A 246,819-nucleotide genomic window follows, 5' to 3' on the forward strand; every position below is an offset into this window, starting at 1 on the left:
ACTGACTCCCCCTCCTTTTAGGTTCAGTTAGGAACTTACAGCCTGTTTGTGACACTACAAGCCTCAAGAGAAGCAGCTCATGACTTCAGCTGGTGCAGTCCATGCTGTCAAGATGCTTTCTTACAAAGTGTTCACAGCTAAACAGAGAACTGCTCCAGAAATATTCAAAATTAAGGCAAGCAACAGCTGTGTTCACACCTTATGCCCTTTTTCAGTTCAACAGTAGTTAAAAATACATACCAGGAAACCGACAGAAATCCTCACTCATTAGGAACATCAAATCCAGCCTCTTCCTACACTCCCAGTATTTCTCCTGCAGCACCCAAAACTGCTGTCTGAGAAATGTGATTAACTGCTGAACAGAAGTGTGCTGACCTGAACTGACAGAAGGACTGACTGAGCCCTCACGGAGTGCTCACTTAAACCACAGATGGCCTCACAGTTACGACACAACCCCACATGTGCTCCTGTACCTGGCACACTCACGTACGCACCAGCGAGTTTCAAACCCTGCTGAAGTCAGTGCACACAGCCTCACCTGGCAGCACCTGGCAGCTAAGCCAGCACAGATGTCTTGATCCAGCCAGCAGCCGTCCCAGCAGACAGGACCTGATCTGATGGAGGATAGATGAAGACCTGTGCCTCACAGAGGAGCCAGGAGAACACGCATCTGGGAAGGGTGCAAGGAGCATTCCCTGCGGTGGCAGCACCCTGCAAACCTGCTCTGAGCAGCACAGGCGCACAGCAGCACGAGCCTCAGACCAGCACCACCTCCCTCCTTCCATTATCAGTTATTTGAGCCAGCGACCACGTGAACAGCACAGCACAAGGCAGGCAGGGCTGGCACCGAGGAAAAGCAGGAGGGCATGCAGCAGCCACAGCACAGATCTGCTCACGCTGCCACAAACAGCGCTGCAGGGACAGCTCACCAACAACTGCTGGGCATTGCAGGAACTACTTAGTTACATAGGGCATGTTTTCAGTGCCTCCCTTCAGTATTCCTTGGCAAGAAACCAAACAAGCCAGGCCTGGAAATGCACCTAGTTAGGAACAAGCCGCCATTTAAACAGGTCTGCCTATTTAGATCACCTGAATGCTGATTTACACCTAAAACTCTACGTAAAAAGCTTGATGACTCCTTTATGAGGAGGCAGCACATCTTAGTTTCCTGAACTACGTCCTTCCTGGTTTGAGGCAGCAGCCACGCATGCTTTCCTGACAGTAAATAACCACAGCAGGCACAGCTGGCAGAAGTGCATCCTGTGTCCATTAGGAATGTTCTCCTCTGAGGGCAATGGGGGGAGATGCCTGTTCATAACCTGCTGCCAGGGCACAGAAGTCACAGCGACAGGAGAGCAGGAAGCAAACAGGACCCGCAGACCCATCTGCAGCCATTGTCCTTGGTAACAACGGCAGTTCCCAGCTGAGTTCTTAGGCCGTCTCCCTGCTACTGTGCCATCCCTTTCTGCAGGCCCTACACACAGTGCCAGCCCTCCCACAGGCACTGCAGAGCCCATTGCAGCAGCAGTGTCCACCACTTGAGAACAGAGCACTGGATCAAACCAAGCACATCAGCACGCACTGGCACGCTGCTATCAGCTCAGTGAGCCCATCAGCATGCCGACAGCTGCCAGCACAGGCTGCCCAGAAGCACGGGGAAATTGTGGGTAGCCCAGAGGCTGTAAAGCTCCTACATGGAAGAAAATCAGAGAACAAGGGATTCCAAATTCTGAAGCATTTCAGGACCCCTTGTCATACCAGCACGCAGCAATGCAAGACGTTCCCACCTGCTCCCAGCCCTGCCAAGGCAAAGTGAGCAGCTCCATGGGGTGATGCTTCCCAAGCTCGGAGATGGGGTGTCTGTCACATACTTGGGATGCACCACAGCACATGTGAGAGGCTCAGCAGCAGCACAGGGGAGCCAAAGCCTCTGGTGCTGCACACAGCTGGCAGACCTAACGCTCAGATCTGCATCCTCACGATACCCCAGGCTGCCCTTGGTCTTGCCATAAAGGAAGTATTATTAACATAAATTAACAATATTAACTGACAGTGTCACACCTTGCTTAGAAAGCTCAACAAGAAAGGTTCTGAACACCTCACAGAAGCAGGATGCACCCCTCAGAACAGGCTGCATTTATCCCAAATTACTTCAATACCCCCCAGAACACCAGAAGAACACACAGCTTTTACTCCATACCACCAGTGCACCTCAATCTTCATTTGTTTCTGCAGCATTTCTGCACCTCGGTTTCAAAAACAGCACTCTGGCTCAATAGCTGAGCACCACCTGCATGAAATTTAGGAGAATATCTACACAGACACAGGCTCAAATCTCTGAGGGCTCCTGAGGTTCCAGACTATCTAACTAAGGGAAAGAAGAAACGTAAATAGAACTATTGAAGTCACCAAGCCATTTTACACACAAGTTTGGAAATAGAACACATTTATGTTCTGCAGTAAATATAACACCCTGAGATTTCTAAAGGCAGGGGGGTCTGGAAAGAAATTCCCAACCCTAGCATTGGTGGAAGAACAGAGAGATGCAAAGCTAAGATATGTACCATCTACTATGGAACCACAGTACCAGTGTTCCTCAACAAAGTAAATACCACCAACATGTTCCCTCCTGAGCCATTTTAGCTAGGGAATTTTTATAGCTACCACCACATAAAACTGGAAAAGGATGTTTCAGCATTTGAGACCAAAGATCTTCAGCTCACAGACACTCGAGACTTCGGTGAGTATAAGAAAGTCATTAATAAGTTCATGAAATTAAAAAAAGATGGTAATACTTGAGATTTATTTCTAGTCCCTAAAGCCTTCAGAGGAATAGGAGCAGGCAAAATATTTTACCTCCTGGATCAGTAAAGTTAGTGAGAATTACCCAAGCAAACAGGCCCGCGTGCTGCAGTTGTTTTGAAGGAACACGTGGGAGCTCAGAGCAGTGGTGGGATTTTTGAAGTGTGCACAGGGAGAAGGTAAGGAGCTGATGTTTGTGTAGGAAGCAGATCTCAGAGCGGGCACAATGAGGGCTGGGAGCAAACTGGGACACTGAGCCCTTCATGCTCAGCAACTTCAGACACAAAATTAAGTGCTCACCTACAAAGCAAAGGGTTTGGAGCACAAAGACAAGCCTTCCCAAAGTATGAGAGCTTCCTGAGTTTTCATCAGAACCAGGAAGGCAGAGACTGAACTGAAAATTCAGTGGGAACAATAATATTAATACAGAAGAGAGGAAGACCAGCAGCAGAGACACCCAAGGAAGGCCTCTCTGAAAGCAGAGGCAGAGCTTACAGCAAAGCAGCAGCAATATAAAGGAACTACTCTGTAAAAAGTTCAGGGATATTAATTATAATTCAAAAGTATTTCAAGGAAAACAAGGCAGCCATTTGCCCCACCTTGCCACAACTGCTGCCCCTCTGCCTTCCACTTTTCCGCTGGAGAGTACAGAGGCTGGCTTAGGTCCTGGCAGGGCTGCCTGACTCAGCACCACCCTTGCAAGGCAGAAGAATGAGCACTCCTCCAGGCCCCCACCTCCAAAGCCCCCCCAGTAGGTGCCCCCACTCTAAGAACATACCATGTTAAAAGTCACCACATAGAGCAGCTTGCAGGCCCTGCTCTGCTTAATATCAGTATTTTGTTAGAGAATAAATGGAGATACATGCCAGGATTACTAATAAACGAAAGATTTCCATTCAAGGCAGGAAGAGATGAGGCAGAAAAGAGCAGGAACTCACAACCCCAGTTCCAGCTCAGGTGACACATTCAGTCACAGCGCTGCTGAATGGAAGAGAGGAGCGTCACCTTCCCCCTCGGCCAGGGAAGATGAGTTGGCCCAATTTTATCATCCAGCTGCCGGAGGTCAGTACACAAACCTAAAGGCAGCCCCCACTTAAGACTCGGGGCAGGGGACTCCACTCTCCCCAGCAGACCCCACTCATAGGGTCCGAGCCCCCACCTCAGCCCGGTTCTGAGGACAAGGCCAGACACAGCCGTCCCAGTGCAAGGGGCCGGGGCCCCCCATCACGGAGGAGCAGCCTGGAACTCGGGGCTGTCACACTGAGCATTCGTCAACCCATAAGAAAGCAGAGTCAGAGAACTTTATAAGCGCTGGCTATTTTACTCTGCTTTCAAGCTTCATCACTCAGACATCATCACCGCTTTGCTTCTGGCCGCCGTCCCACCTGTCAGAGCCGGGTGAGAAGGCGAACCTTCGGGCTGCCCAGGCTGCACCCGCACCCCAAACCGCCCAGCTACCGCGGCCGCAGGGCGGAGCGCCCCGCGATGCCACCGAAGGACGGTCCCGCGCAGCGCCTCACTGTTCGCTCCTCGCACAGCGGAGCGGCTCCCCCCGCCCCGGAGGAGAACGGGCACGGCCTGCAGCGCCGCCACTCCGCACCTGCGCCCGCCCGCGGGGCAGCGGGAGAAAAACGAGGCTAACGGCGGGAGCGGGACGGAGCCCGGCGCCGAGTTCCGCGACGCTCCGCGGGCGCTGCCGAGCACAACTTCCCTCCGCCCCGCGCGGCTCCCGAACCGCGGCCCCCGCCCCGGGTACAGCAGGGCAGGACGGGCCCAGAGCTCTCCGCGGCCCACTCCCATCGGCCGCCCGGCGCTCAGCGCTGCGCCGGCGCCGAGCGCGGCCCCGACGCGCCGCACGGCGGCCCGGAGCCGGGCGGGCAGCGGCCGCCGCCACAGGGCCCGGCGGAGGGGTGGGGGGGAGGGGAGCGGTCGGGCCCGGACGGCCTTACCTGCGCCGAAGGGCCCGGCGGGCATGTCGGACCGGGCAGGGCAGGGCCGGCCGCTCCGCCCTCAGACCGCCGGCTCCATGGTGCCCGCGGCGGCTGAGGCGACACGGAGAGACGCCGCTCCGAGCCACCCCGCTCCGCAACCCGCGGCCGCTTCCGGCAGCGCCACAAAGAGCACGGCGGGCGGCCGGGCCCTACGGCGTTCTGCGCACGCGCGCGCCCGCTCCGTCGTGCAGCTCCCCGCCCGAGCGCACGGCTCCCGCCGCGGGCAGCGCCAAATAAGTCGCGGGGAAAGCCTGTGCGCGTGCGCGGCTCGCCGCGGCGGTCCCCGTCGCCTCCGCCGTCCTCTTCCTCTTAAAGGGGACGCGCCCGCATCACCCGCCCCGCCCGAGGCCGCCCTCTTTCGGCACCCCGTTCCGCGGAACGCCGCCGTCCTTTGCCGCTCCGACAGGCGCTGCGGCCCCCGGGCTCGGGCGGGGTCGCACGAGGGCACGCCGTCACCCCACGAGCAGCCCCCAAATGTTCGACCCCTCGATGCGGGCCGCAGGTCACCGCCCGCGTCACCCCCGGAGCGGAGAAAGGAGAATTCACTCGCAGCAGCGCCCGGCGAGGCAGCTCTGCTCTCTCCCTTTGCACCACGTGCGCCTTTCCCAAGGGTCGTTAATGGCCCCGGGCTGCCCGCCGCTGCCAGGTCGGTGCAGTTTGCCGTGCGGGGATTTTCTGCCTCGGGATTCGTGCACTTCACCGTTCTCACGGTACCCCCGTTAGAGCGCCAGCAATATTAACATCGCTGTCTCTCCTTTCCCTTCTAGCAAGCCCACGCCACGGATGCAGCAGTCGCTGCGGGGCTGGCTGTCCCGCCACAGGCGCTGGTGTGCTCCCCTGGCAGGCAGGCCCAGCAGCCGCTCAGCTCCGCCCTGCGGGAAGGGGGAGGAGGATGGGAAAGGTGACGGTTAGAAAGTGTGAGGGCTGTATTACGGCAGATCGATAAGGAAAAAGAGGAAATACATATTTTTCAAAAAGCACAAACCCGCCTCCCCCTGAGAAAACTACTCTAGAAGAGCTCGTGGTGCAAAATGCAATTGTATACCACTGCAACTAATGCATAGCAGCAGTTTTTTTCCCCTGGAAAAACTCCCCACTGCTTCTCTTGCAGAGCACGGCACCGTATGATCTGGAACATCCCAGCTGTCCTGGCTGTGCGCCCTCCCAGCTGTGCACCTACAGCATGCTCTGTAAGCACTTAACTGTGTAAGCACTGCTGAGCTGCAGCTACATCTGTGTGTTTTCAATGCTGTTTTCATCACAAAATCAAGCCACAGCACAGCAGGAAGTACTGTGAGAAAAAATAACACTCCCCAAAACCAGCACGGGCACAGTAAGGCTGCTGCTGAAGCACTGTGCAAGATCTCCATCCCAGCTGTCTGTGCTGATGCTGGCCGAGTGACCATCACACATCGAGGGCTCGGTGACCCCAAGCAGGTGCAGGACAAACTTCCCAGTGCAGGACAAGCTTCCCAGTTCATTGCATGGGGACACCTGCAGGCAGCTCTGCTGTGCACCTGGCAATGACGCTGCTTTGGCTTTATCTTAGAGTGAAGCAGTGTGTTTTCACTAAACACGTTTTTGTTCAGTTGCAGGAATGATGGATCTAGTTGTGTACTCCTGGGAAAACCCCAGAGGAATACTCAAGACCACAGTGCAGGTAAAGTCCTAGTCTGGCAGAGCCTGAGCACCATGCCATGTCCTGTCTCAAGGTCTGTGCAATGCTGCATGACTTCTTTCCAATATTTCAAGGAATGTAAGATTATGTTGTTTTTTTTTTTTTTCCTCATGTTGTCTCCAGCATGTTTTGTTTTGTTTTGTTTTTAATAAATGCCTTGCAGAATCTGAGCCCCTTTCTTAGGGGATCTGTAAGGAGCAGGCACCCCTGTGCTTTACATCTGCCGTTGTTGGCAGGATCCCACTTGCCTTGAAGGCACTGCCAATGCCCTGGTTGGGGCTGCGGGCAGGAGGGCGGTGGGGATGTGATTGTGGCAGCTGGGGACTGTGGGGCTGGAGAGGAGTGAAGGGGCCTCAGGGGACTGCAAATCTGAAAGCCACAGGGGATGATTATGAAAGTGAGATGTTGCTGGTAGGGGCGCACAGGGAGCAGACCAGTGGCAAACCAGTGCTTTCCCTATGGGGTGAGTGTAAGTAAGCAAAGGGGAAAGGGCAAAGGAGCACTCCCAGAGCTCTAAAAGTGCTGAAGCCTGGGTTCTGCCTCCAATCCCACCCAGTCTGCCCTGCTTCATTGTTCTTCAGTTTCTTGGTTTGCTCTTGTTTGGCATCTTCAGGATGTCCTGTGTTCTCAAGTGCCCAGCTGCTCTTCAGGGGTGGTCTTTCCCAACCTTGGTGATTCTGATTCTGTGATTTAGAATTAGGACCACTGAAACTGTAGAATTCACAGTTCCTATTAATTACATTCTATGTCAGATTACAGTCTCAGACTGGCAGAGGTGATCATTTGCTATTGCTGACTCATTATTACAGGTCCTTGAGGATTTCAGGCCAGAACCAATACAAGCTTGTACTGTTACATTTACATTTACATCAATTTCAAGTTTCATTGTAATAAAGAGTGTAATCACAATTGCTTGTTTTTCCCACATATATTATGTTATGGGAAATATAATACTGTGTGTGTAATACTTCATACTGTAAGTTTCTCTATCACAACAGCTCCTTTCCCAGCTGACTTCAGCTCATTGGGAATGTCCCAGCAACGAAGCTCGTTGCTTCAAGCAGCTGTTTGTTTCTCAATGTCTGTGGAACTGCCCCATGGAATTTCTTAGGAGGGTTCTGGCAGGCAAACATCAAAACTATTATTAGCATGACAACTAGCAGAAAAAAAATCTACATCTGTGTGCCTTGTGATACCATTGGGGAGTCGCTGTCATCCCTTGACTTCACAACGGAGTGGATGGATATATATATAGGTGGCTCAGGGTACAGATACCCGGAGTGTTCTGCCCTCTTCTGAGTCCTGCTGGCAGCTCTTGAGACATCAGTGCCTTCCCCGGATGGATCATGAGACATCAAGGCCTTGCCAGCTGTACATGAGACATCAACGCCCTGCAAGTGGATTGCAAGTGACCGAGGATCCTGCTCAAGGAACAGCAGACGTCAGAGCTCCTGCGAGTGGTACACGAAGTGTCCATCACTGTCAGCAACACACGAGGTGCTGAGGCCCAGACACTGCTGATTGCTCTGTGAGAGGCAGCCTCCAGTGAGTCTGTTTTCTGAGCACCTCAATGCTAGCGCAGCTGCAGCCAGGAGTCAGTCAGGAGGAGCTGCCAGGAGGTACAGGTGCAGTCGGTGGAGGGCCCTGAGGAGGAGACGTGTCCCATCTGTCTCTGCCCACTGGCGGACATGGCTCGCACAGGCAGGCACACCTTCTGCAGGAGCTGCATCCAGTGCTGGGACACCACCAGGGCCCATTGCTTCCCTCCTGAGCCTCATGACACACACCCCAGAGGACTCCTTGGTCTGCCAGACCTGGGGAAGGATCCAGTGCTGGGAAAGAACATCTCCCCATTGGTCCTTCAGGGTCTCATCCAGGCACAAGGAGCACAGCGTCTCCAGATGCCCCCACCAGTGAGTCTGCAGCCTCTCCTGGCACCAGGAGCCCAATGAGTACCGCCAGGTCCAGCCACCGTGGGACACTGAGGAGGGGAATGGCTGAGCCAGGTCCTGTGGGAGCAGCTGGGTGCCGGAGAGCACACAGCACTGCACTCAGCCCCACTGCTGAGTGGGCAGCCCAACCTCACCTGGGGACAGTGTGGGGATGGAAGGTGCTGGTGGGGAGCAGCTGAGGCACTGCACAGCTCTTCTGCCTCAGCTCTCCCTGAGCATCGCTCATCCCTGGGCTGTGTTAGGAGAAGTGCTGCCAGCAGCTTGAGGTCACTGTTCCATTCCCACCTACTCTGCCCTCGTGAGGCCACAACGTCCAGGTGTGGTTTCCCCAGTATCACAGAGACCCAGACACATTGGAGAGAGCCCAGGGAATGGCCACCAAGGTGCCGGGAGGATGGGAGCATCTCTGCTGTTAGGAGGTGGGATGGATAGATGCTGGGATGGTCCTCCAGCCAAAGAGAATATTCCAGGAAATCTTGTCATTGTCAGTAAATTGTGGCATATCCTCAAGTTGGTGGCTGATATTTCCTTTTCAGAGATGAACTAGAAACTCAGCCTGGGATCCTGCTGTAAGAAAAGGACAGCAGCAGGAAAAAGTTTGCTGGTCAAACAGTGGATGGGCTGCACTCGGGGCACTCTGTGCTGTGCCTGGGGTCTGCTGCACCTGGTGGGAACCTCATCCTGCCCAGCAGCTGCTCCCCCTGCGGGCTGTTCTCCAGAGATGCCTCCAGCCTGAGCTGTTCTGTGAACTTGTGATTGGATTGTGCACAGAAACAGAGTGTTGATTGCAGCTTACAGTTCAGCACAGTCATTTGTACGGACCACACATTTTGTATATTGCAACCACCAGGTACGCTGGTACTGATATTAATTATGATTATGCCTATTGCAGTTGTAACCTGCAGTGCACTGAAGCACCACCCTGTCACCTCTGTCAGCAGGCAGAGTCCCCCAGGCACTGCCATCCATCACCCTGGCCAGGACGGATGGACAGGGCTCAGTCCCAGCCCTGCTGCCTCATGCAGCCCCTGCAACCCCTGCCTTCACACCTGCTGGAGCTCCAGCCCCTCTGCTATGTTGGCGAGGCAGTTAACCCTCTCTGAAATCAAGAAGACTGTCATTGTTTTGGCAGTCTTGTATTATGCTATGGGGGGAAAGGAGGAGGAGCTACAGTGCCCAGGAACCCTGAGACCTGCTGGATCCTGCTGGCCTGGAGGTGGCTGCACCTCTACCAGCTGGGGGGAAGTCGCAATGGATTCCTCATTTTGCTTTCCTTATGCACACCGCTTCTGTTTACCTGAACTGTCCCCATCCAAACCCACATGGTCTCACACTTTGGCCTCCTTGGTTCTCTCTCGCATGGGTTGGTGGGGGTGAGTGAGCAGCTGGGTGCAGCTGAGCCTGCTGGGGTCAGACCGCAGCAGTGACTCAGCACGATTTCACCCTACTTTTCCAAATTTCGATCAATTCCCTGTTATAGTTTCCATACGTTTGCCTGACAGAGGCATGAAAATCAGCGGTGTGCAGCTCCCTGGATCCCCTCAGAGCTCGGAGCAGAGCTCAGCACAAATTTGCCTTGTTCTATCCCTGTTTTATCAAGGAGCTCTGGGGTTGTGGTTACATAAGCAGGTGTGTGACTCATCTCTTGTTTAGTCTGCAGCCCAGGAGTGAACATGATCTGGTGCTGGCAATTCCTTCTTACGAACAATCTATCTTAGGATTTCTTCTGATTTCAGGTTGAAGTGGGTTTTGTGGCTGACTCATTCCCCATAAAGAGAGCTCTCAGCACCGGAACAACCCTAAGCACTTTTGTAGTAAACACCACAAAGCTGCCTTCCCCAAAGCCTTCCACTTTTTCTCTCAGCATGACCTCCTGTGCACGTGGATAGCAGACAGACGTGGGCTCTCACCTGCCTGTGTCCAGCTGCTGCTCCATTCTGTACGCATTTTGGCAGCCCCTAATTACGCTGCATCTTGCATTTCCTTGGCTGTCTTCTGTCGTCCACATTTTATCTGCCTAATTATTTTGCACACATTGACACAGTTCTAGTTGTAAGCTCCAATCCAAACTACTCAGCTTCCAGGACCGTGGGTTCAGTTCACTCAATACATCCGTTCTCTGTATTGTGCAGACAGCACATGTATGCATAATACGTAATAACACACAACACAGAAAACGCAACACTAACAAAAAACATATAATGCGTCGTACATACGTAATTTATACACAATGCACAATGTTGTATCATTTAAATGCATATAACACACACATCTATCAGCACAACAGTCACTGTATATGAACATATACGTAAGCCTTTAATTCGGACATCTCAGCCACTTCCTCAGCCTGCTCTTCTGCTTCAAAACAATACCCCCACCGTCCTGTGAAGATTTTCTTCTGTCCCTTAATTGCAACCCGGTGTTGTTGTCCCACCTAGAACTTTTCAGGTGAAGCTATTTTAAAATGACGTCCACCATTTAGGCTCTGACATTTCCCATTACTTCCACTGATACGCAGCCATATTTTCAGATTGCATTAAGCAATCACAGAAGAAAAAAGCATGCTTTTATGAAGGAAATAATAGAAACAAAGTGTGGTCTGTTTTCTAGGATGGAAGACACGGAGCTCTCCCTCTATGCTCATAGAGCTGGGCAGAGATGGGCACCGTGCTGAAGTGAGAGGAAGCGTCTCCCACAGTCTGTGCAGCTGCTGTGTGGGTCAGTGATCCTTTCATACTGCTCTGTACCCCAGCCATAAGCTGTCTGCCCCCCACTTCATACTATGCCCTTCTTTTGTGCTGTGAAGCAGTGCTGGCCCACTTACACTTCCCAACAGTGAGTACAATGCATGTGCAGTGATTATGTGGAAAGTGTTTTTCAAGGTGCCAATGAAACAAGTGCTTCTTTCAACTGTTTCACTTGCATTAAAGCCCCACAAAGACATGAGTGAATCTCTTGGCTTTGATATAAAGAGACAAGCTTTGTGGAGAGGAACTTTGCAATCCTGCCATCAGAGCATCAACATTAGTGCCTTCTTGCTCTGTCTTGTAGCAAAGAGCTGCCTTTTGTGTGAGTGCTGGGAGCAGCAGGCTCAGGCCCTGGGCTTCCTTCAGTGCCTGCATGCCACACACTGCCCAGACTTGAGCAGTGCACTGCTTTGGAAAATGCATGTCCTTCCATCAGGTCCTCTTGCATTACTGGGCCCTTCAGGGCTTACCATCCTCCAACTCCCTCTGGCCTCACGGGGCACATTTTCTTCATTCCCCACCCGTGGCTGAAGATGACCACTCATGCCTTCCACATCTTTGCAGGGCGCTTGAGAAACAGTAGGAGCTCCATGCCGGCAAGGCAGAACTGCAGGCAGCGCCTGTGTGTGAGCAGGCTGCAGCTGCTGCTGCTGGGGAAGCTCTGCCCTCTGCTTCCAGGCACCTTCGCTCTGCACAAAGCCGTGGGATGACACGCTGTGTTGGTGGGTTTGAATGAACCTGATGAGGTGTGTGGAGGAATGGCACAGCTATGTTGTAGCCCGCTGCTCCCTTATCTGCTGCAATAGAAATAAAGATGCCTGCTGAGCTCAGCCCGAAGCTCTTCACAAGCTGCTCCCTGAACCCTGCTGTCCCTACTTGGTGCTTGGTAAAAACAAGCCATTCGTCATCCAGGGCAGCCTGCCATGATTCAAATGAGTCTCATTGGGGACAGAGAATGGAATAGGCTCCCATAACCTTGCACTGCAGCTGCATACACTGTGTGTTTCTTTCTGCGCTGTCACAAAACCTATCAGAGGGAGAAATGTTAGAAAGAGATTCTGAACTACCTGCAGAAGCAGTCCACTCACAGCAGCCTTCGAGATGAATTAGATTATTTGGAGGGGAATCTGTTTTGTCAGAGCTGATATCTCTGGCAGACACTCTCTCCTTTGAGAGAGCTGATGCAAACACGCAGAGATGCCCTACCATCTCTTGACTGTGATGAAGAAAAGCAGTATTTTGGAAAATCTGACTTGGATTGGGCATAAGAGATGTTGTCAGAGACAGTACAGATTTTAGCCATTCTTATTTTCTAAATACGTTTCTCTGAATGCAAACAGACTCTCCAAGCATTTTGCTACACTAAATGTGTATGTTGTACAAGTGGTGGATGAGGGTTACGTTGCTTTAAGACCCCATTATCACTCAGTAGGGAATGATTTACTTTTCTATAAGTCTTAAACAATAATTAATTGAAATATATCATCTCAAGACTGTCTTAGCATTCCGACCTGCAGATCTGGATGAGTAGAGTGCTTGCTTCTATGCGACTGTTCTAGATCTCTCTGTGTAAACTGTAGGTTTTGGCAAGAAAAAAACATTCTGCTGATGCCTTTTGAAGAATTTAGGTTGACATGAGAAAGTTTGCAGTTACACTGTGCCTTTTCAGAAATAAACAGCCGCCCACATTCTCATGGTTTGAAGTCAGGAGGCCCATCCAGATCTCACCTGAGAGCCCCATCTGCGCAGTGCCGGCAGCCTGCAAGGCTCTGCATCAGCACACAGCTGAAGGACTGCTGTGGAACCACAGCCCTGCCTGCCTTCGCAGCCTGAGAGCAAGCAGTTTCTCAGCCCTCATGTGCTTGCAACATGGTTATGACTGCATTAAATCCCCAGCACGACTGTATGGTTTTGTAAACCAGTTCCAAGAGGAGTCATTTTTGTTTGTGTCTTCCCTGGGAAAAAGTATGAGCGGTCCCTTCTGAGCGATTGCAGTAAAAATACACAGGTCAACCAAAGACACATGGGGAGGAGGTGGTGTGAACTCAGTTTAAGGAATCCTGCAGCCTTCTGCTGGGTCCTGCATGTGAGCAGGTGGGACTGGCCATGCCATAGGGCCTGAAGACTTCCTAGGCTGCAGGGATGTTACAATGGTAGTACAGCCTTCTGGGGGGAATTTACCTCTTCCCACCTCCACCCAACCTCGGCCACATAATACCTACAGACGTAAGGAATGGCACCAAACATCTCCAAGTACAGCGCCTGCGCAGATCTGTACCTCTCCTCTCGTTTCTGGTAGCCCAGGAATGCATAGAGTGCTCACAGGGAGCTGGAGGTACACTTGGGCCCATGCAAGAAGCCAGCAGCCACCAGGCGTTTCTCTTTACATGTTTTTATATGAAAAAAAAAATTGCTAAAACGAAATAAGAGTGTCAGTAAATTCATCGTTCCACAATTACAAGGTAATGGCCAAAAGTCACATTCCTTCTTAGCCCAATTGAAGAAAACGTGCAGGGAAACAGCTGGAGACAAGTGCCTATAGGTGGAGTTCGGGGCTGGATCTTTTATCTGCCTTATCTCCACGGGCTCGCCCCGCAATCACGGGCTGCATATGACGTGAAAAATCTCTAGAGATAACTGAGGATGCGGTGAAGTCCCAGCAGGCAGCGCTGTGAGACGGCGGGATTTCGCAGCGCTTTACAGCAGTGACGCGAGAGCCCAGGAGCACCGAGCACCCAGCGGGGCCGGCTGACTCCAGCAGCGGCCGGGAGCACAGCGCCAATCGCCGCCCGCAGCCCCTCCGCTCCGCCTCCGCTCCCCCACGGCCCAGCACCGGGCGCAGCCGCAGCCTCGCAGCGGCACGGCTGGGTGGCACCAGAAACCGGAACGCTTAGGGCGAGACAGCGTTTGTACCGAGGTTGAGGTCAGCGCGGACAGCCGCGCTGTGCGGAGCGGAGCAGGGTGCGGCTGCGGAAGGAACACGGCACCGGGCTGCCGTCAGGCGGGCTGCTCAGGGTGGCCGTGCGTTGCCAGAACCTTACACGTGGAAAGGAGCGAGAATCGGCGCGGACAAAGCCCAGGCGTTCCAAAGCCAAGGGGTGCCGGCTTCCCATCCGCGCCCCGTGCCTTCCGGCACCGCCCCGGGCCTCCAGCTCGAGTTCCGGGCCGGACCCCGCGCCGCGCCCCACGGAAAGGCCGCGAGGCCCGCCCGACCTGCGTCAGCGACCTCTAGCATCGCCTCGGCGCCGGGCAGGGCGGGGCCGGTCGGGCCTGCGGGCGGAAGGCGGCGCCGAGAGTTCCCGGACTGCCCGTAAGACGGCGCTGCCGCCTCCTCGCGGCGCGGCCGCCATCTTGTTTGTAGTCCTGAGCACCCGCGCGACCCGTGCGCACGCGCAGTCCCGCGGCACGGCGCGCAGGCGCAGAGCGGCCCCACATGCCGCGGCGGCCGGGGAGGCGGAGGTACCTGCGGGCCAGGTGAGCGCCGCGGCCGGCCGTGTCGGGAGCCACGCGGGGTTCCGCGCGGCCGGCCCGCGCTCCGCCCGGATGCCCGAGGCGCCCCGGGGCGGCTGGGCTGCGGGTGCCGAGCGGCGGCTCCGCCGGGGCGGCGGGGAGAGGGCGGGGGCCGTGCCGGCGGGGAGCGGCGGCCGCGGGGCTGGGGCTGCCCGTCCTGGCCGGCCGTTAGCGGGCGCGTCCCGCCGGGAGGGCGAGCGGCAGGGCGCGGGCGGCGCCGTGGGGCCACCGCCGTGTGGCCACCGCCGTGTGCGGGCTGTGCCGGGAGGAGGAAAAGCTCCGGGACGTCCCCGGGCGCTGGCGGCGGGCCGCCGTGGTGACAGCCGGGCTGCGGGCTCCGCTCGGCCGCCTTTCCCTCGGCGTGCTCGGCGTTCTGAGATAGCAGCGTTTGGCCGCTGATTTCTTTTCGATTTTTTTTTTTTTTCCTTTGTCCTAGCCAAAAATTTCGGTACAATTTTGTCGTTGCGCGAATGGGAAGGGAGTAAGTTGATTTAAAAAAAACCAACAACAAAGCTTTAGCTGACCGACACCATCGCCGTGGGCAAACACCCGCTCATCTGACACGTAACGTAAGTCCCAGGGAGCGATTGGGAACGGTGCGGCCGTGTCGAGCACTGGCGTTATTACAGCAGTTATCCATGCAGATCCCGTGTTCAGATGGTCAGCTCGTGGGACCGGCGCTGCGGCAGCACCGGGGCTGAGCGGGGAGCTGAGCCGCACAGCCGCGGGGTCAGTGGTGAGGAGGTGGGGATCCCAGCTGGGCGGAACCCAGCGCTCCCTGTGAGGTGTGTCTGTGGGCTTCCTGCACTCAGGCAGGAACAGGGCGCTCATTGCAGTGGCTTTGCTTGTCCTTTTCTGTAAAAGCAGGAAGGCAAAAGTCTTCCAAACCCATCAGTCTTTGTTTGGCCCCAGCCTATAGGTCTGTGATAAAAGGTCGGTGAGTCATGCAAAGTCTGAGAGCTGAGTGGTATCAGCTTGGAGCTCTTCTGGTGAATAGCTGACTTGGACAGGGGAGCAGATCCATGCTCTGTGCTCAGATGGGACAGAATTGCAGGTAGGTTGCTGAAGAAACAAGGCAATCCTTAGGATTCATTTGGATCATGGATTGTTGGGCTGGGATTGCAGACTCAGGCCTGAGAATGACTCTTCCATTCTTATTTGTTTGGGATATTGAGACTTAGCTTGTGGCCCACAAAGTGCTGAAGCCGGCTGCTGGGGCAGGAGCTTAGCGTGGGCTATAGCTGGCTGTTAGTGAGGTGCTTGGCTTTGCAAGTGTGGAAGCTGGATAAAATGAGAGCCAAACAACTGCTGGAAGCAGCATTATTGGAGGTGTTAATGATATCCCCGGCTTTTCATTTTATATTAGATTAAAAACAAATTGAAGTTAACAAGTATGCTTTTAATTTGTGTCTTCCTAATCTCTAATCACCTTCAGAAATCCTCTAGTGCTTTCGTATGAAGATTGTGCTTAACATTGGTCACATATAACAGGATCCTTAATGTTCTTCAATGGAAAACATAACAATACATCTGTACTTCAGAGGCTTTGTTATGTGTAACATATGCTTTGTTCTCGTAAAGATATGAGATTTTGTGCAAGATGGTGCTAAGATGGTTTCTGTTCTTAACCATTCCTGTGTTGCGTGCTCAAGGTGAACGTTACAGCACAGTTGTGATGTATAAGTATAGCATTCTGTTGGAGCAGCTGCTGCTGATGGCCATGATATGGTGTTAAATGCAAAAAAAAAAAAAAAAAAAAAAAAAAAAAAAACCACCAAAACTGAGAAAGCAAATCAACTTTAAACATTCTACGTTTGTTGTTCTAGCAACAGAGCACGGATTTTAAATTGAAGTACTTAATTGTATTTCTCACCAATAATAGCTCAGCAGGGTTACCACCGCTCGTCTCCTGTAAAAGAGAAAGCCGGGCCCTCCGTGAGCCCTGCTGCTGTAGCTGTAGTCAGTGTCGGTCCCATAGCCCTCTGCTCAGGGTTCGGCTTGCGCTCGATCTGCCATCTGCACCTCGGATAGAAGCACACGTGCCTCTGCTGCTTATGGCTCTTAAGCCTCAGTGGGACTCTTGCACAGGGTTGGTTAAGGCTGTTTGTGTCTGATTGTCACAGCCTGATTTAACCCCTGATCGGTAGAGGAGATTGGAGGAGCATTTTTCCTGCTTCTCTGTAAAACGCTGAAGAAAATGAATCGGGTGTATCTCTTAATGCATCGCAGCGCTCCCATTTTTCATGGGAATGTGGTTTAGGAGGAGTAATAAAATTCTGTGCTTTTGCCCCAGAAGCCTCAGTGTTTTGGCCATGTGGTGAGATGCTGGGCAAGGCAATGGCAGTGTGGTGCTGGTGTGGGAGAGTGTGCCCTCTGCTGTGCAGGTCAGAGCTGTGGGAGATCCTACTAGTCTCACTTGGCCTTCGCTTCTTGTAAATTCAGCAGTAGAAACGGGACTTGCTGGATTTTTAATAGCATATTCTTATCAATGAATCACTTTATTCTGCCTGTTTGCAGCCCCTTGGCTTCTGTGGTGCATGTAGCACCGAGTAATGTAGTGATCGAGTTGCTGCTGCAGAAGTAGGGGAAGGAATAACTTGGCTTTCCTTTGGCTGTGGTCCTCACCAGGCTTGGATGCATTTCTCTGTTTGCAACAGGTTTTAGTTCACTGGAGGCATGGCACGTTCCTTACTGTACGTATGCTGGAGGCCATAGGTGCAATGTTTAATTTTAAAGTAACCTTTACTATTCAGTTGTACATAAGCCAGACTAATTCTTCTATTCATAAGTACCTGTTGAATTAAAAAAAATGTGAAACTAGTTTCCTCTCTGTTTTTTTCCCCACAAGAGCTGAATCATAGCTTTTCTGTTGAACAGAGAATACAAGCAGTCTGCTTCCTTCTTTTCATCTGTTCTTTGGAGGTGAAGCCGTATGTTACATCTTAAACCATCCTGTTGGCTAGTTGGCGTGGAATAGGGCTGGTGCTGTTCTTGCTCTCCTGTAGCACCTGCAGCACTTGCTGGGTGCCATCCTGAATGGGCTTAGCGTGCTAAACCAGCAGGGCATTAAGGCAGCCTCTCCAAGTCCTCCACTCCACAGATCAGCTTTTGCCGGGTAGGCAAATTGAATGAGTTCAGTGAATGGCTGAGGAGTACCGGAGATGTAATCGATGTTAGTGGTGTAAGGACAGCCGCAGGACCAGGGGAAAGCACCTATTCTGCCATTCTTTCCTGGCAGTGACTGAAATGGATACCTTAGGAAAGAGCGTGAGGTCGGGACAAGTGAGGTAGGTGTTTGTCTGAGCCCTCTTACCCTCGCCAGCTCTAGGATGTCCGGAGGTCGGTATCATTTGGATAACGGTCAATGCATTGTTCTTCTGTAGTCGTGCCTGGTCCATTTGAATGTATAGCGCTGCTGGCATCCTGGGGGAGGCCTTCTGGAGCACAGACAATGCTGTAGGAGCTCAACACGTCAGCGTTTTTTATTTTGAACTCGACAGCTGCTACCTTCAGTTGATATCTCATAGCTTTTTTATTGTTTGGAAACAGGGAACAACTGATCTGTTTACCTTCTCTGCGCAGCTGATGATTTTATAGACTCAGTCGTATGTCACTGCTGCAGTCTCTGTTTCCAGGCAGAAGAGTCCTAGCCTAATCAATTATTCCTCATTGTTTATCTTTTTAAATCCTGTTTCCTATTTAAAATATTTTCTACTTGTGATGTGTCCCCTCCAAATGAAGGAGCAGGCTGCATCCTGAGTTTAAGGCGCAGGCAAGCTATAGCTTTGTGTGGTGCCTTAATTCCATCTCTTTCCAAATAATTCCCTAGTGTTAGATTGGGGTTTTTTAAGTGCTGGATGGGTGTGAGCTGATGGTTTTATCAGTCATGACTGCAGCAGGAGTTTCAGGGTGTTATCACCAGTTTGGAGCACATCACTTTACATGTGAAATTAGGATTGGTTTTTTTTCTGTATGCTTTGTTCTCACGGAATTTCATCTGTGGTTTTATCTCCCTGTTATTCAGTCCCGTCAGGTTTTCTGCAGCTCTTCAGCCAGCCCTTATCTCTGCCGTGGGAATAGCTGACATCCCTGGCAGGCTCTGATTCCCCCCTTGCCCCCTATTCCAGGCCATTGGGAATGCAGTGTACAGCACAGCACTGCAAAGGGCTCCTGGCCGTCTTCCTCCCATGTGGAAATCGATCACTCATCCCTACCCTGTCATCTGTTTTTCAGCTCATTATTAGCACAGGAGAGGGCTTTTCCCTCCGTCCTACGGCTGCAAAGCTATCTGGATGCTATCTCGTGTTGCAGTTTCGTCACCACTAGAAGCAGACGCCTGTCCTCGCAGCCCTGCCTGCTGCTGCCGTGTGAGGCATCGAGCCTGCCAGCAGGCCTGGCTGCAAATGAACCCGGCAAATGAGAATTTAATGCTGATTTAGTGTTGATGTACTGATAGTGTACGAACACGTGGATTTGATTAGAACCCATTTGGTTGGGTAAATGCATATTTCTGTACTTGCTGCTGCTGATTGTAGTTGTGACCCTCCAGGCTCGGCTGCAGTGTGGGCTGAAGGCAGTGGCAGTGTCTGTGCAGACAGGTGCTGTGTCTCAGGTTGGTGTGAATGTGCTGCTGTAGTTAGATAGGTATGACTTGGTGTGTGAATCACACCCAGCTGCCAGTCAGATCTGTGACTGCTCCGTGGGCTTTTCGCTGTGCTGGGACAGAAAAACAAGCTGGCCATGAATCCTTGCCTGGAAGTTCTTAAAGGCAGCAAACTAGGAGTTTTGTGTAAATCAGTAGGGAGCTTGTATAGTTGTCATCTGATGTGTGGACTTCATTCTCTAGCTTCTGTAGGTGTTCCTACCTTTGCACAGGCAAGAGAAGAAATTTGACCTGTGTAAATAATAGCTGTATGGCTTGGAGCGGTGCATTTTCTTCAGCAGGAGGACTGAGATGTGGTTCTTGATTTCCCACGCGGTGATGGCGGGGCTCAGGAGCGGCTGAAGCCTGCTTTCCCTGTGCCAGCTCAGGCACTGCCCAGTGTGTACCTGCAGCTCCTGTGGGGCTCCTCTGCTGGGGAAGCAGCTCTTCAGCCCTTCTGTCGCACTCCAGCTTTCCTGTTTTGATGGAGCTCAGCCTGATGTGGTTTTTGTCAAAATCCTGTTATGAAGTCAGCTTCTTGGTTCCGTGAGGTTGGACAGAAATGTTACTGAATGCAGTTGTTCACGTGCTCAGGAAGGCTGGGGAGATCTTGTGTGTCACTTTACAGAGCCACTGAGCCTTGTCCATGGCCTGGAACTCTGCGAATGTCCACACGCTCAGCCATGGGACAAAACAATAATTACCAGCACATCTAAGATAAATAGGTAATTGGAGACATTCATTTGTTTTTAAGTGTCAGTGTTCCTTCAACCCATAATATTAAGTATTTTTGGTCACATTTGGGATGTGAAGAAGCTGAAGCATTCTTAATCATTTTGCACTGTGCCTACATAAAGTAAATGTTATGGCTTAGGGAGAAAGACAAGGCAGGCCGGGCTGTTCAGAAGGCTCTCCATCAAGATGTCTCCTTCATGAGAGCTTGTATGGGCCTGTGTCAGGCTGTGAGCACCACGTTGCCACGGATTTCCCTGGTTAGAATTGTGACGGCTGTCATTTGGTAGCACTGGGTGCTCCTGTGTACCACTGCTGGTCTGTCCTTAAATTGAATGATTGATAGAGGAGTTGGTGTAACCTAAATTAGTCAAATGTGCTTTCTCAGTTGCTGGCCTGCCATCATGAAGATTTTAACACAGAAGTTTAAACTGCAAAAATTGGGTGGTTTTCAAGCAAAATGAATGCAGAAGCAGAGCTGAGGTTGGAGGTTGGTCTGTGGATGAGTTAGTGAGGAAGATCAGGTCACCGCTTCTACCAAGAAGAAGCTGAAACAAGTTGGATTGTTTGGAGAATCCAGTGTCATTTTTATTTGTTTTCAGTGGAATATTGAAAAAACCCAAAAGTTGTTGGGCTTCCATCACTGAAGGGTTGAGGTGCTCCAGCAATGCAATCATAGCCCAGCCTAGGAAGTGCAGCATGCCCTGTCCTCATAGTGAAGGTTTAAAAAAATTCTTTTGACCACATGGAGCAGGAACTGACTCCCACTGAGCAGCACCCCAGTATTTGTTACCTTTGAACACTTAGTTTGTGCAATTGTAACTGCTTTTGAATGGCATTGAAGTTTGTGGCTGTTGGCTCCTGGGGATGACGGCGTGAGGTGAGTGCTGATGCAAAGTGCCTGGTTCTAGGGGAGCCGAAACTCAGAAAACCTTTTACTGGGCCTCAAAGAGCATGAAGTCCGAGTCCTGCTGCAGGCTGTCCTGCAGGAAGCACTCAGCACTCGTGTGATTATCTCTTGCTCACAAAAGCTGTCTGCTTTTGCAGGATTGTAAAGCCTAGGAGACAGCATCAGCCATTGGTATGTCTAGTTCCGACATCCAGAAGGGTTCTTTTTCTGCCAAGCGTCAGAGTGTGATGTTTGCAGATAGAGAACATCTTCAAGAAAGAAACTACTGAGCCATAAATCCAAACGGACTTCGTTAGCTGTGGTTGTTCGGTGTAGTTGAATATGCACTTGTCTGGGCGCACTGTATGCGGTAAGAGGGTGCGTGCAGACTCTTGTGCAAGTCGTTGCTGACTGTTACTGTGGACGTGCTCTTACAGCAGGCACTGTCTGAGACAAGTGCTTCTTGTGCAGACGTCCCCTGGGAAGTCGCAATGGCCGTGGCAGTGAGTGGCTGTGCTGCAGCACTCCCTGCTGCTGAGCCCCGTGTGTCTGTAGGGAGGTCGGGAGCTCATCCCAGTTCTGTGGTGCGTGCTGGAGAGCTGGGGGTGCAGGGGCAGGGCTGAGCAACACGGTTCTCAAATGAGAAACTCCTCCCTTCTAAAAGAACTGTACTGTGGGAGATGACTGGAAGATTTGGAGAAGAAAAAACCCCAAAAACCTGAGCAGGTGTGGATACGCACTGCTTTCTGGCCTGGGGCTGTCGTACCCAGGCAGTGATGGAGACTTCTTGGACCCTTGCCTAATGCTTGTTGCTGTCAGGTTTTTGCTTTGTTTCCTGCTCGTGCCTGATGAATATGAATTTCTGTTTTGTATGATGTGTCCTCCTCTTGTCTTCACGAACTGTTTGCAAATGCAGAGGAGTGTCAGCAGTGATTCCCAAACTTTAGGCAGCCTGACAGATGCAGTTGCAGCGGATTACTCCTGTACCCGCGTACGTCAGCAGCCCTTTGAAATCCGGAAAGCAACAGCTTCAGTGCTGGGCTGTCTGGCCATGCATACAACAGCAGCCCCACTGGTGTGATGGGAGCATGAGCCCTTCTGACAGCAGTTCGATTCACACTGTGAGAAATAGCTTTTGTTGTAACGCCTGGTAGCCACGTCCAAACAAAGTGTTTTTGAGTGTAATTCTGGGCCATTCTCCCCGTGTAAAAGGGTTGTTAGAACAACTTGCAGAGCTGACCGGCTGGTTACGCAGGAGGAAGGTCTGCTGCCTGTTCCACATGACTGCATTCAATTTTTGGCAGTGTTTGTAGGTGTTAGAAAATGATATTTCCTGGCTAATAACAGCTTTTCCTGACCACGCAGTGGCCCCTGAAGGATTCTTAGAAGAAGTCTGTAATCCTGCTTTTTTATTCACATGGGGAGCAGAATTCCTGGAGGACTCTTAAACTCTGGCAGAGATGAATTGTGTGGGTATGTGTGTTATTTAGGTTGCCAAGCAAGCCCAGGAAGGCCTTGAAATGCCAGCTTTTAATGTCGTGTTGCATGGGATTTCTCAGACCAACGGAGGAGGAATTCATTGAGCATTAGCTTTTCTTGTCAGTGGTAGAAGGGTAGCATGCATTTTCCATTGGCCTTTCACGAGGTAACTGCTGCTTTTTCTTCTGAGTTCAATTGCTTCGTATATCTTTAATAAAGACAGTGTTTTCTTCACAATGGAAGCTGAAATTGAACAAGCTTAAGCCAGCTGTTTTTGTGTTTTTTTTTTTAAAAAAAAGGAAAAATTAAGAAATTGGATATATTTCATTGTGTGTAACCTTAGAAGAAATTTGTAGTAAAAAAAAAAAAAGAGACAATGACTTCCCATAAAGGTAGAATAACCACTGCCGTTACGTCATGAAACAAGATCTGCTTAGCAAAGCAGTGCTGGGCCTTAATGCGGGTCTCCAGAGTGTGTGTGGCTCTTTGGTGAGTAGTGGTTGTTGGGGGAAAATGATGGGAAAAGATTAAAATCTTGCAACAGCATGTGCCAAAAGCTTAATTTGGGACTAAGCCTTAATTGCCTGAAGTGAGCAGCGCTGTACTGCGGGTACCTTGCTTTTCTGCAGCTTGATGCTGTGATGTGAGGCATTAGCATTTTCCCAGATCTGTCGCCTTCAGACGTCAGCCCGGTCTGTGGATTGATGGTAAACATGACACGTGCTGCTATTTTTATCATGCCTCCACATTAAGATCAACTGCTTATGTAGAAGCCATCATCCTTCATCTTGTTGGCCTAAAAATGATTTAAGGGGGTGCAGTCTTAGGGTTGCCATAGCTTTTGATAAGGAAGGACTTCCAGAACTTGAGTTACGATCTTGAAGCGCTTCCTTTAGCAAAGCCTGAGGCATTTCTATCCCGTCGAATATCGCAGCCCTCAGAGCTCTGGCTGTGTTTCGGAACCACAGACCTTCCCAGCTGTGGGGATTCCAGGTGGCCTCATGGGCCCAGGCCTAGCTTTCACAGCCAGTGCTTTTCCACGAGTGCCCTCTTTCCTGGGGGCCGAGCTGTCAGATTGGCAGCAGGATGGCCGCTGCCCTTGGCCCCGTGGGACGGCCGCAGCCTGCTGCGGTGGGCAGTGAGGTTTCTTGCTGGCAGCCGGGTCCTGAAAGGTCTTTGATTACAGCTTCATTTAAAGGAAAGCCAAAACATTTAAACTGTAACTGACGTGAATGTTCAACACAGGAGGATTGCCAGTATTGAGGGGCAATGGAAAGTGTTGGCCTCTCTGTTAGGTGGATGTTATTCCATGCAGAATTACGAGATGGCCAAAGCAATGGCACCTTCTGGTTGCAGCATGGTTGGTGAAGGAGTTGCACAGATCAGTTCTTTGCAGCATCCCAGCCTCAGTGTGAAACCTGCAGAGCAGCACTGGAAAACAGTGTAAAGCCTACAAACAGATCAATTGCTCAAATCAGATGTGTTTGCTTTTTACGAGAAATGTCTGAGCCTGTAATGATTCCCACCATGCCCACCTTTAATCACAGTTCTTAAAGAAGCCAAGGACTTCTCACATGCTGCTGTGCGTGGACTGCCCAGCTACTGGACATTGCTTCCATCCCTGCCCCGCACACTGCTGGTGCAGGAAGGAGATGAGGGAAAGTATTTGATGTGAGGTCTGTAAGGTTTGTTTGGCTGCTGCAAGTGAAAAGCCAGTGCTAGCGAAGGGCTTCGCAGCCTGCACTGTAGGAATCTTTGTTTTAATGACTTCTCTTGCCATCCCCAAATGCGCTGCCTTGCAGATGTTTTCCGGGGCAGCTGCTGCTGCAGTGTTTATGTGCCTGTATGGCTCAAATTGACTTTAAAATGCTATATCTGCAATTTTCTTCTGGGCTTTTATATCGTGCTGGGTTGGTCCCACGCGCTGGGATGGTGCAGTGGGCTCAAACCAGGTGTAGCTCATATGGAAATGCAGAACATCCATTTAAAAGAGCTTCTTCAAAAACAAAGCAAAAAACCCTTGAGGTCAGTGAGGAAGAATTTCAATTTAAAAATATTTAATTAAGAAAAATTATCGATATTCACAATTCAGGGGATATTTCTAAAAATTTGCTTCAGAAAAGACAGTTTTCTTTCGGGGATGTATTTTTTTTCATCTGTATGCAGTAAGGAAATGAGAATGGTAGGGAGAGTAGGGCCTTACAGGGAGGGTTGCCTGCGTGTTTGTAAAGGTATGTGGAAGTATTACAGCACGTTTTGGAAGAGGAGCTCTGATGTATCTCCCCAAGAATGTGTGAAAAATGGGCCTGTAATGCAGCAAAGTGTTGGATGTGATCTATGTGGAGCTCATTATCAACATAATTATTCTGGCAAATTTGGTGTAGAGAATGAGAGAACTAAAAAAAGAGAAAAAAGTGACAAGAAAGAGCAAAGGAATAGAATAAGAAGAAATGTGAGGGGACGTTGCACTGCATGAACCCACAGTGTGCCTACATGGTGGCTGCTGCACAGGCACTGGTCTCCTTGTTCCTGCAGAGCCTGGACATTGGAAGAGCTGCTGGAAAGGAGGCCAGAAAGAGAGAGGTGTGCAACAGGCTTCTTGCAGAGAATGGTTAATAGATGGAAACCCTCCAGTCTTAAGATCTCTTTGAACAGGTTGTAATGGGAACACAAGTCTTAGCAGCATGGAGTGAATATGAAGCAATGATTCACTGTCTTTTCCAGCGAAAAAAGACCACCAAATGAAAATGGCAGGTGACAGGCTGCAAACAAACAAAGTGAGGTACTTTTGAAGTGGGAGCATTGAGGTTTTAATCTGTTGGAGCAGTTCCCTCCATTTAGGCTGATTTGTTCGACAGTTAATACTCCATCAGATCATTGTTCAGTTGCTTTCAAAGCTGAGCTCTAGAGCCCTTTTCATAAGAGAAATCCTTTTGAATGTTGGAGCAGGGCTATGAAGCCTGGCTGGAACAACCCCTCAGATCATTTTTCACTGGGCAAAATCAATGCAAGTCTTTAACAAAGTGCTTGATGGGGGGGGAAAAAAAACCAGAACAAAACAAAACAAAAAAAACAACTTGCTTGTGGCCACTACTTTGGGGTTGTTACTGGAGTATTAAAACTTCTGTAAGAGTAAAAGCTGATGTGTCATCTTCATGTGACACTGTCAGTAGGGATGGAGGCACACACTTCCAGTTTGGGCAGGTTGTTCCAGCTTGAACTACGACAGAAACAGTGCAGCAGCACGACACCAGCCAATGGCACTAGTGTGATTCCTGGGTCTGTCTGTAGGATTTAGAATAGGAGAGGCTGTGGGTGAAGGCTTTGGTTTGAAGGAATCTTCCAGCACGGGTGGACTGATGTGTCCTTCATTATGCTCTTACTGTGTCATCTGTAAGACATCAGCTGCTTTAAAAGGACGTACTAGTGTTCAGGTGTTGTTCGTTTGTGGCTCTTTACCTGTGTGTTTTTGTGCTCGTGCATTCACTGCGTATGTTAATTTCTGGCCATTCTGCACTGATTCAGAGCATCTTGCTGACCATCTCTTAATTGTAAAGAGAGATACTGCTGTGCACTCAAGAACTCAGTCTGCTCAGGTGAGCTGTGCTTTGAACTGTGTTTCAGTTTCATTTTTATTTCTGTCCTGGAGAAGGAATTATGGTCACAGAAACTTGGAGGGGGGAGAAGGGTTGTTTGTTTTGGTTTGGTTTGGTTTGGTTTTGGTTTTGTTTTGTTTTGTTTTTCCCAGTATTTGAACAAAAGACTACTCAATCCACAGATCTAACATGGAGATATTGTGAGGTTGAAAGAGAAGAAATGGGGTCAATATAGAGACTGGGGTGATGGGCTCTGATGGGGTGGGGATGGTGGTGATGGTGTCGCTTGGCATTTCCTTAATAACCTGCTGCTTTAAGGGCTCTTGTTTGCTGGGCTGCAGTGTGAGCTTGTGACTGCAGCTGCCCGGGGGAAGCTGGTGCACTTCTGAGCAGGGTTTGTCTTTGCTGGAGGCTGAGCCAGGCGCCCGAGTTGCTGAGGGGGCACTCTGTAGTAACATAGGTTATTATCATTTTACTTTTCGAGTATTACACATGATCCAGAGTAATTGGATTACTAGGGCTTAACTGCTAATGATTGTTTTCAGGTCTGTGTGTACTCTTAGACCCTCTCCAGCAGTTCAGCTAAAACTCATCAGCTTAGATTGCTGTGAAGGAGGTTTGGAAAAGAATCTAGGCTATGGTTCCATGATGCTTGCTAAAACTAATATGGTATTCTTTACAGCTGCGTTTGTCATCAGCTAATAGCACAATACCACCTGACTAACAAAGTCTTTATCGCTTTTTGTGGTATGGAGGCCCTTTCTTTAGAACATTTTAAATCATTGAGTGTTTCTTTAGAATTAATGGCTGGAGCATCGCAATACCAGACAGAGCAGGGAACAATTTCTGCCATTTTCCATACACGTAAGGCATGGAGCCTGCCAGGGGGTGGGCAGAGATACTGGATTAGAAGAAATCCAGGAATAACTGAGGCACTCATTTTATTTCCAAGGTGACTGTATCAGTACTATCTTCAACATAAACCCTGCCTAAAAGTTAATATGGGAAAAAATGTGTGTGTGATGTAGCAGTGAGGTAACATTAAACGTGGGATGCCTGCTTCTTTCTCTCCAGGTGCGTGCTGGCAGAGGGTGCCTTGTGAAAAGGCTTTTGTAGAGATGGGAGCCTCAGTCCATGCTGTTCTGCTGAGGGCTCGGCACTGGGAAAGTCCTTCTCTGGACAACGTGCACCAAGTTCTGGGAACTTGTCTCTTTTCAGAGCTGTTGACGTGTGTCGTAGGAAAGGAGTTTGGCTTTGGTGTAGGCATGGTGTCGCCTTGTGCTGAGCACTGAATTGAGATATCGTCACGTTGGAAAGTGTTTCAGAGGTAACATAATGTCTGTGACCATCAGAGAGAAAGGCACCCAACTAGATTTGATGGGGAAGACTTCCTTACCAGTGTCAGCAGCATGAGCCCTGATGGTGATAAGCTCTTTGTTTAGAAAGAGAGCAGCATTTTAGTACGCTGGGGAAGAAGCTTCAACGGCATCTGAGAGAGACCCAGGCTTCTGTGCAGTGTGTTTTGAAGCTCGGAGGAGCTAGCATCGGGTGCTGCTCCATTGCTCTCCCTGGGCACAAGCTCCTGAGCTGCACCGGCAGAGACGAGCTTATACTGCACAGAGCCAGAGCAGCTCTTTGTGTTGTTACTCTGGAAACTGTTAAATATCATTCAGAAGGAGAGAAGTAGAATTTTAATATTAAACCTGTTATTTTGACAAATTAACATCTGCCTGAAAAATCCACCAGGAGATGAATTCCTGCTCCGTATCAGCCCTTAGCACAAAGTATCTGACTTGGGTACTTATTAACCAGTTTCAGAAAGTGAAATGTTAAGTGGTGCTGGTGTCTGGCTGTAGCAGTGGTTATTTTGTGCTTTCACTTTTCTTTTTATTCTGATCTATGGTGTTTTCGGGTAAAAAATCTCACTGATTGTGAATCTACCTTCTACAACACAAAAAGGCATTAGAGAAAACCGGGCTCTTAGGGGTTTGCAGTGGGAGCTGCAAGGAGGGAAATTCCTATTGAATACAAGGAAACAATGTTCTGCATGAGAGCGGTGTGCAGTGCCGGAGTTGAGGTGTCCAGGTGTTTTCAAACATTCAGGCTTTGAGGCCGCAGTGCTGGGCTGCCCCCACAGGGTTGCACGTGAAACCCATCTGTGGGCTCGGCCTCACGCAGCAGCAGGGAACTGAAGTCACCTGTCCTGGCACCTTCAGCTTCTTTAGAAAGAAGGCTTTGTGTTTTGTTCAGGGCTTTGTTTGCAGTATTTGTATGTTCTAGTTGGAGTGTCTGTGGGATCATGGATTTCCAGTCTAAATGTCATTATTCTTAATGTTTTTAATGACATGATGTCTTATGTAGTATTTTTTTTAATTATCTTACGGTTTTTAAGTAACGTACCTTAAACTAATAAGCTTTGTGATGTGAAGGTTTCTTACATGCTGATGCTGGGGAATGTTTTTGCTGTATCCCAAGTACGTAAGACTAAATTCAATTTGATAGGAGTTACCTTAACTTACATTATTATACTTACGTACAGAATCATAGAATCACCAATGTTGAAAGAGATCTCCAAGATCATGCAGACCAACTGTCCCCCTACCATCAGTATCTCCCACTAAACCATGTCCCTCAATACAACTTCTGAACATTTCTTGAGCACTTCCAGGCTCATTAATTCCACCACCTCCTTGGGCAGCCCATTCCAGTGCCTGACGATTCGCTCTGAGAATCATTTCCTGATGTCCAACCTGCATCTCCCCTTGTGCAACCTGACGCTGTTCCCTCATCCTATTACATTTCAAATCTCCTGAAGTTATTTACCCCCCAAAGCTTGGAATAGTTGAGCTGTGTTCTCCTGAGTGGGAATTGTATCCCCACTCCTTGCTCCTGCTCCCACCGTGCAGCAGTGACTCCATTGCTCATGTCACAGAAAGCAAACCTGACTTTGAGAAAAAAGCACAACCCTGTGAACTTCTACACATTCAGCAAGAGTGAAAATGTGGTTTTAAATTGTTCCCTTTGGTGAGTTTTAGCCATCAGACATTTGTGTGAGCGCAGAACCACCTGCTGTTGCTATGGGTGCTCCAGCTCCCACTCTGTCTGTGTCACAGCGCATGCTGCTGTGGAATTTCTCTGGTGGTTTCAGAGGTGCTGCTAATTCCAGGAATTCGCTGGGTGGCTGTGATGGCTGTGCCAGGCCTCAGTGCCTTTTTTACACAGCGGCCGTTGGGTGAACTCATCTGTTCTCTGGTTGGCTTTCTGTCACGCTGTTCAGCCAAATGGTGTTGTGTGTTGTAATTAAAAGCAGACCTTCCAGTCATACTCTTCAAAGATTCATTCACACAGAATAATGCTTCCTACAAGTGCAGCTGTAATGAGCCCTGCCCCAGTTTGCTCCTGGGGAGCGGGTCGCTGTGTGTTTGTGTCTCAGTGTCACAGGACAGCATTTGACACGGGTACCTCACAGTGAGCATCATACTTCTCTGCTGTATTCATGCAGATATTTACAGAGTGCTCCCAGAGCTCCTGAGAAAGGGCGTTCACCAGAGCTGGCAGAAGATATGGTGAGTAGCTGCATCCCATCTTTCAGACGTCTCCGAAATAAGAAGGAATTATCAGCCCATGCTGATACGTAGGAGGTGCTGATGCATAGATATCCCTGGCTACTTTTGTTGAGGGAGAACCACAAAGGCTGTAGTGAGTGACTGCCCTCGATGTTATACATACGTGACTGTCAGCTTGGACTGCAGGGTTTGGAGCTGACATCAGAGATCATTCATTACATAGTACTGTGAGCAATCTATGCAACTGTCAGAGCAAATTTATATGGCATGCCCTAACTATACATACATCTGTAGTCTGCATGACTCGGAGGACTTTCTTATCATTCTTCTCAGCATGTTAATAATCTTGCATTTCAAGTTGTTCTTCTGTGGTAAAAAAAAAACAAAAACAAAAACAAAAACATTTTCTTAGCTCAGGTTAACTCAGATTGAAAAGGCAATTGAGTCCACAGTTCTGTGACATGACTTGAGCTTAATTAACAGTTTTCCTGAGAGGCAGATCATACTATCAGTCCACTCCCATTGTTCTTGCCATGCACCTTGAGCAGATCCTCACGTTCTCATGATCCTCTGATAGACTTATTAAACTCCCTGAAACAGCAGAAATTTGGCATGGCAGACATCCATGTTCTACCTGCTCACATTGCAGATGGGCAGGCACAGCGCTACGTGGGGCAGGCCTGGGTCCTGGCTGCATGGGGGCGGTGGGGCGGGACAGGGCAGGGAGCTGAGGGTCTGCTGTCCCTGTTCAGAAATGCTGAGAAGAAAATTTTGTTCCCTGCAGCAAGGCAGTTCAGGTTAGCAAGCTGAGTTCTGCCTTATATTCTGTCCAAGTAGATAACAGCAGTCGTGCTGTTCTGCCTCCCCATGCACCAGCTGGTAGTGCCATGGGCACATACACTGTTGACTCTGTGATTAAACCATAGCTAATCGTGCCAAAAAATGCAGGGTTTTTTTTGCAACTCGTCTTCATGCAGGGCAGATTTAGAAAAAATGTGGTGTGCAAGGAGCCAAAGGTGCATTTTCATCAGTCAGGTCACCAGTCCAGGTGCAAACTACTCCAGAATGGTGCAGCCTGCAGAGCGAGCAGCTCACCTTGTTTCTGTGCTGTCAGCCTGGCAAAGGGAAGAGGAAGGAGTTTCAGCCTGGCTCATGGACGGAGGGCAGGAGCACTGCTTCTGGCCGCAACTCACAATTGTATTAAATGAGTAATGAAGTTACATCCTGAATTGATTCTTAGTTGCCCCATATCCATTACTGGCTTTAACTGTGTTAATTGGAGTCGTCTTTGTTCTGTTGGCCGGCTGCCTGAGGAGCAGGACTTGAAAATTCAATGTGACGGCACAGAAGGGTGTTTTCTGCTCGGAAATTAATTCATGGGCTGGAAATGATGGAGGGGGCAGCGGCAAGCAGTAATGATCGCGTTGAAGTAATGACATTAACAGCAGAGAAGAGGTTGTCCTTCAGGTGGTGCAGGCTGGGCAGGCAGCCAGGCAAAGCGCTCGTTCAGGGCAGTTGCGAGGAGCGGTGCTACCTGGGGAAAGCAGCAGCTTTTAACGGGAGGGAGGAGGGAGAATGAGGGAATAAAAAACGCGTATACCTGCACAGCACTGCCACGTTAGCTGCCTGAGTGTGCTGTGCCAGGGCCAGCTGGGTTGGTTTGCTGAGCAGAGGTGATTTCATGCCCACTTCAAGGCCAGGTTGTCCAGGCTGGGCTGGATCACAGTGTGCATGCCAAGAGATGCGTTCAGAACTACGCAGTGCAACTCCTCTCATGGTTAATAGGTGTCAGTAAATCAGTTGTGTAATTTATATATGTGAATCAACGTGAAGAAGTTTAAGGTAGTTGTATTTTTAGATTGAGATAACTAATAATTCTTCTTGTTTGATTTTCATTTCCCATCCCAGTAGTACTTCAAACAAAGGAGTTTAAAAAGATCAATCACAATTGCATTGCAGAATATGAAAGCTGAGGTCTGAGTGCATGTTGAGCTGTATTATGACTGGAGTGGTGGTTCCTCCCACATGGCAGGAGGGCTGAGCTGGGTGTCAAGGCTCTGTGCGTCTATGTAGAATACACTTCTGATCCGTCATTCTCTGAAACACTTTGCTCAGTGGAATACATATTTGTATTTGGTGTTGGTTTTTTTTTTTTTAAATGTAAAGACTCGCAGTCAGTAGGGAGCGTGGTTGGAACAAAGCAGTTTGAAAATAAAACTGCAAAAGGAATGAAAGGATCTGGTGGAAAGCAGGCAGAGCTGAGCATAAGCTGCTTGAGAATAAGCCCTGCATTGGCTGGGAGGTGGGGGCTCGGTGTGTGTGCTGCTTGTGCGTGCCTGGGAGCTTGAGGGTGTTGGATGGAATGAGTAGTGAGGTACAGCAGCTGTAGTCAGTGCTGATGGAAAAGCAAGGGATATTTCCCCTGAGGCAAGAGTCCATTGGATGAAGTCTCCAGGAGCCCTCACATCCCCTGGGTGGGATGTCTGGAGCTCCAGGGCTCGTAGGAGCAGGTGGCTCAGGAGATGGGAAAGCCTCTTTGCACAGATCCGTTCAAACGTGTCCTTCACCATAAGACTGGTGAAAATGGCTCTGCGGTTTTGTTTGAGCTTTGTGAGCTGCCGAGTAACGCAGATGCTGCATTAGAGTAGTGCCACTGGACATCAAACGTGAGATGTCACCTGCATGAGCTGTATTTGTGGTAGCAATAGGCGCTGCTTCTTTTGTCTGTGATGAGGGAAACAGCTAGTTATGGGGAGTGCTGCAAAGCTTGTGAAAGATAACCACGAGCAGAAAAGGTGCCGCTGGAGACAGTCATCTGCAGCTTTCCCATAGCAGTAATCTGCTATTCCAGTTCGTATCCTGAGTATCCCTCCCTGCTTTAAATCTCTTTGGGCTGTTTTGTACAGGGGAGCTCAGCAGTTTCAGTGCTTTATTGGGGCTGCTCCAGGTAACCCAAAGCAGGCTTTTCCATTTTTCTTCCATTCTTGCTCAGTCAGCTGAGCCTGTAGCTGGTGGCAGTGAATTCAGATGGTGACAGAAGGACATTCTGCGAGCTGAGCTCAGTCGCACACGTGGCAGTGGAATATTTCTCGTAGTTAAAATTGGACGCCTTCTGAGAAAGTAACAGAGAGCTGACCACAAACTTCTTCCTTCCCAAACCATTGTTAAATATAGGGCTCATTTAAACTTGTCAGCAAGTATATTTTGCAGGTGACATTTCTGTCCTGGTTGTAACCCAGATTTAAGGGAGGCAAAGCCATGCTGCTTTGAAAAGAAGCTGCAGCTGCACACATGCAGGAGCTGGTGCAGTGCTGGTGAAGCAGAACGTGGCTTCTCTGCTTGGGGTCACAGTTTGTGTTGGAGATAGAGCACCATGTGATGCAGTCCCAAAAATACATGGGCTGGAACGTGAAAAGTGATAACCTAAGAAAATATTTGAAAGCAGATTTGGATCCTTTGCCTGCTTTGCTGGGAGCTGGCTGCATCAGACAGCGTTTAAGTGCAGTGCATGGAACAGCTCATGCAGGTGGTCTGGAGCATGCTGCTGGCATGAAGTGAACAGGGGGTGAGGAGATGCATCCCATGCTGCCCAGAGGCCATACATGAAGTCTGCTGCACTCATGATCAATAGCCAAGCCTGAGGTCTGCCCAACCAAAGCGAGGAGCCTGCCCCACAGCTCATCTTCCAGTGTGAGCATTGAGAGAGGCATGGGCTGGAAATCATAGTAAAAAGCTGTGCAGCACACACAGCTAAAGAATACCTCAAGTGTGAGCCTGAGGAATGTGAGTGGCTTCCTCTGCTGTTGTGCTGGCTGCAGATTTGGGGATGTTCCCATCTGCCTTTGTACCCCGAGTGTTGCTTCCCTTTTCTATCCAGAGTGGGGGCTGTCCAGAGCAGCGCTGGGAGCCCCAGCCCACGTGTCCTGTGCGTGAGCAGTCCGTGCCTACAGAGGAGGCTCCCAGCCACCCTGCTGCATGCCAGCAAGGCAGTGTGTGTTTAGGTGTATCTAATGCCATGTTTTGTAGCACAGCTTGATAGCTGTCTTGTGTAATTTTCCCCCAACGTGACTAGCATGTAAAGTAGGAGTGTAACAGGTTATGGAGTTAACACATTAGTCACGCTGAGATGAATGAACAAAAATTTTCAGTCTCTAACTACAGAGTATTGTGACGCAGAGATCCTAGAGGGTGTGGAGAGAACAACCAGGGGATGCCCAGCAGGCGAGGGCAGCCCTTACAGCCTGTCACCCCGCAGGACATGGCAGCCAAGTGCCCCGAATGGAGCCATGGCACCCACCAGCTGTGTGTGGGGCACAGCTTAGTGCTCTGATGTGAGCACAGCTTCCTTTGCTTGGAGAAGAGAAGGCTCCGGGAGGCCTCATGGTGGCCTTCCAGTACTTGAAGGGAGCGTATAAACAGGAGGGGAATGACTGAGGGTGGATGGTGATAGGACAAGGGGGAATGGCTTTAAACTGAGGCAGGGGAGGTTTAGGCTGGATATTAGGAGGAAGTTTTTCCCCCAGAGGGTGGTGAGGCACTGGCACCGGTTGCCCAAGGAGGCTGTGGATGCCCCATCCCTGCAGGCAGTCAAGGCCAGGCTGGATGTGGCTCTGGGCAGCCTGGGCTGCTGGTTGGCAACCTGCACACAGCAGGGGCTTGGAACTGGATGAGCATTGTGGGCCTTTTCAACCCAGGCCGTTCTGTGATTCTATGATTCTATGATATTGAAATGATGGGAATTGAGAGAATCCCTATCTTGGAGTAAGCATGCGAGCACGCATTTCTGATTGTATTTAGAGGTAGGTAGGTGCTTTCTGTCTGAGTCTCACCTGCCTTGGTTCTCTGCAGCCTTCTGCATCGTGCCCCGGTGGCTAGGCTCTGTGTTACTTATTCATCGAATGTCTTTCCTCAGTCCTTTGTATTACTGGTTTTCTAAGAGCACAGAATCTATTCCAGTGGGAAGCCTTTGGAAAGGCGTGGGTGGTTTAATTTGGGAGAATCTGTGGGTATTTATAGCCATATATAAATGGAGCCAAGAGGAGTACTTGCAAAGTAGGTGGTGCTGGGACGTTTTTAGAAAAATGTGTGGTTTATAGATGGATCATTCCAGGCAAACCTTTTGCTTTGCTTGTTTTCTATTGAGCTCATCTGTATTTTGTGAATCTTTATGGTGTTTTGTTGTGGTATTTTAAATTTATTTTCAGCTTATGAAATGACATGTTTGTTTCTTTAAATAACAGGTGCAGTAGAGGGAGAAAATGGGTTGTTTTCTGGGCAGAAGTGTCTGCAGATCGTTTAGGAGGCATCCTAAATAGTGTTGTCCAAAGAGCGGACTCAGCAGGCGGTGTGCAGGAAGTCGCCATGCACTCAGGAGAGATGCTGCTCATTCATTCCAGGATTGTGCAGGCCTGGGTGCCTGGTGGTTTCCCACAGATCAGGGACACAGAATGGAACTATCTGCACAATACTTATACACAAAAGTTACAAAGTTAGTAATTTCCCAGTTCTCTCCTCACCATGCTTGGTTAGAGATTTCCGTACAGCTATAGTACTGCTGACTCAATACTTCCCCAGCTACACATGCTTAGGGGAAGGGCTTTCACCTGCACAGGAGTCCTTCTGACCTACGGGTGTGATTTTTAGCATCGTAAAGGCAGTTCAGCTAAGGATTCACAGACCTTGGCAGCATCCCCAGAGTATCCTGATTAATGTTCCATTCAAGGCCTCCTGGCTCTGAGAAGTCCGTGGTTAGGGACACCAGTGTTTGTTCTCCTGATACCTCATACGATGGTTGCTCAGTTTGTTTAGAATCAGCCTTGAGCAGTTGGAGCAGAGGATGGCCCAGCTCTCCCCACCCTTCACTTTGCCTCTGCATCAGGGGAAGCATGTTGCTGGGTCCCTCTGCTACAGAGCACTCTCTCTTGAGAAGTGTTAGTGTCTTTCTCAGACAAATGTGCCACTTTGCTGTGTTTCCAACCAGGAGCTGCATTGCTGTTAGTGTAGTGCAGTGCCCAGGTGTAGTTACAGTAATGATGTAGAGCTGCTGAGCTCTCGTGCTGCAATACAGTTTCCAGGCTGGGTTGAGGTAGATCACAGCTTGCTAAGACCATGGGTAGAGAAAGTGTGTGCATCTGCCTCCGAAATGAACAGGTTCAGATGAAGCCTAGGGGCTGTCACAGACCTTTTCCAGAAAGTTCAGTAATTAAAAAAACCCAAAAAACCACCCACCTGCTGGTAAGCAGTGCCTGGGGCCCTGCACCTTTTCCTTCAAAAAGCCTTTGAAAAGCTCACAGCTTCTACAAAGGCAGGAAAAAAAATCAGATTTTCTGGATGAACAGATTAGAGTAACAGATTAGAAAAGAAATCCGCCATTTTACCACTCAGATTTAATTGTTCTGTAGGATTTGGGTCTCAGTTTGGCGATGTTGGTGGCCCTGCAGGAGGCCGCGCTGCTGCAGCCCAGGGTGCAGCCTGCCCTGACTGTGCTGCAGAGCAGCTCCGCTCCTCCCTCGTGCTTCATTCCGGGAGCGGTGCCTTTATTTGAGTCCACTTGGTGCTGTGAAAGATGGAATCAGGTCAGACTTCCTGGAGGGAGAAGAGACTGAGCCCAGCACCTCCAACCGCAGCCTTCCTGCTGCTGCCCAGCAAGCACAGGCGGGTACGGCGTGGCAGGAACACAGCAATCTGTTGGCTGAGCCCTGAGCCCCCTATTGCAAACAATATTTGGAGCAGGAAGATAAGCATCAGATTAGTTTCAGTGTAATGCTGTTTACTGTGTGCATTGCAGCTGCATCTGGAGTCCAAGTATGAAACCGAGGTTGGTGAGATGAAAGCATTTAATAATCCTTACTTCCAACATCTACTCGGTTTTTTATTATTCTCAAACAACAAATGATTTACAGAGTAGTGCGTGTGACACCCAAAGTCTCTCTCTGGACTTTGGGCACTTCAAGGACTGCTACACTTGAATCAGCAGCAGAGAAGTCTCAGGGCAGGCTGGTGCAGCTATTGCTGTAGGTATGGCTCAGGGGAAGCCCTAGTGGACCTTGGAGCAGCAGCTGGGAAGCTCGAGTGTGAATATCTATGAGTGACCTAACACAGCAATTGCTGCTCAGAGTTCTCTGCTCGTTGGAGGGGATGATCAAGTCCCCCTGTTGTCCACAGATGTGCAGAGGGTGAGCCTGGGACTCAGAGGAATAAGAGCTGCAGGTAATTGAGCTTTGTGATGCTTGTTTGAAACTCCTTTGATGCCTCTAAGGTAGTGAGATCCTTGTCCTGAATTTCTGACAGAGCCAGGTAGATACTGAGCTGTTAACCAGTTCCAAAGTGCATAGAAATTATTATTCCTTAGAACAAAATATCTCTGGTCTCAATAACTCCTTGCCACAGTCAGGGCTAGCTCATCCTCTGGAGCCTGCTGTCTACTCGTGTAACTGTTTTTACTGATCTTTCAAGTTAAATACCAGTGTGGGGTAAGGGGATGTTTTACCTGTAAATGAACTAGTTTCCTGGAAAATTCAGAACTGAACGAAAAATCAGAAAATTAATTTAGTTGCTTAGAGCAAAGGAGCTAGAAGAGAGGGATGTTGCTATGGCTGGCTTTCACAGGTAAAAGGCACAACAGTTTGTGGCTTCAAGCCACACCAGAGTTAGTCCTAGTGCCGGGGAATAAGAGGAGGCCCAGCCTGTGTGCTGTGCTGTGAGGGACGCCCTCCTTCCTGGGTGGTGCATGTGGCTGTGGGGCTACAGGGGCTGCAGCAGCACACTTGCAATGCTCTTGTTCCACTTGTTTTTTTTCTGTGGTTTGCAGCAGTATCATGTTGTACGAAGAATTTGATTTGTGATGGCATCTGAGTCTTTTTCTAGCATGCTCAGCTAGCATCCAGGAAGCCCACCACATGCCTATTCTTGTCCCTGCTTATTTCTCTGACTTCTTTCTTTCATCTTAAGTAATGTGTACAGCCTTCCTAAACAGCGAAGCAGTCTGCAGATTAGCCCTCATGAAACACTCTGGCACTGTCAGTATTCATGAACACAGTTTTTCACTCTGCTGATCAGTCATCTCAGTTCATTTCCAGGCAGCCTGTGGCACTGTGTGAAGGGGAGCCAGGCTTTCTGAATAAAAAAACATGAGCTTTCTGGGATGATTTCTGGGAGGCAAGGCAATGTGCAGGGACACTGTGAGCGAGCACAACTGTTTGCGTGCATTCTCCTATTACAGATACTGCATGTTGTGCTGAGAACCAGCTGCTGGCAAGTTTCAGTTTGGGCATATGTGTGTCTAATAAAAGAGCTTGCAGCATTTTTGCCCAGCATCTTTTGTAATTCTGTTGCTAACCATATGCGTTTGTTTCAGAATCGCTCACTGGCTGCTGTGAGGGTTAAGTGATTCCAGTTACGGCGCCATGGATGAGCTGCAGGATGTTCAGCTGACAGAGATCAAACCGCTCCTGAACGACAAGGTAATGCTGCTGCTCCATTGCTCTCGCAGCTGGGCTCCAGCTGACTTTGTGTGTGCCGGGGAGCCCTGGTTGTCTGCTTGCAGTTTGAAGTACCTGAAGCACTAAAAACAGTAATTGCTTCCCCACTCCGGTAATGCACCACAGTGTGCCCTTCCGAAGTTTGAAGGGAAGAAGGACCACCACCGTTCAAGGCAGTCTGATATCCCAGCCAAGCAGTGCATCGTGCCAGTTCTGGGCTTTGTGAAAGTGTGACAGAAGTCAGAAGGGTGAAACCATTCCTAGTGGGACTGACTTGTAGAACCTCTGGTAACTCCATGCTAGAGAAACCTTGGCTCGTAATACGTTTTCTTTTTTGACTTGTAATCTTGTCTTTCCAAATTACCTGTTTGCGGTGCTAGCCAACAAACAGAAAGGCAAATACAAAGTGATATTTCATTTCCTTGCCTCCATTTTGAAGATACAAAAAATATATAAATTGTAGTAGGAAAAAAAGTACACAGATGGCTCCAGAACTGGGCTGAGCTCTGCACGGGGATGAGAAATAAGCTGTGGCTCTGATCCTTACGCTTTCTTTTGACAAAAGAAATGTCTCAGGGAGCTACCATCTCTGAGATCTGGTCCTCACTGATGCTTTCAGGCTTTGTGTAATACACACATACTTTCTAGACATAGTTTGTGGACTCATGGAGTTGATGCCATAACCTGTTGTACTCTGCTGCGTATCAGAGTCCAGGAAGTACTGAGCTGACGGTTCACTCAGGTTTTTGCTGATAACCCAGGTTAGAGGTAGGATTTCATGAACCAAAATGAATTGATGGCCAGAAATAGTACAGTAGAAACCTCTTATGGTGCTTGTGAACTCTTCATATACAAAAGTTACTGTATAGAGAAAATGAGCTATGGCATCTTAATGCTAAAACTCTAAAAACAGTGGAATTGATTGGGATACAGAAGTGGGTGCAGCTTGGTCACTTAGTGTCTGAACTATAGGAAATGCTACTGGGAAATATTGAGTCCTGACTTTGATTTGTCTTGAATCTAAGTCATTCCACTGACTACAAGCCTGACTTTTAAAGAATCCAAACACTCTAGCATTTGTGTGTAAGTTATGCCTAATAACAGCTGCATGGAAGGAAAATGCATTAAACTCTATACATTCACTTTACTCAAGCTCACTAAAGTGGAGAAAAGATCAACTTGAAGTGTTCCCATTTAGTTGAAAGACAAAAAAGTGGTCAGGAAACCTACCCAACAACGCTCAATTATTCCTGCTCTTGCTGGATGTTTAGGGATTTTGAGTGGTGGCTGCATAAATCAGATGCTCTTAAGACAAGATGAGAGAGTGGATGGTTTGTATTTCTTGACCTTTAGTTCTAATGTCTTCAGGCTAACAATTGCATTGATAACAACTGTTCAGCAAAGATGGTTGGCAAAACAAAACCAAGAGTGCAGTATTATGTTAATTTTCATTCAGAATTCTTATACTACTTCTGATTGCTTCATATTCTGACAAATGTGACTGTTCATATAGCTTTGGTGAAAAATTACTGAAATGCAACAGGAGATCCCAGTCCACCCTGAGGGATGTCCTTTCATGATTCCGGGTAGCTCTTTGCCTTTGGGGTGCAGCCAACACACATTTAGAGGACTGGAAGATGTGCCTTACCCTTAGATTTGATGATTTGATTCAGTTTATGTGTCAGCATCAATTCTGTGTGTGCATCTTAGTATTCTTTGGTTTGTAACACTACCAGGAATCCTGCTTTTCTCAGCAGAAATTCTAATCAGCCTTCACTTCTTCACTTACCACAGACCATCCCAAGTCCAGCGCTGCGTACAGAAGTCTCTCATTTCCTCATAGATTGCTTCTTTTTAGTTCTTATTCGCTGTGGCCTTGGTGGACTGAAATTCTTCTTTACATCGTGGTGGATGAGGAGACTCTACTGACTGTGTTTTGCACAGCAGGCAAAGAGACATAGAGTGGTCAGAAATCTCCTCTAATGTAGGATCTCATGTAGGATCCTCTCTAATGCAGGATCTCATGAGGGCTGCTTTTACGTTGTTTTCCTACATCCTGAGAATATGATTCTTTGTGCCACATCATGTTCAAAACATCTGACACAGTTCGGTACTTAACATCTGGAGATTCATAGATCAGATTTGCAGGTATATAAGACTTGAACATCACAAACTTTGAAGAATGTGGTTAGTAACCTGTACTCTTACTAGCTGTGATGAAGCCTCAGAGAGGGAAGCAGGGCCATCTGTTTACCTGTGGAAGGCAGTTAGGGTACTTGGCCATTAGAAGTGTTTGGGGTGCTGTAGTTGCTCATACATGGCCCTGGTTGTAATTTTAGCACTAAGATGCAATGCCTTAGTAAGGTAGGATGCTGTCTCGGGTGGTTTGCTCAGCCTTGTGCAGTATCTGACAGCGCTCAGTAGTGTGACCTGCCCTGCCAGGCTGTGCTGAAGCAGGGGTCTCTCAGGGGACCCTTAGTGGTGCTGCTGCTCTCTTTTTTTGGGGGTTTTGGGGTACTGTGCTAAAGTCTGTTTTCTGTTTTTTTTTTTAACAGAATGCGGCTCGCAACTTCCAGGACTTCGACTGCCAGGTGAGACGAGCTCAGGTGCCAAGGATCTGTGGGCAGCCTTCCTGTGGCCTGTCAGTAATGGAAAAGTTGTGTCTTTATGTTAATTCCTTTTAAGGTTTAAGAACTTGAACATGTCTGTTTGACAGAAATGGCCCTTCACCCTTTCACCAGAGCCCATTACTGCATGCTATGAGGGGCAGGCTGCCCTGCGCAGGCTCTGCAGTGGGCTGCAGAAGGCATTTCCTTGGAGAGATGCAATCTGCTGATGAGCTGCAGCTCCGTCACGTCCCATCTGGTTCACTGACTGGAAAAGGAGGAGCGTGCATGCTCTGCCTGCTTGTGTTGAGAGGAGATGGAAAGCACCAAGTGTTACTGCTGCCCCAGTTACAGCACCCCTGCTCTGCTGAGCCTGGGTCACAGCAAAGCTGGGCTCACTCTGTGGGGGCTTTCTTCTCAGAGTAGTGGAAAGATGAGCCTCAGCACTGCAGTTGCTATAGGAATAATTCTTTCAGAAGAGCAGTTGCATCACAAGTCTCCAAGATGCAGGATGCGTTCTTGGTTAGGCAGAGCGCAGTGCTGAGATGATGTGGTGTGCTTTATAGAGCACACGCTCATTTCCCATGCTGACTTGCCTGTAGTGGTGACACAGCACAGGACAAGCATCCATGGCTGCATTATCCCAGCAGTGCAGCTGGGGTGGGTCTGTCAGTGTCACAGGGTAGCTTTGAATGAAAGTGTGTCAATGTGGGTGAGCGTAGAAAGCTTTCTGCAAGCCTATGCGGAGCACAATTGTAATAAGAAGACAGTTCATATTTTTTCCATCTCTTGATGTAAGACATTGCAAGTACATCTCATCTGGGCAGGCACATGTTGCTGAAATCCTAGCATGATTTCTTGTGACTTTTAATGTTATCCTAAAGTCTACAAAACTAAAAATTACCAGTCTTAGCATGTAACTAGCATGCAGTCTCAGAAGTGGTAGTAGTGTTCTTTTCTGGCTTAAATAGTTTTTAATAAAAGTGTGCTTAAAGATAGGCAATGGGCTTGAAAAGCACTTTCCTGCACCATCTTGTCTCTATATTTCTGCATCTTTTCCATCTCTGCTGGGGGTGGGCAGCAGGAGCCCCGGGGACCAGAGGGGCCCAGGGGAGCATGGCTGGGAAGGACACGCCTGTTGCTGCCTGTGTTTGATTGAGATCAGCAGTGAGCGGGTGGCCATGACAACAGTTGGGCAGGAGACGAGATATTCCTTGCAGGAGCATCTTGGTAATTCATTTAGATGGTTTTTTTTTTCCAGCAATAAGTTATATGGTGTCTCGTGACTGCCGATGTCCCAGCCTCACCTCTCTCTAAGTTTCTACGTGGTGTGGTTTCTGGGGCCGTACCAGGGCTGGCTGAGGCCCTGACAAATATCAGAGCAGACAGCTGGTGGGATGGCTCCTTGTGTGTGCTGCCCCAGTTGCTAGTACAAGGAACAGTGTTTAAACTTGGAAGCCAGCTCTCCTGTTGCCCTGTGCAAAAGGGCTTTTTGATCTGGTAAAGCACGGCCAGCTGCCTTGTTCAGGGCCCTTTGGAAGTGGTAGGATTTTTCTTCACCTGTGCTTCAGAAGGGGAAACTCAAAGTGAAAGAGGCTAGGGCTTTCAGAGGAATGGAAATAAATCCTGTTGTTTAACATAAGACTTAACAGCTCTTGAGCAAGGGTATGATTTGTCTGGAGTCCTGCAGGGAGATCAGGTAGAAGCTGGCCACAGATTGCTGAGGGCTGATGTTCCAGTTGCAGCATAAAGATGTTCTCCATCAGCTGTGGCATCTGCAACGGCCCTGTCTGATTCTGAAGCAGAGTTTAGAGGATTTGTGGGATGGATTCATATTATCTTACAGTATGTATTGTTTGCACTAGAAAAGCATGGCATCAGTGATGAAACACTTGCATTTCAGGCCTTTTCGCTTTTTAACCAAGTCCAAACCCAGCCACTTTTAGTGGAGATAAAGCAGTGTCTGTGCCTGGGCTCATGGCTCATTTCATCATTTGGAACTTGCTCATTTCCACACAAGTGAAAAAGTCACCCTCAGATCTGATCTTCTGAACAAGGCTGCTCTTTCACATATTGTTTTTTCTCGAGTTCTGTCAGTGGGTGGTTTGCAGGACAGACCTGCAAGCAGCAGCCCTGCGGTGTGGGTGAAGGAGCTGAGCTGAGGGGGCCCAGCCATGCTGAGGCGGCCACATCCTGGGCTGTGCTCAGGCTGCCGGCGGCCAGCAGGGCTGCTGGGAGCAGTGCTGTGCTCAGGCTGGAGCCCACCCCGCAGCCCCAGAGCCTGTTTGTCCTGCAGTGCTTCCTGGGCTCCTTCTGGCAGCTGGAGTTACAGAGCATTTTCTGGAGCTGTCAGTGTTTATGACTCAGAGAAGTGTTTAGTTTGATCCCAGCTGATGAGCGTGCAGTTGGCCTGAACAGTGATTCTGGGAGTTGTGTGGTGCCAGGCACACAGGTTAGGGATGCTGCTTTCTGTAAAGCTCTGGCATGTGTCACTTCTTCTCCTTTGGAAAAGAATGGATGCTGCCATTGTGAAGCTCTATTAATTTCCCAGCGTAATTGTTTTCAGTTTGGAGCAACTTGCCAGGATTGGGTGTGCATAACCTAATGCCCACTGTCCATCCCACTTGATGGCAAGGTACTACCACCACAGAGCAAACATCCTCTTGCCTCTGAAGTTTGTTATTCTGAGTTAATGTGGGGTGAAGAAGGTTTTAGCTTGGCTGCATCACAGTGCCTTGCAGATACAGGTGTCCTGGCTTTCTTGTGCTGTTTATCTACAAGCAGGTGCAGTTAACCATGACAAATAACAGATTGCCTGGGCATCAGCTTTCAGCAACCCCCACATAATCTGATAACTGTTTGCTGTGGAGATAAAGAGGAAAGCTAGCATGGTGGCTTAGGGGTCTTTAACAATATGAATCTGGGTTATTCTCAGAAATAAAACATATTAACCTAAATCTGGGACCTGCATTTTGCTTGAAAGCTATGTACCCTAATGAAATCTATGTTTGGCTTCTTCTAATGTTAGCAGGCAGATGGTGGATTAAACCCAGCTCTGGGTTGCTGATGGACAGATGGTGTGGCGACCTGCACGGTTAATAGAGCTGTGCTTGTGCTCTGTGCTTTTATTATTATCTACAGACCCTCGTTAGCTGCTTTGAGGTGTTCTGAGTTAGTCTCAATCTCTTCCCCCTTCTCCAGGTGTTTTGCCTAAATACTGACGAAGGAATACACTGGTATTTTTGCAAGACTAAATAAGTCAGTGTTATTTTCCAGTCTGACATAAGCTAGTATTTAACTTGATCTCTAGCTAGTACTTTGCCGCCCACGGGAAGGGAGAGAAGTGTTTTGCTCTCCAGCATGCACCAGACAGATGAGGACCTGAGGTGTGGAGAGGGATTTGGGTTTTGGCAGAACATTTGCAGAAAGCTCACGAGGTATGGAAGAGGCAGGAATAAGAAAATCCAGGACATGCATCCAGGACATAGTTCAGCTGAAACAGAAGAGGCAAGACAAGTACACAGAGCAAAGAAAGCTCCCCTGTACAACAACTTGCTGTTGTGCCTTGTTGGAATCAATTGGAATTGCAGAGATACTTGTTTTTCCACTGGCATAGGCAATACTACAGCAAAATGTTTGAAGTTAATGGCAGTTTACTGAACAATTTTTTGTCACTTTTCTCTATTGGAAGGTATAATTTTTCAATAAATAAATAGATGTTTCTACTGATTTTATTTTGGTGCTTTCCCAGAGATACATGTGTTCTAAGCTTTTCAATCTGGATTTTTAGAAGCTTTCATATCCTTGCCCAATGTCTTTGCTTTAATTTTGCTTGCTGGTGCAGTAGGAAATGATGTTGAGGGGTGATTGGAAACAACGCATCGTGCAGTAGCTGATGTCATAGACATTGAGTAGAAACTTCATAGAATCTTAGAACAGCTTGGCTTGGAAGGAACTTTGCAGCACCTCAACCCCAGCTGAGGGCTGTTTGCCACCCACCAGATCATAGAATCATTAAGGTTGGAAAAGACCTCAAAGGTCATCTGATCCAACTGTCCGCCTACCACCGATATTGCCCATTAAACCATGTCCCTAAGTACCACATCTCCAGGCTTCTTGAAATAATCCAGGGACAGGGACTCTTCCATGTCCCTGGGCAGCCCATTCCAATACCTCACCACTCTCAGAGAATAAGTCTTTCCCACTATCCAACCTTGAGACTCCCCTGGTGCAATTTGGGGCCACCAGTGTCCTGGGAGCAGAGGCCAACCCCCACCTTGCTCAGCCTCCTTTCAGAGAGTTGTTGAGAGTGATGAGGTTTCCTCTGAACCTCTTCTTCTCCACAATGAACCATCTCAGTTCCCTCAACTGCTCCTCGTAATCTTGTGCTCCTGACCCCTCACAGCTTCGTTGCCATTCTTTGGATGCGCTCCATGGTCTCAGTGTCTTTCTTGTAGTCAAGGGCCCAGCACTGAGCACAGCACTCAAGGTGCGGCCTCACCAGTGCTGGCTGCAGAGGTGCGATCACCTCCTGCTGGCTGTGCAGTTTCTGACACAAGCCAGGATGCCATTGGCTTCTTGGCCAGCCGGGCTCACTGCTGGCTCATGTTCAGCTGAGTGTTAACCAACACCCCAGGGCCCCATCCAGCCTGGCCTCAAAGGGATGGAGGCACCCACGCTTCTCTGGGCAGCAGTGCCAGGGCCTCATCAACCTCTGAGTAAAGAATTTCCTCCTCACATCTGACCTGAGTTTCCCTTCTCTTAGTGTAAAACCATTCCCCCTTGTCCTATCGCTATCAGACTGTGTAAAAAGTTGTTCTCCTGTTTATAACCTTTCAAGTACTAGAAGTCTGCAGTGAGGTCTCCCTGGAGTCTTCTCCAGGCTGAACAAGCCCAGCTCCCTCAGTCTGTCTTTGTAGCAGAAGTGCTCCAGCCCTCTGAGCATCTTTGTGACCTCCTCTGGACCTGCTCCAATAACTCCACATCTTTTTGTGCTGGTTGCCTCAGACCCGGGTGCAGTACTGCAGGTGAGGTCTCACGGGCAGAGCAGAGGACGATCCCCTGCCTTGCCCTGCTGGCCCCTCTCTATTGATGCAGGGCACTGTTGGCCTTCCAGGCTGCAGGAGCACGCTGCTGGCTCATGCCCAGCTTTTCGTACACCAGGACCCCCAACTGTTTGTCCACAAGGCTGCTCTCAAAGAGTTCTCCTAATATCAACAAAGGCAGATATTAGTCACAAGCCAGGTGATACACCCTGTGCTTGGCCTTGTACCTCATGAGGTTCACACATGAGGTTCTCAATCCTGTCCAGGTCCATTTGAATGGCATCCCTTCCTTTTGTTGTATCAGCTGCACTGCTCTGCTTGGGGTTGTCTCCAAGCTCGCTGCGGGTGCACTCAGCCTCACTGTAGGTTGTTGGTAAAGACAGTTCATTTTTTAATGAAGCCATTAAATGCAGTTTGTGGTTGCTACACAGCAGCCTTGAATACAAGGTGGTATAAAGCATCTTTTGTATGTTGCAGTGAAATAATATGAAACTTCATCATTTTGAGGAAGCATTTGCCTTCTCTATATGAATACCAGGGGAGTTGTTCTCAGCAGCACTGAAATATTTGTCTAGGATATTAAAGACCTTTGTGCTTCTAATTTATACAGTGAGCTCTTTCACTCTCTTGTTGAAAGTGCTGGATTGAGATTAAGGACACAGATGTTCTGAATCCAGGAAGCAAGATTTTTTAATGACTACTAAAGCAGAAGCTGCCCCTTGTCTTTTTAGTGTCACATCACTAAGATACTGACTTTGGCTTCTGCTAACATGCCAGCAACAGAAATACGAGGCTAAAAATGATGAAAATCAAATTTTATTTCTGATTTATTTATCAATAGCTCTCATTTGTTGGGAAGCTTCCCTCCAATTCCTCCCATCTCAGGCTCTCCATCTAAAAGCTCCCTCTTAGTGTGACACGGCCATATTGAGTTCTGGAGGGTTTGCACTGGATGGACTTTACGTTGCTCAGACTGTTCGTTCTTAAATATCAGAACATGAACCTTCAGTGGGATTTATGTAAACATGCTCTTGCTTTCAGAATGCCTGTGACAATGTACTAAAGCAGTTGCTTATACAGAAGAAGTATTGGAGGTTCCTGTGCTTTTTTTAAATTTTATTCCTGTCCATGAATTTTTTCATCACAGCAAATGTATGTGCTTTAGGTTGAGAAAGGGCTTTGCCTCCTTCCTGCCTTCAGAAAAATGAATGGTGCTTTTCCACTAACAGTGATTGATCTGTTTCCATCCGTTACGCAACACCCATTAATGGTGTTTCAGAGCAGCTAATGAGTAATTGTGATAGTGGGTACAACTCAGTGCAGTTGGGCACAGTTCTAATTCCTGGGGACACTGCAGGTTTGGAAGCACAGAGCATCTCCCTGCTTTCTCTTCTTCAAAAGATTTTAAGATGTTCTGAGTCGTCAGCACTCGGCGGTTCAGCACACTGTGTCTGCAGACAGGCTGACCTTGGCTGAAGTGTGAGCCCCGGCTCATCTTTCAAGTTGTTTTTGAAGGTTTAAGATGGTCTGGGGTCTAGTGGTCATGCCAAAAGTTTTAGACCTGCCTGTGTATTATAGCATACTCAGGTCATGTTTGTATAGGATTCATGTTTGCAATATTGTGTGTGCTGGACGTGGCACTTTGAGCCCACTTTTAGGGGCTGGAGGCCTTAGCCTCTTCTATTTGCAGCCCTGGGGAAGGCTCAAAGCACTGACACACTCAGTGTCAGAAGACTCCGCTGACTCAAAACAGTGATGGCAGTGCTGGAAACAGCTGACCTGCTGAAAGGTTTTGCAGACAAGAGCAGATCTCTAGATCTCATTCACCCTTAGCTAGAAAGCTGCAGTTTTCCTGTATTGGCTGTGGAAGAGGGGATTTACCCTCAGAACATGAGGAAGAAGCACCACACGTGCCTTCACCCATGTTGAGTGCCTCTCTCAAAATTCTGGATACTTCACTGGAGCACAAGAGAGCAGTGGCCTTACCAGCTTTACAGAACACAGGGCAGGAGAGGGAAGAGCACTGTTCTTTAGTTCTGTTTCCAGCTCGCAGGTGTTGTCATTAACTGCTTAGTTGCTATTGGGCTCAGCGTTCTGTGCTCCTGGGGAGTTTGTTCTTTGATTTTGGAACCCAAGCCCAACCTGTCAGCTGTATGTCTGTTAAAGGTCACTTGATTTCAGTTCATTGGCTGCAGAGCTTTGACCTGTTCTCTGACAGATTTTGGAGGTGACTTCCCATTTCCCTCTGGGCTGACAGAGTTAGGGTTGCAGATGGACTAGGTCTGTCCTTCAACATCATGTGCCTTTGCAACAGCAGCACATGAAAGTTTGTTTGTGTATAAAACAGTGGCTTGGGGATAGCTCGGCAGCACCTTTGTCCCCTGATGCTTTCGTGTTTATGTAACCAGATTACACACCCTGTTCTGCTGCTGCTCTTGGTTCTCACCCAGCGTTTCTCTAATTTAAGACTTAATCCAATTACACAAAGTACTTGAAACCGTTGCCTGCTTGCATAGATCATATTGTGTTTTCTATTAATAAATTTCTGCTCTGTATGGAAATGAATAATTTAGTTCAAGATGTTGCTTTGAATCTGATTTAGGCTTGCTTCCCACGCAGCCATCTCCTTTAGCTCTACTATTTCCAAAATAATGTTGCATGGAGAGGAGGTGGTAAGCGCTTGCATGCAAACTGCATTAAGGTCTGTGGTACTGTAATGGTAAGAGTTACCAGGTGGTGATGCTTCACAGTCGTACAATTTCTTTTCCTTAGCATACAGGCATGGTTTGTGTTGTTGTTTTAGTAATGTGTAGAAATTTGAGGGCAGCTGTAGCAAAGAGCAAGACAACACAATGTCAGAGAATCGTATCATAGAATGGTTTGGATTGCAAGGGACCTTTAAGATCACCTGTTTCCAACCCCCTGCTATAGGCAGGGACACCTTCCTCTAGCCAAGGTTGCTCACAGCCCATCCAGCCTGGCCTTCAGTGCTTCCAGGGAGTGGCATCCACAGCCTTGCTGGGAAACCTATTCCAGTGCCTCACCACTCTCACAGTAAAGAGTTTCTTCCTGAATCTGTCTAAATCAGTTATCTTCCAGTTTAAAACCATTTCCCCTTGTCCTGTCGCTTCATGCCCTTTTAAGAAGTCCCTCCCCAGCTTCCCTCTAGGCTCCTTCAGGTACTGGAAGGTTGCTGTAAGGTCTCCTCAAATCCTTCTCTTCTCCATGCTGCAGAGCCCCAGCTCTCCCAGCGTGTCCTCACAGAGGAGGTGCTCCAGCCCTCCGATCATCTCCATGGCCCTCCTCTGGACCTGCTCCCACAGCTCCACGTCCTTCTTGTGTCAGGGGCTCCAGAACTGGACGCAGTGCTCCAGGTGGGGTCTCAGGAGAGCAGAGCAGAGGGGCTGCACCTCCCTCGACCTGCTGGTCACACTTGTCTGGATGCAGCCCAGGACAGGTTGGCCTTCCGGGCTGCAAGCAGAATGTAGGCAACAGACACCTTGCTGCTTTATGTTCTACCAGACCTGAAAGCATAAGATGGAAAAGATTTAACAGATATATTCTTTCTTTTTGATCTCCAAATAAAATCAATTCTAATTTTTTCCGGGAAAATAATATTGAACTTTGAGCAGCCTCACACTGTGATTAGAACTCGTCTGGCAATGCCAGAAAGGAAGCTTAATAAATTAGTTGTGAAAAGCACTGCTAATTTGAATTCTCATTGTTAATCATTCCCACTGTGAAACAAATTGTTTACTTCAGACTATAATAACTTCTGAAGCTTAAGCTCTGGATCCTGTACAGAGCTATAGTGGAGAGAGGGCAGCTCAGAGAGGGGCTGCCGCAGCCCTGCGCCCAGCTCCCTCTGCTCACTGCCCCAGGCTCGGAGCTCCAAGCAAGCCTTACTGCCTCTGAAACTGCTTTTGGAAGTTTCCTCTGTCAGATCTGATTTTTCTTAATATTAGGAATCTTCTGTGGCACCTAACATTGCTTCCCTTTCTGGCCAGGAGCAGCAGGCGGTACCAGAGAAGGTCCCCCCAGGTGAACTTTTCGCCACGTTGGGTGTGCGTCCGCTTCTTCCCATCTTCAGCCCACAGAAGATCTGTACTTTGGCAGTCATGTTTGGGTGTGTGTTTGCTTCCTCAGTTTAAGAGTCATTCAAAGATGTTAGGGCCAAATAGGATAATGTCACAGCCTCGACTGGCCTGCAAATCCCCAGCAAGGAATAGCTCCCAGCAATTCCTATGTCTGTGTTTTATCTAAAATGATTTAACGCTGCTGTCAGGCTGTGTCTTATCACCTTCTGATGCTGAACCCTTTGAAGTTCACAGCGTTTCCTTTTCTGAGACATAAGAGGTTAAAAGGAGCTGGGTCCATAAGGCACATTGCTGAAATCACAGGCCTTTAGGAGGTCAGTGGCATTGCTGGCCTTTCTCTGTCAGTTGCTGTGTTCTTCTGCCCAGCCCCTACCAGAGAGCAGTTCTTAACAGTAGAGATAGGGTGAGTTGAGCCTCCGTGTCTGCACTCCTAGTGCGTGCCTTCCAGCTGAAGAAGCCCTGTGGCTGCAAGGTGAGCTGCTCCTGATGTAGAGGGAAAAGGAAGCCTGCTGCACCCTGTTTGCAGGTGTCTGTGTGACTGCTGGCTGCCCTGGACACAGGAAGGGCAGGGTGCTGAGGGCAGTTCTCCTCTCAACTGCACGTCTTCAAGTCAGCCAATCTGTAACAAGAACTTGCACCCCAAATCTCAGTTTTGTTTGGGTTCTGCCAGTGGTTGTTGTATTCTTGTCTGAGACCACAGAAGAGAGTTGAGGGCCATCTTTGTGGACTGTGACAGTGGGAGCAATAGCTGGATGCAGTGTGGGAGGAGAGGTGGTGGAAGATGCACATGGGTGTTGCAGGAAGTTTGTTGATCTGATTTGACTCTAAATTGCGTCAGTGAATATTACAGGTTCCCCTTGGATTGAAATTCCAGGCCTAGATAGGAAAATTATGTTTTGTTGTTCCAGTGACTTTGCAGGCTGGTCTCAGCTGCCCTCTGTCAGTCAGGCAGATACGACTGTAGGATGCAACACTAAGACTCCATTTCTAGATGCAGACTTCTTTGGAGCAACAGACTTGGGAGCCCTGGGGAGGAAAAGGAGAGATTCTGAGCAGGGCAGAAAAATGTATTCAAAACGTTCTTGTGAAGAGCTGCTGTATGATGGGCACCGTAATGTGCTTCAGGTCAACACCCTTTCCAGAAGAGAGCTTCACTGATTCTGTACTCAGAAGTTTTAGCCAAGTGCTGCACAGAAACAGAAAATCTTGCTGAAAATAAGTTTAGCTGGGCAGTTAAGATCTGCAGTTTTGCAGCAGAACTGGGACTTCTTAAGGACACCAAAATGGAGGCAAAGAGCAAAGGCCCTCCATCTATCAGATGTGAGAAATGGTGCAAGGAAACCAGCATGACTAAACAGAAAGGCATGGAGGCTGTTGGAAACAAACGAAAAAAAAAAAGCTTTTTTTAAAAAAGCAGGAGAAATTGTAAAAGGTTACAAACTACTGCAGATTAAATGTATGAAAAGAGCAGACACAGGGGAATTTGATGACTTGCAAGGGGGGGGAATTGCTTGTCCTGTTTCAAAGCTATCAGCCATGGAAGATGTCAGAGAGTTCAGGATGCTGCTGGCTGCTTGGTCTCTGAAGGAAGGACTTGGAGTAGATCTAGCTGTACCAGAAAAACTGAACTTAATTTTTTTGTTGTGTGTGAGCTTGCCGTGGAGCAGCTTGGAGGTTACCATGGTGGAGTCAGCAGAGAGCCTGCCTGAAACTGCAGTGCCCGTTGCAGAGACTATAAAACAAATAAAAGGCGTGATTTTACAGCTGAGTGTCAGGGCTGCTTGTATCAACCCAGAAGCAGTAAATGAGTTTAAGAATTGAATAGTTGGCTTGTTAAGTGAGAGGTTACATTCGTCTGTTGAAGCTGCCTGAGGGCTGCAGTGCTTCCCCTGCATCACAATTTTTAGAAGGGGTCCCAGGGAAGATTTGGGAATTCACTGACCAGCTGTACCTTGCAGGCTGGCACAGCTAGCAGGGAGTGCAATTAACAGATCCTGTAGATGAACATTGGGATGATGTCTGTGAGGGGCAGTTGTGCTCTGCAGAGCTGTGGAGTCCTTTGGGGGGGGTTAGTAACACATAAATAAAGGCAGTTCAGTTAATGCAGCCTAGTTGGATTTCCAAAAGATAAGCCTCCCTCCCAAAAGGCTCTTAAGGGACCTGTGGGGCATTGGATTAAGTGAAATGGTCCTTTCATGGATTAAATACTGGTTAAAGAACAAAAGTTAGTTATTTTTATAGTAGTATGAGGTCACTAGAGAGGTAAACCTGTTCCTAAATGACCTGGAAAAAGTGATGAAAGGTGCAGTGGCAACTTTTATCTGCCTATGGATAAGTAAATGTGGTGCTCATTGAGTCGAACCATCTTGCAGTGGAATGCAGGAGCGGGCTCAGGGCTGGTGATAACCCAGAGGCAGTAAGACATTACGAGAGATGAGTGGAAATGTCAGCACAGGGCTCAAGGCTTTCAACAAAGCAAATCAATTCTTGTTTATCAGGAACAGAGAACAAAGCAACCTCATTGTGCTCCTGTATAAATCCACATCACGCCCACATTTGACATTCTGCCAGCCCCTCAGCTCGGGAAGGACGGAGCGAGACGGGCACCAGCAGTGCAGGCAGATCGAAGCTGCAGACCGGGGCGGCCATACAGGCTGGAGAACCTCAGCCAGGAGAAGGGACGGGTGAAGGGCAATCCAACTCACTGTTTGGTGTCACTGCTGTGGGTTGTGGCAGTGGGGTTGGCTGCTCACTGCCTTCCAAGCCGAAGGCAAAACCAGCAGGTGTGAGGTAGGGGAAGGATGTTCCACTGCCTGCACTGTATTGCTTTGGCTATTCTGGTCTTAGGGTGACTGCAGAACCTATTCCTCCAGTTCAGTTAAGTCTCTTTTCACCTACATATGGTTGCAGGTTTGGAAAATGAAGGGTCCAAGATGCAGATCTCTGAGGATGTGTCAGTGTGCCTGCCCTATTCCCAAAGCGCCCGCTCTTTCAGTCAGACTGGCGGGGTTGCTGGACCTGCGGTGCGGCCAGCTCCAGCTGCTCTGCCCCGCTCCATCCCTGCTGCTCCTCCATCAGGGCGCTTCTCACACACGTCCCGAGGGCGCTGCTAATTTCTGAAGCCTGGTTCCAGGCCGGGGTTGGGCTGATCAATAGCAGCTGCCGGCATGTGGCCAGCGGCACGCTGCTGTGCGCCGGGCATGCGTCATGGGCTGGGCCCTGCGGCCAGCGAGAGCTGCTGCTGCCTTCCCTCCTGCAGCGCGGTGCCTGCGGCTGCCGGCTGGGTTTTTCCTACTGTACAAATGAGGGCAGAAGATAACATCTCTTCAGAAAAACCTCTGACAAAGTTTCCAGTCTCTAAGTGAAAATCAAACGTTCTCAAGCGTTTCAAAACACAGCTGTAGATCATCATCATCTCTTGCCTTCACTCCCTTATTTTGCTGAGAGTGCATTTGTTAAAATCTGTCTGTCTCCTGGTCACATCTTTGCCACTTCATTCTCCTGTGCTGCCAAACAGCAATCCTGGGGTGTCCAGGGGCTGCACCGGTGCAGTGTGTCGGAGCTGGTCTGAGCAGGGGCCGGAACCCACACACAGCAGCACCTGAGAAATGAAGGAGATTGGTGTCTGACAGCATCCAGCACAGGAGCAGTGGGCAAACAGGCAGAACTTTATGTGGGCAGTGCAACGAGGCAGGGCTCACGCTGTGTGGCCAGCAGGCAGGGCTGTGTGCAGGGAGCTATCTGTTGCAGCTGGGCTTGCTCCATGATTGGAGTGGTAATAACCTACTAATTAAATAATAACTTCTGCTTTCCTTGGCCAAGTGGAGATAGCAGTTGTATCTTACATATGCAGTGACTGTTGTTGTCATCTAGAATGTGATACCTAAGCTCTATATTAAGCACCTGCCTCGTGCTATCCTTTGGCTCTGATATGTGGGAGAGCTGTGGAGGGAAGCAGGTGGCAGGGAAGCCGTGTGTGTTGTGTAATGGTGTGATGTCTGAGCATGTTTTTGTCCTCCTCCATCACAGATGAAGAGAAAAGCCCTATGGCTCCAGGGCATGGTTTCAGAGAAGTTGAAGTTCACCGGAAAAATGAAGCAGGAAATATATGCAAGGAGGCTGGGAGAGAAGCTCGGTCTTCCCTGCCTAAGAAATCTTGGGAAGGAGATCAGCTCGGTGTTGCAGTGTGTTGTTAAAAAAGTGAACACGGAGACCCTTCTCTTGAGTGTAGTGTCTGTCTCAGTTGGTAGAGCAAGACGTTTGCTCATGTAGCATCTTACTGCTTTCACAGTGCTCCTCTCTGAGATGTGCTGGGGATGGCTTTCCTTAAGGTGCTTCCCATCTCCGGTGGACGTTCCCTTTGTTTGAGCTGTTAATGTGGCTGAAGGATTGGAGAGGGGAGACCCTCTGTGTTGGGCTGGTGCCCAGCAGTCGTGTGAGAACCCTCTTCTCAGAAGGTGATCTCACCTGCTGAAATCTCAATCTGTGCCATTTACAGAACCAAAGTAAATGGGGGAGCAAGGATTGTTTTTTAGCTCAAGGGAACTCTTTCCCTTCCTTACCGTAGAGCTAAGGGAAGCTCACATTTTGGACACAAAGCCTGCACAAAAATGCAAGCTGTTGCATTATAAAGTGCATCAAGGTGCTGGAACCACAGGACTGAAGAATGCTGGATGCTTCTGTTTCGAGTACCTTCTCCAGTCTTTGACCTGGTAGCAGTGCGTGTGGCCCTGGTGGTGAGATAGAGTGTAATTCCAGGAAGGCACTGAACTGCTGACTATTTTAATGTCTTCAGATCTTTTGTTGTTTTTGTGCTTTTTTCACTGTTAGCTCAGTTTGAGTTTTGTGCTCCTGCTTGATGGCTGACCTTTTGTTGCTGCTTATAAAACCCTCGCAGTCCTCTGGGGGCTGCAGATGCACGGGATGTGAGTCAGTCAGACCCGGCTGCTCAGGGCAGGGTTATTGCTTCGGCCAGTCTGTGCGCTCTGTCTGGCTTGGAGCCCACACCAGCATTTATCAGACCTCCCTGTGAGCTTCTTAACTCACTGACCTGGCAGAAATCTAACAAAGTCAGATTAAAAAAAAAAGAAAAAAAAAGCAGCTGGGTAGTTTGGATAGCTTCCTGCCAGGTCAGTGAGTTAAAGCTGCTTATGGCAGAGCCCTGCTTTTCGTGGCAGCCAGCCAGTTGGTCTGCTTGGATGTGGGGTGCTGCAGGCTGCTGCTGCTTTGGCCCTCTCTGGGCAATCCCAGGAGCTTGCTGCTGCCAGCTGCTCCAGCAGCAGCGCTCAATGCGCAGCGTGGGCCTCCTCCAAAAGCTGCCAGCTATGGCAGAGGACTGATTCACACCCACTAATTTTCTGAACATTAGAATGAGGGCTGCTGCTGTGGCTGTGAGGGTACCACTGCAGCACAAAGCAGGACGTGTCCCCTCTGTAGCAGAGCAGCACGGGGCACTGAGAAAAGGCAGCAAGAGGCAGAGACTAGTGCTGGAGAACCTCACTGCACATGCAGTGCAGGCAGCTCATTGCTGCTTGCTGGGCACCCTGGCTTTTCCATGTGTGCAGTGCAACAGCAGCATGCAAGTAAAACCCAGCAGTTCTCTGAGGATGGGGGCAGCCAGAGGTGGTTTGCACTGCAGGAAGGATTGCAAGACAGAAAGTCAGGCTGCACAGCCAAGCAGGGAGATTTGGGCTCCTTTGGGCAGGGTGACTCTGGCAGCTTGCTTCTGTTGCCACAATTCTGAGACAGGGGGCCAGGCTCTCATCCAATGCCCTGGGTGCCAGCGTCCCATGCAGCCAGCGGCTGGGCCTGCAGAGCTGTGCTCTTGTTGCTCTCTGCTGTTCTGCAGTTTCAGAGTGTTCAGGTGTGTGGTCCCCAGGGGCTGGGGCTGCTGGTGGCCTCCCTGGCATCGCTGTGCTCCCTCAGCTGCCCCTCAGCACATCAATCCCAGTGGTTTGGGCTGTAAGCATGTTGAGCAATAGGCTGCAACAGGGGAGGGATGCCAGCTGGGGAGTGAAAAGCATGACTGCGGGAAAGGAGCTGCTTTGGTGGTGCCACGGACAGACAGATGGACAGATGACACTGAGCCTCCATTACTGTGCAGCAACATCACCCACTGAGATGAGATCTTGGGTACAGTGCCAAACCCTTCACATATCTGTACAAAAGCAACCTGTTCCTGGCAGTGGTTGTGGAAAGACGGAGGTCTGACAAAGTTGCTGACATGGAACAGAGCAGCAGTGGTAAAATATGGATGAGACACTTACTGCTGGGCTTCCCACAGCACAGCCAGTATGCGTAATGCTGAGGCTGCTGCTTCTCTCTCTGCAGGAACATGATATTGAGACAGCTTTCGGAGTGGTCCATGTCACCATGCGAGGCACACCCAAGGGGAACAGACCTGTCATCCTCACGTACCATGACATTGGCCTCAACCGTAAGCCCTTGCGTTCCCAGGACTCTGAAGTGTTTGTGATTGTACTTGTTTTATTGTTTGAATGTGGCAAGCACTGCGTCTGGCCTGGAGCTGAAATGGGACAAATTATTCCAGGGTACAAAGATAAAGGTCTGCTTGAGAGAGAGCGTGGGGCATGCCCCTGCCCTCCAACAGCCCTCAATAGATGGAGCTGGAGTGAAAGTGGATCCACCACGCTACAGGGCTTTAGCTGGCTTGTAGCACTGTTAGATAGAGCTGCTCACCTTGAGGTGTCCATTCCCCTGAGCAGTGGGAGGTGAGCAAGTCTCTTCTATAAGGCTAAGGAAGTGCTGTAATGTCTGTAGTGGGCTCAGCTGCTCTTTTCTCCCCATCCCACTCCATATGTGCTGTTGTGTTCACATAGGTGCTCCTCAGTATGCACCACGAGTGCGCAAGCACTACAAGGCACGATTTTCCTAGGCATGCACGCTGGGTGGTGTCTGCCTGTCTGCCCTCACTCGTGGCAGTTATTTTGCTAAGACTCATTGCTGCGTGCAGTCAGTGGGGCAGAGCAGCACTGTCACCAGCACCCCCTGTCCCACAGACTCAGCATGGGGGTTGGGCTCGTGGAAGTGCGTGCCATGATGTTTGGATGGCAGTAAAACTTCTTCAGGGAATGCCTCATGTCTTTTTTTTTCCTTTTGCAGACAAATCCTGTTTCAATGCATTCTTTAACTTTGAAGATATGCAGGAGATCACTCACCATTTTGCTGTGTGCCATGTGGATGCGCCAGGCCAACAGGAAGGAGCCCCTCCCTTCCCATCTGGGTATGAGCTCTGCAGAGACACTTATAGTTCCAGACATGGTTGCAGTCTGGGCTGTGGTGGAACCTAGTTTAAACCAACTGGGACTGCTAGGGCAGGACATGGTGGGAAGCAGCTTTCAGGAGCAGAGGAAGTGGAAGATGTGGAAGCTTCCAGAGAAACATGCAAGGGATTCTCCTGCCACTATTTGCTCTTGCTAGTGGTGAGCACTGGCACCAGGTCCCTGACTTGAGCATGAGCCCAGCACACTGCAGTCTAGCTGGCATTCCTCTGTCTGTCCACCCTCCCACAGATGCCTGGCTGCCTAAATAGAGCTTTCTGTTAGTCTTGCTTTGAGAGCTGGGATCCGTGTTGCTTCCTGGACTACAGTATCATTGTAGAATAATGACCTATCATTAGAGCATCACTGTAGAATAATCTCCTACGTTGGGTAGAATTGGGAGCTAACTTCTGATGAGCTGCATTTGAAGGTGCTTTGATTTCAGCCTCTCTTGGTTTTTAGGTACCAGTATCCCACTATGGATGAACTGGCTGAAATGCTGCCTGCGGTTCTGACACACCTGAAGTAAGTCTCTGAAAAGAAACAGGATGAGCCAGCTGGATGCGACCGTTCCAGCACCCCCTCTGTCGATGCTTGAAATATCTGATATGCCCACTGAGTTGTCCCAGGGGGCCTGAGTGCCTCCTAACCTGTGTAACTCTGTCTGGTTCTTATGCTGAGATCATTGTCTGCCACATGAGACAATTTATGGCTGCTGAATCATTGCTGGGTCGTTTTGAAAATGAACCATAAGTGAACAGCTGGATACTGTTCAGAGGAGGGGAAAAGCTTTGCCTTTTGGGATGCTTCAGCTGTGAGCTTAGATCAGCCTTACTAATGGTAAAATGCCTGTATTTCAGCTTGAAAAGCTTCATTGGGATTGGGCTGGGAGCTGGCGCATATGTCCTCAGCCGGTGTGCAGTAAGTATCTCTTCATTCCTTGTGGCTTATACAAGCTGGGGTCTTTACTTATCAAACAGACCACGTGTGGGGCATGGGCAAAGTAGCAGTAATTACAGTAGGTGTGCAGGGAGCGTTGTGAGAGCTTCTTGTGTTGAGATGGTTAAATTGGAGCAACTGAAGCTATGTCAGGTATGGAAAGAGAGTAACGTGATGTCTTTGAGACAGCAGAGCCCATCCTGGCTGCTAGAAATGCCAAGCCTGAGAATGATTGGTTGTAAACAAAACACTGAAGGTAGTGCTGTCTTCACAAATACCCTCTGACTGCACTACTGCGTGCTGCTGCCAGTGCTGGGGGCACCAAACAGTTGATCTGGTGATGTTCTGTGGATCAGCACAGATGACGAGTGTGCTTTTCAGTGGAAAGGAGTAGAATTTAGCACTCTACCTTTAGCAAAGAGGCACACTGCCTTTATGTTGTTACTTACTTCTACATTTTTCCCTGATGGAGTATTAGTGAGTACGTAAAATCAGTGGACATGGCCCTGGTATTTACCTGAATCATTCAGTTCTAAAAGCAGACACTGAACTGTGACATTCTCAGTAAAGTTTGTTTGAATTTGTTGAGTGCAGAGAGTTGCTCATGGTTTAGGCCACTAATTGCTTCTTAAAGCCACATGCAGTTGCCCCACTTACAAAGAAATCTCTGCTTTCTATTTCTTATAGTCAGGATTTTGTTAGGGGAGAGCTTAGTTGAGTTTAAGGCACTGATGTTCTTTACTTTTTGTATCTTGTGTAATTTTGAGGCTTAGTAAAGAAATCACTTAAAATCTGGCTCAGTGAAGTGTTAGAAAGCCCTTGTCATGCTACGTGGATTGCAGACCATTGCCTTCTGAGGGGCAGAGTTGTTTCCTTCTGCTTCACTGGTGCTCATCTGTGCACTGGAACAAAGCATGAGCTTCACTAAAATTTCAGCCTTTGAGTGAGCCTAGAGCTTGAAGCTTTTCCCTTCTGTTGGATTGATTGGTTTTGTGTTCACAAGCAGTTCCTAAAGAGACTGTAGGGTTCTGGGATGGCAGGCTGGAGCAGGGGGAGGGGTCTTTTGCCTTGCCTTCCTCTTGCAAGAAACTTGCAGCTGATGCACCTCCCAGTGTGGCTTAAGCCCTCCTTCTGAGTGTGCTTGTGCTCTCTTCCCACAGCTCAGCCACCCGGACCTGGTGGAGGGACTGGTGCTTATTAATGTTGATCCATGTGCAAAAGGCTGGATTGACTGGGCAGCATCCAAGGTGAGATTTTCCAGCCCCTACATACCTTCTCTCCACGGTGCTTAATGAACAGTGGGTAGAGTAAGAAAAGGACTGAGTACAGGAATTTTATGGCCAAAACTGCAAAATCTCATTTCTTTCCACGCTGTGTCCTTGGTCTGGGTGTAGCAGGACCTGTACCATAGAAGCAGGAGTGGGTGTGATCATGTGTGAGTGAGTAATCCTGGTAAACTACGTGAAGATGAGTTGCTTCTGAGCACTGATCTTTCCTCTGATTTAGTACTTGTGCTGTCAGGATTCATCTAGCTGAGTTTGAGCAACTCATTTAATAATTCTGTTATTCTAGCTACCTGAAGCTGTTTAAAGTTCCCACATTTCTGGAGAGTTGTCTGCTGTGTGGTTCTGTGGAGCCGTGTGGGTCCATCCCAAACCTCAGGCATTTGTTTCTCATATCCCTTGAAAAGTTTTCTTTGTTATTTTCTTTACTCTGCAGAGCTGCTTAGAAAGTTGTAATGAAACAGCATTTTCCAGTGCTCTCCCTCATTCATTCTCACTCTTCAGTTTTCAGGCTGGACAACCAACATAGTGGATATTGTCTTGGCACATCACTTTGGACATGTAAGTAACCAACAGGTGTTGATGTTGCCCCTGCATGGGGGGTCCCTCACATGTACCTCTGACTTCTGGATGTTCGTGCTCTGAAGAAGCCCTGGTCCATCAAATAAGGGTTGCCACAGACAGTGTTATCTTCTCTATGTGGCAAGCTTGCATCAGGGTTTTGCATGCTGAGTGGAGCAGGTGCATCCTCCCAATTGCACTGACTTGGCTGTCTCCAGACTCCAGGTGCGGCAAAGAAAGTAGTGCCCCACACTGCCAGCGCTGCACAGCATCTTCCTTTGTGCTGCCCAGGGAAGTGTCTGCAGGAACACGTGGCAAACAGTTCTCTGTAGCCATTGTGAAGGAGTTTGGGCTGTAGGCAGAGGACAGTTTGACTGGGATTGACAGGGGTTATGGCGTGTGTCCAGAACTGCTGCATTTCCTTCCCCTTCAATTTCAGCAGAGTCAAAATAGCCTTTTTGGAAGACTTCAGCTACAACGATGCCTTCTGTCTGGGGTTTGCTGACTCCCAGTCAGCAACATTGCAGGGAAATGGAAAGGATCCATGCCTCATGTGCACAGCATATGACCTGCAGCAAGTTAATCCTTGACATGAAGACCCTGTTATGTCACACATTGGCAGTGAAGGGAGGCAGTTGGCTTCCTCCTGCTTTGAGCACATGCTTTTCTCATCCCTTCATTACGTTAGTGTTTCCCTGCATCCCACACCTTCCCCTCACATTGGAATGCAATTTCTTCACTGAGCTGGGTGTTGGATTAATTCTCCTTTGGTCTCAGTGTTGGCACTTACCTCTAAAGCTTTTCTTCTTTAACATTAAACATGTGGAAAACCTTCCCAAAGCAGAATGATTGGTACCTTTATAAGCATTGCTGAGGCTTAGGAGCTGGTTTAAACCATCTGAAGAAACCTTTATACACCTGCAGCAGCACGTGTGCTGCCATTTGTGAAAGTACAGTCACGTTACCAACACACTGCACTTAGCATTCATTTCCACTCGATGTGACCAAGATACGGTGCAGCCTGCAGCCACTGTCCGGTGGGCTGTTGACCATCACTGAGCAGCGTGTATGGAGACAGTTCGATGCTGCAGTATTTTTATGAACATAATTTCTTATGAATTATTTTTACATGTGAAAAAAAGATGTGTTCCTTATCTTTTTGTTCTTTTGCTTTTACACAGGAGGAGCTGCAGGCAAATCTAGATTTGATCCAAACGTACCGGCTTCATATCGCACAGGACATTAACCAAGATAACCTTCAGCTGTTCCTCACCTCATACAACAGGTACAGGATACTTATTTGTCTGCTGGGTTCAGTACTGCTCCTATACCCATCCTGCTCAGTAGATTTGTTACCATATATATTATTCTGCTGATATTCTTCTGTGGGAAGCTATGTCCTAAGTGTAGCCCTTCAGCTGTAGTCTGGGGCCAAGCTCAGTCTCATACCTGGAAGGCCCTTTCAGACCCCTTTGGGTCTTCTCTCAAGGCATACAGCAAATTTGCCACAGATCCCATTTTCTGGCAGTGGCTACTGGGGCTTGCGCTCATGGTGCGACACAGGGAGTGGTTTTCTGTCACCAGGGTGCTGGAGCCAGCATGCATGGTTGTTTTTTGAATGTCTTGACTGTAAGCCTCTGCTGATCTCATGCATTGTTCTGCTTTGTCTTGCAGTCGCAGAGACCTGGAAATTGAGAGACCAGTGATTGGTGTCAATGAAAATACAGCAAAAACACTCAAGTGAGTTACTGTTAATCAGCCTGGTTAGTTACATGCAGCTCCTTCAACAGAAAAGGTGTTGCTGTTTCTTAGCAAGAGCCCCTCTAGCCCAAGTGCTGGGAGGACAGTCACAAGCTTTGTTGCAGTGCTGTCAGCCAGAGAGGCAGAGAGGTGTCTGGAAGCCCTTTCAGGAAGAACATGATGAGATTCCCCAGAATGTGGGGTTGGAGGAGTAACATATCCACCCAGCAGTCACTGTATTTGCTGAACCATTATTTTGATTATTTTGTGTGAAAAATTAGGCAAGTTTTCAGTTGCTGCTGCCAGTCTTCCCCTGCCCTGCTCTGCTCAGAAAAGTTACCTGCACAGTTCTTGTAGAGGTGGCAATGCAGGCATGGGAGAGTGTGACAGTTCCCACCTTGGCAGTGACTCATGAGTCATAGAGCAGATATTCTGTGCAGTGCCCAGCTGAGAAGGGGCAGACATTGGAGAATTAGTGTTTGCCAGTGCAGGGGATGTATAATTTTCAAGTTTCAAGCAAGAAAGCAAAAAGCGGAAACCACCTCCGGTGTGTGGAATGCATGAAGGCTGCAAATTGCAGTGCTGAGGCAGGATGCCTGGGCTGGGCTAGGGACTGCTGCACAGGCCTGTCATGTGGACTTCTGCTCCTATCAGTCCCAGCAGATGTCTTAGGCATCCACAGCCAAACCCTCTAAATCTTGGTTAACCTGAAAGAGGTGGATTTCCCTGCTTAGTCCCTGCTCTGCCATGCAGGCAGCTGTACACCACAGAGCACTGCCCTCTGAAGTGACTCACAGGGATCTGGAGGCACGTTTCCTGTGAAAGCTGAGGTCCCTTTGCTTATAGACTGGCTTATAGGCCCTCGGGTTCCCAGCCGGTGGAGGTTCTCAGCTGGATCTGAGGCCTGGTACTCTTAGTGTAAGTTCTGCCATCTGGTCCATTGGGGTCTCTAACCCAACCCTTTCTCATCTGTGAATGAATAATACACGTGTAAACTTACAGCCCCTTGATCAGTGGCCTCCTGCGTATGTTTTGCACATTGAATGTTAATTACTCTTCTTGAATTACAGCATGTACCAAAAATGAACATGAAATCACAGATTTGTCAACAGAGGCTTTAGTATCATGTTTTTCAATATAAGTTCTCAGCATCTTTTATGTTTCTTTCATAAATCTGAACCAAAATACAGAGCAGACCAGTAGATAGCCTCAGAGGCAATGCACTCTGTTGGGTGTTGGGTTGTTCTTAAACTGCTAACTTTCAGACATTCACTCCAGAGGCACACTCCCTCTGCTGTCTGGGAGGGTGCTTCTACCAGCCCTGGGTCCATCTTTTAGCACGTGTGCAGCAGCAGTGATAGTTGGTGTGCATGGAGGGGATGTGCAAGCCATGGAGGAGGGTTGGGTGAAAATAAAAAGCTGTGATGTGTTGACATGCAGGGATTTTGCTTAGCATTGTTAACGTTGCATAAGGCTGTTGGTACGCAGACCTCAGCCATCTCAGAGGTCCCTTGGAATCAGTGTAGGTAACATGTTTCTGTTTGGGGTTTTTCCAGGTGCCCTGCCTTGCTAGTGGTTGGTGACAACTCGCCTGCCGTGGAAGCAGTGGTACGTACTCACAAACATAACATTTAACCCAGGGAATATTTAGCAAACAGTCTTACCCAGCAGAGCTTTCAACTTGCCCAGAATTAGCCACAGAAAGTCTCTCTTTGTCCAAAGCTCTTTTTTCTCCCCCCATCTATTGAGAACTGTCAGCCATTGGTGAGAGCTGAGGCTGGGGAGACCTGACAGCCCTGCAGAGCAGCTCTGATCTGAGGATCTGAGTAATAAGAGTACTTGTGCCCCATGTGTCGTGCTTAGCAAGCATTGGAGACCCCTTTCAGGAACTTGTATGTTTCCCTGAGACTTCCAGGGTGCTGCCTGGAGTTCAGTTTTCGATTCATGAGTTGCTGTTCTCCTGCTGTTATACTGAGGGTACTTGAGGTTTAAAGAGAAGCCGTTGTGACTCTGTTGTGGCAGGTAACGTAGAGCTCTGCAAGAGCACCATGTCACAGGGAAACGAACAGCCAGCAGCTTCTCCTTCCTGTTGTTATCTCTATAGACACCAATAACCACTTCCCTCCCAGCACAATTACAATACACAAGATGTGGCATGGCCCAGTGCACAGGGGCTGTGGTGCCCTTTAGGAGTGTGGAGGCCAGGGGCTTGCTGAAGAGGAGAAGTTTCCTTAAGGAACTTGGAAGAATGTAGGAATTTTCTAAAGCAGTAGCTCGGACCTGAGAGTTGTGCATGGAGAACTGATTCAGGACCCTTTCCTCATGGCCTCCTGCCTTTTCACCAGTCTGGAATGTACAGAAATCAGAGACTTTCTCAAAGTTTTGACTTCGCTGGCATGATATCCCTGAGGATTCTCACTGCTTCCCAGCTACAGCTGACAGACCCTATGGTCTTCTGGACCTCCTGCTCTAGAGCTGCTGTTCCTATAGGTCCCTACCTATTCTCTGTTGACAGCAGGACTACACAAAAGAGGTGGCCGTGGCCTCCTTGCCTGGCTGGAGAATTGTGATCTCCTTTCGTGCTGCACAGTTCAGAAGTCTGTTTCTCTCCCAGTCTTGCTGTCAGAGCCCAGGGGAGTCAGATGTTGGGGATGCTTTCCCATTAATTCACATCCCCATCTCCCTCAACACTCATGTTCTATTGCCACAAGGTCCACTTGGATTAGAAGACCTGCCTTTCCTCCCTGCATCTTCATTCACTGTTCCTTTCCTACCTGCTATCTTCTTTCATGGTCAGTCCTTTCTGGCTCTGGAGAAGCTTCTGCTGCTGTAGAAATCCTTTGCCTCTGGTGGTACAGCTGCCCCACGCTTTTCGTCTGACTCTTTGAGTTTCCTGTTGTATTATATACCTCTTTCCTCCATTTATTTTAGGTTGAATGCAATTCACGTCTTGACCCAACCAAAACTACCCTTCTGAAGGTGAGTGCTATTCCTGAATCATCCCAGCCTGCAAAAAGACGTTTGTTGATTTTTTTTTTTGCTGAGCCAGCTCCACTTATGTGTTTGCCTTCCACGTGTTTAGCTTCAGGAGGTTTCTGGACAATCACTTAGAGCTGTGTTCTTCCCCTGGATGGAGACAGACTCAGGAGAAAAGAGTTTGTCATCAGGGGATCCCCGGTTCCCTACTAATCTAATGAGAATTAGCAGAGGTGCCCTGCCTCGACCCTGCTCACTGCCAGCAGCATCACCCCTTTTTATAGCTTTCTACCAGTCCACCCCATCTTCACCTGTAGTCCCTCAGAATTGTAACACACCAGATGTGGGAAGAGCAGCAGGAGGAGCAGATGCTGGGTTACTCCTCAGCTTCTAGAGTATGGGCTGAGATTGCATGGTAGTGCAGCACCCAGGATGCTGAGTTTCTTCAGCAGCGAGCCCCCAGAAGTGCCGCCGGGAATTGCTTTGGCTTTAGAGGTGAAATGTTAAAAAAGTGCCCAGTGTGGCAGTGCAGCCCGGTGGGTGGGGTGGCAGTGCTGGCCCAGTCCTGCAGCTGGGGCAGGACGGAGACTCAGGGTCCTTTTGTTTCCCCTGCAGATGGCTGACTGCGGAGGACTGCCCCAAGTGGTTCAGGTGAGAAACGCCTCCCAGCTTTCCCGTGGGATTTGATTTGTTCCAGGCCCTTCACTTTGCTCACACTAATGCCTCCCTTCCTGTTTCCACAGCCTGGCAAGCTGACTGAAGCCTTCAAGTACTTTGTGCAGGGAATGGGCTACAGTAAGTGGCAAACACAGTTTTCTGGTTTGGAGTGGGTTTATTCTGAGGGGAGCTCAGCGTTTTTGGTCCATCTGAGCCCATTGGCATCTGTGTCCCCACTCATAAGTTAGTGTGGTTGCCAGGACATCCATCCATGCTGGAAAATCAACTACTGCTAACGAGTTAGCAAGCCAGGATTGTTCCCTGATGTGTGTTTAATCCGCACCACCCTTTTTGGGTGGTTGCTGGTGTTGATGAAATGTTGTAAATCTATGTTTGTTGTAGTTCAGAGAAGTGTGCTTGCAAGGACAGCAGATCTTCAGAAATCTTCCGTGCCGCCTTCTCCAAAGGAGAAGGAGTTAGCACAGCCTCATGCTTGTGATGGGTATGTGAGAGTTCTGCCCTGTGGCTCCTCCCCGTGCATGGAGACAGAAGACATTGTGTCCTGAGTTCACTTGCCCTTGGTATTCCAGAGAGTGAGGCTCTCAGGAGAAGAGCTTGGTGCATTCAGTCAACTCTGCCTCCATTGCAGGCCCCTTGGCACAGCTCTGCCTTGCCTGCCAGGGGCTGGGGCTAGAAGGTCCTGTCTGCTGACGGTAGACCTTCAAAAGCTGGAGTTACAGGAGGGTTGGTTCCCATGGCTAGTAACCTCTGAGCATGGTACTGTGGTGCTCCTATTGGCCTCCATGTGGCCAGAGATTCTTGGCCAGCTCGTGGGTGTCAGGCTGAAAGAGAACGGTCCTTTTCCCTAGTGCTGTGTGTAGCTGGCATGAGCACACTGGGACAATCGTGTTCTCCGAGCCTGTCCAGAAGCCCTGGCCCTTTAGAGGAAGATGCAGTGTGAAAAAGGCCCGTTAATCTCACAAGCTTGAGAACATTTCCACGTTCAAGTCTCTTGTGCTCCTAGTGCTAATAGAGTCAGCAAGTGCTGTCATCAGAGCAGGGATGTCAGCAGCACTTTGGGAGTCAGATCTCTTGCCAATAGGATGTGTAGCACAGGGGAAGGATAAGTGGTCATTTTCTACTTCTGGAATTCGTAGCTAGTCCCAGAGCTGTTTTACCAGCTTTGGTTGGCAAGATTGTGCAGGAGTGCTAAGCATGGGCCAGCAGGTCCTCTCCTGAGAGCAGAGCAAAAGCTCAGCAGCTTGTCACCTCTGCAGCTGCATGGACCAACTCTCTGACAGCCTTTCTTGTTTCTTCTGCACATTGGCTGAAGTGGTTGGACGTATCCATGCTGACACTGTAGATGGAAAGTAAAGCCTTGCTCATAGCTGGAATCTGATGCCATCAACGCCAGGAGAGGCAAGAATTTCTGTCCAGTATTGAGAACTGCAGAATAATATTGCAGTTTCCCCACCTCAGGAAAATTCTGTCTCTACTGTGCAGTTGTGTGTTCAGTGGTGGGAAGGTGAGGTCACCAAGTGCACTGCAGCTTCCAGCTAACATCACCAGGGAGATTTGGGCCAGGTACATTTTTGATGAGGTGCTCGTTAGCAGCTGTGTTCTCAAGTAGCGGGAGCTGCAGCGCAGTGTGAGCTGGGAGTGGAAGGGAAAGCAGCCGGGGATCCCAGGAGCAGTGCAGCTGTAGTCACGCTCTGCAACTAATTGGCTCTTTCCTGTATTCGTCCCTTTCCTTGTCTCGTGTTGTTTCCAGTCCCTTATGTGCAGCTCAGCCACCTAAGCACTGAGTCAGGTACCTTCAACTGTGCATCTGCCTTGGCCCAAGTCTGTGTACTGAGTTGAATGATCCTTCGGGTGCACTGCTCCGTCTCAGCATGTCCTGCTGGCCTGCTCTGGGCTAGGCTGATCCATCGTACAGCGTGTTTGCTATGGTTTCTCACCTTTCATTTGTATTTTGTTGACTGTTGCATGATTTCAGTTCTGTGGTTTTCAAGAGTGACAAGACTGACTTTCAAAAGGTCACTTGTACAACAGCTGCCTTGGTTTGCACACACTCACTATGACTGCACCTGCAAATGATCAGTTACATTTCTGGCATTCGCTCACCTTGGACCTTTTGAAATTGGGCCTTAAACATCTTGCTTTAGACGTGCAAAGACTTCGTTTTGGCAGTGAGGAGTGGGTTTTCTTCCTGAGGGTACAGCTCTTCCTGCGCTTACCCAGCAGCACATACTTGGTGACCACGGTACTTGCTCTGAGTCTGCGAGCTTCCTCCCTTTGTAAGTCCTGCTCTTGTTCTCTCTTGCAGTACCAGCAGCCAGTATGACCAGGCTGATGCGCTCACGTACTCACTCCTCTTCTAGCGTGGGCTCTGGGGAGAGCATCCGCAGCCGGTCTCATGCTAGCAACCACGGTGAAGGCAGTGCTGGAACCCCAGACGGAATTGATCTCCAGGATGCACCTCAAACCATGGAAGTGTCCTGTTAAGCAGGAGTCCTTCTTCTGGATTCAGACAATTCCACTCGCCCCACTGAACCCACTCAGAATCTAGCATTTCATACAACGTGGCATTAACTGTTCTCTCTAACTTGTGCATGCCCATCTGAGCTGCCACCTCCTTAGTAGTCTGTACTTGGCATTACTTTGGTCCTTTCTGTATGCCCTTGGTATCGGAGCCTCTTTACAACCCGTTTAACATTCTGCAGTCTTAGTAAATCACGTTACTGTACATGCTGATACCATCTCCTGTCTGTGCTGTATATCAATGCAGATGACAGCCATTGTCTCCCCTGTTCATTTATATATAATTTCTGTGGCTTTGTGAGGTTTTAGAATTGCTTTCTAGTTGTGCTTCTGCTAAAGGACCCTTGTGGTGCAGTCGGAATGGCATCTGTGGGACACGGGAAAGCAAGGCCATGATGCTGTGACGCTCGAGGTGCTGGAGGCAGAGCTGTGCCTGGAGCACGGAGCCCACCAGGAGGTCTTTGTGTTCCAGGACTCGGGGCGTGCCAAGCAGCTGTGGGAAAACCAACGGTCAGAAATACTGTCGTGGTCTCATCTCTGTGTGTGTGTTAAGAAGGAGCAGAGTGATTTCTTACCGGAGCCTCCTGAAAGGGCAAAGCAATTAACAAGTGAACACTAACTGAGGTGCACTATTCATCAGAGTACAAGGGATTAAAGTGCAGCAGCTCTGGCCTCCAGGCTGCCCTTCCTGCAGGGACCCGAGTGCAGTTAAGGCACAGTCACTGTTCTGCCCTGGCACAGGGGGGATCTTTAGCATCAAGTAGGTTGTGGAATGGGCAGCAGTGCCCCTCGCCATCCAGAGATCCCCTATCTCCTGCACTGCCAATTCTGCCTCTCAATGCTGCCGTCCCCAGGCAGCGTGTCTGCACAGGGACTTCACTGAGGCTCAGGCAATGCCAGTGAATGGCAGTGACTGCCATGGGCCGTGTCTGTGTGACTCAGGCCAGCAGTTGAGCAGTGAATGCCTTTGTGCAGGTACTGTTCATTGTATTTGTGGAATTCGCAGTTCTGCTGCCTTTCTGCATCTGTCTGGGTCACTGAGAGCAAGAAGGAAATGCTGCTGTGTGCCAGGGTCTGGCTGTTAATGGGTGAAAAGGGATGAGTGGTCAGGATGCTGCAGGTCTCGATAGACGAGCAAAACATCTGTGCTTAGCAGGTGAGCAGTCCTGACTCACTGGGAGGCAGCTCCCCCGAGGCTCACGCTCATGTTCTGCTCCATTTCAGGTAGGGAATGGGACCGGGAGGCTCTGCCTGAGGGGGACTTTGTACCGGTTATTAAATAAAGCTATAACTGAGTTTCATTGTTACCCTGCCTGCTCACCGTGTTTCTCTTGGCAGGGCCTGCACTGCAGCTGTGAGGCACAGCCCGGCCTGGCAGGGCAGTCCTGGGGGCTGTCCTCAGGCAGGGGTGTCTGCAGGCATCGCTGCGGGTTTGTGCCTGAGTGCACAGAGGAGCTTCCAGCTCTGCCTCTGATCTTCCAGCTGATGGTTTGCCACCCGAAGTTGCCTCCAAAGGCAGCGAGTGCTGCGGCTGTCTGTCCTGCTCGGCAGTTCCTGCCGGGACAAAGCAGGGGGTGCTGCAGAACGCAGGGGAAGCCCTGCTGGCTCTGTAACTGTGTGCATCCAGCCAGGTGCGCACGGAGCGGTGCTGAGAACAGCCGTTCATCTTCTGCTTCTCAGATCCAGTTTCTGCTCTCAAGATGACAGCCTGCTTGTGCTCACGGGGAGCACCTGGGGCTGAGAAGCGGTGAAGCTTTTGGTCTCAGGTTGGTCCCGGTGCCGCGGCTCTGCCTGGGGTGGGCTCCGGTTCACACGTGGGGAACTCCCACTGAGATGCAGTGTTTTCCAGAAGTACAAAGTGTCTGAAAGGTGAGAAACAGCAGGAGCTGCCCGGCAGGGTGAGTGTGAGGTCTGGTCGGGGGAGGGCAGGCCGAACCTTTGGGTGCCAGGTGAAAAAAAATTCATCCCTGCTGATTGCAAGTGCCCACTGTGTAAGAGGAGTTGCAGCAGGCATCGCTGCCGGGTGCTGCACCGAGGGCAGCGGCACGTAGAAGTGATTCCTCCCCGAGATCCCACATGAAAATACAGACTGAAGGGAACACAAACACAGCATTAAATGAGCTAAAGGAAAGAACCGCACTGCGGAGCTGTGCGTGGTGCTGGTGGGATGGAGCCCGGGAGAGCGAACGGATGGGAGGATTTCGGCATTTTGAAAGGGAGATGAGGAAGAAGGGAGCTTCGCTGCCGTGGCTGCTGAAGGGCACGGCTCTGCCGGGGCTCCGCAGGGCTGCGCGGTGGATCCCGGGCCGTGCCGCTTCGCCCTGCGCCGCCGGGCAGCGCTCCGTGACGGGGGCAGCAGAACAGCGGGGGCGATGCCGCCCGGGACGCTCCGTGTGGGCGCTGATGGGCGCTTTTCCTTCTGATTCAAGCCGTGCGAGCGCCGCAGCCCCGGGCGGGAGGTGGGGAAGGACGTCTGGCCACGGGGGCTTTCGAGACACGGCAGCGACTCCGGTGGCGGCTTCAAGGAGGAAGCTGGAGTGACCGCAGCAGCTTCTTCCCCCCAACGCATCTGTTATCGTAACTCCGTGGGGAACCGATAGAGGTGGGTGGGTGCGGGGCCCTTCTCCTCCGCCGGACCTGAGGCTGCGTCCTGGACCGCCCCGCGGCTCCCTCTGCCTCCAGCTGCCGCTCCGCTCACGGCACCGGAGACGCGCCGCGCTGCCGCACCCGCTCAGCGCTCAGCCCTCAGCCCGGCCCGCGTGCCGCCGGCGCTGCACCGGCTCTGACCAAGCGGAGCGGAGCGAAGCGAAGCCCAAAGCCCTCCGGGGGCGCGAGGCCGAGCAGCGGCCGCTTTCGTATCCGCGCCGTTCTTTTTCCGTGCGCATTTCACACCGACACGGCGGTTTGCGATTGACCAGAAACTGTCAGAGCACAACCGGCGGATGTGAGCGCGGCCGGGGCAGAGAGCGGCGCCGGGGGCAGCGGGACCCGTTTGCGCTTTGCCCGCGGTCGCGCCGTTCCGTAGCGCCGTCCCAGCGGCGGCCGCCGGCCCTCCCGCACACGGCGGGGCTGCGCTGCGCGGCGGCTCCGAGCGAAAAGGAGAACGGCGCGGCGCCGCGCTGCAACCGGCACAGGAAGCGCCGCAGCCGCCTGGAAGAGCCCGGCCTCTTCGCTTCGCACCGCTGCGGCCGGTCGCAGCCCCGCGTCCGAACGCCGGGATGCTCGGCGCCCGCCCGGCCCCGAGGAGCCCGGCGCGATGGAGGCGGCCGTGAGCGGCAGGTAGGCGGGTGATCCTGGGTGGGTGACAGCGGGAAGTGCGGGCTCAGATCGCGGGGTCGGGTCACGGAGAGGCTCTGGCCGTGCCTCCCCACGGGCAAGAAGCCCACGTGCGGTGCTGCGCGGAGAAGGGAAGCGCAGGAGCCCCGCTCCCCTCGGCGCCGGCGGCTCGGAGCACCGGGCGGCCCAACTTCCAGGGGATCCCGGGACGGCGTGGGGTGGCAACGTGGGCCGCCCGTCCCCAGAGCCCCCCGCCCGCCGCGGCCGCAGCTCCCCAGGGATCGTACCGGGGCCGAGGCCGTTTCCTCGAAGGACTCCCGGGGGAGCTCGGCCCCGTCCCGGGGCTCCCCTGCCCCGCCCGGCTCGGAGCCGCTGTGCCGGGGATGGGACGCTGACGCCGCAGCGTCTGGGATGGGAGCCCGCAGCCCTCAGCCCGATGTGGGCACCGTGGTGTGTGTGGCTGCGGGTCCAGGCCCCTCTGCCCTCCGCCACGGACGCGGCCGGGGCCGGGCCGGGCTCCGTCCTTCCCTTCCAGCCGGTGGGGCCCACAGGCGGGGGCCGGGACTGCGTGCTGACCCCGCAGTGCGGCGAGGGATGGGGATCCTGCCCAGCCGGGAGAAGCCGCTCAGCGCCGCACCATTGGCCGCCGTCCCCGCGCCGTCCCCACTTCCCACACAGGCAGCCCCGGGCGGATTCCAGGCTCTCGCCCTGTGTGATTTCCCCTCCGGGACGGGCGCGACTGCTGTGCTGAGAATGGGCGAGCAGATCCGCGTCCTCTCTGAGTAAGTCCTGCACCCAGCGGGCCCTGCTGGCACCCATCCCCGAGTCCGTAGGGATCCCCTGCCCGCAGGACATTGTGTCCCCCTTCCCTGCAGGGATGGGGAGTGGTGGCTGGTGGCATCCCAGGTGTCTGGCAAAGAGTGCCTCATCCCCAGCAGCTGCGTGGCCAAAGTGCGGCACAGGTGGGTGTCAGCCCAGGGCGACACGTGGGGGGCTCAGCCGGGACACCCCAAACTCCTGGCTTGTCCCAAGGACAAACCGCAGCTGCTGCACCTGCGCCTCCAGGCCCATTGCTGGCATCAGAGCTGAGCTTGGGGATGTGACAACGGTGTCCCAGTCCCAATGCCCCATACTTGAATCCCGGTGCCACACAGCCCACGGGCATTTCCGCGGGGCCGCCTGTCCCTGTCTCTGTCCCCATCCCTGGGACAGAAGGTGCATCAGCTCTGCCACTGCCCGCTGCCGTGCAGGTGGCTGTACGAGGGCGTGAGTCGGGAGAAAGCGGAGGAGCTGCTGCTGCTGCCAGGCAACCACAGCGGAGCCTTCCTGATCCGTGAGAGCCAGACCCGGAGAGGTGAGCATGGCCTGCAGGGCTGGGGATGGGAAGCCACAGGGCGAGTGGAATGGGGCACAGGCAGGATCCTTGGGATGGAGTGGGACAGGACAAGACAGAAGCATCCAGCAGCACTGCTGCACACGGGACAGAGCTGGGCCCCTGAAAACACCCCAGAACCCGTGCAAGCTCCTGCCAGGGCCCATCCCTGCGCCCCTTCCTCAGCATAAGGAGTTTCCCAGACCCTCCACACCATGTGCCAAGAGCCAGGCCCAGAGCGAGGCTGCTCTGCCACCACACCGGGTGGCATTGGATTGACCTGCTCAGCCGCTTCCTGCTGCCACTGCTCTGCTCTGTGCTGCACCTCTTCCTCTACCAAAGGGCCCCGACGAACCAACAAACCAGCTTCCTGCAGCCGCTGGTTAAGCGGGGAGGCTCAGCCTCAGAGATGAAAGGGGCCCTGCTTGTGGCACAGAGCCCCACAGCAACTACGAGGGGACACAGCTGGGCACCCCCAGGCTGAGCCCTTCTCCTGGCAGCTCTGCCACGCAGCACTCACACTGCTGCCATCCTGGTGCTGCGGGAGGGGAGCACTGGACAGTGCCCATCCTGGCAGCCCCACATCCCCGAGCTGTGGGTGCTCCCACTGATAAAAGCGAGGCTGTTGGAGCCGAAGGCTGAGTGGGGCTGCAGGCAGCTCAGCCCCGCACCCCGCACACCCCGCAGGTGGTTTCTCACTGTCAGTGCGGCGCACTGAGCTCGCCTCATGGGATGCAGTCACACATTACCGCATCCACTGCCTGGAGAACGGCTGGCTCTACATCTCGCCCCGCCTCACCTTCCCCAGCCTGCACGACCTCGTGGACCACTACAGCGGTAAGGAGCAGCAGAGATCGGCCCGGGGCCAGCGCCTGCATGTGCCTGCAGGTTGGTGCAGCACTGTGCTGACGCTGCCGTCCCCACGCAGAGTGCGGGGAGGGTCTGTGCTGCACCCTCAGGGAGCCCTGTGTCACGGAGGCGGCAAAGGCAGTGCCTGCCCTGGTCCGGCCCGCCGTGGTGAAGAAGCCAACGCTCAACTGGGACAAGATTGACAGGTGGGGGCAGCCGTCTGTGGGGGCTGCGGTCCCCCTGGGGCTGGGCGCTGCTCACTGACCACCCCGTCCTCCCCACAGCTCCGTCCTGCTCTCAGAGGCTGTGCCACCTCCGGGGGAGGGAGAGGAGGACTCCCCCATCAGCCTGGGCCTGCGGGAAGCCATCAGCTCCTACCTGCTGCTGACCGATGGCGTGGATACAGAGACCAGCCCTGTGGGGAAGGGGGCGAAGAGCAGCTGAGGACGCAGCCGCCACAGCCCGGGGATGGGCACCCACGCCTGCCCCACCGTGGGCTGCTGGGCCCTGAGCAGCACTCAGAGGGCACAGGCTGCAGCCCTGCAGTGAGGGCACATGGCTGGCGGTAGCCACGCTGACAGCGGTGCAGCTTCTGCAGGAACTGGGACAGAGCCCAGGGCTGGGGCTGAACCCATGCAGAGGCTCGGCCCCACAAGCTCCAGGCCCCACAGCACACGTGGGCCTCCATGCAGCACAGAACCTGGGCCCCAAGAGCCCCTCAACATGACTGGAGCAGCCCTGCCCCACAGCAGAGGCAGGAAGCCGCCCTTACCTCACCCCACAGACACGTTTAAAGCTTTAACTCACCCATTAAACAGGATCACGCAGGGCACACAGCAGCACCCGTTTGCAATCTCTTAATTAAAGGTTACAGGGGGGTAAATTCAGCACCACCGCGCTGAGGCACACAGAGCAGCCCTGCAGCTCGGGCAGCCTTTGCTTTAACCAAAGTTAGGTTGGAGGACCAACCCAACTCGAGGACCACTTGGGAGCAGGGACAGCGCGGCAGTGCCACACCAAACCCAGCAATGCTGTAAACACATCAGCGCAGCGCCACAGCTGACAGCAGCCCCCCATTGCACACAGCAGCGGCACGGGGCCTGGAAACCTCTGCTCTACCCTTTTTCAGAGCTCACAGAGGCTGCTGTGGCAGCACCCGACCCACTTCCTGCCCCCGCCACGCTCCGCTCTCCCCATTTTCATGTCTCACTGCTGGGCTCACGCAGCCCCCGCGCACTCTCGGTTCCCCAGGTGCAGCCCAGGCAGGGGTTTCCTCAGGCCCCGCTCAGCTCTGCCCCCTTCTGCTCCCATCACCCAGATCTCATCTCCCCCGTCCCCCTGGATTTTAAATACACGAAAGGAATGCTGCAGGCCAAGGAGCCGTCGCTACACAGCTCATCATCCACACAGCGGCAGCAGGCTTCCCAGATGCCGTTTGAGTGGTTTTGACCACAGACACAAAGAAAACCACAGTTATTTTATTGAGTCGTTAATTGAAACAAAGACATTGCTAAGACTTAACCAACAAAAACCTATTTATTTATTCCAAACACCAAGATACAGAAGTTTTCAAGTTTTGCAAATATTGCTCCAAAGCAAAATCCTATATACAGCGCCCTCAGTTCTAATAGTGCATAAACAAAGACAAATACGTATCCACAGTGCAATGTTTGCTCATTTCATCAAGGCTCCACGTTGCATTCACTTACCAGTGATTCAAAGAACACAAAGGTGACCTGCCAGATGCCACGGCCGGCCCAGGCTACGAAATAACAATGCGGAAACTTACAGAAACAGGGACAAAATGAATCCAAAGCACAATAAAGAACCTTTCCTGAACATGAGAAACGCTAGTCTAGTTTAAATAAATACTTCCAGCCTTTACCTGCGAGGGCTTCTGGCTGCACTACAGGAGAACCAGCTCAGGCTCTGCCGCCTCCCACCCCTCAGAACAGCCCTTTCTCCCCCGTCTCCTCAGCACTGCCCTGAGTGAAAGCGCAGCCGAGGCACAGCAAGCAGCTCAGCTCCGAGCAGAGCCGCCAGCTCAGGAGCTGCTCCCAGCCTCCCAGCACAGCCGTGTGCTGCACGATGCTCACCCACCAACCCCGTGGAAGCACCTGCTGCAGGTCTCACAGGTTCCCCTTCCTGGCCCTTCTCCCCACAGCCCCCTTCCTGCCTGCACTGCACTGCTGGGCTGCCCTGCCCCATGGCACCCGGGAGCTGGGGCTCACAGCAGCAGTGCGGCAGCCCAGCACTGCACCCATCTTCAAAGGGTGAAGCGGATCCTCAATGCCACATAAGCCTTATTCTGTGTTACAGAGCAGTTCATCTTTCTGCTGTACGTGTGTTGTGCTCATCGTGTACCAGCCGTGCTATGAAACAGAGACAATTACTCCCTGAATGACTCCTTGCACAAAGCTGCAGCAACTACCCGGAGAAGCCCTGTTACCTCACCTTCTGCAGGGACTGATTAGAACATTCCCTGTGTAGATAATGTTGCAATTATTACTGTAGGAGTTTCCACAGTAAATCATTACCATTTGCAGTAAGTGAGCACGATGGGCTCAGTGCAGCTTCAATCCACCCTCGGCAGCACCGTCACACAGTGCAGCTCTTTTAGGATGCCCTCTCCATGGGAAAACACCCTCGCCGTTCTGTACAGTGACCCCAGCTGTGGCAGGAAGGAAAGCAAAGCTGCAGTGCTGCTGCTGGAGCGCTGATCCACAGCAGAAAGGCTCCTGATGCCTCTGACAGAACAGCACTGCCTCAAGGACTGCACAACGCACCTGAATCCACACAGCATCTTCACCTTGCTTCACAGAGTAACACAGACCAGGACACCAAAACGTAAGCAGGAAAGGGAACTCGCAAACACACACTGTTAAGATAACAACCCACTCAGTGCCTCTCAGGACAGCACCTCATGCATAGATCTCGAGGCTTTATTTACACAAATATAAAACAAACTGATTCCCAAAACCGCACATTCATGGTAAGTCTTTACAGTGAACACGTCCCGAGTGCTGAAAAAAGTCTACACTTCAAAATAGAACCGGAATGGCGACTATTAACAAAGGGAAAGGCCACACGACGCCCTCTGCAGCCCCTCCTCCCCCTGCAGAGCAGCAGGGCAGGCAGCTCAGCCCCAGCACTGTGAGAGAGACAAGGTCAGAACCCAGAACAGCCATTCATCCCAAATGTGAGTGCAGCGCACGGCGCTTCTGCTGCGCTGCCTGCTGTGCCAGGCGCTGCCTGGGCTCCTGGCCGCCCTCCACGTGGCAGCCCAAAGCTGGGAGCCAGGCATGCATACTTACTAGGTCTGAAAAACGTTATAACATTTCCTAATGATTAAATACAGTGTGCATTACGCATAAACCAGAAGGAATAAAACATGACACAAGTCACTGAAACTATGCGGAGTTATTTACAACCTCTGTCAACTGAACATTTTTGGCTCTTAGAACTCTGTTCTTCAGTGGCACAGCTTTAGTCAGTTTAATCACGAGAAGTCTACCTCTTCATGAGCAACTTGTAAGGAGTGAAAATTTGAGTATAATTTAATCAACCAACACCCAACCTTTGAAGACAACAGTATTAACCTCCTCCATTCCCAACAGCCCCGGAATCAGGAGATAAAATAACCTTCTGGCCGTTCTTTGAGCAGCGCCTCTTTGCAAATCCCTGAAGTCAATCTGCACCACATGCAACCAGCATGCTAACCTCACTTAAATACACACAGCTCTCCAGCCGGACGCCCGACGCCGTGCTTTTTGCAGTCCCAGCACTCCCTGGTCTCACGTGGAGCAGCACAGTGCGATCTGCTGCACCTTGCTGAGGTCCGTGATCAGCTGCTTTATGCAGTGCTTGAGCTGCGGGAGGCGGGCGAGTGGCTCGGGTGGCTCCAACTCCCCCGTGTAATCCAGCCAGCTCTCCAGAACTGCCAAGAGAAACAGAAGGGACATTCCTTCAGTTCCCACATAGGTTGCTCTGAGCCACAGAACGAGTTCTTTACATCCAGCATCAACCTTGAGAAACGCAGGCACAGATGTAACAGCGCTGAGATGCCACAGAGCGACTCCTGCTATCCATCATTAGGAAGAGCTTTTGATACTAAACAACCAATTCAACGTTGAAGGGAAGTTTTAAAGGACAAAACCCAGATGTTCCCAGGAGAAAGTAGCGAGAGACGACACCACGTGGTGCTAGGAAGATCATACTATTGGAATGCCTTATGATGGGATCTTAAAAGAACTGACTGGTAATATAAAGAACTGCAGTCTCTGAGACCATCGGCTCCAGAAATCGGTGCAGACAGACACCTTCTGCAGGAAGCAGGAGAGGTGGTGTGCAAGGAGGGGCCTGAAATCAAGGAGCACCCAGAGCAGGAGGGGTTGGAAGTGCTGGCACAGTCAGAAAGCAGTGGCAGAACTGCTATCGCAGAAATGTGGTGCAAGAAACTGCACAGCTGGAGCACCAAGATGGAGGGCTACAAGCTTTAAGAGAAAGGCAGGGCAGGAGGGGCCAGCGAGCCGCCCTCCATGCTAAGAGGTGGGCAGACTGCAAAGGGCTGCCTCTGAGGAACAGCCATGCTCGGGTCAAGAGTTTGTGGGTTAAAAACCAGGAGCTCAAAGGGCATCTGGCAGTTGGGTCAACTGTGGGCACCTGATCAGATGGAGCCTGAGGATGAAGCCTTCTTGCTCCAGCTAAAATAGGCATCACACTTTTTCAGTCTCTCATCCCAATGAGAGATTTCAACCACCCAGTGCCTCTGCTGGGACAGCAGCACAGTGGGCTGCAAGCAATCCAGGAGACTCCTGGGCTGCGTGTAGGACAACCTGCTGGTGCAGGTATTGGACAGACCAACCAGTGCTGAAGCACTAAGAGAACCGGTGCTCACCAGTGTAAAATAAATCATTAGTGAGGTTCAGATCAGAGTTTGTCTGCGGTGCAGCAATCATGGTGTGAGGGAATTCAAGATCAAGGAGTATGGGCCTGGCAAGAAGTAAAGACAGGGCCCTGAACTTCAGAAGATCCAGCTTCCAGCTGGTTAAAGAATTATTGGATGAAATCCCCTAGGAAGCTGTCCTCAGGGGCAGAGGAGCCAAGCAGAGCTGGCACCTCTTAAGGACGCCAGCCTGAGAACACAACAGCTCTCCATCCCCCAGGGTAAGGAATCAGGCAGAGGAGGCAGGAAACCAGCAGGCTGAGCAGGGACACACTGCTCAAAGTGAGGGGTAAGAAGGAAATGTGCAGGCAGAGGAAGCAGGGAGGCGTGCTGGGCAGAGCAGAGGGATGTTGTCTGGATGAACAGAGATAGGATGAGCAAAGCCAAGGCACAGATGGAACTGCACTTGGTGAGGGATGTGAAAAATAAGGCAGTAAACTGGTCAGAAGAGTGAGGTCAAGGAGAGCGTGTCCCTTCTGCCCACACCCTTCAATAAAAGAGAAAGGAGAACTGTCTGCAATAGACTAGGAGAACATTGGAGAGGCCATACAGAAGAGGGCAGAACAGCCAGCAAGCCCCAAAGAACAGCAAAGCTTGGAGACACAGAAGCACTATGGAAAATGACAACAAAAACAAGACATGAAAAACATTCCAGTACATCATCTGATGCAAGTATTCAAGTATGCAAGCAGGATTTTTTATTCAAATTAAATTCTTCATGGTATTAATTTGATCTTCAATTTTGTTTTCAAACCTTCCAAGCACCACAAGTGTCTGCTTTCTATTACTCAATGCAGTCCATCTCACAGCTTAACGCTCATCACTCTGTAGGTCTGCAGAAGTAAATCTACAGACAGATCTTTTTTTGAACAAAATGCAGGGTTTTTTTTAATAGAAAAATGCTACTTACCGTCTAGCTCCTTCTCAATGAAATCCATCCTGTGTATGACTTCATCTTGCAGGGATTCCACATGAGCTAAAAGATTAAGCTGCCACTGCAGCTGTGAGTTCACAACTCCTTCTTTGTCCTTTTCCAGCAGTTTCATTTCAATAGCTTCCTCCGGAGAGGCTTTCTTAGACGCAGGTTCTCTAACCTAGCAGAAATACAAATGACATGTCAATATTTGTAAGTGAGGTAGAACTGGTGAGGCAGGCTGTCTGGGTGACCCAGGCTAATGGCTTCACAAATTTTAGGCTAGCAGGAGACAGAGAGACACAAAGAAAAGAGAATATGGAAATGTGAAGGCAGTTTAGGCAAGAGCAGATCAACAACAGACCCTCATAGTTCTTTTGTTAAGACCTCATCTCTGCAGCTTCTCCAGCACCTCATTCTGGGAAGGTAACACTGAGCTATAAGGGACACTTGCAGCTTGCTTCCTGCAAACTTCCTGCTGGAAGACACTGCACTAAACCTGCGTGTCCAGGAAACGCCACAGATTTTCCTTTAAACAGAGTCACAGAAACACCAAGGTTAGAAAGGACCTACAAGATCATCCAGCCCAACCATCCACCCATCACCAATAGCTCTCACCAAACCATGTCCCTCAACACAAAATGCAAACGTTCCTTGAACACCTCCAGGGTTGGTGACTCCACCGCCTCCCTGGGCAGCCCATTGCAGTGCCTGACCACCCCAGTATTTCCTAACATCCAGCCTAAATCTCCCCTGGAGCAGCTTGAAGCCATTGCCTCTGTTCTATCACTGTTACAGGAGACAAGAGCCGACCTCAGCTCACCACAACCTCCCTGCAGGCAGTTACAGAGAGCAGTGAGGCCTCCTCCTCTGAGCCTCCTCTTCTCACACTGAACAATCCCAGCTCCTTCAGCCACTCCTCATAAGATTGGTGCTCCAGACCCCTCACAGCTTTGTCGCCCTTCTCTGAACCCGCTCCAGGGCCTCAATGTCTTTCCTGCAGTGAGGGCCCAAAACTGGACGCAGCACTCGAGGTGCGGCCTCACCGGAGCTGAGTACAGGGGACAGTCACTGCCCTGCTCTGGCTGATGACGCCATTTCTAATGCAAGCCAGGCTGCCATTGGCCTTCTTGGCCACCCGGGCACAGTGCTGGCTCACGTTCAGCCCAGTGCTGACCCAACACCCCAGGCCTGTTTCTTCTGCACGGTCTTCCAGCCACTCTGCCCCAGTCCTGCAGCGCTGCCTGGGGTTGTTGTGGCCAAAGCGCAGGACCCGGCGCTTGGCCTTGTTGAACCTCGTCCCATTGGCTTCAGCCTGTCCAGATCCCTCTGCAGGGCCTCGCTGCCCAAAAGGCAGATCCACACTTCCAGCCAACTCGATGTCATCTGCCAACTCACTGAGGCGCACTCCATGCCCTCACCCAGGCCGTCAATAAAGACACTGCAGAGCACCGAGCCCTGGGGAGCAGCACTGGTGACAGGTCTCCAGCTGCATTCAGCTCCATTCACAGCCACTCTCTGGGCCCAGCTCTCCAGCCAGCTCCTTATCCAGGCAAGAGTGTACCTGTCCAAGCCACCTGTCCAAGCACAGCAGTAACCAAGCAAAGACAGGCTGTGCTACAGCGAGGAGGGGCTCTTCCTGAAGGAATCCAACCTCAGCTCTTCTGTAACATCCATCTAAACACTCAGACAACTTAAAAAACCTGCCTGCGCTGTGTCAGCAGATCATTCTTCCCAGGCTTCTTTCCGTCATTTTTCTGACATGTGACAGGATTTAGAAAAAGGCTCTTCAGAAATCAAAACACTGAAACATGTCTTTCTGTGAAACAAAAAGCCATCCCATGGATTTGACAGAGATCAGAAAGAACATGATTTACATGTTCTTTTGAAATAAAATACAAGCTAAACAGCACCCTCATCCAAAAACCAGGGAGGTCAGTACTTCCCCTGAGGCATTCCAACACTTGTCAGACTGTATTCCATGACTGACAGCACCTTAGAGAAGCCCATCTGCACAATGCAACGTAGAGAGGCCTCTGCTACAAGTTTGCTAAACCTAATGGAGCTGAAATTTTAACTGATTGTCAGAAGCAGAAAACTGGAGAGGAAGGAAAAGAGCAGGAAAAGAACTGAACTATTCAATGCCGATTATTCCTAACCATCACTACAGGTTACTTACTTACACACTGCCTGAAGAATGTGGAATCAATTTAATTAATGTAACTATTAAATAAATGCAAGAACAAGCTGGTAATACCCAAAAGCTGCAACAGCAATGTGTTTGAGAGTGCCATACGTGCTTGCTCTGCTCTCTCCCTGGTGTTCATCTGCACTGTCTAACGCAGCCAAGTAAGGAGCAACAAAGTGCTGGTAGACTGCAGTGCACGTTCCATGGACTGTACCAATGATTTAAAACCCCAAAGTTGAGTTTGGGATGAAATGGTGAAGATGATTACATCTATTATTTAAATGTGCACCAGCAACCTAAATTTAGCACTGTGACAGGAAAAAAAGTAAAACAAAAATACCATTGAAAGGGCGAATGAGTTCTGCACTTGGCCAGACACACACATTCTCTCTGCAGAGAGGCTTGTTTTAATATAAGTACCTTGGAGTAATTGTGTTTGGATTCGTTTTCCATTTTACATATCTCTCGGTCCAGATTCCAGCCGAGCCTCTCTGACAGGACGTCATCCCCATTTTCCCTGATTCTATTTACACCCTCATCCATGGCTGCACCTCTCGTTTCCACCACCAGCCTCTGCTCTATAGCAGGGTAGTAGGCCCGAGGTTTCTGGTAACAGTGTTCACTTGTGATGTAAGATTCCTCCACAGAAGGAATGGCTGAGGGTTTCTCAGCTGTCCCATTCCAAGTTCTATAACTCGTTGTCTCCTCTTTGCAACAGTTTTCTTCAATGTGAATGATGTGTTTCGTATGGATTTTTTCATCCACCGTGATGTGCTTCCATGGATGGCACCAGAGCTTCAGGTCAGGATGTTCTTTATTTCTGTTCAAACATAAAACAAGTCAGACGTCCACCAAACTTAAACTCAAAGTAGGCTGCATTACCACGTAAAGAAATCAAGCAAGAACACCTGCAATGCTACACACTTCAGTCATCAGTATCAACAAAAACACACAAATAAGATGAAATAAGATGATTTCCCTGACCTCCACTGTGCATCATCAGTGCTGTTAGGTTCACTGTTTTCATTTCTCTAACACGGTACATGGAGCAAGCGTTGGCATTAAGGGAAAGGTGAAGAATAAAATTCAAAGATATGAATGCAAAATTTCACCAATGTTGCCCTGAAAGGCAGAGATTCGCCTCCTTGTTGGTAATTTGATAACAGCATTAACCCATTTTCCTGGGGACAGCTGTAGAAGTATTTTAAACAGGTAAGTCAGGTACGCTCAAATTAAAGCACACCCATTAATATTGTGTATTTCTATCCCAGTGAAACAAGGCCCCTCCAATCGCTCACTTTCAGATCTTTGCCTGCAGCTCCCCCCAAAGCAGCTTCAGAATTCAATCTGCCGATTTTGTCTAACCCTCCAATAGTAACAGTGGCAGACTCAGTTCCCTCACATCTAACTTCCCTTTAAACACCCATGGGATCACTGGGAGAAGTATCACCTGATATGCCAACATGTCACAGTCCCCCCAGCTGCCCTTTATAAAAATCCTCATTTCTCTTGTTTTCAAGTTGACTAATATAGAACAACTCTTGAGCATTATTTATTCCAGCAGCAGGGACAGCTATAGCTATCAGATTATTCATAGATGTTTGTTGTCACCCCCTTGGTGAGGCACCCTGAATGCACTTCTAGAAAAGGCAAAGCCAGGTGCTCACTCACCAGAGCTTTCTGCTCTAGCTCCACACATTCTGCACCTAAAGGCATTCTTTGCTGAGCAAAGCAGCAAGGGATCCTTTGCATAAGGCAGAAGGCTGGCAGATGACACAGCAGCTGCACAAGGGTGGGTGCTCCCATGCTGAATGCCCGAGCTCCCTTCTGAGGGCTGGCACCAAACCTGCCACAGTGCCTCTGATCCCCTGCAACCTGCTTGAGATACTGAGCAACACCCTCCTCATAATTGTGAGATCATCTCTCCCAGCCTGTAGATCTGCATCAGCACTATAACCATTCTTCTAATTCAGTCATTTTTTTTTTTTTTAATCCACTTTGATTTATATAATGATGAAAAAAAAACTGGGGCTGCAATCTCTAACAAGGATCACCCATCTTTAAGGGAACCAGACCATACAACAACTCCAGGGTGGGAAAGGGAAAAGTGAACAAAGCCTGTAACAACCATCACATACCTGTCCAGTGCTCCAGACCACAACACCAGGCAAATCTCAACTGACAGCTGAAAGTCACAGTCTAAAGCACTGCTACTTAAGAAGAAAAGACTTATGGACTGGTCTCAGGATATTTGCTTTCCAGTCACCCCAAGACAAAGGTACTTACAGATCTGACTCACGTTACAACTGGCACCTTCTCACTTTAGGCATTCCAAACACTGCCAGTGGCATTACTGCAACACCACAGATTAAACTTAAGGAAAAAAAAAAAGACTGAAGAGAGTGGAAAGACTCCAAGCTTTGTTTTCTAACTAGCTGTCATTGAGTAAATTATCAGTGAGTAAACTGTAAATGTTATTCAATCAATTTGAAACTGCTAGATGTGGATTAGAAAAAAACCTCTCAGTCATCAGTACCAAGGGTGACCTCAAACAGAAGACCATTGATTTCTCCAGGGATTATGAACAGCACTGGTGCTGTTTTTTGTTTCTAGTGTACCATGTTTGCACAGAACTGAGATACTACAGATCGTTGAAGGTCCAACTGCTCTTCCTCTACAGGGCAACAAATTATGCTATAAGAAGAGACGTGGTTTCTACTCAAACAGCTAAGATTTAAAATTACTGGATAGAGAAAGTAAGTGTTCAAGAACATTGCTATGGTTATACACCGTGCTCTAACTGCTACTGCTCTATTTTGGTGCTTTAGGAAAAGCTGCTGTTAGTTTTTTCATATTTTCCCAACTTCTTCACACAGCCAGGTCACACTCCCCACCACACTTATCCAAGACAGCATTAGCAATTCAAACTACAGTGACATATCTGCAGAGAAACACAAAAGTCAGTCCGAATTTCTTGTTATTTTTCTACTTCTTGAGATCTAATTCACATTGAGAACATATCAACTGATACTTAAACACGGCTTACTTCAATATGCTCATCTTCAGCTGCAGTCCATGCAGTACTTCTATCACTCTCTGCACGTCGCCAAGAAGCTGGTGAGTGGCTACTATCTTCTTGGCATTCTGGTGGGAGTAATTTTCTTCCAAGAACGCTAAGCCGTGCATGTGGCCATTGCTCAACCACTCCTTCTCATACCAGTACTTTAAGCTGGACCTCTGACCTAAAGCAACAGCAATGAGTGCGTTAAAATGCAGCATTAACTACAGCATGTTAACATTACTGGTGGTAACTGTGATGATCTGTCTTGCAGCAGCTTACTAGACCTTATCAGCAGCACTAAGAACGATTTTGTGACAGCAGACAAAACTTTGGAGGTGGAAGAACTTGTACATGGGAAGCAAAATGGTACCTTGGTCAAGAAAATCTTGGCCCAGCTGTAAAAGCCAGGGGCATTCAGACCCTGATTCCACAACAAGCACATGCAGCTGATGTACAGAGAAACGTGTGACTGCAGCAGGGTATCCTCGAGTATAACTAAAGCCAGCATGGATACAGCTCTGCAGACAGAAATGCCATGAGAGACAGCAGTCCTCCTTGTTTTCAGGTGACGGTTCAGCACCCTGAGAACACCCCACTCACTGCCCCAACCACTGCACTTACAAAGCCAGAGATGTTGCAGGAGCACAGGTCAGAACCATATGCACAGAAGTCTCCAATACAAGCAGGTTAATATTCATTAGAAAATGGCAGCAGTCAGGGGTTTGTTGAAAAAATAGAGTCAGTAAGCAGCAGGATGAAACCAGGGGATTGCACTGCCTACCCACTGGGAAGCACCATAGCTGTGCTGTTACCCGGGGCACAGGCACACTGAAACAGAACTCTCAGGGCACCCTGAGAAATTACTCCTAGATTACATCCCTTTTGGAAGGTAATTAAAAATAGCAACAAAATGGTTGCTAATACACTTTTAAAATTGGGCACAGCCATTTCCAGATTCATAAACTCTATCTGAGCTCAAGCTAAGGAAAGGTTCACTGAAACTGAGAATCCACTTTATAGCTTGCAGCCAAAATGTTGTACAAAAATTTTACCTGTTCTGGAAATCAAATCCAAACAAAAAATAAAATTTTCAGGATCTTCAAAGTAAAAAAAAAAAAAGTGATTACACTGGTTAAGCAAATTAAATGCTAGCTGCAATTGGTTTTCATTGGAAAGCATTCTGATGAAGTTCAAGTGTGATGGCACGACTTCAGCTTGCACATGCACCTCAGCTGGGTCCAAAAGTAAATGCTGAAAGTAAGTGGTTAGAGCCCTGGGTGCAAAATACTGCATTAATGATTATAATAAACGCAACCTTAAAGTTTATAAATTATTTGGCTAAGATAACTGTATTTAAGCATAGTGTCTTGTCTTTGCTTTGAGTACAAACATTGTTAGTGCACAAACTCCGTTTAGCCGCAAGCAAACAATTTAGGAGCCTGAAGAATGTGTAGCTGTCAAGAAAAGCAGTGGTCACTATCTGAATAAGCACCTAAACTCCGTGTGTCCAACCCACTAGTTTAATGGTTTGTTGCCTTCTTTTTGATATTTTAATAAAGCTACAAGGAACAGAACTTTTTTATTCATACACATTACCTACATACACTACAGTATATATTCTGTATACAGCCCAAGACGACTGCCTTTCACTCAATGCAGCCCAGGCAAGCCAAAAGCTTGGAGACCCTCGACATAAGCCAAGAGGCTTGTGATGAGGCAGGCTGACATCCCAGGCATCTCATCACACATGAGCACGGACACAAGCCCAAACCTCATCCACTTCACACTCAGCGAGGCTTTACGACACACAGAAGGAAGCCAGAAACAACCCATGTCAGAAGGGCAGTTTTTATCTGCTGCATAAGATGAGTTGAGACATTCTAAACTATTCAGTCTCATGTTTAGGAGTAGAAAATGCATTGCTTAATTAACTCTGACTGTGCGTAGTACCCACGGTAACTTCTGCTTATATTTATAGATGTGCCTCTTCCAAACAGGCCAAGGACATCACAGCTGTTGAGAACCAGAGACATCTTGCTGCTTTGTTTTAATCAGCACATAAGCCTGGCCTCTCTGGAAGAAAACTGCAGTCATACCCCTTAAGATGTGTCTGCATTTTAATCATAAGGAGTTTTACTGAATCCTCCTAAGTCTTTAATTTGTTTTCTGTAGTCAGGCAGTTGAATCAATTTCAATTCTTATTACTGACAAACGTGACACAGATGGCCACAGTTAAACATTGATTTCCGTTCCTGTCCAGCTGTAATTCCACAACATTGACTCATGCATTCATATGAGCTCAGTTACGGATTCATGAAGTTGAATTTCTTTACTGAAGAGACATGGCTAGTGAAGCAAAAAAAAAAAGTTTAATCTTTGCAACAGCAGTATACAAACTAATAGTTGCTACATACATAAGAAGGTTGTGTAACTTCAAAAATTTCCGTACCTGGGGGATCTTGGCAAATATAGCAGGTGTATTTCTCAGGTACATTATCTTCCAGTAAACCCATACAGACTCCATGCTGCCAGCACAGACACTCTTCACACTGTTAAAGTAAAGAAGGGCACATCAATGGAGCTCAATATTTTTACCTCAGTTAAGAGATGCATCATCTACACATGTTAAAACAACAAGGTGTATCGGTGTCCCTTCCCTGGCAGCCTCAAACCAACGTACTAAAGAAACAGACTGTGATGCTATTACAGTCCTTCCCACATTTTTCACACGATTTATGGAGATGGGACAAATTATGCAGTCAAAGCAGAGATCCTGAGAAGTACCAAAATGTTCCCTTCGAAGATGAAAACCTTTTAGGAGATGCATGCACATGTTATCAAGGACAGCAAACAACATAAAAATCGAGATTTATAAAAATATATCAAGTTTTCTAATGTAAGTTTTTCACCCTCAAAGAACAAATTAACATACTTAACTGCAAAATCAAAGGGATATTCACAATACACAGAATTAGCCAACCCTGTGCTTCACTGTACCTCTAGCATTTTGTTCATTTCCACAAGGGAACTTCCATTCATAGAGAAGAAAAAGTCCTAAAGTTTTTAAGATCTTCCTGATGTTTATCCTCATTGGTAAAGACTGAGTACTACTTTATAGTGCAGTGACACTACTTAACATGTAATCCTTATATTTGCAGCTTCAGGGCAGGAACAACTACACCCACACATTCTGCTTCTGCCTCTTTCTTTTCGCCCCTCTGGCCTTGACGAGCAGCACAAACCATAACTGTAGCCTAAATGCCAACAGAACATGAGACAAAACCACACATAAGAATATGAAGTCATTTTTAATTTGAAACTGTGTGGTGTGGAGTTCGCTTAGAGTTCCTCTTTCTGTGAGCAGTGAAACTGCAGATAACCTTGATATCGTGGAAAACAAGCCAAAAGCTGAATGCAGAGACTACGGCTACATCAGCAAAAGTTTTCAAATGAGCTGAAGTGAAGAAATGGCAACTGCAAGCAATCTGAGAGGATCCTCGACCTGCAAAACACCAGCTTGGTAAGCACCTCAGTTGTGCTGGCCAACACCTAATGCCCTTCTCATCTGCTGCATTTCCTCCGGCCAAGAGACACAGAGACAGGAAGGCACCAGCGGCTTCTGCGTATGTCATCTGCTCTAAGCAAGCACAGAGGAAACTGGAGCACAGAAACCGCCAGCGAGAAACAGACTTCTGAAAAATGGGACTATTAGTGTCTGCCCTTACAAATGGAAAAGGGGATCTGAAGCAGGAAGATGTTTCCAGGAGATATTCAGAGACCAGCCCCTGTTCACAAAGTAAGATACACAGGAGCCAGAGGAAGCTGTCCTAAAAAGAAGAGAGACAAAGAGACCCAGCCTTCCTGCTACAAAACGAGAAGGGAGCTCCTGAACCGGTCACACCTGCGCCCCGTACATCAGGCAATGAAACACACAGCTCCCTCCTTCTGTCTGCACCTCTACCTCCCACCTCAGCTGGGCTGAGCCTGTTGCTCTGGGTCCACATCAACACCCCTGCCCAGGCAACAGAAAGGAGATTGAGAAGTAAGCCAAGAAAGAGATTTTGAAGAGAAAAACGTGCACAAGCGAGCTGAATTTCAAGCAAGAAAGAAATAAGCAAGCCCAATAGAACATACATTTAAAGCAGCTTTTCAGCAACCAGATCAATAACATCCTGATTCTATTGACACCCATGTCCTCCAAAGGCGCTGACGTTGAGGCACACCATTCCCTATCTGATACACACAAGTTCACTGATGTTTATGTACAAAAAACAAACAGAAGGGACGATGTCATTTTATCCGGTCTTTTTTGGGGGGCCCAAGTAGAACCTTAAAGATATAGTCCTGTGCTTTCTAAAGCAATAGGAGGCAAAGTAGTAAAACTACTACCTTCATAGGAGGTTATGGAGACTAGAATAAAATCGTAGTGATTGATAAACTAAATTAAAAAAATAAATCAATAAATAAAAAAAACACTTTGAAAACAGCTATTAACTGGAACAGGCACTTGCTTTACAAAATCTATTTGTGCCCTTGCTAATGAACAATCTTTGTGCACAATTTGCTTGAGACAACATAAACCAAATTCAAGATATGGGAAGAGTATTATTATATCAGTTATCTTAACTTGAATTTACCAGGACATTTACTATGAACTCAAAGAGATAAACAGAGACAACTCTGCTTAACTGGGTGAAATCCAATCAAATGTTAAGACTCCCCATGCTTCCAAGCAAATAAAACATGCTGCCTCGTTTTTTCTTCATTAATTCTTAACTGGGTACATTCATGAAAATGAGCTCAGTTTGAAGAGAAAATGACTTGCAGCTGTATTTCCTGTAAGGGGACACAAGCATGCATCATGAGAAGACTGAACCTCCACTCACAAGCACAGATCAAGTGCTCTACTTCCTAACTTTGCTCTCAAGTCAAAGCAGTCTGGTTTATAGGTATGTGCTCAAGCAGGTGCCCCAAACATCTGTGTTCTTCAGTGAGATCTCTATGGAGGAATAAGCAAGGACAGAAGAAACAGCTCAACAGAAACAAGTGCAAAGACAATATTCTTCCAAAAACCCATACACTGAAATCATTCATCTTCGGGAAGAGAAGACAAGCCCAAGTACAAGCTCTGTTAGGGCAAACTCTTCCAAACTAGAGTTTCCAAATACCAAAGTCTACATAGGAAAAGAAGGAAGAAAATCTTTCCTCCTTGCAAATCCACGATAACTGACATTTTCCTTTGACTTTCTGGGTACTTCCAGTACTTCACCTCTGAAAATGAGTTCCCCCCATCATAGCTCCACAGCTGCATATGAGAGGATCTTTCCCTTATATCAGTGATCTGCAATTGAAGAGCTAACTCAGACATTTCTATACCAACAATTGAAGGCCAAACTGCTCAGACCATTTTCTCAAAAACTACAGGCTGACCAAAAGGAACAGAGGGCACAGCACTCAGCACCTTAGGTTATCTGCATTGCTAGCTCTTGTTAACATCTCCTTGCTCCCATCCCTATAACTAATGCAGGTACCTGCCATGCTCCACATCTGCATCTAAGAAAATAACCTGCTCTCCTAGATAGCTCTCCCATTACACAGAATGTCTTGTTTTTGTTCTTTAAAAAAATAAAACCTTTGCAATGTATTAAAGAAACACCCAATTAGTTAAGCCTAGAAAACTGCAGCTCACAAAAAAAGCAGAAAGCAGCAGCTCACAAAACCTTACAAGGAAGCTATGCTTAGACTACGTTCTGGCCAGCTGACGTTTCTCTGCATTATTCGGTTGTAGACCAGCGCTGAGACTGCTTCTGCTGGAATAATCACAGCCCAGTCTATGCCTTCCATACTTCATAGAGCCATCTCCTCTGAAAGCAGCCAGCTCCTGTCATGACCAACAGCTTTCTGTCTCCTCTTCCTCTCCTACTCCCAGATGCCATTCACTCACTCTGAGCACTCATCACCACTCCCTTCCCAACCAGGGCACAAGGCACATCTCAGCATGCATCAGGATCCAACACTAATGCAAACCGTACGTCAGAATGAACTAAGCACTACAAGAAAGGTGTTGGACCTTCTTGGACAACCCATCTGTTGAGCACTACAGAAGACCAAAGAAAACCACTCAATCAAGTTAAATGTTAAGCCTGACTGCTGAGGACAGAACCCAAGCCCAGCTGCACTAAGACAACTGGAGAAAAGGCTGCTGATGTTCAGGACAGAACAGGTGCTTCTGTACACCTGCTGAAGAAGCCAACAATTCTTCACACTAGAACAAACCCAAGCAGTGCACTCCTCTGCCCTTACCAGGCTTCTGCCCCTACTCAAGCAACAAAGGCACCAGAAACAGGCAGAGCCTGCAAGGCAGGCTGTGCCAGCTACTCCATTCCTCCTAGTTCTGAACACTAAGAACTCAGCTCACTGCAATATGCTAGCAGCTATCCCAGAAGCCTGTTTAACCCCTCTTCCATTAAGGGGGTTAAACCTCACAAAAATTAACAACAGGATGCCTGGGGAGACAAAGAATTTTTAGCTCCACCTATAATTTCTGGCAATGTTATGTTTATAGTAAATAAACATGGCTCAGAAGTCAGCCTGCTTTCAAGGATACAACTGAGCTTTGGAAACAGAACACCAAGGATTTGCAGTTGTGAACAGAATAGTGCAAGCTTCATTACTCTGTCAGGCAGTGCCCAAGAACAGCAATTGCTGCTTCCAGGACAGACCAACAGGCCTTCCACTAACAGGACATCTGAAGTATCTGCCTGGAAAACCAAAGAAGTGAAGAGGTGATGCTTTATGGAACACCAGGTCTGAATGCATCTCAATAACCCAATGACGTTAACACACTGATAAGTCCCCCACAGTGCTCTGTGAAACACTGCTGTCACTGCTGCTTTGAGATAAAAAACTCACCTGCCATCAATCTGTGACAAGACCTACAGAGACGTGCAGGTAATCCCCAAAGTATGTAATCCAGACACCATCATGACACTTTCAAAAATAAACAAACACTTCAAAATAATCTAATAATTACCTTGAAATCTGCAGTGAGCCCACAGTTACACTACTGTCACTTTGACCTGAGGTCCCACCATAAGAAAGAGATGGACGTAAGCCTCCTGAAACAAAGCTCATTCTTCAAAAGGCAACTATGAAAAGCTCATTCAAGAGCATGAAATACCAAGTCCCTGCATGACTTTTTTTCCTGCATCTTCTAAGGCTTATGGGGAATTTCTGAAGGAGACCACACAGCTTGTATGAGAAGCAGAAGAAAAGTAAACTGGAGCAAAAGAAGCCAAAGTCAAATATATACCAAAACCTTTGAGATGAATAGAAATTGGGTAGAATGACTAAGTAAGAGTAAAAGAGAGGGCAGTTTCAAAGAGACCTTTAATCACCAGTGTTAAGTGGGCAGACAATAGACACTGCTCTGGCTGGCAAGTTTTCTGTACACTCAATTTACCAAGAGTACAATGGACAGATGGCTTAATGCAGATTAGCAAATGCAGAGAACACTGCTGCATGGAAGAACATGGTTTTGCTTCAAAAAAAAAAAAAAAAAAAAGCTCCACTCCACTAATTTAAAATGCATATTCTCTAAACCTAGGAAGTGTTCCAAGTTTCTTTTTCTTGTAGATTTGCATTTTTCTAAAACAAAACACAAACACTAAACCCCAGCAAGTGACAAACCAACTATTACAGACTTTCATAGATTCCTCCAGCTTAACCACTTCCCTCAATAACAAAACCTGAACCTTTACCTGAATCATGAAGTCGTTCTCTTCTTTTACTTCACAAATACACCGAACAATCTCAAAGTCACTTTCTTCAGCTTCTTCATCAGGATTTGTGGTTACATCAACATCCTGACTGCAGTCATCGTCGCTCCAAAGCAAGCTGTCCATCGATGACTCACTCATGGTGTCCTCCTCTATACAAAAAAAAAGTCAAATACCAGGTAGTTACAGAAAGGTCAAAAAAACTCCCAAATAACCCTGGATTTGTAGATACACATTTCTAAACGTGTCAGTTCGTTTTTTTTAATTCAAGGAACGCTGAATTTGTTCATTAACACTGGCACAGGTTGCCCAAGGAGGCTCTGGATGCCCCATCCCTGCAGGCAGTCAAGGCCAGGCTGGATGTGGCTCTGGGCAGCCTGCTCTGCTGTTGGCAACCTGCACACAGCAGGGGTTGGAACTGGATGAGCGTTGTGGGCCTTTGCAACCCAGGCCATTCTGTGATTCTATGAAGTTCTATACCATCATTAATAGTTTGTTCAAAACAGGTTAAGTGTGGCAATTCCTGAGCTTTAAGAGTAGCAGAAGAAAAACGTGTCTTTTTTACTGCACTAACTTGTAGCAGCAAATATCAAGACGCTAAAAGATCATGAAAGCTGGAATGCAGCAGCTTTATAAATATTATAAATATTACGAGGTCACTAATGTCTACTTGAGAGCTTCTTTTCTTTACTTAGTTGAGAAAGCCATCAGAAAAGCATGCAGTTCTACAGATATGGCAGGATACACAACCACAGCCAGTGGTGTCCCAGGCACAACACACATACCATACAACCTGCAAAGCATCTATTTTTAACTCTGAATCAATTATCACTTTGAAGGAAACCTTAGGAAAAAATAACAGATTTAATTACTGAACGTTTATCACAGAGCTCATAAGGAGCTGCAAAAAGCGCAAAATTAGTGAGTTCTCAAAACAAGAGGAAAATACCCCTAAAACTTCAGTGGAAATACAGACAAAGACAAAGCAAAGGCACCAACATCTAGCTCAGGCAACCAAACTAGGTTCAGTTTGGGTCAGGTTGGGCAAAGGAAAGACGCAGTCCTGCATAAGAACAGCCAAAGAGTTATTTTACCATTAGTCTTTGATTTTCCTCGGTGGTGTCCAGACTCAGAGCACTGCAGCAGTGTGCTTGGGTGGGCAGACGATTTATTTGAAGAAATACTTTTTGTGACAACTGATTTTTCAGGAGAAAGTTCCTGTGCAATATCTGTGTTTTCTTCACTAGCAGAGTACTCTGTAAAATTGTAAGCACTACTGTTAGAAGTTTGTGGTCGAGGAAAAAAAAAAACAACAAGAAAAACAACGTCTAGTAACAGGCACGTATGATTCATGGAGCGTCCACTTCAACATACCAGGAGTCAAGGATTCACTACGCTGCTGAAAGACTCGTCACCAAGAGGCAAGAAAGACACCATACGAGCCAATAAAAACCTTATACAGCTTAACCATCCTTCACTGCTGATGTCAGAAAGGCTGAAAATGCTGGCTAAACTAAATCCAGCTATTCTGTAGGCTGAATGTGTCTACAAACACTTTTGCATTACAGCCACTTCTACACAAGCACTGTTGGCTGGAGACCTCTCCTAACATCCCAGTTACTCACACAGCATACATGTTTCCTTCCCAGTATCATGGGCTACAAAGGAGACTCTCTCTTCCTAGTCTACAGACAAAATGGGATATTTGAGTGGAAAAGTCACAGTCAGGAACATGCAGAGAAAACACCTAGAACAGCTTCTCTGAAGCACCAGCTTGCCACGTGCTGTCCCATACATCAAACCTGGCTGTGTGCAGTGGGAGGTAGCACCCTCCATACCAGCTACTTGCAGGAAGCCTGCAGGGTTCCTTCACTAAAGAACAAGGACATCAGCAAAACAGAAGGCTGCTCGAGCTGTAGTCACTGCATGCACCTCAAATTACTCTAGCAAATGGAACTGTTAATAGTTTGTATACAGAGAAAAGAGAAGAATCTTTATGTCCAAGCATCACTGAGCTTCTCAACTGCTGTGGCTCAAAGAACAGATTACTGCAATGCTAGCCTCAGCTCTTAAAGACCAAGCATTAGCAAAAGGGCTGCAAATATGAATTACAAGAGCCTGCTTGGTATTATCTGTCCCTCAAGAAATGTGAACCTACACAGCTGATGACTGAACAAAACTGAAGCAGTCCAGGAAGTACACTGGTGGAATGGCAGTTAAAATGTGCTGTCCTGGCCTCGCTTTGAAAACTGAAGGAAAAAACCACCAAGCCTTTCCTCCTGACTGAGCAGCATAATTTATCCAAGTTCAAAGCATCTCTGATTTTAAAACCTTGCTGCTCTTCTTTTGCTTGGTCTTTCTGACTATGGTTTTCTGAGATCCAACAATCTGCTGCATTCAGAAGAACAATTCACCAGGCATCCTAAGAAAGTTTTATTTCGGATACTTTTGCCTAAAAGGAAAAAGTTAGCAGTCCAGCATTTCAAATGAAAACTGTATCGAACCCCCTGCCAAGGAGACAGTGCCTTGGAAATCTCCTGCAGCTTTTATGTTGTAACACAGCAGGTAATATGTAACTTGCTTGTCTCTCATAGTAACTGATAAAATTGAGTATCTGACCCCCCAGGAATATTGCTGGGCATTTTATAGGAAGGGAGGGGAGAAAGGTGGGAGGAAGCGTGTCAGCGTTGGAAAGTCACTTCTCACTGCTCTGGTGCCAATCACTTGATAGCACTCCAGTTTCAGCACTGGTGGATAAATCAAAGCTCCTCCACTCTTGAGTGCTCTCTGCCTTCTTGACCATGAAGTGTGAAGATCACAGAATGGCCAGTGTTGGAAGGGACCTCAAGGACCATGAAGCTCCAACCCCCTGCCACATGCAGGGCCACCAACCTCCATGTTTCATAGCAGCCCAGGCTGCCCAGGGCCCCATCCAACCTGGCCTTGAACACCTCCAGGGATGGACGGGGCATCCACAGCCTCTCTGGGCAGCTGTTCCAGCACCTCACCACTCTCTCTGTAAAGAAATTCCCCCTGACATCCAATCTAAATGTCCCCTCCCTCAACGTAAAACCATTTCCCTTGTCCTGCTGTTATCTACCCTTTTCAAGAGTTGGTTACCCTCCTGTTTGTAGGCTCCCTTTAGGTACTGAAAGGCTGCAATGAGGTCACATTAAGATGTTGCAGATTACTGATGAGATCTGACAAGAACAGATTAGAGATGGCAAACTGACCTTACTGTACTTAGCTACTGAAAAGGTCTTGGCACTGCTCCACAACTCTCAGAAATGTGACGTGCTGCACTTTTTGTACACTGAAACTGTGAACCTGCAGTTTGCACAAGCTAGGACACAGCACCCAAGAACACAACCAGCCTCCACAGGTACCCCAAATCATCTGGTACACACATCGGGGTCTTACAAAGCTTGAGAGAGTCTCGAGAAGCCAACATGTTACATTTCAAAAACCCAAGGAAAGAGGGACAGCAGTTTCTTAGCATCCTTATTTGTAAAGTTATTGCACAAAGTTCACGAATGAGGACTTGCAGAACACCTCGTATCTGTAGGCACTGTGTAATCAGAAATGTAATACAATTATTTATTTCAGTGCAATCTAGTCAGTCTACCTGCAGTTCTCTCCCCCATTTATCTCTTGACAGCTTGTCCAAGAAAAATTAGGATGTGACAGGTTTAACAGAGCTCATTATCAGAATCTCTGAAAACGAGCAAAGATTTCAGCAGTCACAAGGCTAACAGTGGAAAAATGAGGACATCAGCATTTTCAAACCCCATCACTTGAACAGAAAGCCTATGACTATCTCTCATATGTCAACATCTGGTACAAGGGCAACTCAGTAGTGAATCAATGGGATCTGCACCTTCTGTAACTGGGTTAGTCTTGCATACAAGTACACCAGATAATGAAAGGCCAGACTTAGACTAACACATTGAATGCAGAGTTAGATTTGCTCTGTGCCATTATAAGTGCTGTTACCAGCTGTGATGCTGCAGTAACGATGCACCTCAGTCAGGAAATTAATCATCTTGCCAATCACTAATTGAACGTCATTATTTCTTAATGACACGAAATCAGAACTGATAAATGAAGGAGATGGTCTTATCTGTAATGCCATCTCTTAAGAGCATGGAACTGGGTAACAGGCAAAAGATAACGAAGTATTTTGCTCTAAGAAAAAAACTTTACCAGGCTTAGTTCTCTTTTTCTTTTTTTTCTTCTTCTTTGCCTTGGACCTTCCATAGTCCTTTGATTTTCTTTCTTTGTTCTTCTCATGTTCTTTAGCAGCTGAAATTAGACAACATTCCAATTTAATATTGAAGATGTATACACACCTATTGTACTTACTAATTCTCTTAAAGGTTTCTTCAGTTGACCATGGCCAGTTCACTAGGAAAAAAAACCAGCACAAAGCTTACTCATTAGAACTGCCAGCTCCCACAATTGGCCTGTTTGAAGTGCGAGGGTGATTATCCCATAACTAAGTCGCAACAGCATGCAGAAGAAAACAAGTGGACACCAATGCCCCATTTATTATGTAGAAAGGTTGAGCCCTTAGAAATTATTGGGGCGCCTGCTATATCCCGCAATTCAAATTTCTAACTGAAAATCTTACTGCTGAACTTTTCAGTTGCTTTGTGATGGAAGTCTGACGCAAGAACAAAAACTCAACCCCCCTTTCTCCCAACTCCAGTTCCTTAAATGCTAGGCTTCATAGAAAAACAGAGAACAAAAGATTCAGTTGGCTGTACCTCCCACTCAGTAATGGTGAAAGAACAGAAGGCACAGCCAACTGAACCATCTGCAGTCCACACTATTTTTAAGGGAATAAAAATTAGTTTTTTGAACAATTAGCTGATAGCTTTCAATCAAGCACAGCCACCAAACATGTCTTCAGAGCCTTTGCTGGAGTTAACTGCTGCCAGGCAATGCACACAAGTCTGAGCTACTTCCTGTCACTTGCTTCTCACTTCTTCCTTTCAAACGTAGTCCTCTGCAGCAGAACGTCTAGATACTTGCATAGTTCCTTAAATTAGTTATCCTAACACTGCCAAGACCACGAGGTGCAACCACACAGTGCCATGTGAGAGGATGCCTTCCATCCCTCTCAGAGCACTCAGCTGTCAGGCTGCTCGCCACCCCATCCGGGAAGGCATTTCATTTACTGATCTCTGCTATCACAGCAAGCAGCTGAAGACACTCCTGTCAGAAATGCTCTCCTAGGCCTAACGTCTAGGAACCCGACTCCGGACACAGAACACCACCAGAGTGTTACACTAACCCTGCAGTACGCTGTTAGTAACCTCCTAACTCACAACACAGAGCTGTGCTGCTGTAGCACAAGCAGCCCACCTTGAGAACCAGAATCCTCAGTGACGTTTGGGTGATTACCACCTGTGATGAAACACGCAGGAGACAAAACATCAGCATCTCCTCAAAAGAGCTGCCAGTTTTTATGACCCCTTCCCTTCAGGCCTTGCAAAGGCCTGTAACTTCGCTGCTCGCGTTCCTCGTTTTCATGTTATTAACGAGGGCTGTTGAAGTTGCACACTGCCAGCAGCCATGGACAGCAGCCTGCCATGCAGAGCCCAGGTTTGGCAGAGCTGAAAACAAACTTGATATCCCTCCTGTTACCCTTTATGCGTGGAGATTCTAGAGGAAGAAGTTCTTACGTGTGCCCCAACAAAGCTTCTGGCTGCACCTGGCTTCCCTTTGTCCCAACACTCCTATTTTTCCAGAGCTTGGGAATCCCTGGGGACCATTTCCTTCTTGCAGCTCATATTCAGAGATGCAAGTAACTCTCCTCGTTTTATTCTTCCAGGAAAAGGACAATAACTGAGATCAACACAGTAAGGAACATTCTGCATCCTTCCACTTGGAAATGGAAGGCTGCATGGTCAGATCGCCTGATCTGTTTCAAGGCAACAAGAGGGCAAGCTATGCTTCTTCCATCACTCAACACACCAGCTGTAACTGTGACAAAACAAATGCTCCTCAGTCTCATACTTATTCCCCTTCAGCTAGCCAGTATGGTCTTTAAAAAAAACTGAAAAAAAATCCAAATATTTGTGTATTTTGCCCCAAGTCATTTCCTGTAAACACATTCAAGTCTAATGAACTCTCACTGGAATATGGCCCAACAAGGCAGCTACCTGGCTAGTTAGAAGCAGCTTCTCAGACTTGCAAGACCAAAAAGAAATGCAAACTGTATTACATAATCATACAAATTCATCACCATCACATTTTTTTTATAAAAGGAATTTTTGCCGGAAGAATAAAAAATCTTAACCCCGTTTAACTTCCTTGAGTGGTAAGAGACTAACGAGGATCAGGACGAGCATTCTCTCACAGCCCACCAACACCACAGGGAAATGCCCAGCTCATCTCTACAGGCCATACTCTCAAATAAGGAACACCCAACGGAATCAGACCAATGATAACATTACAGCTTTCTTAAACAAAGACCTGTCACAAAAGAGGTAAACCACGCACAGATTCTTACATCTATCTCACAGTGGCTCAAATTGTCACTACAAATCTGAAATAAAACAGTGCTGTAAGAAATCTGATGGTATGTAGGAAATTATTCTCATGTGTCTGCATGGCTGTTATCTACCTGCATTACAGCAGATTTAGGATAAACAGGGCTCACTCTGTACCACTGAACAGAGGTGAAGTGCTATCACCCAGACATTTCTTCAAGCACAGAATACAGACTATCTGAAAAGATTATATCAGAAGAATTATGATAGATTAAGTAATTTCTGAAGAGTTATTATTATTTCTTAAGTTCATGCATCTCAAAAAGTTCAAGACTGCTTAAAATACATAATGCTTTGTACAACCAAGGGTATCTTTCAATAAGCAAACAGGCACGAAAATGTTCTCACTCACTTTAAAGTATTTCTGTATTTTTATATATTGAAAATGTTAAGCACCATATCCAGGAACATTTAAACCCAACGAGTACAGCAAAAAGATGTCTGAGTTTTGCTGTATTGATTCTGCATTTGAAACCACGACAAAGAAACGGTGAAAAATACCACTTATAATTCACACCACAGACTCAAAAAATCAACACTTTACAGGAAGGTATGCAAAATGCTTTATATTTGTATACCAGTTCCTAACAATGCTTGTGAGTTCATTTTGAACTAAAACCGCGCACCATTTTCACCTCTTTGTTTCTGCTGAGGTTTCCGGAGCGATCTCACTACGTGGTTCTCCTTGGTTTGCCCTCTAACAGAGTATCGGTGACTATTTAATGCATTTACAGCAGTAGAAGTTCTTCTCTTTTCTATTTTTTCACCTCTATACGAGGTACTCCTCAGGGCTATGTGTAGAGGAGCATCTACAAAGAGAATAAAGATGAGGTCCAAACTTTAAATACTTTCAAAACGGAACTCTCCTCCCCCAGCAGCAGCCCTGGCTGGCCCTACAGAGCACCTCCAAGGAGATGCACTGCTCAACTCAGTCCCAGCAACGTGACCCAGCTTCAAGCAGAAGCTGATTTAAAGACTAAGACCTGTAAGGTGTTTTTTTTTGTCGCTGTCACTTCTTTTTTAAATAAAAAAGAAAGCACAAAGAAACAGTGAATGTAAATGTATCCCTAGAGCTTTATTCTTTCAGAAATAGTGTGGCACTGAAGAAAGACGGAAGAGAAACAGTTTGGATCAGCAACGCTGTAGTCAGATGACAGTTGCTTCTAAAAGAGAAGAAAGAGCTCCTGTGGATGGAAATAGAGGAACCACAGCCTGCTCTCAAGTGCGCTTTGTAACGAGCAGATAGAAGAGGCACAGGAGCTCCATGCATCTGAGGAAGAGCAGTTTTAAGTACATACCACCCAAAAACAAGTTTTTCAGCCAGGAGAAATGCAAGAACTCAGAATTGCTACCTAAAACTCATAAAATCATGAAATAGACAGACATGACTTCGACAGAAAATAGAATTGCAGATGAAGTTAAATTATTTAGCTCTCATTTAGCAAGCCCCTTGAGGCAGTGAACAGCAAGCAATTCTTTCAACTGAAGGACTCCTGGACAGAAGATGGCAGCTGAAACTGATAAAAGCAAAGGCTGCATGGCATGTAGGGTGGACAGAATAAAAAGTACCTTACAACTCTGAAGCATGAACTCACATCTCTCTGTTAATCAGATCCAGTAGACAGGCTGACAGAACACTGATTTTTGTCAAGAATGTATGATTCTAACATCATAAGGATCTCAAAAGTTCAGCGGACACTAAAGGCATCCTTCTTCATGTCTGAAGATGTACACATCAACAGGTTTCTCACTTGGAAGCCTTTAAGTCAGCAGTAGCTGAGGATGGAGTCCAAGTCAGCATACTTAGGAGATGGGAAATCAAGTGCTCCACCTTGACCAACAATTCAAGTTCAGTGGGGCACACTGAGCCATCTTGTTCTGACCCTTTCAGAATCAGGTGGATCCCTTCAGACTCTAAATCCAGCAATGAGGCCATCAGATGGTTTTTTCCCTAGTTTTCCATAACGAAGCTGCATTAGAACTTCACGAATAAACACAGTAAAAAGGATCGGTTCATAATAATTTTAGTTACTTGTTGATTACTCTTCAGACATTTGCTGTAGTACTTTACATCAGCCACAAGAGAAGGCAGAAAAGATACAAAAAGCTCAAGTTTCCTATACAAGACCATGATAAAGGTGGCTTTCATCCAGGCTGGCAGCTCACTGCTGCCTTTCCCTGGGCGCGTACTGAAATTGAGAGCTGCAAGACCTTACAAAATAGCTCTTTTTCCCCCTCCCACAAAGAACTGTTAAAACCAGAAATGAATATTCCTTGGTGAGACACAAAGTGACTTTACATTTTCAAAAGGACCAACGTCTCCTACAGGAACAAGTTTAATGCAGTGTAAGTCCACCTCTATGCTAGGAGGACTTGCCACTAATGGTAATCACTTCTGGGGACTTTCACAATTAGTGGACTGGACACAACAACTGTCTGAGGAGGAAGAAATCTTTTCCCGTGGTACAAACAACAAGATTAAGGTATTTCTTAAAATATTTGGGACACCAGTGTCCTAGCAGACATTCTGCAAAGCAGAAATGTGTCAGCACACGGTGACAAGACGTGTAAACAAGTCGGATAAGCATTCCTGGTTATCTACCATCCTGCCTGCTTTGAATTCCAGAATTATCTACAGAATAGCATCTCACAGAACTTAAAAACAAAAGTCCCATTAGAAAAATACCTACAAGGTATTTAGGCCTCCTAACTTTCTCCTCTCCCAGCAGTCCAACTGTATTTCATAAGCCACCACTGGAACTATGCTATGGCCATCTTGATCCCACCAGCTCTCCAAAATGCTTCCTGCAGGCTCACAGCCACGTACACAGTCTCCAGGTGGAACAAGGCCTGTTTTACACCCATGAGGCTGTTTAGCTTTGTAAGAGTGAAAGTGTAGGAAACTTTTTCTGTTTAAGAACATGTTGCATCTTTTACAATGCACAAAGGTTACTCCATTTCTGTAATCTCCAGCCACCAGTGATACGTTTTTGGAAGAGTCCCAAGGTACTCAATCACATGCCAGGTACTTTGCTGCAGTAGTAGTTATTAAATACATTTTGGACAGTTTTTGTTTGTTTTGAAAGTGTACAGACTAAACTTGCAGCACAAGACCTACATTTTTAAGCATTCCAATAATGGAGTCTTTTCTCCTCTCAGAACACTTTCAAACATCACTAACATGAAGCAGGTCAATTTCTAAATTAGGCCCCAAAAGAATGAAAAGCAACTGTAATGACCACAACTAATTTTATTTATGAACGTGCACTTTCCTCAGCCTCTTTCTCAGCACGACCTGCAGTGTGCTATGCCCTCTGTGCTCCTTGCCCCCTGAGCCAGCCTTCACTACCATAGAACATTTCCATCTCTGTCTTTTCCCTGTCACAGAAATCCTGATGTGGTTTCAAAAAAAAGCTGAGAGCACACAACACACCTCATAAGTAACTTCTCTGTCAAGTACTCGTTCCTGCACTCCGCTGAGGTTACCAAGCAACAACACAAGCCTGTACTGTAGGCTGTAGTAAAATGGAGAACTGTGCTCAACCATCTCAGCCATGCAGAAACCATGGTGACTAGCCAGATAGAGCATCCAGAGGAACTTAAACCTGAACATGTCAAAACTCAGTGACAGGCAATGCAGTAGCCTTCTGTCCAAAGGAACACAGATGTCAGGTCCCAGTTATGAAGATAATTCAACCTTCACAGGAATCAAAAAGATTTAATTCCAATTGCTGTCTGTTGTACAGTGCTCACCATCAGCAGCTATGAAATCACGTGCTGAGAATATCCTTCGTATTTTCAAGAAGGGAAGGCCTCTTACCTTGACTTACACTAAGGAATTTGACACACAGTCCACAAACCACATGCAGTATCTTGAGATAAGCCACAGGCTGACCGGCAATTCTACAGAACACAGGCTGCTAACGCAGCTCCTCACTTCCTCCGGGGACAACAAACCCTGTGTTTGTAGCAGCCCTGCATACCTTCTTCCACCAAGCCAAGGGGCAACCACCCCAATGCACCACCCTGAAACCCACTGAGCTGAGAGCCATCGGGCCACACGCTAACAGCCACCAGGTGACAGCGGACACCTTTGCTAAGTTCAAGCCAGCAAAGCAAGCGTGCCACCCTGCAGCCTCTGTACACGTGGTTATGATCACTAAGCACACACACGTATGCGTTCCTGACATTAAGACACTCGTGATGCTTTTCTAACAGTGTGGGCACATACAAAAATTCAAGCCCTCTGACAAAATGCACGTTTTCTTCCCCATAAGTATCACCAAAGGACTCATCAGCAGGAGAGATTTTCTGTGGTCCCTGAAATACAAATTGCACGTCCTCCGATTTCTTTTGTTCCTCATGGCAAGGACAGCAGCAGGGCCAACACTGGTAGCAACTTGCCAGACTCAGGCTCCATGTATACTCTAACCCCCCAAAACAACACAGCCCCGTGCTGCAAGGTATTTTTGAATTCTTCAAACCAGTTTAACCTCACACAGAGCAAGACTCCTCTGCAGAGCTGAGCCGTGTCTTGGGAATATGAAGGTAAGGTTACCTTCATAGGCAGCTGGTGAAGTCCCTGCCAGTACGACTGTCAGGCTGAGGGAAGTATGAAGCCTGTCAGCACCGAGTGCTTATTAACAGAACTACGAGTACTGCAGCCAACTCTGAGAAGGTTTCAGCGGCATTTCTCTGCACACAATGTGCCCCGCTTGTTCACACGTGAGGCGAGGCCCAGCAGCTGCTCGAGCACTGAAGTCTGCCACAAGTTGACTTGCAGGCTTCAGAAAATTTGTTCAGCACCCCCCGGCAGAAGGGCAGGAACCAAGCTCTGATGAGCCTCCAAATCCCTTTAAGTGGTCCAAGTCAGGGCACAACAAACCTTCCCAAAAACCCTGAGTGGGTACTTCACATACAACAGGATGCCCACACAGAGCTGAAGAAAGCTGCCATCTTCAGAGGAAACAACTTACATCAAATGTTTGCAGGGTGCAAACATGTTTTATCAATGGTGAAGCGTCAGTGATTTTGCAAAGGAAAAAGTTGTGACTATAAAGAGAGAAAAAAAAGTATTTTACCATAAAGTATACAGACATGGAAAATGGTTCCACTCCTTTCTTTCACTATATCAATCACCATGACCAAGCAACTCTGCCCCAAAATTTAGCAGACAATACACAACATTCAATTTTGAGGTGACAAGTTTGAGAGAATGTCTCAACTTGAATCATCAAAATTCTAAGGCATCTTCCTTGTAAGACAAACTTTAAGAAGCAATGTTAAAGCTCTGCCCAAAAATCTTATATGCTGTTGCATGAGCTTAAAACATTTCGTAGAGATCTTGATTTTCCTCTGAAACTAAGGAGTTGCATCTGTTTCTATATTATACCTGCAGAGGTGCAAAGCAACTTAAAAATTGAGGGCAGAAATACCTGCAGCTCCTATATTCCAGGGAGACCCCAAACCAGCTGCCTCACTGTCTGCACAGAATGGTTCTTTCAGGAAAGACCAAATAGGAGCAGTCCTTGTGGAGTTGAGCATTACAGCACTGGGGAGGAGTTTTCATCATGATGATCTCGTATTTCCCGATAAAGAACAGTAGCATTGCTTAGAAGCATTCAGGAGCCATTCAAGTCTGTATCATTCTGATCAGGCAAGGACAATTTAAAATACCAGCTAAGCAGCTTTCTTTCACTTCCATTAAATGGAGTTGGACTCGGTGATTCCTGCGGGTCCCTTCTGATGCAGGATATTCTATGATGCTATGAAAAGCCACTGCAAAATTTAGAGAGGTATCTGTCAAATTTGGCACAGCCAAGGTAAGCTCCTGCCTCAGAAGGAAGACAGACAGGACAAGTATTTCCACATCAGTCTTTCTAGCCACATTAATCTTTTGAAGCCAGTTCCCAATTGTACAATTTACTACAGTTCAAATGCTGAAATTTCAGAATCTCTACTTAAGTATACAGAAATTAGAATCTGATTTGTTCCTTCTTGCATCCCACAGCACAGTCTTCCTATTCGGGTCACTAACAGAAATGATGCTTGGAAAAAGAACACAACATGAAACAGTACGAGTCTGTAAGTCCCATTAACTCCATTTTAGAATTTGTGGTACAGGATAAATCCCAAGAATTAAGAAAAAGTTCAACAAAATACAAACAACTAAGTAACCAGGCACTGTAATACAAATGCAGAACGATGACATCCCTTTTCCACATCAAGGAAAAGCTTCTGTGTCTCCACAACAGCCAGCTTTGATAGCAAGCATGAAATTCTACCCTTTCCACCTTGACTCACTATTCACCAGCTGTCAGCACAGCCAAGGAGCTATTTGCAGGGATATGCTAGGAAGCACACACATGGGTTACAAGGATCCACTCACCATAGAGGAAAGAAAGGAGTGGAGACTTAAAGAAGTAATGCTATAAACAATTACCTGCCAGTGCTGCCAAGATGATGTCATCACATCAACAGGACATACTTTGAGGAAAGGAGTAATGAAAAGGTCAAGATCTTGAGCCACAAGTCAGTTCATTCAAGACAATCAGTGGGGAACTACTTTTTAAACTGAACTAGTTGCATAGCATCTCCAAAAGCAGAACAGAAGCCTGCTATGAAAACAAAGCAGAAGCCTGTTCCGATCAGCGCGGTGCCACCTGCTCTCCTCACTGCTCTCCTCACTGCTCTCGTCCAGCTCCGCTTCCGCAGGCAGTGAAGTTACATGCAAGCTGCATTCCAAGTAACAGACAGAAGCTGGTACATTCTAACACAGCTAAAGAAAAGGCACCTCTAAGTAATTAAATCTCACGCCTTTGCATTATTTGAAATTACAAAAGCACCCCAGGTAAAGCAGTTTACTTGTAGCAGTACGTGCAGCTACACTGTTTTGTTAGGAACCAGCACTAATGTCTCAAGTGAAAAAAGGTTTGCTGGGTACATTAGGAAAGGCAGACATGAAACTATGTAAAGCAAGATACATTCTGCTACATCGTGCTGGTACCTCAGTGAACAACTTGAAAGATTCTGAAATCCTTAATTATACAGAATACCAATGAAAGATCAAAATTTGTGAGGAAAATATAACAACACTTACAAGGACCAGAGAATTTGGCAAAGAGAAAGTTGGATTTTACAGAACAGGGCCAGTCAGAAGACAAGAGAGAGGTAATACTCATGGATCCAGGACACCAGGTGAAACCTGCCCACAAGAGCAGTCTGGACACACGATCAGTACCCACACCAGTACACAGGGGCACCACGACTGTCACTCTGATGTATTCAATACACCAGGAACAAAGAACTTCAAAGAACGGAACAGAGAAGAAGAAATAACATTATTCTGAAGACTGCAAAGCAGTTACAACTGAAGAAGAGTTCTGATTTTCCTCCCTTCCAATGGCTACACTGAGGTCTTCCCTTTCCACTACCCGCCAGGTGCAGAAGTATCTTTCAAGAACAGCTGTAGCAACTGCACTTGTTAAACACTAGGATTTCTTTCACAGGTCCAGCAAAACCACCAGCAGACTTCTACACTAGCATGTAAGTATACTCTTGAGAAAGGACTGGGAAATGTGAAGAGCAAAGTGAGAAGCAAGAGAAGTTGAGTTATCCGGACTGTTACCTCAGTACAAGAAAGGACAGAAGAAGTCTTCCAGCAATACTAGTTAGACTTTTGACACAGACAGAAGGAAAAAAGGACCAGAAAGTCAAGGGATAATAGTTCTGAAAAAAGAACAGATTTAATACATGAGAAAGCTGTTATGAAGAAATAAGACAGGCTGCACAGTCACCTCATCACAGAACTCCATCAGTGTTTCTAGATGAGGCAATTTCTTCAGTTTTCTCTTCTCTAAAACTGAATGTTTAGAGATATCATTATGCTTTTCCACAACGAAATATGCAAGCTGCAGCCATAAGAAGACTCTTCCAGCCCAAAAGAAAATTGTTTTCCACCCTGTCCTGCTTGCTGCTGTTAAAGAAAAAAATCAGCAAGATACTTACACAATGAACGAGCTGCGCTCCGTCCTCTTTTTGACCTTTCTTGGTTAGCTTTCTCAGAAGCCAAAGAAGCTCTGGTTTGAATGTGCCTTTTTACCGGGTTCTGCTGTGATTCTGCAGACTTGTCCACTCCATGAAAATATTTCATGTGATAATGCAATAACTTGGCTTTGCGGAATGATTTTGAACAGTCCACGAACTTGCATTTAAACTTGTGGTCTTGATCAACGGTTGCAGCTTTTTTTGATGCAAGAAAATCTGATCTCCTAAAAGGTTTTGTTACTGTAAGAACAAAACAGATAAATTCCCCGATGCATTTGCTACCTTTAACAAATGGCTTCCTATATTACAAAAAAAAAGTTAAGAAATGAGCATGCATTCAAACAAGTCAGCTGTGAAATGCTAACAACGAAATTTTTAGACTGTCTGCTGTTACGGCTAAGAGAAAACTTGCCCTTGCTGTACTCCCAAATCATCTGTCACAGTGCTTTAATGAGTCACTCGGCACCCTCACTGTGCTGCACCCAGCACTATTACAGACACAAGACAGAATTACAGAGAGACTGCTTATTTCTGTCAGAATGCTGAGCATTACGTTCTATCTAGCACGTCATTTAGCAGTGCACATCTTTGGCCAAGGCATTTTCCAAGGAAAACACTTATGCTTCTTTGCTTACAGCTCTTCTGCTGCCTCCTTGCTGGATGCTTTGTCTGATCTTCCAGGCCTGATTACTTCCAAGCACAACAGAACAGTAAGCAGCACGTCAGAAGGACACTACTCAAGTTAAAACTGAAACCCACTAACAGTTCTCAAGTAGCAATGAGAGAAAAAAGTTCCAGGATTTCAGAAACTTCTCATGTTTTTGCTACGAAATACACAAACGAGACATTGTCACCAGGATCTGCATCTGATAAACACAGGGGAAGTAGAAATTTGGAAACACAGATAGAAACAATTTGAGTAATCACTCATCACTAGTATACACATTGCTTCAAACCAGAACAGCAGCTAGAGGACAATGCAGCAGTATAACAGGAGCTGTCATGTCTACAGAACAGTTACAAATACAATTTTGCCATTTCTTTTGTCAGCACTAAAACATTTCCATTCTGACACGTGCTATCAAACTAAAAGAGTTAAGAAGCAGCATTAAAAGTTATCACCCAGCACAAGCAAAAGTGATGCAACTGGAAGACACGCAGTGCATTAATTAAAACTAGCACATTATATTAAAAGTAGCTGGAAACAGCACAAGAGGACCCAAAACACTGACAAAAGCAGTAAAGGCTTTCTACTAGCACACATATGCAGCAGTGGATTGAAGGCAGAGTTAAAGATAGCGTCAGCACAGTTTTGATATAAGAAAACAGCACAGCTTGTTTAGAAATTTTTAGCAGGCAGCAACAAAAATGGTGAATTCTACTGCACTACAGACACAAAGGTTATGTAGAAGCATTCTAGGAAACAGCATCTGACACGTACTCAGTTTAAGTACTATCTTATGAAAAAGAAACAAAACTTGAAGTCGTTCATAGAGAACAGCTAACGGTTCTATGGAAGCTGATACACAGGGAAGGACTAAGAGACACACACTGAATTGGTTAAAAGAATGAAGAAAACAGTAAAAATGAGAACACCTGCTTTCAGGAGTTTCCCAGGGAGAACAGCAAGGAGTAAAGGAACAGTTTTGGCCCCACTGCATTAAGAACATCCTGACAGGGAAACTGCTTCAAGCAATGGGGGTAGTGACTTAGGAACAAATGTGGATAACTGGTTAGCAGAATGACAGTTTGCCAGCACCAAGATGTGAATACACTGCACACCATCAGAATTTGCATTCTTAAAGAATCAAGCATTACAGGACCAGCTGATGGAATGGAAATGGCTGGTGGATTCAGTGAAAGAAAATCCAGAAAGGTTCTCTGGGACAATGAAAGATAATTTGCTTCAACTTAACTGGCATGAGGATGGGGAAACCTAACTACAGCAGAAAGGGGCAGTGGGGCCCAAGGATTTATTGGGCAAGGACTCTGAAGATGACAAGGAAAGCTGTTATACATCACAGAGCTACCACGATGAAGCCTTGCTCCTGCTATTTTACCCAAGCTTGGAGCACTTTCCTTCCACTGAGATGGACAAATTCTTGAGCAGACACGAGGAACAGCTTCTAAATGATCAGCTACAAGTTAGAAGAGGAGCGCAGGATCATATCAGTTTAGCAACAAGGAGTTAGCAAACACATGGGAGAGGGGGAAGGAAAGAAGAGGAAAAGTTCATTGCAACGTGCCAAAGGAATCCAGTTAGAGGAACAGAAAGCACAGACAAACACAAGAAGTTCAGAATAAAGCTCAGTTATTACCACTGCCACTGCATTTGGGGGCATATTCCTTCTCTACAAATAAAGGCAATACAATTCCTGCTGCCAGGAAACAGTCTGAAGCTGATGCACAACTCTGCCACCCAGGAGAGCCTTGGGGAGCCTGTGCTCCCAGCTAAACACCAGCAGAAGCTCTGTCATTACACCAACACGTGAAGGGGAGAAACTTCCACCCTTACACACATTTGAATTTTCTGCTGGAGGAACATAGCATAGCACCAAAGCCAGTTTCTATAGCAAGAATCATAGTTTTGCTTTATTGGCACCAGATTATCAGGCACTTGTCCTTCCAGAGTAAGCAAACTGAACGTACTGTTTTCTCTGAGTACAAAGAAATCTCACAGACCTCCCACCCACTATTTCTTTCAACTCTAAAACTAAAAATCCTTACCTGGCACTCAACTGCTACACTACTAATCACACAAACTCAAGGTCAAAGCACAGCACCTCTTAACTCTCACTGCAAAGACAAAAACATCCATTCAGCATTCACTTCAGCAGTCTACTTCACCTCTCTTGTGCTGCACTATCCAAAGGACATGAACTTCCAGTTCAGAACAAATTTAACACTAAGTTTACAGTAGAACATCAGCATATAGAAGCTTCTGAATCCCCTACCCGTGCCTGCTCCCTCCCCTCCCCCAAATTCCCTGTTTTGATTGACTCCAGTTGGGACAGTGATGCTCAGCAGCAGCACAGCACCTTGATTTAAGGTCTGCCAGTCCTGGGAACCTTCTGCAAGGCACTGGTGATCCATCCCAGAATGCCACCAGTGCACTGAATATTTAGCACTTGCCTCCTGGTTCAAAGATCTTCACAAACAGCTGCAATTTAAAGTGATGAGACTTCAAGTTTCTATTGCCTGCCCTCCCAAGAGAGCAAACTAAAATTGAACTATTTCCTCACCTACTGTTCAACAAAACAGATCATGTCTCTCTAGAACACAGCATCCACCGCTTCCATCTGCCATTTTCAAGGTTGTTCGGTTTGTTACCATCACCCTTCCTGAACTGCAGACACAAGATTTACCTATTCTGTAGGTAATGGCACCCATGAACCACAGATCTGCACAGCAATGGGAAAACTCACCTCTGACATTTTGACCTGTTCACAGAAAGGTGAAGCTGGGCACAGTCAGCCTCAGAATCACACGAACCACTCTGGAGCTTCCTTGGGGGTACAACATCCAGTCCCACGTCAGTCTACACCTCAATTACAACCTCACCCCTTGCCCAGCTGCTATCACCTATCCCATGCTCTGGATCCCTGCACCAGCAGACTAACTTCCTTCTGAAACCTTCAGCTCACCAACTGTTCCTGCTCTGAATCTTAGTGCTCACACTACATTTTTTCTCATCTTCCTAAAAATCAGTCTTCCAAGACCTCAATTGTGAAACAAAAACCCACCTTCCCCAATTGCTGTTCTCAACCTCTTCTAAACTGGAAAAAAAAGCATTTGGGCACCTCCAGAATATCCAGATACCACTCAACTACAGCAAGTACAGAAAACAGAAGATGGTTACACTAAATGCCAAGCATCAATAATTGCAGCTCATCACACACATAGTGTTCTCATTTTTGAGCCCAAAGCATTTTTTGGCATTGCAAGACAGTATTTCATGTAATCCTCCACTTAACATATTCTCCCTGTGCTGGCACTAAATTTGTTGGATGCCTACAACACCCCAGAAGCTTGCAGGTGCCTGGTGGACCCTATGCCAACCTCGACACAGAGGGCAGAGCAGCAAGGTGGCCTTAAAGGCTTTACTTGCACTTGGACAGGTTTAACAAACACTGTTTCCAGATCAGTGTATATCTGTAAGCAAGTTTAGGTCTGCAATGTGAGATGGATACATAAAACATACTTAGGCTTAATACTGTGACTCTTAGCCCTGGAGCAGTGGAGCCTACCTAGGAAAGCTGCAGGATACACAGCTGCTCTCTCAAACTGGACACAAGTATTTTCAGCTTCTCTGTAACTGAAACCCAAAGCCAAAAGTGACAAAATTAGAAAAGCACAAGGCAAATCAAATCCTTGATGCATGTCTATGCAAATAAAAAGGCATCTTAAATTCTGGGAAACACGACAACCGTTCTGTAGAAAGCCAAGGCAGCTCAACCCAGAAGTCAAATCAGTTTGCCAGAGCAAAGCCACACCAACAGCTGCAGAGTGCCTGTAAGCCTGTTCCCAGATACACGAAGCAGTGCTTTACCTGGCTGTAAGAGCTCGCCTACAGGCTGCCAGCCCCTTACTTGAAGCGTGACTTGATTTAACTAAATCCTAAGCCACCAATTCTAGTCCCTAAATAGTAGGGGAGCCAAAAAAAAAACAGCAGAATAGGATTTTTATTGCCTACCGCATATAATTAAATTAATCAGGATTTTGAGGAAAAGTCTAAAGAAGGAAATTCAGCTGTGGCAAACGGAGCTATGCTGTCCTGCAAGAACACATCACCTCTTAAAACATAAGCAGGTACACACTACAAACTGCATCTGCTGGTACAGGTGATTGGAACTGCTACATCTTGAACCCTCTGCCGATCGGTGAAGGGGCAAACACCTCTAAATAGTGCTTTCACCCTTAAAAACTGCTGATAACAACCTTGCTCATCCCATACACTGTGAGTGTTGTAGCAGGGTCTGCCACTCACACAGAACCAACACTAACTCCAGACATGAGGGTCACTCTGTTTGTTTTGCAGTATTTTCTTAAAGGAAGAGAATCAGCTCCCATCAAACTCCAATCAAGAGCTGAAGGCGACAAACAGTACAGAGTTAAGAAGTTGCACTACTGTAAGTTATCCTTCACCTGAATTCCCACACTTTGCTCTGTGGGAACCACACACATAACAGATACTCCGTTTTGTGTTTTCCCCCCACACATCAGTGTTCTGACAACATGCTTTCTTTCCAAGCCCCAGAACTCTTGAACACAGCTGCCGGTCTGAGAGCATAACAGCTTGACATTCAACTGTGAGCCTTTTGGGAGACGGCTCTCTTGCTCCTCCATCATCACCCAATGCAGTAAGCTGACCCAGCCATCAGCCCCCAGCACCAGTTATTTTCATGGCTGCACGTTCTTCAGCAGCTCTCCAGAACACAGAGAGCTGGGAGTGTGCGGAGATGTTTCTGGACCCACGGCACATCTCTGACACGCTGCTGCTCACACAAGGAGAAAGCCAAGCACTTCTGTTCCCCCATCAGGCAGGTACCTGCAGTGCAGCATACCCACACAACGCCAACAGTGAGCCCCAGCCAACCCGATGGAGCACAGCTCTGCTCTGTAACAACAGATCTACCCACAGCAGGATCCAGGGATTTCATCATTTCAAAATTATTGTATCTACAAACCACTTTAATAACATTTTAAGAATTAGTTTAAAAATAGAAACCTAAGGGGTTTTTGTTGTTGTTTTTTGTTTTGTTTGTTTGTTTTTACAGCAGCATATGATAACAGCCTTTACACCCTTAGCAAGTTTCTCAGTAAAAACACTCAATTCTCCTATTTTTTTTTTTATGTCCTCCCATTAGCATGCCTGGTGCTTCTAACATTAAGTGGGAAGACTTTAATTAACCAGAACAAAACTGTTCAGAAAGGTGGATTTTCAGGCACCACCACCAGTCCCGAGCCTTGGGCTAACATTCAGCATGAGCATGTACTCTTGAACAGACTAGAATCCAGCTCACTCAAGCACAGTATCAAAGTGTGCAAGCAATACTGGAGGCCTTGGGTACTCATGTGAACCAGAAGTTATGTTATCACAGCCTTGCTTCTTGCACCCAATGAAGTCAGCTCATCATTTGCTCACATCACCTGAATTGCACTGGCATGAGTTACACGTTGCCCTGGAATTCTCCCCAGTTTAAACTCAAACTGCAGGTGCTCAGGAATACAGAGAATAAAAAAAAAAAAAAAAAAAGGAAAGTTGTAATAATGGCAAAAAATGTCCAATGAAATCACAGACTCTTGAACTCTCAGCAGTCCAGTTGCACACCAGCATTACCCTGGAGTCCTACTCCATTTACCTGCAGCCAGAGGTCAGGTTCTCTAAAGATCAAACTGTAAGATTGAAGTATCACTATAGAGTTTCAAATGTACAAATCAATTAATTTCTCCACTTCCTACTCAACAAAACACAATCAAGGTGATTGTAAATTGCATCCATGAATTCAAGCTGACCATAAATATGCAAATCATAGGAGAAAAACCTGCTACTGTTTAACTTAAATCTCTAAATCTGTCAACCAAATCCTTTAAGGCCATTCACAAAAGGGAAGAGACTCCCCACTTAGCAACAAATACACACTTTGTTGTTTTTGTTTTTGTTTTTTAAACACAATGAAGACCACTTCATCCATTTATTTTTTCACAGTTACCAGACGTGGCTTGCTGCCACCCAACACACGCAGCTGAAGGGTGCTAGCTCTCACTAAACCAGCCCTGAACTCAGATCCAAGAGAACTTTGCAAAAGAAAGAAATCATCTCTGCAGATGTGCACACAGCTATGACAACAGCCCAGTTTTAATACTTCTTGGATCTTCTAGTTATTGAAGTTAAGACACTGCAGAACTCTACAGAAAGCGACATGAGTATCAGTCAGAAAACAGAAGCCCTTGGCAAGAGGCATTTTTTAAAAATGCATCTGACCACAGCACTCTGTGCTTACACATGGTGGCACCAAGCAGAGCAGTGCCAACAGGTACCAACTGATACACACAGTTACAATGCAGACCTATAGCATCATCACACTTGTTAAGAGGAAAAGCAAAGATCAAAAGAGCTTTAACTCTTAAATAGCAAAGGGCTGCTGACACATCAAACCTGAGAATGGAGAAGTTACTTCTCACTACAGACCTACTTGCAATTGTTACCAGGGGCACAGGGAGAGGGCATTTCATCTGCACAGTTACACCAAGGCGGCTGAATGAGGACATGTGCAAGCAGGAGAAAAGCTAGAAGAACAGAATCAGGAGGAAAGCCAACATGCAGAGGTTACTCTAGCATTGCTAAGCAACCCTAAATCCCTACAAATGGTCTGTTCCATCTAATTGAAAGCCTTCCTGATAGGGCACACACAAGGGAATTTGTAGTTCAAGTTTCCCTACTTAGCTGCAGATAAAAGTACTGAAGCTACAAAAAATAAATCACATTCAGGCTTAGCCTACTGTCTCCACAGAACTTTTAATGTGAAGAAGACAGATAAGTGCACTCCTCCATCTGAGAGGAAACAACAGAAATTACACTTCACTGCTTATTTCATGTCTGCACAAAAAAAATCCAAATATTCTAGGGCTTAAGTATGACAGATGACAAAACATCAGGGCAGAGAAATGCACGGCTGATATTCCCAGTCATCACTGCTCTGACACACCTGCAGCACAGCAACAGAAACTGATCTTTTAACATGTTACTCTGACCTAACCCTGAATGACAAAAATACCCTGAAAGCAACTATTTTTATTAACCTCACCAAATCCACATGTTAAAATATGAAACCCAGACATTTTGAAAGTATGATTTCTGCTTTTTGGAAGATCCCTGTCAACCTGTAAAGCTTTCCCAAGATCTAAACTGAATGCATAAGGAGTAAAAATTTTCATTTTCACCTGTGGTTTGCATTACAAGAAAGCATAATTCATGAGTCACACTGAAAAGCATGAAGCACCTGGCAGCAGTTGGCTCAAGAAAAGTGTTAATATTAAGATGCAAAATGAAAAATTGAACCTGTAGCAGCAGCAGGTTCTTCAGTTCTGACAGTAACAGAGGAAGACTCAGTGTCTTCAATGTTTTCTTCTTGTAAACTGGCATCCGTACTGAGTACCGTGCTATGGGATGTGTTTCCAGGAGATGCTTGTTCACCAAAGCTTTGGTCAGATTCAACAGGAACTTCTAACTGGACTAGAAGGGAGGAAAAGTTCTGATTGAGTAAAACGCACACAGAAGAATGTTCCAGAATAGCAATGCGTGTGGTCATCATGTTAAAGACAAACATCCATCCATATTCAGACTGCTTGCTGTTGTATTAACACAGAACTAACACTGTACAATACAGCTCCCTCTATTTACCCTCTAAATTTCAGAGGGTAAAAAAAAAATAAAATCAAAAACCATACAGGCTACAAACTCATTATAGACAAGTGGGATAGGTCTACTCACACCATTACCAGAGCTCCCAAAAGGGAAAGGCAGGGAAGCACACAGTACTAAAACTGTCATCTCCCAGCAGTTCAAGAAAAAAACAAAACAAAAAACCATCCTCTTCAATGCTTTTAGTGATCAACAGGAAGGTTAAACTTCAGATTCAGTACACACATTATTTCTTGAATCAAAAGGAAGTTAAAAATGACTTCATTTTCTCAAAGGTAAGACACATCTCTCCAACTTTTCCCTCCAAGTCTTTTGACAATCTGTGGAGCTCTCTCTCAATGCAGCTGAGATCAGCCACTCATCCTCCTACTGAAAAAGCACCATACACATAAAGTAAGTAACAGGGTTACTGACAGAGAGGGATTCAAAAGCAAAACCATTTAAGGTTGCAGAGATCGAAACAAGCTCTCCTTGAGTTTACTCTGCATGGCCACTGAAATCAGGTTTTAACTGCAAGTTACAGAAGTGAGAGTAGCACTCGCAACAACCAAGACTTGCACAGCACCATAAATTCAGAGTACATCAGGAAGCTGCTTACCCTTCTCAGACTCCTTTGGGTTAGACACCGTGCCTTTCAAAGTCTGAACTTCTGCTGAAGTTGTGACATGATCCGTATTTAAAATCTCATGGCTAACACCAGACGAGAGTCTTGAAGATCGCCTCCTGGTCTGGTCTTTTTCATGGTTATCTGAGGAGTTCTTCAATTTTTCCTGAGCTAGAACAGAGAAATCTGCTGCTACTGTGAAGGCACAGGATTGCTGAGTAACTGAGGAGCCAACATCAAAGCTTTCCCTCCCAGTGACATTTTGAAGTAGTTTCAAAGGGCTCAGTTTAACAGCAAAAGCTAAACATCCCTGGTGGATAGACTTCTCTCTAAAAGTTACAGCGATACAAACAGTCACAAATAAGGAGAAGAAAAATATTACAAGCCTCACTAATTACTTTTGATAACAAACTTAAAATAATGATTTTTCTTTATTTAACAATTTTTGTTTTGAGGTTTTGTAACCCCTTAGGGTATCAGAGGCAATATAATCACTGCTCCTTCTTCAGAGCTTGTGTCTTCTCTACCCAAATAGGGATTTCAAGGACGAGGAGGTAATTTCAGAATGATGATGCTACCTATGAATAGTCGATGTAGGACAAAGTTTAGCATGTTTTTCTATTTCATATATCACAGTCGAACTTTACTACTACTACAGACCTTTTCTCTCTTTACTTTAGCTTTAAGAACTGATATATGCACAAATCCTGTGAGAGCTAAATACCAAAGGACACTCACACAGGTTTCTGTCGATCCTGGGACGCTTTGACGGCACTTCACCTCCTTTTGGTATTTTCCGGCGTCTCAGCTCCAAGGCTATGGGCTGCAGCGTCTGAGAACCAGGCTCTGCATATTCAGACAAAGAGCAGAAGTTGGTTAGATATAAAGCTGGAAAACTTCAGAATGTCAATTCACAAGTCTTGCGACTTCAAATGCTAGGCTGTCGTGAACAGCTTCACTTGTACATAACAGCACTTAATCTTCCTGCAGACATACATTACTGGCCCAAATCCAACCTCACACCAAAGCATTAACACTCCACATGTGAGTAACAAGTATGCATTCAGTTTAAACCAAGCCTGAAGTTCTGAAAAAATTGAGAAATTTCTAAATAATTAGACTGTTGTCAGAAAAACAACATCACTTCTATTTCTTTAACTGAAAGGTTTCTGACCATGGTACATGCATTCAAATTCAACTACAAACCTGCTGGAGGTGTTATTGGTGGTCTGCCACGTTTTCGTTTCGTTTCTTTTACGTTTTCCTGCGGACTCTTCACATTGTCATTCTCAGGCTTCTTCTCAATTTGTGTATCTATTGAATATTCCATATCATTCTCTGATATATTCTCTTTATCTTCTTTTCCATTCTTAGATATATTCTTCTCTGAGACCTTGCCTTTGTCTGAAACGACTATCAGTTTCCCCTCTTTATCAGGTTGCTTAACCCTTTTTTCAGTCTTTAATGTCTTTTCATCCTTGTCTTTCTTTGCATTACCTGTTGCTTTCCTCTGTTCTTTAAATTTCTCCCGCCTTTCAGGAGATGACGGAATTTCATTACCTCTTTCTTTAGGCTTAGCATTACCCACAATATTCTAGAATAAAGAGAGTGACATGAAAATTAACTTGCTGCAGCCTTGAAGTCATTCCACACTTTTGCATTTAGCAAACCTGCATATTTTTCCAGCTTTCCAAAGGACAGAAGCACACACTCTACGGTAACCCCTCAGATCAAAACTTCAAGGCACTTTATCTGTTCAAAGGCCCATGCAGAACAGTGATGCTGCTTTAACAGGACAGCAGAACAGATTCGTTCCTTTGACAACCCAACAGCATAAAAGACTTGCTGTGCCTTGGTTCCCACGTGCAGGCTGGGCCCAGAAACAACCCCATAGCTCTATGTCAGCTTAGAGCTTACCCAGGGCACTGCAGGAGGAGTGGGAGCCAAGAGCACAGGAGAGGGCACACACCTCAACCTCCTGGCTGCAGAACTCCCTTCTTCCTTCCACAGAAGGATCTCAAAACAAACAAGCATTTCGGTTGTTTCTGTCACTGCCCATCACAAGTGCTAGGCAGTCATCCACAGAACTGTAGTCACCAAAACTCTGCCTGTGTTCAAAAAACAAGGCCAGTTACTGTAAGCACTTCAAACACCACAATCTTCAGTGGCCCCTGGGCAGTAAGCTACTGATACAACATTCAAACAGTCTCATTTTTACATCGTGGTTATACAGTAATAGAAAGCCAAGAAGAACACCCCTGTATCTACAGTTCAGCACTACTGAACGCCCTTTCCATTCTGTGGTCACAATTCATTCCAACAGCTCATGGTGGAGAGATGCCAGCTTTGTTTTCCCCTCCTTCCAATGCTCCTGCTACAGGCTATCCCAGAGCTCCTCTGCTCTGAGCCACAGAAGCCTTCTGAATCTAGATTAATAATTTATATCTGATTGCATGTCGACACTGCCTTCATTTTAACTGCCTTCCCTCCGTGTTGCCTGGTAACTTGCAGCATCAATGAGCAATCAGACTCCTTCCAGCCACAGCCCTGCCAGGCACAACAAGCCTTTCATCCTCTCACAAAGAAAAGGCACTGGTGTCTCAGCACAACTTTTTATGTTTATCATGGGGAAAAAAAAAAAAAAAGTACATTCCTTGAATAGCACAGCTGTGGGAGAAGCCTCATACACCAGTTAAAAAAAGCAAAACAAAAATATGCCCAAACCCATAACATCTCACATTCAACACAGCAACCCTCAAACACCGGGTTTTGTTACTTGTGCAGCTCACAGAGCTGTCAGACACAATGCCATGCCACAACAGGCACAAACCACCTCAATCAAACTGATCTCGGATCGTCTCTCAATTTTACCAACATTTTAAAAGCTTGAATAAATTCTATCGCTCTGTGCATCTGCATTAAGCATGTGCATAAGCATTTTACTATGACAATTCAGCAGTGCCTGTTAGTACCCTCTGTAGAGGGATCTGTAGAGGCATCCCTTCTACCAAGGGATACTATTATTAAAGGTGTTTGTTTTTCTAACCTCTGCCTTCATGGCTATCCTACTCTAGACTGAGAGCTCTTCTCTTCCACTGTCAGCTTGCTGCTGCATCGAATCCACCTCATGAACTTACATCCACAAGCAACTTCCTGAGCTCCCCAAGGCCCAAGTCTTTTTTATGAGAAGTGATTTTATGCTGTAGAACAACTCATCTCCCAGGCTAATAGAAAGCCTCCTAGTCAATGGTTGAATAGGTTTTGGAAGGAATGTATTTTATCCATCTGAAGCCATATGGAAACCTGATGAGCTCTCCGTAGGAGAGAAAAGAAAACATTTTGAATATTTTAATGAAGAAAAAAACATTTTTTAGTGTTGTTTGTTGTATGTGTTTAAGATTAAATAAGGCAGAAATACTCCACATGGCAATGAAAATTCTTCTGGTAGATGCCTTGTGAGAATGAATCAACCTGAACCAAGCACAGTCACTAACCTTTGAAAGTCAGTCACTAAGAGCACCATGCAGCAAGTCTGAAAGGTCTCCCTCCCAGCCTGGCAGACAAACCTACAGGCTTCCAAGGAACAGCACAGCTCTTCCCAGCAGTGAGAGATTAGATTGCTGTCTATCAGTAATTCATCACTTGAACCTGAATTCTAAGACTCAAATTCCTGAGGGATCCAACGTCTTTTTTCAAACTAAAAAACTAACAAACAACCCAACAACCCTAAAAGCAAAACAGGACTGAAAACACAGGCTACAGCAACACCGCATGTGGCAACATTGCAAACAAAACCATTCCTTCAATGACAATTATTCTGAAGCAGGGACTTAAAAGTTTTAACCAAGTCACACAAGAAAAGAATTTGTTACCCTTTCCTACACCATCCACATGAAAACTGAATAGAAAACAGCTATTCTCTCATCTCCCTGTGCGCAGTGAGCTGACATCTCACTAATGCTTTCCAACATAAGCTGAATTCTGAACATGTAGAACAGAGAAGGCAAAGGGTGGTAAAGAGACAAACAGAAGAACAGAATGTGGGTGTTAATAAAGTTCACATTCTAAAAGCAATGAAGCCAGTGACCACTGGGCAACTTCCCTAAAGATCCTGAGGCAATCAGTAGTTACTCTGGGAAAGAAAAAAAACTTCACTTCATAGCTCTCAATGCTTAAGTATATACATACCACAAAACCAACTTCACCACTGACACAACCAAACAGTTTTTCCCCCCCATTATATATATTTATTTATATATATATTCCCCCCACCCCCCATTATATAATACCCCACCATTAGCTTTGGTACGCAAATTCTGAACCTTCCAATGATACTTTTATTAAAAAAATAATAATCTAAGTCTATGACTTCTTCAGTTCAAGCAGCATATTCATAAAAACATGAGCCTGAAAACTTCACAGAACCAGGCCATGAAGCTTTGCACCACCTTATCATTTTGATGGACTTCATCTCAAACGTACAGCAGTTTAGCATTAGAGAAGTTCTACTAATTTTACTGTTTCATTTTTTATAATTCAGCAAGCCTAACCATCAATTTTAGAATGAACACACTACTTACCTGATCTTTGGAAAAAGCTTTGACATGAATGTTTTTGACAGTCTGAACTACACCATCATAAAATTTCACAGTGTATGTACCTGAAGTTTGAAAACAAAGTGTAAGTTTAAAGATTGAAAGGGCTTGAACAGAGTACCAGAGCTCCAATGATGAAGCTGCATGCTTAGCTCTAGGTAAGAGCTGCTTTGCCACTTTTCTTAGAAAGTTCAGAAGTCATTTCACAGGACAGATAAAGGAAAAATAGGAAAAATAATGAAGTTACAAAAAAAAAAAAAAATTACAGTACGCACAAAAAACATCTACATGCCCAAGCTTAAGAGCTTGTCCTTAGATACTCTTTGTCAGAAAACTCCAAAACATTGAGTCCACAGGGTTATTAAAGGTCAGAACTTCTCCTTGATCTTACAACATGTGCTCAATGCAAAGAAAGCACAGCACAAGAACAAATCCCTACTTGTGGATGCTCAAGAAGAAGCATAGTTGTGCTCTCCAGATTCTCTATTTGCAAAGAGTTTCTGCAACTTTCACATTAGGCTTACTGCAACTACACACATTCCTTGAGAGTAAATTTAAGAAACAACTTCCCTTGAGCACATTCTTATAGCAATTACTGACTGGATATCCCAGAAGATTCTTACCTCATGGAAAGGGTGAAAGGCTAAGTTAAAAGAGCTGATGGAAGATTAAGATACGCAATTCACAAAAATGTTCCCACTTGCTCTCAGTCTGCTGTACTCCCTCCAACTATGCAAGAAGGCTCCAACACATTACAGATACATTACAAACAAACGTGACCAAGAAAAAGTAATGGCTCCTTACCATCCTTGTTAACAGAAGTAACTTTGGCTGGATAGAAGCGACAGTCAGACCAGCATGCCAACACCTGATCATTTATATGAAAACCCTACAAGGCAATATTGAAAAGCATTTTCATCTGAGAAATACAGAAATACACCACTTCCTTAGAACATGAGATGTGTAGCTTTCCAGTATTTAAAAATAACTCATAAAACTTGTACAGCAGGCAATGAAGCAACAGCGAAGCGTTTTAACCATTATAAAGGCCAACTGCACATTCAACAGTTCCATGTGCTCAAACATCCTTTATTTTCTACTTACTGCACACCCTTCTTCCTCATGTAATCCTTCCTTTCTTAACTGTATTTTCTCTAAAGGCCGTAAATAAGGACTGTCCCAACAAAACCATTCATCATATCTGTGGTTCCACCGTTTGAAATGGATAAGTACTTTTCCTTCCTCATAATCAATTTCTTCAATGTGGGCTGGATACCTGGAGAAGAGGTAGATTAGAATACTTCAGTTAAGAGGAGGTTTACTCAAACTGCACTACGAAGCATTACACACAGATGGCCTTCTGCACAATCAACAGCAAAACAGCTGAAGATCACTTGATCTGGTGTGATGGAGGATCCATGCCACCTCATCTAAAAAGCATTAGTTTCTACAGCCTTAGTGCTATTTGACACATCACTCGTATAAGCAATTAAGATGCTGCAGATGACTCGGAGCTCAGTACAGAATGAATCCCAACACTGAACAAAGACAAAGACTGCAGAAAGAGGAAACAACTGAAGAGTTCCAGCCTGGGGTAAAAAAAGAAACAAAACAAAGCAGCTAGAGATCAGTAAAACAAAAAAGCCTCCCCCATTCCTAGAAATTTTACATGTACGCAGAACTGATAGCTTCTGCTCTCTCTTACTAAGAGCAACATTTGGAACAACACAATCACTTCCCTCAGAGATGCCCATCAACACGTCTCATAGATCACTTGTTCAGTTTAACAGTAGGATTTTAGCAGAGACACTAAATCTAAATTTAGTTTTAGATTCTTAAAGTTAAAATCCATCATCAGAGTCCTAGGACTTTCAAATACAAAGTGCTTTGTACATTAAAAGTATAGGAATCAGGGAAAGGTCAGACTCATTTGTTTCTGACCAGGAAGACCTTAATTCTTTAATTGCATTGGTAATTGGTAACTTAAGTACATATTTCAGCATGGCAGCATATCCCACTATTTCAGCTGACGATCACATCCCAAGTACTGCTATTTCCCCCCCTGCCATAATAGCACCAGGAGAAAACACTCACTTGTCAATGCTTACAGTCACCTGGAACTAAAGCAAGACCCTGGTGAATAGAACAAATGCCTGAAGGAAAAGCCTAAATCCACAAGTACTCTTTACTTGACAAATCACACTTAAGAAGGCAGAACAAAGGGTAGGGGCTGAGGAAAAAAAAAAAGATTAAGCCTGATGCTAGAAATAAAGCTATAAAAAGAAAGAACTCATACTTCAAAGAAAAGCAAAGAATTATTTTATACAATCTTACATGGATTAAAAGAAAGGTTATCTATCAATGAAATCCTTCAGAATGTACGGGGTCACATCCAATCACAGCTTGTTGAAAAAGAGCTACAAATACTCCATGCCAAAGCCTTACACTGCAACCAAAGACCTGCCTTATACCCGATGCCACATACCTCAAGCTATGCCATTAGTTCATCCCAGTACATTATGAGAGCACGTGTAGCACAGGCTGTGGAGGAGAGAGAAAGACAGATGGGATATACTTATGGTAGGGACATCTTGACTCCTTCCTTCCTAGGGTGTGATTATCTGTGTGTGTGATGGTCACCATTTGTTGTATTTAAGTCCCAAACTGCTCTGCACAGGGTCTCAAAGAGGAAAGACCTGCAGTCTTTCCAAACACACTGTGATTCTCTCAGAGGTGAGAGAATCTCCTCAGTATCCCAGGAACTGCACAGTACTCGGCACAAGCAATGGCAACAACCAGAATACAGCTCCCTGCACAGAACAGCAGAATTGGGGGCAGGAATTCCCAGCTCCTCTCAAGAAGCCAGCAGAAGAAGTTCTTGCCGCTGGGATTGCAGCAGAGCTGAGACTCATTCAGATTCTCAAAGATCAATGAGGACTCTGATGAGGATGACCCAAAACTGACCCAGCACAAAACTAACAATGTGTTCCACTCAGATGCCCACCCCTGGGAAATACACTCAATCCACTGATTTCCTCCTGCTGAGGAGCCATGCTTAAATGACAAGAGCCAATAAACCATTCAGCCAAGACTGCTCCCTTCTTCACACAGGGAAAGAAGGAACAGGAGACTACACCAAAAGAATAATCACCCCAGAAGCATGCACCAGTATCATCCACACCTAGCTCACCTCACCTCCTGAAGGCTCCCTGATAGTGGGAGACATCAACATCAACAAGATGATCCATCAACAAGGGCAGTAAAAACCATACCTGACAGCAAGACCCCACTTCAGCCTGCTCAAGAGCTGAGTGACCCAGAGCTCTCAGGCAGCTCCTGGCTAACACACTGCAGTATGAACAAGCCTTCCCTCACTGCAGCCACCACCACCATCAAACAGATGCTCAGTGCTTGACTGGAACAGCAAACCTGTCAGAAGCTATGTTACATCCAACCAGAAACTTCAGTGCCTCCCCAGTGAGACCCTCCTCTTGGATACAAAGCAGCGCAGTGCTGTCTCATGCCTTGAAAGTGAAGACAAAAAGCTCCCAGGCTCCCAACAGCTCTGAGAACAAACTGACAGTGCAGGCATCCTTCCTCCAATATTTAGCCCCTGTCCTTCAGTGCCCTGAGCAAGCACAACACATCAGGATGCACAAGCCCTCACGCATCTACACAGAAGGTAACACAGGATATCCATGCCAGCACACGTCATGGGATGGAAGTAATCTAAGGAATTCAAGCTTGTTTATCAAGAACACACACTGGAAAGTTTTGTGAAGTGAAAAACAAGAACTGAAGTCTGACTGAAAGGACATGAAAAGAACACAGCCTGCCATGAGTCCACGTACGGTCCATCCTCCACCAGACCACGAAGGAAGAATTAAGCTGGCTGTATGGGCTTTCAGAACAGGTAAGTGATTTGGAGTAAGAGATCCTCCACTGGGATTGATCTGGATGTTTATCTAACATGCTGAAGAGCCAGATGAAGCCAGATAATTTCTCGTGATTTGTCAGGAGACCGAAACAAACAGCCTTACATCTCAACCTGAAAGGAACGGCAAGTCTGTATCTTCCAAGGCCTTTTGCCTAATGAGTTAGATAAGTAATAAGGGGAAACTTCTGAGAGTCACAAACAGTGGCAATTAATTTCCCTAAGAACCCAAGCAACAACTGAAGACTTCAACAGCACAACTCTCTATAGTGCCGATGAACAGCAACTGGCAACCTCCGACTACAGCTGTCAGAGCACAGCCAGCCATGCGAAGGGAGGCTTCTTGTAGAGACAAGGGCAACCCTCCGTCCTTCTCTGTGAAGAAGTGAGTATCCAGAAATTCCAGGAGACAGCGATGACTGAAGGAGTTCCCCTCTCTCAGGCCTGGACTAGTGCATCTCCCCTTTCCTATACACAACTCCTTTTCTCTTGGAGCTAGGAAGGCAATTCTGAGGAATGGAAACCTCCAGGAGGAGCAGTACTATGAAGGACAACTACTGTGAACTTCCATGTTTTCAGCAGTGGAACAAAACCCTGACAGTGTGAGCAGCTACAGTCATGACACTGTCAATCTCTGCCATAACACGGCAGTACAACACTCATTACAAGATTACCTTGATATCAATACTCAAGAATCTTGACTAGAATCAAGTTTCTTCCTATCTTACGTGCATTACAGATGGATGAACTTAAAAGAAGCATCATTAAAGTATGGAAACGAGATGTCACCATCTGCCTGCTGGAGGTAAGCAGCACATTCATCTCCTTTTCATTAAGAAGCAATATCTGCAGCTAGCCAGCAGTGAAGACTTTAAATGATTAAAAAAAAAAAAAAAAAAAAAAAAAAAAAAAAAAAAAAAGCATCAAAAGTGCAAAACTTCACAATTGGAAAAAAAAACACAAAACCCAAAACAAAACTAAAACCATCAAGAATTCAATGCAGCAGAGATGCATGTGCAGGAGAGTCACCACAGCCAGCCTTTCTGGGTCCTCTAGACCCAGGGCTACTCCACCAGGGCAGTCCCTCCTCCCATCCTCAGAACCCCAGCACTGTGTACACCAAGAGCCTTTCTGCACAGTGCAGAGGCACTGTCTGATGCACACAGCTCTTCCCCCTCCACGCCCCCAGGTCAGCACACACCGTCAGAGGCCTTTCATGACACATTTCATGTGTCAGACAAGCCTCAATAAACCAAACAAAAACACTTAAGACAGGCACTTCAAGTACCCACTGTGCTCTCTGGAGTTCAAAATCTAGGAGCTTACACAGACAACTCCTTCAGGAATTGAAGTGATGCTCAATATATTGTGAGCAAAGATAGAGCTTATCTTACCAAAGCACCTTTGGTAAGGGATTTTGTTTTCTCTAAAAGATGCAACATTCACTTCACACTGCAAGGAGCAGCAGTGGCATTGATTCCTCCACTGCCATACGCAGGTTTTTTCTGTGCAGCAGGTTTGAATGGTGCCAACCTTCCAGCCACGCAGACACTGAACAAGCAGAACCTGCAGTGCAGGGCACAAGCCACTGCCGTGAGGGCAAGGAAATGGGGCACCAAGATGAACTCCTTTCCAAAGCTCTACTGAGAGCAATAATGGCTCACCAACTGATCGGTGTATTTGATACTGAGCACAGAAGTCCAGGCCAGCCCTCCATCCTAAGAGGTGGCTTCTGTCTAAGAAAAAAACTGAAGTCTGCACGCAATTAAAGCCAGGACCTCTGAAGGCTTAGAATGAGAAGAACAAGCTTGAGGAAATGGAAAAGTTCTGCATCCAGATAAAAAGGGAGCACTGTAGCCATGTCACAGAGCAGTTCTGTTGACTCACTGACAGATGAAAGTACTGAAGAATAGCCTGTCTTCCTCTACAAATCCACACCTTCTGAGAATGGGGCAGACAAGGTCCCTTGTCTGTCACTACTAACACTGCTCATCAAGCCCCTAGATCTTACAGGTTTTGGTACACAACCCCTGAATATCCAGAAATCATCACTCAGGGAAAGATGGACTTTCTGACCCATGTTTCAGGAGCTCAGCAAGCAGATGAAAACATTCAGAACTGAATAACCAATAACTACATTATGAGGTTAAAGAGCTGCAGAACACAATGCACAAAACAGGTCATTAAAAAAAATAAAAATCAAGAGAGCTTGAATTCTGGATATATTACAAGTCTAAAACTAAATTTAAGCAAAAGAATGTATGGAAAGTAGTAGGTGTGGAATCCTATCCCAGTCCACAAGGTTTCCCAAAGTAAGAGCTATGTACTCATAGCCTGAGGCACAAACGTGCATGCAGGTAGCCAGGAGACAACCCATACTGAGCTGCACCTCCACTACGCCTACACAGCACAGCTTCAAGTCTTTTTTTGTAGATGGTACCATTGCTTCTTGTATAAACAGAACACAAAAGATGCAGCATGCAGATTTGGGCTAATACCCTACTTACACGTCTCTGTCACACAGGAAAAGCAACAAAATCCAAGAACAACATAGTGTTTGTGCTTCATGTTCTTTCCATGAAGAGCTATGCTTACTCATTTTTAACAATTCCAATCTCCTTGCACGTGGAAAGAAAAGAGAGATTCCACTCATGACTGATACATTCTGGAAGAAGTTCTGCACATCTCTGGGGCAGCACACAATCCTTCTGTGGTGCCCGGAGGCTTTAAACAGCTACTTCTGCACATTTATCCTGCCTGCATGCTCCAGAGCCTGATATTCAGTTATGCCAAACCCAGAGATTCTTAAATAAGAATTAACTAGCTACTGATTTCTGTAGAGAAGACATCTTAAGGCACTAACAAGAACCACTCAGTATTTAAGCAGCCTTTGACGCTAGCAATTTTCAGTTATAAGTATTATTCAGCCCTTTCCAATCCAGGCCATGTCGTGATTCCGTGATTATTTTATAAAACAAATAGAGTAAGAAGGCTTGAAGTTGGCTCGAGTTGGCTTTCAGGCCCTTTCTCCCCTTTCTGCAGTAGTTGACAAAAAAAAAAACAACAAGAAAAACACAAAACCCCCAAAATCTCAAATCCTCAAAACTCAAACCTGCCAGACAAATACCGCAGCACATTTCTCAATGGTGTTTCCCCACTCAGTACCCTGGCAGCTGGTGGCCCCAGGTGAGGGCAGGCTGGAACAGTTTCAGGCTTCAAAGTCTACAAATTATTAACAGCGATGGGAAAGGAAGCAGCGAGGACCAACCCTGGGTATCCTGTACTCCAAAGGACTCATCTCTTCACACTGCCTACTCTACAGCTGGATCAGCACGGACTTCCCAATGTGAGCACAAAGCCCCGCAGGTGGCTGCAGCCCTGCTTCCCAGACACACACAGCACGAGCACACTTCTAGAAATGCCAGCACAACACGTCAGCAAGCATTGCCCATTTCAAGCACTGGTACATAAGCTTCTAGAAATTAACTACTTTCCTACAAACCGATGACAAGGACTCTAAATACGGTATCAATATAAAATGTTTAAGATATTAAAGACTTAGAGTTAATATAATATGAATGTTTTTGAAAAAAAATACCAGTTTTTTAATCTGTCACGGGCTTCCAACTGGGCTCCCACCTCAAAGTTGATCCCTCTTCTATTCGGAGGATGTTTTGTCATTTTGTTATATCAACACTGCTGATTTTATTCCCCTGAAAAATGCAATTAAATATCAATCACTAATCAAGACACATACAAAATAAGCTTATGCACCATAACCCCCAAAACCTAGGTGTTAAGGGACCTTAGCATTTCTTGTTCACAAAGTAATGAGGGCAGTTACCTCTAAAGCAAGGCTTCCCAACTGACAGTGTATACAGAATCATTAAAAAAAAAAAAAAGCGTTCACAAGGGAGCTACTGGACCATGGAAGACTGAAGCTCAACCTTTCTCCACTGGTCCAAGTTCCAGGTCAATTAACAACTCTGCAACCCATGACTGAGACAGAAGATTCTTGAGATAATTTCCCCCCCCTCCCCTTCCTGGTTTGGATAAAAACAAGGAATCCAGTAAACAGGAAGCAGCAAAAACACACACAGTAACAACCTTTCAAAATCTACCCCATAGTGAAGTACTGAAGAACACTTGTTACCTCATCACTACTAAGGCAGTTCAGAGAAATACTTATTTACTACCAAAAAAAGAAAAAAAGAAAAAAAAGAAAAACCTGCTGTTTCTTTGTTAATGGAATACATCCATCCACACCTCAAACATCCATACTTCCACCACAGACTCACATCAGCAGAATTACCACTTCCTACCATTAGCAATCAAACTCCACGTCTCCAGATGTTGCTTAATGCTGTAACGTAGGAGAACTTGGGGCTGCGAGTTGATTCCTCACCTAGTATTAAAGTTGCTACTCCTTTTCTGAATAGGGACACACAGACCAAGCACTTCAATGCGCCACAAGAAGGATGTGAATGAAGCTGTCTGCAAAGGAGCCCCTCGGCAGGGGGGGACCCCAAAGAAGGGGCATTGCAGCTCACCCACAGCAGGCAGTGGGGCAGGCTGGCCTCCTGGCTGCAGCAGCACTGCCTCATACAACAGGGCTTCTATTCATAAACAAAACCATGCCAGCCTTGGCAAGGAAGGCTACACTAGAGCTTATGTTAAATTAAGAAAATAATAAAGCAAGAGTATTGCAAGGGAAACCTGAAAAAACAGCAGAAGCCATTTGATAGTATTTACTGGGGCTGCAGATTCCGGTAAGAATCTGAACTGTTTCTTCTTTCCAGCTGGAGTCAGCTGAACGTCAGCATCTGCCAGAGCACACACTAACCACAGCAACACAGCAACACCAGTGCAACAGCTGATCTGCAAGTTGAACAAGAGCAGAGATGTGAAGGAAAAAAGAATTTCAGATCTCTCCTCATCATCCCTCTCCCCACAGTGCCCCCCTCTCTAGGGCTCCTTTGGGTTCTTCTAGCCCCCAGCCCAAGGTGGTTCAGCCCAGTGCTCTCTCTGCTTGGCACGCTTTCCTTGCAAAGCAGGCTGTCCTCTTCACATCAGTTCATTCCAGGATCAGCTTCCTCAGGCAGACACACTTGGCAGAACATTATTCCCCAAAGCTGGAAGGCTCCTCTCTACTCTTATTCTTTTTTCATATTCTTAAAAACTTCTTACTCTGCAATGACTATGAGCAGCATTTCAGGAACTGATACTCCAGAATGCAGACAAATCACTGGTTTCAACAGAAAGTATTTCTAAATCCATGTCACAAAAAGCACACCTTTCTGTTGCTTAAAAGGCAGAGCTTTCCCTGCTTCCAAGAGTCACCATGAGGCAATTCAGATTTAAAAGACTATTCAACCATTCAATTCCTCGTACCTTCCTAATTGGTACTCACACTTCTATCAGGGCACTGCAGGACAATATGCCTACATGAATGCTGATCCCTTTGGGGATTTATGATTTTTGTCTTTTAAAACAAGCCTGTAGCAATTCTTACTCTTCAGTTTTTAAGCTCCATCAGTGTTCAGCCCCCTGATCTGGTGAACCAGGAAGCTTTGAAAGAAGAAAGTTCCTCTATAAACTGAAGCATCTCCTTGTATTGTCATATAAGACATAAGCAAGCAGTTATAGCAAACTCATGAGTAACAGCCTCTTATCTTCTCTCTGGAAACTGCAGAGTCACTGCAGTTTCCAAACCCTCACCTACCTGCACAAACAGAATTTTCCAAATCACCCACAAATATGATTAAACCATTCCCCACGCACAATTGCATCAAAACAAAACCTTGCCTTTAAACCAGCTCCCCTTCCAAATGGAGTATTACTTCAGTTCAAACGGCAAATTCAGTCCCATGATTCAGCCTCACCTCCTTCATTCTGGAACATACCTGCACCAACCCAGGATCTCCTCCCACACCTCCAACAAAGCCCAACACATGAAAAATAAAAAAAAAATAAATGAGGAACTCAGTGAATCACTGCAGTCCTCTGGCTAGATGAAGGAGCATGGTTAGCTTTGGCAAACTGCAGCAACATGAGATAAAATACATAACTACTCAGTACAACGCAGTGTTAAGTTTTACTTGGGATGGTTAAGATTGCTGTTCAGCTCCTATAATGCGTTCTGTATTGCTGGGCATTCCGCAGGGCTACAGAAGAGGAAGAGGCAGGTAGGGCAGGTACTGCATTAACAAGAGGCACTTGCAAAACCAGAGAAAGTAACTAGCAAGAGACTGTCCTGCGTCCACTGGAGATGCAGCACTCAGCTACTGAAGGGAGCCCCGAGATCTGAAATGCAGCAGCAGAAAACCCAAGTGCATTTTGCTTCCTGTAAGCATGAATCTTGCTTTTTATCCATATAGCAGCATAAGCAGCTTCTGTGCTAAGACAGAGTAATGGGAGGATCCACAAAGCGTAAGCTGACTGCCATTCACTCCAGCATTTTATCTGAACAATCAGACTGCTAGCATATCTCCATGCATACTGCGGAACTGACAAGGACCAAGTCCAATCACATTTTGCACAGCAGGTTTTTACTGCTCAGCACTTACTTTTGATCTCATACTATCTGCATACATCATGCAAAGCCTTGCACCTTCATCAGTGGTAAAACAATGAAAGCCTCACCCAATTCACCCCCTACAACATGCTTGCCCCCATCAGGGATGGTCAGTGCAGAGAAGTCCATGGTCCCCACCACAATCAGAAGACCTTGCAAGACCACAGCCACGCTGTGCTGAAACCACACACCTGCAGATGAGAAAAGGTAATGGCTGTATCAAGCTGCAAGGTTGTACTTACAGACATTGCTATATTATACAACCCTAATAACACCTTACAAAGACTCACACAGTCTCACAAACATTGAAACAGCGCTACAGAAAAACATTTTGGCACTGACTTGTAGGCAGATCTTACAGCCTACAAGGTCTGTGTGTGCCATGCCTACCAGCCCCACTGCTGCCATGCAGTATGTCTCACTGTATTTCATCCTATGCTGAACAAAAAAGGAAACGGAAAACCCACCAGTTAAAATGCTCACCCAGACAGTTCCTGTACTAGCTATTCACTCAAGGAATCCTGCCTGTCCACACACACTGTCTCACAGCAATGTAAGTTTTTGAGTAAGGGTTACAAGGAAACCCAAAACCCAGGCTATCCTAATCAGTGGCCTTTCACACATTGATTCAATCAAGTGCTTTGTTAGTTTGCTTTTTTTTCTTTTTAATTGTAGGAGCAGGTACAAGAAAAAACATGAATTAAACATGCAGACTATCAGACAAGGCAATAAGTTCCCAGGAATACTGTAACATCTCCATTTTCCATCCCAAAGACACTTCAAACAAGACACCAGACTACATCCAGCTCTTATGTGCACTGCATAGGATCTCAAACAGATTGTAATCAAAACTTCTTGCTTTCAGTTTGCCAGACCAACCAAGCACTATGCAGGAAGCAAACTCCTTGGCTGAGTGACAGCACCAAAACCAAACTCTGAACTGATACTTGCAACTTCCACATCAAGAGTAACAGATAACTAACTCCCTATCACTGAAACACCCATGCAAAGCAGAAAGCTTTGAGTTTCATCGCAAACATGCCTGACTGTTTCCCCAGGCAGACGGCCACAGCTGACACTGCTGACACCGGCATCTGCTCCCTGTGCAGGCAGAACCACGACCTCCTCAAAGCATTCAGAGGCAGCAGTGGTGTTAGCAAACAAACCGCCCTTCCTGGGTTGCCATCCTCACAGCCTCCCTGAGATTACAGGACATGAGAATGTCACTTTTCACCCTCTCATCAACAACCCACACAACTGTGCTGGCACTGCAAACTGGTGGGGAGACCAATGTGGAAGCAGAAATTAGGAACGTGGGCAATTTTTGTAGTAAAGTTTATTTTCATTACCAAGTGCAATTAAAGAAATAAATACGTGATACTGAAAAGAATGCTTTTCAGCCATCTGATCATCTCTTATTTAACTGTTCTGGTTTCTTTTCTTTTTTTTTGGTCTCTTGTAGCACAAACGTTAGAGACACTTCAACACTGAACAGGCAGAGAGATTCTGGAAAAGGGTTCAAATCACGTGGAATAAAGCAGGCTTTCCCTAAGCAAAACAAGCTACATTCAAGAGCAACTACTTTGATCAAACCGCCATTTTTTCATCCAACTGAAAGTCTGCAATTTCTGCATTAAGAACATAAGGTTTAATTTACAGGAATGGGATCCACAGTGCCTTAGCAAGAATGAACAAAAATGAGTTTTACAACATGCTGTAAATGCTTGAAGGAAAAAAAAAGTCCTTTCAGAAAAATGAGGATCTGTGCTTATACTCACCAAGAAGAAACTCGCTGCTTAGGCGGTCACGAGCATCCCTGTGCTGCTGTACCACTACAGGGAAGAAAAAGAATCACATGAATGAGTTCTGAGACAAAAAGTTACTTTAGAGCTTAAAAAAAAAAAACATGCCTGTAAAATTACAGAGTATCAATTTAATCTGGAAATATTGCAATACAGAGTAGTGCTGGCTATCATGATCCAAACCAAAGATCAATCCTGAGGTCCTTAAAGACTCTTTGCATATCCTGATCAAGTTTCTCCATCACTGATTTATCCTTCACTAAACAGAACCCACCAGTAACTTGCTGCTCTTCCTATTCTGCACGCAAGATATCCAGAACACCTCCATTAACCAAGGCAGTAGGCAGCATACCAAACTTGCATGTCCAACTAACTCAAAATTCAGGGTACTGTGTAAATATGTTTGAATAGGTGACATCTACCATACAGCACATCTACCCGACTGCACCTAAATGACATTACAGGATGCAGTTTTACTGTGCACGCTGTTGAGAACGTCCAAGGAAACATCAGGCTAAAGAGCCAGGGCATGCGGCTGCAATTCCCACTCGCCATCTCTTCCAACAGCCTGCTAAGCACACCCAGCTCCTGCTGGTGGCTTTGGGGCTTTTCCCCCCCTCTATCTTTCCCCAACCCCACCTTTCCCTTTTGTTTTTCCAAGAGAGAGAAGTGGGAAGAGCAGTTAGGAATTTGTCTATCTAGCCACTGTTTGGCAGCTAACATTTCAAAGCTTATCTGAAATATTCCGAGACTTCAGTTCAATTACTCTGCCCCAAATCTAACACCTCCTTTCTTCTCACAGGATGAGAGCCCGGAAATATCTCAGCACCAACCCCGTTTTATCGCCCAAACATTTGTCAACTCCGAGGACCGAAACTAAAAAAAGAGGAAGCTTCAATTCTGAAACATTCAAGCGTGAGAAACAGCACATAAACAAAACCAGGACTTCCAGAGCTGAGTCAAGGCTCAAAAAGCCTGAGCACTCCAGATCTGGAAGCACATCAAAATTCTTTTGCAAAACAATTACAGCAGACGCAGATTCACAGAACTGGAGTCATGGTTTCTGATGCAACACAGCTCCCACTTACGCTGGTGGGTTCCTGCTGCAAAACCACGGGGGCTGAACTTCCTTCACAGGTGATCTTTTAATATTGATTATTTGAAAACAGTTTAAAAATTGGAATAGAAGCCTTCAGCAAGTTCAAGTAAGAGACATACTCTCATTTTATAAGCATAGCCTTTCAAGATGTGGGACTTCAGAGCTTGAAAGATACTTTAAGTATTATGAAAACATATGTATATATACACATATAGAATTATAGATATATATATTTATACATATATATTTTGAATATCTCTTACTCAGAAATAATTCTGACCACTACAAAAAAACAAAAGCAGCCAAACAAATCAGAGGAAAAGATGGATACAGAACAATTCTGTCTTTGGAAAGATTCTACCAACTGCAGATTCTTAAAACCTCTGATTTTAGAACTTAATTAAGAGTTAAGTGTGGTATGAAGGACATCTTCAGGCACAAAAATCCACCAAGCAGTAAGAATTCAAGGAAATGGAGAGTCCAAATGTTTAACAGCTTGAACAGTGCTGATGTGAGCTGCTGGGTTGCAGGGAAACAATTACCCAAAATCACGATGACGTTCACCACACCAATCACACAGCAAGCAGTCAGTGTGCCACGAGCAAACCCACAAAGACAAGCAAAGGCAGTGCTCCTCCATTAGCAGCCCTGCTGGATGACCTACAGCCATCCCACGGCTCAGGGATGAGCACTGTGCTCCTATGAAAAGTAAACCAAGAGTTTCTACAGGAAGTCTCTTCATCCAAACATCCTCTCCGTGTCAATACGTGCAAGGCTTCTCCAGGCAGAAGGCAGTGGCAGAAACAAGCTACAGCCACCTCAATCTTTCTAATTTAGCCTGAAGTTAAATTTCTAAACTTCTAATTGAGCCCACAGCCTCACCACGATTTCTCCTCTCTGCCTCCCTGAAGCTGCATAAATCCACTTCACGATGCTGCATGCAGTGCATAGAACTGCCCCTTAAAAGACATTTCTGCCCTGCCTAATGGCTGCCTACGGCTGAAGGCACCTCTGTCAACTGAGAATGAAATCAAGAAGAGGAATAAAGCAGACTGTTTCTCATTCCCGCTCCATACTCCCTGAAAAGCAAAGACCAAACAGCACGAAGCTCCCTGGACAAGCTTACAGCAAGGCCACCTTCACGTTTCTGGCTGAGCGTGGTAGTGCAGCAATGTAAGGCTGGAGGCACTCAATAGGTGCATCGCCAGAGAGCAGCCTTGGAATTCAAGCAAGTCCACACTTTAGAAGAAACTCAAAACGTCAGGGGTCGAACTGACAAACTTAGTTTTGACCTGATGTTCTACCACTGCCTTTGATGCCACTCTGGATGTTCCAGCAGCACCCTGTACACTTACAGCAGGCAGCTGAACCCAACTTGGTGAGCACCAACGTGTATTCTGGATAGAGAACGACTCTAAGTGAAAGAGTCACTAAGGCAGCACAAAAAAGCACCTGGTAACAGTACTGGGCATTAACAGCTTGGAGCTGTGATTCTTCGAAGTCAAACCGAAAAAACATCTGTAAGAAAATCTGGGGAAAACAAAAAAAACAAAACCAAGAATGTTTCTCATAGAATCTACGCTATCTGCACTAACGACCACTGTTCACAGCCACAGTTTCATTATTCTTTTTTTTTCCCCCAACTATGCAGACCTTGCCCTCCCTGTTGATAAGGAACAGGATATTTTCCTGATGTGCAAAGTGAAACCCTACACTACATGCTCATGAACTTTGCTGAGATGTCACATTCTCATTACATTAAGGAGACACATCTGTGTATGTGCCACACTGTAAGGAGAATGCAACTCTGCAGGCTTATCACAAAAAGAAAGGGAAGGGGTGCACTTGAAGGCTCAGACTTCTCTCCCAGCTCAGAAACGAAAGGGCAGCTGGGGAAAAAAAAAGTCACTGCATCCTTTTGCAAGACAGCAGTATCCAGAGACAGAGATGCAACCTAAGCAGAGGATCTATACAGGTACAGAGGATCATGTCACACAAAAGCCATTAGCAGTGCTCAGTATAGTGAAGAAGCAATTCAGGTGTGGTATTTTGTGTAACCTCTGATGCTCTACTGAAGCCTTCTTGATTTCAGCACTAAGAAAAACAGAAAACCCCAAACTCTACTCAGCAGTGCTGCCATCCATGTCCCAGGGCCAAAGCCACACAGTTCTACAGCTGGAGCACTACAGAAACTCAAAGCAGTATCTTCACTAAAATTATGCACAACTAGAGGATGTTCTCCATTTCCTTGGAGAGAAGTGCTGAGATGAAGTAGTAGAACAATAAGCTTGTGCTGAAATTAGTATTTTAACCTCAGCAACAAGGCCAGGACAGCTTGGGTGCTAACATCATGCACACATGAAAATAAATAAAAAAACCAAAAACAAACAACAAACCCCACAACAGTCCCCTCAGCCTACCAGCCAACAGCTCCTTCCCACTATCCCATTTAATACACAGTTACACAGCACCCAGAGATACAGGCTGACACAGCTAATAGCTTCTTGGCTAATTTCAGAACCCCACCTGAAATGGAGTTCATTAAAGCCTACAAGCTTGAGAACTGTGAACACGAGAACCTGATGAGGTTCAACAAGGCCAAGTGCAGGGCTGGGGCTAAGCCAGATATAAGAGCAGACCAGGAGAGAAACTCACTGAGAGCAGTCGTGTGCAGAAGGACCTGGAGGCCCTGGTGGATGAAAAGCTGGGCCCAAGTTCTCCAGCCGTGTGCTCACAGCCCAGAAGGCCAACAGTGCCCTGGGCTGCATCAACAGAGGGGGCAGTGGACCAAGAGAGGGGATTGTCCTCCTCTGCTCTGCCCTGAAGGCCCCACCTGTGGTGCTGAGCCCAGGCCTGGGGCCCCCAGCACAAGAAGGATGTGCAGTTGTTGGAGTGGGTCCAGAGAAGGGCCACAAAGATGCTCAGAGCAGGTGGGTGCCCCATCCTACAGGTGTTCCAGGCCACAGATGCGGCCCTAGGCAGTCTGATCGGGTGGGGAACAACCATCTCACAGCAGGGGTTGGACTGGCGGCCTTTAAGGTCCCCTCTGAGCTACCCATTCTGCGGCACACACGGCAGACTGCAGCTGGCTCTACTCAAACAAGGTTGGCTCAAAGCTCTCAAGCCCACTAAAACCACGCAATGGCGTGTCAACAAATCAGCACATCTCAAGAAGGAATAGATACTACATTCTAACAGCATTCTTTTCTGCCACGCACATCTGCAGTCAGCCAGCATGGACATGCTCTGCACCTGCACGTACACTTAAATCTAGCGCTTGAACAACGATAATAAAGCCTTCAAAGCCACCAGACCCAACACTTCCTTGATCAGCACAGGCTATGGAGCTACTGACAGCAGACAGTAGGGTCAAACTAAAATCAGTAAGTCAATTCCTTACCTGAAAGAAGCGTTTTCCTACAGGAGACTCCAAAAGTTAAGATAACCCTGTAAGCAAGGGAAAGATAGTTGAAGACTGTAAGGAGTAAATAAAAGAATAAATGCCTTACACACATTTAGCAACACTTAACAGGCCATTAAGTCCAAAGCATCTGCAACTTTTCTCTAAAAATAAAATTTGAGAAAGAAACTGCCACCAAAAAAACATCACATCTACACCAACAGGCAGCCCTAAGAATGCACCAAGGGCCAGAGCTCGTCCATGTGTCCATGCAGCCCAGCACATCAGCACAGGATGGAGTCACACAGAGGCAAGCCACGTCTGCTTCTGTCAAAGGCTGATGAACCACAGCAATGGAGCTTCTGGAGAATTTAGCATGCTCTACAGTTAACTTAAGGATTGCACCCTCATTCTCTGACCAAGAGGGAGAATTTAGGTCAGTATCATTGCTTAGATTAGCCAGGAACTGCAGGAGCAAGAAAAAGAGCTTTGGAGAACTTATCCAATTAAAGGTAAGAATTAATTATATGCTTCTTACGTTTCAATCGAGGCAGTACTGTTATAAGCAATTACTATGCTAACCTCATTCCCAACTTGACCTTAATTAATTACTCTGGATTACAGACAAGCAGACGGTAATCTGACTGCTCAAGTGAAATCTTTCCATGCAGACACAGCGATACTGGTGACAACGCGCACCACGAGACACCCCGGGGGGAACGGCGCGCACCGACCTGCACCGCCTCCAGCTCCCCAACCACCTCGAGTCACACAGAAGTTAATGAAATAATTATATAGGAATGCTGATCGGGCGCTTCTGGAAACGGGACCTTCACAGGGAACGGAACGGGTCCGGGGCAAAGGCGGCTCTGCGACACAAACGCTCATTACCGACACAGAGGAGCCCCAGGCCATCAGCTCTGCTTCACACGGCCCGGCCGGGGCAGCCCGGCTCCGCTCTGACCTCACCGCTAAGAAAACAACGCGCCGCCTCCGGCCGTCCGCGTTAAGGGCGCGCGGCACGCAGCGGCTTCGGGACGACGCACGGAGATGCCCTTACCGACCGACCGGCCCGCGGACTTTTAAAGGGACAAAGAGGACGAGGATGCGCCCCGCGGTCCCGCCCGCAGGAACGGCGCGGCACCGTCAGTCACCCCGCGGCTCCGCCACCGTCACCCCGCGGCGGTCCCGCCCCGCCCCGCCCCCGCGGCCGCGCGCCCCGCGGACCCCCCCCGCTCCCGGCCCGGCCCCGCCGCCCCGCCGCCCCCGATCCCGTAGCCGCGAGGTGCCGGGGCCGGGCCGGGCCCGCGGCGCTCACCAGCCACCCGCACGGCTCCGCGGGCCGCGGCGAGGGGCGGCGGGAGGGGGCGCGGCCCGGAGCCCCCTCGCTTCAGGACGGCCGCGGGGAGCAGCGCCCGCTCGGTGCTCCCACAGCGCGGCCCGAGGGACGCAGGGGCACCCGGCCCTTTGTGCGCGGGGCCGCGTGCAGCCGCGCCCGCCCGCCCGCCCGGCCTCCCTCCCCTCGCCTCGCCGCGGGCCCGCAACGCGGGGCAGTCGGCTAGAGTCCAACCTGCCCGGGCGGCGCCGCGCTCTTACCGAGGGATCCGTAAGGGAAAAAGGGCTAAGAACGGCGCCAACGCCGCTCCCGGGCCCCGCGCCGCGCCGAGCCCAGCGCCACCGACCGCGCAGCGCCACAAAATGGCCGCCTCGCTGCGGCGCCGCCACCCGCCGCCAGGGAGGGGGCGGGGCTGAGGGCGGGGTGGGCGGGGCTGAGGGCGGGGCGGGGCCGAGCGCCGCTCCCTCTCGCCGCGAGGCACGCGGGCGTCGGGCGCGAGGCGCGGGCCGCGCGCTGCAACCCAAACCCTTTTGGGTCTTGTGACAGCCGAAGCCGGGCTGACACGCAGCAGCAAAAATCTTTGCGGTTAGTGCTCTTGCGGCAGGATGCAAAGAGCAGGAGGAATCAGGATGGCGCTAAGCAAAGTCTCCTGAGAGCTTTGTGGGAAATAGATTTCTTCATTGCTTTCCTACTTCCACAAACCCGGGGCGCGGTGTTTCCGCGCTATTCTCCGTTTGTTTCTTTACTCTGAGCGTTTCCACTCCCCACATTCCGCGCTCCGTGCCCTCAGCTCCCCTTCCCCACGAACGGATCCTCCGGGACCCCGCAGCTGCTGGGTTGGAGGAATTCTCTCCTCCCTTTCTCTCGCTCCTCTCCGAGGGCAAACCCCTGTCGGCGCAGGGAGGTTCGTGCCAGCTGCTGACGGATGGTGCACGGCTCGGACCCGGCGCTGATGCCGCCCCGCACCCTGCGCAGCCCTCGTGTTCTGCCTGCGGACGGGAGGAGCCCAGATCACAGCCGCCTCCAGGTCACTGGGGATCGTGGATACACCTGTGGGAAACGGGGCTTCGCGAGCCAGGAACGGTTGGTCCGCCCTCTCTGGGAAGCGGTGCTGTTCTCACGAACACGAGAGGCGCCGCGCTCCGTGCGGGCGCTGCGGGAGCGGCGGAGGGGACGCGGTGCCAGAACGCAGCGGATACAAAGGCAGCGCCCCGCGTACGCTGGGAAGGGAGCCGAGCGGACCGAGCCCAGCGGGCACGTCCTCGTGAGACAGAGGGAGCGAGGCGCGCTGCGCTCAGGGTCCGGGCCAGGAAGATCGCAGCGAGGCACAGGGAGAGCTCAGCCGGCTCGGGAGAGCCCGAGCGACGAGGAGACTCCCGGAGGAGAGGGGGGAACTTCCCGGCGAGGCTCTCACATCTCTTCCTCCTCACAGCCATCCCCACAGCTGCGCTATCGACGACCTGCTCCGTGCCGCGGCTCCGATCCCGGTGGCGCAGGCGGAGCCGCAGCCTCCAGCGCAGCCCACGCGAGGTCACTGCCGTCCCGCCGCGCTGCCCGCCCGGCAGAGCCGAGCGCTGGGCCGTGCCGTGCCGGCTGCAGGGCCGGCTGGGGTCGGACGAGGGCCGGCGCGGCTCGGCGGAGCTCCCCGCCTTCTAAAGAGCAGCCCCGTGCTCTTCCGTTTGGAGGCAGCACGCGCCGTCCCTGCGGGATCCGGGTACTGTTTGCAATTGCGAAACATCTTCTTCCCCAGCAGGCACCAGGGCTGTCACTTCAGGGGAGGCGGCACCTTCTGCTGAAACAGCCCTCAAAAGAGAGGGACCCGTTCCTCCTTCAATTCCATTCTCTCCACAGCCCCCTGCAGCCCATGTGCTCGCTGCTGCTGCCTAGGAGCTGAATGAAATACCGGCTCCGGCACAACGGGGCTTTCCTCCAAAAGAGCAGCCAGGCGCTGGAATAGGCTGCCCAGGGAGGTGGGGGAGTCACCGACCCCGGAGGTGTTCAAGAAACGGTTAGATGTTGTACTGAGGGACGTGGGTTAGTGGGGATATATCGGTGGTAGGTGGACTGGATGATCTTGGAGATCCTTTCCACTCTTGGTGATTCTAAGGGAAATGAAGGAAATTGGGCTGCAAGTGGAGATAAGCTGACCTATGCTGCTAGATTTGCTTTGGGGAGGCAGCAGCTTGTGAGAACACCCTTGGTCTCAGTCTTCTAAATGCCTTCTTGGCCCTGAATTCTGCCAGCACCCAAGCCTGGCACCTGAGATCTCAGTCCCTCGGGTTACTCCTTAGCAGCAGTTTGGTTCCAGCTGCACGCTGGGCTCCATCTTGCACCTGAGCTTTGCCAAAAGAGCACGTGCCAGCTGCTAGCTGTGCCCAAAGGCTGATGGCCTGGGGTGCACCTCCTCCTCAATAACAGCAGGTAAAGCAGGCACTGCGATACTGTACCTCAATTTAAAACTCCCATCTGCTGATGAGCGCCTGAGTCTTCTCTCTGTGGACCTCTTAACACCAGCAAGAGGATCTTTTGCGTTCTCTTTGCTCATGTTTTCACAGAAAGCCTTCATATTCAACCTTGTGTTCTCACATCTCCATATTCCTCCTCCAGACAGACAGCGAGGAAGGCAATCCCCTGGTAAGGGGATACTCAAGCTCCCTTTTGCACACCAGTAACCACTAAGCAATTCAGACAAAGTGCAATGGCTGTGATGGTGAGGAGGAATAAGCCCTGGGTGGAGGCCAGGGCAGGAGGAGTCTCTGAGAGTGGCAGGAGCTCTGAAAGCAGCAGCTCTCAGCAAACACATTGCCCTTATCCATCTCACCCTTGGTGACTGTCCGCCAGACGATCTCTGGGTGTGCCCACGCAGACTCAGCACTGCTCTGCAGAGCCTCAGCTCGGTGCCGGCCTCACCAGCCGGTTCTGTTGAACCTGCCACCGCTTTGCTGTGCCCACATCAAACCCAATGTGGGGCAGCATCAGGACAGGGGCCCTCCCGTCTGCCTCCCTCCTTTGCTGCAGGGCTCCTGACGCAGGCCTGCCTGTTCCTCTGGCCTCTCTCATCACGGGGCTGACTGAGCACAAAGCCTGGCAGGAGGGTTAGGCTGACAACAGACCTCCCACTGCCAACGGATCCTGGAGATGGAACCCCTGTGCACCTCATACTTACAGGGGAACGAGAGACTACAAAAAGCCCTATGGAGAGGGGTGATGAGCGAGCAGGATGAGTGGTCTGGTGGTTGCCATGTCCTGCACAACACCAGGCAGCCCTCAAAGCAGAGCCCTATCTCCCGCCAACTTGTGCTGAGCAGTCCCATGGCCACCCCTCAGCCCCTGGTAGCTGCACAGCCTCTCCAGGCACCGAGGCAGAGTGCAGGCAGCAGCCCTGGGGGCTTGTTGCAATGGATAGCTGAAAGGATCGTTTTTACCATTTTCATGTGCAGATCCACAGGACACGATGGCAGAGATGATGAAAACCCCACTCCAGGCTCTGCACAAAAGCCATGCTGAAAACATCCAGAAATTCACCACCACCACCCAGAGCACCCAGCACTGCGAGGACGCTCATCCCTTGGGACACGTTCCCTTCCCTGGCAGGTGCCAGGTTTGCCTCTCTCCTGAGCACTGCAGCCAGGTGAGCTGCGTATGGCTGTCCGGCATGGGCTCCTGTTCTGCTGCTGGGAGCCAGGCATGGACACAGGGCTGCTGAGCCCAGCCCTGTAAAACGACGTTTTACACAGTGCAGTAAGAAGGCAGGCCAGGCAACGGCAGGGGGAGTCCAAGTCTCTGAGCCTGGGCTGATGCACTTGGTTTGTAGGCGTTCTTGATTTGGGCAGTGAGTCCATTTCACAGCAAAGCCACTCAGACATCAGGTTGCAGACATCTACCTAGGAAAGGGCCGTGTGAGGTTACGAACTATTGCTCTTCCATCTGCTCTCGTCACTGAAGGCTCCAGGTCTCACCTGTCTCTGCTGCCAGCGAGGTTGGTGTGATCCTGGACTGCTGCGTGCCAGCCCCTGATGGCTGTGCTTAAGGCACACGGCTTTTTCCCAGTGCCTCCAGAACTGCGATCACCTCCAGACCACCAACAGCACACAGGGTGAGTCTGGAGCACCAGCACCCTGCTCCCAGCTCCTTCCTGGGGTGGGGACAGAGGGAAAATCCACAAAGTCCCCCAGTCTGAACATAACGGTGCCCCAACCGGCCAGCTCAGCCCAATCACACCTCCAGCACCAGGACAGGCTCCTGCACACTGCCTGCAGTGCCCACGACCACTGGATTAAAGATATTAGCAGTGCATCCCCACCTTATGCTCTGAGTATCCACGTGTGCAGCTACTGCCCATGAACTTGCCTAATCCCTTTTTGACCCTGAAAGATTCTCAAACATCAGTGCCCCTGTGTGTCTTCCTCTGTTTGCTTGCACCTGTTCTCTCCCTCGTTTAACCAAATGCTCCATCACTGCTGCCTGAGCCTTAAGAACAACAGCAATAGCCCCAGCCTGGTTTTGAAGTGCTGGCGTCATGCTCATTCCCAAACATTATTCATGAATGCTGACATCGAGGCTGGAAATGCAGCTCCAGGCAGATACGGCCATGCTTTTTCACAAAAAAGAAAGACCAGGGACAACCATGGAGATCGTATTTATTATTATAACAGAGGAGAGGCTGCTTTACTGATTCGTATTTACAAATCCGTCAGCAAAGAAAGTAATATCCAGTGTAATTTATTAGCCTATTTTACAGCCCTGGCAAGAAGCATTTATGTGTAATAGCAGCAAATGCCTATGCTCTGATTGCCTGCTACAGCTAAGTGCAAGGGATAGCATGGATGGCCGGGGTGGCGGCTGGCTGCAGGCAGTGTGTCTGCAGCCCAGAGAAGGGGCAGGCAGCAGGCAGCAGGCCCAGCTCTTGTGGGGCTGGGATGCACACCCTGAGCCTGTTCAGTGATTGAAATGCTGGCAGAACACAGCAGAGCTGGTAACCACCTGCCTGCATTTCTGGGAATGCGGCCGCGCATCCGAAGCACGAGGCGGCTGGTATTTCTGAGGCCAAATAGAGCTGAACTGCTTGCAAGCACTGTGAAGGATGAGAGTGTAAAGCAGATCCTCACACAGCTGTGGGGTTTGCAGGCCCAGTCCTGATAAGGGAGCAAGGTTTCCTGGATCACAGAAGCATGGGGTACAAGAGGGATCACAACCCTCGGGTAACATGAGCACAAACTGAACTGCCACTGTGGAGGTCTCTGAGCAGAGCTGTGCCCTGGAAACCCTGCTCAGAGAAGTTCAAATAGGCTCAGGGAACTCCCTGCACACGGTACCTTGTGCCCAAATGGCTCGGACTCAGATGTCAATGTAAAACCTCCCTGCTGGGCTCCCACTTGCAACACAGAGGCGCTCCCAGGTCCCTGCATGAAAGGAAGGGGTTGCAGAAATGCAACCATGGACGCTACCAGCAGATGTAGCATTGCATGAACAACACCAGCACACAGCTTCTGCAGCAGACCTGCCTCCAGCAGGAAAAACACTTCAAAGAAGAAGGAGAATGCCAGAATGTCACAGAATTGGAAACTGCTGCTTGCTAATAAGTATGCAACAGTATCGGGAGGCTGCGGGAAAATTTATGTGCTGCCTCTGAAAGACGGTGCCCCTGCTGTGCCTCACTTCTTGCTGGCACACAGAAAGTTGCAGGGGTTCAACTGCAGCAGAGAGGACACTGAGCTGCCTGCCTGCACTGCTCCATGCAGGCTCCACCACACTGCAGCTGCTCGGACCATTTCCACTCTTCCCTTCTCTCTCTTTACCTTCTCTTAAGTCCTCTGCAACAACAGTAGGAGTTTGGTGGGGAGAACACAGCTACCATAGCTGACACCCAGCAGAATCAGCATTTCACAGTACTGCTGGCTCTGCCTGGAAGAGCATCTCAGCACAGGGGCAATTCTCACCTACGGTGGTCTCCCCTCCTTTCTTTAGACCTGGCTGAACATGCAGGAGGACAGAGCATCCGGTGCTCAGAGAAGGAGGTGCTGTGGGTGCTCTGAGTACCTCTGGTTCTCAGCTGCTCTTCAGGAAAACTGGTATTGGCTTGTGAAGCATGTGCAATGAGGGCTGGCTGACAGGAGCTGCGAAGCTGCTAGGGGTTACCTTCCCAGAGAACAAAGCCCACTGAGGGATACCAAGGATGTTATTGAATGTTCCTCTTCTCCCCAGGCCCCACAGTGTGAATGCTGCTGATTTAGCTCAGCACTGGGCTGGCCCCAACGCTGACCTCATGCTGCTGTGCAGCTTTGAAGCTGCCTAAAGGAGAGGGTGAGGTGGATATTGTGCTGAGCCGGCCTGCCAGAGCTCCCAGGATCTCTGTCTGGCCACCCAGCAGCAGCAGCTCAGGTATCTCCTCTTCCAGGGCTGCAATATGCTTCTGCTGATCTTGGCAGCCCAAGGAATGCCTCTGCCTCAGTGACTCCCCTGCACCTTCACAGCCCTGTACCAGAACAACCTCACACCTTCAAACAAGTCTGCAGAGGTGGACTAAGCTGGCTCCACGGCAGTGAAGTTATCCCTAGTGAGGCAGCGTTTCCACCAGGACCAGAGGGAAACACTCGAGTCACAACGCAGGAGCGATGTCCTCCTACCTGAAGCCAACTCTGCCTTCAGAATGGAGATGGAGAGTCTCACCGTCCCGGGGTGCAGTGTCTCGCGGATGTCACAGCTCCTTCAATGAGCAGCCAGTCCTGCAGCTCCAAGGAGGCCATTCCCCCTCTGACACACACAAGAAGGCCAAGAAACACCCCAGCATCTGGGCTGACACATCCAAGGACTTCCAGGTCCTACTGCTGAACATCCCAAGCCTTCCAGGATTGTCTAGTCCTTGTCTTTGAGGTCTTAAGTTGGGAGATGCTTGGGGGTTAACCCAGGGTGTGATAACAGCAAGGACAACAGAAGAAGTATAAATGGAGGGGAGAAGACTTCAGGCACCCAACAACTCCCCAGAGCAACGTCCTGGACCCCAGGGCCAGCACCTCAGACCAGCCCTTTGATGAAGCTGGTGTCTAAGTGCACTATCAGCATGCGAAGAAAAGACATTTCCTTGCGTGTGTTCTCAAAGATAATGCGAGGGTCGTCAGACTGACAGCGCAGGCAGTTGGGGGCCATCACCATGGCCAGGTTGTTCACATCCATCTTTGTTCTGCCCACATTTGATGGCTGAGCAAAGATCTGCAAGTGGCAAGGAAAAGATGAGCTGGAGCGGTGGAAAAGGGCAAGGGACTCCAAACACGGGGCCTAAGAAGAGGTGCAAGGACAGCAGAGATGTGGCTCCCTGAAGGACAACACCCCAACCACCATGCATCCACAGGGAAAGAACACCATGCTCTGACACAGCCGATGGTGCGGCAGCCTCTGCAGGCAGGGAACATCCTGCAGATCCCAACCTGTCCCTGTTTGAGAACAGTCCCATACCCCGCGAGGTCGGGAACGCCGTCACCCAGCAGAACTCCCTCCATTAATCCCACCTTAAACATGGGTGAGAGGCCCTAACAGCCAGCTGATGGCACAGCACAGCTCTCCTGCTGCCCGGGCCACTGGCTGGTGGCAGAGAAGCAGACGGCTGGGCTGCCTACCTGCAGGAAGTGTATGAGGTAACACAGCACCAGTTTGTTGAGCTCCGGCAAAAGCTGCACCACGGCCACAGCAGCGTCAGGGTTCTCGTAGTTGCTGATACACTCTTTGTAGAACTCCTGGGGGATCACGGGCTCCTCCAGCTCCCGATACCACAGCTTGAGGAGAGAGGCTGGACAGAAAGAAGGGTGCATGAGAACAACTCTGGCTGCCTTCCTACCATGTTCAGAGACAAACCAGGCAGGCAGACAAAATGCCTCAGGAACCAGAAGGCAGATAAAGGATTCCGCACTTGTGCTGCTCCACCTTAGAGGGCAACTCAGAGATGCTGGAAGCAAAACTGCTGCTGCTGGTCTGCTCCCAGCTGCCCTGCATGCTGCCTGGCTTGCGCAGTCTCACTCTGACAGATCCTCCATCACCCCCAGTGCTTTCCCATGGACAGCATTTGGAAAAGCAGCAGAAAGGCCACACAATAAAAAGCCAGTTGGTGAAGACAGCTCGCAGAGTACAGCAGTGTGTACGTGTCCCCAGACAGCAGCACGTATCCTGGGATGCTCCTACACCCTCCCCTCTGCTCTGTACCATGGCTGATGCTGCACACGCACGTGGCATTCCCTTACCTGGGATGTTGGGGTCACTGAGGCCGCTTGGAATTCTCCACTGATCCACCTGCAACTTCAGTGCATTGACTTCATCTATGTCTCCAGGTATCCTGCAAGCAAAGGCACAGCAAGGACACTTCAGAAGGCAAATGGTACATAGCAGTGTGCCTGGTGAGGCAGCTGGCCAGCAAACCATGCCTCCAAAAGTGCTTCTGGGGCACTGGGGAGAAGGGAGCACACACCAGCAGCAGCTACAGAAGCAGCTCGTCAGAAAGAATGCTTTTAGACACAGCTTTAAAATGCAGGCAGAAAAGCCACCCGTCTCCTTCCCTCAGACATCAGCTGTAACTGCCCCCCCCAGCAGCACAGTCAGCCCAGAGATAAAAGCACCTCTGGCTAAATATGCCAAGATATCAGAAACTACTGCAAGGCAAAGTTGATTCTTTTGTGAGTTACCTTCAATTAAATTTAATAATTGAAAAACTAACACAAATCTTAAAACAAGCAAACAACAGAAGAAAACAACCAAACTCAGAGCCCCGCATTCATCATACGGATACTCTGCCTCTTGGAATCCTCACGTGCTCATCCACAGCAGGACATCCTGAGCTGTGTGCATCATCAAGGCTGAAGCACTGCATTTGATGAACTGCTTTTATCTGACAGTTTCTGTCATCCTTCTATAATTGCTTTCAGTCACTGGAGAGTACTGATTGGCATTGGTCTGCCTTTCAGCATGACCCGCTCAGGGAGATCCCACATGTGATAATTATCTGCAACCTCTCAAGTGTTAATTACCCACTGAACGTAGGAGAAAAGCAGCAAACCTACAAGTAGGGCATTGTATTAAGGTCAATGCAAGCTACTCCATAGCAAAGCCCCGTTCTACAGCCTGCCTCCTGCAAGGCATGCTGCAGTCACAGCAGTGCTGTGCTGTGCTGTGCTTTTTGCTGTCTGGTGCTGTCCTTCCCAGTCAGCTCAGACTTCCACCTACCAGGCAGCCCTTCCTTCCCAGGGTGCACACACAGCACCAGTGGAGCACGTGGGGCTCACAGGGGAACAGACTTTCTCCAGAAGAGGCGTGGGAAGCTCACACACCATGGCTGCAGATGCAGCTCCACCAGCAGCCTGAACTTTACCCTTCCCTGCATTGGCGGCCACTGCTGTCTGACAAAAATTCAGTGCTGCGCTGTCACAAGCTCAAATCACATCTAGGGTTTCCCTTGTGACAATACATGCACATGGGCTGATGCTACTTGACCACCCTGAGCCTGGGAAAGTTCACTGCTCTCTGTCTGGCAGTGTGCTCTTCCCAGGAAAGGGGAACCCCGCTGAGGTCAATCGTCATTTCGCAGCTTTCAGGACCGATGCTCAGGTGGATCAAAAGTAACACAGAACCCCACAAGCTCACCTGAAAATCCCTTCAGTCTGTTCTCCTCCCAGAGCCAGGACCTGCTGCGATAGCTGCGTCTGCACCCAGGGCAGCTTGTGGCCCGGGTACATGTCCTGCTGCCGCAGCATGATCTCCTCCAGAGAGCTGCCAAACAGCGACGGCGTCACGATGGCATTTCTGGCATGTGTGATCTCCTCCACTGTTGGCTTGCGGAGGCCCTGGGGACAGAGGAGAGCTGAGCACAGCCGTGGGCCGAGGGCTGCTCGCGTGTGTGCCGCCTCTGGGAGCCCCCCAGCAGCCCTGGCTCCGCACATGCTGTAACTGAGGGGAGCCAAGGCATTCAGCTCAAAACGAGCAAACAGCTGCTGCCTGCTGGCGGGGGGCGGCTTTGGAGTTCGGGGTATTGCTGTAGGGGTTTGCATGCGGGAGCAAAGCCAGCTCCGCGGGAAGGGTGCAGGGCCGGTCTGTGCCTGGGCTGCAGCCAGGCCAGCAGAGGGCATGCGAACACCGGCCTCAGCTCAGGAGAGCGCCTGGTCGTAGGACAGCTGAGAAACAGCCCTGGAAGAGGAGAATTCCAGGTATGTTCAAGCCCAGGGCCTGGCTCTGGATCACCCTCGGAGGTGCTAAAGGGCTCTGAGAGGCGCACACAAGAGAGCATCCAGCAGCTGTTCCTACCGAAGGACACTCTGGAAGCGGCCGCCGATGCTCCCTAGGAGCTCCCACTGAGCCCATGGGAGCAGCAGCCCTTGGGGCACAACGTGTGACCCTACATCTCCTGCTCTGCCCCTCGGGAACAACAGCAGTGTCACCCCTCCCAAGGTATTCGAGCTATCTGCTCACTGTACATGGAGTCCAGATGGCAAGGACACCCCAGGGGGATTTGCAGAAATAAAAGACAACCGGATCTGGCTCAGAGGCCTGGGATGGACGGGCTGGGGCTGCATGCCAGCATTCACAGCTCTGTGCAGAGGAAAGGGAGGGGGGGGATTTCCAGAGCACAGGGGCCTGATCTGTACCAGGGATCTCTATTGTGTGACATCTTCAGCTGGAAATGGACGACTCTACAGTAAACCAGGTAGAAGAGCAGGCGCATGCAAGGTCTCAGGGTGCAAACGGAGATTCCCCAGCGATGGGCATTCCCTGCAGGTAGCTCCTATTGCCCTGGAGACTGGGAGCCATCAGCTTTATCCTCCAGGTCCCCAAGGCCGCAGCACAGCAGCAGCCTTCTCCCACACATCCATGGGGAGATGAGCCATCAGCCACGAGCCATGAGCAAGCCTCCTCCGCTCTCTATTTTCCATCACTGAATCAGCAGTGGCCTCCGAGTGTCACAGGGCTGACACCTCTGGGACATGGAAAGCAGAGCACTGCACGGCAGCCCGAACCCCCAGCACCACACTGCCACTCACCTTCTTGCCCCCGGTGACGGCTACTTTCTGGAGTTTGCGGTAGCAGTATTTGGCATACGTGCTGATGGGCAGACCTGGCAGGAAGGAGAAAGAAGCTGTCAACCCACAGCACCGTGCTGCTGCCACGCCACAGCTCCGTGCAAAGCACCAGCACAGCAGTTTGCACTGGCGCAAACATCCACCCCCATTCTGTGCAGCCTGTTCTGCAGGCAGGGCAGAGGCTGCTGAAACTTCCCATAGAGCACGCCGAGCCCTCCCGGCCCCACAGCCCCATGGCAGGTGGTGTCAGTGCAAGTTGGTGCTCGGGCTCTGGGGGATCTGACCAGTGACTCAAGGCTCGCAGCTCTGCACCTCACAGCCCTGCACACACACAGTCTGACCCCTGACTCAGTGCCCTACATGGGCACACACGTGAGCATGAGTCCCCATTCTCTGCTGCATGGCAGAAGCTGTGGGGCTCACAGGCACAGGGCTGGGAATCCGAATGATGCATGAGCTTCACAATGAGCACGCAGAGCCAGCCTCTTGCCAGGAAAGATTTCAAGTGTTTTAAACAAATTGTTTATGATTCAAACACTGGGATAGTGAGAGAGGCAGCGGTGTGCCAGGCCCAGAGAGCCAGCATCAGCACCTTCTGAATGAAGGCAGCGAGGGAAGGCGCAGGAATGCACCGGGTTCTCTCTCAGCTTCCCAAGGGCCTGCAGGAAGCTCCCCTGCTCTCCTGGTTGCAGCCTCCTCCAGCGCAGCCTTCAAACATAAGACTGAGGTGTGCTCTGTGAGGCTGACCTGGTGCACTGGAGCCCGGCGGTGTCACCTTCTGCAAGAAGGGCTGCTCTTGTGCTTGGTTCAGCTCTGAGGGCAGCAGAGCCAGGATTCACAGAGCTAATCCCCCTGTGACACCAAGAGAAACATTTGCACTGACAGAGCAACTGATCGCTGGGAGAGTTTTTCCAAAACTGCTGGCCTTTTGTTCTTTTCCGAGTCAAACCCAAATTGCTCGCTGAAAGCACTGAATAGATCTGCCCTATTTGATTCCCTGCCAGGCTTAAAGCTTGCAACAGAGTTCAAAATACTTGTGGCTTTTAAAATCTGCATTCTGGTCAGATGCTGCTAATTTCAGAGCAGCCTTTCAAGAGCTCTGTAGCTTAGGTAAGCTGGTCAGGATCCTGGAGTTCCTCAAATGCTCTCGATGCAGGAAGAGGACAAGCTTCCCCAGCAGATCAACACGTCCCTCTGCGCTGGAGGAGACACAACAGGTCCTGCAGGCACGTCAGGTGAAGCTCACTTTCTGCTTTCCCAGGGACTCCGAGGGAAAGGCCTGAAACCCCAGCTGGCACTGCCTGTGCTGCACGCCCTGCTCCAGCCACGCTCACACTGCGCCCCCCAGGCCCTGCAGCCACATTCCTGCCCGTCCCCACTCCCATCCCCGGCCAATGGCCGCAGCCAGGACAGGTGGCCTCGGCCTGGCAGGGCTGCCACGGGGTAATTCCACTTCTGTGAGCGCACGGCGGGCCGATGGAATCCATGCTGAGCTGCCATTTCCTGTGGTCCCGCAGCAGCCCCGCGAGCTCAGGAACAGAAGACTCCTCACAACCCACACAGTGAAAAACAGTTTGCAAAGGAAAATATTTTTCCATGTGCTGGTCTAAAAACATATGCAGAGAACTTCTTGAAGAACCTCTCCTTTTATAACAAGTTAAAACCCATGCAAGGCACACGGGGGAACATACCTTCTGGAACACACTCTCCTGCCAAAAAACGTCTTAAAAATGCAGCAAACAACACGGATGGGAGCCCAGCCCTGGACACATACTTTCACACAGCAGAAGCCATTGTGTTTGTGTGCCCAGCACTGCACCCTCACCAGATCCTTCTGCACCTTTAGTTTTCACAGCCCTGCAGACCCTGTGCCAGCACCAAGCTGGCAGCTCATTATCTGCCTCTTTGTACAGCTCACAGCGAAGGCCAGCAAACATTCCTGCGGGATCAGGAGACAATCGTCCTTGTGAAAGCAGATCATTTATTTCTACTCATTCTTCTGCCTTTCAATGGGTTACTGAGCCGTGAAAGGATCTTGCACCACCTCCATACCTCATCTACCCACAGAGAATTAGGCTGGAAGACGAAGACTGCATAGGTAAGCGTGGGAAACTTCACAGAATTTCTTTGGGTGCCTGTCAGATGCTAAATGTTTGATCACCCTCCTGTTTGCTTACAAGCTCAAAGGGTATGGGGGGGGATCACGGCTCTGACTGCACTTTTCTCTGAAAGACATACATATCTTTGCATATATCACCAAATTCTGTTTGAAGACACTACATTTAACTTCCTTATAGATTTCTCTGTTAAATTGTTGCTAAATTGCCAAGCGTGTAAGTATCTCATGGCTACTAATTAACTTCCCAAAACAAGCCTGCAGCTTCAGGAACCTCACAAGGAAGGCAGATGGGGCTGATGGAGCAGACAGAGGGACCCCAAGGAACAGCACGGACAGCCCAGCACTTCCAGCAGGATTGCCCCGACTGAGCTGCAGCTCCTCTGGGCTCCTTCCAGAAGAAAGCCTCCCACTGCTGTCACTTGTGGAATGCTGTGTCCAGCCCTGCCCTGCGTGCCTCCTGTGCTGCACTTTGCACTCTGTGCCTGTGGGCAGCAGGTCAGCTATCCTAAAACCCCACTTCACTCCCAGAGCGGGTCTTCTGTTTGCAATGAAGCGGGCAGAGTCCTGCGAAGGGAGCAGCACGTGGGCTATCATCAGAGCCCCAGTGAAGGCCACAAAAGCATTTCTGATTTTCAAGTGCTTCTTTCTGCAGACTTAATAAAGTTTCCTCGGTGTGCTGTTTGTGTACAAGTTCTTACCTATGTATTTTAGTAAAAACTACCTCTATCTTCGTCCTAAACCCAAGCCCTGCACACAGCACAGGGGGAATTTCACAGCAGCGCCTGCTCAGCCCGCAGGTGGAGCACGCTCTGTGCAGAGCTGCCCTATAGGATACCAAAGTCCCTCTAACGGCAGCACCATGACTTTTCAAAGGCTCGGAATGGGCTAAACTCTGCAGGTCCTGAACAGGAGAGGAAAAAGCCACATTCCTCCCCTAAATGATGAGGCCATTTCAGGTCTCTGCTCTGAGTCCCACAGGAAGGCTGGTTGGCTCACACTGGGCAGCAGCTCTGAGCGGGGGCTGTGACCAAGGAGCAAGTTGGGCTGTCTGTCTCACCTGCAGGTGCCACCTGAGGGTAATCTCTGCAGCAGTGCAGCTGCCAGGTCCCCACTGATGCATCTGCATGCTGGAGCCAGGCTGGAAGCAGCATGCAGCTCCCCAAAATGAGAGACAGTAAAGCTGCCATAAACAAACTGCTGCCTGACATGAATGCACAGATTTGGCTCCAGTTTCCTAGAAACAACATAAAAACTTGAACAGACTCAGTCTGGGAAGATTTTAGGCCCGACGAAGTATTATCTGTTCTCCTACAGGCAGCAGTAAAACACGAGTCTGGAGTAATATGTGAGCTCTTGTCCATTCAGCACAGATGTTATTCGCGCTCTGGCTGCAAGAGCAGAGGGACTGCCCAGTCCAGGAAGCGTGGGCAAGGGTACACCTGTACTTGGGCAAGGCAGAGCTCTTCACCAGAGGTCAGTGTCCCTGTGAAGGTCCTCGGGTTGAGTGGTGGCTTTCAAAGTCCATAGCAACACTGAAACAGGTTCTGGCCGTGTGCTGGCTGGTGTGGCTTCTAACACTGAATGTGCCATAGAGAAGTCTGTGGCATGTGCAGATGATCTGAAGGACAGCCCAGGTCTGCAGCCAACTTAAAATCGCTGTTCAGTGAATGAAAGGGTTCCCACTGCCACCATGGGCACCCACACCCACCCTGCCCACCCGCATCGCTCCCTTCTGCCCATGCTCCAGCCAGACCCCGCACAAAGCCCTGCAGCAAAACTTCCTAAATATAGGCCTATACACTCAAATAAATGATCTGATTTTCAGCAGAGCTCAGCAATCAAGTGCATCTGAAGTCAGTGGAGCCCTCTGTCTTGCTCCCTGCCTCCCTTTACCTTCCTCCTCGGTGTTTTGTTTCCTCTTTTTCCTGGATTTTGAATTCTTCTTGTTCTTCAGATCCACAAGCTCCTTGATACGCTGCGCAACTGAAAAGTCAAAGCACCATTACGTGAGCAACAGAGGAGACCAAATGCTCCCTGTCCTCCGCTGTTTCAGTGCGGTGCAATTAATACCGTGGCATGACAAAATCCCAAAGGCCAGCAGTGCCCACAGACAGGAACAAAAGCAGCCAGCCCAGCTCCAGGACAAGGAAAGTCTGCTCAGGGTCCTGTAGCACAGCCAGCCCCGAACGCGCCCTCTGAGGGGCCCAGGACACCACTCAGCTTCTCTGAATGGCCACGCAGCTGAGAAGGGGCTCCAGGCAGCAAACTGATACCTAAATAAACTCATTGCCCAAATACCAGCAGAAGCAATAACCCACTTAAATAGTTCAGATTACTACCCCCAATGCCTGGATCCCGGTGCTGGCAGGAAGGGATTTTGCTCCAGGAACAAGCATAGCTGCAAGGGGTGGTTTTGAGGGAGAATCCTCAAGAAAACCCTAATGAATGCTGCTCATCCAGCACTGCAGCACTGCTGCCCCCAGGACCCAGATGTGCTTTGGGCAGAATCTCTGCACCTGCTCTGAGGATTCAAGGGAGTCACAAACCTACGTTTGCAGCCCCAAGAGGGAATAAGTGTTCTGGATTTTTGAGACTGGGCAAGTCACAACAAGCACTGCTGAAACAGTCACAAATCAACCAATAAATGTCCTCAAGGGAGATGAGCTGATGGCAGTTTCCTCCTGCCAAGGAAGGACGGACTCCCCTGGCACGCGGTGATGGGGAGCAAGGCTCGGGCTGTGACTACCTGCTTACTGCCTATTTCTTACACAAAACCCACCAGAGCGCTGCTGGTGCGTGTGAGGCACTTACTGTTTTCATCACTGTCCAGGTGGCGATAGATGTAACCTTCCAGATAGGACTGGAATTTGGGCGATGGGGAGAAAAAGGCCAAACTGATGGCCATCAGTTCCCAGCCCCACGCCAGGCTTCGGAAGCAGGTGTTATCTGTTGTCTGCCGGATCAGCTGTATGTACAGCTCGTCCCGTAAACCTTGCATGCTCCAGCACTTGGTGACCGTGACCAACGCCACGTGATTGCGGTCCATGCGAGTCTGGCGATCTCCCATGTAGCTCTGCACCAGTTTGAACATCTCGCACGCCTCTTTTTTGATGGTGCGGTTGCTTGTGATGAGCATCGGCTTTTTGATAGAGCCGCCGTTCCATGACAGCATGTTGGAGATGGAGATCCTGCGGCGGAAGATGCCCTGAGTGTGCATGTTCAGGTTTTTAGAAGCCCAGTCTGCCATGCTGCTCTGGGAGATGGGCTTCCGCAGGGTGTTGTAAGAGAAATGGTATCCCAGACAGCTGCCGGGCTGCCCGCTGCTCTCCTGCTTGGGGTCCAACTCTATTGCCCCGGGCTGCAAAGGAGAAAAGACGTGTTAAAAGCAGCTTAGCTGACTCCTAGCCCCGATAGTAAAATTCACAACAATGTGTCATGGGGCTACCAGCAACTGCAAAGCAGCGCATCTGTACAAAACACAGCTTTGTGCTGTTTGTTGCTGACAAGTGCAGATCAGCAAGAGCCAGACTGGCACGTTCACACACTGACACCATCCCCAAGGGCAGCACCGGGGCACAGAGGAACAGGGCTGCTTGTCCAAGCTGTCCTAGAGCTGCTGGGAGCAGTGCAGGCAGGAGCTGGGCCGGCTCCTCAGGCACCAGGCACACACCAAGGAGCCAGGTGCCCCCACTCTTCACCACCAGCCACCCCAGAGCTCATGTGCTCCATGTACGAATCCACCCACCACAAGCACACGGGGCATGCAGCCAAGACAAAGGGCTTCTTTCCCCCCAGACACTGTGTGCAATCTCACATGCAGCACTTGCCCAGCCTTCTTCCCCAGCCATCTCTAAGGATAACTACATAATTAGAGCTCTGGTATCACTGATCCCAAGAAAATTACAGTTAATAACTACTTGTGAGAAAAATACACTCATTTTGCCAGTCTCGAATTCAGTTCTGGATGGAAGCAGCAGCCTGGGACACACGCTGAACTCAGACACCCAGCAAGCTGATAGAGGAAACAGACTGTTTTCTTCAACCTGCCATTCCCACCTACAGCTACTAAGTGCTCAGCAGCCCACAGCGCACACTGTGTTCTCCAAGGAGATCCCTGGCAAGAAGGAAAAAGCCAACCAAGATGATCTTGTGGTTTCTGGTTTCAAAAAGAAGACTAAGAAACAGAAATCACGTAAGGACCCAGCAAAGGCCCTCAGTCAGCCCCAAAACACATCACTTCTGACACACACAGAGCACTTCCCTTCTCTATATGGTGCATCACGGACACACCATGCTCAGCTCTGCCCTGGCTCTGTACCAAAAGTCACATCTCCCAGCTCATCAGAGCAACCTGAAACAGGCAGGGAGCTTCACTAAGTTTCCTCAAGGAAGGCCAGGGACTAACAAATAGGAGCAGATACAGAAGAGGGTGCAAATGGAGCTGCCTGCTGTGCGGGGCTGTCCACTGCATCCCACCAGAGAAGGGAGAAAGCACCAAGGCTGCACTGGATGTGAGGTGACTTCAGTGGAAATTAAATCTGAAATTAAATCGTGTGCCATGAGGGTCCTCCGAATCCAAACAGGAAGGAAGATGGCAAACTAAATCCTGCCAAAGTGCTGTGTGGTGGAGAACAATGCACCAGTCATGCAGGCACACAGGTGGGCTCTAAAATAGCCGCTTCCAATAAAAAGATGCTGGGGACACATCAGCAGTTTTCTGAACACCTCAACTCATGCTGAGGAGTGATCAGAAGGGAGAACAGAACGTAAGGAACCACCACAAATGGATGACGGTGTAGAAGACAAAATGCTGACAAGCTGCTGTGCAAATCCTACCCCTGCATCCCATTCCCCACCAATCCTGGGCACCCCAGCTCAGACAGGATACACGAGGGCAAAGACTACCAAAGAAGATATGAGGACCACTAAAACTGCAGGCAGTAGACCTGCAACGATGAACAAACGCCTTTTAACAGGGGACATAAGTTGCACCACTGGCATTGCTGCCACAGGATGCTGCATGTTAACCCCCTGGGCTGACCCATCCGCATCCTTCTGAGCTTTGACACCCTGCGATTCATCTTCAAGTTCTTTGACAAAGGGCAGAACAAAGTGTAATGGAGCTTCCTGGCCACAATACAAACCACAGCAGCACAGAGGACCTGCTGCGGGCACACCAAGCCCTCCACCACCTCCTTTTTCTCCCTGCCTACAAAGCCCTGCCGCTCCATGAGCTGCTTGCTGTCCTGCAGCCATACTGCTCAGTGTGCAGCACACACACTGACCCCCCGCCGCAGCCCAGGCTCAGCACCACAATGCTCCAGAGACACACAGGTTAACCTGGGGCAGACAGGGAGGTACCTGGGAGGAGCGCCGCGTGGCACCTGATGAAGCCAAGCTGGTCCGGCTGGTCACATTCTTTTCCAAAGAATCTACTTTCTCAAAAGTCCTCTTCTGCCGCACTGTGTCCTGCAGAGCAGCCACGTCGCTGGGGAAGCCGCCCCTGCTCTCCAGGCCCTGTCTGTACAGAGACCTATTACTGGCCGAGACGTCATCCCTCGAGCTCCGGTTGATGCACTTTTTCAGGTGGTCGGACTGGAATCGGACTTTGCCGCTCTCTGCAGGGATGCCGCTCTCCAGACTTTGAGCATCAAGGCTGGCTTTGCTTCCCCGGCAGGCTGCTGACCTGCCCACCACAGCACGCATCTCAGCAATCAGCTTGTCATTCAACGCCGTGAGCTCGCTGCTGCTGCCCACAGAGCCGGGCCGCCCCTGACCTGCGCCTTGCCTCCTTCCTTTCCTTTTTCTCAAGCTTGGAGAAGGGCCGGTTGAATAACCGGAATCCTGATGGCTTATAGCAGTTGGGTACTCTTGAGTTTGCAGGCTGTTCTGCCGACTGTGGTGGGCTTCTATGCTCTTGAGAACGTTGGCTTCCAAGATCCTCCAAGACTGCTTGAAGCTGTCCTTTGATGCCAGCTGACCAGGCAGTTTAGTAGAGGCATCGGCTGTCGCAGCAGTCGAGTGGGAGAGTTTGGAAGACTGGTCAACATTGACCATGTGTTTGATGTATTCTCTGCCAGCTGGGCTGTACTCAGTGGAAGAAGGATTTCTAGCATGTTTCTTTGCAGCTTGCTGCTGCTGCACACTTGGATGCTGTAATAGTTTGGCTGGTTGCAGCTGCTTCTTTAAGCTATTGCTCGGCGACCTCGGTGGAGACATCCCACTCACACCGACGCTCTCAGTGTCCATATCTACTGGTGGCTCGTCATAAATTGGAGACTCTAAAGATGGCTCATCGTATATAGGTGCAGGGGAGGCGTACTTGGGGGAGGCAGGCTGGGGGGTTCCTGTCTGGCTCCTTGGAGGAGTCTGAGAAGCTGGACCATTCATCAGCACAAGGCAAAACCCGCCGTTCTCCGTCTTTTTGATTTGCATAGACTGCTTTCCTTCTCCGGTGGGTGTCTGCTTTGTGGCTCCAGGGCTCTGGGACGCGGATTGAGGCTGCGCATATATGGCCGGTTTTGGAAGAGATTTCTGGCTGCTGGTCTCCGGAGCGCTCTGCAGATGAAGGGAACTGTTTGAAGAGCCTGGGACCTGCTTTAAACTGTTCACTTTGACCAACATGGCTGCTTTTGTACCTGGCAGAGGCTGCCAGTGGGTAGGAGTCTCCCTAAAGGAAGAAAGACACAAATGGAGAATTATTTAAGAATGTTATTAATTGAATTATCCTCTACTTCTGCCACACACCACAATGTTTAGTGCCAGAGCACCTGGAGATTCCCCAAGCTACATGGGCTTCTCATAGTTTTTTTTTGTTTTTTTTTTCTGGAGATCCCCTTCCTGAAATAACAACACATTGGTGCTACACACATGAGAAAAGTCTGAGTCACCGAAAGCAGAGAAGGAGATGAAATAAGTTCTTCCTCCTGCAACCTGTTTGGCAGCAGCAGCACCAAGACAGGAAGCAGCCCACTCTTCCAAAGGCTCATTGACTACAACAGCAGACAGAACGACCAGCTGAAGGCCAGTAAGCTTTTCTAAAGCACTCCAGCAGCTAGCAGAAAAATTACAGAACCACAGAACGGTTTGGGTTGGAAGGGACCTTAAAGAACACCCAATTCCAACCCCACATCATGGGCAGAGACACCTCCCCACCGCATTAGGTTGCTCAGGGTCCCACCCAGCCTGGCCTTGAGAACCTCCAGCGATGGGCCCCACAGCTTCTCAGGGCAGCCTGTGCCTGTATAGTAGAGTATTTCTTCCTAACATGTAACCTAAATCTCCCTTCTTTTAGTTTAAAGCCGCTCCCCCTTCTCCTATTCATTACACTCCCTGATTAGGAGTCCCTGTCCAACGTTCTTGTTGGCCCCTGTAGGCACTGAGCCTCAGTAAGGTCTCCCCAGAGCCTGCCCTCCTCCATGCTGAACAGCCCCAGTGCTCCCAGCATTCCAGGAGGGGTGCTCTACAAATAACCCCACGTGCTCATTTACAGACAGTCAAACAATGATAAAAATCCTTCCAGAGCATAGTTGTTTTTCTAATCTAAGTTTGTAAATCCATGTTTATCTTACAGCAAAACCTATGAGGTCTACAGGAGGTGCTATGGGATGGACGTCTCCGGTTTACGGGATGTCTGGTTGATCAGGTAGATCCTTCCTGTACAGTACAGACGTCCACAGACCTGGTTCCCTTGGCTCCACTCAGCTCTTACGGCTTTGCAAACCTCTGCTGCCAGAGATGCTCAGTGCCTCGTGACGGCGCTCAGCATCAGCCACAACCCAGCAGGCTCCCTGCAGCCTCCCGGTCCCACAGGCGCGTTCTGCAGTGTAACATCACCCCGCTGCCGGGCAGCAGCTGCACTCAGTCTGTACCCATGAGCTCTGAGAAGGCAGAGAAAAGGCTGTGGAACCAGCCCGGCATTTCAGGTCTTAAATGGCACCGCCCTCCCAGGAAAAGTCCCTTTGCATCTGGCCCTGTTTCCCATGCTCTGTCCACGTATCCGCCCTCAGTTCCACTGGACAGACCCCAGGTTGCACTGCCTGTGCACAGGAGGTGCTCCAGAACGCTTCAAAGCCATTTTTCCCTATTTGAACCGTAACACTTTCTCTCCACACCTCCCTGCTGACCTGCCCTCCATGCCCTGTGCACAGGCACACGAACCCACCTCCTCTACGTGCCTGCCCTCCTCCCCAGCCCCACGAGGCTCATCGGGACACCCCAATTCTCGGGGATGGAGGTGGCATTCACAGGGGGCCCTGCAGCCCACCACGCACTGCTCCTTGCCCGAGCATCCTTCCTACATGCACTGCTAAAAACACAGCTGTTCCTAGAAGAGCTCCTGGACCAACCTGAAGAACCAGAGCAGCAACACTCGGTATGCTTTTAAATGAGAGCTCTGACACCCACCCATCCAACAGGGAGGAGGAGCTCCGCACTTACACTGGACTGCAGCAGAAGCGGGCAGCCCCTCACTGCCCCAAGTCCTCACCAGGGGTGGGGGGCAGCTGTCCCACCTCTCACCCAGCCTTCCCCTGCAGGAGGAATCTGAGTGTAAAACCGAACTCACAAAATTCAGCGCTGCCTCTGTCAGTCAGCTACGCTAAGCTATTCTTCACCTTCACAACAAAAGGCTGTGCAGTCCCCGGAGCTACACCTGGACAGAACAGCTTGGAGAAGAACCACCTGCACCTCCATCTAAACCATTTGTTTGGGTGAAACCTATGAAACCTCCAGAGTTGGCAGAGCCTAGCACCAGCCCACTGCTCTCACTTCCACGTGCTAAAAGGGGATGACTTTAGTGGGCCCTCTGTGTTACGGCCGCACAGCACAGCCATGCAGGGGCTGCTGCCCCCGGCTCGCTGTGGCTGTGGGTTGGGTGTTAGGACAGGATCAGACAGCCCAGCGTTTGCCCAATCCTGAAGCGTCCCTTGCTCAGCTCCACTGGGACATCCCATGGACATGCTACACCATGGCCACCATGCTCCCACATGCCAGGCGCTTTGTATGGGAAGGTGCTGGAGAAGTGAAATCCTTAATTGCGTGCCATATGAGAGGTTACTAGTTCGATTTCAGACACAATGTGTCACCTCCAACCTCCCTGACAGCAATAAGACGCATGACTGTGGAGAGGATGAGGCTTTTCCAAAAAGGCTTTTCCATCACCATAAAAGAGCTGTTGGTTGCCCCAACCTCACCCCCAGATGCCAAGAAAATCAAGCAGAGGGGAACTGGGACTTCCTGACTTCCCAGCACGGAGAAAGGCTCAGCCTTGTTCTGCTGAGCAGCAGAAGCCCTGATGGGAAGAGGAGCCAGCAGTGGAGATGTCCTAGCACAGCCTGCTCTTAAGCCACCAGCATGAGACTCAGCTGCGTCCCCTGAGACGCTTCCTTCGAGGAATGCTTTCAAGCAGCTCCAATATAAACACCACAGCCTGGCGCTGGCTTTCCCAGCCCGCACCCAACTGCAGCAGCTCTCACCAGCCTCCAGCTTGCTCCTGCCCATTGTTTGCTCTTCCCTCCCAGCAGCCTGCAGAAGAGGCCCCACTCCTCAGCTCTGCCCTTTCCAGCAGCCATTTTCCTGGTGCCTTCAGAAAGGCAAATGAACAGGGATGCTGCACCCAGCAGCACTGCTGCTGCTGCCCACGGAGTCCATGCTGACATGGGGATGGAGAATGGCACAGACCCACCCAGATCCACCTCTGCAGACACGTGCAAGACCCCGTGCACAGGTCCTGACCTAAGGCCAGCAGCATAAATGTGCCCAGAAACAAGCCCACATCAGCAAACTTGGAAGTGTTTCTTTTATCACAGAATCACAGAATGGTTTGGATTGTAAGGGACCTTTAAGATCACCTGTTTCCAACCCCCTGCTATAGGCAGGGACACCTCTCTCCAGCCCAGGTTGCTCACAGCCCATCCAGCCTGGCCTTCAGTGCTTCCAGGGAGTGGCATCCACAGCCTTGCTGGGCAAACCGTTCATTCCAGTGCCTCGCCACCCTCACAGTAAAGAGTTTCTTCCTGAATCTGTCTAAATCAGTTATCTTCCAGTTTAAAACCATTTCCCCTTGTCCTGTCGCTTCATGCCCTTTTAAGAAGTCCCTCCCCAGCTTCCCTCTAGGCTCCTTCAGGTACTGGAAGGTTGCTGTAAGGTCTCCTCAAATCCTTCTCTTCTCCATGCTGCAGAGCCCCAGCTCTCCCAGCCTGTCCTCACAGAGGAGGTGCTCCAGCCCTCCGATCATCTCCATGGCCCTCCTCTGGACCTGCTCCCACAGCTCCACGTCCTTCTTGTGTCAGGGGCTCCAGAACTGGACGCAGTGCTCCAGGTGGGGTCTCAGGAGAGCAGAGCAGAGGGGCTGCACCTCCCTCAACCTGCTGGTCACACTTGTCTGGATGCAGCCCAGGACAGGTTGGCCTTCCGGGCTGCAATCACACATTGCTGGCTCATGTTGAATCTATTATCAGCCTCACTCCCAAATCTTTCTCCTCACGGCTGCTCTCAAGCCACTCTCTGCCCAACCTGTATCTGTGCTTGGGATTGCCCCAGCCCAGGTGCATGACCTTGCACTTGGCTCTGCTGAACTTCATGAGGTCGGCATGGGCCCACCTCTAAGTTCTTTAATGAAGATCTCAGCACTGGCATTACTTATGCTGGGGACTTGAGAGACACAGGCCTCTGATGAGGTACAGCAGGGACGTAAAGAGGCTGAGGGACCCTCACAGCCACCTCCATTGGCCTAATTCACTCCTGTGCCACATGTCTTCTCTGACCCTTCTCCCACGGCCCCTGTTAGCATGGTAAGCCCGAGTGCAGCCTGTCCCCACTGCTGGCCACGCGCCCTGTGTCTGAGCCCAGCTCTCTCCCCCGTGCCATAAGGAGCTCTGGCAAAACCCTGCACATGGTGGGCGGCTCACCAGACACTTCCAGAACGTTGCTGGCTGCTCTCAGACCCAGATTGGTCTCAGGCTGTGCAAGGGAACACTTTGAGAGCTTGGATATTGGAGATGGATAATAAAAGCAGAGCAAGAGCACAGAGCAGATACACCGCCCAGCCAGGATGGGGTTCCCAGTCCACCACCTCCTTCTGGGATCTCCCAACAAACTCAGTTTCTCAGAGCAGTCATTTCTCCAGCACCACCTTTTTCAAGGCACGGGGAGCCATTTTCCCACAGTGACAGCAGCAAGTGAAAGCAGCTGCCATTTCCACAAGGAGGTCAGCCTCCCAACTGCCTGCGCAGTACTGGGCTGATCTCCAGATAGTCTGCTTTGAACTTGTGTGATGGGAGGGCAGGAAAAGCAGCAGGGCACGTAGGAGGAGGGACCGGTCATCAGCTGCATGCACCGTTGTGGGAGCATCCCTGTTCCACTTGAGGTCGTGGAGAGCAGCGCTCAGATTTAGCAGCACTGGTAAGAGGCACGAGGGGAAGATTTAGCAGCACAACAGGCTGCTAGAATAGAAAAACCCTCAACCGCAAAGTTTCACTGAAAAAAAGGACTAAATCCCTTCCCCCAGCTCTACATAGCAAGAGGCCCCTCTTGGGTATCAGGCTGGGCTCCTCCGGCCTCTCCATCTATCATGGGATGACAAACATAAAGGGAAGAAAAACAAATGGTCCGTGCTGCCGTTAGAGACATAAATGAAACGGTCTGGGGTGCAGGTACCTATAAAGATGTCAAATGCTACTAAGAACACTCAACATATTTGCCTTCTGTTTATACAGCTGTATTCCTGCCGAAGGAAGAAAGGACATGCTCGTGTTTGTCTTTGGAGAAAAATGCAGACAGCAGAGCTGACAAGCTTTCGCTGCTGCTAGTCCAGACACCTTACCGAGGGTACCAGATCCCACCTGGGAGCCTTTGCTTTGGGCTCAGCTCCTCACTCACCGTTTTGTAAGCTAGAAAAACACAAGAAGTCTCTCCTAAGCTGTCAGATTTGGGTAGGGCAAATGTTTTCCACGCCAAAACAAGGCATGCTAATGCTTGCTTGCAAACAGCAGTGTCTACATGTGATGGCTGTGCAGGGAAACAACACCCGATCTCCCACCACAAAAACATCTGTAAGCAGCTGCCATTGGCTTAATAGTGCGGAGATCTGGAAAAGTGACACAAGACCAAGCAGACTGCCAGCTCCCAAATGAGCTGAGCACCTTCCCCAGCACTGGCCCTGAAGCAGGAGGCACTGCAGGGGTCAAAGTCACAGGCTCTTTCTTGTGCATCAGCAGATCTTCAGTGAACACACAGGCACCTTGCATGGAGCAGCAGGCAAGGGATGAACCTCAGCTCACAGCTCTCCAGAGCAGGTATTCTCCAGAATTGCCACCTACAAGGTTTTCACCATTTGGTTTTCTCACCGCTTCTCTCCAGCACCACATACACAGCGATGTGACCTTGATCCCAAAAGCAAGCTGTGAAAGATGCCTGGCCTGACACATCACCCTGTCCAAATGCTGCAGGAGGAAAGCAGGGACAAGGGGTGACAGGAGTGTTGGGCTCACTCAAGCACTGCTCCAGGCCTTGGGTGAATCACTTTTCCTGAGCGTGACTCAGCAGCACCCACTGCACAGCCTTCCCTGCTGCTTGCACCACGTTCTCGATGGCAGGACGATGCAGACAGGGCACAGAGGAGGCAGGACATCCCTGCACAGACCAGGGAGGGAATGCTTTTGTGCAGCTGAAGCTGGCAAAGTTTCACTATGAAAACATCTTGATTGTTGTCAGACTGGTTTGACAGTCAAACCAAATAGCATCCCGTTATTGTTCTTTCATTGCAGGGTTGATACAAGAAAGTAGCTGAGCTCTGTCCCCTGCAGACCACTCTGCCTTGGCTGCTCACAGCTTGGCCAGGGTGGAGGGGGCTGCAGTGGACGGAATCACAGAATCACAGAATCACAGAATCACCCGGGTTGGAAGGGACCTCAAGGATCATGTAGTTCCAACCCCCCTGCCTAGCAGGGCCACCAAACATACACATTTAGATCAGGTTGCCCAGGACCCCGTCCAACCTGGCCTTGAACACGTCCAAGGACGGGGCATCCACAACCTCCCTGGGCAGCCCGTTCCAGGGCCTAACCACTCTCCTCGTAAAGAACTTCCCCCTAACATCCAACCTAAATCTTCCCTCCTTCAACTTGGATCCATTTCCCCTAGTCCTGCTATTGTCAGCCCTTATGAAGAGTTTACTCCCCTCCTGGGTGTAGGTTCCCTTCAGGTATTGATAGGCTGCAATGAGGTCGCCCCGCAGCCTTCTCTTCTCCAGGCTGAACAAGCCCAACTCCCTCAGCCTGTCCTCATAGGGGAGGTGCTCTAGCCCCCTGATCATCTTAGTCGCCCTCCTCTGGACCCTTTCCAAAATCTCCATGTCTTTCTTGTACTGAGGGCTCCACACCTGGACACAGTACTCCAGATGGGGCCTCACAAGAGCCGAGTAGAGAGGGACAATCACTTCCCTGTCCCTGCTGACCACCCCTCTCCTGATGGAGCCCAGGATCCCATTTGCCTTTCGAGCTGCCAGAGCGCACTGCTGGCTCATGTTGAGTCTCTCGTCCATCAGGACCCCCAGGTCCTTCTCTGCCGAGCTGCTCTCAAGGACCACTCCTCCCAGCTTGTACGGGTGCCTGGGGTTCTTCCGGCCCAAATGCAAAACCTTGCACTTTGCCGTGTTGAACCTCATTAGGTTCACCCGAGCCCAGCTTTCCAGCCTGTCGAGGTCCCTCTGAATGGCATCCCTTCCTTCCACCGTATCAACCGCACCACTCAGCTTGGTGTCGTCAGCAAACTTGCTGAGGGTGCACTCAATTCCCTCATCGATGTCATTGATAAAGATGTTAAAGAGCACCGGTCCCAAGACAGACCCTTGGGGGACACCACTTGTTACCGGCCTCCACCTGGACATAGAGCCATTGACCATCACCCTCTGTCTGCGGCCTTTCAACCAATTGCTTATCCATCGGGTCGTCCACCCATCAAATCCACTTCCCTCCAATTTGGAGATGAGGATGTGGTGGGGGACCATGTCAAAGGCCTTGCTCAGGTCCAGGAAAATGACATCGGTCGCCTTCCCTTCGTCCACCAATGCCGTCACTCCATCATAGAAGGCCACAAGATTAGTTAGGCATGACCTTCCTTTGGTGAAGCCGTGCTGGCTGTCTCGGATCACATGCTCATTCTTTATGTGATCGAGCATGTTGTCCAGGAGGATCTGTTCCATGATTTTCCCAGGCACGGAGGTGAGACTCACCGGCCTGTAGTTCCCCGGGTCCTCCCTGCTCCCCTTCTTGTATATGGGAGTGACGTGACCCTTCCTCCAGTCGTCCGGGACCTCAGACGGAGCACAGATACTTGCTTGTACCAACAAGGGAAAAAGCAAAGCAGCTCACCCATGTCCCTGGCCAGCCCAGCAAACCTGACCATGTGCCATCACCACATCCCACAGAGCTCCCATCACAGCAGTGAGCAGCCTTGCCTGTCCCCTCTTGTCCTGCTGGGTATAAAGGGCTGCAGAGCAGCGATCGTCTTTTGATCTTCATGGCACCCCACAAAAACGTGGACGCTCAAGTATTCCTGCAGCAGCGGAAGGGGACGGCTTCACTCGGGACAAGGAGGGCAGGTGAGTGCCACCTGGCAGTGCTTTGCCCCAGCACTGCACGCTCCTGGGCACAGGCTGCGCATCGGTCCCTGCCTTCCTAAATACAAACCAAAGCTCTCCTACCTGCCCGTGTCCGGCCTCTTGTCGGTGGCACAGTCCCCTTTGCTCTTCTCCATCTCCTGCAGCAGGGCTGTGGGGATGGGGGTGCTCCTGCCCTCGCTGCCGCTGCTGCCCCGGTGCTGCCGGCCCCGGCAGTCGGGCTGGGAGCTGTGCTTCATGGCCTGGAGCTGTGCCAGGGGCACGATGTCGCAGCCCTGGGGCCGGTGCCACACCGTCTGCCGCGTGATGGCATTGTAATAGTAGAAGCGGTTGTTGTTGTGGTCAAAGAGCTCCCACCACTGCTTCTGGTCCGACTGGCGCACCTTCAGGTTGGGGGGGGGCTCCCAGCCGCACTCCCCTGTGGTCAGGTTGACGTACATCCGCTCCTGGGAGCGGGGCTCAATGATCTCCACCCAGTCCGAGCTGTGGGGAACGAGAGCCATGTTAGTGTGGGCAAGGAGGGGGTCGGGGAGAGAGGGGATGGGGGGCAGCGCTCACTCGTGCTGATAAAACAAGCCGAGCACTGGTGAGACCATGGGAAGTCAAAGATAAACGTGGAGCGGCACAGATAAGTGTTTTGTGGGGTCTGGCCTTCTTTCCCCTAAGTGACTGCCCCTGTGCCACAGCTCGAGGGTGGGAAGCACCCTAAACATCCCTAAACAGCCCAATGGAACCGATGGGCGCAGAAGGAGCGAATCAGTGACTGCTGATATCGAGGGCACCGCAAACTGCACAGGGGTGTTATCCATAACAACAGCATCAAAGAGGAAAAGGAGGGCAGCAGAAGAGCCCAGCAGTGTTGGCAGGAGAAATCCCAGGAGACAGCAGTGAAGACAGGATAAGGAAATGGAAAAGCGGGGCTGATGGGCAGCCAGAGTGCCCAAAACCATCATGGTGTGACAGAGCTCAGCTGGGCACAGCCAGAGGGGGACTCAGAAGGGGAATCAGACCCACATTTGTGGGCAGCTCATGGCAGGAGCTGCTGGGAGCTGCGGGCCCAGCATGCCACTGCTGAGAGAGGAAGGCAGGCATGGAGCAGCACAGCACAGCCACGGCACCGCAGGAACACGGCTCAGGCAGAGGTGGTGGGAGGAGGGAGGCCATCGCACAGCATTGGCTTGGCAGAACAGAAGGCGCCCTGCGGGACATGGCAGAGCAATGGAGCTGTAACATTTGAGAGCACGAAGGTTGGGATCTGTTTTGCCAGAAAGAGGATTAGCAAAGATGTGAGGCGCCGACCAGCCCTACCAGCACTGCTGCTCCTCGGGAGGGAGGAGAGGTCAGCTATTTTCTGTTAAGTGCAAGCTATTGAAAATAACGAATTCTTCTCATGGCACTCGGCCATGACCGAGTGTGTGCTGCTAACTATAGTCTTCCGTTTTAACAGGCCCACATTTATCTCTGCATGCAAAGACACGTAAGTGGACGCCTTTAGTTGGTGACCTCTTTGCTCGCTGTACATTTGGGGCTGAGGATTATCGAGTTGGAGCTTAATGAGGCAAAAATCTGCACAGAACACATTGAAATGCCGAAGAGTTTGGTACAATCACAATCACACGTAAAGGAAGAGAAGGAAAGGCAAGGAGCACATTCCTGGAGCAGGGCCAGCACCGGGCTGCCACACAAGTCTGGAACATAACATCAGGAACTCTGGAAAGACGTGATAAAGACAGGATTGGAGATAAAGTCATAACTTGGACACAGAAATGGACTCAGACTCCCCACCACGAGAAGAAGTTTCCCCGGAACGATCCGAACAAGGCCTTGTCCCTGCCCACCCCACAGCAGGCCCTGGACGCAGCGCAGGCTGGGACCCCGTGCCCCACTCCCAGCCCCCCCCTGCCACCATACAGCAGCACCACTGCTGTCACTGCGGTGGGAACGCTGCGCTGGCTTTGGTCCATTTCGCTTCCCCTGGGACAGAACGCCCTGGGCTGCAGCATTCCCCACAGACCGAGCCCGGTGCGAGGCGCTGCTTGGAGCCAGAGCGCCCATCTGGGCAGCAGAGCTCAGACTTCAACAGAAAGGAGGAATTTCAACAAAATCCCCACTTGCTTCCAAAAACAAAAACACATTCCCAGCGTGCATCCTCCTTTATTGTCTGAGAGTTTCAGAAGCTTCCTTTGTATCCTAAGTAAATACACAAATACTTTCCAAGCCTCTGAGTTTGCAAATAGGCCCCAGCTCCAGCCGCTCGCTCAGGCTCCAAAGGCACTCACACGCAGACCTGCTGTGGGCTGTGGGGCTGCCATGGGGGCTCAGGTCCCAGGTGCAGCACCAGCCCCACGAGCCAGCTGTGCAAGGAGCAGCAGGGAGCGCGTGGTGCACAACCACAGTGCTGCGCGTGGCCCAGCAGCCCGGTGCTCAGCCGAAGGCTCAGGCAGCCCCTGACAGACCTTGTTTGTACGGAGCGCTGCACAAACACAGCAGGTAAAAGGCCAAGGTGCGGCTCCGTCCCGCCTGCCCCTGGGACAGGCATGATTTATATCTGCAAACTTTGCTCCTTCAGGAACAAAGAGGTGAGCTTGGGTTCGTCCTGCTTGCAGCTCCTTCCGGGGCCTTGGTCGGCAAAGGAAGCCAAGGAAGATAATAAATAATTAAGAAATGACAATCCTAATTAAAAGTCTATTTCAGCTTGAAAGAACGTAGCATGGCTCCTACAGCCCAACCCACATAGCTGTGCTGTATACAGAACTGCAGGTGGGCCTAACGCCCCTCAGCTTTACCAGCAAGCCAAAGCTAGGAAAGCACAAAGCTCTCCAAGGATCAAAACAGACTCCAGGCTTGCCCTGGATGCTGGAGATCCTATCCCTGGGGCTTCTGCCCCGGGAACAGGCACAGCAGGGCTCCTCAGGGTGCACCTACAGGCCTGACTCATGCAGGGACAAGAAGCCACCCCAAGGATGTGAAAGGAGCAGCTACAGAGCAATACAAACCCACGTGAACACCAGGTGTGCTGCTCACATCCCTGAGCCAGCTTTCTGACTATAACACTAGTGTGAGTCCAGGAGAGAATAAATTTAAAATTCTGTTTTAAATAAACGGAAGGGTCCAGAAATGGAAGGGAGCAGCAGCTGGAGGGGGAAAAACATCACCTGAAGGAACAGGGAGGAAACCCCACGAAACCAAACAACCACTGCTCCAAGGCAGCTGACTTTCTTGCCACCATTGCCCAAGTCGCTTAGCCCCCTGCATGAAGCTCTCCCTCCAAGCACCAGCTCCAGGTCCAGCTCTTTCACCCTCTGGTGACAGCCCAGCCCCACGGAGAGCCATGGGAACTCCTCGCTTCAGAGCACTCCGAGCTGCAAGGACACCATTCTGCAGGGTCTCAGAGAGGTCTCATGCCTTGCTCTCCCATTTCACTTCCACGTTCTGCTATTTCTGCTCCTGTGTGCCCCACACTGGGCCCCACCTCGTTCCCCCAGTTCCCTTCTTTAAGGCAGAGCCCAGTCCTCCACAGCCTAATGCTGACTCCATACTGAGTGGGTCCTGATGACGGATGGCCTCGAAGAGCCTCCAGCAGACTTAAAGATGGAGGCCACAACAATGAGAAGCACCTGTGAAATTACAGTCAGCACTCTCAGAAATACGGTCTGAACTCAGGGTGGTGCTGCGTGGAGTCGGGGTTTGATGCTGATGATCCCTGCAGGTCCCTTCGTGCTTGAGCTGCTCAGTGACAATGACTCCAGGAAACTGCAGTGTGCGTACAGTCAGCGTATGGCCGCATAGTTAGCAGCACGAAAGGAGGCTGTGCTCAAAGGATGGGGTACATGCCTGCAGTGAATGAAGAGCTCCAGTAGTTGTGGGACAGTGTGATCACTGCAACGTGAAGGAAAGCACCAGCATCACCTCCACACTTTACACAGAGGTGCTGCTCCCAGCCCTCGCATAAGAACTGCAGCTCCCAGCAGAGCTGCTGCAGTCCCAGACCAGGCAGATCCCATCACCAGTGCTCATCTTCTAGAGGGTGATTGCAGTCAGTCCTACTTTTTTCCAGTGACATTTCAGTAGTGACTCTCATTTCCTCCCAACATGGCTCAGAAATTGAGAAGCTCTGTGGTCCCCATGACCCTCTGGGGCAAAACGAACCACTGCTGGAACCAGGGGCATCGCCAACCGCCCCAGCAGTTCCCATCCCAGGAAGAAGCATGACATGGCACGGTCCCACCGCCCCATGCTGGGATGCAGCCAGAGCCCATGGAGGCAGGGACGTGGCACACGGAGCCCAGGAGGACTCACTGCAGTGGCACAGCCCAGGTTCCTGTGTGCCCCACAGCACTCGTGCTGGCAGCAGGAAAGGTTTGTCCTCAGGATGCCTGTGGTCCAGATCACTTAATCACTGCTGGCGGGAAGCGTGACCAGGGCCCAGGAGGGGGAGCAGATGCTGTGCAGCCCCAGAGAGCCCCCAGCAGCTGAGCAGGGCTGAGCAGGGTGTGGGGGTCGTGCTGGAGCTGCTGGCCACACTGCTCCCAGCACAGGAACCCCATGGGCTGCACAGTGCCTGACTGACATCAGCACCGTGTTGAGAGCAGCACTGTGCCTTCGGCCCCGCAAAGAGTGAAGGCACCTGCAGCACCCAGACAGACAATGCTTAGGAAAGCCTCGCTCACTGTAAGCCTTGAGCAGGAAAGTGTGACCCCCCAAAGGGCTGGAAGCTGCTCAGATCTGCACATCAAAGCCAGAACAGGGCTGTAAAACTCATCTGTGCCCTGGAATTGCGGAGGGCCCCAGAGGAGGTCACCAGCACCAGCACCTCCTGCAATGCTCCACCAGCTGGCTCGGTCACTCTATTCTTTGCTCACTGCCTCCTCTCAGCCAAGCCCAGGAAAGCTATAATTTAAGTCTTAGGAAAAAAAAATTACCCAAAGCAACCCTGTCCTCCCACCTCCCCCATATATAATCTCTGAATACACACGCATCTTTCTAACAAAAATTATAGAGGAACTAAAATAAATATAATGTCAGCCTGTTCCTAAAAGACTGTCCTGCTTCCAAAAATAAGCATTGTGCAAACAAATCAACCTCTGCCTAGCAGGAGACAGACTAGACTGTGAAAATACAGCACAAATGGCTGCTCCAAGCCTGAGCATGTATGCTCAGCTCACACATGGGCAGAATGGGGCACCCTTCTGAATGCAGGGGACAGCAGTTGCACGTTGCAGAAAGAGGAAAAGAGCCCAGCACCCTGATGTCGGGGTGAGAGATAGCAGACAGCCCGTGCTGCTCGAGAAGGTCCTAGTGCACAAAGCTGGATGGAGATGCCAGATGAGAAACTCGACGGCCTTCTGCTTGTTCAGCCCCGCCACTTCTTGCACCATCCCCAGCCCTGTCTATTCCCCAATTTCCCTCACCACCACTGCAGGCTCTCCGCTTGCTGTTGCCCCAACCCACCTCAGCTCCCCCCACAGACAACAGTGACACAGCTGTGCAGGAGCAGAGCCCACAGGACCTGAGTGCCTGTCCCAGCTGATCCAGGGAAACATCATCTCCCATGGAGCCCAAAATACTACGGAGCAGCACAAGCTTTGGGGCTACAGGATCTGCCCTAACAACCTGTTTGGCCCTTGAGCTGCTGTCACAGCAACCCCTCAGCATCTCTCCCTCTGCTGTGGTCAGCGTTTTTATTTTGCACTTCAGAGCATGGCCAAAACCCCCAACTGCTGCACAGCCTCCAAAAGCCCCGCTCTGCCCCAGACGCTGCGGCACCTCCTAAGTCCAGCAAAGGCTGCAGCAGAGCCTTTTTTCCTTTTAAGGGCTGAGCATTTGACAAACAGTTTCAGAAAAATGTACTGGCACTTTGAATCCCCTCTCTCTCCATCCAAAATGTGCTGCATGGCTCCGTGGTTCCATCTAAACCCCAGCTGCTAGAGGGGAGGCAGCCATGGGGAGGCCGGGTGCCGGCTGGTGCCTGCCCCAGGGCTGCAGGCACTGTGCCCTGGAGCAGCCCGGTGCTGTCTTCCTGCTGGCTGTGGGACGCGCAGACCAAGACCAGGACAAGTGATCGGGTCAGGTCTGGGGGTGGCCTGGGAGCAGCATCAGCACTGCACTTCATTGGTGACAGCATCACCAGACTCCGTCATCCTCCCAACACAGAAGAGGTGATATTGCTGTCTCGTGCTTTATAGGTGACACCCAGCCAGGACAGACACCTGCCTCACCCACCCTAGCAGGTCGTGCTGGCACTCCACCACACAGGGCCAGCCTGAGGCAGGGCTCAAGGCACCCAGGAGTAGGCTGGTCTGGGCATCTCACCCCACAATTAGGGCTGGGCTGCTCCCATTCGTGGACGGGACCGACATGCAGCACAAAGCCAGGCTGGAGCATGGACCTGCACAGGAGCCTTCTGTGCTTCTCACTGGGCTGCCGCTCCAGAGCAGGCTCAGCTACTCAAAAGCTGAACATGATTTGTTTACTAAAGTACACCAGACCCAGGCAGGGCAAGCTGGCATTTCCTGATCCCACTGCATGCATACAGACAGGGATGGGGCACTGAGCTGCTGCTGCCAGCAAATAGAAGCCCTGGAGGAGCAGCCAGCCCCAAGTGCACGCCCTATGCTAGAGCCAGTAATGTCACCCGATATTCCTGCTATTTCAAGGACACGGCAGCACTGACTGACAGAGGTCTAGCTTGTTGTCCAGCTGCTTCAGGACTTGAAATTTACTCCTTACGGTTTCCTGTATCACTGCTGCTGATTTCAGGACTCCCTCTCAGCCAGGGGCCTACAGTTGCTGCCCTGGCCACGGGTGCAGGCAAAAGCAGCCAGGAAGGGGAGCATCCATGGTGCAATTTTCCATATAGAAGAAAATGACAACAGCTTTTGTATTATCACCACTGAAAGGAACAGAGGGCAGACAGCAGCCATGGCAGAACCCCACCAACAGCCAAGTGCCAGCAGTTCGGCTGTGCCCAGCGCAGAGATGCCCATTTCCTACACGAAGGAATGCTGGATGGCACAGCGAGAACACTGACTGAGGCAGGGTGCCACAGGTCAGCAGCCTGGGGAGCATGGTGAGCAATAGGAAAAGAAACTCACAGAAGCAGAGCAAGGAAAGCTCACAGACTCAGCAGGCGCCTAAACAGTGATGGGATGGAAGGGGCCTCTCGAGACATCTTCCTAAAATATTTCTGCCAGGCCATACGACACCCAGCACAGCTCCAGCCCTGCCACAGAAGGTGCAGAGGCTGCAATTAGGGGTGGAGCACCTGCAGGCCGCCGTTACAGGGTGCCAGCTGTTTGTTGCACATAAACAGCCCGAGCTCGGATCGGACGGCTTTCAGGCAGCAGTGTGCAAAGCTACATATCTGCAGCAGCAACATTCCTAAATGCATGGCATTAGCAAAATAATGGCCCTCTGTCTCTCCTCATTTAAAGGGCTGCCAGTCATTTCTTAGCTGAAACACAGAGTCCCTTGAAAACCCATGCAAAACACTGACGCCGCTTGCAAGGGACCGGGTTATTTCTCAGCTGGCAGAGCCCATAAGACACTGGTGGCTAAAAGCACAAAACAAAGATAACAGTGTTCCATCGCCACTTTTGTAGGCCCTTTCATTCTTCCGCAAATCTCTCCGGCTGCAGCTGTCCCTGCTGACTCCTTGAAAAAAGCTCAGCGGGAACAAATGGAGAGGAGCTCTTGAAAGCCTGGGCTGCCCTGGCTTGTCAGCGTGACTCACGTTAACCACTGCAGTGCTGGGACCGCGGAGGAATTTGGCTACGAGTCAAAAGCAACAGGAAAGCCTGCAAACGAACAGCTCTGCTCTGCTCCCATAGCTGCAATGAGGAAACATCCCTGCAGGACGCCATGCGGAGGAGCTGCTCCAGCATCAGCATCGCTTTCCCTCAGCCAAGCACATTAATTTCCTCTGGCACGGGGAAAGAAGCAGTAAATAAATAGCCAAAGTCTCAGCCACAGAGTTCACAAACCCTTCATAAAACAATAAGTAAAAACCTCTTTCTGTGAGGAATTGATTTCGTTAGGCTTGTTTTGCCTGCGGAAAGCACTGTGTGTCCTGTGCATCTGGCAGGATGGGGTGGAGCTGGGGGCACCTCTGAAAAGCTCACCTGCAGATGAGTGAGTTGGTGGCTGAGGAAAGAAAACCACAGCGTGCTTCGTTTCTTTCCCATTGTTCTTAAATTTTGATGTAATAAACCACAAAAACAAGAACAACAAAAAACCAACCTTCCTCTGAAAGAAAAGGCATGCAGGATTCCTGCCCTCACCTCCTTGCCTGATCACCTCCAAAACGTCACGCCCTGAGCAGCTGTCAATCCCACCAGCTGGGCACTGCGCTGGTCACTGAGCAGCGCCTGCTCACCTTCAAACAAACAAAAATGCTGCTCACCTACAATACTGGTGCTTTGTCACTAACAAGATCTGGCTGCATTTAAATGATAAACAAAGACCGTGCAGCTCAGCCTTGCCCCAGAACACAGTCACAGCCTTTTAAAAAACAAACATCTGTGATCTCACGTGTCGCGATAAGTGCTGGAGCTCCAAACCTGTGTTTGCTCTCACCTGGCTGCAGAAACAAAGGTGAGACTAATCTTCCTGAGCATCAGCAAGAAGGCAGAGCATCAGCCCTTGTGGTGCCCAGGCAAAACACCCAGGGGTGTGGGCCCACAGCTGCAGCCTGGAGCTGCCCAGATGGGGACTCAGTGCCCTGCAGCTCCTCCAGCATCACCGCCTGCAGCCGTTCCTGCTGAGAAACTTGGGCAGCAGCGGGAGGAGGAAAGCAGTTACTTCCTTCACACACAACTGAATCATTCCTTGCATAGGACCAATATTTTGCATAGCAATATTCAGCCTTCTCAGGCAGGCAGATAAAATATGAGATTCCATGCTTTCCCTGATACTAAGTATTTTTTTTTTCCTGGTTTCAGTGGTCAATTCAATTAGATGGAATCACTGGGTTCTTAGGGACGCCGCTGTCCGAGGAAAGGAGGATGTCAAAAGCAGTAACCTCAGGAGATGCAGGACTTGAGAGCTCCAGAAAGTAGGGAAAACCAGGGAGCCGATATCATGTGCTTCTTTTTGCCCCCCAGTTGGCGATGGAGGGGGCAGGGAGGCCTAAACAGCAGCAGCCACATTTCTGCTCCCTGGGGGTTAAAAGGAGACTGGGCCAGCAGAACAACCCGCTCCTTTGGAGGGGTGAAAGCCACAGAATGGTTTGGATTGGAAAAGACCTTAAAGCTGGGTGTGCAAGAGGGGGATCTAAAACTAAACCACTGTCAAGTGCAGTTAAACCACAACTTGGAAGACACAGCACAGTTTGTGTATCTGAAATGGCTGGAGATCGGTGCAGACCCTGTCTGGAGCAGCACCCAGCCCCAACACCATTCAGTCAGCCAGAGGTTCTCCCCTGGGCTGAGTCAGACTGAAATAAACACTTAAGCTTCTGTGCATAGCTGGAAGAGTAAACACAAGTCATCTGCTCGTCCTGGTTTGAAGAAAGAGAAAAGAAAAAAAAAAAGCCAGGCTGGGCTTTCATATAAATAGCACAATAGGCACAGCCCTGCTTCGCTCAGAGGTAACTGCAGAGCTGGCAGCACCAGACAGGATCTCCGCAACAACGAAAAACAAGCAGGAAATCCCCAGTGTCACTTCTCCCCACAATTGATTTAGAATGAGCTGCTCCCTCGCGCCTGGTACATGAGGAAGAAGAAACTTCCTGGCGGCGAGGGGGGAAAACGCAGTTATTAATAGCATGGCAATGAGCAAGTATCAGAAGTTATGCTGCAGCCCTGCAAGATCTTGGCTGGATCTTGAAAATATCTGTTGCCATGGCAGTGACTGCTATACATGGTAACGGCAAACAGTGGTGTGAGAACAATTTACTTTTTGATTTGGTGCCCAAAACAAGTTCCTTTTGTTTTCCCTCACCAAACACCCAAGCATTTATTAGCTTGTGCTCAGTCCAAAACTGAGCTTTTCACTTTCAGCAGCGTTAAGGAAAGCAGCAGAAAAAGGGGCAAATTCTGCAAGCTGCCATGGGAGGCATCAAAGGCGGCAGCGCGTAGTCGGCCAGCAGACTGGGACAGAGCTGTGGACTTCCATCAGCCTCCTTTGTACCAGGTGCCCACCAAGGCAGCCCCCATCTGCCTCCAGCACACTGCATGGGATGCAGATATTAAAAGAAAAAAAGAAAAAACCTCACAGAGCTCTCCCACTGCCATCAGCCCGGAGCGAGGGCCGTCCCGAGATGAGATGCCCCGACACACACTTAACCTCCAACAGGACAGCAAAGCGCAGCTGTGTCACGACTTTTCCATTCTGCTCTCAGCTCTCCATAACGCCCAGTTTCCTTCCTCTGGCGCTACCAAACACTGAGCCAATGCTTTCACAGCACCCTCCGTTACCCCAATCTTGTTTCTGAATGGCAGTAACCAGGATTTCTTGCCTCTTTTGCTGAGAGCCCATCCCAGCACGTGCATTCCGCAGCGCTGTTCCCTCTCACCTCTCCCAGCCCTTTTCTAGGTCATTCACAAGCACCCTGAGCAGCACAGATCCCGTCCAGGCTCCATCAGCAACTTCCCTCCATTGTCAAAGCTGTCAGCCTACTCCTAAGCTTTGTAACCTCTCCTTTAACTCGTTACTCAACTAAGCATCCCACGATGGATGTTCCTTGGAGACAATGCAGGCCGGATATGGCTGAAACCCCATGGGAAGTCCCATTAGAGCCTCCCACTGAAGCACCCCTGCCATGTGCTCACGAAGGCCTTCCATGTGCTGATGAAATTGCAGGGCTGGAATTTTGGCCTATGAAAGCCACACTGACACGCCACATCTATCTACATTCCTGCTTAACGTTGTTTCCTGAAACCATTCAAGAATTTAAGAAACGCACTCTGAGCTCCCAACTGTCCTTCCATCCCACCCACAGCCAGGCTGGCAGGACAGCACATCATCTGGTCATACCCTCTCTTCCCCATCTTCCCTGAATCTTGTATTATGGATACTAGAGGATGCCAATCCCAGAAGAGTCTGCCAACGTCCTCCTTCCCCCCCCCCAATGCCAAAGAACGACCACTAAGCCCTACCCTCTGCATCATGTGCCTTAACAAATCCTGGGTCCACAACAGGACTTCTTCACTGAAGTAGCTCGATTCCTTACAAGTCTTCAGTGGCTAACAGTGTCAAAGGCTGTTCGAAAACTCAAATATATCAATTCTCTGAAATCTCCACAAGATCCCCACGGTCCAGCAGGTCCATGAGGAAGGGCTTGCCTTTACAGGCAGGCTGCTACCCTTCTCCAGCAGGCTGCACCTGGCCATGCCTGCGGTAACCTCGTTCTTTAACACACACACACACACACACACTCACGCACTTGAGGTAAGACCCAGAGCTGTGCAGCCCCCCCCAGCCCTCCTGCAGCCCTTGTCCCGCAGTGCAGTGGGCAGACGCTGGGCCACCTGGCACGTGCCTCCCACCTTTAATAACTGCCATCCATTCTTCAGCATCAATTTCTACAATACTGAGGGCACTTAATGAACAGTATACCCACAAAAATATCCCAACAATTTCATATTTAAGATCCCACAGCACTCTTGAGTCAGTGCTATGTGTTCTTTAGCTTCTTATCAGTTCCTCCGTTTGCTTTAAAGCCACTTCTATTGATATTCAACACAAGACATCTTCTCAGACAGCTCTTTTACAGAGGGCTTCTAATTTCCTGTGCTACAAAGCTCCTCCACAGGAGTCAAGATGGCCAAAAAGTGGTTTTGATTTTCTGTGATGGCTTTATATTCTGTGACTCCCACGCTCTCCTGCTGCGATGTCTCCGAAAGGTTTCTGATGCAACTGTACAAACATGAATCACTTTTATTCTTCAGAAGTCGTATTTTGGCCTGCCTCATTTTATTTTTACATGTAACACTATGCAACGTATACCTGTCCTTCACACAGAATGTCAGGAACTTGAAGTTTTATCATCTTGTATGAATACAGAATGTCCTTTTTGACCGACATCCTTTTCATTCCACCAGTCCTTTCCCCTGCCAATTTCCTTTTCTTTTTTCAATGGGGAAAAAAAAAGTATCTGACCTTTTATCACTGGAGGTATCCATTCCTCCTGAGCTGCCAATGCCATCCCCAAATAACTCTCATACCACCTCCACTCCTATCAGCTTCTCAGCAGCAGGACAGAGCCGTACAAGGCAGGCCAGCACCAGGGCTCTGACAAGGCTGCCACGAGAGGAAGCCCCATTTAGCAGACTCAGGGGTGGGTGCCAGTCCTGTGGCAGAGCAGACAAGTCTCATCAATTTTATTAATGCTGCTCATCACATCCCTGGGCTTAGAGTTACGCTGGCTGCTCCTGGACACGTATGTACCGATTTTCCAGAAGTAACTCCACACTCCCAGTTCCCAGATGCCCAAAGTAAGACGTCTGCAGCTTCTGCCATGGATGCTGGGCCAGGCAGGACAGCACCACGGGCAACCCCAGCTTCACGTGCCCCACACCACCAGCAGCCCCAGCCTGGAGCTCCTCCCGCACGCTCAGCACAGCTGTGCACAGAGCAGTGCCGATGCCCACGTGGCTCCTTGCAGAGGTCCTGAGGGAGCTGTGAGGCCAGCCCGGCTGCCAGCACACTGCAGTGCAGGCTCAGGCAGGGACAGCTTTGAATTTAAAAGTCACCAATCAATTTTTGCCCAAAGCAAAAAAGAAGATTCTCATCTCCCAGCTGCTCATTGCTTTTCTTGATGTCTTCTGTCACCATTCAGCAGGCGCGGACTTGAAAGAAATGAAGGCCGGTGCTCCTGCAGCTCCTGCTCAGCACGGAGCTGAGGGACGGGGCTGCCCACTGCACCCCAGTGCCAGAGCTGCACCCCAGTGCCAGAGCTGCACTTCCCTTCATCCTCCATCCCGGGTGCCCACAGACAGCCTCGCCTTCACCAAGAGCAGCCAGCACAGACACCCCGGGCAGCACAAGGCCACCTGTGCTCGTGGAAGGGCCTTCCCCAGGGAAGGGAGCTTCTGCCTGTGGGCTCCAGGGCACAGAGCAGCGCCAGAATGGGAGTTTGGGGGAAACTAATTAATTCACATCACATCTACAACCTCATCAAATCCTTGCCAGGAGACAACAGAAAGTGCAGCTTCCAACCCAGGACCAGCTGGGAGCGGAGGGCAGGAAAGCAGCACTACAGCAGCCCTGTAAGCAATCTAGCTGTGCTCCAAACAGCCCCGAATATTCACCTTGAAGAACATCGCGCTATCGCCAATAGCAGAGGTTCTAATTAAATGTGTGCACCCTTTCAAGGGGTGGCTGGCATTTTGGGGCCTGGCCTCTGCTCCCAGCAGGCACCAAAGCAAGGAAGCACACAGCAGTGCAGCTGATGCCACCAGCTGTGGGGAAATTCTATTTCAGCGCCCCGAGTACAAGATACACACGGTGTCCCATTTGGGAGCATCTCCTGAAACCGTGCTGAACCCCAGCATGCAGCCCAGAGCTCCCAAGCCTGGCAGGAACAAACACTTCTGTCGCCCACTCCTACATTTTGTGTTTAGCTCCAAGCTGTATGGCAGTCACCCAGCTCTCAACCCTTTTTAGCCTGAGATCTTCACTTTATGTTTGGAGAAAGACAAAGCTTCCCTCTAACCCTCAGCAAGCTCATCCTGCACCAACAACACGCAGTTACTGAGAAACTGCTGCCATTGCAAGCGCATACAAACAGCTCACACAGCTGAGCAGAAGCTTTTCCCTATCCAAACAGAGACAAAAGTGATTTCATCCCTCCAAAACCAAATAAAGTACAAGCACACAGGCACAGCGGGGGGAACAAGCACAGGCAGCACCAGCAGACATTGCATTGCATTGCAGAGCCACTCATGGAAGGTCCAGGCAGGAGATGTGGGAGCCAGAGAGACTCAGGGGACATCTCCTCCTCCACGGCACTCCTCCAGCCCTGCTCACTTCAGCAACAAGAGCCACTCCAACAGGAGATCCCAGCAAAGCAGCTTTACCCCCGAGCTGCGCTCTTCTAGTGGACTTTGGGCATTTGATGGCCAAGTCTCCACAGAGTACCTGAAGTCTCCCCTGTGGCACAAGGACAGAGGGACCACAGGAGACGATCACGACTTGGCACTTTCAGAGAAAAGCTCTCAGCCCAGGGTTGAACAGCAACTTTAATCCCACCCCCCTCGGCTGCTCCCCCACGCTCCTTCTGCAGCCTGCATTCCCAGCACCGTAAGGAAACCAGTGCCCCCCAAACCGTGCCCAAACTTGTGTAGCTTACAGATGAAATCAGCAGCTGGTTTTCCCTTGCTTTTGTGAGCCATCCCTTTTCTTTGGAGAAGGCTTCAGTCTCCAAAACCTCAAACTGGGGTACAAGACTTTGTTTTAATTTACAGCTCTAGCAAATTCAGCAGAGCTGACAGGACACCAGGCATGTCCTCAGCAGCTTCTAAACCCACAGTACAGAAAGGAGAACCATGATGGCTTTCCATCCTCATTTTCAGTGATTTTAAAACCCAATTTGTGAAATTTACAGTACCTTTACTCTAGTACCAAGAGTTTCCAAGCTGATATCATAACCCTCTGCTATTAGCACTCTTCACAGGTGAAGCCCGAAGGGGAGAGCCAGCAGAGCACCAACACAGACACAAAGCTGCAGCCCCAACACCACATCCTTCACATCCCTTCTCTGTACCACAGCCCAGTCAGTCACACAATAACAAGACAACCCATTGCATTAGGACAGTTCAAATCACTAAGAGAACACGCCATCACATCTGATGTACACAGCACCTGTCCTTAGGCAGGCAAGAAGCACTGCTTGTGCCAGACATGCACCCAGCGAACTCAGACTCGCCCCAGGCTGTGCACCCTCACATCCCTTTCTTCACTTGCTGTTGATTCATCACCAAGAATTCATAAAACATTCAGAGTTGCTTTGCTCATGACAGCTTAGAGCAGCAGAAGGACTAATAAAAAAATAAAAATACATAATAATTTAAAAAAAAGTAGAGCCCAAACCTAATCACTATGGCTAGGGAACAAAGAACTAGACAGTGTGCCTGATGCACAGCTGGATATTGGGAGTTATCAAAGGACAACCAAAGAACTACACTATCTGTGAAGAGGAAGCAGGCATACCAGGATAGCACTACAGAAAGCATTTACAGTTTTACGACAAGCTAAGCACGTTGAAACTAAAAGCTGGAAGTTGAGCCACTGTTTAAACACATGTTAAGGGAGCCTGGGTAGCAGCAGTCAGCCATCCAGCAGCAGGAGTCATCCACACTTCCTTCCTGGCTGGAACCAGCAAGGTACCTGTTACCTCCCACACCACCCCAAATGCACACCAGGGGAACAGTGCTGCGCAAGCAGGTGAAGAGGGGAAGTAACAGGCACCAGAACAGCTGGTTGCAGCCAGCAAACCTGGGCCAGAGCAATTGGCTGGAGCAGCCCCAAAAGCCGTCATCAGCAGCCGTGAGTAGGTAACACCGTGCAGCACCGCTTCATCCCGGGGTCTGTGCTTAATTACTTCACCATCGAGTTTCCAATGATAACTCCTTTCTAGGCTTCACTTTGTTACTGAAAGAATTTCATGACAACCCACCCTTCTTTTAAAGCAAGTCCTGGCTGCTGCTACACGTGAAAAGTCACGTGCAATGCCTTACGATGCCTGCAGTCACACACAGCAGCATGGCTGAACCTCACCTGGTTGAAGACTTGTTGAGCATGCTTCCAATTTAGACGGGGTTTCTCTTAATATCACAAGTGACAGAGACGTAACAAAAAAAACAAAAAACAGACCTACAGAATGAAGAAGTTATTCTTGCTTTATCCCTGATACAGAGCAACTGGCCCTCTGAGAAGACACAAAACCCCACTACACTGCATCTTTTCTGCTCCTCTCATGGGTTTCCAGCCAGAAAGCAGCAACCTTGTTTGCCCAGGTAGGAAGCGGCCCCATCTGCCAAAGCAAAGTGCCTTATGGCAGCATCCCACATCTGCCAAGTTACACACAAACAAGCCCAGGGCAGGTTTGTTTGTTCTTAGTAGATCATAAACCCTGCAGCTAAGAAAAAGATCAGTTTAGAGGGGCCCAGCAGCACCCAGCTCCAAGGTGGAACAGCACATGTGGGAGCAGGGTGCTTGCTGTCATCCTTGACTCATCGCACATCACAGACTTTCCATGAGCAAGAGCTCAGCTCACGGCTCCTCTATGGAGGATCAGCCCTTTATTTGCCTTCCGTGACTGAAAAGATGTTGATAAACCTCTGTTTTAGAAGTTTTGTGATCTGGGTCTTCAGTATCCCCATTAAAAGCTTCCCAAACCTGTCTGGGTTATCACACAGCCCAAACAATGCCAGCTGACCATGTGCAGAGAAGAACACTTAGGACAGTACCCAGGATACACCTGCTAACCCCTACACCGGAACCTGCTGGTCAGCATTCAACTGGAAATATAAAGCAGTGCTATTCCGTACATCAGTAACCTCAAGCACTTGGAACAGTAATTATGATGAGAGAATATATCCCAAACAATCATATTTGTTAGGTTTTCCCATGAGGGAAAGACCGATTGCAGGAAAAACACCAAGCACGAACACATTTCTCTTGACTAGAGTGTCTAGTTCCAGATGTGTGAGCCAGATGGACCCCACGTCTGCTGCTTCAGTTGGTTTTTGGAGGAGGAAAGCATTAACTGCTTCAAGAAGTCGCACAAAGCAGAAAACTACTCTTCCCCATGAAATGTGTGAAAAATAAATCGGAGCACTTACTTCAGCAGGCGCTCATGTCTGAGCTTTGAAGAGGTACAGTAAGCAGCTTGATCATTACAGCCACTTTTTCCACAAGTGAACTGCCTCTCTGCTTACCTGGACAGAGAGGAATTAACATCAAATATGTAAATTACAACAGTAGAGCTTGGAAACCCTCTAGGAATCCAGCTAAAACCAGATCATCCCAATGTCTGCTCTGGAATTTATTTTTATTACAAACAAGAGGTGCTTCACTAACTACTCAAATCCGCCTGGAGGGCTTTTTAAAGGAGACATGTCACAACAAGGCACAAATTATTGTACTCTATCTGAAAGGACTGTTCAAGCCTAAATAGAACACTTCAAAATCTGACGTATTTACCTGATGAAAGCTTTCTAGCATCTCCTAATTGCATCACCCACCAAGGAAGCCACTTGGGTAGTACAACAGGAATGGAAGCACTGGGAAAGGAGACCACAGAGAAGGAGGAAATGCTGCTTCTTTCCTTTGAACTTCTGATTAGTTACCATCAGAAGAGTCTGGTGTGTCTGAAGGTGTTTCTCAAAGACCAGGCTTTATCTGCATAGTCACACACCAAAGCAACAGATCCACCCTCAGGGCAGCAGCAGGGCCTGCTGAGAGAGCTGGGAAAGGACAGCCCTACGGTGGACCAGAGGACCACCTGGTCCTGCACAGCCTGCGCCCCCTCCACCCCCTGCCCAGCAGCAGAGCCACTGGAGAGAAAGCACCCTCCTGCTTCCACCCCCTGCCCTAAACCACCACACCCCGAGTAAATCACGCTGGCACTCTCACGGCTCCCGCAGCACGCTGCACGGAGCAGGGGTCAGCCTGCTGATAACCTCCGACACCTGCGCTTATCTCTGAGAAAGCAGAGACCTTACTAACCTGGCTCACTTAGCGCAGGGACCAGAGCGCTCAGCCAGGAATAGGCTCACCCAGCAGGCGAGCGTGGGATAAGCTGCTGGGAGCAGAAGCTTCTCCTGTGGTCACGGCTCACTACAGAGAAAACATTTATTCATTCAGGGGCTTACGTAAGACAGCTAAGATGAGCACGAAGCAGAACAGGGCTCTCAGAGCCCATCAGAGGATGCGCGCAGGGACCCGGGCTGAACATCAGCAGGAGGTTCAGATGCTCTGTCAAAACCAGAAGAGCCCTCGACCGCAAAGCCACAAGTGAGCGCTGCCGCAGGAGCCAGCCCACAGCGCTGGGAGGCTGCCGGGCTGCGGGCGCTTTCACTCACTGCTAAATTAAAGCTGCTGGGAAAACAACACCAACAAGAAAAAAAAACAACCCCACGCAAGCTGGTCTAGTTCTGGTATTTGAAAGCATATTAAACCCAGAATTAATTAGCTCCAACAAACTCATTACTCAGGATACTGAGATTTAACAGCAAAATTAAGAGCCTTACTTTCAGTATCACTGTAATCAGAATGTAAAGAGCAAGAATCCTTTTTATCTTGCATTAATCAGATTAAAAGGGCAGCAGACCTGCAGGTTTCCCACCAAACAAGTGCCCTCCGAGGCACCCGGGGCGATCCTTCTCCCCACCCAGCAGGGCCCACAGCCCAGCACTCTGCACCATCTCCACATGTGCTTCCTGGGGCTCCTCGGTTCCAACAGCCAAAACCACGCTGAGCCACGCCAGCACCGAGCTGAACAGCCTGCTTCTCAGGGGTAAAATGGCAACCAAACCACACGCTTACCAGCGCATTTACCTATCAAGAAATACATACATGACTCATCTTTTCACAACTTCAAAGGAACTCTTCGTGAATATTCATTAAGCCATAGTGCTGGGGGAAAAGGAAGGGAAAAAAAAGACAAGGAAAGCCTCATGGGTCAAAAAAAGCCAGAATCCTACAGCAGCTGATGCTTCCTTATCTTTCATTATAGAAGCAATTCCATCAGAGTCGATTTGGATCTTACAGTCCTACTCTCAGTCTCCCAGCAGTGCTGCCGGATCCTTCCCTGGAGCTTTACTGGGAAAAAAAGCAGCCGTTTCTGGTACACGAGCCTCCACCTGTTTATCACAGCAGGCAGCTGCCCCGATCCTATAAAGCTGGCCCCAGAGGAATGCCTCGAAGCTCAAAATACACAGAAACTTGCAAGGTTTCCTTACCTCCTGAATGAGCCGCTCAGCACAGCAGCCTCAGTCTCTCCTTCCTCCAACCTCGCGGCAGGGCACGCGTTTTTGAGATCAGGTACATAAGCTGAATGGGACACATCTGCCCCTAAAGTAGGGCAGCATCAAGCAAACCAGATTCCGCACTCTGGTTGGCACACCAGATGCACAAGTCTTATGCAAGGTTTTCAGCTGCAGATCCAGTAACTGTCAGGCTGAAAGCAGCCTTTGCATCACAAGGAGGGCCATAAAATTCTCCTGGTTACAAAATGCACCAGGCCAGCACACATGGATTTCCCTCCAGTTCATGTGCTTCCAGCTAAGGCCAAGACATCTGTTTCGGCTAAGCAAACCTGTTGTGAATACCAAAGGCATGTGAACTATCCCACCAAAAACCTGGCTGCAAAATCCGCATTCCTACGATCCATTCCGACCTCAGCATCGCTCCAAAGAGCCTCGATCCAACCGACAGGAAAGAGCGCATCGACCCGGCAAACAACGCGCCAGGGAGCGGGGACGGGACAGGAGCAGCGGCGCGAGGAGCAGAGCTGGGCCGGCCCAGAGCTCCGTGGCTCCATGGGGTCCGTGCCCCAAAAGGAGCACCCTGCATCCCCGAGCCCCATCGCCGCCAGCAGCACAGGCAGAAGCAGCGGCGATGACGGCTGCGGGCAGATGCGGGGCTCAACCCCGCGCTACCGGCTGGCTGCCGGTGTGCCGCAGCCCCGCTCGGGGGATGCGCGATGCCTTCAGGACACGTCCCTGCTAACTAACCGGAACAGCGTGCTGCGGGAAGAGACGCGAAAGAGGAGGAAAAACTTCACGCTCCCGAGGAACGCGGATAGTTCCCAGTGCCTCGCACCGAGCCGCCGGGCAGCGCGCCAGCACGGCTCTCCCTTCTCTCCCCCAGACAAAGAGGAGCGAGCAGCCAGCCGGGAGCCGCTGCCCTGGGGAGCGCGGGGCTCGCAGGAACGTCCGATCGCTCCGAGCCCGTCACGTCGGAAGGCAGCAACAGCGGGGGCATGAGCACGGCCCGCGGAACCCGACTGAGGCCGAGCCCCGCGGCCGCGGGACCTTCGGGACGGGGCGATTCGGGACAGCCACGGAACCACCGCAGGGGGTGGGGGAGGAGGGCGGCCCGGAGCGGGCCCAGGTGAACCCCGGGATCCCGGCTGCGCCTCTCCGGCAAGAAGCGCAACAGCCGCTCCCTCGCCGGGCAGGAAACTCGCCCGGAACCCGCGGAGCTCCCACCGCGGGGCCGAGCGCGGCGCAGCCCAGGACCGCCTGTTCACGAGCCGCGAGCGGACAACAGGCGATAGAGAGCGGCCGGGGCAGGACGGGGGCTCACGGGACGGCCGCCCCCACCCGCGGCTCGGCTCGGCTCTGCCCCGGCCCTCAACAGGTGGAGCCGCCGCACTCACCTCTCCGCCATGGCCCGCGCCGCCGCTCGGCTCTGCCCGCAGTGGGCAGGATGTGTAACCCGACCCGCCGCGCCGCCCCGCCCCGCCCCGCCCCGCCCCGCCGCTCGGCACGGCCGCCGGGACCCCCCGGCCGCTCCCCGGGTCCCTCTGCTGGGGGCCGCCTCGCCGCGCCGGGCCGGGCCGAGGGCGGGGCGGGGCAGGCAGCGGTGCCCGGCGCAGCTCGGGACCCCAGCAGCCGTGGGGCCCTCGGGCCGAGGGCAGCCCCTGGCGGCGGCGGAGAGCGCTTCGGGAGCGGCGGCTGCTGCCCGCGCGTCCGCTTCGGGCGGTCGGTCCGGGTGGGGTGCGGGGTGCCCGGGGACATGGAGCGGGGAGAGAAGGCTCTGCTGAGGGAGAACGGGGGCCCGGCGGGAGCCGCGGGGCTCTGGCAGCAGCACGGAGCGATGGGGAGCCCGAGGGTGCGGTGTCTCCCAAAATCAGCTGTGGGACCCCATTCTGTTCCGTGAAATGAAGCTTCGCTGTGAACGACGGTGCCTTTTCCACGAGGGAACAAAAATCCCCTCTGGGAAATGGCAAAGCTTTGTGGGTTGAGAGGTTCGGTGCCACGGAGCGCTGCTCCCTGCCGGGCTGTCAGACGTGGGCACTGTGGGGCATCCATACAGCAGAGCTGTGCCATGTGTGTCCATGGGGCCTGTGCCACATCACGTCTGTCTGGAGGAGGATTTCTGTGTCTATCAGCCCCGACAGCCTGGCCAAGGCTGTGCAGGAACATCCGGCACAGCCTCTGCACATGTCAGCCATCGGCATGCTGACAACAGCAACTCAGAGACCCCGAGACAAGGCAGAGCTCTGATATCCTGTGACTAGGAGTGCTGCAGAGAGTTGAGCCCTGCTCGGTCAGCACAGCCTTGGCAGCACCACTTGGAGAACATCACCCAGTGGCACAGCAGAGCCGGCAAGGCCCTGTCCCTCCAGGGAGGAACAGCGCCATGTGGAGGCAAAGCCTCGGGGTGCCTGAGCTCCACAGGCTCTGCCCGTGGCAGTGTGAGATGGCAGACACCAGGTGGGCTTTGCCTCCAGCAGAGGGGTCTGTGGGCTCCCGCACGGCCAGGCATGACCCCTCTCAGCCCATCAGTGTACACCAGACACAGCCCTTGCCGTGCTGCCTCCCTGATGCTGTTTTGGCACTGCCGAATAACTTTGGAGTAACTTAATCTGAAGACATTTGAGCAAAGTCCCCCTGCACTTGTAAATAACAAATAGAGAGACAGTGAGATCATGGCCGCCTGCTCACAGGCTGGATTCAGTGCACATGGAGAGCGGGGCCCTGCGGCAGCTCTGAGGACATCCCTGGTGGCACCGCGGGGCAGGCAGGATGGGATCAGCGCTGCGGGCAGCAAAACTCAGGGTTGGGGCGTGGAGCAGCAGAGGGGAAAAGCAGGAGTTAACACTCAAAATGAAAGTTTCTGGTGTAGCTCTAAAATGTGGTTAACCTGGCAGCTTTCGTTGCAGAGTTGCAGATGCTGTCTGCCTTTGCCAATAAAGGCTATACCTGTCCTCTGAGGGACACAGCAAATCTGGGAAAATGCTTACAGCTGCCTGACAGCCTCTGTTCGAGGGCTCATGTAGAGGTAGAGTCAGCGTGTAAAAATGTTAGCAGTCTGGTTGACACTGCAGCACTGGCAGGAGCCTCATGAAGACTAAAAATAGCAGCTGGGGGTTGGGAGGTCACCGGAGCCCCTGCTGTAGGGACACCAGGAGGAGTGAAACAGCGAGGCTGGGACTTGCACAGGGGCACCAAGCTGCCAGGGCAGGGTGTGACTTTTGGGAGAGCCACAGAGCGCTGGTGGGTGTGAGCTGTGTGTGCTGCTCCGGGAGGAGGAGGCAGATCCTGGAGGGGAAAGATCAAGCAGCTGAGGGAAAATGCTTCTTCTGTAGGACCTCTGCAGTGGCTCTCCCTGAGGCTTGCATAGCCCAGGCCTTGTGGGCCGAGGAAAACTTCTGTGTGGTGTGGGCAGGTTGCACTGAGGCAGGCACAGAGGATCAGGCTGGCTGGATGCAATGCTGGCCATCAGCACACCCCTGTCAGCAGCAGGAGGTAGACATGAAATGTCTGTAATGGTCTTTGAAAGCGTGGCAAAGACATCACAGCGTCTCTGAGAGCAGACAGTTACGAACCTCTGGCTCTTTTGCTAGTAATGAAACCACATTTCCCACCAGGCACTGGAAGAAACAGCCTTTGTGAATTGTGAGGCTGTGAACACTGGGTTACTGCAAGATGAATTAAGAGATGTCCGACCAATGGTTCCAGGCCAAGGTATCCCCTTGCTGTCCATTCTTGGCTGAAGGACGCTTCCCACAGCTATCGCTGAACAACTGCAAAAGGAGCCAGGTGCCTGAGATCACGCTCAAATGGTTCCTTCAGCTGCTGCTCCTGGGTGGAAGAAGCAGTGCCAGGAGTCGTACACCCACTCCTCTTTTCATGCAGCTGCTCTGCTGACAGACCTGTGCAAACACTGCACATCAGGACATCATCAGGACCTTGCACAAAGGCCTTCCTTGCTGCCCCGACCACCGGCAGGCTGTACCCAGGGCCTGCCTCAGCCACTGGTGTGGCTGGTTACCATTGCAGGACCTGCTCTGCTTCTCTGGCATGGTGGGACTGCACCTTCAGCTACAACACTACTTTGCTTTCTCCTCTCCTGCCCCCTCCTAATGCTATTCAACACTGTGAGCCCTAGGGCTGGAATGGGGAGCAGGACCAGGAGCAGCCTGCTCTGCTGCAGCCCCAGCAGGCTCCAGGAAGAAGTAATGCCTTGGATACTGAAGTGCCTAACCCAGGGAGCAGGGCCCGCACATAGGAGCAAAGAGCATTGCCAGAGGAGCAAACCACCTTTGTATGGCCCCATCTCAGCAGAGGCAGCTCTACCTCTCATCTCTTTCCCTCCCCTTCTGTCTCTTGGTGGCTGTGGCAAGTCCCAACGCAGCACAGTTTTAAAATGAAAGACCCAATAGTACTCCACAATGTTCCAAGAACCACCAAACCACCTCTTCAAGTGCCTGCACCTGGGTGAGGTCTGTAGCTGTGGCACAGACAGATGCGGTCAGTGAGCATGGTGGGGTTGGGGTTGGACTAGAAGATCCCGGAGGTCTTTTCCAACGTTGATGACTCAATGATTCTAAGATTTCTGACCATGGGCAGCGCTTTGTTGTACCGGTAATCAAGACAAAGCGTTTGGCTCACCAGGGGTACAGCTTACCGTCCTCAGAGTTTTCAGGGCTTGGCTACACAAAGCCACAGCTGACCAGATCTACCATCAGTGATGGTCTCCCTTAAGCAAGGGTTTGGGTTAGTGCCCTTCAAAGGTGCCTTCTGACCAGAGTGCTTCTTATCCCTTCTGAGAGGCTTGAGGCTCAAACTGAACAAAGCAGATGTGAATTCTCCATTATTTTGGAGGGCAGACATCTTCCATAAAATGTCTCAGATCCTTTATTGAATGGGACCAGGCTGGCCTGGATGCGTGAGCTGATGGCTGAGGTTCCCTGGATTGTGCACTGTGAGAGGCCTCTTCCAGCAAAGGCCTTAGCATGTATGAAGCAAACAAAAAAACATCCCTGTTCTTAATTACCCCTGTCTGTGTTTTGAAGCTGACTGAAGAAATCAAATAGCCCAGGACTGTCACTTGGAAAGAGCTGGTTGGAAATATTTGGCCATTTGTAAAAATACGTGGTTTCAAGCAGCAATCAGCAGGTTTGTTTTGTTTTGTTTTTTTTATCATGGGCATGATGTAAATGTATATAAGAAGCCAGATGTTCTGCAATGGGGCTTTTTAAAAATCATCCTGTCCCGATTTTTTCCATCTTACCATCTTTTGCTCCCTTGCAAAGTAAGCAGTCACACTATCACGTTACCAATTGGCAATAGCAGCAGCTGGCTGCAACCCAACCTTAGCAGCATGGGACCAGGAAACAGATGGAACAGCAAATGCTCTTTGTTTCCTCTCTTGCTTTCTAAAACAGACTGTGACTGAAAACACAGAGCAGAGGTTTCTGCCATCTTTCCTGCTTCTGTGGCTCCCTGGCTGCCTGCAAAGCTGTGGAGGGGGCTCTGGCAGGGGTAAGTGCTCCCCACAGTATGGGAGAGCTCTGCCTTTTTACAGGGGACTAGGAAGAGGGGAAGAACATCAGAGACAGTGATTACAGGCCCTTTGAGGGGACACATGGCTGCAGCTGGGTGAGATAGCTGAGCTGAGGACTCCCTGTGCTTCAAGTCCTGCTCCTCCTGCTGCTCTTCATTCCTTTGTCCAGATGAGTGAACTACATCAGCTTGTTGAACAGGTCGTAAGCAGGAGTGAGGTGTTCTGCCAGGCTGGATGATAAGGCCACCACTGTGCCAGGGGTGAGGAGCAGAGCCAGAAACCAGAACTGTACACGAAGGGAGAGAAGTGGGGAGGAAGGTGGAGGTGGGAATGCCCCCCAAACCTGCTGTCCCTGGTAGTCCTCGCCCCAAAGCTAGGCAGAATTGGATGGGAAGCCTTGCTCTCAAGTCACTTTCTGTGAACTAAACCCTCAAGTTTCTGGTAACGATGGTTGGGAAGAAGTCCGCAGCAGAGATGCCCTGCCTTGCTTCAGGACTCCCAGGGTCTCCTGCGAGGCTGGAGCACAGAGAGAACAGAGCAGATAAATTTCTGAAATGAGATGCATCACCTTACCACCAGATCAGTTAGAGCTTCTAAGGGACTTCTAATCCATGACTGACACCTCCTTGTACCCAGTGAGAGCTCTGCTGCTTTCAGTCTGCCCCCTAAGGGCTGACCCATCAGCCAGACCACAAGCCAGCCAGCGGTTCTCTCTCCCACATAGGGGACGTTAAGCACTGTGCGTGGCTCGGCTGCACAAGTCCCAGCACCAGCTGCAGTACAGTGCCTGGCGCAGGGGATGCCACCAGAGGTGGGTGGCCAAGGCTAGCAGTGGGAACAGCAGTGCTGTACCCGAGTAGCAACATGAGTGGTGGTGACCTTGGTGTCCCATCACACTTCAGCTCGCTGTTCCCTCTCCCGCCAGGCTACACAAGCTGCCGGAGCTGTCTGTGGCTGATGGCCGTGCCAGGCAATGTAATACTGTGGATGGTACTTGCCAAGAACAGAGCAGAAAGAACCTGCAAATGCTGAAGCTAATCCTGCAGCCTTGTTTTTTTGTTTTCTTGTTTTGTTTTCTTACAACCTTTGACAAATTAATCGGGCTACCATTTCTGTGAGAAACCTGGACAGAAAGTCCCACCACCAGAACTATGGAGATAAAGGAAGAAGGGGATTTATAGGGTCTCCTGCAGCATGCCCATGAGTGCACAGGCTCTTGCTGGTCCTGCTGTCTCCTGAGCCGTCATCCAGAATTCCCCTTCCTGCTAAGGGGAGTGCATTACACATTCTCAGTTTTATTCCATTATTCTTGTTGTTCTTCACCATCACAGACAGATTTGCTCCATTTTGTTGTTTACAGATGTTTCCAACTGAAGTATCTGTAGGTTGCTTTTCTTACCATATTCCTTTGTTGAAATGATGACAACTTTTTTTTTTATTAATTGAGGTTAATCCATTTCACTGAAGATAATGTCTTGAGTCCTGCCTGCACGCTGCCTGTTTACTAATACTCACTGATAACATTCCTAAACTGAGTATAAGAAGTGCTTGTTTGCTCTATATCCTTCATCTTTTCTCATGGTCCAGCCATGGTCCTGTAAAAGCCATTGGGAATGGCAGCAAACTCTCTGCTCCACTTTGTAACCACAGGGAGAAGTTATGTTTCTGAACTATAGAGACTGCCAGCACCTTTCCAGATCAGGTGGTGCTACAACAGTAAGGCCATCCTCAGTATCTAAGCTGTCTGGTGACACAACAGCACTGGAGTCTTTTCTGGCAATGGGGATATGTCTGACTGGGGATGACTGACACGCTGACACGATGTCTGGCTGGGGATGTATGGTGCTGGCACAGCTGACACACAGCCTGGTACCAGAGGTAGTGTGAGCTGTTGTCACCTCCCAGGCAGCTTGTACTGTATTCTGTGCTGCACTGGATCTGGCTGGGATGGAGTTAACTCTCTCTTACCAGCCTGTATCACACTGTGTTTGGGAATCTGTAATAAAAGCAGTGTTGATAACACCGTGGCGGGTTCGCTGTTGCTGAGCAGAGTCTACCCAGGGTGAAGGCCATTTCTTTTCCATATGAGTGAGCTGGACACCAGCACACATTGCCTTCCCCAGCTTTCAGGATCTGCATTTACTGGGGATCCCTGTGTGGTCAGTGCAAGAGGTTGCTCCTGCACACTGTTCTTCAGCAGTGATACAGGGATGACTTAGCAAAATCAGCTTTTTGACAGCATTTCCTCCAGATGGTCAGCTCAGCCCAAAGGGCGCTGCCAGCTCTGCAGAGACTCCAGCTGGAAGCAGCACGTGTGCCCCCAGAAGCTTTTTGCAGAAGAGCTATTGCCCCCACAGCGCTGCTGGACAGGAATTCATAGAATCCCAGCACTGCTGGGATGGAAAGGCCCCCCAGCCCCAGCCATGCCTTGTGCTGTCTGCCCCCCAGCTCAGGCTGCCCAGCACCCAGCCATGGCCTCAGACACCTGCAAGGATGGGGCCTCAGATGCCCCAGCAGGGCAGTTTGAAACGCTGAGATGCAGATGATAGTGACACTGCCTGCAAACTCTGAACACAGCTGCTTTATGGGACCATGTAAACGAGGCCTGTTCCCAGAGCACCCACAGTGCAGTGGGACTGTGATGGACGTGAATTTCAAAGTCAGAGAACAAGAAAGGTTAAAAGATTTGCATTTGAGCTGTCCAAGTTTCTCTACCTGTCCTATGACAGCAATAAAAAAATGACAACTTAGTTCTTTAAGTTTATTGATGGTGGCAAATTCTCCTATTCTCTACAGTCATCACACATCCCTGACGCAACTGGGCAGCATCACCTACTCTCAGCAGACGCATCTCAGCCCAGCCCCAGCCCCTCCTCAAGGCCTGGCCCTCCATGGTTGTGCAGGATGAGCATGAGAGCTCCCCTGGAAACCCAACAGATCCCTTGAAGCAGCACCCCAGCAAATAACTCATTGCTGGCCCGTATATAGATCCCCAAATTGTTGCTGGATGGTGCAAATCAGGAGAGGAGAGCTTTCTGTAAGACCAGAGTGCACCCAGGTGAAGGAGCAGCCCTTGGGAGGCCAGAACACAGTGTCTTCATCTGCAGCACAGATGTGTTTACCCAGGCAGATCTGAAGCTGAGGACAGGCAGGCTAGTGCACGGAAGCCCAGATCTTGCCACAGCTGTGCCAAAGCCTGACTGACCTCACAGAAACAGGCTCTAACCTTCTCCTGCCGAAGAAGCAGGAGCACGAAGCAGTGCAGCCCTGCGCCCTGCAAAGGCCGGGGGCTGCAGCTCTGATCCTGCAGGAAGCAGCACCTGCACACATGGGCACATGCAATTCCACTCCTGAGCCTTTGGACAGCCTGGAACTTGACTGGGATCTTCTTTACTGGCAAACAGACATGGTCCGCATCAGCTTTGCATCATTAAGAGCACTGTATCTTTAATTTAGTATTTCACATCTTTCTTTGCCAAGCTTTGCGGCCATTTGAGACTATTCTTAGAATAGTTTTGCTTCTCGTGAAACAAGAGGTTTTTGCAAGCATGTTCTCCATTTGGCTTAGTCTTTTTATTATTATTATTTTTTTTTTAAATTAGCTCTTTTGGGAGGGATTTCTGTGTAGCTGCTCTTTCAATGATACCGGATCACACCTACGACGTTCCCGGTCCCACAGCGCTCTCTTACCAGCACGGTTCTGATCGAAGTCCCTCCCACCTCTCAGCACCAATGGCTCAGCTCTCCCCGGGCAGCTGGTGCCTGCTGGGATCGCAGACCCGGTCTGCATGGCACGCTGACACGAGACCCGGCGCGGGGCCCATTACAGACCGGCTTTCTGCCTCCGCAGCCTGTCCGCTCGCCCAGGTACATCCCTGGGACTGGTTTCGAAGAGCGCTCATTACAGCAGCCCTATTACTTGTTTTTTCCTGTTTACTCCTATTTACACTCGAACTTTCAAACCGCAGGGGAAGTTTTACATGCTGGCAGATTGAGATGAGCCAGGTGCGCTGACTCTGAGCGCCCCGGCCCTCGCTGTCCCCGGGCACGCGGTGGCGGGGCGGTGCGGTCCGCACTACGCCGTCCTCGCAGTTCTCTGCCCGCGCGGTCGGCGCAGCAGTGCGGGGACCCGGCCGGTAGGTGGCGCTGCACCGCAGGCGGAGCGCAGGAAGCTGACGCCGCAGCAGACGCACCTAGTATGCAGTCCCACATGGTCTAGCGGTTAGGATTCCTGGTTTTCACCCAGGCGGCCCGGGTTCGACTCCCGGTGTGGGAAGGCGCAAATGTTTTTTTATTTCAGCTCCTTTCTGAGTTTTCAACTGCGAGAGCTCTCAGCACCCACACAGCATCCTCGAACGACTTGAATTCCTGCTCCGGACCTCCCCGGTGCCTCCTTGCAGCGGTAACGGCACTGGTGCTCGTAGCACTGTCTCCATGTCTCTCACACTGACCTGTGCCACAAACAGTGCATCCTGCAGCGCCCACTGCAGGAATGGCAGCAAGCCTCCCTTGCAGGCCCAGCCCGGCCCTTACCCATGAACGCTTTTGCTAAGAAATGTCTCAGTGAAAGGAGAACCAGCCAAGTGACACCACTGCTCAGCCCAGCACCATGCAGCGTGATAAAATACATTCTGATTTGGAAGCCTATAGACCTGAGTTTGTAGCTGCCCCCCATTGTATTTCCATTAGCTATGGAAAAAAAAAATAGAGTTTCAGAAGACAAAGTTTGTTTAAATCTTCTCTATAAACTGTTCCAGACTCATAAGAGAAAAAAATGCCCTAAGCCCAGTCACTAATGCTTGTCTGCTGCTGGCTTCAGTACGAAACCACTCGGTGCCACAGTGTACTGTATTGAGGAATTGGCTCAAACTTCCAGAATATTACTGAATTAAATGTAAATACGAATGTGCCATTTTGTGGTCTTCCAGGGGAAACAAAGCACTATTACTGAGACAATCAGGCTTCATCTCACAAGACACTTGTACTTTTTCCATTAAACCATTTGCCCCCAAGGTGCTTGCAGACTCTACATGGCAGTCAGCAGTGGCTTCGGCCAAAAGCTGCAAGAGGAGGCCAGGTTACCAACAATCTTAGATGTACCTGGGTCTATGGCAGGCAAAAGGCTGTCAGATATGGGCATCCCTTAACCAGGGAAAGCTTCCTACAGAAGGGTTCAGCAGTGACACCATCAGGTGTTGCTGGTCTTAAGCCTGAGGAATCATGTCAGAGCCCTTAGCCAAAGGGAGGAACAGACACCATGAAGACACAGCCACTGTCAGTCATTACATCAGAAGAACCAGACACAAAGGAACACTGGCAGCTTCAACTTCCTGCCCAACACATTTTGCTCTCTCCTACAATAAACAAGCCTAACACTATCCCCAACCATCATCCATTTCACCCAAGAAAGAAAGAACATTATTAACAAGGTAAGGCTTCCTCCTGTGCTGTCAGGCTGCAACAGACACAGCTCAGGATTTCCTATGCTGGACACAGCTTACATAGGCTGTGCACTTTCCACGACAGTTACTGTCATGAGCTCCTCTGGTTTATATAACATCCTTTGTGCAATTCTCACTTGCTACTGTCAGCCAAAACATGTTGCTTACACTGGGACTTGGATGTATAAGGATGTATAAGGATGGACTGGGATCTCAAGTAAGCATGAAGTTGTTTGATGTAACAAACTCAGGCAGATATTTGGATACTGATGTCTAATGGCTTACACAGAATATATTGTTTCTGGTAAACAACATAATTTGAAAGGAGAGGTGGGGGGGGGGGGGACACAGAGAGAAAGATGCAGTCACCGCTCTTGGATCCAGCGATGCCAGAGTTGATCCTTGAGCAGTGCTGATGTCCCTCCTCTTCCTAAGGAGAAGCTGAGTCCTTCAGAACATTCCAGAAATGAGTCTAGGGTCTCAGATACTCATCAGCTGCCCTCTAACATTGTGATCAAGGTATGATCCTACTCTTGTGGCAAGAGCAGTTCAAGATTTAGAAAATTCTGGAACTGGGTTGGAGGGGCTTCAGGGGGCCTTACTCTGACCCTACCACAATGTTGCAAGCATAGTTTGCGAGAACTTTTCCTCCCTAAGTTTGCTTGCTGTAATTAAACAGGCCTGAATAGTATTCACAAGATAAGGAGATGGGTCTAGGCAAATACCTTGCCTTTGCAGTGATCCCTCCTTCAACTCATTACTGTGGTGATCTACACTTCTACCAAATGTTTGGAAAAGTAACACTTCTTAGTCTCTTAAAGAACCTTGCTCAAAAAATGGAGTAACAAGGCTTTCCCACAGAAAATAGGCTCAAGCTGGACAAGACACCTGTGTGTGCCTGCAACTTTGCCAACAAAACTTCCCAGCTGGCAACACATGCATATTTTGTTGATTAACAGACACCAGAGCTACAGCACCACTGAAGCTTTGCATCAGTCACTGTTCACAGCCTCTCTGGAAGCATACCTTGGATGGCTGACAAGATCTACCAGATGCAGTATGGCCTAAAGTTGTCCTCTAACAGCCTGAGCTGGCTTTGCAGGTTCCCAGCTTCTGTTCCTCCTATCCTGGGTCCACTTTATCTTGCCCAGTTCCTTTTTATCTCTCTAAAGTTAAGCTTTTCCATTTCTTTAGGTAAAAGGCCCCAGATGACAAAGGACTGCGAGAGGACCTTTCTCACTTAGAGCTTAACATCAGAGCTGTAACTATCCAGGAATACTTCGTAGGGATAATCACGTAGATGCTTCAGCATAAAAAAAGAGCAAAGACTCTGAGCCCACAGCCACCAGCACAAGGCCAATGTACACACTGTTGAAAAAGTAAAGAATAGAACACCTTACACAAAAGATACGTTTTACCCTTCTGAGCTGCCATCCGGGGTGCAGGAGAGCAGTGAGCACACTCCCTTAAAAGAAAACAAACAACACTGTAAAAACAATTAAGTGAGCAGGGACTGCTAGGGCCGCTAAAGCTCAAGAGTGGTCACAGGCAGCCCAACAGACAGCTCACAGGAGATCAGATAGGGCCCTTCCTGCAAACACGCCACAAGCAACCTCCAGGCCCAGTAACTAAGAAAGGACACAAAACTACGGCAACCACCGTCAGCCGTCAGCCGTCAGCCGTCAGCCGTCAGCCGTCAGCCGTCAGCCGTCAGCCGTCAGCCGTCAGCCGTCAGCCGTCAGCCGTCAGCCGTCAGCCGTCAGCCCCCCAAGGAGCCACACAAGAAAAATGGCGGCGCTGAATTTAAATCCCTACGGGTCACCTTTGACCTCCCGCGGCGGGTGCGCGCACTCTCGCGAGAGCACAGAGGAGCAGAAATGGTGGTCTTGCAGCCCTTACCGAGTCTCGCGAGCGTTTGAGCGCTGGTTTCCGGCCGCACTGTCTCGCGAGAGGTGGCTGGCGCGGGGCCGGGCTCTGTGTCTCGCGAGAGCCCCTGCGACGGGTACTGGGCGCCCCCGTGCCGTTTGCGGAGCCTGCGAGCAGCGAGACGCGGCGGGCGCCATTTCGGGGAGCAGCCGCCGCGGCCAGAGCCGGGGCCCAGCCCGGGTCCGGGGACCGCTCGTCACGATCGTGCCGTTCTTTGCCGGTTGCCGCCTCCGCGGCCGGCCGAGCGGCGCCGTCCGTCCGCCTTTTGACCGCTCGGAGGGGCCTGCCGAGCCCTCGTGCCCATCCCCCACCGTCAACGCAGCCAGCGCCAGAGCCCGGAGCTTTCGCTGCCGTCGCCGGGCCTCGGACACCCGAACGAGGACAGCGGCTGCCCGCGGCGCAGGTAACCGCCGGGCCGGCGCCGGGTCGCGTACCGGGTGAGCCGCGGCCCGGCCCGCGGGGCGACGAGGCCCGCGTCTCCTGCCGCCGCGGCTTCCTCGCTCCGGTAGGGCCGCCCCGTGCCGCGCTCTCGGGCCCAGCCGCCGGTTTCCCTGCGGCGTCCAGCCCGCGTTCTTTCGGCACGGGCTTGCGGAGCTCAGCCCGCTCCCCGTCTCGCGTCCCGGCCGTGCGGCCTCGACTGCTCCCGCGGCCACGTAGCGGGCGGGTCCGGCTGTTCCCGTCGCCGCCTTGTCCCTCTCCGAGTCCCCCCATGATGGCGCTGTGCGACCCGGCCCTGCCACCCGTGGGGAGCGGCCCTCGGGCCGTCGAGGCGCGGGGCCGGGAGCTGAGCGCGGCCCTGAGGCCCGGATGGCTGCGGAGCGGGACCTCGGCTCGGGGGGGGGGGGGGGGGCGGGGCTCGGCCTTGTGGCGGCGTCGCTGAGAACCGAATTCGATTTCCTTCCTCTTTGGCTGCGCACGGAGCGCTGGGAGTGCCGGGGTGCGAATGTGGGCGGTAGGGGCGTCGTGCGGCCAAAGCTGTGTGCTCGTAGCCCGGTTGGTGAAGCTTCTCCGTGCCTCTTGTTACCAAAACGCGGACCGAATTGGTATTTTAAACTTCTTGTTACTTATGGTAGTATAGTAAAGAGGGATGGATTTACGTTGTGAAATATTGATGAAGTCAGCAGTAGTAAATCTTACTTTCTTTTAGGCTTCTTGTTGACTGTGGAAGTCTCAAGTATAATTCATTCCTATTTTTTTCTTTCTCCAATGATTTCAAGCATACAAAGCTTTTATTTTCCTTTTAAAAAAACAAACAAACAAAACAAAAACAACGAAGCCTTTTATAAGTAGCCTTTTACGGTTTTTTGGTATTTAATGAAGAATATTTGGAAATCTGTTACGATTTTATACTCATTTAAAACTTATGGATTCTTATCTGTGATTTTTTACTAGAAAAATAGCTATGTGTGTTTTGGTTTCTGGCTGGAATTGTGGAGTCAGTGGGTCTGTGTGTTAAGAGAAGGAGAAGGTACGTTGTTGGAAGCGTTCTATGACACCAGTATTGCACTGCTTACGAATTGTACAATTGCACGGGCTGAGGCCAAAGGTCTCCATAACCTCATGCACTGCCTGTGGCTCTGCCCGACAGCACACAGCCCAGAACAAGTAGGAATAGAGGGCTGTGGTGGAGCAACACTTCCCTCTGTGTCCTCTGCTGGTTGTGGTGCAGGGTCACGAGGGGTGTCTTTGTTTAATGGAAAGTCTTTTCTATAAACTTTTTGTTTGAACACAGCATGTGGCTTTTTCTTTGTTTGGAACAGTAAGTCCTGTGGCCGAATGCTTTGTGATAAGGCTTTTTTCTTTTTTTTTAACCCTCTGTAAGATGGTTGTTGCTTTTACACCTATTTGTGTGGGCGCAGCACTCGGCATTCCTGAGGTGCTCGTCCACGGGGCTCGTGGTTGGGCTGTCCCTGTTCTGTCCCTGACCTCCCTTGGCCATTCCTCTTCAAGTGTGAAGAATCCTGCCCAGCCGTATGTGGATGTGTTCTGTTGGCTAAGTGCACAGGCAAAAAAGCCTTTGTGGGTGGAAGTTGCCACTCATGGAATTGTTTTGTGTTGAAACCACGTTTTGACCTGGTGCTTTTTAGTGGTGCTTAATCATACTGCTCCTCTTAGTGGTACCTCCTGTTAGCAGAGCAGCAGCCAGTTGAGTTATGGGTATCAGCAGGACTTGAAAAACTACCTGTCAGTGCTCTGAGAAAAAGTATAGTAGCCATTAGGTAGAAACTAAGGGTGGCTGTGTTGGTGGTAACACTAGCCTCAGAGGCAGTAACTTTGGCAATGAGGTTAGTGTGCCTTGATGGTAAGCCATTGAATGTGAACTTCCAGTGCTCCCATACTGGCAAAGGTTTCTTCTGTTTGTTGCGTACTAATGGGGAAGAGAGACTTGGTTCTTAGAGGTGGTGAAGCCTGGTACAGTAATCTCAGTTAAGAGGTTATGGGTGAACAGTTAAAGAATTTTGTAAATTTGGAATGATTTAATTATGCTGGAAAGTGCAGTTCTTGTACAGCAGTACCTGCAACCATGGTGCAAGAACTGTCATGGTTTAAAGAAATTCATGGCACGTGTGGGGGAAAGTTCTCCATCTATGGCTCATGTCTAGAGGCCTTGCTTTTCAGTTCTAAAAAAGAAAAGAAAAATCCTCTTTTATTGATAGTTTTTAGGAAGTTGAGTCTCCGTTCAACACTGCAGAGTTTTGAAATGTTCTTGATAGTGGACTTGCATAGGAAAAGGGAATCAAATGTCATGAGGATTTGGAGTATAATAAACACAAAATGACACGAGGAGGTTGAAGTCAAAAACTGGTATTGCATGGTGTGATATGGCTGCTTTTTCTTTTCTTTCCTGAGACTTGAAAGTCTGGACTAAATGGATCAGGTGTGTGCTTTTCTTGGAGCTTGAATCATAAGCTTCTTCCGTGGCCTGTGCTGTGCAGGAAGTCACATTTCTTAAAGGCAGTCCAAGTCATCAGGGTAATAAATGGGATGGTGGCAAGTGCAGGGAGTGTGCGGGTGGGTTTGCCTGAACGTTTGGTCTGTAGGCAGCTCAGGTAATCCTGTGGTCGAGCTCTGATATTTCCTAAGATGGCCACTAGACCTGTGTTGCTGCATCACAGTGAGCTGTGTTCTTTGTTGAGAAATAGCTGGGAGTACCTCAGGGCTTTCTGCCTGCTAATTGTCTGATAGCAGAGAATCACAGAGTGGCCAGGGTTGGAAGGGACCTCAAGGATCACAAATCCCCAGCCCTGTCCCGCAGGCAGGGCCACCAACCTCCCCTTTTCTCACCAGACCGGGCTGCCCAGGGCCCCACGCATCTGTGTTGTTCTCAGCTGTGGTTGGTTGCTGCTTGGTGTCACATTCTTTACCAGCTCACTGGGCGAGCTTCATTCCAGGCTTGTTGGAAATAGCTGCCGAGAGGCTGATGTGTGAACTGCGCTGATGCAGTAACGACTCTTAAGCAAGAGCTCAACACTGGGGTTCTCCCTCTCAGCTGCATTGTTTTTTTTTCTTTCAGGTGTCCTGAAAAAATGGCTGATGATATTGATATAGAAGCAATGCTTGAAGCTCCTTACAAGAAGGTGAGAAAAACGTGCCAGTGAGGTCCTGTTTACCTTAATTTAGCATTATTCATGAAACTACTGCTGAACTGTAAACTAACATCCCTGGAGCCCTCATGATTTGTCTTATTGGAGATGCATTACATGTAACTTGCAAGTAAATATGTGCTGTTAATGTAATTATATTGTGCAGTAGTTTCACTTCAGCGTGATGAATAAATGCCCATCTATCTCTCTTTGTAGACTTGCCTAACGATATCTCACCTCTACTCCCATGAATTCACCTTTGATTCCAGTGTGAACTGTCAATCATAAGGTAGTAATTGAGTGACGTATCGCTGTACCGTGGTCCCCTAGGTTAAAAAAAAAAAAGAAAAAAAAAAAAAAAAAAAAACAAAAATAAAAACAAGAAACAAAAACAACCAACCAGAAAAAAAATTACCCCCAAAACAAGAAATCTCTCCTAAAATTGCCAGGTCCAGTTTGGTATAGCAACAAGGTGAATGCAGTGGTTTGGGAAAACAGCAGGGTTCCAAGAATAACCTTTTCACCAGTCCCATGGCAAGTAAATATTTGAACAGTCTGCTGAGGGCAAGAAGTGAGACTTGCTCTTACTGCAGAAGGCTGGTGGTGGTTAATCTTTTAACAGAGCAGGTGGAAATCAATTGCTGAGTGAACGAATTTACCTAAATTCTTGGATCCCTGAACAGCCCGTTCTTAGCAAGTAAAAGACAGTATCACAGTCTGCGCTGTCATTCCAGACAATCTCCTGTATCCTCTGTCCTAGTTGTTCAATTAAGAAGTGTCAATTCTCATGCAAAATTCTTACCGATGAGTGTAGCGATGTCTTTTGCCTAAACCAGCAGCCAATGAATACTGTCTTTTTTGTTTTTCACCAAGTGGTGGTGAAGTGTTAACATCGTGCATGCTTTAGCACTGGTTTCACAAGTAACGTGTATCAAACTTGAGGCGTTTAGGAATTGTACTTCTGATGTAACACGTGATTAAATTGTAAAGCGAGTATATAAATTATACAGCAGCTATTGTTAGTCTGTTCTGCAGTGTTAATTACAACCGTGTCGTGAATTTTGAATGAGCACTGTAAGTTTTAAATTGTGTATTTAGTTCATGTAATATTTAGTAGTTATATAAAGTCTTGAAGAGAAAATTGTGAATTGTTATGTTGAAATTCTTGTGGTTTCCTGGTTTAACATGGATATTTTCCATGTAAACAGGTATGGAAATAGGGAATGTTTAGGCTGGACTGGTGGATTATTGATGACTTTCTTGGGAGTCGACGTTACTAAAGCAGTGTGAATCCCTGTTTGCTTCAGGGCGAGATGTGTGACAGAGGTGGCATCAAGCTCTTACAACCCTTCAACGAAAATGAGCGAAGATCTCGGGAATGGCATCGGTCACAGGAATGGATAGTGGCTGGCTGCTAGCGCGGCCACTGGGGTTAGGCAGAGCTGTAGCCTTGGTGCTGGTCTGAGGGGCACACAAACCTGAAGCTTCCTCTTACGTTTTATAGAAATAACATTTAACCACTTGAGTGCTGAATTCTACAGGATAACTTACTCTCTAAACCATGTAAGGAAGTATCTACAATTTAATACACGCTTTTAAACGATGTAAGTTTTGTATTTCGTAGTTGTATGACTTAAATTTAAGCAGCAAAGTGGTTAAACATGCCTACTTAAATTATCTAAAGCTTTCCACGTTAAACTCTAAACAAGTAATTTAGTATTAAAATTTTTGTTTTGTATTTTCTTATTCCTATTCCCATTACCCTTTGACCACTTGAAATGTTTCCGCTTCGTCCTCACGATGTTCTTCTATCAACCCTGCTTAGGATGAGAACAAATTGAGCAGTGCCAACGGCCACGAGGAGCGCAGCAAGAAGTGAGTGCCCTCGTGCTGTGGGAGGGACGGGGGCTGGAGCTGTGGGATGCGCCGTGCACGTCACTGGTGGTAAAGGAAGTGAACTGGGAAGGCTTGGCATTGGCAGCAGGGGGAATTATGAAGTTTTCTTTTGTGTGGATGTAGTTACATCCTTGTGATACCACCACATTCGTGGAAATGTGTATTGCTTTAGCAGCAGATAAAAATACAGACTTGGGAGGTTCTGCACAATTCATCTCCTATATTTTTTGTACCTTTAGCTGTGCGTTTAAGTCTTTTGTGTGAAATCTTAAGCAATTTAGAGCAGACAGAAGATCGGATTGCTTTCTTGAAAAGGTTCCATATTGGGTTCCACATCAACTTCCCTCCCCTTTTCCGTCCCAACATCTTCATTGCTACTCATATTCTCAACTGAGTATTGAGTCTTTCTTTGACTTTTTTGTACAACAGCTGTTTTAAGCAACTTCTAAAATTACATGAAAACTTTCAGAAACAGATTGCAAGCATGCTTTCTTCAGGAAGCATTGCTGAAGTTCTTACCTAGTCAGTGCCTTACTTTAAGGTTCTGTTTATCATCAGATTTTGTAAACATAGTTCTCATAATAAATACGCCTATATTTCAAGGCCATAATATGGACTTGAAACCCCATCAAAATCAGCTGATCATAATATTTGAAGTTCTGAAGCTTTATTTATGTTTTTTTAAAGCATATGTAAAACTCTTGCTTCTGTTTCAGTGGCCAGCTCCCAAATTAAAACTGAGGTAGGAAGAAGGATAATGCTTCCTGAATTTCAGAAGTGGTTCTGACCTCTCATTTCAGTTTCAATCGAAGTACTCAGGTGTTCATATATGTTAGCATGGCCTGGTGCTGTTGTGGAGGAGGACCTGGAGGTCCTGCTGGGTGAAAAGCTGGGCATGAGCCAGCAGTGCCCCGAGCTGCACTCAGAGGAGCAGCAGGGTAAGGGGGGGGTTGTCCTGCTCTGCCCTGCCCTTGTGAGGCCCCACTTGCACTACTGTGTCCAGGTCTGAGATGTCATCGACTTGTTGGTTTGCCCAAATGTACAAGAACCATAGATGTAGAAAAGCAAATGGCTCAGCAAGGAGAGGAGTAACAGCTTGATTTTGAAAGACGAAGCAAAGCTCTTAGTGTTAAAGGTGGTGGCAGACAGTGTCAGGAGAAAAGTCTTTCTTTTCCTCAAACTTTGCTATCCTATTGTTGTGATGTCGGGTATTTTATTCCCCAGTCCTGTTCCTCTAACTGAGAACATGCTTTGGTGTCACAGAATTAGATCGGAAAGAAGTGCTGCAGAGCACTTGATCTTGTTCATTATGGATTTTAAGATTCCTGATGTTTATCCACCCCTTCTACGAAAGTCCTTGTACACATAGCAGGATGTAGCAACTTTTCACATTAACGCTCGTGGCATTAAGTTAGAGGAGCTGTGGAATGTGGATGAATAACGGGAGGAGTGAGCCAGAGCTGCGCGTGTAACCGAAGGTGTGTTGTTTTTTAATCTTCTCAGGAGAAAAAAGAGCAAGAGCCGAAGTCGAAGCCATGACAGAAAGAGGAGCAGAAGCAAGGAGCGCAAACGGAGCCGGGACCGGGAAAGAAAAAAGAGCAGAAGCCGGGAAAGGAAGCGGAGCAGAAGCAAGGAGCGCAGGCGCAGCCGTTCCAGGAGCAGGGATCGCAGATTCAGAGGCCGCTACAGGAGTCCCTAGTAGGTCATCAGCACACGGTGCTTGCGTGCTCCCTCGGCGTGTGATGTGAGAGCTTGAAGTTTGTCTGCCTGCCTTCTGCACTGCTTGTTAATCATCTCAGAAAAGGGACTGTGAGGTTCAGACTGAAGGTGGTGTCAATAAGTATGGATTAAAAAGAGGACGACGGTAACATATTGTGTTCCTCTTGCTAGTTTTCCCTCTTATCACTATGTAAAGAAGCAAAAACAAGTGAAAGAATGCATAAAACTAACGGGGAAACAAATGCAAAAATGAAGTTTTATTTCAGACCTGAACTGCAGAGCAAGTTTTTTACATCCTAAATGCTTCAGTACATATTGGAAGGATTTACTGTTTTAAAAAAAAAAAAAAAAAGGCTTGTTTCAGGCTCATAAAACCCTTTGCTTTTTTAACTGAAATTTCTTACTGGGTTGTTCCTCTTTATATGTTTACTGCAGGGCTGTTTTATGCATCCAAACTTAGAAATGTTTTGTCTAGTAGTGCCCATGTGCTGTATGCTTGCCTTGCCTTTTGTCAGACTTAGTTGGAGGTGTGGAAGTATTCTTCAGAGCCTCTGTTCTTTGGCTTGATGAGACTTCTGCTGTAGGTGATTTGTGGCAGTTGGCTTTGGCTTCTCAGATGCTGTTTTTTTCACTGGTGGTATTTGCTTAAGGTTTCTGCTGTTGTATATATCTGCCCTGCTCTATGCTCCTCCCATCACCTCTTTTAGACCTCAGTGAAGCAGACAAGTAGTGAGAACTGGGCTGCATGCTTGGCTTTTCTCAGCTACCTGCAGGTGCTGCTTGTGCAGGCTTTGGTCTGGGTTTCATCCCAGCAGTTGCCAAACCCTGGAATGCAAGGTAATGTCAGAAGCAGGCGCTAGGAGAAGATGTTTGTTGGTTTTTTTCCTTCTTTTTGCAACAAGTGATGTCACTTTCTTTGGAGAAATCCATCAAGATTTTTGCAAAAGTGCCTTTTCCTTTTTGATATTCTGTAAGCTTGTACAGTTCTCTGCAAACTGGATTTTTTATCCTAGGTGGCTGGGTCCTTCTGCAAGGAGTGCATTCCTTTGGGTGCTCTTGGAGTGCAGGCAGAAATGCTGGAGGTCAGGTCTCATTTTGCACGAAGCCCCCTTGATGTTGGCAGTCTTCATGCTGCAGATGTGGTGCATCTCTGGGGTGTGCTCGGCATTCCCTGTTTTTTTTTAGCCCTTTGTACTCAGAGGTCACAGCATAGCAGCCTCGCTTTTGCTTTATCTCTTTTATAAGGCTTTTTGCAGCCTTTGTAAACCTGGTCGGGGCTTCAGCTCTGAAGATTGCAGCAGTGCACAGCTGGTTTGTTTTCTACAGCTCTTTGGCACCTGTACGATCACAGGAGCTGCCTGGAATTTGTCAGTGCCACTGTTGCTGCTCCAGATTGCCTCTAAATGCAGGAGTCCTAATCAAGATCTTCTGCCTTTCAGAGGTAGAACCTGCTGGCGCCTCTCTTTGTGGTGCTGTTGCTCATGTAATCAGCTGGGAGTTTCTACATCCTCTTGTTTGTGTGGGAGGCTTTTGCTCTTTGTTTTTTCCTGTTGTTACTGAGTGAGATAGTTTTCTGCCTGCAGACATCTGGGAGCCTTAGCATCCTGGTCTTCTGAAATGCTCTCCTCGGGCGGAGGTTGAAACGCATGTTACTGCACTGACGTGTGCCAACTTTCACGTGTCCACATGTGTTGTACCCACGTCTCTGCAGCATTGGTGCTGACTGAAGTGGACAGCAGTTAGCTGTAGTTTGCTTGTAGGTTGTGGATGATAAAAGAAAAGCCTCCTTTGTTGTCTGGAATGAGCAGAGCTGGTTATCTTAAAGATGAGTTTCTGCGTTAAAGATCTTAGTAGCAGGCAAGTCATTAGTTCTGGAGATAAAGCCTCCTGCATCATCAGCCTCCTTTCCTTGTATGCATTTGGATCTACAAAAAATAATGCTACCATACGATGACAAACTCTTTATTTGCAGTGCCATCAGCTTCACATTTCCTGAGTAACAAACAATGCTTAATGAGATTGAGATACATCAGCTGCTGCGTGGAGAATTTGGATCTGGAATCTCACTTTGTGGGGCTGCTCAGGCAGTTCTGAGTTGGTGTTACTGCAGGCTGTGTTGCACTCAACTGGTGCATCTAATTCAGAATGGTTCCTGTTTGTATCATTTTCCACTCTTCATCCTCTTTAAATGACTTTTAAATTGAGATATGTCTGCTGCTGGTGGGCATGCAGAAGCATCTGCAGAACTGGAGAGAGGTTGTCTGTGTGGTGTAGATAATTCTGAAGGAAAAGGATGGGCAGTATGAAATTCTCAGTCTTCAAGTTTTGTCTTCAAACATGAGGTGGCCTCTACATGTTGCAGTTTTTAAAAGTTGTATGCTTGGCTTTCATTGCTGAGTGTCTGTGGAGCTTTCTCTGTGTTCTTTTCACTTATCTTGCCACTTAAATATTTTAAAGCTTTGTAAGACTTCTTGTGAAAAGAAGTTACCAAGTGTGCTTGCTTAGACATCAGCTGCTCCTAATGAACTCACTTAGACTGGAATGAGAAACAAGTCTATTCCGGAGCTAAGAACTTAGACAAAGCTATGGGAAAAACAGAGTCCTGACACACACTGATGTTCATTGACTCTCTTGGCCTTTCTTGGCCAAAACCTGCTTCATCTGAGAGGCTTTTCTTGAACTCTTGGCTTCAACTGATGTGAAAGCTTTTTTTTTTTTTTTTTCAGGCTGACTTCTGACCTTGTTCTGGACTGTGTGGCATCATGTAGGTTTAGGCAGCTGTGTGCATTGCTGTATGTGGGGCTCATTGACCTCCAGGCATACAGATAATTGCTTGTCTCAGCTCTTCCCTGCACGAGAGCAGGAACTGGACAGAACTGCAAAAGAGCTTTTAGAACGGCAGATGAAAAAAAAAAAAAAAATTCCTTTGATCGGTAGCTTTACGAGTAGATCTCAGTAAAAAAAAATCCAAATAAATGCAACCCACGGATTGCTGTTGAAAAAGATCTGCAGGAGTTCCCTCAAGCTGCCACCTTGCCTCATTCTGCTTCTGAGACTCACTGTTATGTCTTCACTTTGTCTTTTTTTAATAATTAATTCCTTTGTTTCTTGCATCTTACGCTGCTTGTTTGTTGAGGGTGGAAATGAGCAAGAGATTATTGGAAGGTTAATGTTTGTTTTTTTAATTTTCTCAGCATTTGAAAACTCAATTTACCTTCTCAGTTTTTTGCTGTTTTTTTTTTTTTTTTTTTTTCCTTTTTAACTAGTTTTCAGCAAAGATACAGTAAGAAAACACTTTGTGTTTCCCTGAAAGCTTGTGATCTTAGTCACTGGCAGTTATTTAGTTGGACTGTGTGTTAATAGTCTGAATATTGGGGTCACCGTAGTTAGTGCTGCATATGAATTGAAACAGATACCATAGTGCTCTGCAGCAGCGTGTGTGAAGATGCAGGGTAATCCCCTCTGAGATGCCAGCTTCTGAAAGCAGTTCTGGCATTTCCAGTGCACTTTTTGGCAGTATATTTTGGGGGTGTTGGAGAACTTGGATGGGCGTTCTCAGCAGCTCACCCAACTGGAGTAGGAAATGCCATATTTTATCCTAGGTTGTTTTTCAGTGGGTATTTTTATCCGGAGTAACCTCAACACACTGCATATTATGTACCTGTTTTAAATGTGTTATTTCGTCTTAACAAATAGTTTCTAAGCCATCTGATTTATTTCTTTATTCCAGTGGTGCTCAGGGCCATTTTTCCCTTCCTTTAACCTGGTCAGCATGGCTCTGGATCTTAGCCCTGTCCTTCCACCTGTTACTGTGTCGTGGTGTGTTTAGAGGGGGCATCCTCCTCCTTGTTGTCAATGCTGAGCTTAACTCTCAGCACTGCTGCTTTCCTGAGTAGCAAGACAACCTGGCTGTCTACATGGACTTAGTGAAAGACTATGTGATATCTTCAGACTGCTGTATTTTTCAGGGTGTCTTCACATCAATTTATATCCACAGCAGAAAGAAACAGTTCTGTGCAAAGGTGCAGAGCCCTCTGCGTTCAGTCTGTTGTGTTGTCTCTGACATTCAGGAGATGTGGAGGAGGAGGGTTAACAGGTGGCATTCTTTGCCTTGTACCTAGAAGGAGATGAAGTTCAGGGAGAGCACAGTAGTAGGAATTTACTGTTCACAGCACAGTCTGTTACTCGGCCACAGGAACTCGCAAGAGGGCTGCCTTGCTGTGGGCAGATTGCCGTTGGTTGTAACTGCTTCTGTGAAGCCTGCAGAACTAAAATTAGATTCAGCCAAGAGATGGTGGCGTATCTATATAAGGTTAACTACTGCTTAAATGGTTCTGTGTTTTGATGTCCATTCAGAACTGAAAGGCAGCTTTAGTTACATCTCTGTAGTGAATGCAGCAGAGGCAGCGCTAGCAGTGCCCAGGATGTTTCCTTTGCAGATATCTGTGGGGAGCTGCTTCACTTTCCACTTGCATCTTCAGTCTCATCTCGGTTTTGCCATACCGGAGTCCTGCCTGCACCTGTCAGTGAGGTGTGCGTGTGGGCAGGTGTATCAGTAAGGGGGGGACAGCAGCCCTCGCTCACAGTGCCTGTGCACACGTGTGCCACAGCTCTGGCTTCCCTTCTTCTCGGGGTCCTGCGTGTGCTGAGGTGTGCTGAGGTGTGCTGAGGTGTGCTGAGGTGTGCTGAGGTGTGCTGAGGTGTGCTGAGGTGTGCTGAGGTGTGCTGAGGTGTGCTGAGGTGTGCTGAGGTGTGCTGAGTGTGCATGCGGTGGGGGCTGCTGGCGGGCAGTGCTGGCAGGGCCAGGTGCACGGGTGGGTGAGTGCTGTCAGTGTGATGTCAGTACAGACAAAATCTTGAATTGAGGTGCTCTGGTAAGTGACGTCTGTCTTTGCTTTTGCCGTAGTTCTGGTCCCAAATTCAACAGTGCCATCAGAGGGAAGATTGGTCTGCCTCACAGCATCAAATTAAGGTTTCTGAGTTTTCTCTACTTTTTATTGCATCGTTAATAGGTTTTGTTTAATATAAGACCGTTATGCTTGAAGTGTTTTGGTAACCTTGTTTTTATCTCTTTACAGCAGACGGCGTTCCAGAAGCAAAAGTCCCTTCAGAAAAGACAAGAGCCCTGTTAGGTAGCTATTTTTATATGCTTTTTTTCCCCCATCGATTGAAGGAAGAAGTGTAATGATGAAATAGTGTGTGACTGACTGCTCAGCTATCCAGTTAAAGTCACAAGTGATGCTGGAATTCATCATTCAGGAAGCCCAATAAATGAGAACATGGAGAAATGTTGCTTTTTTTCCTGTGTCATCCCCTCCCCTTCCCTCTCTCCAGTTTTTGGTGTACCATTGTGAATAACATCAATTTGCAAAATGTGTCTGGCCTTAGTTTTCATGTTTTTGTGTTAATTCTAATTTAACTTACCTAGCATTCCTACTAAATATTACTAAACACAGAACGGAAAAGTGCTGCTGTTTTTTTCCTACCCATTGTTGATGTTATTTGTGGAGTAGTAACCAAAATCCAGAAAGTGCTTATCCATTCCTAAGCTTCCCAATTAAGGAATTTGTATTTAGATTGCTGCTAATTAGATTTGTTTAAATTTAAGTATATTAATTTAGAGAATAGGCTTGCATGGTTTTTATTAGCAAAGTGAGATAATTTAATTAAGCTTTCTTGTGTTTTCTCAGGAAGGTTTTAAAATATAGATATATCTAAATAAATACGTTATGCTACTGGAAGCTCAGTCTAGAATCAGGCCTGCTAATTCTATCCTGTGCATAAATGCAAGCCAGGTTTTTTTTCTGCTGCTCTTTCCAGTTGAAGCTTTAACGTTTCAAATGTAGTGTGTCTGATTGCAGCTGTTGTTCAGTTGAAATCAGCACTGATCCAGTCTGTGGGATGACAGTAATTATTTGCTATTCAAGTGTTTGCTTTTTTGGGAGGAGTGTTAGCAGCCACAAGCAGTGAGGACTGGGAGCTGTTGGTGTAGATGTCAGTGTTTGTGCAGTGCCTGGAGTGACTCCTGAGTGACTGGCTATAAATAACTTAGTTTGCAAAGCTCATCTGAGAGTGCATTGGTGTGCTGATTAATGCTGTGCTCTTCATTTTCCTATCATCTTTTACCACAAACTTGTCAGTATGGTGCTCTTCTCTGTTCGTGACAGTAGCAGAATGGCAGCTCCTGTGTAGCTGGGGCTTCTGAGTTTGGAATACTGATTTCCAGTCATACTCAAGTTCAAGGTGAAAACAAGAAGTTTAGTCATGTTAAATATGATTGCATTAATATTAGGTGTTCACCTCTTGGCACCTACTTTTTTTTAATATTGCAGGTATTTTTTCACTGTTCGATTTCAAAATGCTTGTGTTTAAAGATTCATGCATTGCAAAGGTTAGCTTATTCAGATTTTTTTTTAAATGCATCTTTTTTCTTTCCAGAGAACCTATTGATAATCTTACCCCTGAAGAGAGGGATGCTCGAACAGTATTCTGCATGCAGCTAGCTGCAAGAATTCGGCCAAGAGACCTGGAAGAATTTTTCTCTACAGTAGGGAAGGTAAGTAATAAGGAGGTTGAAGTGATTCTGAGTACTTGGTCAAGTGTCTCTAGCTAGGGTGGGTATTGTGCTGAGTGACAAGGAGGAGTCTTTCAGGAGAGTCCTGGGGTGTGCATGATTTAAGGCTCTGAGTGTGGGGAAGTAGTTGGTCAGTTTACTGTTGGGTGTGCAGTGTGATGCAAAATGCAAGGAAGCAGCTGTGGTTCAGATAACTTCATTTTCAGAACTTTGAGTCTCCTGCAGGTAATCTTCTGCCGGTTGAAGTGTAATTTCGATTTTAACTTTCAGTTTTGAAGAAATAGCATTTTTCAGCAGTTTTACCAGCTGCAAGGTTCTGGCTTAAAGCATTGCAGCGCTGCAGGTATCTGCTGACCTTTTTCCTAAAAAAAATACTGCATTTGACTCTGAATTGTAGTTTTTAGTGCTAGCTTTCCTCCAGGATTTGTTTGTTCAGAGGGTTTGATGCCACCCAAGATTTGCAGCATAATTATGCAGCCATTGATTGATTTGGCTGGTAATTGCTTGTTAGTATGTCTGAAAGTAAAGTGCTTCAGCTTCTTTCCTGGTGCAGCTCTGTCTGTAGCAGTGTGTCTGTGCTTGTCTTTCAGGTGCGTGATGTGCGGATGATTTCTGATAGGAATTCCAGGCGTTCAAAGGGAATTGCTTATGTGGAATTCGTTGATGTTAGTTCAGTGCCTCTGGCAATAGGACTCACTGGACAGAGAGTCCTGGGCGTACCAATCATAGTGCAGGCATCACAGGTAAGGACTTAACACAGTTAAAATCTTGGTTTTTTTAACTGGTGACTTGTTACCTTGCTGGAAAAGCTGGTGTTTGAAGTTGGTCACCAATAAACATGCAAAAAGCCTTACCAGTAATGATCATATGGTTTAAATGTAGAAATTGACCTTGGTTCCCAGTAGCTGACGTGCAAATCAAAGGTGCATTTTTAAAATACTGGTGTTAATAGTGTTACTTTTAAAAATCATAATATAATAATAATAATATACATGGTGTGCTTTCCAACAGATGTGAAAATCAAAGTGGCAGTTTACTAAGTGCAAGCCAGAATTCTGCACAAAGTTGTTCAGCTTGAAGATTTTAGGGAATTACATCTCTGTATTTGGTCGTGGTCTTTGCTTTTGTATTTTGAGTTGACTACCTGGCCGTGCAGACTATAAACCAGTTGAATTTGGTAGAAGTATTTTTTACTTATTTTAGGGTTTTTCAGTATTGTATTCGTACAGAATTTACTGATGTTTTTTCTTGTTTTTCTTTCTCCCTGCAGGCAGAGAAAAACAGAGCAGCAGCAATGGCAAACAACCTGCAGAAGGGCAGCGCCGGCCCCATGAGGCTCTACGTAGGGTCATTGCACTTCAACATCACTGAAGATATGCTTCGAGGGATCTTCGAGCCGTTCGGCAGGGTATGCTGTGATTTGGCACTGTGGGCTTGTGGTTGATCTGAGCTTTCAAACGGCCCCTGGAAAAAATTCAGTCTCACAGGCAGCAAACGTTTTCATTTTCTCACTGCTGTGTACCTACATTCTGCACCACAAGGCTGTAGGCATTGAGTTAGCATTTCAGAACAAGTAAGGGCCTTGACTGGAGACATGGTCCAGTGATATGAGTGTAGGCCTTATGTTAGAGAGCTTGAGAGTTCAGTGAGTTCCTGAAGTTCCCCAGAATCACGCCTTGGTCTGGTTCACAGTGAATCTGTAGTAGTGTAATCTGTTTCTGAATACTTATTTGTTAATTAGTAACTCGTGTTGCCAACCTTTGCTTTGTCACCTGCTGCTGTGATGTAGGCTTCTGTCTTTACACTGTGATCAGTGACTTTCAGTTTATAGCATGGTAATGTTTCCTTACAATTATGAAAGTGAGGAGATTGAATCTGAACTTTCCATCTTAAAAAAAAAAAAAAAATAAAGTTAAACACTGGTGCAGCACTGTGCTGACTGTTGCATTGAGGGTATGTCAGTATTGGTAAGGAGAAGGTAATACATTTCATACGCTGCTTAGGTATGTTTTTTATCAAGCCTGGTGGTGATTTTCGTACCATTTTAGAACAGCAGCCTTGTTCTGTACATTCTGTAACCTCACTTTTTAGATCTTTGTTCAGTTTTTTGTGTGTATCCCTTTAATTCTGTTATGCAGAAGTCTGGAATGTTGCAGCAGTTGGTTAAATTGTAATCCATGTAGCTGCTCTGTTGTTTTCTCCCAAGGTCTGGCAGTAGGGTTAAACAGACCAGGAGGATTTATAGATAGCTGTGCACGAAGGTTTTTCTTCCCAGTCTTCAGTTCAGCTCTCTCTTCAGCCACTATTTCGTGGCTCATGGATGACTTTCTTGTGTTTAAATTCAGTAACTATGGAATGTTAGGGATTACAGTATACCTGATCATTGAAAACAGGCACACTTTTCTTAAAGCCCCTGGCCAGTCATGCAAACTGCTTTTCTTCACAAATTGGGTTTCCTCAGCGTATGGGACACCCTGTGTTGTTTCATGGCCTTGGTGTTTACTGCTTCTGTTCGTGTGTCAGAGCACACATCTTGCTGCTTCTATGCTAATGTGTATTTGAGGGAAGAATTAAGAACTTAAAACCAAAAAAGAACCAAAAAAAACCCAAACATGGTTTCTCATTAATATGTGTATGTTTGTCAGGGCTGTACATGTGTGTTACTTGATATCTTGTTCTGTTCCAAACTGTTGGATTGTAAACAGGCTTATTCTTTTTTTAGATTGAAAGTATTCAGCTGATGATGGATAGTGAAACTGGACGTTCCAAAGGATACGGATTTATTACGGTATGAGTGGGGTTACCAGACTTGTTGGGCAGCTTTGAGCGTAACCTTCTCACATAGCAGTGCAGGTTACTCAAACCTTGCTTAGAAATTTCTGTTGCAGGATGTGCAGTAGTGGTCTGTTTTTTTTCTGCCAGTTCTCTGTGGGTGACGTGATTAAATGATGCATGTGTACAGATAGGAATAGCATAGCTGATGGTCAGTGCCTGCAGAGCAGTGCTATTCCTGGCAGGCAAGTACACCTGCCAACACTGACTTTCTCATAGTGTCATTGAAATCATGGAATTACAGATTTTTATTCTTTTTCTGGTGACATCAAATTCCAGAGGCTGAAATTTTTGGTTAAAAACATCTTCATCTTGGCTCTCAAATACATAATTTTGTGAACGGAGCAATTTGTGATGAAAGCAACATCAGAGGCCTCTGGCACTTGGAGACCAATGAAACAGACTTAACTTCATAGCTAATATATGATGTCTTCACACAGACAGCAAGCACGTGTTTTTGATTGGGCGTGCGTCCTGACACAGATCATCTGCAAGAGCAGCCAGCAGATGCGTGGTGGTTAGAAATTATGCAAGTGGCTGCTGCTCTGGGAAGGTGTTGTAAGGTGACCACAGCCATGCCTTCCACAGACTGCAGTGTCTGTGTTGTCCAGCTTCAACAATAGTACATACCCTGCATAGAGGAAAGTAAATATTCTGCCTTGCTTGTGTTTGGCTATAGCAGAAAATATGAATCACATTTAAGGTTGCAGCAGCTGCTGTTATGTTCAGTGCTTTTCACTTTTCTGTGGCTGTGGATGTTTGATGTGATGAATGCTGCTAAATATCGTTGGCAGGATTTCTGAATTTGTGTTTTTCCCACCTGCAGTTCTCAGACTCAGAGTGTGCCAAAAAGGCTTTGGAGCAGCTCAATGGATTTGAGCTGGCTGGCAGGCCGATGAAAGTTGGGCATGTAACTGAGCGCACTGATGCTTCCAGTGCTAGCTCGTTTTTGGACAGCGATGAGTTGGAACGAACTGGAATTGACTTGGGAACAACTGGTCGCCTTCAGTTGATGGCAAGACTTGCAGAGGGTATGTATGGTGATGAACAGGGAGTCTGCAAAATCCTATGGCTTTATGCAGCTTGAATTAATCAGTGTGTTGGTGCTTCCTGCTCAGGTACTGGGCTGCAGATTCCCCCGGCTGCACAGCAGGCTTTGCAGATGAGTGGGTCGTTGGCATTCGGGGCTGTGGCAGGTAAGAAATGATCACCTCCTTATTTGCCCAAAATGCTGGTCGTACTTGATGATTTTGAGACAAAGTGCTGAAATGCATCTTGTGATCTTTTAAGTTGGGAACATAGAACCACAGCGCATCTTAAGATTGAGGAAGTTCTCAAATCCGTGGGCAAATAAACAGTGGCAGCATGTGTCAGCTTTGATGGATGTGCTTCACTTTGCATTACTTCTGCTGAATCTTTGTAGTTCATTTAATCATTTCAGACCTTTGTCTCTTCACTGTTCCCACTGGTAGTGGGAGCATTTATGTTCTGCTGCACTGTAAATATTGGCTGTTAAAAGTGGCAGGCTCATAACTGGAAGAGGATTGACTCTCTACAGAGTCCCTTCTGAAAAAACAACCAAAACAAAAGCCAGCTGTGCCAGGAGCAAGAAGGTTACTGGTACTCCATGGAGGACACTGCAGTAGCTAGGATCGTGTGATGCATGTCCAGTGAGGTGGGCACTGTACATCAGGGTGTCAGGGTGTTGCTTGAGGAATGGCTGTAGCTCGTGTGCTTTGTTTTAAGAATTACCAAGACTTTAGCTTGAAAGGATGAGGCTGAGAACTGATTGTGCCTGCTGCTAGTTCAGTAGCTGGCCTGAGCCAAAATGTTCAGGAGGGCTTCAGGTAACTTTTACAGGAGACTTTAATACTAAAGCAAAAGGTGGCAAATCTTTGTAGCAAAAGAAAAGACTTGAGGGATATTGCAGATAACTGGCTGCTGGAATTTGCAAGAAGTGTCAGGAGACAAAGAAAGAACACGTGCATGGGATTTCTGTCTTCCAGCAGAGTGACAGAAGGCATTCAGACTTAAGGTACACCTGAGTCACCTTAATGAAGTTCAAGTGCATTGTTGAAAAGAGCAAATGTGTGAAACTGGACTGTCCTGAAAAAAAAAAAAAAAAAAAGGAAATAGTTTATATCCCCTGAAGTGGAAGGAAAGGGGCCTGAGAAGTGACAGAACGTTGGGAATTGAGGAACGAGTTCTTTATATTAATGAAGAAAGAGGTGAAAAAGACCAGGTGGCAAGGAAGAGGAGTAACTATTCCAAAAGAAGGAAGGCGAACAGCAGTAGCATGAGATCACCTTTAATGTAGGTGATGGTGATGTGACAGCCTTGCCTGGGAGCAAGTGTGGTTGGTGAGAAAGGAAGAAAACGTTACAAAAAAAGCTGTAATCATGTTCTCTCCTGTGTCTGAAGCAGGAGGCCACAAGCGTGCTTAAGACATCTAAATCATTGGAATGGCAATGGATTAATGAGACAACGCAACTGTGGAGGAGTGAATTCTAAGGCTGAACAAAGTTTTTTGTATAATGTGCATGTTTAGCAATTGTAGAAATGAAGGTGGTAGGAGTATCACTGTTTGTTCGACTTGTATTGTGCATAAGGAATAATGCAGTTATGTACAATTTGAGTAACTGTGGAGAAGGATAAAGCTTTTTAGAGTCATGAGCTGTCCCCAAAGTGAGATTTGGTTATGGATTAAAGATCTCTTTACTCTTGTTAGAGAAAATTACTACCAGGAATTATGTCATTGTGGGAGACTTTAACTTCCCTGATACAGATTGGAGAAGAATTGCTAGTAATAATGGTGGGGCCCAGATATTCCTGGATGTGATATCCGACAAATTTCTTCATCAAACACTCACTGACTCATGAAGAAGGGATGCTATTTTAAACTCATTTTGGTAAGTAATGAAGATGTTATGGATGAGAATAGCTTTGACCATTGACTGAGTGATCATGAATTGCTCAAGCTTAAAAGGAAGGATAAGGCTTGTGATTTCAGAAGTGGTGGTTGAAGAACTGAGGAAATAAAGTCAACCGCTCTGAGCAGCGTGAGTGTGTGAGCAGACAGGATGTAAGAAGTTTCTTCAGTTCCAAAAGCTAATGCTATATTGGATCTGTATCCTACAGAGAGAAGAGACAGTGCTGTTAAAATTGGGCTCCACACTGATCTGGGTAATTAGCTCCAGAAAAATACAGGATAAGCACAGAGCCTGTGAAGAGTAGGAAAAGGCTAATAAAGATAATAAGGCAATAAAGAAGGCAGTGCTGTGAGTAAATGGTGCGATGAGAATTGCTTACCCAGAGTCAGGTTATGATAGACTTTGTGAAGATAAATGAGCAAAAGGGAAGTGTGGACGAAGATTTGTCAGATCTTGAACAGAAAAGCAGGGCTGAGGTTGAATGAAAAAGTACTTGAGGTGTTTCAGAAGAAGCTTATTCTTTCAGGTTGTAATGGGAACACTGGTCATAAAGTTTGGGATTCCTATCAAGTAGGAGTATGGATGATGGAAAAATGCATCTCGAGGTGGATGGATCTAAAGAAGAGCTGCCTGTTGTCAGTTCAGGACAGTGAGACTCCTATCAAATTAGTGAAGTAATCAGCACATGAAATATGGGACACAGTGTCCAGTGTTATCAGTAAATATTGTAAGCCTGTGATATAATACATGGCTGGGACATCAGGTCTAAATTGCCTGCACTTTAAAAAAGGAAGGAGGAAGAACCTGGCATGGACAGTTGCCAGTCCTGTTATTCTGACTTCACTTTGTTCGTTTAAAAGTCACACTAAAGGCAGGCAAGCTGAAGGCTATGGTTAAAATACTGCATACCTTCAGAAAACCTGCTTGGAAGCATTAGCAGTCTGTGAGTCAAGGAAGACTTTGATAGCGAAACTCTGCTAACTCCTGATTTGTTCATCTGGAGTTGTAATCAACTTCCAAAAGAAGTTTCTAAGAAGGAGGCAGTATGTGCAATGGGAACATCTGACAAGAAGCTGATTCACACAAACAGGGGATTTTTCCTTCCCAGATAAGCACTGGGAACGATGGGATGTTGTTGAAATCTACTTCCAGTTTCTGATCTCATAAAATATTGCATGATTCACAGTGGCAAAAAACAGCGAGGTAACATTGAGTAAACAGAGGTGCTCTCAGTGTAGGTCCATGGGCTGAGCACCTGCTGAGAACTGGTAGAGATGCAGAGCATGTGACACAGCACCAGTGTCTGGCAGCGAGAAGTATGATGAGTTGGAAAACCTGGGTTAGTCAGGGAGAGGACATGAACTGCCTGTGATGTGCTTCGTGTCCCTGCTAATTGGTGGCAAGAACTGCTTGCCTGTGTTTGGTATGTGCTGAATGAGACTGGAGATGGGGGGTGGTAAGTTGCCTGGGGAGCCTGAGAGCTTGGATGTGACTGACATGGAGGGCATTCCAGCAGGAAAAGGAGCTGAAGCTAAACAGCTACAGCTGTCTGTTTCTTGTTCTCTAGGTAAATGTGTCTGAAAGTGGAAATCAGGAGGCCGTAGAACACTTCATGTACTTTGTGGGACAGAATTCCTTTTCAGCAGATTTGATCTGCTGTTCTGCTGTAAATAATGAGAAAATTGGGAAATGTGGCATTTGTTTTCAAGCATTTGTTCACTTGAAGCTGGCTGTGCTTGAAAATGAAGCAGGTAATATTGCAATGTCTTTTAAGGCACGCAGTGCTTGGGTAGATATTCCTACTGTATCTCTCCTGAGCGTGTGCAGAGTCATTGAGGTCTCCCTGTTCTTGCAGATAATACACAGGATGTACTCAGCACGTGGCTGAGTTTCCCTGCACACATGGTAACTTCAGTGTCCACGTCCTGTTCAAAGCTGCACCTAAGGAGGAATAGCCTTAGAAGAGTGACAGTGGAGTTCAAAAATTGAATGGATTTGGAGAGAAAATCCATTCTTCAGTCCTGAGCAGGGAGGATTCAAGTAGTTAATGAAAGCTTTTATGGATGGAGGAATATGCTTCTGAAATGGCAGATAATTAACGTATGAAACATGTTGCTGCCAGGCATCGATTGGTGACCTTCTGTAAATGGAGCTGGTCTGTGAGTCCTGCCCAGAGCTGAGGGCTCTGTGTGGAGCTGTCGCGTTGGGCACAGGAGGATGGGGCTGCAGGGTCCCAATGGCCAATCTTGGTGGGTGCAGCTGAAGTGATGTCAGAGGTGCAAAGGGAGAAGTCTGTCCTCATCTAACTGGAGAGATCTAAGAGATTTTGCTTATTTGCCTTTATTTTATTCAAACACTTTTTTTTTTTTAACTGAAAAACTTGGTAATTATTTATAGAATCACAGAATGGTTTGGGCTGGAAGGGACCCTTAGGTTCACCAAGTTCCAGCCCCTGCTCGAGGCAGGGACGCCTCTCCCTGTGCAGCCTGGCCTCGAGCCTCTCCAGGGAGTGGACATCTACAACCTCACCAGGCAACCTGTTCCAGTGCCTCATCACCAGAACAGATGGTGAGATGATAGATTTGGGCACTTCTGTTTGGATCTCATGGGCTTCTGTAGAGAATGTGCCCTGGGACAGCCCCCCTTTATGGGGTTTCTCTCTTGGTGGAGTGGAGCATTCCTTCCTGGTAAAAAGCCAGATGAGGAACATGCTAGATGTAGCTCAGCCTTCAGAGCTTTCTTTTAATCCCGTGTTTTATGTGCTTTCCCAGTGTGTGTTCTCTTGTGGAAGTCGTTTGGAAGGCCTTTGTGTCTCCAGGGCTTGTGCTGCCCATAGTGGCGTCGCTGCCTCTGCCAGCATTCTGGAGCAGAGCTTGGAGGGGAAAAAATACCAGACAGGTGTCAGCCAATTTCGCCGAGTTTCCAAGTGGTCCATCATGTCATCACAGCTTTCTAAAGAAGTGAATTGTGATGATGACCCACTGCAAACCTCTGGCTCCCTGTGTTGGTGAGAATTGAGAAATTGAAACATGAGTGAAGTTCGTTTCCAGCGTTCCTAAGCTTTTTGTTGCTACTCTAAAGCTGAGTCAAGTATTTAAGTCATAAGAGGTTGGGAAGTCTGTGTTCTTCTGCCCGTTACTTCAAACAGGGACAGCTGTTATGCTTACGTGACAAATTACATGTTCTGAATGCTTGAAAGTGTTTTGAAATGGAAGAGTACCAAAGGAACGTGTTGTGGTGAAGAGATAACAGGTGAAATAGCACTGTGTTTCTCTGACATAAATACAGTGACTGCTGTCAGAACGGTGGTTGGGTAACTGCTGAAATGCTTTCAGTTCAGATAGAAAATTTTCAGTGCCTGCAGGAATTGTTGTATTTTCTCATGGGAAAAGAAAATACTTAAGAGTCAAAGCACATTACTGACAAGGTGAGAACTGTGTTAAACTGAAGGGCGCAGTCATGTCTCACTTTCCTCTTAAGGCATTGTTTCTCTTTGAAATACTCCTGCTTACCTACGTGGTTATGGAATATCTTGAGTACAGAATATCCCAGCTGAGGAGCTGGAAACAGGGAAATTTATTCATAGGAGCAGTTGAGAGCAGGCCTAGGTTCTTGAGCAAGGTCTGAGCACAAAAGCACAAGCTAAACAATCTGTCTGGCAGGTAAAACACAGGTATGGTAACGTTCACAAATGTGCTAATTAACCTCTGTGTATTTCTCCTCAGATCTGCAAACAAGACTCTCTCAGCAGAATGAAGGTAACCTGGACTTTGATATAACTTGTCACCAGTGCCTTGTGTGCAGCGAATGTTGTCTCTAAGTGAAATGCTTTTGGTGTGGAGATTGCCAGATTGCCCGCAGCCTGAGGAATTGTGCTGTCTGTAGGAACTGTGCTGTCTAATGGCCACAGAGAGCAGAAAGCCTGTTGAATACTTGGCCTTTTCCATGGCATCAGCGTTGACTGACGCGTGCCCTGGGAATGCTGCTGGGAAATATCCCCGAGTCCTGGAATGGCTGCGTGGCTCCCAGCGCTCCGTCGGGCCTGGGGCAGCCCAAGGGATGGGGCAGTCGGGCTTCAGGTGTGGCTTTGTTTTCCCCTGCGTTAAAGGCAGGAGCTGGAAGAATCAGATGAGAAAATGGGGCGCTTGGGGTTGCTGTCTCTCAATTAGTCTTTACGTTGCTGCCTTTGTCCCCCTTGATTCTACATCTGTGTTTCACCTAAACAGAAGCTTACAGCCTGTGAGAGAGCTGCTTTTGGACAGTGCTACGTTAATAAGATGCACTGTGGTGATTGGTAACAGCAGGTAATCAGTGATTGTTGGGTTACTGAGAGAACACAGCTGCTCTGAAGTTTTATCAGTTGCCGAGTGTTTCCTGCACTGCGTGTTTCTACAAAAGGTCAGATGTGCTTGAAGGATCCTTCAGTTTGCTCAGAACAAGCCCTGAGGATTCTCAGGGATGGCTGGCAGTCCTGTGAAGTGAGGTGTGGGGCAGCCCTGCAGTGGCTGCTGGGCTGAAGGACGGCTGAGGGTGGTGCTGGGATGCACACAGTGCTCACGTGTGGAGACTTGTTTGCACTGAAATGTTTACACTGCAAATCCACCTCTGTGGTGGTGCAGGGTTCTTTTTTCTGGCACCAGTTGTAGCTACTCTGGCTTTTTCCACAGCGCTGCTTCCTGCCTTCAGCTGTCTGTTCAGTTAGAGCTGTTGCTGTTTGTGCCAGATAATCCTTTTTTAAGAGTAGGTGGAAGCTCCACATTTAAATTGGAACCACGTGTCGAGAATTCTGAGATTGATTAGTGTGTTTTCTTTCCCCATTGAACAGTTTTGGCTGCAGCTGCTTCTGTACAACCACTTGCAACACAGTGCTTCCAGCTTTCCAACATGTTTAATCCTCAAACGTAAGTGACGTCTTGCAGTTTCGCTTCAGCTTTTGTTGATGACGTGTGAGAAACCAGTGAGAGCAGCGGGTGGGAGGGGTTTGGATGGATGGATTGGTTGTGAAGTGGGTTTCAGGGGGGGTAATAATGTTTCCATTTCTATTCTGTTTCTCTTCCACCCCCTGCAGTGAAGAAGAAGCTGGCTGGGATACAGAAATTAAAGATGACGTGATTGAGGAATGTAACAAACATGGAGGAGTTATCCACATTTATGTAGACAAAAACTCAGCTCAGGTATGCCTGGCTCCAGGGAGCACTGATCTGAACAGGCTGCAGTTCTGTTGCTTTGTTCTGTATAGAGAGAACATTACAAAAACTCTTTTTTTCCCCCTAATCTGAATCTAATGATCTGACTCTGAATGCCCTGAACGTGCTTAGCAGTTGTTCCAGAATGTAGTTCCCTTCTATTTTGGGTCATCATCGCTTTTTTTGGTGTTGCAGTCTGTTCTTACAAATTTCCACAGCTGAAGTTACTGTGGGATGCAGGCTGGAGAATAGCAGCCTATTACTTCTGGCATTTCCTTGAACTGTGCGTTTCCTAAGAGCCAGGGGCTTCTAGTTTCTTTATCTGCTGCAGAGTGCAGACTTCAGCTTCAGCACAAAGGTCGCAGTGCAGCAGCAGATTCAGATTTGCAGTGAATGTGCCTGGTCCTGTCCTTGGGAGCAGTTGTCTTCAGCAGCACTGTTAGCCAGGGCTCTGCCACCGTGCTGAGGGCAGTGGGGGGGCCTGCGTCCTGGGAGCTGCTGCTGAAGGCTTCGTAATGAAGTGGTACTTGTGGAGGTTAGTGCCTTTCAAACAAAGAGATTCTTGAACACCTGCACTTGAAAAATGCTAAGGAAGTTTTCTCCCTTGTTCAGTTGGCCTGTGCAGCCTCCAGACCGATCATCTCTTCCCCTGAATTTCCATTCTTAGCATATAAATTGTTGACATGAACTCTCAAACTCCTTTCCTTTGGAATCCACACCTCAAACTGGAGTACTGTATTAAAACACTCACTGTCACTTCTCATTTCCAACCATGGAGCCTTCAGAGTGCTCTGCCAGGCTGAGGGGCTGGAAGTTATGCTGCTGTCCCTCCCAGTTGCTGCTTAGGTAGGAGTGTGACCCTGGTGGAGACCTTCATCTACCATTGAGCTGCTTCTGTGGAAGTTTCTTTTCACCTGTGAGCCTTTCACAAGGCTTGCTGAGGTGTTACATTTGCCATAAGCTGCTTTTAATCCATAAGGCAGCATGCAGTCTTTGCTAAGACTTTCACTCTCCCAGATAAGGGTTGTGTTGAGCCGCTGGGCTGGTGGTGTAGAAATGTTTCCCGTGGCACATCAGTCTGTGACTGCCATGGGTGCAGTGTCCTATTGCAGACTTCATATTTATTAACTTGTAAGCCTTTGGCATTGCACGTAGATTCTGAGCTGCAAATGTGGCCCATTGTAATTCATAAGGGAGCTGTAATTTTATTTCTTTAACACACACTCTCTAGGTTATGTGAAATCCATTTTTAAGGCTAGCGCAGGGACGGCTCTGATACAAAATACCCACTGCTATTTAGAAATACTTTGTTTGCACATAAACTTCAGCTGTGCTGTTCTGTGGGCTTAGATTCTCATCGCATGACCTCACTTCTGGTCTCTGATCTCTGGCCTTTTGGGGATGTTTTCCAGACAGTCAGACCTGTGGCTCTGAGGGCTGTCGGTAACAGCAGTGCAGGCATCATCGGTGTGGGTGAAAAGATCTTTGTCCCAACTGAATACGTACATTTCTCCTGGCTCTTGCAGTCTGTGGTGTGTTCCAGGGAAGTTAAAAGCTTTGCATTGCTGTGTCCCATTTAGAGGTTTAAGCAGCTGGGATGTCTGTGTGGGGGGAGGCTGAGAGCGGAGCCGTGTGTTCCTCAGTGCCCATGAGCATCAGCTGCTCACTGCCCCGTGGTGGACTGCAGGAGCCCCTGGGAAGGAGTGATACCACCATGGGAAAGATGGGTGCAGGCTGGAGAAGGCTGCTGAAGGGAGCCTGTGTTCTTCTTACTGATACATACTTCTCTTCTAAAACCTGTTCCGGCTTGAGCACAACATGGCTCAGCAGTTACTGGTAGTATTTTATTTAACTGTGTAGCCTTAAAAATGCACACGTTGCTGTGGGCTTGTGTGTGTTCTGCAGGTTTTGAATGCGAATGTCGCAGTACTTTGCTTCAACCTGGGTTAGTGCTTAGTCTCCAGATAGAAAGCTCCAGCTGTCTGTGGCAAAGACAAATTTCCTAATTCATTCATGTTAGTGAGCACCTTGGGCTGTTCTGAAGTTCATGTACTGATACTTGGGGCATCAGCCGCCTTTGAAGTGCTGGGTGGTTGTGCTGTCGCTGGGCGCAGAGTTCCTACGCTGTCCATCTGAAAATTAGACTGTAAGCTGTTGCATCTAGAGCAGCTGGTGGTGGCTGGGATTTCATAGAATCCTGGAATGTCTCGGGTTGGAAGGCACCTCAGGGGTCACCAAGTTCTGGCCCTCTGCCACAGGTGGAGCTGCCAGCCCCTACATCCAGTGCCAGGCCTGGTTGCCCAGCGCCCCGTCTGGGCCCTGAGCTCCTCTAGGGATGTGGCAGTGCGCAGCATCTTTGGCGGCCAGTGCCAGCACCTCACCTCTTAGTAAAAGCTTCCCCCTGACATCTAATCTAAACCTTCCTCCTCAATTTTAGAACTACTCCCCCTTGTGGATTTCCCCCCTATTTATGATTTCCCCTTAAATATCAGAAGGCTGCACTCAGGTCTCCCTGCAGCCCTCTCTTCTCCTTGCTGAACACCTGCAGCTCCTTCAGCCTAAATAGCAGAGATGCTCCAGCTCTGTGATCTTCGTGGCCTCCTCTGGACCACCCTCATTCCTGCACTGGTGCAGTAGTGTAGATTGGGCCTCATGAGGACAGAGTAGGAGGGACAGCCTTCTCCCTGCCCTGCTGTCCCCCATTTCAGATGCAGCCCAAGGCACCCTCAGCCTTCCATGCTGCAGGCACGCACTGCAGGCTCACGTTAAGCTTTTCACCCACCAGTGCGCCAAGTCCTGGTCAGCAGGGCTGCTCTGTAGGAGTTCTCCCTGATGGCAGTCTGCAGAAAGGCAACCACACTCCTCGTGCTTCCGTTTCACCTGGGATTTTGTAGTTGGGAAGTTGTTAGATCACACTTCAGACATGAGGAGCAAGTAAGCAATGCTTGCTGCTTCCATACATCAGGCTTGCATTTGGTCTGGCTTGCAGAATCTTATTAGAAGAGCGAATGTTGCTAAAAGCACCGTTGGTATGAAGATCTGTAATGCTGTGGCTGTGTGCTCACTGTCGCGCTGCTGGAGCTCGGGGGAAGGTTTGCTTCCATTACAGCCGTGCAGAGGAAGTGACTGCAGGGAACGTAACAGGGTGCAATGCTTTGTGTTGCAGGGCAACGTGTATGTGAAATGTCCTTCCATTGCTGCTGCCACCGCAGCTGTGAGCGCGTTGCACGGGAGATGGTTTGCAGGTGAGGAGATGCATTTTTGTTGTAGAAATGTGCATTTGTTCATGGATGATGGGACTGGACAGAAACTGACTCGGGTTTGTTTTGGTCTCCTGTTCAGGTAAAATGATCACAGCAGCCTACGTACCTCTCCCGACGTACCACAGCCTGTTCCCAGACTCCATGACTGCAACCCAGCTACTGGTTCCCGTTCGACGATGAAGATGGATTTAGTCAGTTTTGTACATAGTTATTTTTTGGAGGAAGATTGAGTTATCTTTTATTTAGATAAAACTAAAGGAAAGGATTTAATGTCATTTTGTGTACACTTCCTGCTACCTTTAAAATAAAATGAAGTAAGCAGAAATGCAGTGTGTTCATTCTCCCTAACTAGCATTTCCACTGTATACAAAGCTGTTGACTTCTTGTTCTGCCTTGTAATTCTTGTACATTTACTAAGGTGATCTGTAGGAACTGAGAAGTAGCTCATAGAAAATAAATTCTCTGTAAAAGGCAGATGGGACATAATTCAATTTTTAAGTGTTTCACGAGCCTTTCTTTTAATGCAGCAATTACAATTGACATTTCACTAAATGTAGGTGATCTGCTCGAGGTTAATATCAGAGGTAGAGACTGTGAAGGGACATATTTAGTGTTGTGTATAAAGGGGAACTGGAAAGGCTGCTGGAAGCTGACCTGGCCCGGCGCTCGGTGCGCTGTGCTGAACGAGGGTAAGAATGGAAGGACTGGAGGGTTTTATTTCTCGATGGTAACTTTTGATTAATGTTATCTGTAAAAGTTTCTTTGTAAATACTGTGTGAGGTGTGTCTACGTTTCCAAACAAAACCATCTCTGCATTTCCGGACAGGTTTCTGTGCGTGCAGTAGCTGAAGGATTTCAGCAGAGTCTGAAGGTGGGCAGGAAATACAGAAACATGTTTTGTTCTGGTTGCATATAATCTTTGCTCTTTTTAAGCTCTGTGAGCTCTGAAATATATTTTTGGGTTACTTCAGTGTGTTTGACAAGACAGCTTGATATTTCTATCAAACAAAGACTTTCATATTGCAACAATCTTTGTAAGAACCACTCAAATAAAATTCTCTTAAAAAGGCCTTCACGGAGCTTCATTTCTCCGCTCCTCGCGCGGCCCAGGCGGTGCTGGAGCAGCCGCTGCCTCGGGCGTTGAGGCTGTTGGCGTCGGGTGGTTTGTAGGCAGCCCTGCCTGTGGGGGTTGTCATTTCTTTACCCTCTCCTGTTGGTTTTCAGCCTCTGGCTTTGGGGCAGGAGGAGTGGGACCGCCCCGATGGGTGACGGTGGGGTGGGGGAGGCAGAAGGCAGGGTGCCCTGGTCCCAGCCCTGGGGTGCTGTGGGCTCTGTGGCTTTGGTGGGTGGCAGCAGCGGAGCGGTGGCCTGCAGGGTGCTGGGGCTGTGGGGGTGTGGGACTGGGGGAGGTAAAGGCATACAAAGCGGGGGGGCCGAGCGGGTGCATGGTGGTGGAAGGAAAAAAAGCCACCCCAAGTGGCCCTATTTTTTTCAGTTGCTGTTATGTTAATGGATGCCAGTTAAGGTAAAACTTGGGTTGTTACAGCACACCTGTAGTGCTCAGCTTGTTTGCACAGAGGTCACTGAACCAATGACAGCACAGCCACATCTCATGTGGGAAATGCATTTCTTGGGAACCGGGAGGCAGCGCTCAGTGCTCGCACAGCCCGACGACTGGGCTGCTGCTGGGCCGGGTTCTGCTGCTGTAGCTGCCTCCTTGAGGCCAACCTCTGTCCTTCAGCACAAGAGGAACAAAGGTAAGGCTTGCTTCGAAAGGTAGAGAACAGGAAATTGCACCGCTGAGCTGAACGTGTCAAAGTTGGCTGTGCTACACCAGGCAGCATGGTGGGCTGCAGTCCTGTGCTTCATTGCAAAGCTTTGACACCTTATGAGAGCTGTACGGTGCAGCATGGTGCAAGGTCTGGCAGCACCACTCCTAGAGGCAATGCACCTTTCCCTGCCCAGGGAATGAAAAATGAGCTGGTTATGGGCTGCAGGAACAGCTTGGCTCTGTCCTTCCCTGGGGCTGTACCCTGGGGTTGCACATCTTGCCCAGGCTGGGTTCCTTTGTGCTCTGAGTGGAATTTCCACAGGGAATTGAGATGATTGTGTCACTTAGAACCCAAAAATGGGGCCAACACAGTCACAGCATCACAGAATGGCCAGGGTTGGAAGGGACCTCAAGGATCATGAAGCTCCAACCCCCTGCCATACACAGGGCCACCAACCTCCCCATTTCATACCAGCCCAGGCTGCCCAGGGCCCCATCCAACCTGGCCTTGAACACCTCCAGGGATGGACAGGGCATCCACAGCCTCTCTGGGCAGCTGTTCCAGCACCTCACCACTCTCTCCGTAAAGAACTTCCCCCTGACTCCCAACCTCAATCTTCCCTCCCTCAACTTCAAACCATTTCCCCTTGTCCTGCTGTTATCCTTCCTTTCAAAGAGTTGATTCCCCTCCTGTCTGTAGGCTCCCTTTAGGTACTGAAGGCTGCACTGAGGTCACCCCGCAGCCTTCTTTTCTCCAGGCTGAACAATCCCAGCTCCCTCAGCCTGTGTTCATAGGGGAGCTGCTCCAGTCGCCTGATCATCTCTGTGGCTCCTCTGGACCCTCTCTAACAGCTCCCTGTCTTGTTCCTGGACACAGCACTGCAGATGGGGCCTCACAAGAGCAGAGTAGAGGGGGACGATCACCTCTCTGTCCCTGCTGGCCTCCCCTCTTCTGATGGAGCCCAGGATACCATTTGCTTTCCAAGCTGCAAGCACACACTGCTGGCTCATGTTACGTTTTTCATCCATCAGGACCCCCAGGTCCTTCTCCGCAGGGCTGCTCTCAAGGACCGCTCCCTTCAGTCTGCATGGATGCCTGGGATTCCTCCAGCCCTCACCAGGTTCACCTGTTCCCACCTTTCCATCCTGTCGAGGTCCCTCTGAATGGCCTCTCTTCCTTCCACTGTGCCAACTGCACCACTCAGCTTGGTGTTGTCAGCAAACTTGCTGAGGATGCACTCGATTCCATCATCACTGTCACTGATAAAGACGTTACAGAGCACCGGTCCCAAGGCACAGCCCTGGGGGATGCCGCTCGTTACCGGCCTCCACCTGGACACAGAGCCAGATGACCACCCTCTGTCTGCGGCCTTTAAACCAGTTTCTCATCCATCGAGTGGTCCACCCATCAAATGCACATCCCTCCAATTTGGAGATGAGGATGTGGTGGGAACCATGTCAAAGGCCTTGCTCAAGTCCAGCTAAATGACATCGGTCGCCTTTCTCTTGTACACCAATGCCATCACTCCATCACAGAAGACCACCAGATTGGTCAAGCATGACCTGCCCCTGGTGCAGCCGTGCTGGCTGTCTCGGATCACACGCCCATTCCTCATGTGATCAAGCATGTCATCCAGGAGGATCTGTTCCATCATCTTCTCAGGCACAGAGGTGAGACTCACTGGCCTGTAGTTCCCAGGGTCCTCCTTGCTCCCTTTCTCGTCAATGGCAGTGACGTCACCCTTCCTCCAGTCATCAGAGTCCTCACCTGACAGCCACAACTTTTCAAATATGATGGAGAGCGGCTCGGCAACCACCTCAGCCAGCTCCTCCAGAGCCCTGGGTTGCAGCCATCCGGCTCATAGACTTGTGCACATTCCATCTCATCAGTCGGTCTCAGACCTGCTCTGTCACAGTGGGGGGATTTACCACCCCAGTCCCCACCTGGAGGTTTAGGGATGCAGGGCTCAGGGACGTGAGAAGTTCTGGAATCCTGGTTGCCAGTGAAGACCAAGGCAAAGAACTGACTCAGTACCTCAGCCTTCTCTTTGTCCATTGAAGCCAGTTCTCCTTTTGCATTTACCAAAGGAGGCACACTCGCTGTGGCCCGTCTCTTCTGGCCAACGCACCTGTAGAAAGTCTTCCGATTGCTTTCCACAGCCCTTGCCAAGTTCAGTTCTGCTTGCGCCTTGACTTTCCTGATGCCACGTCTGCAAGTCCAGACAGCATCCCTGTATTCTTCCCAGGTGACTTCAGATACTATTGCAATACAAAAGAAATTTGGTAGCTGATCTGAATTAACAGCAAAATAACTCCTAGACTGGGGGAGTGCATGAATGAAGTGGACCGGTTCTGCATCAGAAACCTGAGGTGCCCAAGCAGCAGAGGGAACAGCGTGTTCACTGCTCGAGAAATTTTAACGAAGTGCAGAGGGGTGTGAATTCTCACTGTCATGGAGTACAGGAGATGAGGAAAGCAGAAATCCTGTAAAGATGATGTCTACATGAAGATGCTACAGCACAGAGGGCACAACATCACAAAAACCACTGCATTTCAGTATCTAAAGACTTTATTTATTATGGTACAGGGGGTGGCTGCGCAGGGACGCTTTGGATTAGAAGCCCGAGCTCCAGTTCAGCAGCGGATTCCCATGCCTATAGCCATGAACGTCCCGAACGTCCCACCGCTCTGCATCATCGTTTTGCCAACGCCGCCCATCAGCTCTCGTCCTCTCATGCCGATCCTGAGATAAAGAGAAAGGCAAAAATCACATCAAGGCTGAAGCCTGCTGCAGACGTACGCGGCAGAAACCAACTGATGCAGCCAGCTAACGGCCGCAGGGGAGCCTGAATCCGTTCTCCTTTGTCCAGGCTCAACGCGAAGTGACGCCCTCAGGCTCTGCCAGCAGCCAGTGACCTGACGTGCCACAAGGAAAACCGGGGCTGGTTTGTACCACAGCTCCGTGCCTTGGGACAGTTCCATCCCAGCTGCAGACACAGCGGTAGCAGCGGGCGCTGCTTGGTGCTGCAGGGCTGTGCTGTGGGCTGCGCTAGGGTCAGCTCAAGGGAGAATATGGGGCGTTGTGCCCCAGCTCCACAAAAGGCGTGCTGCCAGCTGTAGGACGGGCTGCACAAGGAACACAGAGGAGGGGAGCATCTCTACCTGCCAGTGCCCCACAGCCCCTAACGTGGTGAGAAACGGCTTGGTGCTGCAGGGATCTGAATGGCGGAAATAAAGCAGTGTTAGCTGCTGTACCACCAGCCTCTCCAACCGCAGCAGGTGTAATGCCATCACACCACGAACCACGCTGCGAATGGACTTCCTATGTACTACTGGTGCTGTATTTTCAATGTGAGAAAAGTTCCAAAGATCTGGAAGCATTCAGACACACTTCTGTTCTCCAGACTGTGTTTATATGAAGTTGGGCTAAAGCAAAATAATCATTTCTTCTCGGAGACTTCTACTGCTGTTTGGCTTTTAGGAGCTGCAGCGGTGCCCGATTTCACGCAGAGCGTTTCCTCACAGCACAGCACAGCCCAGTAACGCGGCCGTGCCATCTCAGTACAGCGCCGATCCTTCGCAGCCCGAAGCCCGTATCCCGCTGGGACGCACGGGGCGGTGCGCTCAAACGTTCCGCAGGGTCTGAGAAGGATCGGACGCCCTTTAAACAACTTTATCAGCCCAAGTTCTGCGAACTTTCCCCCTTTCCGGGTTACCAAACTCTCGCCGCGTTTCATCACACGGCGGACGCCCCAACGCGAAGAGCCCAGCAACAACGGCCCGCAGCCCCGCGTTTCCCGCAGCCCCGCCCCGCCGAGGCGCGCTTCCACCCGCCGCGGTCCCGCAGAGCACAGCGGACCCCCGCCCCGCCGCACCTGAGGCACGAGAAGGTACCGAACAGCGCTCCCGCGGCCATGCCCACGGCGAAGCCCATCACGAAGCCCATCTTCACTCTGTCGAAGCAGCTGGGCTGCGACTGCCCGTACGGGCCCACGGTCACGGGCATCTGCAACACAGCGCTCAACTGTGCGCTCAACTCCGCGCTCAACTCCGCGCTCGGCTCCCCGCACCGCCCCGCACCGCCGCCTCGGCCTCCGCTTCCGGTACGGACGGAAGGGGCGGAGCGGCGCCGCGTCGTCGCTGTCCGTCCGTCCGTCCCTTCCTCCCTTCCTTCCTCCCTCGGGTCCCGCGGCCATGCAGCTGTGGCGATGCCTGCCGGCCCTGCGGGCCGTTCTCCCCTCCCCGCGGCGGCTCTCGGCGACGGCGCCGCGAACGCGGGCCGAGGCGGGCGGAGAGGGTACGGCCGGGGCGGCTGCGCTGGGCCGGGGCGGCTCCCGACGGCCCCCGACGGCCGGCTCACCCGCCTCGCTCTCTCCGCAGGGCCGCGCGGCGACGGAGACGGAGGTCTGCGGCCGCTGTACCTGGACGTGCAGGCCACCACCCCGCTGGTGCGTGCCCGGCTCCCCGCCCGCCCCGCCTGGCCGCCGCCGGCGGAGCGGCGCTGAACGCTGTGTGTGCCCGCAGGACCCGCGGGTGTTGGACCGCATGCTGCCCTACCTGACCGCCTGCTACGGGAACCCGCACTCCCGCACCCACGCGTACGGATGGGAGAGCGAGGCCGCCACCGAACGCGCCCGGCGGGTGAGTGCGGGCCGGGGCGCCGAATTGCGCGGAGCGCCGCGCTGCGCTGCGATCCGGAGCGAGGGGAGGTGGCTGCGCTGGATGCCGGCGGTGGAACGGGCCGCCCGCAGGCCTCGGGCGCTCCGCGACGCGCTCTTGGAAACGGGATGGTGAATTCATCGCGTGTCACAGCGCCTCAAACCTGCCTTTCTTTCTCGACAGCAAGTTGCAGATTTAATAGGAGCAGATCCGAGAGAAATCATTTTCACCAGCGGGGCTACGGAATCCAATAATATGGCCATCAAGGTAAAAGGGCTGTGCTGATACGCATCGTGTTAAAACAGGGCTGCCAGGAGCTCTGTGCACCTGAGAGATGTCAGCACCTCAGCCAGGTCTGCGGGCTCTTGGCTGAGCGCCGTGCAGTTCCAGCACCTCACCGCCCTCTCTGTAAAGAACTTCCCCCTGACATCCAACCTCAATCTGCCCTCCCTCAACTTGAAACCATTTCCCCTTGTCCTGCTGTTATGGGCACTGCCCACAGTGCTGTGCTCGCTGTTATTCCCAAGGCTGGGGCTGTTCGGTAGCAAAAAGCAGTGCTGTGCTCTGCCTTTGGCCCCACGAGTCCGTGAAATTCCGATTTAATCTCCTGTGCTTTAAAATACAGCACGGTTTTTTGTCAAGCGCACACAGCTGGCTCAGGGTGTGACCTCGCTTTTACACAGGTAAAATGAACGCTCGTCTGATGTGCACCAAATGCAGTTCTGCTTGCTTGCTCAGTAGGTATCTTTATTAGGAAACGTGGAGATGCTAATTACAAATGTTCTTTTCTCTAAGGCTAGCTTGTGTTTCAACCTCTAGTCTGCAGTTTGTGGTCGTTCAGGCTCTCATTGCAGTGACTCCATAGCAGGTTTGTAAGAGGTATTCCTGTTACTAAGCAGCATTTGGATTTCTGTCTGGTGGCATTTTTTCACAGGTGTTCGGGAAGTGAGATGCTTTTGTGAAGTGAGTGCTCGCAGAATTGCCTGGTGTGAATTACACCTCTCTCATTAATGATTTCATCATTTTCTTCTCTTGATTTTGAGCATCTTACACAAAGCTTGCTCTCTTGGGTGACCTAACAGCGAATTTCCTGTGCGTGTGCTGTGCCTGGCAGGGTGTTGCGAGGTTCTATAAGTCCAGGAAGAAGCACATCATTACCACGCAGACAGAGCACAAGTGTGTGTTGGATTCCTGCCGCTCCTTGGAGGCTGAAGGCTTTCAGATCACTTACCTGCCTGTCCAAAAAAATGGGCTGATCGATTTGAAGGTGAGATATCGAGCGGCAGAAAAATGGTGAGGAGAGAAGAGGTGTGTAGGTGGGGCTGGTGCTGAAGAGGACCTCGTGTCCTCTTAATAATACAGAAGGAAAGGATGATAAACATCACAGCAGGGTAGGAGATTCACAGTCCAATCTGCCACGTTTGGAGGATTCTCTGTTCTGTCTGGTGCCCCAGGCTTGTCTGCCAGATCCCATCTCTCATCACAGCTGCTGTCAGCTCCTCCATGCAGGCAGAGCTGTCATGTACCTGTGGAAACCCATGGCTGTGCTGCAGCTGGCTTTGGTGCAGGAGCTGGTGGTGAATTTCCTGCCTGGAGCTACTGGAGGCAGCAAGCTGTCTGTGCACAACAGTGACTGCAGTGCTCCCTTCTGGGTGTGGTGGCCACAGTCCTGAGACTGAGAAGTTCTGCATGCTGATTTCCTCGGTTGTGTTGTGTAAAAAGGCAGCATTGGCTTTATGTCTAGGCATGGTGTGCAGCTCAGAGAGGGGGTGTGTGTGTGTGTGTGTGTGTGTGGTGGAGGGACGGATCAGGCCAGCAGGCAGGGAAGGGTTAATGACATTCATGGGGAAATTTGCTGGTGCACTCCTCCTTTGTGTGATGCTTCTGTATGGTGTAATTGCTTTGCAGTCAGCCTTGCTGTGTCTAGATGTGGGTGGTTACACTGGCTTCTGGGAGTTTAATGCATTAAAAAAATAGTTCATGGCAATGTATGAGACATACAGCAAAAGCCTTTGCTCACTTGACGATGTCAGGTGGCACTGTGCATACTGGGATGTGCAGAAATGCAACTCGGCACACTGCTTTCTGCCAGCATTCTGTGCTCGTGTGGGGTAGCATGCTCAGCAGGGCTGCTTGTCAGAACCTGGGGGCTGCTGATGGTGTTATTTTGGGGGCTGAGGGCTGAGGCTTGCTGGCAAACTGTGTGCGTCATGAATTTTCTGCTTTGAGTCACAACTTCTGCCTGCCTGAATGTTCACCAGGAGCTGGAGGCTGCCTTCCAGCCAGACACAACCTTGGTTTCTGTGATGGCTGTGAATAACGAGATAGGAGTGAAGCAGCCGATTCGTGACATTGGTAAGTAGACAGCTGCTTCCAGTGGCCTCCCCATGTCACTTTGGGCCATTTAACATAATATGTTCATAGTCAAGTGCTACAGAAACATGTACATTTACATGTAGAAAATCTTAGATGTAATATAGTAATAAACCTGTGTAGCTCTCGGGATCCCACTGTGGTTGTGTGCCAGCAGTTCCTGTGAGGGTGACCCCAGAACATCCTCCTTCCCCATACTCACGTTGTCCTTTGTAATATGTTGAAGTTTGTATGCAGTTTTTAGGCTGAGGCCTGTGCCCTGCATGGTTCTGGAAGGTGTTGTTTTCCCAGGCTGTGGCAGGCAGCTTATCTTGCCCTGCAGCTGTTTTTCCTCTTGCTTAGATTCTGCTTTCTTTTTTTTTTTCTTTCCCTTCCCCCCTGTGACTGTGCTGAAAGCAGCACTGTGAGTGCCCCAGTCTGTTTTCCCAGTCTTCATTATTGACAGTAACTGACCATTGCTGAGCTGCTCATAGCTCTGAGGACTGTTATCATCCTGTGTCTATACTCCCAAGGCTGTTGCGGTTGTCCCACGTTCAAATGCTGGTGTTCTCATGACATCTTGATAAGGAGCCAAATAGACCAGGCCTTGCAGAGTCAGCCTGGGGCACTGACAGTATGAGGGCTGTGAGCTGCTGTGAGCAGTAGCTGTGCTGTTCTTAATGGACCACAAGAGAAGATTCTGCCCATGCTAGCAGGATGATGCCAAATGTTGCCCAGAGAAGTGTGGGATGTGTTTGTGCGAAGTAAGGTTCTGTGGAAGGTGACTGGGTTGTTTTTTATCTCCTTGTCCTTCGGTGTATTTGAGCTCTGGATGCAAAAAAAAAAGTTGGATAGTAGACTTGAGCGAGTTGAGATGTCACCAATGAGTTTATGCTCTGAGCAGGGAACTGAGTACTGTAAAAAGTACTGGGGCGATAGAGTTTTTAATGCTACTTGCTCTTGGCAAGAATAAGCACGAGAGTAAGCTTGTACTAGACAGATGTTGAGAAGAAACATAAGAAGAAAACTTAATTTTGTCCTGCTGTTGAGAAATGTGGGTGTCTCATTGAGCCCTCTGTGGTTAAACAGGGCCAGGCCTTGGCAGGTGTGGGTTTGGAAACAATCCCAATCCTCAGCAGTGGAAGATCTTTTAGCTTTCCAGCTGAAGGAGCTCACTGTAGCCCTACCTCGTGACCTGCCTGAAACTGCCCAGCATAGCTTCTGAACAGCTGCAGGCACTTGGCTGAACTGTAAAGGGGGTGTGACAGTATGCATTCCTTCCTTTGGCACCTCAGGACTTGTCCCTGCCATAAACTGCTGCGTTAGATTCATTGTTGGAATCATTGGGTCATAACAATTAGGCGAGGTCATGTTTTTCTTTCTTGCTTTTGTGTTTTTATTCCAGGTGAGATCTGCCGTGCACGTAAGGTTTTCTTCCACACGGATGCTGCACAAGCAGTTGGTAAAATTCCTATGGATGTCAATGACTTGAAAATTGATCTAATGAGCATCAGTGGCCATAAAATTTATGGGCCCAAAGGTATTCATTGAAGTGTTTTTATAAATAATTGTTTTTCGTGTTTGCCTTAAAAAATAACTGTGGAAGGTAGAAAGTCAGGCCTGTCTGTTGTAGTGAATGCTACCTTTACTTAACCTGTAGAGGTTTGTCTTCGGCCCAGTAGGGGCTGGCTGTGCAGTGGGTCGGCACTGCTGGGTTGTCTTCAGTGCTTATGGGTTGTGAGCTGGCTTTTCCCAAGGACGAAATGGATAGGGTTAGGGTTAGGTAACTGTTGTAATGGTGGTGGTGTTAGGATGAGTGGCTCTTTGGGGTCTTTTGAATGGTGTGAAGCAGCTGTTATGCTGCAGTGGTTGAAATATCGTGGAGTTGTGGGGCTGAGCTTAGATCCAAAGGTAACTTGTAACACAGAGATCAAACGGTAAGTCTAAGGTCAGTGATTTTGGTCATCGACTCCCCATGGCTTCTTCCCACTCAGCCCTCTTTGTACCTCTCTGCAGAATGGGGTCTAAAATCCAGCTACGTGTTTTGTGGCTCAATCCCAGGCAATAAAAGTTTAGCTATTATCACTGTCGCAGTCCATGTAGTTTGTGACACAGGACGTACAGAGGCAGAAATCAGCTTTGTTGTATTCTGTATGTTATTCAGAAATAGAAGCCCAAAAGCTCAGGGGGGGCCTTGTGGGTTTGTGGCTGGGCTGCTAACCCAGAGAAAGGAGTTCTGCAGCTTTGAGGCAGAAGTCAGAAAGAGCACCTCAGTGAGTGAGATATCTGTGCATGGAAGTTTTGGAGCAAAGGGCTGAAATTCATCTTCTCAAGGGTTGCCAGAACAGGCAGTGCAGAGCCTTTAGGTGCTGAAGTGTTCTGGGAGAAACCGAGCTGCCCCGTGTCAGAAGCCTGGCAGTGCAGCTGCAGAGCTGTTCGAATGGTGGGAGCGAACTTTTTCTAGAAAGCCTTGTGCTTCTGTGTGCCTTCACTGCCTTTTTCTCCAGTGAGGTGTCCGGGAGTGCTGTGGAAACAAAGGCTTCCGAGTCTCGGAGTCCCTTTTCATGATTGCAGAGCCGTGGACGTGAACTGCACGCATCCAGCCTGTCTCCTTGTTCCGCAGGGGTTGGTGCCATCTATGTTCGCCGGCGCCCGCGCGTGCGGCTGGAACCCCTGCAGAGCGGCGGAGGCCAGGAGAGAGGGCTGCGATCGGGGACTGTGCCCACCCCGCTGGCTGTGGGCCTGGGGGCGGCGTGTGAGGTGGCGCAGGAGGAGATGGAGGTACGTGGCAGAGCGGGGCCGGGCGCTGACGCAGCAGGGCCGCTTTGAGCGTGGGCTCCGTCGCTCATTTTGTGTCTGCGCACGTGAGCTACGTTGGATTATCGTCACATGAAGTAACGGGTTGTGGATCTTCGGGGTCAGAAGTTTTTGTGTAACTGGAAGATGAGTTTCAGCTTTCTTATCTTTTTGCTTGAAGTGGCTTCAATCTTGGTTGTTCACAACGTTGATGATTTATGGTTTTAGTGAAATGCAGCTTGAAGTGCTTGCACTTGTCTCTGCTCTGCAAACATATTGCAGCCCCTCTGAAGCTGAATGCATCATGCTTATCTAATGTGTACTGAAACAATGAGACTTTCTAGTTCGCTGTTCTGTTGGACTAGATGAGCTGTAAAGGTCCCTTCCAACCCAAACCATTGCATGACTCTGTTAAATGTATGTAAATTAGGTTTGCTGGAACTTTAATAATTTAATGGCAGGTTGTTGTTTCATTCTCGCTTGATCTATTTGCTAGTTGTGATATTTAAGGCTGTATGTGCTGCTGGTGGGACACATCAGTGCACATGGTGGAGGTGCTTCCTCTGAGGCAGGCAGGGATCCGCCATCAGGGCTGCTGGTTACTGAAGCCTTGTTGGAAGCTGAAGAGCCCGCAGAGCCTCAGTGCTGCAGGAGCCTCACATCTGGAGCCTTTTCCCACTCTGTCAGAATTCTGGCATTTTAAAAAAAAGCATATTGGAAAGTTTGTTTCCTTTTAAAGTTTTTTTTTTTTGGAGAATGTGACCAGGCTACTGTAAGCAAGTATGAGTTACACGTGTGTGTCTGTCCATTTCTGAGCACTGGAGCCGATGCTGTGCCTTACTGCTTTCTTAGTGCAAGTGACATTGTTTGTAGTCTGCAATGAGTCTCTGCTTGTGGGCAGCCCTCCTTGTGGAGGTGACATGTGGTGAAGTCCCATGATGGCAGTTCCCAGCTCTGCCGTGTGCCGACTCACTGTGAGTCCATGTTTTATGTAATACACCTTGAATGCCCCTGGGTGAGTAAGGGACTCTTCTACAGTAACAGATGCCCTTGGTTGTGTTGCAAGTCATTTAATGTCGTGTGCCTAGCTTGTATTTAAGTACAAAACCCTGGCACTCCTGTGAGAGACAGTTTGTAGATAGATCTTTCAGAATCATTGGTAATTTTTGAAGACTGAATTAGCTAGCATCAAGCTGGCAGTTCTCTTTTATAAGAGTCTGTAGGGTGGGAGTTTTAAAGTTCCCTTTTTAAGGTTCAGATGTAATATAGCCACAACCATCTACTTCAGTCCGTGTGCGGCTGGTGGCATGAGCAGTTCAGTGAGCTCAGACGCGTGCTGTTCCTCATTTTCATCTCTTCTTTGGTTTCTTTGCTAGTATGACCATAAGCGAATCTCACAACTGGCAGAACGGCTTGTTACAAAAATAATGAGTGAAGTTCCTGATGTGGTTATGAATGGAGACAGAGAGCATCGTTATCCAGGTAATGCTAGAAGAACCCTGACCCTGTTAGAAACGTCTGACTCCTTGGTGTTAGTGGCTGGGGCTGAATAATGCACTGTAGTTAAACATGGTGCAGGTGCTGCTGTGTGATGTAGGACCTACTGTGCATTCTACTTGGTGGGAGTTCTCCTTTTCTCTACTCCATTTATTTTTGTAGGATGCATCAATTTATCTTTTGCGTACGTGGAAGGGGAGAGTCTTCTCATGGCTCTGAAAGACGTGGCTCTATCTTCAGGAAGGTAGGTGGGATGTGTGGGGAGGAGAGCAGCATGTTTTGGAGAGAAAATAATGACTTACAAAGTAAGGAGGGATCTGCTCTGTGCCCTGTACTTGCTGGGCTGGTTGGTGAGTCAGCCTGGCACTGATTGCATTCTGGGATGGTTGTTTTGTGAAGTTGCACATTCCAGCTGAAGGTCAAATTTACTCATCCTGAAAGCAAAAAAAGTAGGAATTCCTGCCTGCCAGCTTTGCGAACTTGCTTTGTGTCATCTGAGTGGACTTGAATTGTAACTGACTGTGACATTCTTTGTAAAGGCTGCCATCGTTGGAACTTCTGTCCTTCAGCAGCGTTTCACAGAGATGGCAGATCATAACTGGTATCTAGTGAGGCTGGGCAAATATCTGAATTACCTTAGTTAGTAGTGTCTGTGTTTAAAGCTAAAGCAGAAACTCAGTACACTCTTGGAGAGCTGAATTGACTCTACAGGAGCAACATTTCTGCTATTGAGACCAGCTTCATGCTTACGATGGAATTAATGAAGTGCTTTCCTTTTCTCACCTCTGAGAACAAAGTCAGCAGTGCATATCTCAATTTGAAACATGCTGGTATTCTGAACAAGGAGAGCAAGTCTTCACGTGACAGTGAAGGCCAGTGCTTCTTCAACGTGAAAATCTGTTCTGAGGCTCTGCTTCATGCACTTGTTTTAAGCAGCATTATGGTTTGTGCTGCAAGTTGCTACCTGTTCAAGTTGCATAACAACATGTAGCCAGTTTTGCCTACTGCTCGAGGATGGAGGTTCCTCACTATCATCACTAGGCCATCTTGCTCTGGATTCCTCTGCACACTGTTTTTTATTGATTTGTATTGCTGCCAGGCAGCAACTTGTGAAATCTTTCTTTTCCTTTTTAATGCTCCTGTTGGTAAGTTGCCTTCCCTGGGTAGTTCTGCCTTGGCTCTTGTGTCTTCTTTGCACAGCTTCTACTTCAGCTACCTCTTGGGCTGCAGTACTGCTGCTTCTGTTTGGCATTGTACTAATGCACAGTGTTATCTGTGTATTCTCTTCTTTCTTCGTGCTCCTAACTTACTTACCCTTCATTTCCATGTCACATCTGCTCCTGTCATTCTTTAGCAGCAGAAATACTGCTGCCCTTGCTCCTGTCTCCTTGCGTTCACTAGTTATTTCCAAGAGGGTGAGGAACCTGCTATCAATTGTTGTAAAGGTTAATAATATTGAATGTGTAAGTGAGCTGTTCTGTGTTGGAGAAGTGTAGCATCTGCATGTGAATTTAAGTGTGAGATTGGCCTTTCTTCCCTTTCCCTAGTGCTTGCACATCAGCTTCTCTGGAGCCTTCATATGTTTTGCGGGCAATCGGAGCAGATGAAGACTTGGCTCACTCCTCCATAAGGTGTGTGGAGTGATTTTCCCCTTGTTTCCAGATATGTTTCTTTTCCGCTGAAAATTCACGGTGAGTTTGTTTCACTCATCCACGTGCACACTATTCCAATTAGTAATGCTTCTCCTTTGCTTTAGATTTGGAATTGGTCGTTTCACTACGGAAGAAGAAATAGATTATACAGTGCAGAAATGCATACGGCATGTTAAGAGGCTGAGGGAAATGAGGTGAGCCATCTTTAATGGAGTTTAAAGGCTTCTTAGCTATGGTAATCATTTGAGGAACTGGATTTCATTGAAAGAAATTGCCTGCTTTAAAAACCCATACACAAAAAATCTCTGTACACAAAGAAGAAGTGTTGCCAGAGTGTGTAGTGGGCTTGATCTTAACAGTAGTGAAAAACGTTTAAGCAGACAAACCTGTCAAAAAACCATTTCCTAGAGCCTGTCTGTATGAGGAAATAGTGTGAATAGGGCAAGCGTGGAGAGTAGGCAACTCAAAGTTTGTAAGCCAGATATGGTATTACTGCATGTATGCACTTTGTGTTATTTTGGGGAAACTGAAAGGTCTCTGGCTTATCTGGGCAGTGTAAAACGTGAGGTCTCAGTCTCTAAGAAAGGTGTACTCCATGCCTAAAATGGGGGCAGGAAATGAGCACCTTCCTTCTCCCTTTTTGCATTTTGTCCGAGCAGAACACTGGAGATTCTTCATGTGAAGTTCACTGACCTCCAGGAGGCCAAGGCAGACAGATACAGCTGAATTTGTTGTGTAGTGGGTGATGTTGCCTGTTTGGTTGTTGTTGTCCTTTGCATTTTAGATAGCACTCATTTTTTCTTTCTTCTTTACAGTCCTCTTTGGGAAATGGTGCAGGATGGAATTGACCTCAAAAGCATTAAATGGAGTCAGCACTGAGAAAACAAGCTCTTTCCATGCATGGACTAGATAGAAGTGGTTTAAGATGCATTTTCTGTACATTCCTGAACAAACCCGTGCAGCACATTTCAGCTTGTTCTTATCTGCAATTCGAATGGAAAGCTACCTTTTCTGATAACAGTCTAAGAAGCCAAAAATTAAACTAGTCTGTATGCTGGAGAAGGGCAGGATGACAGAACAGCCATCGCATGTATATTTACATTCAGCAATTTATGCTGAGATGGATTCTGTTAGAGAATGTGTTTTGCAATGTAAAAAACGAAACCGTGGAATCCTGATGCTCCTCCTCAGCGTAAAACATCCTGTGCAGCTGTTCTGCTTGCAGCACAGACCTGCTGCCGGGCCGCTGGTTCTTCTGGAGGCAAGCAGCCTTGCAACTGCAGATGGTTTTGTGCTGCTTCAATGTGTTGTGAGAATTTTTTATGCAGGAAGACGTTTGGCATTTCTAGAGGAAAAGGATGCCTCACTGTGGCTATGTGCCTTCACAGTTAAGTTGTATGTGGAGTTATGAACTCTTTTTTCCCCCTAAAACTTAATAGTTTTTGCTCTTGTGTGTGTGTGTGTGTGTGTGCTGCTTATACAGACCAGTGTGCATTAATACATTGTACAGCGTACAGTGTTATGGGATTTAGGATACCATTATAATGCACTTTGCTGTCCCCTCTGCTTTTTTCCTACACAGTAAAGAAAAAAAACTTGAATGACTGGGAGAGGAGGACACATAATATGCCAGCTTCAGTTGCAGTACCAGTTTAGTTGGTACTCCACTGGTGGAGGAGGGGAAGCACGTAACATACAATGTCTTCTGGTTTCGTTCTGGTTTTGCTTTGTTTCCCTTGTAGTGAGTCCTCTGCCATTACTGCAGCCTTTGCCTTTGCTTCTGGGAGTCTTGCTCTGTGGGTGAACCTGGATGTTCTGTCAGTAGGTAGGAACATGTGGCTCTGGAGTTTTTCCTTAGTGTGCCAGGGCTAACTTGTCTTGTTAGAGACTTCCATGGGGAAAAGTGTCAATTAAAATGGATTTAATTAGATGAATTCATATCATTATTTCTGCTTTTGTACCTCTGGTGATATTTCCAGTAGGAAACTTAACCCTGTATTACGAAGTGCCTTGTATCAGTTGCATAAGCAGACAGCTCTCACATTAGTTTCTTGGTTGATGGCTGCCGCATTTAATACACATTATAGATGGTGTGTGACCAGTTCTGAGTAGTACCTACCTCGAGGATGAAGCACTGTGTGGAAAAGCTGAAGCTAAGTCTCACAGAGTGGACTGAATTATAGAATTGTTCCTTTTTCTGTTAAGAAGGACAGATTTGGTTGAAATGCAAAGCTAATCCTGAATTGTTCTATTTGAAATTACTAGCTTTAGCACTTTTAATATCGTACGACTGACCGGCACCTTGTGTTTCATCACCATGTTTTTAAAACTCTCATATGCATGACTAGGTTTTAGAGGCATTGTTTGTATTATATTTTATCTTTGGGCCGTGTGTGGTTTCTGGGTTAAGCACGTGATAAGAATTCCCCAGCATGTTGTAGAACTGTATGTTTATGAACGTGTTCTTTGTGCTTCGTGGATTATAAAAATAGAGAGAAGACTTCAACTTGGCTACTTTGAGTCTTTGTAAGTAATGATGAAGTTGAAGTAAATCAAGAAAAAAGAATTAGAGCATTATTTTTGGGAATCCACTTCTCCAGCTCAACTGTTGGACACAATCAGTCAGTTGCTAAGTTGCAGTCTCTCATCAGATGACAGAGGCAATAAGCTTTTCTGTGTGCACTGATACATGCTCTTTCTCCCATCAAGCTGACATTTGACTTTTGTTGAGTTGTTCCTCTCAAACCTCGTGTCACATCTGACCTAATAGATATTTTTAAAACTCACCTAGCTTAGGTTGTGATTACTTGGAGAAAAGGGAGCACAAATTGTGAAGGTCCTTCGTGCCTCTCATGTACTATCACATATAAATGCTACATGGAAAGGTTTGGGCAACTCATTTGCTCTATTAAGCAATGTTTGAAAATGCAGATAAGAAGAGAAATAATTAATAGTGGAGATAATTCTCACCCGTGGGAGAACAAAGAAGTAGTAACGCTGAATATCTACTTGTACACTGCTGAACACAGTTCAGGCTTTTTGTAGGGCAGTGAATTTCTCTGTAAGGGGTATTTACGAATGGAGGTATTGCTTTTGTGGGCTTTCTTGGTGGTTAATTGAAGCCATCTGCAGGGCCTTAATTTAATAGCAGGAGGTAAGAAAGGTGAGGACTTAGCGTTGTTGTAGATGCCATAGAAGTTGAGACAGTGTGATCATTAAGAATAGAACCAGGCTAGAATAGACATCCAGTAGTGTGAAAGGGTTAGGCAATGTGCAAGAAAAGCAAAGAAATTCTCTCTGATGGGTTTTAGTACTTCTAAAAGCTCACAGAACATAACGCCTAACTGCTAAGCTAGCATTTCCCAGGGAGGATAACATGGAATTAGCTGTGTTAACTCGTGGAAAGAGAAACAGGCAGTTTTTAACTGTTTGTTGACAACTGTTTGTTGGTTTGTTGACAATATGATGCAGACAGGCAAAAATCATTAAATTTTAAAAATGAAAAATTAACATAAAAGCTATTGATCCCAGCAAAATAACGGCCTCATTTTGGGTCTTGTATCTGCCCAATTGACTGAACTACTGTTCTGTGGTGTGACTTCAGTCACACTCACTGTGTTCAGTCACACTGGTTTTGCTGATAGTATGTACACTCAGTGCTTTGAAAAAATGCAGTTTCCCAAAGCCAAGTGCCACAGAGTTGGTCTGAGAGATCACTACTAAAGAGTTTTGATTAAAACTCAGGACATAAACGTGGTCCCGCAGCGGGAGAAGTGACACTTTTCAGAATGGACAAGCTGAGTGCTTGGGAGAACTGAGCACTCTGACAGCTGGTCTGCATGCTTAGAGAATCATGGAATTGCTCAGGTTGGAAAGGATCATCGAGTCCAACCACAACCCAACCATCCTACCCTAACTCTAATGACCCTCTGCTAAATCATGGCCTGAGCACCACATCCAAACACATCCAGGGATGGTGACTCAGCCACCTCCCTGGGGAGCCCATCCCACTGCTTAACAGCCCTTTCTGTAACAAAGTTTTTCCAGACATCCAACCTAAACCTCCCCTGGCACCACTTGAGGCCATTTCCCTTCCTCCTTTTATAGAAAAGAGCAGTGAAAAAAGCTGGTATGGGATTCTCAAGTAAAGCTCTAACTTGAGAGCAAAGAGGTTTTGCCCTAAGTAGGTGTAGTAAAACACTGACATACGGAGCTCATTCTAGGGAGGTGAGGAGACTTTGAAGTTACTGCACAGAATCAGTAAGGCAATTCTGAACAAATAGCTGACTGACAGATTTCAAATATAAATATGAATGAGGAATGAAAAGAGTTTTTGGGAAGTTTCTGTAAGGATTGTTTCTGCTGAACATTTACAGAAATGATCTGGAAACAATTGAAACTTGCAGGTGACGCATGGCGGTCAGGAAAACACAAAGTAATGGAAGTCATTTGATGGACTGACAGATTCATCAAAGATGCATCCTTGTAAAGAGGGATGAATAGGACGAGAGGTTGGGTTTTTGAGTGGTATCTGCGGTTTGTGCTGGAGAAGCAAAGAGCCTGGGAGTTAGGCTTTCCATATTGACAGTGGAGCAAAACCATAATGCAAAGAGAAAATACTTTTCTTTCAAATGTGGAATTGGCACAGCAAATGATGGTTCCATCAAGCTTTACCTTAAAGTGTCCTGTGTTGTTTTTCTGTTGGTCTTCCCCCCTCCCCCACTTTTATACCTAACACTTAACTTAACTCCTACTTAAGTTTCAGCTTAGGCAGAAGGCACGGATTTCAGAATTTTCTTAGTACACAGTAAACTCAAATCGCATCTTTACGCTATCATTCCTCTGCTTATCTCTCACACACGTGATGTGAGAGTTGCATGTTGGACACTGTTACCAGTGGTCCTTGTTTCTCTAACCTGCCTACCAGTGCTTTGCTTTCCGGAGACACTGTACTGCTTTCTTTCCATGCTGTTGGTGTCTGACTGCATCGTGCTGCCAACTTGTCTTGGGTACCCTTGGCAATTGGCACGCTCCTGATAGCAGCCCAGGATTGTGTTCCTTTTAATCCACGCTACAAACACATTTTCTTCAAGTGTTCTTGAGAGAACATTTAATTCAGTCCCTATGAATATTTGGCTATGACTGAAGACTGCTCTTTGGAGGTAATCCTAATCGCAGACATCTGTGCCAGACTTTGCTTCAGCACAGACTATGTTTGAGGTGCTGGCTTCAATCCGCAGGGATACTGTTGACCTTTAGCACTGGCTGAGGTGTGGGGACTCGCATTTGGATTTGGTGTGGATACAGTCTGGAAAAAATCTAGGGAGGATTATATCAGTTGGTTGTAGGGTGTTTTTTTTTTATTTGTTTTGTTTTTTGCTGGTTCATGGAGCAACTGTCACACATTTATTAAGGGACTGCAGCTCACCCCTCACTCCTGTGAGGAGAGGCTGAGGGAGCTGGGATTGCTCAGCCTGGAGAAGAGAGGCTCTTGTCCATATGTCCAAATACCTGAAGTGAGAATGCAGAGAGGATGGATCCAGGCTTTGCTCAGTGATGCCCAGAGATGAGCAAGAAGTGATGGGCACAAACTGACACATGGGAGGTTCCTTCTGAATGTTAAGAAGCACTTCTGTGCTGTATGAGTGGCACAGGTTGCCTGGAAAGGTTGTGGAGTTTTCTCCTCAGAGGTCTTCAAAAGCCACCTGGACATGGTGCTGGGTACACTACGCTGGGTGGACCCAGAGGTCCCTTCTAGCCCTAACTGTTCTGCAAATCTGTGAAATCTTTCATGCAGGCTTTGTTTCAACAACACAAAGCAATGATGTGACTCAAAAGTGTTGCACAGATGACCAACATTCCAAGTTTTCTTCCAGTATTCAGCACTGCCCTTCTGTTGTCCTACTCCTGCCCACTGAAGGGTCGTTGCTGCAGCATGAGGCC

The 246,819-nt window shown here is 48.8% G+C and overlaps 7 protein-coding genes across 10 annotated transcripts; 4 read left to right on the forward strand and 3 right to left on the reverse strand.

Moving 5' to 3' along the window:
• Positions 1-37,989: 37,989 nt before the first annotated feature.
• Positions 37,990-67,753, forward strand: NDRG3 (NDRG family member 3; the record flags this gene model as incomplete). The annotated part of the gene is made up of 15 exons (XM_079543461.1): positions 37,990-38,046; positions 40,620-40,655; positions 56,143-56,248; positions 56,935-57,055; positions 57,555-57,617; positions 57,953-58,013; positions 59,192-59,278; positions 59,819-59,875; positions 61,057-61,160; positions 61,550-61,615; positions 63,172-63,223; positions 64,547-64,594; positions 65,207-65,242; positions 65,335-65,386; positions 67,575-67,753. 15 exons carry the CDS (start codon positions 37,990-37,992, stop codon positions 67,751-67,753), a joined length of 1,125 nt encoding a protein of 374 aa, XP_079399587.1.
• A 3,906-nt stretch (positions 67,754-71,659) lies between these two features.
• Positions 71,660-73,730, forward strand: SLA2 (Src like adaptor 2; the record flags this gene model as incomplete). The annotated part of the gene is made up of 6 exons (XM_079543214.1): positions 71,660-71,847; positions 71,941-72,027; positions 72,316-72,419; positions 73,125-73,274; positions 73,366-73,492; positions 73,571-73,730. 6 exons carry the CDS (start codon positions 71,660-71,662, stop codon positions 73,728-73,730), a joined length of 816 nt encoding a protein of 271 aa, XP_079399340.1.
• Positions 73,731-77,080: 3,350 nt separating this feature from the next.
• PHF20 (PHD finger protein 20) lies at positions 77,081-128,013 on the reverse strand (the record flags this gene model as incomplete). Its single annotated transcript, XM_079543487.1, has 18 exons — positions 77,081-77,223; positions 79,142-79,325; positions 81,753-82,152; positions 84,379-84,574; positions 86,843-86,942; positions 92,154-92,323; positions 93,266-93,427; positions 96,375-96,473; positions 99,355-99,537; positions 106,736-107,014; positions 114,837-115,010; positions 115,798-115,974; positions 116,542-116,649; positions 117,010-117,397; positions 120,384-120,463; positions 121,203-121,287; positions 121,503-121,674; positions 127,931-128,013. 18 exons carry the CDS (start codon positions 128,011-128,013, stop codon positions 77,081-77,083), a joined length of 3,183 nt encoding a protein of 1,060 aa, XP_079399613.1.
• A 17,544-nt stretch (positions 128,014-145,557) lies between these two features.
• On the reverse strand, positions 145,558-187,361 carry LOC306952825 (rho GTPase-activating protein 39-like; the record flags this gene model as incomplete). The annotated part of the gene is given in 18 exon segments (XM_079543585.1): positions 145,558-145,752; positions 146,157-146,326; positions 146,775-146,866; positions 148,168-148,367; positions 149,559-149,632; positions 153,610-153,699; positions 154,528-155,074; positions 157,057-158,386; positions 166,421-166,819; positions 186,663-186,757; positions 186,760-186,858; positions 186,861-186,892; positions 186,895-186,949; positions 186,951-186,999; positions 187,001-187,115; positions 187,118-187,243; positions 187,246-187,337; positions 187,339-187,361. Coding segments are annotated over 18 exon segments (3,783 nt in total).
• Positions 187,362-201,692: 14,331 nt separating this feature from the next.
• RBM39 (RNA binding motif protein 39) lies at positions 201,693-226,329 on the forward strand (the record flags this gene model as incomplete). 4 transcript variants are annotated; one of them, XM_079543483.1, is made up of 16 exons in its annotated part: positions 201,693-201,743; positions 203,575-203,624; positions 205,149-205,343; positions 210,271-210,336; positions 210,443-210,496; positions 211,803-211,920; positions 212,529-212,681; positions 213,209-213,346; positions 214,661-214,726; positions 215,597-215,801; positions 215,889-215,966; positions 221,426-221,458; positions 222,526-222,601; positions 222,769-222,874; positions 226,053-226,131; positions 226,229-226,329. In XM_079543483.1, 16 exons carry the CDS (start codon positions 201,693-201,695, stop codon positions 226,327-226,329), a joined length of 1,569 nt encoding a protein of 522 aa, XP_079399609.1. The 4 variants fall into 4 exon arrangements, with proteins under 4 accessions (XP_079399609.1, XP_079399610.1, XP_079399612.1 ...); XM_079543484.1 differs by having other exon boundaries at positions 210,446-210,496; XM_079543486.1 differs by lacking the exon at positions 215,889-215,966.
• A 4,178-nt stretch (positions 226,330-230,507) lies between these two features.
• ROMO1 (reactive oxygen species modulator 1) lies at positions 230,508-231,990 on the reverse strand. Its single transcript, XM_079543469.1, has 2 exons — positions 231,796-231,990; positions 230,508-230,663 (listed from the first exon to the last, which is right to left on the reverse strand). Exons 1-2 carry the CDS (start codon positions 231,924-231,926, stop codon positions 230,555-230,557), a joined length of 240 nt encoding a protein of 79 aa, XP_079399595.1. The 5' UTR covers positions 231,927-231,990; the 3' UTR covers positions 230,508-230,554.
• Positions 231,991-232,114: 124 nt separating this feature from the next.
• On the forward strand, positions 232,115-241,755 carry NFS1 (NFS1 cysteine desulfurase; the record flags this gene model as incomplete). Its single annotated transcript, XM_079543231.1, has 13 exons — positions 232,115-232,217; positions 232,301-232,368; positions 232,445-232,561; positions 232,763-232,846; positions 233,694-233,846; positions 234,841-234,934; positions 236,337-236,471; positions 237,555-237,712; positions 239,104-239,209; positions 239,387-239,468; positions 240,772-240,855; positions 240,981-241,070; positions 241,692-241,755. The coding sequence occupies 13 exons, from the start codon at positions 232,115-232,117 to the stop codon at positions 241,753-241,755; spliced, it is 1,338 nt and encodes a 445-aa protein (XP_079399357.1).
• Between the last annotated feature and the right edge of the window lie 5,064 nt (positions 241,756-246,819).

The sequence above is a fragment of the Tetrao urogallus genome (assembly GCF_951394365.1).
Source record: "Tetrao urogallus genome assembly, chromosome: 16".
In the NCBI taxonomy this organism is placed as follows: domain Eukaryota; kingdom Metazoa; phylum Chordata; class Aves; order Galliformes; family Phasianidae; genus Tetrao; species Tetrao urogallus.

Coding starts and splice junctions, on each gene's coding strand:
- ROMO1 (XM_079543469.1), bottom strand. CDS start 231,926: ATGCCCGTGACCGTGGGCCCGTACGGGCAGTCGCAGCCCAGCTGCTTC. Junction 230,664..231,795: donor GGTACCTTCTCGTGCCTCAG/GTGCGGCGGGGC, acceptor TCTTTATCTCAG/GATCGGCATGAGAGGACGAG.